This window comes from Cervus canadensis, chromosome 7, assembly GCF_019320065.1.
Source record: "Cervus canadensis isolate Bull #8, Minnesota chromosome 7, ASM1932006v1, whole genome shotgun sequence".
In the NCBI taxonomy this organism is placed as follows: domain Eukaryota; kingdom Metazoa; phylum Chordata; class Mammalia; order Artiodactyla; family Cervidae; genus Cervus; species Cervus canadensis.
In genome coordinates this window covers 22,534,472-22,793,588 of record NC_057392.1, presented here as the reverse complement: position 1 = coordinate 22,793,588, position 259,117 = coordinate 22,534,472, and the positions used below count along the sequence as shown (strand labels likewise).

Below are 259,117 nucleotides of genomic sequence, written 5' to 3'. Positions count from 1 at the left end.
ATACTAACACATATATATGGAATTTAGAAAGATGGTAACGATAACCCTATATGCAAAACAGAAAAGAGACACAGAAATACAGAACAGACTTTTGAACTCTGTGGGAGAAGGTGAGGGTGGGATTTTTCAAAAGAACAGCATGTATACTATCTATGGTGAAACAGATCACCAGCCCAGGTGGGATGCATGAGACAAGTGCTCGGGCCTGGTGCACTGGGAAGACCCAGAGGAATCGGGTGAGAGGGAGGTGGGAGGGGGGATCGGGATGGGGAATACGTGTAAATCTATGGCTGATTCATATCAATGTATGACAAAACCCACTGAAATGTGTGAGTAATTAGCCTCCACCTACTAAAAAAAAAAAAAAAAAAAAAAAAAAAAAAAAGAAGTGGACATGGAACAACAGACTGGTTCCAAATCGGGAAAGGAGTACGTCAAGGCTGTGTATTGTCACCCTGCTTATTTAACTTACATGCAGAGTCAGTCCAGTTTGCTTCAGCTGCTCAGTCGTGTCCGATGCTTTGCAACCCCATGGACTGAAACACACCAGGCTTCCCTGTCCATCACCAACTCCCGGACCTTATTCAAACTCACGTCCATAGATTCGATGATGCCATCCAACCACCTCATCCTCTGTCATCCCCTTCTCCTCCCACCTTCAATCTTTCCCAGCATCAGGGTCTTTTCCAGTGAGTCAGTTGTTCACATCAGGTGGCCAAGTATTGGAGTTTCAGCTTCAGCATCAGTCCTTCCAACGAATATTCAGGACTGATCTCCTTTAGGATGGACTGGTTGGATCTGCTTGCTGTCCAAGGGACTCTCAAGAGTCTTCTCCAACATCACAGTTCAAAAGCATCCATTCTTCGGTGCTCAGCTTTCTTTATAGTCCAAATCTCACATCCATACATGACCACTGGAAAAACCATAGCCTTGACTAGACGGAACTTTGTTAGCAAAGTAATGTCTCTGCTTCTTAATACGCTGTCATCAGAGAAGGCAATGGCACCCCACTCCAGTACTCTTGCCTGGAAAATCCCATGGATGGAGGAGGCTGGTAGGCTGCGGTCCATGGGGTCGCTAACAGTCGGACACGACTGAGCGACTTCACTTTCACTTTTCACTTTCACACATTGGAGGAGGAAATGGCAACCCACTCCAGTGTTCTTGCCTGGAGAATCCCAGGGACGGGGGAGCCTGGTGGGCTGCCGTCTATGGGATCACACAGAGTCAGACACGACTAAAGTGACTTAGCGGCAGCAGCAGGTTGGTCATAATTTTTCTTCCAAAGAGCAAGCGTCTTTTAATTTCATGGCTGCAGTTACCATCTGCAGTGATTTGGGAGCCCAAGAAAATAAAGTCTGTCACTGTTTCCATTGTTTCCCCATCGATTTTCCACGAAGTGATGGGACCAGATGCCATGATCTTAGTTTTCTGAATGTTGAGTTTTAAGCCAACTTTTTCACTCTCCTCTTTCACTTTCATCAAGAGGCTCTTTAGTTCTTCCCTTTCTGCCATGAGGATGGTGTCATCTGCATACCTGAGGTTACTGATATTTCTCCCAGCAATTCTGATTCTAGCTTGTGCTTCATCCAGTCCAGCATTTCTCATGATGTACTCTGCATATCAGTTAAGTAAGCAGGGTGACAACATACAGCCTGGACATACTCCTTTCCCTATTTGGAACCATGTTGTTCCATGTCCAGTTCTAACTGTTGCTTCTTGACCTGTATACAGATTTCTCAGAAAGCAGGTCAGGTGGTCTGGTATTTCTATCTCTTGAAGAATTTCCCACAGTTTGTTGTGATTTACACAGTGAGTACATTTTGTGAAGTGCCGGGCTGGATGAAGCACAAGCTGGAATCAGGATTGCTGGGAGAAATATCAATAACTTCAGATATGCAGATGACACCATCCTTACGTCAGAAAGCGAAGAACTAAAGAGCCTCTTGATGAAAGTGAAAGAGGAGAGTGAAAAAGCTGGTTTAAACTCAACATTCAGAAAACTAAGATCATGGTATCTGGTCCCATCACTTTATGGAAAATCGATGGGTAAACAGTGGAAATAGTGATAGACTTTATTTTCTTGGGCTCCCAAATCACTGCAGATGGTGACTGCAGCCATGAAATTAAAAGATGCTTGCTCCTTGGAAGAAAAGTTATGGCCAACCTAGACAGCATATTAAGAAGCAGAGACATTACTTTGCCAACAAAGGTCCATCTAATCCAATCATTGTTTTTTCCAGCAGTCATGTATGGATGTGAGAGTTGGACTATAAAGAAAGCTGATGGAGAAGGACATGGCAACTCACTCCAGTATTCTTGCCTGGAAAATCCCATGGAAGGAGGAGCCTGGTAGACTACAGTCCATGGGGTCGCAAAGAGTCGGACACGACTGAGCAAATTCACTTCTTTATCCTCATAAGCTGAACTCTGCAAGTGAGATCTTACTTCGAAGCCAAATGTATTAAACAGGTACGAAGCGTATTTTCTTATCGATTTATTTTCTCTAAGTTCTCGAATACTTAACATTTGCAATAAAACCCATAAATCTTTAAAAAAACAAATAAAGCTGAGCACCAAAGAATTGATGCTTTTGAACTGTGATGTTGGAGAAGACTCTTGAGAGTCCCTTGGACAGCAAGCAGATCCAACCAGTCCATCCTAAAGGAAATCAGTCCTGAATATTCATTGGAAAGACTGATGCTGAAGCTGAAACTCCAATACTTTGGCCACCTGATGTGAACAACTGACTCATTGGAAAAGACCCTGATGCTGGGAAAGATTGAGGGCAGGAGGAGAAGAGGACAACAGAGGATGAGGTGGTTGGATGGCATCACCAACTCTATGGATGTGAGTTTGAATAAGCTCCAGGAGTTGGTGATGGACAGGGAAGGCTGGCGTGCTTCAGTACATGGGATTGCAGAGTCAGACATGATTGAGTGACTAAAACGAACTGAACTGAACTAGTAATAAGAAAAAGACAAACAATCCAACAAAATATTGACAAAAACTTGAGCAGACACTGTGCAAAGAGGATGTCCAAATGGCCAATGCGTGCGTGCTCAGTCGTGCCCAATTCTGCTGCCCCATGGGACTGGAGCTGATAAGAAGATGTCTAAGTGGCCAATGTGTGTGTGCTCAGTTGTGCCTGACTCTGTGACCCTATGGACTGGAGCCAGTAAGTGTATGAAAAAGTGCATAACATCATGATTCAGCAGGGGCTGGGCTTCAAATTAAAACTGTGATGAGACACCAGGCACACACATGGGGACCACTGAAGTAGAGAAGGTGCTGACACCAAGTGCTAGGAGGATTCAGAACAGCGGGACCCCTGCCCATCTGGTGGGCAGTAAGTGGCACAGCCATCCTGGACACATTTTGAGGGTTTCTAATGACATTAAATCCACCCTTCGGCCCAGCAATCCTCCTTCTGGGCATTTACTCCAAAGAGAACCACAAGAAGCCTCCACAAGAATGCACAGCAGCCTGTTCATCATACCCCCAAGCTGGAGACAAGGCCAGCATTCAGCAAAAGGAACAGGGATGAAACTCATGGTTTGTCCGCAGGCGGGATGAAGGGAGGGAGCATGGTGGGACACGACAGCACGCACAACTCTCCAAGACCAGGTTGAGAGAAAGAAGCCAGGCCCAAGGAGGGTGGGCTGTGCGATTCCACTTAACTGGCATTCATAGAAGGCCCCACTATCCACCCCTTGGAAAACCACAAGTCAGCGTGGAGAGGACCCCTCCCATCCTTCAGGGCTGCGGTGGGGTCACCTCTCTCTGTGATGGATCCCAACTGCAGAGGGGCTGGGGAAGGGAGAGGAGGGGGGCTGCAGACACAAGGGAAGGGCTCTTCCTGGGACTCCCCCCCGCTGCCTCTGTGTGGCCCCCACCCACAGTTACCCGAGGCCCCTTCTCCTTCCTCCCCATGCTCCCACTGCTGCATTGAAGGCGGTCATGGGGGAAGACTTTGGGGTGCCTCCCAGGACACAAATATTGGGAAGGGGTCTTCTGGAAGCAGCAAGGGATGCCCACCACCCAGAGACCCCGACTGGAAGCTGGTGAGGCCTGGGTGGCCCCACACCGGGGAGGGGACTCTGGACTTTTCAGTGGCAAGAGGACGGATGTGCTGGGTCAGCCGAGAGGCCTGTGAGAGCTGGTGCCTCGGAACGAGGTGCACATGACTGTGCTGCACAGACACAGGCAGGCATCCTGGCTTAGGCCGTCTGGACCCCTTCCTGCATTAAGGGTCTCGCATTCTGGAGGCTGGAGCCAAAGCCAGCCTGGTGGAAGCAAGGCTGTGTCCCAGGCCCCTTGTCTTCCTATGCCGCGAAGTGTCCTCCAGGGGGCACCATCCACCAGTACCCGGTCCTTGGAGGCACTCATTGTGTCCTAGATCCAGGCAGTGACACGCGTGTTCCATATCAAGACTCTGCTTGTGACTTCGTGTCCACAAGCGACATGGACACTCACACTTGTCCTGCGGTCTGGGGGCTCCTGACATGTTGCCAGTGAAAGTAAAAGTCAGTCATGTCTGACTCTTCGCGACCTCACAGACTATACAGTTCACGGAGTTCTCCAGGTCAGAATACTGGAGTGGGTAGCCTATCCCTTCTCCAGGGGATCTTCCCGACCCAGGAATTGAACCGGGGTTTCCTGCATTGCAGGCGGATTCTTTACCAGCTGAGCCACAAGGGAAGCCCAAGAATACTGGAGTGGGTAGCCTATCCCTTCTCCAGGGGATCTTCCCGACCCAGGAATTGGACCGGGGTCTCCTGCATTGCAGGCGGATTCTTCACCAACTGAGCTATCAGGGAACCCCTGAGAGGTTGCCAAAAATCACCCCAGGTTGAGATGCAAAATACCGCACCATTTTGTCTCCCAAACTTGGCTCCTTTCCTCCTAACTGGGTTTCTTTCTTTAGATAAAACCACAAGCTATGACACAGCTCCACGTCGAGCCAGGCATGGCACCGGCTTGGACGGTGGGAAGTGGGGGACGGCAGGGGGTGGGGGGAACATTAGTGCTTCTCCTGGATTCTGAGGCCCCAGGTTGTCACACTTCTAGCTCCAGAGATCTGGGCGCACTTCATGTGTGCTGACAGCAGGTGGCGGCCTGGGGCAGCCGTGACGACATGAGGATGGGGAGCTGGGAGGGAGTGGGCAACCGTGTCCCCAGCCTGGACGTTGCCACAGGCACCGCCAACAAAAACCACATCTAGGGATCGTCCACTGTGCTCAGTAGTTCAGTCGTGTCTGGCTCTTTGCGACCCCATGGACAGTAGCCTGCCAGGCTCCCTTGTCCATGGGATTTCCCAGGCAAGAAGACTGGAGTGGGTTGCCATTTCCAACTCCAGCGGCTCTTCCCAACCCAGGGGTCGAACCCAGGTCTCCTGAATTGCAGGCGGATTCTTTACCATTTGAACCACCAGGGAAGCCAAAATAGATGTTCGGGAAAAGCCAATATAGCAGCTTATCTCCCCAAAACTCGCCCCATCTCACTCAGCTCCCCGGGGGGTGAAGTGCTTCCAGCTGGATGTTTTATTCACTTTTGCCATAAATATTTCATGGGCCCCTCCGCCCCAGAGACTCCAGAGGAAATGCGCGGCGTGTCCTCGTCAGCCGCCTGGACCTCCTTTCAGAGCAGGACACGGCCGCTTCCACTCAAATCAGAATGATCTGTCCAGTCAAGCAGAAGCTGGCTGTCAGGATTCTGTGTTTTTAAGTATTGTCTGAAAATGAAATTAAGTGAGACCTCTTGCAACAGGAAGAGGACGCGGAGGCACAAGCCATCTGAGGGCACCGCCGGAGTGCCGGTCCACACTGCTCCGCGTGCAGGATCCGCATCCGAGGCGTGTCCGAGGTGGGCGGCGCATGCTTCTCAGGTCTGCAGCACAGACCCCAGCCAGTGCCTGTCTGGCCCAGCCAGCCATGGGCAGGAGGGGGCCCCACAGCTGCATATGGGTCCAAAAGTGTGGGGGCACCCAGTCCCTGTGGGCCTGGGGGGCATCTGCCCAGGTGGGCTGAAGTGCCCAAGCCCTGTGCTGAAGGGGAAAGCTGTGGATCCCTCCATGTGCCTCAAGAGGGAACAGCGGGATGTGGGGCCAACGCCCCACCATACCATCCACCTCAGCCTAGGAGTCCCCGCAGCTCCCTCCAGGAGCTGATCAGACCCTGATGCTGCTCCCACAGCTCGGCCGGGAGGGGCCAGAGCAGACACAAGTCAGCCCACACGCAGGGTCGCCCTGCATACACACAGACATGTGCATGCACACTGGTTCATGTGTACACACAGACACGGATGAAAGGGAGTGCTTCAGTCAGAAGGAAGAGGACCCCAGAGGGAAACTTGGGGATCAAGGAAGGAATGAAGAGTGAGAGATAGGGTGATTAAATAAATAGAAGCTAATATTATAAACAGTAATAATAAGTTCCAGAGTATAAATTGCAAGTAGTGTTAAAACAAAGATGAACAATATGCAGAGGGCAGGAAGGCAAGCCAGATCCCGGCATGGTCAGCCATGAGGTGACGGGGCAAGGAACGCTGGACTTTAACAACCAGGGAGTAATTTTTAACTGGCCAGCCAACACAGGATAAGTATGGAATAAGAAAGAACCAATGAAGAAACGGGAACTGATGGGGAAAAAAAAAGACAAATGTAATATGGTGGATCTGAACCTAAATAATTAAGCCAAGTGTGAAAGAGCCATATATTTCAGCTACAAGCTAAGGCTTGTCAGACTGGATTTGGTGGGAGACACACCCTAAATATAAGGGTGGGAGAAGAGAGGTGTGGAAGGAGAGACCAGGCACGGGGACCCCAGAGAAAGCTGGCGGTGTGTGCCACTACTCTTGTGTATGCGTGTAAGGACATGCAGGCGAGGGCCCTGCTGGAGACGCGGGTACCCAAGCAGAGGATGGGCAGCCATGGCAGGAGCGGCTCCAAGCCCGGCTGGGGGTTGGGGGGATCGGGAAACAGTCTCAACAGGCAGGAAGAAGAGCTGCAGTGCCCCAGGCAAGAGTGATTCAGCCGCACCAGAACTTTGAAAACGTGTCCCTTCATGGCAAATGGTACAAGCACCAGTGTGGCTTGACTCAAATGGTGTTTCCTCAACACACAAAAAACTGCCCCATGGTGCGGCAGCAGCCAGACCACACGATGCGCCTGGCACAGCCCTGCACACCAGTGGCCCCATGGGCGGGTTTCCTGCTGTGAAGTCACCCCTACGCCCAGGACCACCATGTCCAATAGCGGCTGTTGGTTTTTAATCCACTGTCAGATTCACATTGCTACTTTTAAAATTGTAGGCTTTTGCCCCCTTCTTCACAGGGAAGATTGCTAATGATTTTTTTTTTTTTTTTGCTACTGAGCATAACCCACATATGGTAACCACCCCCGCCCCCAAGTCCACCCAAATCCCTACTGGGCTCTGTTTACCATCACGTTTGTCAAGGCTGGTGTGAACACAGAAAGCAAGGTACATGGCTTCCTTTTTCTTACTGTTTCAGGCAGCGTGGTAATGAGCATCCCTGTGCATACATATGTGTGTATGTCTGTGTGCGCATGTGTGCATGCACTTGTGTATGTGTGTGCATGTGTGTGCGTGCACATGTGTGTGTGTGTGTACGTGCACATGTGCAAGTATTTCTTCAGAACAAATACTGAAAGCAGCAAGCACAGCTGTGGGATGAAAGGGCCCGCCTGGGGGCTTCCCTCACAGACCTGTGGAGGTCGGGAGCAGAGGGGAGGACCTGAGCCTCTGAAAGCTGAGCAGCGAGGAGAACACCCCCAGAAGGAAGCAGGACCGAAAGTACAGGGGCCGGGTGACCAGGGGGAGTGCGGAGGACTCACCAGCAGGTGGGGGCTGACCCAGGAGAAACACACAGTCTCTCGCCACCACTCAGGTGACAACCACATGGGACCAGAAACCTGAACATGGGAGTGGGTCTGCAGTGTCCTGATCACTGGGGGACACCAAGGCGAGGAACAGACAGCGGATACCCAGGGAGGCAGAGAGGACGCCTCCTCTAAGTGGCGATCTGGTCACTGGTGTAAACACAGCCAATCGGGGCCTCCTCCCAGTGCAGCAGCTGACCCCTCCCCTCTCCTGGATGCACTTTCTTCCAGATCCTCCTGTCCTGCGGTGAGCCCAGGGCTCAGCCTGGGCCCCTCCTCACCTCTGGCTCCTGGGCCGTCAGCCCTGCAGCTCCAGCCACACTGTGTCCCCACCCAGCAGACACTCCGACTCCCTGAGCCCTGAGTCCGCATCCCCACGGCCCATCTGTCCAGCAGAGCCGTTTCTCTCACATCCGGAACCTCATCCGACAGCCTGACCACTTTCCGTCTTCCAGGCTTCTCCACACCCCACCCTTCCTCCGATCCTTCCCAAAAGGGGGATCCATATGTGTGTATGTAAAGGAGTCCTCGCTGTACTCCCAGGCCAAGCCCCCATCAGTGTTTCTGGATTATTCCCAGAGCCTCTTAAACGCCCCCCAGCCCCCATCCTCACCCTACAGTCTGCCCTTAACGCACTGACGGAAGGACCCTTCTGAGAACTTAACTCAGTTGATCCCCCTATTCCCAACTCCCCAAGTTCTCCCAGTTCTCAGAGTCCACTCCGGCATCCTCCCCAAGGCCACAGGCCCCTTGTGAGGCCGGGGTGTCCCCACCAGCCATGCTGGCCCTGCCAGGCCCGCAACCATCGTTCACACCTCCTCCTGCCAAGCGAGACCTTTCCCAGCTCCACTGTGGCTGTCCTGCAGCCTCCCCCTCAACAAAGCTCCCAGCAGGCCCCCGGTCTTCTCTAGCTGGTATGCAGCACCCCCACCCAGGGCAGAGCTCTGGCAGCTTCTTTACCTTTGCCCCAGCACGTGAAGCCTCCACCCTGAGAGCAAGTGCTCAGGCAGGTTGTGGGATGGACTGGACCCAGCCTGCCTGCTAGAGACCCCCCTGGACTTGCCCCTCCCTTCCCTGCCTCAGTCCATGACCCTGAACTTGACCCTGACCCTGACTTCACCCCTGCCAAGCTGCAGCTCAGGGAGCAGATTCCCACCACCCTTGTCCTCAGCTGCCCCCTCACCTGGAGGAGATGCACTCACCTTTCTGGTGGCTTCTGTAGATTACATGGTCCCAATGTAGTGGCAGCTGTGGGCAGCCGGGTGGGTTCCTTGCTGCTCCTGGCAGGGAGTGGGGAGCCATCGGGGGTGGGGTCCATGGTCAGGGCAGCAGAGTGGGGGACAGCATCACAGAGACAGGCCTGTGCCAGGGATGACCACCCCAGGTTTCCCCACGGAACCCTTGGTGAAGGCCCCAGGCTTTGAGCTACAGGACAGGGCAGGGCCTGGGGCTGGAGGGGTTGGCTATCCAACCCCAGCAGGTGGCCCAGTGATGAGGGAGCAGGAGACCCCATGTTGTGGACAGGGCAGCTCTGGGCCCATCCCTCACACCTGGACCCCCACCTGGAGCCCCGCTGTGGGTGCTTTCCTGCCTCTACTGCCCCGGCCTGAGCCTTCCTCTGAGAGGCAGTGTTGCTGAGGCCCAGCCTTCCTGCACACCCCACGTGGCTTCCACAGTCGGATAGAGCAGAGAGCTTTCTGCAGCCCCGTCTGGCCACCCAGGCAGCACTGGGGTATGAATATTTGATCAGGCCGTGCAGAAGTGCCAGGCTGTATTTGCAAACAGGGGTGACAGGCAGAAGGAGAGAGGTAAGGCCTCATCTCTGCAGAAATCACTGTCAGCTCTGCTGAAAGGACCCGGGGGCAGGAGACCTGGGGGCTGCAGCCTCTGGAGGTCAGGAAAGGCCCCATCAAAATGGGGCAGGCAGCAGGGAGGCCAGTGTCTCTGCCCCCAGCGGGGTGCTCTGCATAGCCCATCCCTCCTAGGTGGACACAGTCACTCTGTGCAGGAGGTATTGGCAGTGTGGCCAGACTCTGTCAGCTCTGAACTACGGTGCATGGAGCCCTGAGGCCCTGAAGTGGTTGTGGTTGGGTGTCCTGCTCCTCAATGGCCTGCCAGGCCCACCCCATGGAGTAGGGCTGCAAAGGCATGACCTTCAGAAAGACCCAGGGTTGGCCAGGGATGGCTGTCCAGCCTCAGGAGCCCTGCTGTCCCCATCTGTGAAATGGGCAGATAGCACTTGTGGACAGTTGCAAACGGGGGTGACAGGCAGAAGGTGCACAGAGTTGCAGCAGCTGCTTCTTCTCCAGGGCCCTTCTCTCTCCATCTTCAGCACAGGAAAGTGGGGAGGGCGCAAGGCCATTTCCCAGGAGAGAAGGGTCTGCTTATCCAGCTGAAGACACCCTTTCTATTCAGAGCACCCAGATGTCTTGGAAACATACTCACGATGTCTCTAGAGCATGGCCAGGCTGCCAGGAGCAAGGGAAGCCATGCAGATCCAGAAGCAACTTGGTGAGTGTGTACTCAGGTCAGAGGGCCCTTGTGACCTGGAGCCTAGATTGCAGAAAGCCCTAGTGGGGGAGGGGGGCCTGAAGAATGGGCAAGGATGGGAGTTCAGACGGAGGCCCCCACACAGTACCAGGTGTCCCAGAGAACCACACACTCAAAGGAAAACTTTACCCCCAGAAGGATCTGGATGGAGCGGGGGAAAACAGTGAGAAGAAGGGAAGGAAAGACAGAGGTTGCTCTGAGAACCTTCACAAGGACTCACACGGGTGCAGGACCAGTGGTCACATTACCTCTAGGCAAACAGAGAACCCCAGAAAGGGTGTAGTTTAGCATGGTCCCAGGTTGGGGGTGACTTGTTTGAAAGAATAAAAGAAAGTATTAGAAGTAGATGCACAAGAGATGATTAACACTGAGGAGGCAGATATGGGAAAAATTATAGAAATTTTAAAAAAAGATAAATGAAATTGAAAACTCAGTGGATAGATTAAGCAGCAAATTAGATGCAGTTGTATGTAAAATTAGTGAACTGGAGGCTGAACCAGGAGAAGTCACCCAGAATGCAGCATGGAAAAAGTAAGAGAGGAAACAATCCCTGGTTAGTGGTCAGCATTGCACACGGAGCCCATGGCTGCACGTGGCCTGTCTGGGCTCCAGAAGAAGGAAGCAGGGTAAACAGGGCTAAGGGATAGTCAAGAGATGATAAGCGAAGAAGATGCCATTCATAGAGTCTAACATTTTAAAGGGTGTAAGCAGGGTAAAGATGGAGAGAGGTAAAGATGCCCGGAGGCACACTGCATCCAGCGTAAAGATACCTGGATACACCATGCTGAAACTGGAAAGTTTCAAAGACAGTATGAGAAAAGACTCAATGGACATGAACTTGGGCAAATTCCGGGAGACAGTGACGGACAGGGAGGCCTGGCATGCTGCAGTCCATGGGGTAGCAAAGAGTCGAACGTGACAGTGACTGAACAACAACAACATCAGAATGAGAGACAAGTGGACTAAAGAGGGAGAAGGGGAGGTACCTGAAGGGAGTCCCCCCAGTCTAGGATTGAGGTGGTCTGTGCACACGTGTTTAGAAACTGGCTACCCCCAAGAACGAGCTGCTAGAAGGAGTAGGCAGAACAAGTTTGGTAGCTTACACAGGGCCAGATAAGTTCCTGTTTTCTCCAGCCAGCAAAGCCATCCTAACCCTGGAGGGGTGGGGACAGTTAGGTGAGAGGGGCCCCAGACAAAAGGACCCACACTAAGGAAGCCTTAAAGCAAGCCTCAAAATGATCCCAACAAAGCCCCCAAATAGGTGAAGTAATATCAAAAGTGCAGCACATATGATGTAACACTCACAATGTCTGCTGTTCAATTTAAAATTACTACCCATAGGGACTTCCCTGGTGGTCCAGTGGTTGAGATTCTGCACTTCTGATGAAGGGGGCACAGGTTCCATCCCAGGTTAGGTAACTAGGATCCCACATAATACACAGTATGGAAAAAAAAAAAAAGCCAAAACTAGTACCCATGGAAAGACGTGGGAAAAAGCAATCCATAACTAGGATCAAAGCCTGTCAATCAAAGCAGACCTGAAAAAGACATAGATAGAATTAGTACATAAAAACATTCAAACGGTTTTGACAACTAGAGCCTGTACGTTCAAGAAGGTAGAAGGAAGTATGAGCATGAAAAGGAGACAAAGAAAATGAGCAAATCAAAGTTCTAAAGGGGAAAATATACTGATCTCACAGGGATACAGTAAAAGTCCATCTGATAATTCTGAAAGAGTCTCTTCATTAACATGAAACACCAGGCAGCATCTCTTTCCTTGTGAACGGCACAGGAAATAGCGGCGTTGCCCTGAAGTGTGAAAGACGGTCAGAGTCTCCCTCACTGCCTACGTGGCGTCTATTGACCCCCTTGAAGACATGATCCCAACTTTGTTTATGTTTCACTTTAGGGTCAGGTTGGGAGTGAGAAGGTGAGTAACCTCACTCATGATGCACTTCCTCTAGTGGGTGCAGAGAATTCTGAGTAAACCCCAGAAACTAGTAAGATAAGAACAAGGTATATAAGGCAGGGACTCTACTCGAGGTCCTGCAAGGGAAAGAGACATTGAGTGAGAGGAGTTTCCAGGAGAGAAGTCAAGGTCAGCTCACGAGGAAGGAGAGGCCGGGCTGGGTTTGCATGAGGGGCATTTGATAGATGAGGCCGTCTCCTCCCGGGTCCCATGTGGCCGTCCCTCTGTGCGTGTCTGTGTCCTCGTCTCCTCTTCTCATAAGGACACTAGTCCCATGGGATCACCCACACGGCCCTGTGAAGACCATGTCTCTAATCACCTCCCATTCTGAGTGCTGGGGGTCAGGGTTGCACCATGTGGGTTGAGGGGACACAGTTCAGCCCATGGTGACCCCCAAGTCTACCCCCCAGGACTGAGGACAGAATTGGGGTCCTTCAGAGGAGCCCACTTCATTTCCACCCTGCCACCCCACTGGCCTCGCTCCTCCACAGATGCATTGGCAGTGGGCACGTCTGAAGTTTCTAGAGTGTGGACCACACCAGCCACACTACCCCCAGGGCCCTTACCGGTTCACCAGCTGCACCAGTTTCCTCCCCGACTGGAGACCAGCAGCCTGCCCAAGGGCCTGGGACCCAGTGCAGACAATTTGGTCATTGTCTTGGGGGTTCAGACACACACCATTGGCATCTTTGCATCCAGCTTGGCAGTAGGGCTGTGTGTGCCCTGGCTCCAGGCGTACATAGGTGTGGGGTGGTGAGCCCCCTGCCCTCCTATGCCCACTCCTGCCCCTCCACGTGGGCCTTGCACCCACAAGTAGCCCCAGCCTCCCCCCTCACCTTACCGCCCAACCCCAAGTGTCTCCAAACACCTCTGGGGCTTTAGGGCTCTCAGCCCGCCTGGGCCCATATCAGTGTTTTAATTACATTCAAAATTAAAAGAAAGACAAAAAATTTTGAGCTTGAAGAAAATGTTTTTTATGTATAATGTTAATGCATTGGCCTTCCTATCAATAGTTGTAACATAGAATTTTTACTGTTTTTATGGGGGGTGGTCCTAGGAAGCCAGGAGCCCCTCGGGCCTCAGGGCATCCTGGCAGCACATGTGGACCCGAGGTTTCCAGGGTGTCTGCAGGCAGGGCTGCCGCTCGCCTCAACTCCCAGGTTCCCGGCGCCTGGCAGAGCCGAAAGCCATGTGTCGAATCGAATCTCTCCAGTTCTTGTTGAGCCAAATTCAGGGAAAGCTTCCTGATGCTGAGAAACCCCTGGTGGGAGGAGGCCACAGCTGCCACTTCTTGCCTGCAAATAGGTGCAAATGACTCCCAGGCACAGAGAGGTGGGCACAGCTGGCGGAGTCCGGGGCCAGGAGCCTGGGGTAGAGCCAGTAGGCGGGGTGCCAGCTGCCCAGGCATGGGGGGCTGGGGGCTAGGATGGCTTGTGAGCAGGGGGCACCCTCAGCCACCCGACCCTCCAGGAGCCTTCCTAGAACAGAGCCGCCATCTGGGGAGACAGATAAACTGGGCTAGAAAGAGGGCGTTGCAGTCCTGCTTGGCGGACTTGCGGCTCGGTGTTCTCTGACCGGGCCTGCCCTGACCGGGTGCCAAGTCTGCCTGAGCCTCTGACCCTGAAGACTCTCCACCACCCCCAGACTGCACCCCACCCCCAGTGTAAAGGGCCTCATCTACCCCCACTTTCTTCCCCTCAGAAGGCGCTGGGCGCTTGGGAAGAAAGCGGCCCTGGCAGAGAGACATGGGGGCTCTATGGGAGGCCAGGTCTGAGGTCAGGGTCCGGCCCCTCCTGCGTGGTGCTGGGGGCACCGCAGCCCTCCTGGGCCCCCATGGACCAGATGGGGACATTCTCATGGACCTCTTCACTGGACGAGCGCCGAGCTCCCGCACACACAGGTGTCTCGGCTCAGCTGGCCACCTGGGACAGAGGCTGGTGCTGACCTTCAGTGGAGACGCCAGTATGTCAGGGACACACTCCCGTGAGTGGCCTCCTGACACACACAGCACTTCTGACCCCACACTGAGCATCTCCCTGGCCCCCGCTGGGTGTCCTACAAGCTAACTCAGGGTCGCCGCGCCTCCCTGGGAGTGACAGCAAGCCCCACAGGTGATGCCAACCGCAAGTCCAGCTTGTCACCTGTCCTCTGACCAACTGTAAGTCAGGGTTCCCACCACCCCTCCTCGGGTTCCATTGATCTGCAGGAGCAGCTCCTGGAGCCCTCGGAAACAGCCACGCTCACCAGTTTATTACGTAATTAAGGAGATGATAAAGGACACAGACGAGCAGTCAGGTCAAGAAACACACAGGCGAGGTCCGGGAGCGTCCCGCAGGAAGGGGCTTCTGTCCCCGAGGAGTGGGGTGCGTCACCTCCCAGCCTGAATGTTTCTGCCGACCTAGACCCCCTGCACCTTAGGCTGGGATGGTGTGGAGGCTTCCTCACGTGGGCCTGACCACCGGTCACTCCATCTCCAGCCCCCTCCCTACTCCAGGGAAGTTCCGAGACTCTAATCCTGGCTTGGTCTTCCCAGCAACCAGACCCACCCAGGAGCCACCCAGGGTCACCTCATCATCACGTGGGAATTTACGAAGGTTTCAGGATCCCCATGTCAGGAGCTGGGGTGGGGGGGGAGGGGCGGGTGGCGCAGAGACTAACATGCATGTTTTCTGTCACCGCACCCCTGGCCAGCCACAAGCAGCCTGTTGCCAAGTGGGATTCCCAAGACATCACCTCTGGAGCGAGGCCCTGGTCTGACCCCCCCGGGAGCACTAACTGGCCCCAGCAGGGGGCCCAGAGGGGCCCTGAGGCCCCCCCCTCATGTCCTATAAGCCCTGCTGCCCTGATTCCAAAAAAATGAGCCTGCAGTTCATGACCCACAAAAGCCAGGAAGTTCTAAGGTCACTTAGAGAATCCAGCCAGGCAATGGCATGGAGGGGAGGGAGGGGTTAAAGCTGAGCTCTGCTCTGTCAGCAAGAAGAGAGGTGATGCTTTGGCGGGGGGCAGGGTGGAAAGTGAGCTGGGGTCTCCAGGGGGGATGACTTTCTGTTGTCAGTGAGAGGAGGACAAACAAAGGACAAAAGGATGCTTTCGATTGTGAAGGCTGGAGAACCAGCCGCTCACACCCCAAGGAGGGAAGGAGGAGAGTAATCAGCTAATGGACACGGGACGGGCGACGCTGCTCTATCCCGGGACCAGAGTCTCGGAGCCTCTGTGCTCGACTGTAAATCGGCTGGGGAGGCCTCCAGGCGACCTCTGAGAAATGGAGCAGTACCCCCAAAGCCCCACTCACAGGGCCGGGTCACAGAGCAGTGGACAGATGGACACGGCGAGGAGGAGGTCGCAGGGAGTACCAGCTCTGAGCCACCACTGCCAGGCTGGAAAGTCACAGGCAGAATGTGCTTCCTTCCCCCCCTCCCTGCTCTGTGGGTGGGAGGGGCACTGGCGACCTCCACCACCTTTCCCCAGACACTCCCAGCACAAGGGCCAGAGGCCAGCAGGGAGGCCAAGGGCCCCCAGGTGCATTTCTGAGAATCCAGGGGTTCAGCCTTGGTGGGGCAGCCCCCTGTCTTCCACATTTGGCAGGGGTGGGGAAAGGATTCACTGACCAACCCCCGCCGACTTGAAACACCCAGGGCAAATGTGAAGGCCAGGATAATGCTCCTGTAGAGCCAGCAGTCCCTGGAGGTGGGGGCATGAGACCCCATCCACCTAAGAGTTCCGTTGGGTGGGAGAAAGGGCCACGAGGAGGTCAGAGGAGGGGCCGTCCACACCCTGACCCCCCTGGGTGTCTCCCAGGGCAGGGCCCCACTGGGGCCCGTCTGCCCAGGGGCCCATTGAGTTATCCATGTGCAGCAGCCCCTGGAGAGAAACGTCCGTGCCTAGGACACACCCAGATGAGAAGTATGGAGGCCTTTTAGGAGCAGTCACTGTGTACAATGGGACCTGAACCCCTGATCTCAGAGCCCGGCCCAAAGCAAATGTCCACCCCGGGCCCCAGCTTCCAGGCAGGATGCCCTGGGAGGGGTGTGAGCCTCCTGCAGGCACAGCCTGGCCTCAGAGAGACCACCCTGGCTCTGGACCCCAGCACATGTGACCTCCCCAGGCCTCAGCGGCCTTCTCAAGGAGTGTCCAAATGGTAGGGGTGATCAGCACCCCTTTGAGACGGGGTGGGGGTGTGTGTGGGAGGGGGTGGGGGAGGCAGCTGGCTGAGCTGCCAGAGGGACCGGACATCTTCGGGCGCTGAAGGCAGATGCTGCAGGATGGAGGTGAGGGCCGGACACTAGGGGTCTGGGTCTGAGGAGTGGTGCTTGGGAAGACAAGGCAAGTGCAGACCTGGAGGTCAGGAGCTGGGCAGTATAGACACCCACATTTGGCTGTGTGGGGACAGTGAGGGCCGGAGAGGCTGACCCCACAGCCCGGGAACACCGGCGGGTTCCTGTCTGCGCCGACGTGGCTGCAAACTGCACCCGGGCACAGCCCCGCTGTCACCGAGCCCCCAGCCTTCCGCTCGGGCTGGGCCCAGGCTCTGTGCGGGAGGATGAGTGAGTTGCAGCGGATGGATAGTCATGGCCAGGAGGATTCCCACATCTCTCCCTCCACAGGACCCTGAATCCCTGACAGACACCGTGTCTCCAACGCCCACTTTCAACAGCACATCATTCAAGATCCTGTGGACACACAGACACAATGCAGGGAGGTCCTGGAGGCTCCCAGGAAAGTGGGAAGAGAAACCTGCTGAGCAAAAGCAGGGAAATAAAAGCCTGCTGAGCAGTGCTGGGGCCACTCAGCACCTCCCCCACAGGGTCGCAGCCAGAGCTGTGCCTGGTTCTGGGAAGGACCCCCATCCTATGGGTGAAGGGCTAGGGGTCCAGGCTGCTTAGGGTCTGGAAGACCCAACCCCTTGGGACAGAGCAGGTTTGTGGCAGGGTGGTAGCCTGTGACCAGCTGAGGCTGGTGGTTTGAAATGTCCAGCTTACTCCTTTATTTCGTTGTCAAACCCAAGTCCATGTGCCAGATGCACCATGAGGCCAGACAAACTGAAAACTTGGAGTCTGGGGCAGAGGAAAGTTTACTGTAGGTCTGAGCAAGGAGACCGGCGGCTTGTGCTCAAAAGACCCTACTCCCCGGTGGCTTTCAGGGAAGGGTTTTTAAAGGCAACATGTGGGGCCAGGGCTGCAGGGTGTGGTTTTCTTCTGACTGATTGGTGGTGAGGTAACGGGATGGTCTTCTAGGAATCTCCATCATCAGCTGTCTGGTCCTGACCAGTCTAGGGGCTACATGTTCATGGCCATTATGCAGTTAACTTCTTCTGTTTGGTGAGGATTTCAGTATCTGTAGAACAATTCAGGAATGTGCATCAGTTATCAAGATACTTCAGGGAGGAACTAAAGATTCTGTGATTACCATATGGCTGATCTATTTTTAAAATTGTCACCAGTTCTGACCCAGCTGCTATTTTTTGTTACTCTATGCTCACATCCTTTCAAGCATTGATCCTTGAGCCAGCCTTCGGTGACTCAGGGGAGGCCAGGGAGACTACAGCTTTTTTACAAAGGAGGCAGGTGGAGGACACGGGGGTGGAGTCTGTCCCAGGGGGTCCTGCTCTGTTACAACTTCGCTGTTCTGGAGGAAACCATGAGCTCCCCCTTCACAGGGCCTGTGGCACCATGACTGCTGCACGCTGGGGACAAGCAGACACTAGAGGCAGAGGAGAAGCCCTCCTGTGGTGGAGGTGAAACCGTCCTGAAGTCTCACCTGCCCGGCAGGCAGAGCTGACTCCAACCCAAACATGCTCGGCCTCAGAAACGGAAACGTGAGACAATGGTCAGGGATCCCCAGCAGCGGAGGGGGATCCTGTCCTTGCAGAAAGCACGGAGGTGGAGCTAAAGAGGGAGAGTGCACATGGGTGCCCTGGAAGTTCAAGTGTGAAAGCTTCGGTCGGGGAGGGGAGTTCTCAGAGGACTCACTGAACTGGGTGCTGCCTACCCAGATGCAGGGGAAAGTAAAAGCCGTGGAAGTTTTAGAGACACAATCCCACACGAGTAAGGGGTGAAGATACTTTTGTGGAATAGAGACAATTTAGACAGAAGTAAAAATAAGCTGTGCGGCCAAACCTGGACTATTGCATCACATTCTTTGTATGAATGAGCCAGCACGTATCAAAGGCCTGGGAGTCAATGTGCTCTGATTCTAGAGTATGTTCTTCTAGAACAAGCAATACCTCTAAGTTTCAAGAAACAGAATGCCCAACTCTAATGGACCTCAGCATGAAATTGCTAATAAATACTGACTCCTGTGACAGGACAGTCCAGAGCAGATGTGATCAGGTTTCCAGACCCATTGCTGCATATATCTGTTTGTGGAGCTCTGTACATGTCAGCCTTACCCTTGGGGTGGCTGCCCTCATAATGTCAAAGTAGCTGCTAGTTCCAGTCTTCACACCCACATCCACACCCACAGGGCCTGGGGTAGGGTAGGTGTGCCTCTTCTACCTGGTCATCACAGCTCTTCATGCTCAGACCTGTGCCAGAACCAGGGGACCCAGAGCTGTTCTCAAACCCCATCCTTTACTCCAGTGAAAGTGAAAAAGTCGCTCAGTCTTGTCCGACTCTTTGCGATCCCATGGACTGTCCATGGGATTCTCTAGCCAGAATACTGGAGCGGGTAGCCTTTCCCTTCTCCAGGGGATCTTCCCAACCCAGGGATCAAACCCAGGTTACCTGCATTGCTGGCAGATTCTTTACCAGCTGAGCCGCAAGGTTAAATTTCCCACCTCTGCTGAAAACAACTCGTGGTGTCGCTCTGTCCCAGCATGTTCCCAAAGCCTGAACTTTGACCTTTGACACAGCTGCAGAGTTCACTCTAGGAGAGAACATGCTTGCTATCCCCGGAAGCAAAGCTGCAGGGACCCACGAAAGGCTTTCAACCTTGCTGGTTTTTCACCCACAGAGGTATCAACACTATAGGAAACAAAAGTCCTTTCTCTTTTTTTAGTTTATAAAAGCACAAATCAGGGCCCAAAGCACCCTAGACTGACAGGACGGGAACCCTTGCTGCAGAGAAGAGGAGAAGGCTGGGCACAGAGGATCAGCTGTGCCCTCAAGGTCAGGGCGGTAGGAATGGCACGGGGCCTCGCCCAGAACAAACTCACTCACAGGAACCTGGGAGCCCAGCACAGCGTTTCATGAGTCAGCGGCACCTGCACCCACCCTGCATCTCACACTGAAGGGAGGATGGAGGAGGCCCAGGCTTCACGGGGTTGGGGGGGCACCCTAGGGGGCACTGTGTGTTCACTTCTGCAGTAGCAAGGCAGCACCCTGCTTCCATGAGCACCTCGGGGGGACCCCACCCCCCTCAGACTCTGTGGGGCTGAGGGGGGAAGAGGGTCTGGCCAGACACCGAGATGGACCGCCTCCTGGGCACGCGGGCCAGCTCTTCCCTGGCAGCTGTGTGAACTTGGCAACCGAAGTGAGAGAGGCCCATTTGACAAATTAAAGATGTGATGAAGGAAAAACATCTTTGGAAATTTCCACACGGGCACTGGGGACCAAATCTGGTCACCCCATCCGGATGGCAAGCAGGCAGCCATGTTCCTGCCAAGAAGCTCTGCGGGGCGTGTTTCCGCACAGTGGGCTGGAAGAAGCCAGCGCTTAGCTGTGTTATTTCTTAAACACAAGACATGTTCAAAGAAGGAAGCAGAAGATATTTGTCTTAAAAATTATGATGCACTCCCCCGGAGCTGTTTGCTGTGCAAGAAGTTCACATGGGATTTATTCAGGTCCAATGACACAACTGCCCTTGGTGTGCGCCAGTTTAAATTTTTGTTTGTGTTGGCAGGTTTGAGCATTTCAAAGACCATTTAACATTTTAAAGCCCAGAAGGAAGTTTAACACACTTTTGACATAAAAGCAAGAGGCTGTGTTTTCAACACCAACAATTCACTGATTTCACCAAAACCCCACAAGTCCAGCTTCTTGAATTGCTTGTGTTTTTACCTGAAATTTTATTGGGAACAGAAATAAATCATCCACTTTTAAAGTGGAGGAGTTGATACATACATGCTTGTGAGGCTAGCATGAGAATCAGGATGGTGAACAGTCACCCGGATCTTCTGCCTGTCTCTCGAAGCCTCCCGTCCGCTGCCTGTCACCATGATTACCTTGCAGTCCCAGAAATTCATGTAAGTGGAGCCGTCACCACATTCACCTTGTGGTCTGGCTTCATCATGTGACTCAGCCCTCACTCTCTGAGGTCCCCGCTGTGGTAGGCCGTCCCCTCCCTTACGGCTGCCAGTCTCCCCGCTACGGCTGCCACAGTCCAGAGTTGTCTAATGATGGACAGTGGGCTGAGCTTTGCTTTGGGTGATTACAAAACTGCTCTGAAGGCAGGTGATTGTTTCTCTTGGGTAGACACCCAGGAGGGGACTCCCAGATCACATACAAGGTGACTCTTGCACGTTAACTCTAAGGAAGAGCCCCTCTGCCTCCTGGAGCAGCTGCACCTGCTGTGGTCCTGGCTCCTCTCCAGCATCTGGCTCAAGGCTCGCCTTTTTGACTTTGATCTTCTAGTGGGGTGTAGTGCTACCTCGTGGGGTGTTTAATTTGCATCTCCCAAATGAATAATGACACCTTTTCATGCGTTATTTGCCATAGATAAAATCCTTATTTTTCCCCCTAGTATCGTTTGTTCCTTTCTTTTTTAAAGTTCATCTATAACAGTTGTAGATTTATAAACTGTAAAGATAAGACAATGATTTCCTACACACCCACCCCGTTTTTCCCTATTAACATCTTGCATTCATGCGTTGCATTTGTTACGAGTGAACCAATAATCAACACACTATTGCTAATGAAACCAGTAAGTCAGAGTCTGTTCAGACTCCTCAGTTTCCCCTAGTGACCTTCTGCTGCCCCAGGGCTCCAGCCAGGCCCCCATGTGACATGCAGCCATCATGTCCCCTCAGCACCTCTGGGCTGTGACAGTATCTCAGACCTTCTTGTCTTTAATGAACGACCTTGGCAGTTTGGAGGGGGAGCCAGGCGTTGTTCAGGACGCCCCTCAGTGAAGACCACAGGGCAGAGGGGCCCTTCTCAGCACATCCTGTCCAGGGTGCGTGCCATCACGTGACCTACATGGTGGACGCTGACTGTGGTCACCAGGGCAGGTGTGTCCATCAGGTCTCTCCACTGTGCTGCCCCCACCTCCCACTGTCCTCTGGAAGGAGGTCGCTGTGCCCACCCCCCACCCGAGGAGGGGGTGCTCCCCTCCCCTGAGGACAGGGCCGCTGCAGAGCCACGTGGAGCCTCCCGGTTTCCTTTTCTGTCACTTGTTCATGTCAGGGTGGCCCCATGGGTATTTATTTATTTTATGCTTCGGGCCGTGAGCCAGTACTGTTGCTGTGCTGTTGCTGCACCAGCTCCGGCGCTGGGCCTCAGGAGCTCCTTGGTTGGCTCCGCTGTCCCCCTGACATGCCCGTCCGTGGCGGCTGTCGTGGTTTGTTTCCGAGCACTTCCTTCCTCCAGCCATTTCCTGCTCCTGTCTGAGAGTCAGTGTTCCTCCAGGGAGCATGGTCCCTTCTGCTGGAAATGGCGTAAGAGACCACGATTTGGGCGCTGACGTGATCATTGCTGCCGGGTTGTGGCTGCTTCTAAGTCCAATTGGCCGACAAAGAAGGAAGTACATGTGTGTACATTCACCAGTGTGCATATCTCGTCTTACTGTGCTCTGCAGACATTGTGTTTTTGACAAATTGAAGGTTGTGGCAACCCTGTGTCAAGCAAGTCTTTTGGCTCCATTTTTCCAACAGCACTTCATGTCTCATATTTGTGTCACATTTTGATAATTCTTCAGTTCATTTCAGTTCAGTTCGGTCATGTTTGACTCTTTTTGACCCCATGGACTGCAGCACGCCAGGCTTCCCTGTCCACCACCAATTCCCGGAGCTTACTCAAACTCATGTCCATTGAGTCAGTGATGCCATCCAGCCATCTCATCCTCTGTCACCCCCTTCTCTTCTCACCTTCAATCTTTCCCAGCATCAGGGTCTTTTCCAATGAGTTAGTTCTTCAAATCAGGTGGCCAAAGTATTGGAGCTTCAGCTTCACCATCAGTCCTTCCAATGAATATTCAAGACTGATTTTCTTTAGGATGGACTGGTCTGATCTCCTTGCAGTCCAAGGGACACTCAAGAGTCTTCTCCAACATCACAGTTCAAAAGCATCAATTCTTCGGTGCTCAGCTCTCTTTATAGTCCAACCCTCACATCCATACATGACTACTGGAAAAACCACAGCTTGGACTAGATGGACCTTTGTTGGCAAAGTAACGTCTCTGCTTTTGAATATACTGTCTAAGTTGGTCATAGCTTTTCTTCCAAGGAGCAAGCATCTTTTCATTTCATGGCTGCAATCACCATCTGCAGTGATTTGGGAGTCCAAGAAAATAAAGTCTGTCACTGTTTCCATTGTTTCCCCATCTATTTGCCACGAAGTGATGGGACCAGATGCCATGAGCTTAGTTCTCTGAATGTTGAGTTTTAAGCCAGCTTTTTCACTGTCCTCTTTCACTTTCATCAAGAGGTTCTTTAGTTCTTCTTTGCTTTCTGCCATAAGGGTGGTGTCATCTGCATATCTGAAATTACTGATAATTCTTACAGTATTTCAAAACTTGTCATTATTGTTGTATTTACTGTGATCTATGATCAGTGATCTTTGTTGTCACTACCACAGCTCTCTGAAGGCTCAGATGATGATTAGCATTTTAATAAAGAAGTATTTTTAATTAACTGATGTACATTGATTTTTATATACACAATGCTACTGTACACTTAATAGACTATAGTATAGTATAGACATAACTTTAATATGCACTGGGAAACCAAACATTTTGTGAGTCACTTTATTGCAACACTCACTTTATTGTCATTGTCTGGAACTGAACCTGCAGTATTTCTGAATTGTGACTGTACACATCTAAAATTCTTCCATTTATAGCCATTGGCATCCTCCTTAAACTAAACATGAGTCCATCCTGATGCCTCTAACTCTAGCCATCACCACGTGGATCATCCTCCCTCCTCACCTTCCTGAGGTGTAACCTCCCCACCAACAGGGAGACACCTGGCTCCCACCCCATCCACTTACCTAACTGTTTAATTCCAGTATCAAAACTGAGCAGGACCCTGCAGGGCCTTCCTAGGAACAGACCTATCCACATCCCCCATTTTTTGTTTGTAGAAAAGCCTTAGCCACCTAAGCCTTCCCTGAGTTCCAAAGAACAAACTTAATTGGAAAAGTGAGAAAATGTAGACACAAAGGAAAGTAGTAAAGCAAGACAAAGTAAAAATACTTTAGCCATAACACAAAGTCAAGAATGCTTAGTTACTCCTTAAGGGCTATAGATAATATCCTGAATATATTTAGGCTTTTTTGAAGAAACTAGACCCTGACCAGGTGGAGAAAGTTGACTGCAGGATGATCACCAGCACACAGACTCCAGACAAGTTGGAGTCAGAAAACTGATAGCTGAAGTTCCTGAAATACCACCCTGGTATCTCACCACCAACCAATCAGAAGAATGTCCATGACCATGCACCCTGCAACCTTCACGCCTAATGTTGCCTTTAAAAATTCTTCTCTAAGAGCTATTAGGGATTCAGATCTTTTGAGCATGAGCTGCCCATTCTCCTTGCCTAGTGCCCTGCAAATAAATGCTGTACTTTCCTTCACCACAACCTGGTATCAGTAGGCTGGCTTTGCTGTGCATCAAGCAAGTGGACCCAGGCTCTGTTCAGTAACGGCATACATATATTGTTGTTGTTCAGTCACTAAGTCATGTCCGACTCTTTGTGACCCCATGGGCTGCAGCACACCAGGCTTCCCTGTCCTTCACTATCTCCTAGAGTTTGCCCAAATTCATGTGCATTGAGATGGTGTTTCCATCCAACCATCTCATCCTCTGTCACTCCCTTCTTCTCCTGCCCTTAATCTTTATTAACCCAAGTCCCCCAGGAAACAACTTTATCAACCTATGCACAATTTCTTTGGCCTTTAGACTTATAGACTCCACTCATTTCCAAACCTAGTCATTCCTAAGGAGGTCAGCGAGGATGCACACTCCCCAGTGAGGATGCTTTATACATTTGTGATACACTTAGATTATTTTGTCACATTCTGGGTTCCATCCTGAGATCCCCAAACTCCTAAATGCACACAGTAAGGTATTTTCTTCATGCTGTAAAATTCTATGAGTTTTGACAAATGCACAATGTCATATATCCACCATTAGAGTCTCATACAGAATAATGTAACCACACTAAAAAAAATATCCCCTTTGCTTCACGTACCCAATCCCTCATCCCTCCTCACAAATTCCTGGCCATCACAGATCTTTTTACCATCACAACAGTTTCACCTTTTCCAGAATATCATAAATACAATTATAACTGAATGGTATGCAGTCTTTTCGGACTAACTTCATTCACTGAGCAATCTGCATTTAAGATTCATCAAGAGTGTTTTTCTGCATCTATTGAGATGAAAGTATAGATTTTCCTTATTTCTATCTCTTATTGTGATGCGTTACATTGATTGATTTTCAAATGCTAAACCAACCTTGCATTCCTGAGATAAGCCTACGGTTTTTCTTAATTTCTGTCTGTTATTGTGATGAATTAGATCAATTGATTTTTCAAATGTTAAACCAACCTTGCATTCTGGGGATAAACCTTGCCACATTGTGATGTATTTTCCTTTTTACATATTGTTGAGCTTGATTTGCTAACATTTAGTTGAGAATTTGTGCATCTACCATCAACCAAGGAGAGAGTGGAGTGAATATTTAAAGTGTTGAAAGAAAACCTCCACCAACCTAGAATTCTGTGTCCGATGAAATAATCTTTTAAGAGTGAAGGAGAAATAAAGACTTTCTCAGACAAACAAAAACAGAAGCAATTCATTGCCAGCAGACATGCGCCACAAGAAATATTTTTTCTTAAGTTCTTTGGGGAGAAAGGAATAATATAGGTCAGAAACTTGGGTCTACATAAAGAAATGAGTGTTTAAGAAGGAATAAAGATAAAATCCTTTTCATCCTTATTCTTAATTGATCTAAAGCATAGCTGTTTAAAGCAGTAATAATAGCAATGTTTTGGGTGACGAAGGAAAACAAACAGTAGCAGTGGCATGAAGAAGGAGTGAAATTTTGGAACGCTCTGCTATAGGGCACCTCCCCTCTGTATGAAGCGGTACAGTTAAAACTGAAAATGGGCTTAAATTAACCTCAGATAAACCTCACTAAGGTCCTATTTGAATGTACACTGCAAACTCTAGGAGTGGCACTTAAATTATTTTTTAAATCAGAAAAATTGATACGCTAAGAAAGGAGATAAATGGAATCGTATAAGATGTTTAAGCAAAGTAGAAAAAGTAGAAAAAGAAAACCTCACAGTTTGGTAAGTTGTGTATTCATTTTCATCCTGGTTAAAATACTTTGAAATTTTCCTATAATTTTTTTTTCTAATTTGTGCATCATTTAGATATCTGTTTTTAGTTTCTGAATATTTAGAGATTATCTAGTTTTGTCATTGAATCTTAATTGATTTTCACTGTGGCCAGAGAACATACTTTAAATGACCTGGATCCTTTAAAATGTATTGAGAATCGTTTTATGGGCCAGAATATGGTCTATTTTTGTAAATCAACTACGTGGAGCAAAAAGATTATGTACTCTGCTGTGGTTGGCTGACATACTCTACAAATATTAATTTGATTGCTAGTATCATATAAGTCTTTTATTCATTTACTAAGTTCTCTGTCCATCTGTTCTATTAATTATTGAGATAAGGTGTTGAAATCTCCAGCTACAACTGTTGATTTGTTCTTTTCCTTCTGGTTCTAGCACTTCTTGCTTCCCTGTTTTGAAGCTTTCTATTAGGTACATAAATGCTTAGGGTGTTAGTCTTCATAATGAATTGACACCTTTCTTACTACAGAATAATCCTTCACATTTCTTACACCGTTTCTTGCCCTGATATCTACTTGTCCAATGTTATGAGTCACTCCAACTATCTGTTAAGTAGTATCATTATGTTATGTATTTTCCCATCCTTTTATTTTTAACCTGTTTGTATCTTTACATTTAAAGGGTTTTTCCCTTTGGCAGTATATTATTTGGTCTTGCTCTTTTATTAAATCTTATAATTTCTGTTTCAATTGTAATCTTTTGACCATTAGAATATCAACGTGGTTATTAATATGGTTAAGTTTAAATCTATCATCCTACTATTTATCCTAAATCTGTCTCATGAGCTATTTTTTTTTGCCTTCTTTGAGATTAATAGAGTTTTTAATTTCATTAAAAACTGTTTGCTTATTAGCCATAATTCTTACTTTCTTCTTCTATCTGTGGCTCTAGGTTTACAATGCACCTCCTTAACTTAGCACAGTAATATTACGTTGTGTGTGCTGTGATAAGTTGCTTCAGGCATGTCCGACTCTTTGCAACTCTATGGACTGTAGCCCTCCAGGCTCCTCTGTCCTTGGGATTCTCCAGGCAAAAATACTGGAGTGGGTTGCCGTGCCTTCCTCCAGGGGATCTTATATCATAAGAGTAGATTTCTGTTTTTCCCTCCCAGCCTTTACGCAATTGTTGTCATCCATTTTACTTCTAAGTTTGTGACAAACCCCACAATACACCATTTTTTAAGAAATCAATTATATTTCAGAGATTTTAAAACATGTCTTTATATGTATCCATATTTTTCCAATTTTGATGCTTTTCTTTCCTTTGTATTGATTCAGATTTTCCTTCTTCTCAAAGGACTTTCTTTAATATTTCTGGTGATGTACATCTACTGGTGTAAAGACTTTCAGTCTTCCCATGTCTGAAAATGTCTATTTCACCTCCATTTTTGAAAGAAAATTTTTTGGGTGTATAATTCTAGTTTGAGTTTGTATCTTTCAGAACTTTAAAGAGGTTGCTCCATTGTGCTCTTATTTGCAGTGTTTCCATGATAAGAGCTATTATTGTTTTCTTTTTTCCACTATATGAAAGTGTCTTTCCTCCCTCTGACTGGTTTTAAGATTTTTCTCTTTGTCACTAGTTTTGAACAGTTTGATCGTGCTGTGCCTTGGTGTTATTTTCTTATTATTTCTTGTGCTTGGAGTTTATTGAGATTCTTGGATCTGTGCGTTCATGTTGTTCAAATGTTTCTCCCCTCTACCTTGGGGAACATTGGTAATACACATATTACAGGACTTTAATGTGTCACACTTTCTATTCATTTTTTTTTAGGATATGTTTTTGTGTTTCATTTTGTACAGTTTCTAGCACTGTATCTTCAAGCTTACTAATCTTTTCTTCTGTGATGTCCAACCTACTGCTAATCCCCTCCAGTGTATTTTTCACCTTGAATGTTGTAGTTTTCATCTTTAGAAATTTGATCTGGATCTTTTATATCTGTATCTGTCTTTATCACATCTACTCTTTTTTCTACCTTCTTGAATATAAAAATATAGTTCTAACAATTGTTTTAATGTCCTTGTCTACTAAATCTGTTTTCTTTGTCATTTCTGGATCTGTTTCTATGGACTGATTTTTATCCTCATTTTCAGTCATATTTTCCCACCTTTGTGCACATCCCATAATTTTCTATTGGATGTCAGACATCATGTTTTCCCCATGAGATATTTTTGTGTTACTATTAGCATGCTTGAGCTTGTTCTGGAAAGCAATTAAGTGACTTGGAAACAACTCCTTTCTCTCAAGACTTGCTTTCAACTTTTAAGGCAAGATTAGAGCAACCTTTAGCCTACAGGCTATTTTTCTCCTCTACTGTGGCAAACCTGTCTGGACAGTCTGCTCCATGCCCCATGAACTAAGAGGTGCCCCCTCTGGCTAGAGGAAGCAGGCACCATTCCTGGTGCTGTGTGCTCTAAGGATTGGCTCCTCTTCTCCACTGCGGGTTCTCCCTGGCCCTGGGCACTTTCCTCGCACACACACTTTAATTGGTTGTGTTCACCTGACTTCTGGATGGGGATCCTCTTCAGATTTCTGGAATTTCCTCTGTGCAATTCTTTTCAAAGCAAGACTGTCCTGTGGTTCCTACCCACATTCTCCTCTTGAACGTGAAAGTGGTAGTCACTCAGTCATGTTTGACTCTTTGCAACCCCATGGACTGTAGACCTCCATTCTCCTCTGTTCATGGAATTCTCCATGCAAGGATATTGGAGTGGGTAGACACTCCCTTCTCCAGGGGAATCTTCCTGACCCAGGGATCGAACCTTGGTCTCTTGCATTGCAGGCAGATTCTTTACCATCTGAGACACCAGGAGAACCCAGTTTTTTTCCTCAATTGGGAAACCAGCAGGCTCTGCTTAGACTTCCCTTCCCTGTGCTGCAAGCAGGAACTCTCCAGCCCCAAGCTCGGGCACTTTGGGATCTCACATCAGGAAATACTCCTTATGCCTCGTGTTTTCCAATGTCTGAAAACTATTGCTTCCTAGATGTGTCTGTTTTTTCCATTGTTTCAGGTAGGAGAGTAAGTCCAGGCTCTGCTAGTCCCTCTGAGCTGAAACTGGAAGTTGTCAGAGCTAGATTCTTAAAAACCTTCCGAGAGGCCATCCTAAGTCTTACATGGTTACGGGGCTTCCCTTTAACATGTGCATGGTACATATGATAAGAGTGTGTGTGTGTGTGTGTGTGAGTGATGAGGGCTGACTGGATATCATTTTCCACAAAAATGACTTTTGGTTCAGGCTTGATCTCTCATTGGTAATTTGCTTTACAATCGGGGGGAAATCCTGCTGATTTAGTTCATGTTTCTGGAAGTTTCATCTTCCTCAGTTGCACAGGTCCTCCCACCCCTGGTCCTAGCACAGGGTCCAGCGGCTGTAGCTCATGTCCACTGGGTAGTATGGAGGCAGGGGAGAGCATCCATGTTTCAGACATGCCATGTGCAATCATGGCTAAAAGGACCCTCTAAGACCAACATCCCAGTGTCATCAGGAAGGACAAATGTGACACTCTCCTACCCCAGCAGAAATATGTTTCATGCAAATAGATGGCAAGCTTTTACATTTTTATTTTATTCTTTGTTATTTTCGGCACGTATATGAGGTCATTATTTGTTACTTGTTTTTACCTCACCCATGATTATCAGAAGCCATCTGCCCAAAGCTGTGTGCTATTCAGACCTCACGCTTCTGCTGGCTGACAAACATCACGGGGCTCATGTGGCCGTCCACGCTTTGGGCTGATTAACCGCTGCAGGGCACCGCCATGAGTGCCCAGCATGTCCTTGTTCAGCTGGTGATATGAGCCAGTCCCATGCCTGTGATCCCATCGTGCTGTGGTCTGTGTCCAGTGTGGCTCTGGGCAAGGAGGCTCAGGACGCAGTGACCCTGGGGCTCCAGCTGATCGTCAGTACCAGGCCCCTCTGCAGGACGCTGACTACTGACCATCAGTGCCAGGTCCCTCTGCAGGATGCTGCCCACTTCACACTGCACCGTGCCTGAGGGCTCCTGGCCCACATCCCAGCCTGTGTCCCACGTTGTGCTAGTCAGCCAGGTGAAATGTACTGTTATTAACCTGCACCCTGATCCTCCAGGTCCCCCTTACTGGTCAGTTAACACACATCCCTGGCCATCCATCGGGGCTGCACCCTCTCCACAACTGTGTGGGTGTTCTCACACTGGCAGGCGCCAGTGCTCTCTGCCCAGAACTGGGTGCCATGGTTAAAACAAACCTCTCCACACACCCCCAACCCCTACCCCCACCGGGGTTACTTTGACAGCAAACTCTTCTGTCCAGGAAAGGATCTGATAAATATCCTTGCACACCAGCACAATGGTGACTGTTCAAGGTGATTAGTTCTTCACTGCCACTCAGAAGTGAACCTGGAGCTCCTGTGTGTGGGTTTAGAGCTGTCTCCAAGATTTACCAAGAAAGGGGGAAGTGTGCACAGTCCGCCAGCAGCCATGCAGAAGAGAGGGGACGTGGGCACGTGCTGCTGCATGTCTGGGGTGGGTTCCCCCCTGGATGGAGGCTGCCTGTTGGGGGCGGGGCTGGGATGGCAGGACCTGCATGGAGAGGGGATGGGAATGGGAATATCATTGTATCACTTTTTATACTTTTTGGCATTTGAATTATGCAAATATACTACCTATTCAAAAAAAGAAAGACAAAAAACACCTGAAAAAATAGGTTAAGTTTTTTAAAAAACCTTTGCCAGTTGGACTGTCAAAACAGCACTCTCATTGCTATAACATGACTATTTTTAATTCTTATTTTGAGTAGTCATCATCTCTATAGCTTGCCCATCTTTCATAGTGCATGCTCCTCTTTTCCTTGTTGGTCCAACAACCTCACCAAACATAGGAATATGCAAATATGTGCACACACACCCGTCGCCTGAAGACACCAGCCCTGCCTGGCAGGTCCGAGCAGACGTGTTCGCAGTGAACCTCGGGGCTGTGGTCCCTGTGGAACTCTCTGACCTAAAGGAGTTTTCAGTTGAATGAAGACCCTGATACTGGGAAAGACTGAAGGCAGGAGAACAAGGGGGCAGCAGAGGATGAGATGGTTAGATGGCATCACTGACTCAGCAGACATGAGTTTGAGCAAACTCCAGGAGATGGTGAAGCCTGGTGGGGAAGCCTGGTGTGCTGCAGTCCATGGGGTCGCAGAGTCAGACACAAATGAGCTACGAAGGCATTACCTGCAGTCTTTTCCTTTGTGATTCGTGCCTTCGGCAGCCCCAGATCTATGTGGTTATTGATGTTTATGTTAGAATTTGGCTTACCTGGAACTGTTCCTCTGATGATGTGAGTCTACCTTCGTCTTATCCCCAGTGGCCCTGTGTGCCAGCCCTGCCCCTTCCCCATGCACACTGTGTAAGCAGCCTCCACCCAGCCCATCCCAGCTCCTCAGGTCAGCGCCACTCTCTGCAAACAAAAGTAATCCCATCATACATGTGTATCATAGAGGCGAGCTTTAGAGACAAATGTGCTCCTTGTATTCTGATGGACTTCCTACTGTTTCTACAGATACGTCCTGGGGAACCGACTCAGCAACACGGAGCCACCCCTGAGGCTCCGGGTACATTTTCCCCTTATTTAGATATCCATCCAAAAGTATTTTTTGTTTCACTATGGATGTTCTGTATGTTTCTTGTGTATTTCTAGATATCTCATACTTTATTCTACATATGTGCATGTGCTATGTGTGCTAAGTCACTTCAGTCGTGTCTGAGTCTGTGTGACCCCATGGACTGTAGCCCATCAGGCTCCTCTGTCCATGGAATCCTCCTGGCAGGAAAACTGGAGTGGGTTGCCATGCCCTCCTCCAGGGGACCTTCACGACCCAGAGATCGAACCCAGGTCTCTTACGTCTCCTGCACTGGCAGGCGGGTTCTTTACCACTAGTGTCACCTGGGAAGCCCCACATATGCCCATACATATACATATCATATACATAATTTTTTAGCCAGTTACTTTACTTAATTCTCTTATGATGCTAACATTTCTCCATGTTTCACTTGACTCTAGTGGGTGGTCTAAATCCACAGCCAAAGGCAAGGGAGTAACTCAGTGTGGGTCACGCGACCTTTGGACACTTCCTTGTGTTCCCGACCAGCCACATGTTGGGGCGCCTGTCAGGGCCTCTGCTTGCCCACCTTGGTAGCTATCTTCTCCTCCCCTGGAGGAGAAGCCACAGCCCAGGCATGGGGCAGAGGCAGGACTTTCAGATACTGACCTCTGGGCTCATGTGCTGCACGTTGAAAGCCGGGGTCCAGCTCCTTGACCCTGTGTGCCTGTGGTCACCTCCTGCATGGTGTCCATTCTCATCTCTTCTGCTGCAAGAAGCTGGGTGAGGGTGGGTCCGGATCTCGGGCACAGGGAGGGCTGGTGTGGCTCAAGCCTCGAGGGAGCGTTCTGGGCAGCCGAAGATGGAGGTTGCTGTGGTCAGCGCTGCCCACAGAGCTGTCCACAGCCACAGAATAGGCCCATGCCTGCACTGTCCATTCACAAAAGGACAAAAGGCCTGAAACAGAGGAACTGGGTTTCAACTTCTGCTTAATTTATTTGTCAGGACACGGTTAGTGGCCACTGCGGTGGACAGAGCAGGTGTGGAGATGACAGGAAGCCTTAGACGCCAGGCTGGTCCAGACAGGACCACAGTTGATGCAAGCCGGCTGTTTGGGCGGAAGAACTGGTGAATGCAGGATTTCTCCAGAGGCGGAGAGTGCGGGGAGTGTGGAGGGGCGGAGGGTGCGGGCCGTGTGGAGGGGAGGGGCCGTGTGGAGGGGAGGGGCCTGTGGAGGGGAAGGGCCGTGTGGAGGGGCGTGGTGTGCAGAGGGGGCGGGGCCGTGTGGAGGGGCGGGGCCGTGCACCTGGGCACTGCACGCTGCTCCTCTCTGACTCTGGCCACATCTAGGGCCCCAGGAAGCGTGCAGGCCAGCCTCCTGGATGTCACAGCTGGTCCTCGGGTCCCCTCTGTGACCTCAGGTCTCTGATGGCCATGTCACAGCCCCCGTGTGAAATGTGGGGTTTGGAGATCATCTCGGGACACGGCAAGGGAAGGCTGTGTCACCTGCCAGGGCTACAGTGGGGCCCCGGGGCATAAAGCCTGAGGCTGGAAAAGGGGACACGGGCCCCAGCTGCTGGTCCATGCTCTGCTCCTCTGCACTGTTTGAAGATGTGAGAGTCATTTCTCCAAGTTAAAGATGCAACTGTTACCTTGATAAACGTGCACAAAAGGTTCCAGAGAGTCAAACAGCACAGCTGGGGCTGTGGCTTCATCCTCTAGTCTGAGGGGAAGCTGGCCGGGGTACACCACTAACGGGAGGTGGGCAGGGGACTGGGTGGCCGCCCCCACCTGCTCCTGCCCCCTGCCTCACTTCCTTGCGTCCAGCCGGCAGACCCTGGAGGCAGAGGCTGAGAAAGGACGGGGCCCTCCCTGCCCCACCGCTGGCTCCTCTCAGTTCCTGTTGACCCAGGGCTGGGCGAACAGGACTCAGCCACAGCCAGCTCTGCTCAGAAGGAGCCACGCAGGCCAGGCAGGCGTGCTAGGTGTCAACTGCTTAGAGAGGTCTTTGTACCCGAGAGCACCCTCTGGTGGGAAGGCCCTCTGCCAGTTTCCACTCCCACCCCCTACCCCCAGGAGGAATCTAGTGATGTCCCCGAAGATGGCCCTTGACCTGCAGCCGGGCTTACAGGCCTCAGCTTGTCACTGACCCGCGGCTGTGTAGGTGGGCCCATCCAGGGCAGGAGACAGTGCCCCAGCTTCTCCCACAGGTGCCCCAGCTGGCAGGGTGGAGCCAGCGCCCAGGCAGGACAGTCACGCCCACTCTGACCGGGTAGAGGGGCAGAGAACTGGGGGCCAGACACTGCCCTTGGTGTGCACAGGCCTGAAGAAACAGCCAGCGCTCTGTCCCTCCCTGCCCAGGGTCCCTGGAGATGAGAGGCCCAGGGAGATCAGAGCTGGGCCAGCCTGGGACCATCAGCAGTGGTCACATTATGCCCTAAATAAGCCCAGTCAGCCTCCCAGACATGTGCTCTGTGGGCCTCCAGCTGCCTGTCCAGCACCCCACTGCCCCCCAGGGCTCTGGGAACCCCACTGCAGAGAGACTGCTGGGGTGTCCTTCCCACCCCTCCCTGCGGACCCAGCCCAGGATTTCTCGGCACTGGAGCTCCCACAGGGGCTGTCAATCTGGCTGAGATGGCCCTCCCTTCCCGCTGGAGTTTGCAGAGCCCAGCTTGTGAGCCATCCACCTCCCCAGCAGTAAGGAGGCCAGGACGCACTCACAGAGCAAGGGCGTGCTGGTTGTTTACCAACCCACTGTCAGCCTCACTTTGGAGGTGCAACTCTAAAAATACCCCAAATAGGTGTCCCCAGGGTGTGCCCGCCAAGGGTAGAGCTGCTGCTGAAACAGTGATGAGAACCCTGCTCCTCAGAGGCAGGAGGCAGCTCCCCGCCCCAATCCCATCCACCACCTCACTCTCCAGGGACAGAAGCCCAGCACAACGGGGTGCGGTCACCGATATACCCACCTTCCCATGGGCACTGCTTTCTGTTCACACTGAGGGCTGGTGTTGTCACCTAGATCACCAGCTCCTCGTCTGAGCTGGACAAGCTCACCCTTCTTGTCACCCATGGATCATCAGATTCTCCCAGGACAGAAGGGCAGAGGGCAGCTAGGACAGAGGTCACGAGGGCCTTGGCACCTCTCAGGGTGAGTGGCGCCAGCCTGTCCCCACCTGCCCCAGGTGAGTCATCAGAGGGGGAGAGGCCCTCACATAGCTCCATCTGCATCCGTGGCCTCACTAGCCCTGTGGGCCCCACCAGCCAGTCAGCCAGGAGACCAGTCTCAGTCAGCTCGGGAAGCAAAATGTGCCCCCAGCTCTGCCCCAGCCCAGAGCGCCCCTCCGCCTGCTCCTGCGAGTGACCACGGGTGGTCTCGAGCCCCAATCCCCAGCTCTGCCCCAGAGCACCCCTCTGCCTGCTCCTGCGAGTGACCACGGGTGGTCTCTGCACCCCAACCCTCAACTCCTCCGCTGGTGCTACACCCCTCTCAGGGCTGAGACCAGAGCTGGTCCCTCTCTGCACATGGTCCTATACCACTGGCCCCCCAGACCCCCCCACCTGTCTCTATGCTGTTGCTTCTCCTCCCCTGTGAGTGAGCAGAGACCAAAAGGGCATCCCTGTTCCCAGTGGAGCCGGGGGACTCGAACTGGTGACCAGACCAAGTGGGACAACAAGGCTGCCGACCAGGGCCTGCCGGGACTCACCCCACGAGAGGCCTGGGGACTGTGGAGGGGGACACATAGAGCCCTGGTGGGGTAGGAAGCCCAGGGGCCCTGAAGGGGTGAGGGACTCTGAGTGGGCAGTGGCCCAGAGACCAAGCTGACCCCCCAGGAGACTATGTGGAAGGGACTGACCTCACTCAACCAGCCAGCAACTCCAAGATGACCCCCATTTCCCGTCCAGGAAGGACTGGGGAACCTGGCCGTGACAACCAGCTACAGACTTGGGTGATGTCACGAGACTTATCGGCAGCAACTGGATCCGAATCATTTCTCTCCTACTGTCCGGAGTCAGGCCCTTTGCACCGCCGCCCACCTGCCGGCAGATGTGTGTTGGTGGGTCAGGTGCTTTAGTCAGCTCGGGGCTTGGAAGAGAATTCAATTAGTTTTAATTAGGACAAATTTAATCAATTTTAATTAGTTTTAACTAATTTAAAATTTTTAATTAGTTAAAAATCAGGGCTTTCACATAAAATGTCAGACAGTAGACCCTTGGCACCTCTTTCCGCATCTCTCTGCCCACCTCCCTTGCCAGCCTCTTACTCCGAGGCTCTGACCCATGACCCAGGCAACCTTGGGCACTGGGCTCCTGTCCATACAGAGCAGATGTGTCAGGGAGACCACCAGGTTCCTCTGCTGTAGTCCCTGCCCTCTGCCCCCAAATAACAGGAAACCAGCAGAGAGATGGCAACCCTGTCTGGGCCAGGCTCTGAGGCATCACCTGGGACAGATGAGGTGAGGCGTCACCTGGAGACACTGGTCTCTGCCTGGCTCTGTCCCCTGCCCCCTACCCCTGCGTGGCTGCTCAGAGTCTGAAAAAAGAGGTGGTTTCAGGAGTCAGTAGGCAGCCTGGCCCCCAGTGGCACCCCCATCCTCAGGCCACCTCACTGCCCAGCCCACCCACAGTCAGCTTTCAGGGCCCCAGGGCCAGGAGCCAGGACAGCCAGGGTCTCAGAGCCAGGAGGGCAGGGAGGGCTGTGGGGACACATGCGAGAAGCTGAGAGCCACTGAGGGCAAGGGGGGCAAGGGAGGGCAGATGAGCGCCAGTGAGAGCAAGTGTGTGCAGGTGAGGGCAGGGGCCAGGGAGGACAGTTATGAGCAGACAGGGGCAGGTGTGGGCAAGGGAGGGCGGGTGAGGGTTAGGTAAGAGGCAGAGAGGAGCGGTATTGGCAGGTGAGGGCAGATGAATGCCAGTGGGGACAGGTGTGAGCAAGTGAGGGCAGGTGAGGACCTGTGAGAGCAGGTGAGGCGGAGGAGGGCAGGTATGGGCAGGTGAGGCAGATTAGGGCCAGTGGGTACACAGTATGGGCAGATAAGGGTCAGTGGGGACAGGTAGGAGCAAGTGAGGGGAGACGAGGGCCTGTGAGAGCAGGTGAGGTGGAGGAGGGCAGGTGTGCGTAGGTGAGGTGGAGGAGGGCAGGTGAGAGCAGGTGAGGTGGAGGAGGGCAGGTGTGCGTAGGTGAGGTGGAGGAGGGCAGGTGCGAGCAGGTGAGGGTCAGTTTGGACTCCCAGCCTGTGCTCTACCCCACCCATGTCTTCCTGAAAACCCTGCTTCCGAGGTTCTAAGTGCCACTCCTGCCCGTGGACATTTCTGTGGGCATCATCTCAGTCCACTGAGCACCGACTGCCTCTGCTGACCGACTGTCCTGCCAGTGACCACTGGGCTGGGTCCCAGCCTCCAGGTCTGTGCCTGCCCCCGCCACCAGCATTGCCAGGTGCAGAGCCCACAGGGACCTGAGGCAACTGTGCCTCTGGGCAGCAGCCTAGCATGGGGGTGGACCCAGTCCACTCTCCTTCCTACAGGCAGCAAAGGGCCCCTCAACTTGAGGAGAATGCCCAGGTGGCCACTGCCCTTGCGTGGAGCACCCCTGAAATGTAGGCATGTGGTCACGTGCCCCTGGCCCCCTGCACCCTGCTCGGCGGCCACTGGTGTCCCTGCATCTGCTCAGGGTTTGGGGGTGCTGCTGTTGTGAAGGGAGCTGGTGTCTGCACCCCACCCAGGTGGGGGTGCTCTGCCCACTCCCCTCTTCCCACTGCCACACGCCACCCCGTCCTGATCCCCCAGGGCCGCTGGTTCCAGGGCCGGCAGGGTGGGCCTGCCTGGCAGTGGGCCCAGCCCGGCTCTTAGGGTCCGAAGCACAGCTCTCCTGCCTGTTTGCCCACCAAGCCAGGCTGCGAGGCCAGCCTCCACCTGCCATCTGGTGGTCAAATCCCAACAGGGTGCATCTCAACAGCCTGGCCATCAGAAAAGGCAATGGAAGATAAGCCAGTTCCAGGGCTGTTTATGTAAAGGTTTAAAATGGGTCCAGTAACAGAGTCAAGGATTTGGAGACATGAACCCGTGGATGAGACTGTAAATCCTGAATGCACGACAGGGTCCTTGGTGGGGGAACAAGAGGGATGAGGTTAGGGAAAGCTGGCTCCCTGGGTTTTCTAGTAAAAATGGAAGGTGAGGCAGGAGATAGATGGACTCTAGGCTGGGCATTTATGACTGGCCTCCTCTTACATTTCTGGGGACAATAAAAAGGTGGACTTCAGGCCAGACACTTACATGTAATCTCCTGCTTGTGTCGCTTGAGACAGGTGGGCTCCAGGTTTGGCATTTACAAGCAGGCTCCTGTTTGCTCTCCGAAATGGAAGTAACAACAGAAATAGGGTAAACAGCCAGGCTTTGTCTCTTGCAGACACCTTGATTCAACAGGAACAGAGAGGGGTTGTCTGAGTAAAGGATTAGGAGGTCGTATGTTCCCCATCCTCGGGGAACAAGGGAGACATTGCACATGCGCAGAAAGGCTCCTTGAGGGTCAAAAGGAGGAGGCATCACCCCATAATAGCTGATGATAATATGTGATCCCATAGACTTCTGGGCTGGACTCCATCATGCACACACAAGTTGGGGAGGGCCCTAGAGTAGGTCAGGTATGGAGAAAGAAACCAGATAATTAGCCAAAGGTTGAAAAAAGACCCGGAGAACCGTCCTATATAATTGACTTAACCACCTCTTTACTGCGTTCCTCCTCACTATGAGGGACGCCCACACCCTTTCTCTCCCGGTGCGCATCTCTGCCTTGCTTCTGTCTGAACTAAACACGCTGTTTCTCTGGGAGCTGTCTCACTTGCTGTTGTTATGTCTCTAATAATAACTTCCCCAAGGGCGACTCTCAAGACCCTGTCACAGAGCTCACTCATGTGTCTTTCCGCAGGTACTCTGTTTTTTCCAAAGAACGTGTTACTTTTCTCTTTATCGTCGCCTCTGAGTCAGGATTCCTTCTTGTCCAGACAGGCAAGGACTGGAAATTTACACCTTATCTGCTGGGCTCTGTGGTCCAGCAGCTAGGACTCCTGGGCAGGAAACTAAGGTCTCTCTTCCAGCTACTGCTCACTGCTGTGTGTCCAAAATCATAGCCAGCATGTGGGTCTGACTCTTTGCGATGTATGGACTGTAGCCCATCAGGCTCCTCTGTCCATGAAATTCCCCAGGCAGCAATACTCGAGTGGGTTGCCATGCCCTCCTCCAGGGGATCTTCCTGACCCAGGGATCCATCTCACATCTCCTGAGTCTCCTACACTGCAGGCGGATTCTTTACCACTGAATCACCAGGGAAGCCTGTTCAAAATCATTAGGATCTAGTAAATCTGGATGGTGACTTAATAGTAAAATAAGAGTAATGAAAGTTTAAAAATGTATAAAAGTAAAATAAAATAGGGAAAACCCCAAACCCCAACATAAATGTTTGCCTTCAATCTGTCAATAGCAATAACGGCATAGCAGCCCAACAGTCAGAAGGTGGAAGAGACCTGAGTGTCCCCAGGAGGATGATGGACAAGCAGAACATGGTCCATGCACTCGATGGAGTATTGTTCAGCCTCAGGAGGCAGGACACGCTGACCCCTGCTGTAACACAAAGGAACCCCAGTGTGTTACTCAGCTAAATAAGCCAGTCACAGAAGGACAGATGCCTAACAACCCCCTGACATGAGGTCCCTGGAGGAGTCAGATCCATAGAGACAGAAAGGACATGGTGGGGGAGGGCGAGTGTTTCATGGGGGCAGAGTGTCCATTTGGAAGATGGAAAGTTCTAGAGACAGACAGTGGCGATGCTTGCTCAACAGTGTGATTAAACTTAATGACCCTAAGCTGTGCACTTAAAATCGGTTACAATGGTACATTTCATGTTATGTGTGTTTTAACCACAGTAAAAAAGTAATAATAGGGACTTCCTTGGTGGTCTGGTGGCTAAGACTCCTCACTCCCAGCGTGGGGGGCCCAGGTTGGACCCCTGGTCAGGGAACTAGATCCCACACGCTGCAACTAAGATCCAGCCACAGTCAAATAAAGATTTTTTTTTTTTAAGTAATAATAATTGTCAGGCCTAGTGATGTTGGTGCCATGGGGACCCAGTGGGGGTGAGTGGAGACAGGAGATGTGAAAGCACAGCCCCCAGCAGTGACTCCTCTGGGACTGCGTCCTGGGGTTCGGGGGGGGGGGGGGAGGTCCTCCAATATGGTCACTACAGGGCAATGAAGGGCTTGTCATTCAGCAGCGTCTCTGTTCCCGGGGTGGGGGGCCGGAGGCTCACAGTGTGCAGTGCCCACCCCCGGGGCCCCCTGCCCTCTGACCAGGCTGCACCGGTCCTGATCATCGGGGGCTGGGGCTGGTCACCGGCCTCACAGCTCAGGAGGGCCAGTGTTTATCACTTCTTGGGTGGGCTCCTCCTCCAGGGCAATGTGAGGTAGTGAGATTCCAGTGCTGCGAATATGCGTGCTTTAACATGAGAGAATCTGTTGGCTCCTCATTGCTGGGAGAAAGAGTTCCTTGTGCCCCAGGTCTGTGCAAAAGCCACGAAGCCGGGGTACATGTCCCACCATCACTTGGGCATGGGGCAGGGCGGGCAGGCAGGCAGGCCCTGGGTCCGGCAGAGCCCCCATAGCGTGCTCAGCCCAGGCCTGGCCTGAGGACAATGGGGGTGGGTACCCATGAGGGGCTCAGTTGGAGGGACTGCTGAGGAAGGGCTGGGGCCCTGGGACTGCTCCAGGCAAGGTGCCTCCTCCTGACCCGGTCCAGGCACAACAGTGACGGGCTTGTCCCTCCACCCAGGGACCCCCTCTGTCCCCAGGCCAGACGCATTACACAGCTGCATGCAGAGCCGCACTGCCCCCTCGTGGCCAGCCACTGGCCTGAGGCTCCTTCCAGCATGGGTTCTTCTGGTTCCTCGCTCTCACTGGACAGAGGAGCCGAGAACAGCACCACAGAACACCAAGGACCCTCTAACCTGAGGGCCCTGCTCACTTGTTCCGTGCGCCTCCCTCTTCTGGGTCCTGGGACCTCCAGAGGGGACAGTCTCTGCCTCCTGAGCTGCAAGAGGGGCTGGGGGTCCCACCAGCTTACACACACAGAGATGGACAGGGGAGAGAACCAGAGAGTGCACCTGGAAGCAGGGGGAGGGCTGGGAGGGAGAGGCAGGGAGGGGAGAGGTGGGGAGGGGAGAGGCAGGGAGGGGAGGGGTGGGGAGGGGAGAGGCAGGGAGGGGAGGGCTTGGGGGGAGAGGTAGGGAGGGGAGGGGTGGGGAGGGGAGAGGCAGGGAGGGGAGGGGTGGGGGAGGAGGAATGGAGGGGTGATGGAAGGCTGGGGATGTGGAGTAAGCACTACTGACCCACCTGACCCTACAGTCTCTATGAGCTGGACCTGAGATCATTGAGTCCTCTCAATGTCTTTACACGCTCACACTATTGCACACTTGTTTACACACACCCTGTGCACACAGAGAGGTACGATCAGAGCAGTGACATGTGATGGGTGTTTACTGCCTCTTCCAGACACAGCAGTCGCTGTGCACGTGTCAGGATGTGGTTTCTGCAGCCTGTGGTATCTCGCTGCAGCACCCTTCCGACTTATGCAGCCCAGTCAGGTCCTCTGAGCGGCTCCAGGGTTTGCTTTTTAGACAACAGTCCTTCACAGCTTTGTGGAGGTGTGATTCACCCGATGGCAAGGTCTGTCATTGTTGGCATGGGCCAGCAGTGAGGGATGGTTTTCAGTTGTTTACCCGAAGCCTGTAAATGGACCTCTCCCCTCATCTTGTCACCTCCTTCAGGCCCACAGGCTGAGCCTGCCCCCAACTCTGCAGAGGCCATGTCTGGGTCTCTCCAGCCCCTAGGCAGCCTTCAGTTGGATGCTTTGAAATCAGCTGGGCCGGCGGCAGCAGAGGGGTGGGGTGCAGAGGTCAGGTCCTGGCACAAGGATGGGTGGCAGCAAGCCCCAGAGGTCTGGAAAGAGGGCAGGGGAACATTGATGACAAGGGGCGTATCCCTGTCCCCACCCTGGGCTTTCAAGCTCACCAGGTACAGCCCCCTGACCAGCCACCCCCCTCCCCACGCTGGCCCTCAGGAGAGATGCAGGGGTCAACTTTGGGAGGCTGAGCCAGGTCTGGCAGCTTAACACCTCTCCATGAAGCTCTGAAGTCAGTGGTGGCTGAGCTGGTCATCTACCCTCCCTCCCAGTGAGCCACAAACTGAGGGCCATCCTTGTCCCTTCCTTACATGGCGTGTCCTCCACCCTGGCCTCCCCCTGCCTCCACCCCCTTACCCGACCCAGAGCAGAGCATAACTACAGCATTCTTATAGCGTCCCCCTGGGGGACCAGCCCCTGTGGACAAGTCCTGGCTCAGCAGGTCCAATGGGTCCACCCCAGCCTGCTTACATGGACCCCTCCTCCAAGTCTCCCAACAGTCACTATTATCAATTCATGGCTGAAAAACCCATCTAACAGAGATGAGAGGCATTTAGACCTCTTTGGAACCATAAAGAACCTGCTTAGAATAATAATACTAAAATCAAATAACAACAGGAAAGTGCTCAAAAGACATTAAAATAACCAGTGGAAAAAGGGCCAGTGCAAGGTAAAATTTGCTGGTTGAAGACTGCCCTTCCTGCTTAACACAGAAGAAGCCTCCTCACCCTCCAGAAGCATCAGCATCCCTAGCCTTCTCTCCCACATGGAGAAACACCAGCTATGTGAAGCATCTGGGGTTAGAGGGGTTTTCCATCCAGCAGCCCTGAGATCACTGGCAGTGGACACTCGACACAAGTTGTTTTTCAAATGTCCACATAACATCCTTCTTAGTGGTGAGAGACTAGATGCTCTGAGGCTGGGAGCAAGGCAAGGATGTTGGCTCTTACATGAGAGTCAACGTGATAAGGTAAGAAAAAGAAATAGAGGCAGAACAATTGGAAAGGGAGATGTGAAAATCTCTACTAAGAGACAGCATGATTGTGAGTGCAGGAAAGTCTAAGGAATCAATCCAAAAATACTAGCATCCATAAGCGAATTTAGCAAGGTAACAGGACACAAAGTTCATACAAAAAACAGTGTTTCTATACATTAGCAACAAATAATAGGTAAATAAAAATTTGAAAACACAACTACAGTCACAATAAAATCATACCTGCTAAGTTGCTTCAGTCATGTCTGACTCTTTGCAACTCTATGGACTGTAGCCCACGAGGCTCCTCTGTCCAAGGAATTCTCCAGGCAAGAATACTGGAGTGGGTTGCCATTCCCTCCTCCAGGGGATCTTCCCAACCCAGGGACAGAACCTGCCTCTCTTGAGTCTCCTGCATTGGCAGGTGGGTTCTTTACCACTATCACCACCTGGGGAGCCACATTAAAATAATAAAATACCTTCCATTTCTCACAGCAATGTTTTGTAGTTTTCAGTATTAAGAACATGAAAGTTTTCAGCAGGTTAATTATTTTCTTCTTCATAAAACACATAATTTAATGAAAATTTTCAGGTTCTTTAACTGAAAATGACAAAGCACTGCTTTGAGAAATTGAAGGATATCTAAAAATTGGGGCAATGTACCATGTTCATGGATTGAGAGGCTCATTGCTTGGGTGAAAATTCTCTCAGAGTTGGTGTATAGATTCAATACAACCCAATCAAAATCTCAACAGACTTTTTATTTTGTAGAAATTGAGAAGCTGATTCGAAACTCACATGGCAATGTAAGGAACATTCAATAGCCAGAATGATTTTGAGAAAGAAGAGGAAAGTGGGAGGGCTCATACACAGAGAAATCAAAGGGAATGAATAAAGTCCAGAAAAAGACCTACATGTACGTAGACAACTGACTGTCAACAAAGGTGTCAGAAGAATTCAGTTGGGGGAAGACCAGTCAAGGACAGCTGGATATCCACTGGGTACCTGCATTCACAAACACTCATCTGAAATGGGCGTGAATCTGATGACTGAAGAGCCTCTTGCCATCTAGTACTATGAGCATCAAGTCACTGGCCACTGCAGTCTTGGCCTTTAACACACCCTGAAAGGAGTTCAGGGTAGAGATCAGGAATGAGGCACTCTGGATGAAGAGCTCTGGGAAAACTGGAAGAACAGGACTTCAAAGAGTTAGATATTTTTAGGAGAAAATGTTATGAACACAATTTCTTGCATCTTCTCAGATCTAGAAAGCACGAAAATCATTAACAGAGGCATCTGCCCCTGGTGACCAGTGAGGACCTTCTACTTCATTGCACATGTATCTTTGCCAAAATCACTTATGTACTGATTCTCCCCCGCTACCCCTGCAGAGCAGCTCCTCAGAACTGAGAGACTGTCTCCTGGGCTCCAGTCCTCGACAAGTCTCCAAGTAAAACCGAACACACAGCTCTCACGTTTTTTGTTGTTTTTTTTTTTCGGTTGACAAACCTCAGTTTAAAAGCTTAATCTGTAAAACTTCTAGATCTATGTTGTTCATTTGGGGAGCCACTAGCTATATGTCATATTTAACTTTAAAGTAAATAGATGGGGGGGGTATTGAAACAGTGAGTGACAGACTTTATTTTCTTAGACTCCAAAATCACTTCAGATGGTGACTGCAGCCATGAAATTAGAAGATGCTTGCTCCTTGGAAGAAAAGTTATGGCATACATAGACAGCATATTACAAAAGCAGGGACATTTTGCTGACAAAGGCCCATCTAGTCAAAGCTATGGTTTTCCAGTAGTCATGTATGGATGTGAGAGCTGGACCATAAAGAAGGCTGAGCACCCAATTCCAGAAAAATAAATGACCCAATCAAAAAATGGGCCAAAGAACTAAACAGACATTTCTCCAAAGAAGTCATACAGATGGCTAACAAACACATGAAAAGATGCTCAACATCACTCATTATCAGAGAAACGCAAATCAAAACCACAACGAGGTACAATTACACGCCAGTCAGGATGGCTGCTATCCAAAAGTCTACAAGCAATAAATGCTGGAGAGGGTGTGGAGAAAAGGGAACCCTCTTACACTGTTGGTGGGAATGCAAACTAGTACAGCCGCTATGGAGAACAGTGTGGAGATTCCTTAAAAAACTGGAAATAGAACTGCCATATGACCCAGCAATACCACTTCTGGGCATACACACTGAGGAAACCAGATCTGAAAGAGACACGTGCACCCCAATGTTCATCGCAGCACTGTTTATAATAGCCAGGACATGGAAGCAACCTAGATGCCCATCAGCAGACGAATGGATAAGGAAGCCGTGGTACATATACACCATGGAATATTACTCAGCCATTAAAAAGAATTCATTTGAATCAGTTCTAATGAGATGGATGAAACTGGAGCCCATTATACACAATGAAGTAAGCCAGAAAGATAAAGACCAATACAGTATACTAACACATATATATGGAATTTAGAAAGATGGTAATGATAACCCTATATGCAAAACAGAAAAAGAGACACAGATGTACAGAACAGACTTTTGGACTCTGTGGGAGAAGGCGAGGGTGGGATGTTTCGAGAGAACAGCATCGAAACATGTATATTATCTATGGTGAAACAGATCACCAGCCCAGGTGGGATGCATGAGACAAGTGCTCGGGCCTGGTGCACTGGGAAGACCCAGAGGAATCGGGTAGAGAGGGAGGTGGGAGGGGGGATCGGGATGGGGAATACATGTAAATCCATGGCTGATTCATGTCAATGTATGACAAAACCCACTACAGTATTGTAAAGTAATTAGCCTCCAACTAATAAAAATAAATGAAAAAAAAAAAAAAAAGAAGGCTGAGCACCAAAGAATTGATGCTTTTGAACTGCGGTGCTAGAGAAGACTCTTGAGAGTCCCTTGGATAGCAAGGAGATCAAACCAGTCAATTCTTTTTTTTTTTTAATTAATTAATTTATTTTAATTGGAGGCTAATTACGTTACAATATTGTGGTAGTTTTTGCCATACATCGACATGAATTAGCCATGGGTGCGCATGTGTCCCCTAGTTCCAAACCCCCCTCCCACACCCCTCCCCATCCCATCCCTGTGGGTTGTCCCAGTGCACCGGCTTTGAGTACCAGTTCTGATGTTTCATGCATCAAACTTGGATTGGTCATCTATTTCACATATGGTAATATACATGTTTCAATGCTATTCTCTCAAATCATCCCACCCGCGTCTTCTACCACAGAGTCTATAAGTCTGTTCTTTGTGTATCTTTTACTATCTCATATATAGGCTCATTGTTACCATCTTTCTAAATTCCATATATATGCATCAATATACTGTATTTGTGTTTTTCTTTCTGACTTACTTCACTCTGTATAATAGGCTCCAGTTTCATCCACCTCATTAGAACTGACTCAAATGCCAAACCAGTCAATTTAAAGGAAATAAATTCTGAATATTCATTGGAAGGACTGATGCTGAAGCTGAAGCTCCAATACTTTGGCCACCTGATGCAAAGAGCAGACTCATTAGAAAAGACCCTGATGCTGGGAAAGGTTGAGGGCAAGAGGAAAAGGGGGTGACAGAGGATGAGATGGTTGGATGGCATCACTGACTCAATGGACATGAGTTTGAGGAAGCTCCGCGAGTTGGTGAAGGACAGGGAAGCTGGGCATTCTGCAGTTGATGGGACTGCAAAGAGTCAGACACGACCGAGAGACTGAAAAACAACTACAATACCTGGAGGAGAATATTAATATTCCATGTGTCCAACACAGAACTGGTAACCAGAACACACAGGAACCTTTACAACTCACCAAAGAGAAGACAAATACCTGTTTTTAAAATACACAGAAGGTTTTGATTTCAGAAGCCCACAGCAGTAAATGGCAGCTTGCAGCAAGCTGCAGCGAGCGGTAGGTGAAAGCAAGGCCTCAGTTTTCCAGATGGGGAGTCCTAGCCACTGGACCACAGGAGCCAGCAGTTAGGGCTGAGTCCCTAGTCCTTGCCTAGTCAAGAATGAATTCAGGCAAGGAGGCAGAAGGTAAAGAGTAAAGTAAGACATTTATTGAAAAGAAAAGTACATACAGAAAGGTGCACGGGCAAGCTCAGAGAGAAAGTCATGCCTTTGATAAGTTTAAATCCTTTTTAAGGAGGCAGTTTTCCAGGTCTGTCTTCCCTCAGGCCAATCATCTTGCTTGGTTTCCCCCCCACTGCCCTGGTTAATTTGTCTCAGGACCCTCCCCTGGGGAGTGCACACTCTTGAGCCAAAATGGATCTCGAAGTGAAGGTTTCTGGGAGGAGCAAGACTCATTATGGCCTGGAATTATCCTATGATTTTTGACCCCAAGGAGCCTTTCTGCGCATGTGTAGTGTCTCCCTAATCCTAAAATGGGGAGGCAGAGTGTCAGGGAATGTTTGACGGGAGGATTCCTACATGCTGTTTCTCATGAGTCCTTTGTCCCTCTTCAAGCGGAACAGCACGCTGCTCCCAGGGACTGAGGTCATTGTGTGAGGCAAGCATGAGTCTCCTTTAGTAAACATTCTCCTTAGGACAAAACAGCTTAATCTCCTTCCCCTTTCTTGAGATATGGATTGTCTCCTGACCTTGTGACTAACATTACCCCTTGTTCCCTTGGTAACGGTTGCTGTACATTTGGTTTTCTGATCTCTATCATTCCCGAAAGAAGTTTCTTGTACTGCAGCCTAAATATACTCATAGAAAAATCATTAAAGCACCTTTGCTCCATCAGAGCTTAGGTCCCCGGGTCTTTTTTGTCTCTCTCTCTCTCTTTCTCTCTCTCTATCTCTCTCTCTTTTTCTGGCTGACTCTCTGGAGCATGGAGACCCGTCATGCTCACTTTTCTGCCCGGGCTTCTAAGACCCCCTAGAGAGGGCGCCTGGTGCCTTCGTGTTCGATGCAAGTCCTGTGTCAAGGACTTTATTGGTCCTCTGTGTAAACCAAGGGATATCAGCCTCTTTCTCTCTTTCACTTTCTTATCGTCGACTCCGTACCACAAGGTTCCGGTCCATTAAAGGACCCCAACAGCAGAGAGCTCTTAATCCCTTATTCAGACAAGGTTTTGCCTCCCTTTGTCCTTGCCATGATTATTTCCTTGAGATGTTTACAAGGGACAAAGACTATTTACCCTGCTTTGGTTGTTACTTCCATTTCGGAGGGCAAATAGGAGACTGATTGTAAATTCCTCAACTAGAGCCCACCTATCTCTTGTCTCAGGAAATGCAAAGAGGAGGCTGGCTGATCACAAACATCCAACTTGGGGCTATCAATCTCCTACCTCAATTTGGACAACACTTAACAAAGATATGCAGATACATCATGAGAAACGCGGGGCTGGAGGAAGCGCAGCTGGAATCAAGACTGCCGGGAGAAATATCAATAACCTCAGATATGCAGACGACACCACCCTTATGGCAGAGAGTGAAGAGGAACTAAAAAGCCCCTTGATGAAAGTGAAGGAGGAGAGTGAAAAAGTTGGCTTAAAGCTCAACATTCAGAAAACTAAGATCATGGCATCTGGTCCCATCCCTTCATGGCAAATAGATGGGGAAACAGTGGAAACAGTGTCAGACTTTATTTTTTTGGGCTCCAAAATCACTGCAGATGGTGATTGCAGCCATGAAATTAAAAGACACTTACTCCTTGGAAGGAAAGTTATGAGCAACCTAGATAGCATATTAAAACCAGAGACATTACTTTGCCAACAAAGGTCCGTCTAGTCAAGGCTATGGTTTTTCCAGTAGTCATGTATGGATGTGAGAGTTGGACTATAAAGAAAGCTGAGTGCCGAAGAATTGATGCTTTTGAACTGTGGTGTTGGAGAAGACTCTTGAGAGTCCCTTGGACTGCAAGGAGATCCAACCAGTCCATCCTAAAGGAGATCAGTCCTGGGTGTTCACTGGAAGGACTGATGTTGAAGCTGAAACTCCAATAATTTGCCCACCTGATGTGAAGAGTTGACTCATTGGAAAAGACCCTAATGATGGGAAGGATTGGGGGCAGGAAGAGAAGGGGACGACAGAGGATGAGATGGTCGGATGGCATCACCGACTCAAAGGACATGGTTTTGAATAGACTCCGGGTGTTGGTGACGAACAGGGAGGCCTGGCATGTTGCGATTCATGGGGTCGCAAAGAGTTGGACACAACTGAGTGACTGAACTGAACTGAACTGAACTAACAAAGATACACACAAACAACTAATGAGCACATGGGAACATGCTCCAGGTGAGAAAGGCTGACGTTTAAGGAGTTGACAGCACTCAGGGTTGACAAGGCTGTGAAAAGGCAGTGGTACCGTCTTGGAACACAGTCAGGCAGTTTCTCGCAGAGTTAGATGTGCACCTTCAGTAAGACCCTACAGTCCACTCTTATTAAGCATCTACTCACATATTCACCAAAAACTGGTGCACAGATGTTTGCAGCATTTTATCTATAACCTTTAAAACTGTCAACCACCCAAATGGCCACTAAAGAGTGAAGGGTGAGCACGGGAGTTGTGTCTGTGTATGGAATCTACTCAGAGCCCCCAAGGAGGAGCCTCTGAGTGGGTCCCAGAAGCACTACTGAGCGCACAGCCCAGCTCGATAAACCCTCAGCCCTCAAAACCGTCCCAAGGGGAGTCGCCCAGTGCCTGCCTGCATCCGGGGGTGTGGGGTAGGGTGGGTACAGTGGCTGGGAGGGGGCTGGGGTCTCCCTGGGTGGATGCACAGTGCTCTGTATGGGGTGGGGGGAGAGGTGGGGGCTGAGCTGTCAGAACGCATTGAACTGCATACTTCCCAGCACAATTAATTCATGTAACTTGCATCTCAATGAACTTGATTCTTTAAACCTTGCCCTGCTTAAGTGGGTTAAAGGCCATGGGACCCCCATCATCTCTCTCATTTCGTGGGGGTCCAGCCCCAGCTGGTGGTGACAAGGAAACAGGCAGCAGGAGAAGAGGGTGGTGGGCAACAGGGTCTGAGGGAGCAAGAGGAGAGGCAGGGGAAACGCCGTGGGTGATGGGCACTGGGGCTGTGAAGTGGACAGGGTGCCGGCAGCCTGGCCCTCAGTCACAGGTCAGTCCCCGTGCCCTGGAGCCTTGAGCTGCGTGGGAGGAAGGTCAGATGCGCGCTGGGTTGGGACACACTCTCAGCCTCACAGATTCCACGTGACTTCATACCCATCTCCCAGAGTGACCATTCCCTGCCCCTCACCCCCCACCTCCTCAGCCCCCTGGGCCGCCCTCCCAGGTCAAATCCCTCCTGTGCTTTGGGGTCGGTCTCTCCCCACAATGCAGACTGATGCACTTAGATCTTCCCTGGGTGACCACCAGTGGTCGGGGTGGAACACTGCCCAGCACCTGGCCACACCTCCCCATCCTCCCCATCCCGGTCTCCTCATTGTTCCCCTCCAGCCTGCCTAGCCAGGGTGATGCCTCCTGCGTCCGAGTCTCCCCTCTGGTGTGGGTCTCCCACCTCCCTAGGTGCCCCATGGTTGATGTGGCCCCAGCTCAGGGGACCCCTCCCCCAGCAGCAGCCAGTGGTCCTCGCCCATCTCTCCGGGTGCTAGACTAACACCATGTAAGAGGGAGTTCCTCGGCTATCCTGTCTCATTTAGTCTCAGAGGTGAACTGTAACTGTAATTTGCCAAGTTTCATAGAACAGACAGCTCCTCCTGAGACATGAGCGGGACTGCATTAAATGAAGAGGCAGTCAAGTCTCTGTAGATGGAGGTTCTGCCAAAAGTGAAATGAGGTCGAGGTGGGGGCGGCCAGTGCTCCGTGCCCATTTTCCCAAACATCACAGTCATCCTCGGGGGAGGGGGCTGAGCACAGATCCCCCAGACTGTAAGCCCTGTCCCCCAGCCCCATTCGTTTTGGGGGATATCTGTTTTTACTCTGTTTCTTGGTCAAATTGACCACAGCATTCCTTATGCCGTGTTATTTTAATCTTTTGAGGAACTACCTTTTGGATTTTTAAAAAAACAAGTTGTATGTGTTTTCCAGTGAATGAATTTCTGGTTTTTCTCCTTACTTCCTTCTTTCCCTACTTTGCTTGTCCATCTTGTCCCATTTCAGAGTTAACTGTTGTTTCTTTCATTTTAGTAGCAGCACCAGGAAATGAACAAGCTCTCACAGGGAATTCTCCGTGGGCCCTTTCTCAGGAACCCACCCACTCTGGTGACGGGTGTTTACACCCAGAAGCCTGACTTCCTCTTTGACCCGTGACTCCTTGGGAAGAACAACTGAAAATTTTCAACTAGTCATGTTTGACTGCACTGTTTTGTATCATTAATATTGAGTTTTATGGAGTTAAGATCCAAGAACCTGGCCTAAGCAATTTTTCATGTCTTCAAATTGGTTTGAACTTTGATTTGCAGCTTGATTTGGTGTCATCTTTCAAACTTTTCTACCAAATTTTTGGGGAAAAAAAAGATGTCTGTTCTCTCTATACCTACTGCATTGTATATAAAAATAGTATCAAAAGCGCTCATCGTGGGACTTAAGTCTCCTACACACTCATGCATGTTCTGTGGATCTCTCAAATATTGCCACAAGAGTCAGCATTCCCTCGTGGCTGGCCGTGACCACATCACCGCACATTTCTGTATTCCAGTGCAAAACCATGTGCCTGTCAGAACCTCTCCACCAGCCCACGTCTGAGAGGCAGGAGTGGGTTGGGCAAGTCCTTGCACGACTCAAACCTCCCCGTTATCTCCTGTCCTCCTGGGTCAAAGTCAAGGGGTGACCCCACCACCACTCCCCACCCCCACCCCAGGCCATGCACACCTTCAAACCGAGCTGTGCTCCAGACAGCTGACTCCTGCCTGCACTGACAGGGCTCAGCTTGTTTGCACCTGCCCAAGCACATCCTCACCAGCCTGAGGCTCCGTAACCCTGGGGTGGAGTTGAGGGCACTCCAGCCTCTGTTTCACCCTGGGGGAAGACGAGGCCCCTTACCTGACATCCTGAACCCCCAGCACGGACTCCTATGCTCTATCTGAAAGCAACGCTGCATGACTGTGTGCCCTGACCCTGGGAGGTGCCCTGTCCCCACGTCCCTCTCCCCGTGCAGTCACCTCAATCCTCCTAAAACCTTTATCTGAGTCTTCCGGGCACAGGGACCCAGTACACGCTCCTGGGGGGCAGAACCCTTGGGGTTGCTCCACCGCAGAGCAGTGCTTCAGAGCTGGCCCCTGGCCTGACCGCGTGCTGGGCGGCTCCCTGGGCGCCTTGGAGGTACCCTTCCCAGAAGGCGCACGTTGGGTGCCTGTGTGTGCGTTGGGTGTCTGTGTATGTTGGCACCTGGTCTCAGCCTTGCTTCCAGAGGTGACATGTCACCAAGGTTGAGGTTTGGGGGAATGCACTGTCCATCCCACTCGCCTTCCAGGCCAGATGCCATAGGTTCCCCAAGGGGCCCTGACTCTGGGGCGGCCAAGGTGTGTGGAGCAGGTCCATGGCCCTGTGCCCCATCTGTGTTGAGCACTGCCACCTGTCCTGCCCCCTGCCCATGTCTCTCTGTCTTCCTCCTTCCTCCTTCTTGCTTCCTCCCCTCCCCAGCATATCTCTCTGTCTCTCCATCTCTCCCCCTCCTTGCTGTGCTCCTGTCCCCTCAGTCTGGTCCCATTCAGCAGAGGTCACCTTGGCTCCTGTCCCCTCCCTGCCCCGTCTTGCTGGGCATTTGCAGTTGAGATGGTCAGCTCCTCTGGTCTGTACACTTTTGAGAAATGAATCAGTAAACAAGGATGTCGCAGTTATTTGCGACTGTATGTCTCCAACCAGTCGGTGAGCCCTGAGGGAACTCAGGAAGGAAAGAACACCTGTCAGCTATCAGCCATCAGACTGTAGTCACGCCTCCATGGTGAGCCCTGGGGAAACTCAGGGTGTGAAAACATGGGGTGCTGGCCCCACACAGCTGAGGTGCACATCAAAGGGATGAAGTCAGTGAACCCAGACTCTTGCATTACCTATACATAGAAAAGCACTGAATTCCTTGACTTGAGATATCACATTTTCTTTCATTATCAAACATATTTTGATGTTCTGACTATGTGTCCTTTGCTGCAAAACTTCTACATAAACTGGCTCTTCTCCCGCCCCCCACCTTCTCGCAGCTGTTCTATTAGGGTTACTTGAGATGCTGCCTTCCAGGCTTAAGTCTTAAGAATTCCCGCAGAATAGAATAAAACATAACTCTCAACTTTTAGGTTGTGAATATTTTTTAAATCTACATGTCCTTCCCCACTCTCTCCTCAGAGCAGCTCAAGGTCTCCCCCAAACCCCATCCCTGGGCCCTCCTTTTGGGAATGCACTGGCTCCATGGGTTAGGTTATGGTGTTCCCACAGAGCCCGAGGGGCCTGGGCAGGAGCTAGCAGCTGGGAGAAGTCCACCACCCACCCACAAATCCTGGGAGAAGTCCACCACCCACCCACAAATCCTGGGAGAAGTCCATCACCCACTCGCAAAGCCTGGGAGAAGTCCACCACCAGCCCACAAAGCCTGGGAGAAGTCTTTTGGAATAGCCATTCCAAACCTTTTTGACACCAGGGACCAGTCTTGTAGGAGACAACTTTTCTATGGGTCGTGTGGGGGTGGGGGGGATGGTTTCAGGATGATTCAAGAGCAATACAGTCATGTGCACTTTATTATTATTACCCCAGCTCCACCTTACATTATCAGGCATTAGATCCTAGAGGTCCCCTGCTTTGGGAGACTGGGTACCATGGATCCCTAAGGATGAGCCCCCCTCTAAGTCCCCTCTAAGTCCTCCTGAAGGAGGAAGCAGACAGAACAGGCTCCACCCTGAAAGCAGGACTCCATCTTGGGCCAGACTGTAGACTTTGAGCTCTATGCCCAGTATCTATGGAAATGATATGCCAACTGGAAAACCATGCCCCTGGAAGAAAGAGCCCAAGAGCTTGTACCTAGACGCTCTGTTGCCTATAAGAATACCCTAATTATCTGTGTAACTGAATAGAAGCATAAATTCTGCTTATAGGGGTATGACCACAGGCTTATTGATAATTGTCCACTGTTAACTACCTAGGCTTAAGGCATATGAATCACGGGTTAACTTTGATTATATCTTTCTTTTCCTTTGTTCAGATTAGTTTCAAGGAATTTGGGGAGGTGGGTTTGGGCACGTACACTTAAGAGTATATAAGGTTTTCACAAAAACTGGTTGGGGTCGTTGGCTAAAAAGAGACTCTGCCTTGGGCCTGCCGGTGTAATGAACTGTACTTCACTATCTGCGTTGTCCTTCTGAGTGAGTTTGTTTCTTGGAACACGTAGCTACAACACTCCTAGGAGGAGCTGTGCTCCAGAGGTGGACAGGCAGGCTGGCCTAGACGGCCATGAGCAGGCCCTTTGCTGTCTCAACCTGGACATGGGGTATCGGGGCTCTACCTGGTTCTGGGGAGGGAAGGGGACAGAAGGTGGATGGGATATATTCGGGGGGTGAGTCACAGGAGGTGGTGAGCTGGGGACGCCTAGAGCTGACAGACTGGGGCACCCCACTGCGGGGGAGACAGGGCTGGGTGGGCCAGATAGGGGCTGGGGGCTACCGTTCACTACAACGCTGAACCCTCCTGAGCACCCCTTCTGGAGGGGAGGGCTCTTGCAGGGCTATAGACCCTGGCCCTCTCTGGGAGCAGACATAACTGGAAACTACGGGCTGGTGAAACTGTGGTTCAGTGCTGCGGGCCCATCCTGACCCTCCAGGTCAGGGTCCACTTGGGGACCCACTCTCACTCCCTCTGAGCCCCCCACAGCAGCTGCCCCGACCCTGTGCAGAGCAGGCACATAAACATCTGACACAGACTGTTAAAGCCAAGAGCACCCCTTACAGCCACGATGACTGGAGCACAAGACCTATCCCCCAAAATGAGCTGGCCCCCAAACCATCTGTTCTTGCACATCTCTCTGCCTGATGCTGGGAAAGTCTGAGGGCAGGAGAAGGAGGCGACAGAGGATGAAATGGTTGGATGGCATCACTGACTCAACAGACATGAGTTTGAGCAAACTCCGGGAGGTCATGAAGGACAGGGAAGGTTGGCGTGCTGCCATCCACAGGGTTGCAAGTCAGGCAGGCCTGAGCAACTGAACAATGAACACCAACTGCTTGGCAGCCTCACTTTCCAGCCTGCTGCACCCGCAGGGCCTTAGGGAGCCATGGTCTGGTGCCGAGGCCGCTCCTGGCAGCTGAATCACATCCTGGACTCTGGAAGCCCTTCTGTCTTCCCACCGGGTAGCTGCACCCCTCCCCCTACCCTCGGTGACAATGCTCACAGCCCAGCCAGACACGGCAGCCCTGGCCAGATCTTGGATGGTGGGGGGCAGTGGTGAGCGTGACCCCTCCATCCGCCCAGAGCCCAGCTCCAGTCGGCTCCCTAGCCAGGGACCAGAATGAGGCATGAGCTCCACACACGCCCAAGTGCCAGAGAGGGGCCACCAGGTGAGGGACGTGGGGGAGGAACTCTGATCCCACCTAAGGCGGAAGCCGCTCTCCGCACACCAGGTCCCTGGGTGCTGTCCGTCCTGCTCTCTGAGGGGCTGCACTGCTGTTCTGGGCCGGCCCAGTCCCCAAACTTGGCCGATTGTGATGGCTGACTAGTGCTGTGTGCCCGACGGCCATGCTCCTTGGTGCCAGCTTTTCGGGCAGAGGGAGGGAGCAGCCACTTTCTGAGGTTGTGAGGCGGCTCCCACAGGGCTGCTTCTCAGTGCTCCCGCCTGAAGGTCACAGCCTGGGCACCCCAACCTCCCTGCTGGTGACTCACGAGCGTCCTCCCTGCCAGCAGCCCTCACTGTCAAAGACTGCACAGCACAACACAGGCCACATCCAGGGGGCTGGTCTTGCTGTGATCAGGGTCGGGGAGGCACTGGCCAGGAGGCTGTGAAGCCAGACACCAGGACTCAATGTTCCCTTCCTGGGATCCCTTCAGGGACCTTCTGCTTGGTCCAACTGGGCCTCTGGGCCACTCCTTTGTCTTTGTACCCCTCCCCCAATCTGCTCTGCCTCCCCGCGTTGGGTGGGTGGGTGGGGGGAGGCGGAGCAGAGCCTGTACTTGCTGAGTCCCCGCATGATTGATAGAAGGAGCTAATGGAGTCCAGAGGCACCTACAAGACCAAATGTGGGGCAGGATGATCCACACAGGCCTCTGCAACAGGGGGCAGGGGCTCCTTCCAACCCCACAGTGCTGTCCTGCCTGGCTCAGTGACCAGTGCCTCTGGCTGGAGTTTGTGGGTTGGCGAGGGCAGGCACGTCTCAGGATAAATTAACCTAAAAGATAAAGCTCGAGAACTTCTTGCTGGGGTGTCTGCGGGACAGGCGGTGTACAAGTCAGGGGGCGGCCCTCATCCAAGGGGCAGTTGCAGCCAGAGGTTGGAGGGGAGGTGGTGGGGGGGCGCCTCTTTCCAGGCCCGGTCCGGAGACCTCCGGCACAGCCGCGATGTGACGGGAGTCCGGCGCTGGGTGGGTAGGCACGAAGGACGCGCGAGCCGCGCGTAGGAGCTCCGGGGTGTGCGGCAGGGGCTGCGGCCGGGGGCTCGGCCAGGGGCGAGGTGGACGCACGGGGAGTAGCCAGCACTGGGCGACTAGGGGCGCGTGACCAGGGGGCGGTGACTGGGTGGGCTGAGTAGGGATTGTGTTCCGAGTCGCCACCGGCCGTGCACGCGGGAGTTCCGAGCCCGCTGGGTTCGGACCCCGGGTGCTACTGTGGGGGGGGGGGGGGCGGGGGGCGGGGTCGGAGACCTTGCGACTGGTGTCCCGGCAACGGGTGGCGGGGCGGGGCCAGGTGCCCCCCTCCCCCAGCCTACCGGAAGCGAGCGGCCGCGCGGCATTGTGGGCACTGTGGTCCCCAGCCCCTAGCCCGGAGGCCGCGAGCGCGCAGGTATTGGGGCTGCGCGGTCCGAGAAGGTCGTGGGATTGCTGGCCGGGCTGCAGGGAGCGCGCGGGGGTCACACGCTCCCAATGCCGGAGTGCGCGCAGGCCAGACTTTGGGGCTCGGGGAGACCTCTAGGTGCAGGCGCTGCGGGTGCTGGGGCGGGGAGGGGGGCGGCGGGGGAACACGAGCCGGGGGCTCCTGGTCCCGGGATGGGGTTGGGCACAGGGCCGCTGGAGATGAGTGCGGGGGCAGTGAGCCCCACGTGCAGCCTCGTCCCACGTGGCAACCCCGGCGCACTCTCCGAGCCTCTGTCACCTTACGCGCGGGCTCCGGGCAAGAAGGGGAGCCGGATTGCACGTCTGGTCTCCAGACAAGCCATTGTCGTTTCCTGCGCTGGGAGTCTGTAGGTGTGAACAACTTCCCCTTGGAGCAGCTCCTGGCGCGGTTGGAGCCGGGCGCTGGAGAATGTCCAGGGCCGTGGGACACTCTGCACCTCTCCGGGAGGCACGCTCTTCCCCCACGTGTGCTGGAGAGCCTCGGGGTGACCGTCACACGTGTGTTCATGGGATTCCTGGCACCTCGGGTGTCAGGGTCGCAGGTCTCAGAAGGCCAGCGGGAATCTGCAAGCAGCTGTCTTCCAGGCCACCCACAGCCTGCAGGTGCCATAGTCCTTGGAGCCCCCTGCTGGGTGCCCCTTCAGGAAGGGAGGCCGGAGGGCCCCCCTCCCCACCAGCCCAGACCGAATCAGCAGAACTGCCTCCCCCTGCAGGTTTGGGAGCCAGGTGCCCAGGCCGCGGGTGGGCAGCCCACCCAGCGGCCTCTGCTGGACTGCAAGAACTCGCGCTGGCAGGATGCTTACTTTCAGAAGGGGCATCTGTGGGTTTAATGACCCCAAGTTACAGCTATCTGTGCTAGGGAAAGATGACCAGCATGTCCAGGGGGTTTTCAACTTGTGGGTTTGATGTCCACAGTAGGGATGGCCAGATGGTTTTCCTTTTTACTCTCTGGAACACAAACTGTCATGTGATCTGGGAGGGCACAAGGCTTTTCTCTGTTCAGTGAGCAGATGGCAGCCTGAGGCAGTGGTGGCTCTCCTGAAGGGCCAGACGAGAGCCATGGTGTTTGATTTGTCTTGGTCTTGGGTCTCCAGCCTTCCCAGGTGCTGGGAGCACAGAACTGGTGGGAGAGGGTGGGAGCACGGGTTGTCAGAAGGAGCCTTCCAGGGTGATGGTCAGGAACTTCTCCTGAAGGTCCTCGTCTTCACTGCGGCCTGCCCAGGTGCCGGGCAGTGCTTCCTTCAGCGGCCTGCCTGCCCCCTTGCCCTGAGCTCGGGCACCTCCCTTGCCCTGGGTGCCGTTTCTGTGGCCGTGAGTACATGATGGGTCCCTCCGACTCGCCTTCCCGGGCCTGAGTGTTTGGAAGAGGACTTTAATCTTAGCCATGGCAATGCCCTCATGTGGGTAGAATAAATTAACAGGGTGGGTAATCCTTGAGGCCCCCAAGGCCGCCAGGAACACACGCAGTGCCTGGCCCCCCAGGGAAATCCCAGCTCTGCATCCACTCTTTCTTCTGCACCCCTGCCCCAGCCCCACATAAGGGTCCTATGCTCTGGTGTGGCCGCCTGTGCTCCCTGGATGGGCCCAGGCCCTCCCCGTGACCCTGCAGTCCAGCCATGGGCACGTGCGCTGGCTGCCCTCTGCCTGCTTTGGAATCTTTGGGAAGTGTGTGGGGTGGTGCATGGGGGGGGCACGCATTCCAAAATGGGCCCGGCCTCCTGGCCCCTCCAGTGCAAATCAGTGCCATTGCTTATGGCCCCGGGTGGTGGTCTCACAGTGGCCAGGACGCCAACCCCTCGAGCCTAGCACTCTGTCTTCAGTGAGGCCTGTGATAAGTGACAGGTCAGCCTGTCTCGAGGCCTGCTCTCCACAGCTCTGACCTGGATGCCTCTACAAGGCCTGTTACATGGGGAGTCACCAGAGGTGCTGGCACAGGACAGGCGGGGACTGCGACCCCCCACCCCACCCCCCAAAGTTGGAGAAGGGCCTCATATGAGTGGGAGGGGCAGATTTTTAAGTGACACTCAGGAGAAGGCAATGGCAACCCACTCCAGTGTTCTTGCCTGGAGAATCCCAGGAATGGTGGAGCCTGGTGGGCTGCCATCTATGGGGTCGCACAGACTCGGAGATGACTGAGGTGACTTAGCAGCAGCAGCAGCAGGAGAAAACATAAAGCAGAAATGAAAGTGACTGTTTTTGAAGGGAACCCCACAGGGTCTGGTACCTTCTGAGCTTTCCGGGTCTTCACTGCTGTTTCTGCTCCCCTGGTGTGGGGCGGGGTGGAGGGGGGGCTGGCAGGGCTGGGCTCCAAGGTCCACCGGGCAGTAGACGTTTCTTAGGACAGGCGGCTGCCTTTGTCCGGGTTGGGCGTCTTGGCTCATATCCTTGGAGAGTGGGTCCCTGACACCGGGGCACAGAGAAACACAGAGGCAGCCTGGGTCCCTCCTTCTGGAGTGGTCCGTGGGCCTCCCTGACCTCCCCAGCACCCCAGTCCAGATGAGAAGGCTGCTTTCTTTCTGCCACCCCAGCGGGAAGCAGGCCTGAGGTTTTGCCTATGGCGTCTTGAGCAGAAGGTTGTGCAGAAGCAGGTAGATGGGAGGGAGACCCACCAGCCAGTAGGCCGCAGCCCAGAGGGATGAGCCGCAGGTGACCCTGGGCCCTCCTCATCCTGTGGTCCAGGAGCTGAGGAGCCCAGGCTTCTCTCGCTGGCTGGGGGAGGAAGGTGAGGGACTCCAGCAGCAGCGAGCTCAACCTCCCCAGATTGCAGGGATGGGGTGGGCTGGAGGGGAGCAGCTGGTGGGACACTCCCAGAGGTCCCATGTAAACCCCAGGTGTCTGCAGAGCTGCCCTCGACCCCCTCACCAGGTCCCTGGCCATCACAGGGTGTGGACTCTTGCAGATTGGTGCTGCTGGGGAGGGCAGTGGTCCACCACTGTGACTCTTGGGACCCTCAGGGCTGGGCGCCGGGGTGTCTGAGCGCTGGGGGTTGTGGTGCTGGCCTCAGGTACTGGGGGCGGAGCTGTCATCGGCTCCTGCTGTTTGGGAGTTCCGGGGAGGAGGGGGGAGCGTGTCAGGGAGCAGAGTCCTGCCTGCCCCAGACCTACTGACAGACAGGCTCTCACGCAACTCTCAGAAGCACCGCCTCGGGCTTCAGAAACTGTGGGAGTCCAGGAAGTAGAAATGTAGAAGCCGGTGTGCTCTGGAGTCTGAGAGTTCTGCGCCGAGATTCGGGATTTCGGGGGCACCAGGTAGGGAATCTCTGTCATCTCTGGAGACAACACCTTTCAGAACAGGGGGCCCCTGAGCCCCTGGGGACAGGGAGCGTGGGGGCTCCTGAGCTCTTGAGCCTGTGGGGACTGGGAGCATGGTGGCCTGTGGGTGCCTGCTCCCGGGGAGCCTGGGGACAGACAGTGTGGGAACCTGCTCCTGGGGGCCCCGTGCTTTGTAAGTTTTTGGCTGTTCACCCCATGCTGGGTGCTCAGCTGACTGAGGGTCTCCGTTTTCCTGGCACTCAGTCAGCAGTGGCCCAGGAGTCGTGAGTGAGCTTGAGGGGAGTCCTGGAGCTGGAGTGGGGGCCGTATGTGCCTGCCTTAAACAGAGTCTTTCTGCTAGAGCCATTTGGGCTGTGTGCTCTCCAGGAAGCCGCATCTCCCAGGGGCTTCTGGCCCCCCTTCTTGGCTGGTGTTTCACTTAGCTCTTGAGAAGGCTGGGACCAGGTCCTAGGACCCAGTAACCCCCAGGCTGCTGCTGCCTCTCCTTGTAGCCTCATGAATAAACCCACCAACCCTGGCTTCTCCAGGGGGTTACTGCTGTGACACCCCTGCCCCATTTTCTGTGAGTCACGGAAATGAACGAGAGAGGAAGGAGGAACCTGCTCATCAGACCGTAGCTCCCTTGCTGAAAGTGGCCCAGGCTCGCCCCGGGGAGGTGGGAGGTGTCTTACCCTGCCCCCATCACGGACCCCTGTGCTGCACCCGGGTGTGTGCCTGGCCTCCCGGAGGGGCTGTGTGCCCAGCAGGGCCTCTTCCTACCCCATCCTCTTGGCTGTCTTAGGACCGCTCTTCTGCTGTGCCTGGCACATGGACACGCCTGGTGCTGTGACATTGAGACTCCAGACACAGGAGCAGTCATCAGACCTTGTGGTGGGAGGTTCGGCAGAGGGGTCATGTCTGTCTCGGGCCTCTGGGGCAGGGCACAGGGGTCCTGCCTGCCCACCGGCCCACAGCAGGCAGCACTGTGAGCACATGACTGGAGCCTGGGGTTCCTGGGGACCTGGATCTTAAATTGCATTTACTTTCAGTTATTTAGCATTTATGGGCCCCACGTGGTTCCTGCCACCCTACGGAGCTGCAGCCCTGGAGCCCCCAGAGGTGGTGAGAACCCAGCCTGGCTAGGCCTGGCATTGGGATTGTCACAAGCTCCAGGTTGGGGGTGCAGGGCTGGGGCTGGGGGCCCCTCTCCTCCGTGTGATGTGAGTTCTGGTTGAATGACTGGTGTGGTGGGGAGCCCGTCACCACAGAGTTTTGGGGGGAGGCGGCTGCAGTTGTCTATGGAGCCACCCTGACTCTAGCTCCCCCTTCAGGTGCAACGTCCCGTCCATTTCCTGGCAGCATGGCGCTCTCTGGCCCGGAGGTGGAGAAGCAGGCGCCGGAGGAGCCCCAGCCCGGCCGTGAGCAGCAGTCCTGGTGGTGCCTGGTGTCCTTCCTCTGCTTCTACGGCTTCATGGCCCAGATGCGGCCTGGGGAGAGCTTCATCACGCCTTACCTCCTGGGCCCCGACAAGAACTTCACGCAGACACAGGCACGTTGGGGGCGCATGCGAGTGGGATGGGCCGGAGCGTGGGGGCTGCATGGCTGCAGGCGCTGGCAGCCACCAGGTCCCTGTGGGGTGGTGGCAGGTCTGGTGGAGGGGTCATGCCTGCCGTGGGCCTCCGGGGCAGAGCCCACTGCCTGCCCACCCGCTTGTGGAGCCCTTGCTTCCAAGCAGAGGCTGTTTGTGGAGAGGGATTACAGAAGGAATTTGCCTTTTGCTCAGCAACAAGGACAAAGGATCTCGTTGGAACCCAACTAATAAGCTTATACCCCACGGGAGTCTTGTGTAAAAGCAGCAGCAGGCAATGTCCCTGCCGGTTTCTGTCTCCATAAAATAAAGCAAATCAAGAGGACTCAGAGTCTGTTGGTTGATGGAGCACATGGCCAGGGTCTGTTCACCACCCCTCCTCGTCCTCCCTTAGGACCACCTGCCACCCCAGAGCCTGACCCCAACCCCATCTGTCCCTTGCACAGTGACCTTGGCCTCCATACCCCCTGCCGCTGGACCCCACTGGGTCCCACGGGGATTCCCCACTTGATTTCTTCAGGGAGCTCCTGCCTCTCCCTGGTCCAGGGCTTGGTCCCCACCCCTCAGTGACCCCAGGATTAAGCCGTATGGAATTGCCGTGCACACGAGCCTGCCCCCTCAAAGTAGCCCTCTTGGAAACCAGACACACCCATGTGCCCCGGCATCATGCACAGGCTCAAAGCCATGTGTGTGTGAGGGCTCCAACCCCACAGCCAGAGGGGTGACTTCCCAGGTGAGTCTGGGGTGGAGGGCCTTGCCTCCTTCCAACACTGGGTGTAGCACGTCCCTCATTCACTGACTGGCCAGTTCCCCGGACACCACTCTGTTCCACAAAGGCCCATCGTCCACTGCCAAGATGACTTAGGAGTGAGCCCCCGTGGGACGTGCCATTAAAATAACTATAAGGAAAACCTCTGTAGTAAACTCCCACTTGCCTGCCCTCTCAGGTCACAAGTTAGCTCTTAAATAGTAGGTTCAAGAAATTAAGCCTCCCACCAGGCCTTGGATGTGACCCAAGATCGGCAGAGGCCTGTTCGGGGAGAGCCCGGCGGGTCTGTGACCACGGTCACTTCTCCAGCATAGATACAGGCTGATACTGCCCAGCTTGCATTCAGGGCCTCAAACCACCAAGAACCCCCTCCCCCACCTTGCTCCAAGGGTCTCTAAGGTCTCCAGCTTGGTCCGTTCCCCAGGGGAAACGCTGCTGCAGTCGCTTCCACCCTCTGCAGTGCGAGGCTGGGCCCTGACTCCATTTCGTCAGCACCCACCAGGCGCTGTTGAGTTTGTGCCCATCTGATAGACGAAGGGCTTGCTGCCGGGCTTAGATTTCCTTGATTTCTGCTGTGGCGTCTCGTGTTCCTGGCTGTCCCCAAGCCTGGCCTTGCCAGATTCCCCCTCTGCAGGCGTCTGCCTTCCTGTGCCTGGTAGGCTTCTGGTACTGGGGGGCCCGGTGTCTCCTGTCCACCAGCTTCCTCCCCTTCTAGGCTGCAGTTTCACTGTGAACTCAGCCCCATTCTTCCCAGTTTATGCTGAGTGTTGCCTGCACACACATCCCGCCCACCCCCACCCCCCACCCCCCAACCCCCTGCCCTTTGGTTCATGACGCACTTCCTGGCGGGTACGAGGTTTGCTTTGCCCCTTGGGCCCTGTGACTCCTCTGCACCTGAGCTGTCCGGGTTGGGTCCTGCAGCCCCCCACCCCACCTCCATGATGACCCCGGCCCAGGACATTTTACACAGTAGTCCTTGCTGGCCCATGGCTGACCCTGCCTGTTACTGGTGTGACAGCCCCTGTCCTGCCCTCGCTCCCTGCGCCCCTCTGGGTGCAGCCAAGTGTAGGCTGTTGACGCCACTCATCTTGGAATTCTGGTCACCTATGGCCTGGCCCTGCCCTGCGCCCCTTGTCCCATGGTCCTCAGAGCCCATGGCATCCTGTCCTTGTCCTGCCTGCCACAGGACCCGGGCTAAGCCTCCTGTTGGCTGCCCTGAGGCCACCTGGATCCTGGTGTGGGCATGGCTTCCTCGTCCTGCCTGCCAGTCTGGATCTAGCCTGTCCACACCGAGGTGCTGGGAACATGGCCCAGCAACACTGGCTGCACCAGGATGAGGCAACTCTCACGCCACCTGCCACAGGGACTCCGTGGGTGCCATGCTCCCCGCAGTTCCCAAATAATGACATGGGTCTGCCCCCCTGGCCTGCGTGCCTGCCCAGCTGGAGAAAGCGGATCAGCAAGTGAGGGGACAAGAAAGAACGGCTGGCCTCCTGTGGTTCTGACCCCATGGCCCCGCAGCTGTGCAAGCCACCTGCCAAGAGGGCTCGACCACTGAGTGGTTGTTTGATGTTCCCGAAATTTTCCATAAACAAGGCTCTGACCCTGTAGCTGGCTCCCATGACTCTGGGACCAGCACTGGTTTTTCAGCGCCCCTGAGAACAGACTTGGACCAAGACTGTCTTGGACTGTCCCGAGGCTCTAGTGCTCAGTATTGGGTGGCTTCCAGCGGGCAGGGGAGCCCTGGAGGCAGTGGGTGTGTGGCCAGCTTGGGGTCCCGAGCACAGACTCAGAAGCAGTGCCCAGGCCTAGCCAGTTAGGCTGCAAGTTCTGGGTGGACAGACACGACGGCTGCAGAAAACCATGGGTGAGCCTCCAGGAAGCAGTGGGCTTAGCTGGGCCCTGCGTGCTGACCTGGGCTCAGCTCTGGGTCCTTGGTGCATCTGTGAAGTGGGCCTTGGTGTTAGTAGGTAGTCAGGCGCATGTCAGGGTTAGCACCCTGAGTCGGGTGGGAACCAAGGGAGGCCAAAGCCTCTGAGAGTCCAACAAGGCCAGAGGCTTACCTGTTGCTGCCCCTGGCTGATCTGAGCCATGTCTAGGCCCTGGGAAGGTCAGTTGGGGTCAGGTGGAACTCCTGGGAGGGTCATTTGGGGTCAGATGAAGCTCCTGGGAAGGTCAGGTGGGGTCATTTGGATTCCTGTAGGAGACTACCTGCTAAACACCCAGCTGGGCCTCGGGAGAGGCTCCGAGCACAGGCTGCCTCCCGTGTGCATCCCCCAGGAAGGCGGGGCGAGGCCAAAGACTTGGATCTCTCAAAAGCTGGGACCTCTTCCTGGGGGGCAGGCCCAGGGTGGCCCTTCCTGGGCAGTGGGAGGACATCTGGCTTGCATCCCAAGGGGGTGTGTGGCTGTGGCCTTGTCCTACGTGCCCAGGACAGAGTGTCCTGCTGGGCCGGCCCTGTCTGAGTGGAGAGGTGAACGGCCAAGGCCATGGACAGCTCTCTTAGTGAAGCTGGGAGTCCTGGCTCCCTTGAAGGCAGCTCCTAGTCCTGCCTGACAGGTGGGGGTGAGGGCCCAGCTTTGCTCTCCTGCGTGGCTGGTGCAAGGGTGGCTGCAGCATCCCCTGTGCCCTGGGACAGAGTGAGACTGGCCACCGAAGGCCTTCCTTGGCTGCTGGCAAGAGTGTAGATTAGTCACAGCTCTGTCTTCTATATCGGTAGATTTAAGGGGAAATCCTATCATGTTGTTATTTCATTAGAGACATGCCTGGATCAACGTGGCTTAGCATGTAGTTGCTGATTATTTTCAGCATACTTACCAGCACTGTGCAGGTGTCAGTAGCTGTTTCCTGAGGAGCACACCCTTGGGGATGGGATCAGAGTGGAACACGTTTGGGGGTCTGGTTGTGCTTCTGTTTTCTCGGAGGCCCTGGACAGCCCTAAAGGGCTGCATGTGTTTGGAGGACAGTACCCGCCACATAGTCCTGGTGGGGTGCTGTGGTAAAGGGGCACAGGAGACGGGGTGACTTGGGGGTGCGTGGGGGCCATGTGGGGCTTGCAGGTGCTGGGCCCAGCCCAGCAGACGTGACGGGCACCCAGAGCAGCAGGGACGGTGCGGTGCTCTGGGGTTGGAGGTCACGCCTGTGCTGTCCCGCAGGTCACCAACGAGATCACGCCGGTGCTGTCCTACTCGAACCTGGCCGTGCTGGTGCCCATCTTCTTGCTGACCGACTACCTCTGCTACAAGCCGGTGCTGCTGCTGCAGGGCCTGAGCTACGTGTCTGTGTGGCTCCTGCTGCTGTTTGGCTCGACGGTGTTGCACATGCAGTTCATGGAGTTCTTCTTCAGCATCACCATGGCTGCCCGCATCGCCTACTCCTCCTACATCTTCTCGCTGGTGCCCCCTGCCCGCTACCAGCAAATGGCCAGCTACTCGCGGGCCTCGGTGCTGCTGGGCGTCTTCACCAGCTCGGTGCTGGGCCAGCTGCTGGTCACCATGGGCAGGGTCCCCTTCTCCACGCTCAACTACATCTCGCTGGCCTTCCTCACCTTCAGCCTAGTGCTGGCGCTCTTCCTGAAGCGCCCCAAGCGCAGCCTCTTCTTCAACCGCGGAGCGCCCGTGCGTGCCGGGGCGGCGCCCTCCGAGCTGGACCAGATGAACCCGGGCCAGGCGCAGGCCGCGGGCGCGAAGCGGGGCTGGCCGCCGGCCGCCTGGCGGGACTCGACGTTCGTGCGCATGCTCGGAGAGCTGGGCCGCGTGGTGCAGCTGCCGCAGCTGCGCCTCTGGTCTCTCTGGTGGGTCTTCAACTCCGCCGGCTACTACCTGATCGTCTACTACGTGCACATCCTGTGGAAAGTGGTCAACCCCACCACGGACACCACCAGGGTCTACAACGGCGGGGCGGACGCCGCCTCCACGCTGCTAGGTACGCCCCGCCCCATGGAGCGGCCACCGTGACGATGGGGATGGCTGTGATGCGCCTTGTCTCCCCAGGTGCCCTCACCTCCTTCGCCGCGGGCTTCGTGAAGATCCGCTGGGTGCTGTGGGCCAGGCTGGTCATCGCGGTGGTGACGCTGCTGCAGGCGGGGCTGGTGTTCCTCATGTACAAGACCGACAACATTTGGTTGTGCTACGTGGCCTTCGTGCTCTTCCGCGGCTCCTACCAGTTCCTGGTACCCATCGCCACGTGAGTCGGGCCGGGGCTGGCAGGTGGCCCGAGAAACTGGAGGGGGGGGTGGTGGGGGAGTGGCTGGAGGGCCATGGATGGTATGTAGCAGAAGGTCTCCTTCCAGAAGGTTCCATGGGGAGCAGCAGGGTATGTACTGCTCATGTGGGAGAGTGAGCCCCAGGTGCCTTTAGCCAGGAGCCCCCATGCCCACAGCATGCCCTGTCTCAGCTGCCAGGACCCTAAGGCAGGGCGAGGAGTCCGGTCTGTGTGGGCGTCCCCTGTGCTCCCACCTTGAGCCTCTGGTGTCCACACAGATTGGACCTCTGTAGTCCTTCCTCCCTGCCTCCCGGCCCTGAGGTCCTGTCATGGGTGACTCTGAGGCCATTCCTGTCCTCTCCCGCTTGTGGGCAGGGAGGCTCACAGCAGTAACTGGGTGACCCAGCAGACCTTCTGCCCAAGGGAGACCTTCCCTGATGCCCTTACGTTCCTCACACCCCTGGTGACGCCCCTGCACCCACCTGGGGATGTCCCAAGAGCTGCCTGCCAACCCACTGTGCCTTCCAGAACCTTCCCCAGCCACGTCCTGCTGGGTCTGGCTCCTGACCCCTCAGTGCACCCTCTGAACTGGACCTCTCACACTGTGTGTTCACCCCAGACACACGTGTCCACACCATGTATGTGACACACAACACATGCTCAACACCTGTACCTGGCAGGTGGCCTGTCACTGTCCCCAGCTGTTTGGCTCCAGCTCCCCTCTGCGCCCCGTCTCCCCTGGGGCATCTCCGTCCCGACTTGGACCATCCACTCCGGTCACACCCATGTGAGAACGTATGCCCCCACCTTGTGTTGAGCTTGGATGGTGTCCTCAGACTCCTGCCCCTCTGCAGCCCGCCCCCCTGCCCACGGCATGGTGGCCTGGCTCCCCTGCACGTCAGACGCATGCCTGCGCTGGTCTGTGGGAGGGAGCCCGGATCAGACCCTGTCCTTTCATTTCCTGGGCCAGTGCTGCCCCGGTGCCCAGACCACACCCTGGTCCTGCTGGCACGGTTTATGCTCCGCCGCCCTCCTGCCCCTGTGGCCGTGTGGCCGTGGCCCCAGGCCTGGCCTCCCACACAAGCGGGACGCTGCATCCTCCTGTCCTGACGCGCTCTCAGCCTGTAAGCGCCCCACCGCTCCTGCCACCGTCAGCATTGTGGAAACTGAGGTGTCTTCCCCTCAGTTCTCTCAGGACACCTGGTGTCTCGTGTGTTAATTGTAAAAGCCATGGGTGCTAGTAGCAGAAAGATCAAATACGATGCAGAAAAGGTCAAACGTGAGACACAAAGGTGAGAAGGAGACAGCAGAACTCCCCAGGCTCCGTGGCTGACATGTGGTGTCAGGCTGCTGGGGTCATCGCTCCCCCCGCCTCATAAGCCTGCGGCTCTGTGTCCAGAGGGCATTGTTTTTGGTCTTCCTGGTGACAAGGCCACCGTCTCCAGTATCTCCCTGAGACGCATAGCTCAGAAGCCTCACCCTCTCACCTACATTTTCCTTCTGAAGTTCTGATAATGGCCTCAGGTGGTTCCGGAAGTGGGCCAGCCAGGTCAGAGTTCATGTGCTTTAGAAAGGGTTTAAGAGATGCTGCAGACAGGGCCAGGCAGGCGTGGGTGGAGGGCGGCTCGTGGGCCAGTGGCCTATCCCTGGTGTCCTGGCCAGTTCACAGCTGACGGCAACCCACGGGCCAGCGGCCCTTCCCTGCTGTCCTGGCCGGTTCACACCCATGGGTTCTTTTCCCGCTGGGATTTCCTATTCCCCGGTCGTCTGCAGCCCGTTTATTCTCCCACCTGTGGGTGTGGTGGCAGGGGCCTTTCATGGAGTGTGAAACCGTGTTACCGTTGGCTTTAATCCCACTCATGGAGCTCTGGCAGCATCATCTCCACCAGTCGCACGGGTGGCGTTTTTTTCTGCCTGTACCGGTGGGACCTGGCTGGGCTCCTGTTTCCAGGAGTTAATCTATTGCTCGAGTTACTGTGTGCCTGCCACCCTGGCACTTCATGTATTTCTTGTCGTCCCAGCCCTCCCGCACCCCCAGCAGAAGCTCCCTAGCCTTTGTCATTCTCTGTAAGGCTTTTTTTTTTCACTCATTTTTGTTCACTCATTCTTCAGAACTTGAGAACGTTTCCTGTCTAGTTTCTTTTAAGGCACTTTGGGACTTTTAATTGAAAAGTGTGTTCAAATGTTAATTTCTGTGCAGAGCCCTGGAAGCACTGAGCATATTAATTCCTCTTGCTGCTTTATTTGTTTTATGGGTCTTTTTCTAATTTACTGACTCATTTAACAGCAAAGGACTTTAAATTCGGAATTTTCCTCATGCCCGTCTGTGCCTGTGGTTGTGTTAACACCCTGCTTTCAGGGAGACGGTTTTCTGAGAGCCCTGTAGTGACGACAACTTACTTTGTCCCAGGGTTTCCAGGAGACTTTATCTCCCAGGGCTGCCTTCTGCACCTGGCTCTGCACTCCCTTTATGGGTCACCAAGGGAGGATGTACAGCTCAGAGCACAGGCCCAGGGCAGTGGGCAGCCCAGGCGCTGCGTAGGTCTCATGGTCTCCCTGCAAGCCCTGCAGCCTCGGTGGACCCGCGGCTGTTCCTGGCTGCCTGAGAGCACTGCCAGCTAGCTGGGTCCTCTGCACCTGTGGGCGTATCTCGCCCCAGTGGTCTGACCTCGGCCCGTTTCCCTGTTAAGTTTTCAGATCGCGGCTTCTCTTTCTCAAGAGCTCCGCGCCCTGGTCTTTGGCATCAACACATTCCTCGCCACCGTTCTCAAGACCATCATCACCCTCATCGTCTCCGACAAGCGAGGCCTGGGCCTCCCGGTCCACTCTCAGGTTAGCTCCACTTTCAGGCTCACTTCCTGGAGGAGGGACGCCTCAGGGTGGGTTGGGGGAGAAGTCCTGGCCAGGCGTCCTGGTGCCCGCCCGGCCAGCAGTGCCACCCCTCCCGGGACCCAGACCATAGACACACTGCAGGCAGGGACATCTCTGGCCAGACTCTCTGGACTGAGTGGAAACAGGGAGGGAAGGGTCAGAGGGCAGGGAGGCCGAGAGCCACAATCTGGCTGCCTGCTGCAAACTTGGGCAGCTCCCTTGCGGGGCTCAGGTTGGGGCTGTGAATGCTGCCCACATTGGGCAGTGCCGTAGGCATGTCCAGTCAAGTCCAGTGAGATCTCTGGGGTCCCCGAGGCCAGCCTGGGTGCCGGTCACTTCTGCAGGAGCTCTCGGGACCCTGGGTACCCCCTACTCTGGCTGAGGTCCCGGGAAGGCTGGAGGCATGGTCCTAAGCATCCCCTGTGCCCTCCCACAGGCCTTCCTGCAATGGGTCCTGCTCATGGGACAGCTCTCTGTGGGGGCAGACGAGAGCGGAGCTCCAGGGTTGACTGACCTTGGTGCCTGTCAGCCCCTTTCCCGACCCCTCCCTCCATCCAGTCCTCTGTCTCCCGAGAAGAACATGAGACCTGGGACACGCTCAGGCTGGACTCCCGGTGCCCCGGCCAGGGCAGGACCTCTGAGTGAGCTGGAACTAGCCAGAGGATGGGCCTGCGGGAGGGTTGTCATCGGGCTTCTCGGTGCAGCCTCCACCTGCTGGGAGCTGGGCCTCCCTGGGGTGTGGCGGCTCCATGGAGAAATCTAGCCCTTTGTCCAAGGGTGCCGAGTCAGCCTTGCACTGGTGACTGCCTTGCCAGAGCTGATCAAGAAGAAGGTTCCGGGCACAAGATACCCTCTTGTTCAGAAACGGGATTTTTGGCTGGGGATCGGGAAGGACATCAGAGCCTGTGGCCCTTTGTGTCCACCCAAGCAGGCAGGTCTCGGCCCTGCTTCCCCAGGAGGGATCCCCAGGCTGAACACTGGGGACTGTGGCTGAGTAAGGTGGCCAAGCTGGACTCAGGTCCACGGGGCGTCTGTGACTGCGCCTACAGCTGGGCGGGAGGGGCAGTCCAGAGGCACCAGACCTCCGTCCAGAGGTGGTGGATTCGGCCCTCTTTCACTGGGACTCTCTGGTGAGGCCTCCCCTCTGGAGCGGCAGCCTCCGCAGGGAGCATCATTGCCTCCCGGCTTGTTTGTGGGCCTTGCTGGCAGCCATCCACCTGGCCTGCAAGGGGCCTCCATACCCAGGGGTGTTCCCATTCCCTGGAGCTCTGGTCGTCCTGGCTCTGGGCGGTGGGGCTTCTCAGGGGCTCCAGGCTGGAGACAGGGCTGGACTTTCCTCCCCTGTCTCAGCCCAGCCCCACCACGTGGTACTTTATGGCCTTGCCAGGTCAAGCTGACATTACATTGATTTTTGTCTGGCTGCTTTAGTTTCCTGGTTAAAAGGGAGCTCTACAGGCTTGCTAGTCATTAGAAATTACGGATCCTGGTGGTGTCCGGCAGGAGAGTCATCCCTGCTCCTCTCGCTTACTGTTTCCACGTGCAGTGCACTGGGGGCCCATCCCTCTGTCATAGGTGGTGAGAGTGGGAGTGGGGAACGAAGCTGGTGGTGGGAACCAGCCCAGAGCATGTGGGGAGCTGGCCTGGGGGGCTGGCTTTTAAGTTAAACAGTATTTCTGGGTCACCACACACTCACACGCAGGGTAACAGGTAATGCAGAGACTCACATACCTAGCCTCCCCACTGGCCACATCCTGCAGCTCTGGGGTGCAGGCACTAGGGGGATGTGGACCCCGCAGTCGAGATGGGAGCATGCCTGCCCACCCCCTGCAGCCACGCTGGGCCCCAACCCCAGCAGCCCCGGTTTGCGCCCATTTCTGTAGTGTTGTCATCTCGAGAGTGCCCTTACGTGGAACCCTGTGAGTCAGGATTGACTTTTAACCACTCGTCCCAGCTCCTAGAGACACTCCCGTCGGGTCCTGTGCTGTGTGGGTTCCCTGGTGACTGGACCCAGGCTCTTACCTGCTTACCGCCAGGAGCCCCAGCTTGGTCCTGCTCTAAACATTGGTATATAGCTTTCTGTGTGAACCTGGAGTTCCGTTTCTCTGGATAAATGCCCTGAAGTGCAGTCACTGAGTCCTGGGGTGGCTGCCAGACTGTTCTGCACCGTTTTTTCCTTCTCACCGGCCATGCCTGAGGAAGCCAGTTTCTCCACATTCTCACCAGCCTTTGATGGGGTCATCGTTTGTTTAGGCATTCTGAATGGTGTGGAGAGCTGATCCCTGTGGTTTTAATTTGCATTTTTTTCCGTGATGGCTATGATGGGCTTCCCTGATGGTTCAGACAGTAAAGAATCTGCCTGTAATGCAGGAGACCTGGGTTCCATCCCAGGGTCAGGAAGATCCTCTGGAGAAGGGAATGGCTACCTACTCCAGTATTCTTGCCTGGAAAATTCCTTGGACTGAGGAGCCTGGCGGCTACAGACCATGGGGTCGCCAAGAGTCCAACAGAACTGAGCACGCACACACTCACTCCCTGATGGTGGTGATGCTTCTCTTCTCATGTGCAGCTGCATCTGTGCATCCTCCTGGGTGAAGGGTTTCTTCCATTTCCTGCCCATTTCCTGGTTGGGGCCTTTGTCTTTTTATTCTTGACTTTGAGCATGTCTGCTTATTCTAGATACCAGTCCTTTGTTGGACATGTGCTTTGCAGGCATCTCCCAGTCCATGGCAGACCATCTCGCCTTCTTAATAGGGCTGTTTGCAGAGTAGAAGTTTTTAATTTTGATGAGGTCTGATTCATTCCTTTGTCCTTTTATGGATCTTAGTTTTGGTATTGCATATAATTCTGGGCTTCCCAGGTGGCACTAGTGGTAAAGAACCCACCTGCCAATGCAGGAGACACAAGAGATGTGGGTTCGAATCCTGGGTCGGGAAGATCCCCTGGAGAAGCAAATGGCAATCCACTCCAGTATTCTTGCCTGCAGAACCCCATGGACTGAGGAACCGGGTGGGCTACGTATAGTCCACAGGGCTGCAGAGTCAGACAGGACGGAAGTGGCTTAGCACAGCACACATAATAACTCTGTCTGGTCCTGAGTCCCAAAGATTTTCCCCAGCTTCTTATTAAAGTTTTATAGTTTGACACCTAAGTCTGTGACCTGTTTGGAGTTAACGTTTGTGTAAGGTGTGACATTATGTTGTTCCTTTGTCTGTGGATGTCTAGTCGCTCCAGCACCATTTGTTGAAAGACTGAATTGCTTTCTCACCACTTGTCTGAGCCTGCTTCTGGGTACTCTGTCTGTTCTGTTGGACTGTGTCTCCACGCTTCCTCCACCACCACACTGTCTTGCTTGTGTAGCTTGTGCTTGTACACATAGCTTGTGTAGCTATGTGGTAAGTTTTAAAATTGGGTACACCGATTCCTCCAACTTTGAAATTCTTTTCAGAATTGTTTTAGCCATTAGGCTTTCTTTGCCTTTACCTCTACATTTTAGAGTAATCTTGTCTATATTTACAGAAACTTCTGTTGTGGTTTTGCTAGGAATTGAATTAAGCCTGTTTATCAGTATTGGGAGCATTGACATCTTTTACTCTGCTGAGTCTTCAGCCTGTGAACGTGGTATGTCTCTCCGTTTACTTGGAACTTCTTTGATTTCTTTTTCAGCATTTTGTAGTTTTTGACATGCATGCAACTACTGAAGTGCTGTGCATGTTTTCTTAGATTTATTCCTGGGTATTTCAGTGTTTTGTGCGCAATTGTTATGTGATCATTTTAGTTTCGGTGTCTGCATTAATCTGCAAGGACTGCCAGAACAAAATATCACAGACTGGGCAGTTTGTGCAACAGCCATCTATTCTCTAACAATCTGGAGGCTGGAAGTGTGAGATCAAGGTGTTTGCAGGTTTGGTTCCCCCCGAGGCCCTTCTCCTCACTTGGTCTGTCTTCTGTGTGCACGCCTGGTATCTCTGTCTTGTGTGAGGACAGCAGTCATACTGGATCAGAGTTCTACCCTCATGACCTCATTTAACCTTAATGACCCCTGAAAGGTCTTATCTCAACATAGCAGTCATACTGGGGGTTAGGGCTTCAACAATGAATTTTGAAGGGAGATAGTTCAGTCTATAACAGTGTCCGGGTGTTCATTGCTAGTACAAGAAAGAAAAGAAAGTGAAGTCGCTCAGTTGTGTCCGACTCTTTGTGGCCCCGTGGAATGTTGCCTAACAGGCTTCTTCATCTTTCCATGGGTTTTTCCAGGCAAGAGTACTGGAGTGGGTTGCCATTTCCTTCTCCAGGGGATCTTATTGTAGGCAGCCGCTTTTACCGTCTGAGCCACCAGGGAAGTCAGACAGACCTCATTTTATTGTACTTCACTTTACCATGCTTCGAAGATACTTTTTTACAAGTTGAAGATTTGTGGCAACCCTGCATTGTCAGATGGCGGTTGGCATTTTTTAGCAATAAAATATTTTTATTAAGGTATGTACATTGTGTTTTTAGACATAATGCTATTACACACTTAATAGACTATAGTATAGTGTAAACATAATTTTTATATGTACTGGGAAACCAAAAAATTTGTGTGAGTGGCTTTATTGCAATATTTATTGGGGTGTTCTGGAACTGAGCAATATCTGAGGTCTGCCTGTGTAAGAAATACATTGACTTGTGTGTGTTAATCTTGTGTAATCTTGTTGAGGTCACTTATTTGTTCCAGGAGGTCTTTTCTTAAATGTTTTTTATTTACTTTCTTATTGCACTGGCTAGAACTTTTGTTTTAACTGTTTCCTTTGTTTTACTTGCTTTGGATTTATTTTGCTGATCTTTTTCTAGGTTCTTGAGATGGAAGCTTAGATGAATGATTTGAGACTTTTTCTTTTCTAATATTTGCATTTATTACTATGCATTCCCCTCTGAGCCTGCTTTAGCTACATCCTACAGATTTTGATATGTTGTATCTTCATTTTCTTTCATTTCTATGTATTTTTGTCTCTTTTCATACTTTCTCTTTGACCTATGATTATTTCAAAATGTTTTGTTTAGTTTCCAAGTGTTTGATTGTTTTCCTATCTTTCTGTTATTGATTTGTATTTTTGATTCTATTCTGTTGTGATCAGAGAACACAATCTGCATTATGTCAAGGTTTGTTTTATGGCCCAGGACATGGTCTGTCTTGTTATATGCTGCATGAACACTTGAAAAGAATGTGAATTCTGCTGTTTGGGGATGGAGTATTCTATAAATACTGATTACATCCTATTGTTAATGGTGGTTATTGGTTTTTTCTGTATCCTTATGGATTTTCTGTCTGGCCTATTGTTGAGAAAGGAATGTTAAAGTTTTCATTTATAACTGTGAATTTGTCTATTTTTTCTTTCAATTCTTTCATGTTTTTACTTCACATTTTTTCAACTACTTGTTGCATACACATGCACAGTGTGTCTTGGTGGATTGAGTCTTTTAACATTATATGATGTCCTTCTCTGCCTGTGGTCATTTTCTTTTCTCCGAAGTCTACTTTACATGACATTCGTATAGCCGTTCTGCTTTCCTTTGGCTTTTTCCCCCCAGTTTTTATTTATTTATTGGCTGTGCCAGGTCTTCATTGTTGTGCAAGCTTTCTCTAGTTGCGGTGCATGGATTTCTCATTGCAATGGCTTCTCTTGGTGCTGAGCACAGGCTCTAGGGCATGTGGGCTTCAGTAGTTACATCACGTGGGCTCAGTAGTTGCAATTCCTGGGCTCTAGAGCACGGGCTCATCCGTGATGGCACACGGGCTTAGTTGCTCCGTGGCATATGGGATCATCCCAGATCAGGGATTGAACTATGTCTCCCGCATTGGCAGGTGGATTTTTTTTTTTACCACTGAGCCACCAGGGAAGCCTCTGTCCTTTTATTTTTAACCTGATTATATTGTTATACTTGAGTTTCTTGTAGATAGCATATGGTTGTCATGTTTTTTAACTCACTCTGCCAATCTCTTTCTTTGATTAGTTTATTTAGACCATTTATATTTAGTGTAATTGTGCTGTCTTAGAACTTACATCTGTCATTTCCTTTTTGTTTTCCTTTTATTCTCTGCCTTTTGTTTCTGTTTTCTTTTCCCCTGCCTTTTCATAAGTCATTTACAGATTCCTCAGAACTTCTTTTTGGGTTATCTGTTGTGTAATTTGAGTGTATCTCTTGTGATAACTTTTTTGATAGTTGCTTTGTGTATTAAATGGCCAGTTGTAGTAAGTATTGAAATCTCACCTCCTTTAAGTCACTTTTCCCTCCACTGTTTATAGTACAAGTGCCTTATTTATTTCCCCTATATATCGTTAGAGCTGCCTAAGAAGGGGTTATAGGTTTTACTTCAGCTAACAAACATTTAGGAAACTGGAGAGAAGAAAAGTCTATTTACCCATAATTTTGATCACTGTTGTTTCTCATTCTTGATGTCACAGGTTTCTTATCATTTACTTTCTGTTTAGAGAACCTTCTTCAGGCGTTCTTTTTGGGCAGGTCTGCTGGTGACAAATTGTTCTCTTAGTTTTTCTTGACCTGAGAGTATCTTGATTTATTTTTCATTTCTGAAGGATGTTTTCAGTGGAATAGGTTTCTGGGTTAAAGTTTTTTTGTTCAGCATGTGAAAAATTTGTCATTTCCTCGTGATCTTCCTGGTTTCTGATGAAAAATCCACTGTTATTCTCATTTTTTCCCCTACAGTGTCATTTTTTTCTGGCTGCTTTCAAGATTTTTCCTTTGTCTTTAGCTTTCAGAAATTTGACTATGATCTGTATTGGTCTGATTTGGGGTGGGTGTTTTGTTTGGGGTTCCCTCACACTCTTAAGGGGCTTCCAAGGTGGCTCAGTGGTCAAGAAGCTGCCTGCCAATGCAGGAGACAGGAGATGCAAGTGCAATCCCTGTGTTGGGAAGATGCCCTGTAGGGAGAAATGGCAACTCACTCCAGTATTCTTGCCCGGAAAATTCCATGGACAGAGGAGCCTTGTGGGCTGCAGTCTGTGGAGTTGCAAAGAGTTGGACATGACTGAGCAACTGAACGTGATACACATACACCTTCTTAAATATGCAGGTTTATGTCCCTTGCCAGATTTGAGACATTTTCACAGCCATTATTTCCTCAAGTACTTTTTCAGTTCCATCCTTTTTTCTTCTTGTTTTACTTCTATAACAGTGTGTTGTCCCCTAGAGAATGAGGCTCTGCTCTTTTCCCTATCTGTTTTGTTGTTAAGATTTGCCCATTTCTATTGTTACATCTTCCAGTGCACCAGTTCTTTCCTCTGTTCCTGCCATTCTGTTGTCAAGACCATTTGTTAAGTTTTTATATTGGTTACTGTATTTTTCTTCTTTTACTGTAACTTTACTGTAACTTTTCTTCTTTATCTCTTCCATTTCTTTTCTGCAAAGCTTTATCATCTTTGTCATCTTGGTATCAGTCTCTGTTGATTGTATTTCATTCATTTAGAGAACTTTTTCTAAGTTTGCTGAGTGATTTTTTTAAAGTGAAACCTGTACATTTTGGCCATTATGTTATGAGATTCTAGATCTTATTTTTTTTTAAAAATATTTATTTGGCTGCTTTGGGTCTTAGTTGCAGTACTTGGACTTAGTTACTCTGAGGCATGTGAGATCTTAGTGCCTTGACCTGGGATTGAACCTGCGTCCCCTGCATTGCATGGTGGATTCTTAACCACTGGACCACCAGGGAAGTCACTCTGGATCTTATTTAATCCTCTGTTTTAGCTGGCTTTTCCTGACAGCACTCTCGCAGAGGACTAGGAGCTTGTACCTCTTTATAGCCAGGTGGGGTGGGTGTCCAGACTCCCCACTCAGCCTTCCTCACACTGAGGGGTGTGTGGGGTCAAGGATAGGAGTGCCCGCTCCCCAAGGTGGCCACGAGTGGTTGAGAGGGGCCTGGGTGCCTCATTACCGCTCCCCCTGTGGTCTCTAGTGATCTTGGTGGGGGCAGAGCATTCTTGACACTGCTGGGTGGGTTGAAAGTCCTGACTCTTCAACGAGTGGGGGACATCGCCTGGTAAGAGCGACAGTCCAGGCTTTCCATGTGGTCTCTGTGGGGGTGAACGTTCCAGCTCCCCACCGGGCCCTGACCAACACCGCCTGACCAGACTGGGGGCATCATAGCCTGGGTCATGAGGGTGGGGTCTGGCTGGAGTAGAGTGGTTCCCATTCTTCAGTGTCCCATCCTGCTGGGCCAGTGGTCCCTCTCCTGATCCTTCGTTCGGAGCAGCTTTTGTTAGTGTTGGTTTTTTTCCCACGTGTTTTGGGATTTCTGGTTTGCTGGCTTCTTTGGTTCCTTTAAGAATACAGGCAGCAGAAAGAAGAAAAAACCAGGGAACACGTTGCCGTGTTGCTCCTCAGACTCCAAGGTCAAGGCTGGTCTGCCTGTCCAGCTTTCAGTCACCTTTGAGTGCTCTCTGTGCAGTGTCCGGGGCTTCGCTCACACTCGGAGAGAAAGAGACAAGACATGCCGGCCCCAGGGTCCTGGACGCGAAGTCTCTGATGGTTCACTTCCTGGTTTTGCTTCTGAAAAAGAGCTTTCCTAGGAGGGCTGAGCATGCTGGTGCCTAAGGGGGTCTCAGGGAGCCCCCCTGGGGGAGTAGAGCTCCGGCGCCTTGGCCCGCAGATGAGGGAGACACCCTGAACCCCTGTGCCCGGTGACCTGAGATTCAGGTGGGAGGGTCCTCTGTGCTGGGCCCAGGTTCCTGTGCATCCCTGCTGGGCAGCTTCACGGGTCGCCGGGTTCGGGGTTGCCCAGGCCCCAGGGCCATGGGGGCTGCGCTGGGCGACTGGATGGTCTGTACCCCTCCACCAGGCTCCACCCACACGGGTGTGAAGACCTGGCCCCAGAGCCAAGCACACATTTGCTGTCACACCAAGTGATCAGAATGCCTCAGGCAGGATCCCAGAGGCTCAGAAGTGCAGGCTGTGCTGCTGCTTGGCTGGCCAGTGGAGGCCTGCGCGCCCCGCCCCCCTCCCCAGGCGTTCCCGTGACCTGACCTGTGCCTCTCTGTTCCCCTGTCTGTGAGCCCTGGGTGCCCTCTCCCCCTCCCCCGGGTGCTCCCCTGACCTCACCTGTGCCTCTCTGTTCCCATGTCTGTGAGCCCTGGGTGCCCTCTCCCCCTCCCCCGGGTGCTCCCCTGACCTCACCTGTGCCTCTCTGTTCCCATGTCTGTGAGCCCTGGGTGCCCTCTCCCCCTCCCCCAGGTGCTCCCCTGACCTCACCTGTGCCTCTCTGTTCCCATGTCTGTGAGCCCTGGGTGCCCTCTCCCCCTCCCCCAGGTGCTCCCCTGACCTCACCCGTGCCTCTCTGTTCCCATGTCCCTGTTCCCTGGGTGCCCCTCCGCCTCCCCCAGGTGCTCCCCTGACCTCACCTGTGCCTCTCTGTTCCCATGTCTGTGAGCCCTGGGTGCCCTCTCCCCCTCCCCCAGGTGCTCCCCTGACCTCACCCGTCCCTCTCTGTTCCCATGTCCCTGTTCCCTGGGTGCCCCTCCGCCTCCCCCAGGTGCTCCCCTGACCTCACCTGTGCCTCTCTGTTCCCATGTCTGTCCTGGGTGCCCTCTCCCCCTCCCCCGGGTGCTCCCCTGACCTCACCCGTGCCTCTCTGTTCCCATGTCCCTGTTCCCTGGGTGCCCTCTCCCCCTCCCCCGGGTGCTCCCCTGACCTCACCTGTGCCTCTCTGTTCCCCCATGTCTGTGAGCCCTGGGTGCCCTCTCCCCCTCCCCCAGGTGCTCCCCTGACCTCACCCGTCCCTCTCTGTTCCCATGTCCCTGTTCCCTGGGTGCCCCTCCGCCTCCCCCAGGTGCTCCCCTGACCTCACCTGTGCCTCTCTGTTCCCATGTCCCTGTTTCCTGGGTGCCCCTCCCCCTCCCCCCTCAGATGCTTCTGTGACCTCATCGGCACCTCTCTGTTGCTCTTTCTGTGAGCCCTGGGTGCCCCTCCCCTCCTCCAAGTGCTCCCCTGACCTCACCTGCACCTCTCTGTTCCCATGTCCCCGTTCCCTGGGTGCGTCTCCGCCTCCCCCAGGTGCTCCCCTGACCTCACCTGTGCCTCTCTGTTCTCCTGTCTGTGAGCCCTGGGTGCCCTCTCCCCCTCCCCCAGGTGCTCCCCTGACCTCACCTGTGCCTCTCTGTTCCCACGTCCCTGTTTCCTGGGTGCCCCTCCCTCTCCCCCCTCAGATGCTTCTGTGACCTCATCGGCACCTCTCTGTTGCCCTGTTTGTGAGCCCTGGGTGCCCCTCCCCTCCTCCAAGTGCTCCCCTGACCTCACCTGCGCCTCTCTGTTCCAGTTCCTCATCTACTTCGTCTACTTCCTGCTGCTCTTCGCCGCCTACTTCCTTGCCGCCGTGCTGGTGGGCCTGCGCCACTTCGAACAGAGCCGCCACCAGCCCCTGCCGCCTGCCCAGGAGCTGGTGAGTCCCGTGCAAGAGAAGGTCACGCAGGACGGAGCCCCGCTCCCAGCCCCAGAGGATGGTGTGCTTGCTGTGTGAGGCCAAGGTGTGACCTCAGCTGACCTGCTGTCCCGCCCGGGGGACAGTCAGATTCCTGACGCCGCAGGGAGCAAGCCAGGCCTCTACCTCAGAGCTCCCTGTCTTCTCTGTGTCAGCAGCCAGGTCTCTGGCATCATGTCCACATCATCACCTTGTGGCAACTGTGACTGAGGCCCTGGTGGTCTGTCCTTGGGACCCACGGTCCGAGGGCCACTTGCCTCCACGAGGGGTCCTTGACTTGCATTATGGCACCCAGAGCACAGCCCCTCTTGGCCCTGCTTCATGCCCTGGCTGTGACCCCCCAGCCTGCAGGGCACCCTGGCTACTGGGGGCTGGTTTGCTGTCCCTGCCTACACAGGGCCAGTGGTGGGGCCTAGGTACCCACCAGGCCTCCCTGCTTTCTCCTCCTTGGGGGGCAAGTCCCACTTGTTCCAGGGAACCAGCAAAGTGGTCCCAGATGCCAGTCTAGGGGACCCGGCCCCCACGGGATATGCTGGGCTGTGGGGGCGTGTTCCTGGGCCCGTGGCTAAACTGTGACATTTGCAGTTGTCCAGGTGATTGTATTTTCAGTGATGCTCTGTACCTTTTTTAAAAAATGGACATAAGTGCAAATCCTTATCTGGCTTGTTTCTGGGGGAGAAACTGGGCCCTGGGGGAGGGCTGGTTCTGTCCAGTGGAAGCACCTCAGTTCCAGACCTCACCCCAGATCCTCTCCCTCCTTTGCTCAGAGCTGGGTTGATGCTGTCCCTTTCCTGGGGGACAATCGGGAGGGGACTTGCCTGTGCCACTCTGGGCGCTGCCCGGGCGTCTGAGAGGCAGTCGTACACCCTCTGAGATGTGATGCCCAGACACATGATGTGGACACGCAACCCACATGAGGGGGCACCTGATTCCATGTGTCCACCAGGCCAGCGGAGGGACCCAGCCTTGTCCCCAGCCACAGGCAAGGACTGGACCCTGACCTGAGCTGATCCTGGCTCCTGTGGCCTCTGGCCTTCATTCAAGGTCCACAGAAAAGGCTGCTGCTCCAACTTCAGAGGGCTTCCAGCTGACTGCCCCTGGGGTCTCCGAGGTTGGCTTGGGTGAGCGGGGCATCTCGGGGCACCCTGAGGGTTGAAGAAGAGGCTGGACCTGCGGTAAGTCACAGCCACCAGGTCAGTCAGGGTGGGTGGTCCCCTGGTTGGGTCGTGGGAGACGCCACAGCTGCCCCCTGGACCCTGCCAGGAAGAGGCAGCAGCCAGCACCGGTTCCTCCATCCTCGGGGAACCAGCGGGGCTCGAGGGAAGAGGGCTCGCCTCTGCTACTGACCCAGGAGGCAGGGCTCTGCTCCGGGCCCCCATGACCTGCCCCGGACCCCAGGAGCACCCTCCTGGTGTGGCGGGCCCAGTGGCCCGGTCCTCCTGCTCCCCCTGCAGCCTCCCACAGTCGCTGGCGCCCTGCTCGGCCTCTGCCACCCGCACTGCTGAGTGCGTGCCCCTCAGGGGTCAGACACCTGCAGCAGCTGTGGGAGGCTGGGTCAGGAGCCCAGGGCACAGACTCCCTGCATGGCTCTGAGGGGCTTGTGAGGCTGCTGGCTGCCCCCAGGGAGACCTGAGAGAAGATGGGTGTGTGGCACCTATGGCCTCCACCAACCATTACATCCATGTATCTATATCTCACATCTGTGTGCACCTATGTGTATTTGCTCACATCTGTGTGCCTCTTATGTCCATGTACACCTATGCACACCTGTACATATCTGCACGTATATGTATATCCGTGCACACCAGTGCACACCCGTGGCAGCTCTCTATATCCATGCACATCTGAGGATTCAACTGTGGATTGAAAAAATATGTATATTTTTAAATGCAGAAAGTTTCAGAAAGCAAAATAGAATTTGCCATTTTCCAGCCTCTGTTATCATGGTGTACATTGTATTTACAACTGTTTCTATAGCATTTTTCTGGGCTACCGTGGTGACTCAACTGGTAAAGAACCCATCTGCAATTCGAGAGACCTGGGTTTGATCCCTGGGTTGGGAGGATCCCCTGGAGAAGGGAATGGCAACCCACTCCAGTATTCTGGCCTAGAGAATTCCATGGACTGTATAGTCATGGGGTCGCAGTATTAGGTATTAGAAGTAATCTGAGATAATTTAGAATATGCAGAGGGATGTGCATGGGTTACATGTAAAAATCACACCATTTTACATAAGAATTCCTGAGCAGGTTTTGGTATCTGTAGGGTTGTTGGGACCAATCCCCTTGGGGCTGAGGGATGACCATACATCTGAAAACCCTTGTGTATCCATGTGCATCTGTGTATGTCTGCGCACCTGTATATACGTGTGCAACACCTGTATATACCTGTGCATACCTATGCATATCCGTGCATGTTTGCACACCTGCGTATACCCCTTTGGCAGGATCGGCCAGCTGGGCAGTCCAAACAAGGACTCGCCTCCTGACAGTGAAAACGCAAGTGTCAGTCGTTTAGTCATGTCTGACTGTGTGACCCCCTCGACTGTAGCCCACAAGGCTCCTCTGCCCATGGGATTCTCTAGGCAGGAATAGAGCTCCTGCAGACCAAGCGTCTGTGTGAATGGCCATTTTTATTTGGAGGCTGTTGGGAAGCCACAGACACAGCTCCCAGGACCAGCCCCTCAGTTTACTGTCACAGTGGTCAGAGAGCAGGCCCTGGGGCAGCTGGGCTCTGGCCTGCAAATCCCAGCATGGCCATCCCATCAGCTCCCCCAGAGATGCCCTTGTGCACCCCCAAATGTACTCTCCTTTCCTCCCACAAGGAGGGAGGGCCACACCGTGGGTTTCCACGGAGACGTGCTGGTGCAGATGGTACTGAGCAGGGACCAAGCAAGCACACATGGCCTTCACCAGTCCGGGGCTGGCCCCACCCCTCCATGTAGCCTTGCCCATCTCAGAGCTGGCTGGGCAGGTGCATGTGGCCATCCCCTTGCCTCCAAGTCCGGCAGAGGTGGACCTGGGACCTTGGTGCCAAGCTCAACCAGAGGCAGTTCTGGCCAGGACTTGAGGGGGCCTGGATCTGGGCCTAGATGGGACTTGGACATACTTCTGGGCAGAGCTGGGCTGGAGCCGGAACCAGTGATTCTCGCCCTGGGGAAGGGATGCTAGTGCTGAGCAGGAGGTCCAGGGACCGGGTGCCGGGTTCATGGACCCCTCAAAAAGTACATCTTGGGCTGAGGTCAGGCTCTGTGCCGTAGGGGTCGCTTACCGTAGACGATCCCCACCCCCCACCCCCCCCCACCCCCCCCCCCGTGGAAGGACTGGCCACACACAGCAGCAGCAGGAGGAGACAGGGGCCACAGCCCGGGGAGGTGGGGCTGAGAAGCCCAGGTCAGAGGTGGGGCCTCAAGCTTGGAAGCTTCCGCAGGATGGCTGCTGGGAGGAAACGTGGTGAAGTCTCAGCGCCCCCTTGTGGCTTCTCTGTAGATGGCCCGGTGTTGGCGGGACAAGGGTTTCTGGGAAACAGAAAAGCTGGGGCCGTTCAAACACCACCCCCGACCCCGGCCTAAGGTACCCAGGAGATCCTGGGAATGCACCTCCCTCGGCAGAAGTTTCCAGAGTTGGCCTCTTGCCAAAACAAGGCCAGAAGGAAGTCTGAGCACCAGGCAGTTTTAAACTTTTTAAAAAATACACTCTTTGGCTTCCTTTTATTTCTTGAGGATTACATGAAACGTGAACCATACAGGCAAGTGTCCCAGCCAGGTCCCCTCCCTGGGGTGCCGGCAGAGGCTCTCTGCCCAGGCTGGGGGCATTCTGCTCCTCCTGCCTGGCGCCTGGCTCCTCTCTGGCACTCTGTTCGTCAGTCCACCTGTCCATGGTGCCCGCAGAGGCCCTACTTGGAGGAGGAGGTCATGAAGCTGTTCTCGATGCAGAGGACGATGAAGGCGTTGTGGCACCCAGCGGCTTTCTGCTCCAGCAGCCGGCCCGCCAGCAGCGAGGAGGCCTGGCCCGTGGCCGCCCTGGTGTCCGTCCGCCACGTCTCGCAGTAGCTCTCAGTCAGCCGGCGCCCGCTGGGGTCTGAGCCGTGCCACACGCTCTTCTGGGGCCTGCAAGATGCAGCAGCTGTCAGTCTCACTGGGCCCGCCTCTCCCAGGCTGTAGCCACCCCAAGCAGAAGAGGGTATCTCCCGCTGGTGGAGGGTTGGTGGGGTGTGGGGGCCACTGGGGAGCAAAAACTCGGGTTGCCGGCAGTCAGGCCCACCCAGTCCTGGGGCTTTACCTCCCAGATCACACCCCGTGCTGCTGCTGCTTTGGGGGGCACCGCCTGGTGAGCAGGGCCTAGGGCAACATGGACGGCTGGCCCTTTGGGGGTGGGTGGACCTGGCATCAAGTGGCCATGCCCGATTAAGGCTGTCAGCCTCCTCACTAGGAACCAGGTGTAGCCCCTTGGCTGGTGGAGCCCACAGGGGCCGGGGCAAGCCCTGGGCGGTGCTCCCTGATGAAGGCTGGGTCACAGGCTCATGTAACACCCTGAGCCCCCTAAATGTCCGCGAACAGGAGTCCTCACACCTGCCGGCAGAGTGCGATGGGCATGGGGCCAGCCTGAGGGCCACCCGGTGACTTCTGCAAGCATGTTGGACACGTGTTCTCCGACCCAGAAATTCCACTTTGAGGAATCTACATAAGTAATTCGCTGTGATGTTTATGTGACAGACTGGCGGCCAAAGCCGGTGGCCTCCCAGATCCACTACCCCAACAGGAGGCAGGGGGCACTTGCTGGGAAAGCAGGCCAGATGAAGGTGTTTCAGGTAACACCACAAACAACTACCTTTACTCCTCCTCCTGTGATCTTGGATTTTGTGGGTTTTAAGCTGCAAGCATGTGTCAGGACTGAGTCAGCCTGCAGGCTCGGAGCCAGAGCGTCCCCCTTTGCTCAGGACTCTCGGATCCAGAGGACCTGAGCCGCTGGCCCACATGGAGACCTACCAGGCGGGATGCTGGAGGACATCTCTGCCGTCAAAGGAGAAGATGCGGGCGCCGGGCTTCAGCTGGCCCTCGGAGCCTGAGAACAAGGCCTCCCAGCTAGGAAACAGCACCTCGTCCTGCGGAGGAGAGGGGGTCAGCCCATGTCTGGTCACCATCCGCCAGGGGCAAGGGCGGCTGGGTGGTCTCAGAAACACTCTCACCCATCCAAGGGTAGGTTGGCCGCAGGCCTCCTGCCCCCCACGCCCCCCCCACCAGGAAGGCAGGCACCCACCCCCGGCCCTGGACCCCCAAGCTGGACCAAGTCCACCAGCTTTGGTCCTGAGGGATGTGGGCGCTCAGAGGATAAAACTCGGAGTATCTACAAAGCACATTGTTCCGTTCGGAGGAGCCGCCACAGAACACAGCCCGGTGAAGGGCACTGGTGCGGGGGTTGGACCCACAGCAGAGCATAACGGCCTGGGGGGGCCCGGCCACCTCCCCCAGCTGGCGAGGCACCAGCACCCCTGGCAGACGCGGGCAGGAGTCCCCAGAGGTGAGCCCCAAGCAGGGCCGCGCACACACCCTGAGGTTGACGACTGGCAGAGTGGCGCGGTCTGCGCGGCGCACGATGCTATACAGGTCCTGCAGCCGCGAGGACAGGAACGCGCGGAAGGTGCCGGCCAGCCCCGCAGCGCGTGCCTGCTGGAAGCACTGGAAGTCGGCGCCGCGGATGCCTCGCAGGCCGCCCGACTGCGGGCTGTTGAGCGCCACCAGGTGCAGCTGCGGGGGAGCCTCGGGTCAGCGCGGCCGGCCAGGGTCGGCGGTGGGTCTCCGGGCGGGTCCCCTCCCTGCCTCCGCATCCTCCCCACCCCCGCCCCGGCCTCCCCCCAGCACCCTACCCGCCCTGCCCCGCTGCCCTAGGCTCGGAATCTCCAACGGGTGGGGTGTCACTCACCACCGGCTGGAAGTCGTGGTGGGTGTGGGAGGGCGAGGCCGTGGGGGGCACCGGCCGGAGGTGTGCGTAGGCGCCATGGTGAGGGGCGCCGGGGTAGGGCTGGGGGTGCGGCAGGCGCGGGGGGTTGGCCAGGATGTCGTCCGCCCGCCAGGACCGCGCTGTCGGGTGGGGGGCCTCCCGGCGGGGGTAGGGATTACCCTCATGCAGCTGCACCAGGGGGGGCTGCAAGACGGCCACCTCGTTGTCCTGCAGGGGGAGAGGCGGACAGCGCGTGGGGCTGGGCCTGCTGCGCCCACGTGGGCCCCGTGATGAGGTCTGCGGGGCGGGGTAGGCGGGGCATGAGGGAGCTGGTGTGGGTCTGGTCTGCTGCCTGCCAGGGTGGTCCTGCTGCCTAGCCCTGCGCGCCCTTCATCTGCACCCGGCTGTGTTCTTGGGCGGCCCGGGGCTGGACTGGAGGTGGTGAGCTGGGGGCTGCAGCCCAGACCTGGGGGCGCCTAGCTGGTCTGGAGGGAGCCAGCCTGCTGATAGTCAGTCAGGTGGCCCTCTGCCCAAGCCCCCAGCCCTCACCCTCAGAAGCCAGCTTCTCCCCTGGCCCAGGGAGGGACCACCCTGACCCCACAGCCTCCCTGCCCTCCCACCACAGCAGGGGAGGCATAAACAGCCTCTCAGAGTGGGACCTGGACGCCCAAATCCTAGTGTGCCCCCCTCTTCCCGACTCTGCCCTTCCCCACAGCACCCAAGCCTCTGACACCTGTCCACGGGTACCTGGTGGTAATCTCTAATGCAGTTGTACTGGTCTAAGCACCTCATGTGTCCACATGAGATGTGCCTATCTATGTTACCATGGTCTTGCCCATCGCCGACTACTTTAGTGCCCGTCTCCCTGAACAGTGTCACCTGCAGCCAGGGGCTGTGCCCGCTTAGGCTCAGCTGTCCCCTGGAACAGCGCCCAGCAACTGGGAGGGAGGGGCGCAGCTAGGAGCTGAGTGGGAGAAGGGACTCCCAAGCCCCTGGCGGGGCAGACAACCCCACACAGAACCCCACGCCCGCAACCTAGGATGGAGCCCACTCCTGAACCGTTTGAGAAACCATGACTTCTACTCAGAGGAGTTGCCGTCGGGTGACACAGCCCCTACCCAGGGAAACTGGACTATCCACACCCCCCCGCCTCTCCACCTCCCCCAACTTGCACCCCTGAAGGGTCTGTCCCTGTGCTGGCCCCTGTGGACGAGGGCAGACAGACCAGAACTCAAAGGAGCCTCTCTCCTGAGAGGGCAATGAGTGTGGTCTGAGCACCCAGCTCCAGCCCTCCAGCCCTGAGCTGATTGTGGGAAGAAGGGGTGCTCCTTACCGTCCCATGGGGGAGGGGCACATGGGCCTCCAGCTGGAAGAAAACAGGGGGTCACCTCAGGACCTCTGACCCAGCCAGCACCACTCACCCAGGCCACCCCACCCCTGAGTGGAAGCCGGCATGGCTGCGTACTAGTGCCCCCCCACCCCGCCCCCCTCCCCTGCCCCATGCCCGGCACACAGGTAAGGACATCTGTCAGTTTAAAAAGGAACAGCAACTTGTCTATGAACCTAAAACTGCTACAAAACAGCTTCTAATAAAAGGTGGAGAGAGGCGAGCAAGGATGGGGGATCACTGGCCGTCATGCCCAGACCCAAGGGGACCCCACCTGGCTGGTCTGGCACCCTCACCCAGGCCTCACCAGGCCTCAACACCGAGCCTCCACCTCCCATCACCCCAGAGCGAGGCAGTAAGCCCCCTCCCCAACACGCCATGTGCAAGGAGAGCGCGTCCAGGACTCACCAGAACCTTCCGGAAGCCATTCCGGACCCGGACGTACAGCTCCTCCCTGTCGGCCACGTAGATGAGCCAGCCCTCCGGCACTTGCAGCACCTGCTCCACCAGCATCTGGTACGTGGCCCAGACCCTCACCTGCTGGAAGCCCAGCCCAGTGGATCCCTGCGGAGGGGCCTCAGGGCTCACGGGGGGGGGGGGGGGGGGGGGGGGGGGGGGGCTGGGACGTCTGAAGACCTAGGTCGCCCCTCCTCCCCAGGCTGGCCCCAGGAGCGCTGTAGGGAGAGGGCAGCCCCCAAGGCCCTGGGCCCCACGGCCTCTGCACGGCAGAGAGACCTTCTCAGTGGCTCCCATCCGCCCCTGCCCATCTCTGACCCCAGCCGCACCTGGGACCCCACTTCTGCTTCGGAAACCATGTCTCGGGGCCCTCGGTGCTGGGGTCCCCTGACAACCTCTAAAGGGAAGGGCAGCCAGGCAGTGAGGGTCCCATAGGTCAGGAGCAGGGTGGTGCTTACCCCTGAAGAAGTGCCCATGGATCCAGGGGGCCCTGGGGGCCCAGGTGGGCCTGGTGGGCCAGGAACACTGATGGCTACAAGAGAGAAGCCAGAGGTAGGAACACTGGCCCTGCCTGGAGGGGGCTGGAGCCCAGGACCACTCCCCATCCTACTTACTCTGCCTGTAGGGGCCAGGAAAGGAAGGGGGCCCTGGGGGCCCTGGGGGCCCAGGGGGCCCAGGAGGCCCCTGGCGTCCCTCGTAGCCAATGCCAGGGGGTCCCTGAGGTCCCGGAGGGCCGGGCTGGCCACGGATGCTCTCTCCCTTGGGGCCCTGGGGGAAGACAGAACACGGGGCCTTGTCACCTGTGTCCCCAGGCTGGGGACATGCAAGCCTGAGGGACTGGGTTGCATCTGCCACGGGCCCATGGTCCCCGAACGGCTGTCCACTCCGTTCCCATCCTGTGCGCCCTCTGCTGGGACCGGGATGCAGGCGAGGGCAGCCCCACAGAGAGGCACAGCCCCAGGGCCCCCGGATGCTTTCAGGACAGAGGGTCTCCCTGAGGGGATTCGGCAGAGGACAGCACCAGCAGGAGAGGAGGTGCCCCCAGGTCAGGGCCTGATTGGGAGGGTGGCCACTGTGCGCCCGCCAGGCCTGACTCGTGGGTGCCCCCCGCGTGGTTACCCCCACTGGGGCAAAGGACCAAGGTGGGTGCTTAGGGCCCAGCCCGCAAGGGGGACCTCCCTCAGCTCCAGCCTCCTGTGTGTAGGCACCTGTGGGCGACCTGGGGCCCCACTCACCGGAATCCCCGGGTAGCCGGGCGGGCCGGGGGGGCCAGGCACACTGGAACCGAAGAATCCTCCGCCCCCGGGGTCACCCCTTTCTCCTTTCTGCCCAGCGGCCCCTCGGTCCCCCTTCTCCCCCTGTGGATGGAAATGCTTGTGGGCGACAGTCCAGCTCTTGGTGGCCACTGGCGTGGGGAGGGGTGGGCGCAGAGACCCCAGGCCCAGGTGAGGCAGCCAGAGGCTTTGCAGCCCAGACCTGGCCAGCCCGCAGGACGGGGCTCAGTCTCCCACCTCCCACTGCGCCCACCAAGTTCCCGAAGAATGGAGCCAGGGGTGGCACATCCTGCGTGCCCTCTGGGGCCCCGTGGCAGGGGGCAGTGTGAGGGTGAGGGGTGTTACCCACCTTCATCTCAGCACCCAGCTGGAGGAGGTCGAACGGGAACTGCCCTACAGAGGGGTTTGGGGGGGTGCTTGGTGAGAGATGGGCTTCCTCCCTTATCCCCCGGCCCCCAAATGTACCTACATCTTCTCTTTCTAGAACTTCTGTATTTCTGTGCAGAGATCTCCTGCATGTTTTGTTACATTTATTCCCAATTACTCGATACTTTTTGGTGTTTTTGTTCAGTTTTATTGCTGACACACAGCACTGTGGATGCAACGGACTGATGTTTACTGTGAAATGACCACCACGGGATGTTCAGTTAACAACCACCCTCTCTCTCTCTCACACACACACACAGGCAAAAGTGTGGTCATCCATGCTGTGGTTGTGCATGGTATGGTATCTTCCACGCCGACTCCTGGTCACTCCCTTGAGGGCAGACACGCCACAGGGACTGGCCCGTGCATTGGGCAGGGGCCTGGGGGCCCCAGTGCCGGTGGGGGGGCTGCTGTCACGGCTGTGCGGCTTCTCCACCTGCGGACTGACCTGGCCTCTCGTCTGCCGCCTCCCGCACTTATACGTCCCCATCTCTGATGAGTGATTGTGTTTTTCCTTTCAGATCTGTTGCTTTTTGCTTTCTGTATCTTGAAGTTATGTTGTTAGGGGCACAGAAATTTAGAATTGCTGTGCTTTCCTGGTAGATTTACCCCTTGATTATTATAAACTTAAAAAAAAAAATTTCGGGAGTGTTTCCTGCCCTAAGATAACTTGTCTGACTTCTCGCAAGCACACACAGGCGTGCGCACACACCCATGGCTCCCTTCTCACCAGACCACGACCCACTTTCCCCTCAGCTCTCATGTCCTTGCATTTGGGGGTGTCTCTTGTAAGCAGCATAGTTTTGTTTTTGTCCTGTTGACGACGTTTGTCCTTAAACAGGAGAGGACCCACTCTCTGAATGTACGCGCCGATGGATCTGGGTTGACTCCATCTTCCCTGTTTTCTGTGCCTCCACTGTTCAAGGCACCTCTCCTCTCCGACTGACTCTGGGTTGAGTGTTTCCTATGCTTCTCTACCTTCCTGCTCCATCATCAGGGGCATGTTCCTTCTGTTCTTGGTTGGTCCTGAGGTGTGCCCACCGGGGGGCTCGTGTCCTGAGCTGGCCTCGCTGCCCACTTCCTCTTCCTATAGAAGGATGTCTTCACCGGATGCAGAATTCTAGTGAGCGTGTTAGTCCCTCAGTCGTGTCCAACTCTTTGCAACCCCATGGACTGCAGCCCACCACACTCTTCTGTCTGTGTAATTCTCCAGGCGAGAATACTGGAGTGGGTAGCCATTCCCTTCTCCAGGGGATCTTCCCGACCCAGGGATTGAACCCAGATCTTTGAATTCTAGGTGAGCCGCTAATTTCTTCCAATCTTGAAACCTTTGCACCCTCTGGCTCCTCCTGTCCTCGTGAGGGATCAGCTGTGGGTCCTGTGGGCTCTCTCCGTGAACATGACCTTGAACCCTTCCCTGGTTTGGAAGCTCAGCCATGACACCTTCAAATGCTCTTCTGCACCCCGCCTGCCCCTTGCCTGACCCGCATGTCCTCACCCACACGTCTGACCTCCCTCGGCTTGTCCAACTTCCCAGCACGTCAGCCGGGCTCCGTGCTGACCCCTCCCCTCATAATCTGTGTCCCAGCTGCTGAAGTCACACAGAATCTTCACATCCAGAGGCTGTGGTTTTCAGCCAGACAATTAAAGCCTACTCTCGTCCACGGCTCCACTCTGTGCTGGCATCGCCTCCCCTCCACGTCCAGGCATCATCATTACCGTTAAGTCCAAGCTTGGAAACTCCTGTCCACGTTGCCCACTTCTTCCTCAAGAAACCCAGGCCCTCGATGAGCTCACCTTCCTCAAGAGTAAGGTTAGCTGCTGGTTCGGACAGCTTGAAGGTCAAACTTGAGCTTGCCCCTCCCCCAGAGCCCTGCCCTCGGTCACCCTCTGGCTGGCAGTGCCCAGGGGTCCAGCTGTCTCAGCTTTTGACCACCCTGCTCCCAGCGCCTACTTGATCTGATTTCACCCACCTGAAGAAGCAGGACTCAGCTGGGGATTCCTGCCCTCTCAGGGGACGTTGAGATGCTGGGGCTTCACCCCCTTGGAGGACCCGAGCCGACAAGGCTCCTGCAGTGCCCTAGGGATGCTGGGTCTCCCCGGGAGGCTCACATGGGGGCCCAGCCCCGCTCCTCATAGAGTGGGTGCGGGGACACCCTGCCTGGCCATCACCTCAGCCCTGAGATCCTTTCCCCCAGCCCTGCCCCAAAGCTGTGCAGGAAACCAGGCATCCCATCAGGGCCCCTGAGCCTGGGAGAGACCCCCCCTCCTCCAGGAGGCAGGCGGGCGCCCACACACGCAGCACCCCAGCTCAGAGCACTCTCACCTGGTGGTCCAGGCGGGCCCACGTCTCCTTTGTCACCCTTGGGTCCAGAAGGCCCCTGATGCCCTGGAGAGACAGCGCCCCCAGTGCCTGTTACCGAACGTGTACAGAGGCCGCAAGGACACCCCCTGCCCACATGCGGCCTGACCCTGGGGGGCGCCATGGGCACTGTAGGCCCGGGCCGGTGGGGAGGGCAGCGCGTCAACCCGGGGACCCTCGGAACGAGAGCTCGTGAGCAGCCAGTGCCTGGTGGTCACGGCCCAGGGGCCGCAGCCTCTGCTCCCAGAGGCCACATCGCCCTTGCCGGGAGGGACTGGGGTGAGGAGCTGGAGCTGGACTGTGGACAGCCAGCGGGTGGCCACTCAGTTTCTGCTCGCTGTCCACTCCTGCCCACAGCTGGACCTCCTGGAAGGCTGTGCAGGGTGGACCCTGGAGCCCAATAAACCCAATAAACGGGCCATGGTCATCTAGGGCTGGCGGCCCCAGATCATCCAGCTCCCCTCTGACGGCCGCCCCACGAGAGCTGCTCTGAGTTGTGGCCGGAGGGGCCGACCTGCCCTCCCTGAGGCCCCAGGACCCCTCACCTGGCAATCCCGGGGGTCCAGGGCGGCCAGAGTCCACAAATGCCTGTGAAGAACGGGCCGAAGCTGGCCATCGAGGAAGGTGCCCTGGAAATTGAGGGCACCGCCCACCCGAGGGCTCTGCCCAGATTCCTGGAAGCCCCTCCGAGGTCACACAGGCCCCATCCCCCACACCCCTCTCCCCAGGATAGAGAAGCAGGGAGGTGGGGAGAGGGTACAGGACTTGGGGTTAGAGCCCTGGTCGTGACATGACTGCCCCACATCACTGAGCCTTGTGAAATGGGGGTGTCCACCCTCCAGGACCACAGGGCTCATGCTCAGGAGCCCAGATCCGGGAGGACTCCCTTCCCCCACTTTAACCTCCCCCCAGGGGCAGGGGGCTTGTCTTCTGACTGCCCATCAGGTACAGCCTACAAGGCGGGTGGACCTGGGTCCCACTGCCCTGGCCCCTCCCAGAAGGACCCCCACCACGGACGCAGAGGTCATGGCTTGGCCTGCCCCTGCCTGGGGCTCAGACCCTCTCTATGGCTCAGACCCTCCCTGGGAGTCAACCTCCCTGGGGTCAGGGAGGGGTAGGGAGGTCAGTGTAGAGAAGAGTGTGGAGAGGAGTGTGTAGAGAAGAGTGGGTCTCGGTGACTCACGTTGCTGTCATAGACAGGAGTCCCAGGAGGGCCTGGGGGCCCCGGAGGCCCAGGTGGGCCAGGTGGACCCTGCGTGGGGGGGAAAGAGAAAGATCTGGTCAGTCACGCTCCCAGCCAGGCCACCGATGCTGGACAGGATGCCAGACACGGGCGGGAGTGTTCCTGAAAATCATAGTAAAGTCAGAAAACATCTAATCAGGAGTGCACCCAGTGTATTCTGTGGTCATGGCTGTCCCCTTCCCATCCCCAGATGACAGTCCTCCTCAAACCGTCCCGCGGGAGGCATACAGGCGGCCATAGGGGCTGGGCACGACCTCAGACATAGCTCGCGTGGTTACTGCCAGCTTGAAGGTCAGCTGTGTGTCTCCAAGGTCACAGGGAGCCCATGAGGCCAGCGCCCGTGGGTTTCACTCGTGTTGCATGAACGTGACTCTCCGTTCATTCACCCACTCATGGAAAGAGGAAAGACAGTCCATTCGTGTAGCATCAGAAGCGCCTGTTCCGAAAGGGCTCATTTGACAAAAGACCAGCCTGAGTGATGAAGGTACCGGGGCACACGATCCTGGGACCTCATGTGCACCTTCTCTCAGCCCCTGGGCACCTTTGCCCCTGCCCTGTGGCTGAGGAGGGAGGGCTGAAGCAGAACAGAGGCGTGAGCTCAGGTCCATGAAGCGGCCAGTCCCACTGGACTCGCTGACCAGGGCAAGCGCACAGTGGCTGGAGCTCTGCCTTGGGGACTCAGAACCGCAGGAAGGATTGGACAGCCCCTGACCTCCTCCTGGACAGAAGTGACCGTCCCCCTCCATCACGGAGCTCCGCAGGTCGCTGCCCTGCTTTCTGAGTCTTCATGAACTGTCCACCAAGGTTTGGTCCGCGAGGAGGCAGTGGCGGGATGAAGACATGGTGGGGACAGAGACACCAGAAGAGCAGAGGCCTCAACCACCGCCCCCAGGACCCCATGCTGCTCGGTCAGGCTGTGAGCGGGATGCAGGGGAGGGGATCCAGGGAAAAAGGCACTGAGTGGCCACGGGTTCACTAGGAGCCCAGATGGACCCGAAAGGAGTCTTGCATCTCGATGGTGCATCTCAGATGGAGATGACACAGGGCCTAACTGGCCACCTTACTGATCTGTGACCCTGGGCTCAAAAGGTGGCAGAAACTGTAGCCCCATAGGCAGGAGGTGCCCACCCCAGAGCCCACGCAGCCTGCAGGCCCTTCCAAGAAAACCATGTTGTTCCGTGGCCTTGGCTCATGTATGTGTATGCATGTATGTGTGTGCTCAACATGCACACGCGACTGTGTGCACGAGGCTCTGCATGTCCATGGTCACACATCGAGGCCACTCAGAAGCATCCCAGGGTTGAGCTCTGAGACCCAAGCTCTGAGACCAGGCCTCGTGGCCTGGTTGCCCCCGCCCCGCCTCACACGTGCCGTCGGACACTCACCCTCATTCCGAATCCCACGCTGGCGTCCCCTGGCTCCCCCTTTTCCCCTTTCAGTCCATTCATCCCGGGACGCCCCTGCGGCAGAGCACAGTGGGTGCGGGGCTGCAGGGCGCTGGCCAGCACTGCTGCCATGGGCCCTGGGGTGCTGGCCCAGCAGCTCCTGTCCCCACCCAGGCCCTCCTCGGGGTGTCTGTCCCTCTGGGGCCCAAGCTGCCTGTGACCAGGGCTGGAGAGAGCCATGCTTGAGGGGTGGGTGGTCTCCAGGGGAAGGGCAGCAATAGGGCTGTAGTCCGCTCCCCTCTGGGCCCACTCTCCGCATGGGCCTGGGCTGACACCCACACCTGGCATCAGACCCAGGGACCTACCGGCCGTCCAGGGAATCCGATCTCTCCCTTGTGCCCGGGCCGCCCGTATGGACCCTGTGCGGGGAGGGGGAGACCAGGTTTTAGGTGTGTAGGAACCAGACCCCCATCTGGGGTCTCCCTCCTCACACCCGCCCCCCATTCAGAGGTATAGCTGGATGTCAGCTCGGCTCCCCGCCCACCCAGCAGGCAGGCAGGCAGCAGTGCCCTCCGCAGCCTCCCGTGTCCTTTCACACCCAACGCAGGTGTGTGCACTTTGGGGAAGCCTGATCTACTCACCGGGGGTCCTCGGAAGCCTGGCTCACCCTGAACAGAAAATCAGAGGCATCGTTAAGTGGCTTCAGGTCACCCCCCAGCAAGCAGCCCCGAGGGGTCCCTGTGTCCATCTGAATGCCTGCAGTGGAGCCCAGGAAGGGCAGGAAAGAACTGGAGGGAGGGGTCTGTGGGCTGGGCAGGTGCACGGGGCACACCCCGGGGTCCTGAAGCTTGGGGGCCGGTCCTGCAGTCCAGGCTGGGGTTTGCCAGCCCCTCTGTAGGCCTGTCCCCAATAGCCTGCTGGGTCTGGGTCCTGCTCTCCCCAGGGCTGGGGGTCACCTGCTGGGAGCAGGGGACCCAGGGCACAGGCTCCCCAAGGGACCCACTCCTGAGCCCAGCCATTCTTGGCTCCCTCCTGAGGAAGGAAGGCTGGACCCCAGCCCTAGTGGTGATGCATCCAGAGGCTGAAGGCCAGCTGGGCACTGCAGGGGGTGCAGCTCCCAGGGGTGAGGCCGAGGCCAAGAAACAAGGCCACCGAGAGCCCCCAGCCCCTCTGCAAGGTGGGTTCAGCTGACGGGCAGACCAAGGGCCAGCCAGACCAAGGCTGAGCTGAGGTTTAGGCTTTGGGGGCCCTCCCAGCAGGTTGGTGGGAGAGGAGAAAACGGGTGGGCGAGGGACCCAGGCTGCAGAACTTTCTGGAAGCTTATCTGGAGAAGCTCCCACACACAGGCAGGACCTGCCCCCTTAGGAGGACACTCCTCTGTGCCATTTTCATGGCCCCAGCCCACTGCCCCAATGTGGACAAAGCCGCGCGCTCACCCAGACACCCCTCACCTTGGCTCCTTTCTGGGCGGGGGTCAGTGCTCTGCCATCGGGGCCGAAGAATGTACCCGGCTCTCCCTTCTCACCCTGGAATGGAGCGGCAGGTCAGAAGGCCAGCTCAGGGAAGGATAGGCCTCACATCCCCCTGGAGACTCCCCTCGGCACCAACTCGACCCCCCCAAGGACAGGGAGCCACGAGCGGGGCCTCCACTGGTCCAGGGAAACAACCAGAGGGAATCCACCAGGCACAGCCCCCCGTCCCCGGGCCACCTCCCCGCGAGCAGGCACCCAGTGACCCCGGACAGCCCCTTGGGGCTCCTCACCTTGGGTCCCGGGATGCCCTGCTGGCCTTTGGCGCCCAGGTCCCCCTTTGGCCCGGCTGGTCCCTGTGGGGAGATACAGAGGGCTGCCCGGAACACCCCTGCTCTGGGCCAGTGACCCACAGCCCAGCCCCAGACGCCTGCCTGAGACCCCTGGCCAGATGGGGGCTCCTGCTCCAGTTCCTCGGCCTCATGGACTCCCCCCACCCCCAGCGTTGGGAGGCCCCACGCCCCGTCCCCACCCCCACCCCCAAGATACTCACAGGGAAGCCTGCGAAGCCCGTGCGGCCCTGTGGAGAGAGGACAGTCAGGACCACCCCCCGGAGAGGCTGCCCACACCCAGCCCATCCCGGGGTGCATGTACCTCGGGGCCTGGCACACTCGCCAGCACTCTCTGTCCACGGGTCAGCAGAGCCATGGAGAAAGAAAAAAGAGTACCACGTTTATTATGACGTTAGCCACGGAGACCCACAGAGAGTCAGCGTAAAGGAAATCCTCCCGAGGTCCCTGAGATGAGAAGGGATGCCCCTTCCACCTCTGGGAGCCTGCCTCCCACACCAAAGAAGCTGCCCGGGACCCTGGGATCAGGGGACAGTGCCCCACCCTGGGGGGACATGTCACAACAGGAGCAGGTGACATGCAGACAAACAGCACGAGCCGGGGGCAGCTCTGGAAGGCCCGACCTCCACCCGAGAAGCCTGGCGGAGCAGAACCAGCAGAATGGGGCCCCGTGTCTCTGGGGGTTGTCCCTCGGGGGAGGACCGGCGGCCCTGATGACCGCAACCAGCCCTGGGGGGGCCAGGCAGAGCATGTGCCCACCCATGCAAGTCCTTACGTCCTGCTCCGACACGTAGACAACAGGCCCTGGGGGTCCGGGGGGTCCCGGGAGTCCTGGCTGCCCCACTCCATCCTTCCCTGGGTCTCCCTGGAAGAGAAAGCCAGTGATCCACACTTGTGTTTCCTGTGGGGGGTGAACTGCAGCTTGGCTGGCACTTGGGAGGGCTCCCGGTGCCCACGGGGTGTGAGGAGGTGCCTAGGGGCTGAGCATAGTGGTCTTGAGAGCGCCCCCCCACCAACCCCAGGCAGGGCAGGCTCTGAGCCTGGATCCCCACCCCAAGTCTCCAAGGCCGCATGGGTGGGCATGGGGCAGAGGACAGCAGCCCTGGTCCCTCCATGCACCAGCCAACCCGTCCATCAATTCCCACACCCCCCCACACTCACTTTCTCTCCCCGAGTCCCTTTTTCTCCTTTTGGTCCCTGTGGAGACAGGAAGGAAATAGTTTATCATAAACAGAACATGAGCCCCGCTTCCTGGAGACCCCGGGCCTCTGGGACTGGCCTTGAGTGAAGACGTGGAGTTCTTCTTGATCGACCACGTGGGACCTGGGGTGGGGTGTTAGCTATGCAGGAAACCCCTCTGGCAGCCTGGACTCCCAACTCACGTCCCACGGAGCTGGGGTCTCTGGTCCCCGTGGGGACACTGAGATATGCGCTGGGGTGCCAGCTCTCATCCCTGTGTGGTGACCTTGGGGGTGTCGGCCCTGATGCCCTGGGCAATCACTTACCTGGGGTCCAGCTGCACCCTCTCCGCCCGGGAGGCCGGGGAGCCCAGGTGCTCCATCTGCTCCAACTTCTCCCTGCAGGGACACAAGGACAGCATACATGTCAGCCAGGGCCCGGTGGACATGGTTTCTGGGAGGCACGGTGTCTGGGAGGCACGGTGTCTGGGAGCTGGCCAGGCCGTGGTTTCTAGGGGTGATTCAACTTGATCAGCCTCCTTGGGGGCACCATGGGGGCAGGGGTCAGAGGCCTCTACAGCAGAGCTGGGATGGGAGGGAAAACCTGGGGAACCTGAAGGGGGTGGGGATGGGGGTGGTAGGAGAACAATGCTGCGCCTGGTGTGGACCAGCCAAGCCCTGACCTCAGCCTGGGGGCCCCTCCCTGTCCCCAGACCAGGGCTGCTCACTGTGGATTTCCTGATCCTGAGGAAACGTTCTTACCTTGCTCCCTGGTGGCCCCACGGCTCCAGGATCCCCCTGAAGTGGACAAAGGGTTTTGTGGGGTTGCGAACACTGCCCACCTGCTGGGCAGCATCCACCCCTCCTCCAGGGAACCACTCAGGTGGTCCCAGACCACAGCCCCAGCTCAGATCTGAGGGCTGGGACCCCGTGCCCCCCACACACGGAATCCCAGCCTGGATGGTGCGGCAAGCCAGGCCACTGCGCCCCTCTGAGGAGCAGCCACACTCAGGGGACTATCACAGCTTTAGAAAGGTAAGAATTGCACCCTCCTTAAAAAGCAATTCTTTGAACTGTCCCAAAGGCTTGCAAATCAAAGCAGAATGCTCCAAGGGACTGGGTGGCGGGTAGGAGCTGACACTCAGTGGACCCTGCACAGCCGGGAAGGCTTGTATGCTGGGGGTGGGAGGCCATTGTCCTCCAGGGACAGAGAGAGGGGGCAGAGCCAAGTGAGGATGACCGAGAGAAGCAGCCAAGTTCTGTCCAGCACCACCCACTGCCATGGGTACCAACAGAGCCCCACTCCCTCTCCCCTCCATCAGCACAGACCTCGGACATGTGGAGCCAAGGGTCTGGATTCCCGCAGTCAGAAAGATGGCAGGGCCACCGCCCCCCACCCCAGCCCTGGGCACCTCTTCCCCATTAGATTTTCTTGTATTTTGCAAATCCCCCACGAGGAACTCCAGGCCACTGAGCAGTGGCTCCTGGCAGCAGCGAGCACCCCCAGGCTAACAGATCTCTCACTGACCTTGACTCCGGGCGTTCCAGGCGGTCCCTGTGGGGGGCAGAGAAGGAACAGGGCCCAGTCAGGGCTGCTCCTGCCCCTGAGGGTACAGCCTTTCCCCATAAGAAAACCAGCCCCTCCTGTGCTCATGACTTTTAACAAACATGGAGGAAAACGGCATGTGTCAACAGGGACCTGCACACCCCCATACTCCCAGAAGTGGTCTGTCCTTGGTACCTCGTGGTGCCCTGCAGATGATGAGCATTGAGTCCCCCCAACACAAAGAGACTTGCACTTTATTAACGAGAAACAAAGCTGCTATCCGACTGGCTGTTTCAACCTCACTCGAGGGTCTCCATCACTGAGGCCGTGGAACAGCCCACAGACCCCTCCGGGGTCAAAGGGCACTGCAGCTCTGTCCCTGGACCTAAAGAGGGGACCCCAGCCCCTTCGACCCTGCCTGGTCACCTCACATTTCACCTGATGCCAAGGCAGCCAACCACTACTGCCCCAAACTAAGCCTCTCTGCCGCATAAAGGAGAAGGTACCAACTTAAAGGGCAACACTGCTCTATTCCCAGTTAACTTCTGTCCAAGTGAGGACCCTCAAGCTGTGGTGCCCAGTGCAGGAGGCCTGATCCGCCACCCCCTCGCTGAGCTGAGACTCCAAGGGCCCAGCTGGACACAGGCTCCAGGCCCCCTAAGCATCTCCAGTGGGGTCTGTGTTGGCCCCTTAGGCTCCTGAGGGAAGGGAGCCCCTCCTCTGCCCATCCCAGGTGTCCTGTGCCCTGGACGAGCCCCTTGCACGTCCATCTGGTCTAGGCCCTGGTTATCTCTGGACACCAGGCTCTCAGCTGGACCTGATCCTGACCAGTGCACACATTGATGGCACGACGAGGTGGAACAGCATAGGACTGGCCCCATCTTGTTTTAATGAAAGTTTTGCTCAGGTCAAAAATGTGCCACAAAGTTAGAGCCGTAAGGAGACGTGGGTGGGAGTTTCTAGGAAGAACCATCTCTAGGGCCCAGCCTGCCATGTGGGCATTCAGCGCCACCACCAGTGGCACTTCTCACGCTGGAGACTTAACTCCCTCCCCGGCGGCCTGAGGTGGACAGTGTCCTGGACGCAGGCAGCTCGCCGCCCCTCACAGGGCTGCTCCTGGTGCCCACCAGAGGCCAGTCCCAGGGACGCCCTGCCCCCAGGAAGTCCCATCCCCAAGCTGACCAAGCCCAGCTCCGGCGCTTACCTGCAGCCCGTCAGCACCTCGGGCTGTTGACCAGAAGACGTTCCCAGAGCCTTCCATGTCGTCCTGGAGGAGAATACAGGGTGTTCTTCTCACAGGAAGGGACCTGGGCCCAGCCCCCGGAGAGGGTGGGTTCTCAGGGCGGGGGTCACCTGTTGTAGGGCTCCTGCTGGGTGGTGTCCCAGGACCCCAGACACACTGGGCTATAAATGTCCCCCCATTCCACACTCCGAGGCCGACCCGCCCGTCCTGGGCGACACGGCCAAGGGCTCCCCTGTGAAGACTCTGCCCCCCCCGCCCAGCCGAGACAAGCCCAGATAGGGGCGGCGCCGCTGTGGCCCCAGCAGTGACGGTCAGTGTGGGTGTCCGACGGCATGCGGAGCCAGGAGCAGCGGGTACTCACAAATCCCGCGGCGAATCCTGGGCCTGGGGGCCCGGGGGGACCAGGTGGCCCTGGCGGGCCTGCGGGTCCAGGGGCTCCTGCCAGGCCGTGCTCCCCAGGAGCGCCGATGGGGCCAGGGTCTCCCTTGCTGCCCTGTGCAGGTGGAGAATGTTGTCACCCTCAGTTCCAAGTGTTGCTAAACCCCAGGCAACCCAGCATTCTGGGTGCCCCGGCGTCATCCTGCCTATGTTTTACTCTGAAAAGTCAGAGCCCAGCAGGGGCTGCGCAAATCCCATGGCACCTTTGTGCTGACCCTACGAGACCCTGTCCACTTAACATGGAACCACTGCCGAATGAGAGTCCCAGACGGTGCCTAGGACACTCCTCCAGGCCCTCGGAGCTCAGCATGCGAGAAGGAGAAGCTCCACTAGAAGGAGCAGGCAGGGGGGTGGGACCCTGCTACCACAGGGGGAGGCCGGGGGGGCAGCCACTGGAGCTCCTGCATCTTGCTCTGGATGCTCGCCCGAGTGTGCTCTCAAGTCCGAGTGGCCCCCAAACCCGAGCGTCTAATTCTAGGGCCTGGGGTCTCAGCTACAGTGGACCTGACCTCACCTCTGCTGAATTTCACCCCCGGCTGTGCCTTTTCCCTCCCTGGAAACCTCACCAGCTTTTCCTGGTTATTGCTGAAGCCTGTACCTGTGCACGCATGTGTGTGTGTGTGTTTACACACCTGCATTTCCATTTTGAAACCCATTCCAGGCTCTTTCTAACCATCTGTCTAATCACTTCCCAATCCCACCGCCATCCTCCCCTGCTCCCCACGGACGGGCCTGGAGCTTCACCACCTAAGCAGCATCCTGGGGACAGGTGCTCACACCTGGGGAGGCTTCAGGTCAGTGCCCACTGGTCCAGCTCATGGATGGGCTGGGGCCTCGGGGAGGGGGGCACAGATGTGGCCATGGGGGTGTGGAGCCCCCGGGACCAGCTGTGTATGAGAGCACTCGGGACCTGCTCTGGACACACTGGGGTCCCAGCAGCAGCCCCCTCCCCCCTGCAGCTCCTCCCCCCACAGGCCCCATCCCCCCTGCAAACCCTCCCCCTGCAGCTCCTCTCCCACCCCCTCAGTCCCCCTCCTCCCTGCAGCCCCCCATCTTGTGGGTTTGGCTGGGTTACCAGCTCCTGAGCACATCTGCTCTCACGTCATCCCCAGACTAGAGCTTGGGTAGAAACGGTCTTGTAGGACAAACGTGGCACATGCTGCCGGGCGGTTCAGAGCTGGACCCCACGATCAGTGCCTGGGGGTTGACTCTCCCAGCCGCCGTGCCCCCAACCCACACCCTTGCCCGGGTCCATCCCGCTCAGGTAGAACAGCAGCACCAGGCTTCATCTGTACCTTGGGTCCTGGGGCGCCCGCCTCACCCTGCAGGAGAGAGCAGTTACTCCACAGTCGGACCAGGAGCTTCATCCCAGCCCACCGCCTTTCTCTAAAACTTCCAGGGTCTCCTCGTTTCCCTTGCGCAACCCTGGCTCTTCCTGCCATTGTCCCCCCATTTCAGGTGGGAATGGAGCCTCCGGGGGAGGCTCAGTCGTGGAAGGGCAGAGGTGACCTCGCTGCCCAGTGGTGAACACTGCCCCCTCCCCCACACACACCCAGGAGGAGAGGCCTTCTAGCTCAGTAGCTGCAGAACTCTGAGCACAGAGGGTTTCCCTAACACCGGCTCCTCTGCTGAGCCTCAGATAGCCGGGTTCTCAGGAAGGATCGTGGGGAGCGTCATCTCCATATGACTGTGTCGGCTCCTCCCCAGATCCACCCCCCAAAGCCACGTGGAAACCACAGGCCCAGCTACAGGTTTGTGCAGCCTTTAAGTTTCTCTGTTACTAATGCAACCAAAATACAAACTTGAAATAAAATGTTCAAACCAAGGAAAGCATCAATATTCTTCAAAACCTTTAGGCCAATCACTGCCATGAATACATAACATGAACAAGGGCCCGGGTTTTTACAGGAGCCCCAGCAGCCGGTTCTCAGCCAGCGAGAGAACCCAGGGCTCCCCGGCTGTCAGGCTGTGATGACCACAGCTCCCAGGTGGACTGAAGTCCTACCGCCCATGGTCTCCCCGCCGTGCAGCATTTCTCCTCCCTGGTGACCTGGGGCATTGCCATCCAAACACCCACATGCTATGGAGCTAGGTCAGCACCCCAGGCGCTGGGGGAGGGACTTACAAGGCTGCCTTTCTGTCCAGTCAGTCCTGGTTGTCCGTCTTTTCCTGGAGTACCTGGGGGTCCCTGGCGAGAGAGGAGCAGAGTGTGGGCAGATGGAATTCAGTCACTGAAAATAATTCATGGGTCGGCAGATGACCATCTGCACGTCCACAGGTTTCCTGGACAACACCCAAGACGCTCCTGGCCATGCTCTCGGGAGACCCGCCTACGGAGCACAGTTGAGGGCACTTGAATAACTTTGATCAGGTTTTTATCTATTTCTTCCACATTTTTAGTTTAATTTGAACTGTCAGTCAAATTGTGGGGGACAAGCAGGGCGGCCAGCCCCACAGGGAGGGGGACGCCTCAGGGGCTGAGGTTGGGCTGCTTGCGGACTCCTGGCCAAAGGTCCTCAGGCCTTCTGCAGGACAACCACAAGACACTGTGAACTCTGTCCTGAGCATGTTTCTGGTGACAATCAGGCTGCACACACCTGGCTCCTGTGACCCAGCCTCAACAGCAACACCCCCGGGCACCCGCCTGGCCACGGTGCAGGGTGTCCTGTGCTGCGAGCTGGGGCAGAGGAATCCTGAGGACCCTGTGTATAGCCAGTCGGCCAAACATGGGCCCCTCTGGGCCCCCTGTTCTCCAGGCAGCAGGGCCCACTCCTGCCCCATGAGAGTAACCCCTGGAAACGGCCTCTGCCAGGCCAGCTGACCTGCGTGTGGCCAGGGAGGTGAGCGGCCTTGCGTACAGTCACCTGCAGCTCGGCACCCAGAACCACCGGGCTGCCCAGTCGGGCCCCTCCCACCCAGAGGAGCCCAGAGAGAGGACCCCCCAGGAGGATGTGGGGGGTGGGGAGTAGAGAGCTGCTGAAGGGGCCGTGCGCCCACATTGACTGTCCCACGCAGGCCTGGACGTGAACAAGGGCGGGCGAGAGGAGGCAGGCTTACCGGGGGCCCCGGAAGCCCAGGCAGCCCATCCCTTCCAGGCACGCCGGGCAGGCCTGCGGGTCCAGGGACATCCGAGCTGTTCATCCCGAAGCGGCCTGGCTCTCCCGGCAGGCCTGGGACGCCAGGGGGCCCCGGGGGGCCAGGGAAGCCGCGAGGGCCCTGGACATGGAATAACAGAGCATGGTCACTGCACACAGCACTGGCTGCAGGGTGCCCCGCCAGGCCTCACACCGCACCACAGGCTCCCCTGGCGCCTGGGGACAGCGAGTCGCGGTCACCATGGCCAAGGGATACTCACGCGGAGGCTCTCCAGGTCGCCTCCAAAACCGGAGCCCTCCATGTCGATAAAGGTCTGAGGAGAGAGACCGGGTCAGAAGGAGCCCAGGCTGCCCACCTCCAGTCACTGGTGAGGCGGCAGCCTGGCCAGCGCTGGGCTTCCCTGAGCCATGCAGGACTTTCCTGCTGGCCCCCAGCCCCACTGCATAACGAGCCCCACGGGGGCAGGAGCTGAGTCTCCGGGCCTGGACGCCCCGGGGAGGCCGGGTCTGGACTGAGCGGTGTGTATGGCCTCAGGAAGCCGAGGTCTGCAGGTGGGTGGGAGGCCCCTCTGCTGGGACAGGGCTGACCCTGAAGTGGGAGAAGCAGGACTCACCAGCCTGTCGGGTTTGAAGGAGGGCCCTGGGGGCCCCGGGGGCCCCTGGGGTCCTGGGGGTCCCCTCGGTCCGATTCCAGGATCCCCCTGTGAACAGAAGACCCAGTTATACCAGAGTGCATGGCCCCACATAGGATCAGGGTGGAGAACAGCTCACGCCCCCCCCCACACCCATCCTGGTTACCACTCACCTTCTCGCCCTTAGGGCCCACGTCTCCTGGGGTTCCTGGGAAGCCCTGTGGCCCAGTGTCCCCCTGGAAGACAGAGGCCAGGCGGCTCGGTCAGGAGAAGGCCTTGTGCCTTGTCCCCGGCCGAGCCACCACCGACACGTGGCTGTGTGCCCACACAGCAGTGCAGAGCAGACGGGGTCGGGTCCCCGGGGTGGTGGGGACGTCATGGGGGCTGCAGTGGGCACCACCGGCCTCGGAGATGTGAGCCCCTCCGGGGAGCGGCGCCCCACAGAGGTGACCGCAGTGTCCCGTGCACGCCAGGCTGGAGGGCGGCACCCTGTCCATCACGTGTGTGCTGTGGGGGCACCGAGGACAGGAGAGCCACGTGTGCACGGCCCGGGTGAGTGGGCCGAGGTCGAGCACCCTAAATTGCCCTCAGTGTGACTGAGTGTCCACGACCAGGGCTCTTCTGATGCGAGGCCCAATGCACCCTGATCCGGGAGCTAGCTAGTCCAGTCACTGGACCCTGGATTCCACACACACATACACACGCACACGCACACACGCATCCCTCTCTGCCGAGGCCCCCGCCACGACTGAGCCGAGCTCTGGTCTCAGGTGGGAAGAGGCTCCTGCAGGACGTCCCCCCGCCCTGTCCCTCCTGAGTCTCTCTAAAGGCTGAGTCTCACTTAATCCCACGAGCCTCCCCAGGCCTCCTCATCACCGTTCGCTGGTCTGTTGTTCCCTAAATCTTTATCTGAAACTTCATGAGTCATTTTACTTTGCTTCTTGGAAATAGCATTCGATCATTTTTAAAATCCAAACAAACTCTGACCCATGAGCAGGTTGATGAGCCTGCTGTTCCTGCTGCGAGCGTGCCTCGTTTTCTCCACGTGCCGTGCCCCCCACCCACACTCAGGCTGCTCCTCTGTCATCTGTCTTTTCCTCTAGAATCGGAAGCTTTACCTTTCATTTCTTTCCTTTTCTTTGTTCCTAGTAGTCTACACATCTCAATCCACCGGCTTAACTTTATGTTTTTCTATCAACAGGTAAACTTACATTTTGTTAACAAAAGGTAAGTTTCATTTTCAAAATATTTTGAAATCTCTCCAGTAGGTTGAGTTCAAAGAATCCCAGGGGTGGGGAAGTGGAGAGCCGAAGGCCTCCTGCAAGCATCACAGATAACACAGGTTCTGAACGAAAAGGCAACTTACGGGCTTCCCGTCTTCGCCAGGATCACCCTGGAAGGCAGGAGAGAACCATTAGTGACAGAAAATTACAGCCCTGACCCTACCCTGAGCTGAACATGGAAATGGACTCCAGGCCCCCAACCAACCCCCAGTGTGCTGACTCCCACGGGGCTGGGAATTTTCCGTCTATCCAGGGCACTGCACCCACACCCCCTGGCCCCACCCCTGCGCCAGCCACCCTCCCGCTCCACCCAGGGAAGGAAGCCGCAGTCTGGGTCCAGGACCCAGCGCCACCCCCGCCCCGACCCGCCCAAGCCCCACCCCCAGCTAGACAAAGGGGAGATGGTACTCACGGGCTCACCATCCCTTCCAGGGGTGCCGTCCTTCCCCGGGGGTCCCGGGGGCCCAGGGGGTCCCTGTGGTCCGGAAACAGGCTGTCCCTCGTGGCTCTCTATGGCTGGGCCTGCAGGACCCTGGGGGCCGATGGGGCCGGGGGGGCCCTGAGCGCCGGGCTCTCCCTTCTGCCCCTTCAGGCCTCGCTGAGGACAAAGAGAAGAGGGTACAGGCTGGGAGGGGAGGTGCACACACACTCACCTGCATCCCTGGCGTGGCCCAGGTCACCCAGAGGGCACAGACAGGCACAGTGGACAGGCAAGGGGACATGCAGACTGGACATGCTTGTGGACACACATGGGGAGCTGCCACGGTGGGGCGGTCACCAGCAGAGGTCTGCCAGTCATCACCCACCCTGCCCACAAGCTCTGACTGGGGGCCTCCCCAGCCGTGGATGCCCAGTACTGCTGGAGACCCCGAGTGCGGGTACAAGATGGGACACAGAGGGCAGGCGGGAGCCAAGAGCTCCACCAGGGTCCCCAGGGAGTAGGACCCCAGGGAGCGGGGTCCCAAGGAGCAGGACCCCAGGGATCAGGGTCCCTGGGAACAGGTCAGGGGCACTGGCTGCGCTGGGGGCCCTGTGGTTCTGGGTCAAGGACGCCTCACCTCTTCCATGCTGCTCCCAGGGCTCCAAACACTCTTGTCCCACATGCTGACCGTGCCCAAGCTGGGGAGGGTCTGAGCTGAGGGAGGCAGAGGTGGCCGTCAGACCCTCTCCAGGGCTGCCCGCCCACCTGGCGCGCAGCCCCGGCCGGGTTCCCCGAGGATACACTCTTCTCCAGATGGAACCATCTGAGGGTTGGTGGCACCCCCACGACCCTCCTCCCCTGAGCGCCAGGCATCTCCGGGGAGCGAGGGACTCTGAGAACCTGACCCACATGTGGGAAGTCAGCACTGTTCTGTGCGGTGACCTAACCCAGGTCTCCACGGGCCCAGTCATGTCCTTGCGGCTTCTTTGGGGAGATGGTGATGGTGGGCATCCCAGGACCTATCGGGGGTCTGCCCACAGGCCAGATCTGGTCAGATCCAGCCTCGGCCCAAGAACCCACCAAAATACACAGAAGAGTGGGTGTGGAGTGAGCACCCGTGGCAGGGACGCCCGCAGCATGGACATTCTCCGTGTGGACGCCCACGGCGTGGATGCCCGACCCCGACACCTCAGCCTGCTCATCTCCCCGCCCGTCTGCGGTTCCTCTCCACTGGGTACAGGATGGTGCCCCCCGCTTTGTGATGGACAGCACTTTTGGGGTGACCTTTAAGGCTGTTCCCCTAAAGCCGTCACCCGATGTGTCTGCATCACAGAGTCAGTTAGAAAATAGGATTCAAGCTGCACTCTGACGTCCTGCCTCCTGAGGGTCTGCCCTCACTGGGTCCTGATCACGTCCTGACAGAGCTGGATGCTGAGCCTGGAGCTGGATGGGACCTGGGGCCCCTGAGCTGACCATGGACCGGCCCACTCAGGAACGGCTTGCCTTTCCAAGGTCCCACAGCGCTGAGGGTCATCTGTGCCCTTCCCAGAAGAACTGGGGTCATGATCTCTGTGCCCATGACCCCTGTGCCCACCTGCAGCCACTTCTGGGTTTGCCTTGCTCAGTAAGGGAGCCACCCAGTGAGGGCCCCATCACCCCAACCAACTCCACCCCACCCCCTGGGACTCACCAAGTCACCAGTTGACCACTAGAGGGCCCCCACACTGCCCGAGATGGCCTAGGGGGGAACCCTCCCAGGTCTCTACTAGTGTCAGCATGGTTTCAGGCAAAATTAAAATCCCGGCCTTAGAAAACATTTAAAAGCGGCAAAACATCGCTCAGAGAAAGTAAAGACCTAAATAAGCCAAAGGAGACAGATCCCCGAGTGCGGGGTCAGAAAACTGGACATTAGCTTGACGTCCAGGCCCAGCCCCACACCGACCTGCACTGTCAGTGAGGATCTAAAATTCATACAAAGTATGAAGCCCACAGAACACCGAAGTGGGTTCGTGAAGGAAGAGCAAGGCTGGAGGATCCACACCACCTGGGCCAGGCTTATCCTAAAGTGGTCAGCCCCATGTGAAATGACTGTGGAGACGCTGAGACAGGGTCCCTACGGAGCAGAGTCCAGAAACGCGCACGCACGCACACAGTTGTGCTCAGCAAAGGCCCCAGGGTGATGCAGACCCGGGGAGACGGTCCTTCCAGCAAACATGCTGGAGCCACCTATAGAGCCGCATCCATGGGTCACAGCCCCAAGCGAAAATCTAAAATTGTGCCAGCCTCTCAGACATGACTCCAACACTGAGACCCATAAAGAGAGACTGATCCGGGGGCTTCCCTGGATGTCCAGTGGTTAGAACTCGCCCTTCCACTGCAGGGGTGCATGGTCAGTCCCTGGTCAGGGAACTAAGATCCCACGAGCCAGGCGTGCATGTTAAGTCACTTCAGTCGTGTCCGACTCTTTGCGACCCTATGGACTGTAGCCCATCAAGCTCCCCTGTCCATGAAATTCTCCAGAAAAGAATACTGGAGTGGGTTGCAATTTCCTCCTCCAGGGAATCTTCCTGACCCAGGGATCGATCCTACGTCTCCTGCGATTCCTGCCCTGCAGGAATCCACTGTGCCACTGGGGAAGCCCCACAAACCAAGAGATGGGGCAAAAAATAAAGAAAAGAACAAACATATACATCTAATCTCATCAAAGTTACAAGCTCGCGCTCTTCTAAGTCACTTAACAAAATGAGAAGGTGAGCCCTGGACTGAGAGACCCTCCAGCGGAGGAGGCATGTCCAGAGTACATGAACTCTCAGGAGCGCTGTGCCCAGTAAAATGAAGGCGTGAGTTTGGGAGAGATTCCTCACAGAGGAAGACACAGGAACTGCAGGTGCGCCCACAAGAAGATGCCCCACAGTGCCCATCATCAGCAGGATGCAAACTAAAGCCAGGGAGACATGGCCACACCACTGTTGGGACGGGTACAGCAAAAGGGCCAAGGTGCCAGGCACTGGTGGGGACCCACACCCCAGGGCGGTTACCTGGGGCAGCTGCCATGGCAGTGCGTGGCAGTTCCCTGTGACATACACTCCTTCCACTCCACCCAGGTGCTGACCCATGGCAAATGGAAGCATGTGGCCACGGACCCTGCACACAAACCCCACGGCCACCTTTCTGTAGCAACCCCAAGTGCCCACCTACCCAGAGAAACTCTACTTGGCCACAAGATGGTGACTCTCAGAACACTGATGCTGAGTAAATGGATCAGACAAAGTCCTGGATTCCCTTTAAGTAAAATTCTAAGAAGTGCCAACATCTGCAGCGACAGAGCAGGTCCGTGGCTGCCTGGGAATGGGGGTGTGGAGTGGGGGGCCTGCAAAGGGGCTGACAGAGCTTTCATGCCTTGCCTGGGGCGATGGTTTCAGGGGTGGACAAGTAGGTTGAAACGTCTCAAATTGTGTGTTTCAAATATGTGCAACTTCACACACTACTACGTATAGAATAGATAACTAACAAGGACCTACTGTATAGCACAGGGAACTCCACTCAACATTCTGTGATAACCTATATGAGAAAAGAATCTGACAAAGAATGAATAAATGTACACGGATAACTGAATCACTGTGCTGTATACCCAAAATTAACCCAATGATGTACATCAACTCTACTTCAATAAAATAAAAAAAATGTGCAGTTTATGATATGTTGATTATACTTCAAAGCAAAGGCAAACCAAAAAATAAAGCCAGACCCATCATGGCGCTATCAAGGGGTCTGGGACGGCCCTGACTGGGGCCCTAGGCAGCAGAGCATGGCAAAACGGGGGTGGGACATGTACCTCACTCGCGATGCTGGGGCTCTGGCAGTACCCTAACTGGCTCTGTGACAAATGTAACAAGCACACGTGCCCCAAACATGGGGTATGAACAGTGGGACCTGGGCACAGTGGTCAATTCTCTCGTCTGTTCTTTCCTGCTTCTAAGTTGGCTGCATCAAACATGTAATATTTCAGTAATTTTTAAAAGTGATAAATGCTTTTCTCCAAAATAAAAAAAAAATCTATACAATTTTCTAAACCTACTAAGTGCTGCAAACACAGCTCTACAGGTGTCTCCCTAAGACCCCGGTTACCCATCAGACACTGACCTGGGCACCGCGGTGAGGGACTTGGGAGATGTTGGTAACTAAGGAGCTGACGTTAAGGTGGGGAGTGTGTCCTGGGTCATCGGGGTGGAACCCAGTCATCACACGAGGCCCCCAAACAGACGAGGAGGCAGGAGGGGAGTCAGAGCAGGAGAAGGACCCCCCCCCCCCGACAGGGCTGGGCCAGGGCCAGAGGAACACGGTGGGAGTGGGATCCTGACAGCTCCCTGAGTGAGAGGAAGCCAGTCTCCCCGGAGGGAAGGCAGCCATGGGCACGGTACAGGACAAACCTCCCCCTGAGACGGTGAGGGAGCCCCCGGCCCTGCCATAAGAACTCACTCCGTGGGCGCCTGTCACCCCGTGACGGGCGGCTGTGCATGAGCCCACGGTCCACTTCCCAGTGTGTCCCAAGCGCCCGGGCCTGACCACCCTCTGGGCCCAAATGCTGCCCACCTTCCCAGAGGTCCAGTCAGAGGCACCTTTGCCCCCCCCTCAAAACCAGCTCCTGCGTTCTCCCGGTGAGCCCCCTGCCCCCAGGCTTGGGAGTGGTAGCACCCTTGGGATGGTCCTGTAACCCCCAGGAAAGCAGGAAACACCACGTCCGTGGGGCAGCAACGGGGCGGGGTGGGTGCAGAGCCCCCAACAGTGGGGCATCCATGCGACAGATGGGAGCCCCTCACCTGCCACGCACATGGGCCCACATACTGCCTGCCCATGCACACACCAGGGACATGCATAGACCAGTAACACACACACCACTAACGTGCACATACCAGGAATGTACACACACCAGGAACACACGCTATGAACACACACAGCCGCGAACACGCACTCACCACTAACACACATACGCGCCACCTCGGCAGGCTTTACCTCCTAACGAAGACACCGTGGTTGACTCCTCTACTTCCTCAGTTCTTAAATCCTCCTCGTTGCCGACTCCGGCCAAGGGTGGAGAAGTGACTGGAGGAGCCTCGGGGAGCCTGGGTCCCAGGGACGCGCCCTGGTAAGAGTGGGAAGCAGCTCCGTTATTCAGTGACACGTGTGGCCCGCACGCTGTCAGGTTTACACACATTTGGTTGTAAGATGAGATTTTACAAAAGTTAAGAAGAAACCATCAGGGACTCCATCTTGGACAAGAAGAAGCTCCAGGCCCCTCCAGGGCCGTTTTCTTCTGAGCAGCTCATGCGGTGGGGGTCTCCTGACCCTGAACCCCCCATACCTGGAGGGACGGACGAGACCCTACCCTCCCTCATCCCCCATTCGGAGCCCAGGATGGCCCCTTGGAACTCAGGGAGCCTTGGCTCCTGCCTGTGGTCTTGACAGTGACGGGCATGTGGCCATCACCATGCACCAGAGGTGGCGTGGCAGCACGTGTCCTCGGAGAGGGTCCTGACCCAGCACCCAAGGCCCAGTGATTCCACCTGCCCCCCATCCCAACCCCAAGGGATGAGGCTGACTCTGCCCTGAAAACTCTATTCCCTGTCCCCAGAGAACCTGGGGCTTCTAGGGCTCTGCCTTGAAAACCCACTCCAGTATTCTTGCCTAGAGAATCCTGTGGACAGAGGAGCCTGATGGGCTGCTGTCCATGGGGTCGCACAGAGTCGGACATGACTGAAGCGACTTAGCATGCATGCATGCATTGGAAAAGGAAATGGCAACCCACTCCAGTGTTCTTGCCTGGAGAATCCCAGGGACAGAGGAGCCTGGTCGGCTGCCATCTATGGGGTCGCAGAGTCGGACACAACTGAAGTGACTCAGCAGCAGCAGCAGCAGCCCTGAAAACTCACTTCCCTGCCCCGGGGCCTTTGGGGCTTCGAGGGTGAGTGCATAGGCACAGGTGAGATGCTTCCTGCACTCCCTGTCCACACTCGGGACGCACTCCCTGGGGATACTGCTCCGGAGACGGTGCTGGCCATGTGCCCGGAACCACTGTCCCCATGAGGCTCATCCGGTGGGCGAGCAGCCCCTATGGCAGACACAAGGCCTCCCTTGCAGCCAGAACCCTCTGATGTGGGCGAGGTCCTCAGGGACCAAATGTCAGTCAGTCACGCTGACACCCCAGACCCCCTGGGAGTGGGAGAGCGGAGGCCCGGAGAACCATGGAGGGTGCACAGAGGGTGCTGAGCAACTGAGCATGCCCAGGACCAGGCCAGGCCTGCACAGCGGCTTCCGCACGGCGCCCCCCGACTCCTCCCCACGGCCTCGGCCGGGTTTTGTGGAGCTGGAGCTGGCAGGGGCAGCCGGCTAGTTAGCACACTACAGGCTGGATGACTCCCTCTCTGAGCCATCCCCCCGCAATCTGTTGAGAGGCTACATGGCTGCAGCACTCAACGCCTTGGCACCAGCATGGTGGGGACACTGCAGTCTCTGTGGTTTGTGCCCGGGGCCCCTGGGTAGACAGCTGAAGAGAGGACAGGCCATGTGACAGGCAGGGATGCTGTGGGTACCACCCACTGACACTGTCCAGGGGTCTGCCAGGCGCCAGAGTCAGCACTGCTCTAGCAAGTGCAAAGCCAGAGAGGCCCCAGTGCCCCTGGAATCAGGGGGTCCGCTGACCACTCACCCCAGGGCAACTCAGTGACACCCGAGCCCTGGAAGAGATGACACTAGGGGTGGTGTGGGGGTGGGACACACGGTGGGTCCAGACGGGAGAAGGGGACATCCTTGTCAATCCCCAGATGCCCCAGCCTGTGTGCTATTCCAGGCAGTGGGGGCTACACAGCAGAGTCACCCCTGGGTCCCCTATGGCCCCGCGAGCTGACAGGAGATGCAAACACAGACACCCGAGGAAGGCCTGAGCCAGACCCCAGGCTGGAAAGGATATTCCCTCCCAGGAAGGAGCAGAGATGGGAAGGTGTAGCCCTGACTCAGCCTGAGTCCAATCCCCCATCTCCAGTGGGAATTTGTCCTGAGAAGTCGCACACACGTGTGCACAGGTGTGCCCGACACCTCATCCACAGGCCCCAGCACTCACCAACTCCTCCCGGAGATGCTCCTGGGTCTCCACGAGCCCGCTGCCCAGGTCTCCGGATGCCTGTGGGGTTGACAGGGAACAAGTTGATGGCTGAAACTCCCAACCCCCGGGAGCTCAGGGTCAGGGGGAAGGCAGGCCACGAGGAGGTCAGCCAGTCATCGACAAGGCTTGTGTCCATCAGACTTCTTAGGATGAATGGCCTTTAGGAAACCAATGTGGCCCCTGGCTGGACACCCAAAGACCTTCTTGGAGGGTATCCCTTCCTCTCCTGTCCCGGAACACTATCCTTGGAAACGGCCCAGAGGGGAGGCCCCACACAGGGACCCTCGGGGCTGGGACACGGCTGCAGGCCCCACTCCCTGGACCGGTCACTGCATGCGGCTGGACCATCTCCCAGTTCACAGTGCTGGGCTCACAGGAGCTGCTGGGACCTGGGGCCACCGCAGGGACACAGGTCTTCTGCCCATCTGTCCTTCACACAGAGAAGTGGTGTGTCTTCTGCCTTAGGCCCCAGGGACTGCGTGCACGCATACACGTGACCGCACACACACACATTTTTTGCTCTGGCAACTACCAGTGACGCTATCACCCAATGGGCGCCCCAGGCATGATCTTTAACTTTTATGTTCCATGCCTGTTTCTATGTGGAAAGTTCCAGGCAAGGGAGGCTCACCTGAGGGTCCTCAGGGTGACGTTATGGGCAGATAGAAACGTGATCACAGGTAACATCCACCCAAAGGATCAATTGTCAGAGACCTCTCTGGTCCCAGTCATTTTGAGGCTTCCAGGTAAGACCCACCGCACCCTGGCCTGGGCCCCTCCTCCCACGGAGCAAAGGGGAGGGAGGAGGAGGGGGCCCCCCGCCCGAGCCAGGCAGTGGCCACTCACCCCATCATCATCGTCGTCCTCGTCCTCGTCCTGGCAGTGCCGGGGGCTCACCCGAGGATCCCTGCGCAACCTCAGCTCTGAGATCAGACCCTGAACACAGAGGGAGGGGAGGGTCACCAGGGGTCCTGGGACGGAAGACCCCGACTCAGGCCGGGCCCAGCTCAGAGCCAGGCATGTCTGAGGTCGGGTCCAGCGGTGACACGGCAGGGGTTAATGTCACAGCAGGTGACACCACCCACTCCCTCTCTCTTCCCAAGGATGCTCATCACCCTCTGGGTGGTGCCACGCACTCCCTCATGTGGTCCCAGCGCTGCACCGGGCGCCTGGACACAGCATGAGCAGAGAAGAGGTCATCGGAGCGCAGAGTCCCCGGAGGCGGTTTCCCCTTGGGGCGTGAGGCGGAGGGCACTGGGCAGGGGGAGGTCGGGGGCGGCAGGCACCTGCTGGGCAGTGTCCTGAGTCATGAGTGTCGACAACAGCCTGTGGAGAGGACTGGGATCCCCACTCCGACAGGAAGCCTGAGGCAGGGCAGGGCCACGGCCAGGGACAGCATGATGGCTGAGGACCGCAGCCCGGCCACACTGGGGCCTCCACTGCAAGGCGTCCTGCTCCCAGAGGGCGACGCGACCGCAGGTTCCGAATCATGGTTGAGATTTCGAGCCCGTGTATGAGGCCACGGGATCCAGGCCTTCGGGGTCCTTTCTAGACGCTTTCCTGCCTGGAGGTCCTGAGTGGTCACAAACGTTTTTCTGGTATTTCTTTTGTTTTCTACTTAACATCTTCGTCCATGGGGATGAATCACTGCATCTTCTAAACAGAGACCACAATGCATTGCTTCTAAGAGGCACATTTTCACAGCTCTTAAAAACGGGCCAGCCTAGGTCAGGAGCTGGTACACTTCCTGGGTCAAGGGCCAGATGGTGACTGTTTTCAGGCCTTTGTCACTGCTGCTCTGCGGATGTGTCGGGACATGAACCAGTCTGTGGACACTGGATGCGGCTGCTCTAACCAGACTGTGCGGGACCCTGAAATGTTCACGCGTCACAAAATGGTCTTCTTTGGTTTTTCCCAACCACTGGAACTCATAAGAGCCTTTCGAGGTTGTGGGCTGTACAAAGACAGGCAACGGGCGGGATGTCCTGGGGCCACACACTCACTCGACCAGGTCACGGTTTTTACTAACTAAGTGCCCTTCAGACTCCCTTTATCACTGACCTCCGTCTCATGGCCCTCCTGCTCCCGCATGACAACAAGCGAGTAACACCCCAGGTGTTCCCATGAACCCTCGCCTGAGGGCTCCACTCTTCTCTCCAGGCTCAGTTCAGGCCACCTCCTCCAGGAAGCCCTCTTGGACTCCCTCCCAAGGATCAGCACCTCCAAGGACCAGGTCTGCCCAGCTCCATATTCCACCCCCACATCTCTACTTTCCCTGATAGTGAGGTCTGTGTGTGTACATGTCATGTTTGTGTGCAAATGGATGTGCATGTGTATGAGTGTATAAATGTGTCATGCAGGCATGCATATAGTTGTGTGTGCACCTGCATCCATGCGCTCGTGTGTATGTGCACACGTGCATATGTGCACATGTGTGTGTGCATGTTCAGGCATAAACACCTGCTTCTGGGAGGTGAATGAGGTCAGCTGGGCCAGGTAGGGGGCCGAGGGAGACCCCCCATCCCCCAGCTACCATGAAGTCCTCACGTCCCCAGTACAACTCCCAGCCAGTCCTGTGAGGAGAGGAGGGGCCGAGGGCACAGGTGGGGGGGCACGCAGGTGACTTTAGCTGCACAGTGCCCTATGACACCCCTTTTCTCAAGCAATTTCAAGGGCTGACCCAGGGGTAACTTTGGGTAGCCCACTGCTGGGCTTCCCAAAGCTGCCCCTGCCCCACCAGCCGACGGGGGAGTGGGTACCAAGTCACCAGCGATGGTTTCCTATTGCTGTTGAGTCTCTGTAGGCAGCAAGAACAGTGTCCACTGGTGGGACCCGAGGCCAACTTTACCGTTTTTTCCACTTGACCACAGCCCATTCTAGAAGCTCAAGGGCAAAAGTGCCTATGGCTTCATGGTTGAGGCCCATCCTGCCTGGGGAGCCCGCAGCTCTGACCCCAACACCACTGCAGGAGGGGGCTCGGTTCTCAGATGCAGGACTCCCAGAGGTTCCAGAAGGTTCGGCAGGACGGCCTGGAGAGGCCTCCAGGGAAGCTGACAGCCCAGGGAGCTGGGGGTTGGGGGAGCGTGGGACAGGGTCAGCCCCGCTGTCCACGGCCTGTCCCCTGGCTGGCGGGTGGTTACACTGCAGGGGCGAGGCGGCTGCGTCTTCCCGGACGTGACCGGGCACAGAAGCGCCGGCTCCGTCTGAGGTCAGCCTGTGGCTCCAGCGGAACCAGAGCAGATGCCGCGGCCACAGCTGAGCCCAGCTGCTTCTGCCCCTTCATGTCCAACTTCAACCCCGCCTCCCTCAGTCGCCTGTCGCTGCCCCCCAGGGCAGAATGCCGCTGTCTTTTTCGGGATCTTGAACCATCCAGCAGATCCCTGCAAGGTCCACAGTTAGAGTAGGGCTGGCCCCTCCTCACAGTGTCTGTTGGGGAGCCCAGGCTGTGTCCAGGGCTGGGGTCACTGCGGGGGGACACAGGACAGCGTGACTGATGGCTCAAGACTGTGCAGAGGGCTCAGGCAGCAGGTATCGGGGTCCCTGGCCCCGTGCAGTCCATGGAACCCAGGGGCAGAACCCAGCTGAGGGTGCGGGAGGCTGAAAGGGGCTGGTGGCCCACCCATGGTTGGAGCTCCAGCCTGAAGACGGACGGGCCACCTGGCCGTGAGGAGGGGATGTGGCGGGGGCAGTGATTGGTCCACTCCGTGGAAGAGTGTCCTCCCCGCCTGTCCCCTGAATCCAGAGATGCTCCAACCACCGTGGAGGGCGGTGAGCTGCCAGGAGTGTTGTGTGGAGGGCCTGTTTGCATGAGGGCACACACGTGTGTATGCTCAGAGCATGTGTGTAAGGGGGCACTGGCCAGGAGCAGGAACGCAGTGATTATACCCGCTCTCCTGTGTGGGCAGCACACACAGGCACCCCCACTCTCTGGGCGCCAGGGCACCACCGCCTGCAGGAAACACGAGCCTTTCTGGGCTTAAAAAGGTGGGGGGTTGGCCCCTGCGCTTGGGGCAGAGGCAGCAGTGTGTTAGGGATGGAAATTCTCAGCCTGCCCAGCTGAGGGTTCTGCTGAAGGGGGAACAGGCATCCCCAGATGACAGAGAGTCATCAAGATTGAGAATCCAAGGGGAGGCACAAGGGACCAGAGGTTAAGATTCCAAAAAGCCACACTCTGAACACCCTGGGGGGACACTGTGGGGGGGTGGGCCACAAGGCTCCCACAGGTACAGGTCGGGGCACTGGACATCTGGACATGACCATCCCCACACTGATACTGTCCCGTGAGACCAGGCTGCCTCAAGCGCAGGCCAGCAGGGCTCTGGCCCCCACACTGCCAGCCATCAGGGTGGCCGCCCAGCAAGAGGCCACCGGACTCGGTTGGAATGGGGAGCAGAGGAGCCAGGCCTCCCGCCAACTGGCCCGCCCACTGGGGCTTGAGCCATGGTCAGCTGGGGAGCCATCAGTAGCCCAAAGGTCACCGGGCCCAATGCAAACGCTGGATAGACTTAACAGATGTTATGAAATCCAGACCATTTGAAATCTGTCCTGCCACGGCCTCACTAGGGGCCCCTGGTCTTAGAGCCGTGTGCAGACGACCACAGCCCCAGGCCATGAAAGTTGTCTCTCGTCACTGGTACTGGGGCTACCTCCCTGGGACACCGCCCCCGCCCCGGCAGCCCAGGGTTCTCTGGGCCCCCTGACTCACCCCTTCTGCTCCTTCTGGAAGGGCTGTGTCCCAGCCCCAGGCCATGGGGCTGAACGCACCTGTATGGGGGGAGGTGAACTGCAGCCCCCATGGACCTGACTGCCCTGCCTCACCCCCCGCTTTTCCTTCCTCTGCTGGCTGACCCCCAGGCTGCCTGTTCCCTTGTCACCTACTCCAGCTGTCACTGTGACGGGGCCACACCACCACTGTCCCATTCTCCACACGTCCTGGACCAAGTGGCGTCTAACCAGTTTCCTGTATAAAGCCCCAGCTCCTGGACTATTTGCATGAAATTCTATTAAAAGCATCTCTGCCCCTATTTCTTTCAGGCAACGGCGTGACTACTGCAGGGCTATGAAGAGGTTACTTTACCCATTCAGGTCAGTTCAGATGATTGACAGACGGGTATTGGGAGGAGCTGGTGACCGTGACCTTGAGTGCCCTGAGCTGCCCTCAGTCAGCAGCAGCACGTTTGGTGTGGCTGGACTTGGGGGCCACAGCAAGAGAACTGGGGGTGTCAGAGGTCACCAGCACTTTCCCCGCCTGCTCTGCTACCATCCTCTGCTCTAAGCCTGCCCAAACCTAGTGTGGCCAGTGGGCATCTCCTCGCTTCAGTGGATCAATCACTTCTGAAGATCCAACCAGTCCATCCTAAAGGAAATCAACCCTGAATATTCATTGGAAGGACTGATGCTGAAACTGAAGCTCCAATACTTTTACCACCTGATGAGAAGGGCCGACTCATTGGAAAGGACCCTGATGCTCAGGAAGATTGAGGACAAGAGAGGAAGGGGATGACAGAGGATGAGACGGTTGGATGACATCACTAATTTGATGGACATGAGTTTGAGCAAGCTCCAGGAGATAGTGAAGGACAGGGAAGGCTGGCGTGCTGCAGTCCATGGGGTCGCAAAGAGTCAGACACGACTGAGCGACTGAACAACACTTTTTCATATAATGTGGCCAGCAAAGCCACCTGCTGAGGCAAATTCACAGCCTCCAGCACCATCGTCACACAACAGAAGCAGTGAATGTTCAACAGGAGGGGCACAGCTGGAGCGCAGCCCGGGAAGCCCAAGCCAGTCCTGTCCTAGCCCAGTGTGAGTTTCAGACGAGGGTCCCGGGGTCTGAACAAACATATGACTAAACCCCAGAGGAAACCTGGGTAAATAGGAAGGGGGCTTCATACAGAGAAAAGCAGACAGGCATGAGAAAACAGGGACATTTCCAACAAAGAGAAACTAAGTCAAGAAAACTTGACCACAGAGTATCTGAAATAGTTAAGAAAAAGAAAGGATGAGGTCAATAAACACTGAAAAAGCACTGAATTAATGTTTTAAGCAAAACACTGTAACAACTGGGTGGAATTAGGAATTTCCTAAGAGATATTTATTACCATTTAAGCTCAAGGACCACAGTCTTGTCTAACTCAATGAAACTAAGCCATGCTGTGTGGGGCCACCCAAGACGGCCGGGTCATGGCGGAGAGGTCGGACAGAATGTTGTCCACTGGAGAAGGGAATGGCAAGCCACTTCAGTATTCTTGCCTTGAGAACCCCAAGAACAGTATGAAAAGGCAAAATGATAGGACACTGAAAGATGAACTCCCCAGGTCAGTAGGTGCCCAATATGCTACTGGAGATCAGTGGAGAAATAACTCCAGAAAGAATAAAGGGATGGAGCCAAAACAAAAACAATACCCAGTTGTGGATGTGACTGGTGATAGAAGCAGGGTCCGATGCTGTAAAGAGCAATATTGCATAGGAACCTGGAATGTTAGGTCCATGAATCAAGGCAAATTGGAAGTGGTCAAACAGGAGACAGCAAGAGTGAATGTCGACATTCTAGGAATCAGCGAGCTAAGGTGGACTGGAATGGGTGAATTTAACTCAGATGACCATTATATCTACTACTGTGGGCAGGAATCCCTTAGAAGAAATGGAGTAGCCATCATGGTCAACAAAAGAGTCTGAAATGCAGTACTTGGATGCAATCTCAAAAACGACAGAACGATCTCTGTTCGTTTCCAAGGCAAACCAATATCACAGTAATCCAAGCCTATGCCCCGACCAGTAACGCTGAAGAAGCTAAAGTTGAATGGTTCTATGAAAACCTACAAGACTTTTAGAACTAACACCCAAAAAAGATGTCCTTTTCATTATAGGGGACTGGAATGCAAAAGTAGGAAGTCAAGAAACACCTGGAGGAACAGGCAAGTTTGGCCTTGAAGTACAGAATGAAGAAGGGCAAAGGCTAATAGAGTTTTGCCAAGAGAATGCACTGGTCATAGCAAACACCCTCTTCCAACAACACAAGAGAAGACTCTACACATGGACATCACCAGATGGTCAAAACCGAAATCAGATTGATTATATTCTTTCCAGCCAAACATGGAGAAGCTCTATACAGTCAGCAAAAACAAGACCGGGAGCTGACTGTGGCTCAGATCATGAACTCCTTATTGCCAAATTCAGACTTAAATTGAAGAAAGTGGGGAAAACTACTAGACCATTCAGGTATGACCTAAATCAAATCCCTTATGATTATGCAGTGGAAGTGACAAATAGATTTAAGGGACTAGATCTGATAGACAGAGAGCCTGATGAACTATGGACGGAGGTTCGTGACATTGTACAGGAGACAGGGATCAAGACCATCCCTAAGAAAAAGAAATGCAAAAAAGCAAAATGGCCGTCTGAGGAGGCCTTACAAATAGCTGTGAAAAGAAGAGAAGCGAAAAGCAAAGGAGAAAAGGAAAGATATACCCATTTGAATGCAGAGTTCCAAAGAATAGCAAGGAGAGATAAGAAAGCCTTCCTGAGTGATCAATGCAAAGAAATAGAAGAAAATAATAGAATGGGAAAGACTAGAAATCTCTTCAAGAAAATTAGAGATACCAAGGGAACATTTCATGAAAAGATGGGCTGGATAAAGGACAGAAATGGTATCGACCTAAGAGAAGCAAAAGATATTAAGAAGAGGTGGCAAGAATACACAGAACTGTACAAAAAAGATCTTCAAGACCCAGATAATCATGATGGTGTGATCACTTACCTAGAGCCAGACATCCTTGAATGCGAAGTCAAGTGGGCCTTAGAAAGCATCATTATGAACAAAGCTAGTGGAGGTGATGGAATTCCAGTTGAGCTATTTCAAATTCTGAAAGATGATGCTGTGAAAGTGCTAAACTCAATATGCCAGCAAATTTGGAAAACTCAACAGTGGCCATAGGACTGGAAAAGGTCAGTTTTCATTCCAATCCCAAAGAAAGGCAATCCCAAAGAATGCTCAAACTACCACACAATTGCATTCATCTCACACACTAGTGAAGTAATGCTCAAAATTCTCCAAGCCAGGCTTCAGCAATACATGAACTGTGAACTTCCAGATGTTCAAGTTGGTTTTTAGAAAAGGCAGAGGAACCAGAGGTAAAATTGCCAACATCCGTAGGATCATTGAAAAAGCAAGAGAGTTCCATAAAAACATCTATTTCTGCTTTATTGACTATGCCAAAGGCTTTGACTGTGTGGATCACAATAAACTGTGGAAAATTCTGAAAGAGATGGGAATACCAGACCACCTGACCTGCCTATATGCAGGTCAGGAAGCAACAGTTAGAACTGGACATGGAACAACAGACTGGTTCCCAATAGGAAAAGGAGTATGTCAAGGCTGTATATTGTCACCCTGCTTATTTAACTTATATGCAGAGTACATCATGAGAAATGCTGGGCTGGAGGAAGCACAAGCTGGAATCAAGATTGGTGGGAGAAATATCAATAACCTCAGATATGCAGATGACACCACCCTTATGGCAGAAAGTGAAGAAGAACTAAAGAGCCTCTTGATGAAAGTGAAAGAGGAGAGTGAAAAAGTTGGCTTAAAGCTCAACATTTAGAAAACTAAGATTGCGGGCAGGAGGAGAAGGGGATGACAGAGGATGAGATGGCTGGATGGCATCACTGACTCGATGGACATGGGTTTGAATGGACTCCGGGAGCTGGTGATGGACAGGGAGGCCTGGCGTGCTGCAGTTCATGGGGTCGCAGAGTCAGACACGACTGAGTGACTGGACTGAACTGAACTGAAGCTCAAGGAGAAGGATGAACCTGAAAACACCAAGGACGCTCATAATTTTGCGGAGAAAACAACAAAGGCTTTGTGAGCATCTTCAGAATAGGTGCCGGGCTGAGCGTGGGGGTCAGCAAGGGGCTGAGCACCTACTCGAGACCACTAGTCATGACACTCTGGCTCATCCCACACTCTGAGCTCTGTGCTCACCTCTGCCAAGTCCTGCCTGTCACACACGTGAGTGATTCTTTCCCAAGAGTCTCAGTTCAGAAGAACTGACAAACCCTATCCTAAGCTGACCTATCTACTCCTCCCCAGACAACACGCTTCACCTCTCACCCGGCTGGAGGCTGATCAAACAACCACAGAGAGATTCCTGGAACTGAGTCTGAGGAACAAAGGAGCCACGCTGCACTGGACTTCGCTGGAAGTGACCAGGCAACACCAGGGGGGACAGCAACTTCATGGTAAGCAGGGCCCCAGCCAGAGCCAGACTGAACGACCTTACAGTCTGCTCTGCTCTGTCTCTCTAACCTTCAAAGATTTTTTTTGGGTGTCTTCTACAGGCCAGATTTAACCACAAAACTTTAAATATCCCAATGGTTGAAAAAAAAAAAGACTAGGTGAAAAGGCAAAAGAAAAACTGGGGAATAAAATTTACAGTGTATGAAAGAAATGATCAGTATCTTTCATATATAAAGAGTTCACACAAACTAATAAGAAACAATTGAAACCATTAAAACAAAAATGCAAAGGACATGATCAGACATATAAGAAGAAATACAGATAACCAGTAAACATGTGAAAGAGTACAGTTTGTTTTCACTAACAACCAAGAAATGCAAATTAAAACACCCAGACACTGTTAGTCTACATAGATGATAAGCAAGTGTGTTTTGCAGAGATGACCGCAGCCTGGCAGGGCTGAGGGGAGAGGCATCTGGGTGTCCTTGCTGCAGAAAGGTGGTGACCTCCATTAGCACTGTGAGACAGGCAACCCCTGTTCCCACCTGCACATGAGCAACTTTTCAAGTGTTACGAAATATAGAACTCATGGTGGTGGGGCGGGGGGCGGGTGGCAGGAAGCTCCAATCTAGAAAAGCCTGGAAATTCTCGCAACAAATCACCAGTAAACACAGCCCCTCTCCCGTGGCATGGCTCCCTCTGACTTATCACCACTTTATCAAGTTTGAGGATCAAAATGAAAACACAAAGAGGCTCAGTTTGGCATCAAACTCTTACTGGCTCCCAGACCTCTTGGGTGAAAGTCCCTGCCAAAGGTGAAAGGTCAGCTTTCAGAAGCGAGTCACCAGGACTTAGAACAACGTTAACCAAGCAGCCTTTGTCTGGGCAATAATTAACTTTCTGTCCCCTGTGGACACACCCCCCACTAGCACACACAGGGAACCCTGTCTGAACTGCTGGGTGGGCGTGCCAGTTGCAGTGTTCAAATTCAGGGACCTGCTAAGGTCTGAGGGTGGCCATGCACTGTTTTCAGGAGGCAGGATTCGGCTAGAGGTTCCAAGAAGTGTGGGCACCGAGGACCCAGGAGCAGGACTCCACTAGCATCTGGGACCCGCCTTCCCCAGAAATGAAGGTCGGGTCCAGGCCTGGAGGAGGGGACACAATGGGGACCATCGCTCGCTGATTGCCGCCGGGGACATTCTGCCCCTGCTGCTCTGAGGAGGAAGCCTGCCCTGGGGCTCAGCAGCCATGAGGCCACTGCACAGTTTGGCAAAAACAACCAGCATGATGAATGCTGGTGTGTGGCCTGAAGCCTCTGGTCCAGCCTGGGTGGTGTGCGGACAGCCCCCAGACAGGCGCACACTCAGCGCTCCATTGCTGTTCTGAAATTCTTTCACTGTGCGTGTTCCGTTGACAGAAGAACAAAGCCCCTGCTCACTGATGAGGTGGGGTGGGGCCCGGAGCCCAGGGTCACCACGGGGCACCACGCACCCATGTGGATAGGCATATGCACACACGGGGTGGGGGCCTGGACGTGGCAGATGTGGGCATCCCGTGAAAGCAGTGGTCTCAGAGCAGCAGGGAGTGAACGCCCAGGGGGAGCAGGGTGGGCCAAGGGTCCTGATGGCTGTGTAACCAGGGCTTTGCCTGTCCCTGGAGCTGCTGGCAGCAGCAGGCAGCAGTGGCCATCATCCATCCCCAGCTCCCTTCCCCTGCCCGGAGCATGGAGGCCATCATAGTTACCTGGAACTTTTCAGGATCCGCTCCGCCCGCCTGGGCCACGAAGAGGCGGGCATCCGGCTCCAGGTGCAGGTCGTGCAGCGAGTGCGCCAGGGGCTGGCCCTGGACCTCCTTACAGTCCACAAAGAGCCTGGCGTAGGCGCCATCCACGCTGAGCGCCAGGCGTGTCCAGCGACCATCCAGCGCGGGCAGCTCGAAGCTGGCGGCTGTGCGCGTGTGGGTGTCTCCGGGCTCCGTGTACAGCAGCTGCACGTGCTGCCGCCCCCCACGCGCCGCCGTCAGCTTCACGCCCACCGAGACCACCGCCTGCGCCGGGTCTGTGACCGCAAAGAGTACGCCGGCGCGCGCTGAGGCCGGCCGCACACGCACCAGCAGCGAGAAGTCCTGGAAGAACGCGCTGGGCAGGAAGCCCCGGGCCGCCTGGCCTCCACCGCTGCCGTCCTCGCCGAACTCATAGGCGGGCCCCACGTCGGGGTCGTGCACGACGGCCACCTGCCAGGGCGGGGGCTCCCCGAGCAGCTGCTGGAGCCCCACCTCCATGACCTCGCCCTCTACGGAGAGAAAGACAACAGTGAGACCGCGCCCACTGGGGCAACCAAGGCCCGTGCCATCTCGCGCCTGCCCCCACCACCACCCCAGCGGGGACAGACGGCGACCTGGTCCTTCAGGCACCACGCCCACCCCCATGGGCTCGCGGCTCCAAGTGGGGCGCAGAGACCCTCCGAAACCAGCCTGGCGGGAGAGGCAGGGGCGTGGCCTGCTGTAGACCCCGCCTCCCTAAAGTTTGCACCAGGAGCTGGATCAGGCCTCCACTTCCAACCCCCTGCTCAGACTCCACACTGGTACTTGGTCCCTGCTCGCGCTCCCACACTTGAGTCTCATGACATACCTGACATACGAAAGAGAGAGATCCGCACAGGGGTGCCCTGAGCTGAGTCTAGGAACAGCCCGGAAAGTTATACTCCCAGGAAGGGAGAGGATAAGGGGGCTGCATTTCCTGGGGGCCCCCTGTCTACCCACACGTGGTGCAGCGAGCCTCACCCAAGCCTCCCAGCCCTGTGGGTTTTACCAGGCGGCGGCTCCTCGCAGGGCTGGTGCTCACTGCCCTGGGTTCCTGCTGCGGGCCACAACCACCACCCCGCCTGGACAGGGCTGTGTGATGGGGGAAGGCAGGGCAGCTATCTTCCTCCCCCACTGCCCACGCTCCTCGCCCCACATAGTCTCATCCTTCCTCTCAAACTCTCCCTGGGCTGACATCCCTCCCCCTCCTCGGGGGGGTCAGTGGCACAGGCACACGTTCTCCAGCGACACCCGATGGTACGGAGCCCCCTCGGTGGCATGGGCCCAGGCTGGGACACAGCCCTGATGCCTGGACCTGCCCGAATGGGGCGGCTTCCCAGGTCTGCAGGTGCCATCAGCAGCCTGGACTGGAGATCCCTGGGACCAGCGGCATCAAGGTTAGGGGAAAGCAAGGCCCACCTCTCTGTCCAGGGGCTGTGGTTGCTGCCCGATACAGGACAGTAAACGCCAGCTCTGGGAGAGGCCCGCTCACCAGTGACATCCCTGGACACCCACATTGCCAGGCAGAGGGGCAAGGAGCCTCCAGGCCTTTCCTCTCCAGGCCCTCCCCCTACAACCTGGGTGGGCTCTGCCCCCAAAATGCAGTGCGCAGAGCAGCTCTTCTGGGAGGCAGCTGCTGGCGTGTGGGTGTCCTAACTAAGCTGAGTGTGCACACGACTGTGTGTGCCTTTGACACTGTGGCCCTGTCAGTGTGTCCGTGTGTGGTAGGGCCTGGAGTCCGGCCCCAGAGTGCAGGGTCAGGCTGACCCGGACTCCCTGGAGCAGAGGGAACACATGCTGGACCCCAACTTCCCAAAGACAAGCCGTGTCTCTCAAAGAGTCCCCAGAGGACAAAGTATGAGAAGAGAAGAGACCAGCAGCGCCCACACAAGGATGAGGGTTTGCGGTACCTGCCAGACTAGTCCCACCAGGACAGCGGCGTCTTGCCTCTGAGCAGCCCCGACTTCCCGCATTGTGGGCTCCCCTTCAGCCTCACTCTACCCCTTGTAGGTGAGATCCTTATGCAGATGAAAAGTGGGGAACCGTCAGGGCAGACAGCAGCACCCACGGAACAATGGCCTGCCTCAGCACCTGCCCGGGGCGGATGGACCCTCACCGGGGCAGGGGACCTTCACAAAGACGGGCTCTGGGAGGCCAGCTGTCACTTTCTGCCCACAGACGGACACCACTGTCCACCCAGATGGTGTGGCTGTACGGTCCCTTTGCATCAGACATGCCCAGGACCCCAGTGTCCACTCAGGGAGATGCCCTGAGATTAAGGAGCAAGGGCCTTCAGCAGCCTGAGTGCCAGTAGCCCTGGTGCCCCATCTCAGCCGTCCCCGAAGTTAAGCGTGGATGTACCCCAGCCACATGCTTCCTCCTGGGCAGCTAGAACTTTTCCAGATTGATTAAGGATGCTGAGACACAGCAGCCCTGGGCCCCTGGCTGGAAGACAATAGCCTGATACAGAGAGAGCCCCAGGGACCCCAGAGATGCATGAGCAGCTCCTTCCCAAAGTTCTCCCGTTTCCTCTCCATGCAATTCTCCATGGTTCCCATCAGGAATAATCTTCAGAATGCCACGGCCCTGAGATCACTGCTCTAGTCTCCAGTTACAGACATCTTGAGCAGGGGTGGGGGCGGGGGGGTGTTGTAGCCACACCTCCATGCAGATCTGGCAGCTGCTGGGCTGGAGGCGCTGGCCCAAGGCACTGGCCCAGCTGTCTCGGGGCGGAAACCAGCACCTCTCCAGCTAGCGAGTGCCTGAGCCGGGCTCTGGGAGCTCCAAGGAGTGCCCTCCTGGGAACACAGTGGGTGGCACCAAAGCAAGCTTGGGGCCTTCTGGACAGCCACACCCACTTCAGATCAAGGAATCAGGGGACTTGCCTAGTTGAAGACAGTTTCCCTTCTAGCAAACAGGCCAGCCAGGGCCCAGTGGGGTTTAGTCCAGGTACATAAGTTTGGCTCAACATAGCTATGACAAACCTAGACAGTGTATTAAAAAGCAGAGATATCACTTTGCCAACAAAGGTCCGATTAGTCAAAGATACGGTTTTTCCAGTATTCATGTTTGGATATGAGAGCTGGATCATAAATTAAGACTGAGCAGCAAATAAATGATGCTTTCAAATTGTGCTGGAGAACACTCCTGAGAGTCTCTTGGACAGCAAGGAGATCAAACCAGTCAATCCTAAAGGAAATCAACTCTGAATATTCATTGGAAGGACTGATGCTGAAGCTGAAGCTCTGATACGTTGGCTACTTGATGTGAAGAGCTGACCCATTGGGAAAGTCACTGATGCTGGGAAAGGTTGAGGGCAAAAGGAGAAGGGGTGACAGAGGATGAGATGGTTGGATGGCATCACTGACTCAATGGACATGAGTTTGAGCAAACTGCAGGAGATAGAGAAGGATGGGGAAGCCTGCAGTCCATGGGATCCCAAAGAGTCAGACACGGTTTGGTGACTGAGCAACATTTGAAATCAATTAATGGAAACCATCACATCAATAAGCTAAAGAAGAGGAAATCACACGGTCTTATAGATGCAGAAAAAGTATTTCATAAAATCCTACACCTATTATGGTAAAACCTTCAGTAAACTAGGAATAAAGGTGAACTTCCCCAACTTGATAAATATTTTTTAAAAAGCTACAGCTAACATCATACTTACTGGTGAGAAATTTTAAGCTTTTTCACTAAAACCAGGTACAAGGTAAGGATGCCCCCTCACCGCTCTTTTTCAACCATCACAGATAATGTCGTAAGACAAGAAAAGGCAATAAAAGCACATAGGTTGGGGAGGAAGAAATAAAGCTGTTAATCTGAAATTGACATGAAAATCAAACTGCAGAAAATCCAAAATAATTATTCAAAAAATATTCCTGGAACTACTGATTATAGCAAGTTTGTAGGATTAATATAAGATTAATATACAGAAGTCAATCATTTTCCTATATGCCATCGATGAACAAGTAGAATTTGATATTAAAACATGATACCATTTACATTAGCACCTCCAAGATGAAATATTTATATTTATACTACACATAAGTATGACAAATATATGCACAAGATCTACATGAGGAAAACTACAAAACTCTGACAAAAGAAATCAAAGAAGAACTAAACAAATGCAGAGATAGTCCATGTTCATGCATAGGAAGATTCAATATTGTCAAGATATTAGTTCTACCCAACTTTACCTATAGATTCAATACAACCCCAATAAAAATCACAGCAAGTTATTTTGGGGCTTTCAACAAACCAACTTTGAGTTTATACAGAGAGGAAAAGACCAACTCAACACTTGAAGGAGAACAAAGTTGGAGAAGTAACACTGTCTTGTTTAAGACTTACTATACAGCTATGGCAAAAACAAGACCGGGAGCTGACTGTGGCTCAGATCATGAACTCCTTATTGCCAAATTCAGACTTAAACTGAAGAAAGTGGGGAAAACTACTAGACCATTCAGGTATGACCTAAATCAAATCCCTTATGATTATGCAGTGGAAGTGACAAATAGATTTAAGGGACTAGATCTGATAGAGTGCCTGATGAACTATGGACGGAGGTTTGTGACACTGTACAGGAGACAGGAATCAAGACCATCCCCAAGAAAAAGAAATGCAAAAAAGCAAAATGGTTCTCTGAGGAGGTCCTACAAATAGCTGTGAAAAGAAGAGAAGCGAAAAGCAAAGGAGAAAAGGAAAGATATACCCATTTGAATGCAGAGTTCCAAAGAATAGCAAGGAGAGATAAGACAGCCTTCCTGAGTGATCAATGCAAAGAAATAGAAGAAAACAATAGAATGGGAAAGACTAGAGATTTTTTTTTTAAGACTAGAGATCTTTTCAAGCAAATTAGAGATACCAAGGGAAGATTTCATGCAAAGATGGGCAAAATAAAGGACAGAAATGGTATCGACCTAACAGAAACAGAAGATATTAAGAAGAGGTGGCAAGAATACACAGAAGAACTCTACAAAAAAGATCTTCATGACCCAGATAATCACAATGGTGTGATCACTCACACTCACCTAGAGCCAGACACCTTGGAATGTGAAGTCAAGTGGGCCTTAGAAAGCATCACTACGAACAAAGTTAGTGGAGGTGATGGAATTCCAGTTGAGCTATTTCAAATCCTAAAAGATGATGCTGTTAAAGTGCTGCACTCAATATGTTAGCAAATTTGGAAAACTCAACAATGGCCACAGGACTGGAAAAGGTCAGTTTCCATTCCAATCCCAAAGAATGCTCAAACTACCACACAATTGCACTCATCTCACACACTAGTGAAGTAATGCTCAAAATTCTCCAAGCCAGGCTTCAGCAATACGTGAACCGTGAACTTCCAGATGTTCAAGTTGGTTTTAGAAAAGGCAGAGGAACCAGAGGTAAAATTGCCAACATCCGTTGGATCATTGAAAAAGCAAGAGAGTTCCATAAAAACATCTATTTCTGCTTTATTGACTATGCCAAAGGCTTTGACTGTGTGGATCGCAATAATCTGTGGGAAATTCTGAAAGAGATGGGAATACCAGACCACCTGACCTGCCTCTTGAGAAACCTGTATGCAGGTCAGGAAGCAACAGTTAGAACTGGACATGGAACAACAGACTGGTTCCCAATAGGAAAAGGAGTATGTCAAGGCTGTATATTGTCACCCTGCTTATTTAACTTATATGCAGAGTACATCATGAGAAATGCTGGGCTGGAGGAAGCACAAGCTGGAATCAAGATTGCTGGGAGAAATATCAATAACCTCAGATATGCAGATGACACCACCCTTATGGCAGAAAGTGAAGAAGAACTAAAGAGCCTCTTGATGAAAGTGAAAGAGGAGAGTGAAAAAGTTGGCTTAAAGCTCAACATTCAGAAAACTAAGATCATGGTATCTGGTCCCATCACTTCATGGGAAATAGATGGGGAAACAGTGGCTGACTTTATTTTTTGATCTCCAAAATCACTGCAGATGGTGACTGCAGCCATGAAATTAAAAGACACTTACTCCTTGGAAGGAAAGTTATGACCAACCTAGACAGCATATTAAAAAGCAGAGACATTACTTTGCCAACAAAGGTCCGTCTAGTCAAAAGCTATTGTTTTTCCAGTGGTCATGTATGGATGTGAGAGTGGACTATAAAGAAAGCTGAGGGCCAAAGAATTGATGCTTTTGAACTGTGGTGTTGGAGAAGACTCTTGAGAGTCCCTTGGACTGCAAGGAGATCCAACCAGTCCATCCTAAAGGAGATCAATCCTGGGTGTTCATTGGAAGGACTAATGTTGAAGCTGAAACTCCCAATACTTTGGCCACTTGATGGGAAGAATTGACTCATTAGAAAAGACCCCGATGCTGGGAAAGATTGAGGGCAGGAGGAGAAGGGGATGACAGAGGATGAGATGGTTGGATGGCATCACCGACTCAATGGACAGGAGTTTGGGAAGACTCCGGGAGTTGGTGATGGACAGGGAGGCCTGGCATGCTGCGGTTCATGGGGTGGCAAAGAGTCGGACACGACTGAGAGACTGAACTGAACTGATACAGCTATGGGAGTCAAGACAGTGTGGTCTTGGCAAAAGAAGAGACAAGGAGATCAATGGAACAGAATAGAGAGCCCAGAAAGAGACCCACATAAATATAGCCAACCTTGAATTAAAAAATCAAACACAATATAATGGGGAAAAGATCATCTTTTCAACAAATGGTGCTGTAACATCTGGATATCACACGAAGAAAAAAAAAAAAAAGAATCTAGACACAGACCCTACACCCTTCACAAAAATTAACTCACAATGGATCACAGATCTAAATGTAAAGTGCAAAACTATAAAACTTCTAGAAGATAACAGGGGAGAAATGCTTAATGATTGTGTTTTTGGCAGTGACTTTTTAGATAAAACACAGACACAATTCATGAAAGGACGGATAAGCTGGACTTCCTAAAAATGAAAAACATCTGTTCTCCAAAAGACGCCATTAGGAGAATGAGCAGACAAGCCACAGACTGGGGGGAAAAACCTGCAAAACACGCATCACACGAAGGACTCTTATCCAAAATATACAAAGAACAGTTAAATCTCAACAAGAACATGAACAGCTTGACTGAAAAATGCACAAAAGGTCTAAACAGTCACCTCACCAAAGAAGAGGTAAGGATGGCAGATTGAAACGATGCTCCACATCAGCTGTCATCAGGAAAATGCAAAATGAAGCAAGGGAATTCCCTGGTAGTTAAGTAGTTAGGAATCCTCACTTTCACTTCTGAGTGTACGGGTTCAATACCTGGTCGGGGAACTAATATCCCACAAGTCACATGGCACAGCCAAAAATAAAAACAAAATAAAACAATGAGACATCACTACACATCTACCAGAATGGCCAAAATCTGGAATAACAACAACACCAAACGCTGGCGAGGATGTGGAGCGACAGAAATTCTCATCACTGCTGGGGGGTGGGGGTGCGTGCAGAATGGTGCAGCCACTTGGGAAGACAGTTTGGTAGTTTCTTATGAAACCAAACATACAGGAAACAGCAATCTTGCTTCTGGGTATTTAGTCAAAGGAACTGAAACCTGTTTCTACACTTAAACCAACACATGGATGTTTCTAGGAACTTTACTCATAACTGGGGGCTTCCTGGATGGCTCATCAGGTAAAGAACCCACCTGCAATGCAGGAGACACAGGAGATGCAGGTTCTATCCCGGGGTGGGGAAGATCCCCTGGAGCAGGAAATGGCAATCCAGTCCAGTATTCTTGCCTGGAGAATTCCATGGACAGAGGAGCCTGGCAGGGTCCATGGGGTCATGGTCCATGTGTCCATGGTCCATGGGGTCACAAAGAGTCGGACATGACTTAGTGACTAAACAACAATAACAACTCTTAACTGACAAAACGTGGAAGGAACCAAGAAGCCCTTCAGTAGATGAGTGAATAAATAAACTGCAGTCCATCCCTACAATGGACTATCATTCAGCTAAAAATAAGCTATTAAGTCAAGAAAGACATGGAGGAATCTTGAATGCATAATGACTAAGAAAGAAGCCAATCTTTTACTGTATGATTCCAACTATATGACTCTCTGGAAAAGGCACAACTATGAAGACAGTGAAAAGATGGATGGTTTCCAGGAATTGGTGGGGGTGGGGGTGCACGGGTGGAGCACAGAGGATTTGTAAGGCAATGAAGATGTTGTCCAGCACTCAGCGTTTGGACTCTGGTGATTATGACAGCTCAGTGCAGGCTCATCAGTGAAAGTGGGCCAGTAAGTGAGGGTGCTGACAGTGGGGGCAGCATGGGAACTCTCTATGCCCTCCTCTCAAGTTTGCTGTGAACCTAAAACGGCCCTAAAAAACATGGTCAAAACATCAGGCAAAGGATAACAAGAAAAGTAAGCAAATATTGCAACACCACATCAGATAAAACAGAATTCTAGATGAAAGCCACTAAGTGGGACAAAGGGGATGGTTATTTTGACAGCCCACCGAGACGTGATAAGCCCGGTCCTGCCCTGTGCACACAGCAAAAAGGGGAGAGTCCTCATTCATGATGCAGGTCCTGGGGCTCTCTCCCCGCCCACTGTCCCACGGGACAGGACGCGACCACCGCAGTAAGACAACCTGATCACGTGTCTAAAGAAAGGCCATCCTGTCCCTTCCTCACACACGTCAGGAAGGCTGTGGGGGCAGGGATCCTCACCCAGCAGCACAGAGGAAACACACAGAGGACGAGCATCTCAGGGACACACCGGGCTGGGAGTCCTCCCAAGAGGATGGAGAGGTGACCCACATCCCCGCAGACACGCCGACAGGTTTATCATGCTCGAATCTGCACACACGTGAGGCACGGCCTTGGTGGTGCACAGTACATGGCTGTGGTGACGTGTAGCCAGTGGCCCTGGGGCTCCGGAAGGTGGGCAGGAGGGAGCCCTGGGCCGGGCCCCAGCGCCACAGGGGAGCCTACCGGCCTTGGGGAAGGTTTCTGGTGATCTGGATGCCGACGGCATCCAAGCAGCCCTTGAAGAAGGCTCTGCATTCCACGTGGGGTGTCACCCAGCACACAAAGCCAGGCCACACGGGGGCTCTCAGGCCGCATGCGAGTCATTAACACAGACGTGAACATGTGAAGAACGAAGAAATGGGAAGGATGAGAGGGGTGACCCAGCTCTCCAGTGACACGGGGGACGTCCCAGACTGCACAGGAAGAGGGAACTTTCAGAGACACAGAACGTGGTCCCACGTCCACAAAGTGAGAGTCTCACGTACGTGTGGGCGCACACACATGCGCACAGACACGCTAACGGAGCCAAGTAACAGGCTCCAGGATGTCGGTCCTGCAGCATCTGGAGCCCAGGGCTCTGCAGGTGTGACAGCTGGAACAGCCCTCAGGACGAGGGCCCCACCCGGCCCCACCACGCCCTGAGCAGAGAGCTCTCCCAGCCAGGAGGGAGCCAGAGCAGCCTGGGAAGGGCTGGCCGACTCCACGGGCTTGACGATGGAGGGAGGGCGGTGAGCCAAGGAATGCAGGCGCCTCCAGAAGCTGAAGAGACAGAGACCGAGCCTTCCCTGAGCCCTGGGAGGAACACAGCCCCCCACACCTTGCTTTTGGCCCCAAGAGGCTGATTTCAGACTTCTGACTCCAAAGGTTACACATCTATGTTCACTGGAGCCCCCAAGTCTGTGGTCATCTGTCCCCGTGGCCCTAGCACACACACACCACATCTGTGTGAATCCACAGCTGCTCCATCTGCAGGGTGCTGAGTCCAGCCCTCTCCTATGAGGCCTGGACCTTGATGAGTGTGCTCATGACCAGCTGGGACGAAAATCTAACGCAGAGGAGAAGCAGCCCAGGATGAGATAAGCGCAGTGGCCCCAGAGGCTGAGAGGCAGGTGTGGGCGGCCTTGGGCTAGAGTGTGTGGTTTGCAGGAGGAAGGGCCGCTCTGAGCTCTGGCTGCTCTGAACGCTCCTTCCTCCAGGCTGAGCCCCCTTATCTGCAAAACCTGCCTCTTCCAGGCGGGGCCCCCGCCCCATCTCTCTGATCCCAGCTCGGTCCTCACTCACTCACTCACTCACAGGGGGACAGCCCCCTCTCTGGCCCACCTGGCAGGGACCCAGAGGAGCTGGGATGGGCGTGTCCCGCTCTCCCTGTGTGGGTCCTCACTCACTTTATTCTGAGGGTCTCCAATGGTGTGCTGCCCTCACAGAGAGAGGAGGGGCCAGGACACTCCCAGCCTGACTCTGATGGGCCAGGGTACCCAGTGGGGAGCGGGCGCAGCTCAGGGCCCAGCCTGACCATGGACACAATGGAGCTGGTGCGGCCTTGACGGCTGCAGCCACTCTCTCCCTTACCGGCCATATGGCACTGGGGCCCGGCACAGGGCTCCCTCCTGACCATCTCCCTGGAGGTCCTCCCTTCCCAGGGAGGAAGCAGGTCCAGGGAGGTGCTGTGATAGGCTGGACAAGGCTGCGGTCTCAGGCTGAAGAGCCAGGACAGAGCAACTGTCCACGCACCACAGACCACCATGAGGGGAGTGGGCCCGTCTCTGCTGTGAGGTGGAGGAAGGGGGTGCTGGTGCCATTGGAGGCAGGGGTGGAGCCCTGCAGGGAGCCTGCTGGGGCCTGGGGAGGCAGCACCTAGCACCTGTGGCTTGGCCACCACCCAGAGATGGCCTGCGCCCCCCCAGCCTACCCTGTGGCCCCAACACGCCAGCAGCCTGAGAAACTCACTCAATCAGAGACAGTCTCATCCCAAGGCCCCTTCCCCGGTGCACAGGGGCAGAGGGACTGTCCAGCCCAGTGCAGGGGACCGGAGTGGGTGGGTGGTTGCCACCAAGAGGCCAGAGGAGGGGAGAATGCTCCAGCCCTGGGCCCGTGGGTCCCTGGGGTGATGGACATCCGAGTGCAACAGAGAATCTCCCAGGCTTCTGCTCAGAACACGGCCTCCCGCACAGGCCGGGGCCCTGCCAATGTGAGCAGATGTCCAGTGGAAAGTCCCTTCAGGCCACTCCTCAGGCCAGCTGCGGTCAAGGAAATTCCACACCCCACGCAGCCTGGCCAGGGCCTTGCCCGCACGAGGCCCACCCCCCACCCGCCCCCAGCCCCAGGCCTGCTACAGCTGATCTCTGACCCGAAGGGGACCTGGGCCCTGCCCAAGGCCCAGCAGAAGGATGTGTGTGTGTGTGTTCAGGGCCCTGGAGGGAACGCCTGGCCCCACCCTCACCCCTCACACTATGGGGCAGGAAGAGGAGGTGGGCTTTTGGGTGGGACTGGGGTCCTCCTGGAAGGACACCTCCCTGCAGGGCTGCCCCGGCCCCGTGGACTTGGCGGGGACAGGGCAGAGAGGGCCCAGGCCAGCTCAGCGTGCGGATGTTCCAAGCAGTGACTGTGGGGGGAGGAGGACATGTGGCTCACTGCAGACACCCCCTGCCCCCCGCAGGGTGAAGTCAATGCCTTCTGTGCCGACATGCCTGGGCACAGCCCTGCTCTGCCCTCAGCCCTGCTCACAGGGGCCGCCACAGGCCCTGGGCTCTGCACACACCTCAGACGCCCTCCTGGAGCAGGTCCTGCCCAGGCTGCTCCTAGGAGGTCCTTCTGTCCACCCTGCTCACACACAGGGTTCAGCCACCATCACCCCGCGCATCACCCACACACGTTCCCCAGGAGCCCAGCAGGTGACACTCCCTCTCGCGGTCCAGGGCAGCCACCCGTCCCCGCACTGGGCCAGCTCCAAAGCCCAGTGACTCTGCAGACCAATGAGCAGGTCTAGGCTGTTCCCCACAACACCACAGGGCTGGGGGGGCAGGACACACACAGCGGGGCAAGGACAGGACAGGCCAGCAGAGCAAATCGACAGTGGGCTCGTGCGAGGGCCCAGCCCCACCATGGACGCAGAGGGAGCTGGGGGGCCCAGTAGCTGTGGTGGCCCATCCACCCCCTACTGGCCACATGGTGCTGGGGTGCAGTCCCGGTGGGGACACGGCCCGCAGGAGGGAGGGACCCAGGAGGGACCCTCCCCCTGCCCGGGAATGGAGAGGCTCTGGAGCTCACAGGCTGGCTGGCGGGGCTGCTATGAGCCCCTCAGACTCACTGACCGCTGGGTGGTCAAGACCTCTGGACTTTCAGGGCCCCCACCCCTGCGGGCCCCTCGACCATGCAGGCTGGGACACAGAAAGGACCTGAGACACTGCGGCCCAGTGACCAGGAGCAGTGACCAGAAATCAGTGGTCTATCTCGTCTATGCCTCCGTTTCCCCTCTCTGACACGCACGTGACATGTGACCCCGGGGCCAGGGGAGACCTGCTGTCACATACAGACCTCTGGTCTCAAGCCTGCCTCTCAGCCTCCCCAGGCCTCTGCCTCCTCCTGGAAAGGAGGCCCCATCCGGCCTCCTAAGGGCGTGACATCAGGGCCAGCAGGGCCTCCAAGCCAGGCTCACGCAGCCCTGGCTGAGCTCTCCCGGCTGGACCGACGGGAAAGCAGGTGGCGGGCGGGCCGTTACCTGCCAGTGGCCCTATGAACACACAGTGCCCATCCTCGCGGGCCGGGAGCGAGGCACAGAGGAGTGGCAGCCCGCGCCCGTCCAGGCGGCTCCAGCATGCATCCTCCAGGGCCTCACAGAACTGGCGACAGGGTGGTGGGCCGGGTGGCAGGCCGGGCCCGCAGGGGGGCGCCAGCAGCAGGCAGAAGAACCAGGCCAGGAAGCGGTGGCAATGGGTCCGGAGCAGCGCCCCCCAGGCTGGGACCGCGGCCTGCACCTCCTCCCGACTTGCGTGGCGGAGGTGGTTGGGCCACCAGGAGTGCCTGATGCCCAGGTGGCCGCAGAGGGCCAGGGAGGGTGGCAGGGGCAGGCAGCGGCCAGCGGTGGTGGGGACAGGCTGCCCAGTGGCAGCCGGCTCACCAGCCCCAAGCAGTGTGGACTTGTTAGCAAGACCAGGCCCCGCAGAATTAGCCACGTGGGGAGACCAAGCACCATTGTCCACAGTTAGAGCCGAGATTGCAACGTGAGACAGCTTGGCAGGGGAGTCAGAGGAGAGAGCCCAGAGGGCAGTGTGCCTGCCCAGGGAACCCATCACCAGGGGAGGTAGAGGCGGCGTGGGCCGGCGGTCGTCAGGGTGTTGGTGGCCGGGACGGGCTGCCGCAAGCAAGAATCCTTCACCGTCCAGCTGCAGGGGCCGCCCGAGGGGCAGCTGGTGTCCCCGGGGAGGCCCCCGGGTCGGCCCGAAGGAAAGAGAAAATCTACCTGGGGTAGGCAGTACCAAGGACTCCCTGAACCAGGGTCTGCCCAGGGAGGGCGGCAGCTGGGTGGGCACTGGCAGGGTGCCGGCCTCGGTCCTCTGGGTGTCTGGAGAGCTCAGGGCCCCGGTGCTCGGCTGGAGGGTGGTCCCGCTGTCCTGGGGGGTGCTGGAGGGTCCAGGGGTGGAGAGGGGGTCCGTGGTGTCCGTGGGGGGCGGCATCCCTGCCCTGGCGGAGCCCTTGGCCGGGGCGGTAGAAAGGGGGTCTGTGGGGGTCGTGGGGGCTGGCGTCCCTGCCCTGGCAGAGCTCTCGGCAGGGGTGGTGTCCTTAGTGTCGTCCCACAGCTGGACGAAGCTCCGGATGCCCTGAGCCACGTTCAGGATCTTGGCTCCGACGCCGGCGATGTTCTCCTCCTTCAGGTCCAAGCTCGCGGTGGAGGCCGTGGGGCCAGCGGGGCTCTGGCCCTGCCCTGCCTCCGGCCTCTGCAGAGGGGTTGTGGGGCTGGCAGAGACTTTCCACCAGTCGGTGGGAGCATCCCGGGGGGCCACGTGCGTGGTGGTATCCTCTGTGGGCCACACAGGTGAGCTGCCCGGGGTCTTGGAGGCTGGTGCAGCTGTGGGCTGGGCACTGTTCCCGGGCCATAGCCAGGACAGCAGGTCAGCCTGGGCGGCCGAGAGGCAGCAGGCAAGCAGCAGGAGGCCGTAGTGGCCGCGGCGGCGGCTGCTGGGGTCGGGAGCCATGGGGCTGTGTGCTCCTCGGAGCAGCAGGCGGCCTCTGCTGTCAGGAGGTGGGGCCAGCCCGCTCCGCCTCCCGCTCCCCCACCCATCCCCGGCCAGCAGCCAGCTCCCCATTCATGCATCTGGGCGGCTCCTCCTTCTACCTTTCTACTTCAAGAGGGAAAACAGGCAAATCTCCACGCAAGACGACAGCACTCCCCCCCCACCCCAAGAATGCCTCACACTTCCTAGAAGCAGTGGAAGACCTCCCCCGCCAGAGGCCAAAGGGCAGCGGCAGAGCCCTCAGAGGAGTTCCCAGCTCCCTCCGCTGGGACCCAGAGGATCCCTGGGCCCTTCCAGACTGCCATCGAGTCCCTGCTCGGGTGTGTGGGAATTGGGTGGGCTCCAGCCAGCACCTTAATCCCCTGAGGGTTGGGGCGGGGGGGTGCTCCTGCGTGCTCTGGGGCTTCAGGAAGGATCCTCTTCCTCGCCCTGCAGCCTGCAGAGCCCAGACCTGAGAAAGCACAGGGCAGAGGCCCTCAAGGGCATCTGACCTAGGTAGGGCTAGGAATCTCAGGAGAGTGGGGTGCAGCCCCCAGGCCCCCATGCCCACCACCCTCTGCACTTGGAGTCACTTCAACTGGGAAAAGCCTGGAAGCCTGGCCTTGGGCCACAGCTCTGGAGCAAAGCTGGAGCTTAGAAACCACTGGGCTTGCTCTGAGTCCTTCCTCCTGCTGCAGCTGCTGAAATGTTCAAGGTCCAGCTCCTGGGGCCTGCTCAGAGTCGCCTGCTCCCTAACCCACCTGGCTCTGTCCCCCCATGGACACCTGACTTCCCTCACTCCATCTTGCCAGAGATCACAGCCTCTTTTTCACTTTCACTTTTAAAACGTGCTCAGTCACACCAGCCCTCCATCTCCATGGACTGGAACCAAGGTCTCCGGCGACACTTCCGGTGTTTGAGTTCGCCTGAGTATTTCGCTCAGGCCTGGGAGTTTCTGATCAACTCTTGAGAATTGCCCCCAAAGGGACAGCACAGCAGTTGGGAATCTACATGAAAGCAAAGGAAGACTATGGACTTGATGAGATCAAAGTCTCCAGACAAACAGAGGTCCTCCCCATTGCCACTCCTCAGAGCTCAGCCTAAGAGCAGGGAGGAGGGCTGGGCGAGTAAACCCTGCCTGTAGGCCCTGGGCATCAGCCTCCTCTAGACATCGCTCGGTGCCCCTTCCAGGGGTGTCCCACACTGGGGTCTGCTAGGAGGCCGGGGAAGCCAGGCCGGCCTGCAGCTGGACTCCTCCCACCCAGTCCCAGCTCCTTCCTTCATGAAACCTCAAACCTGCCTGCTCAGTCATGTCCAACTCTTTGTGACCCTATGGACTGTAGCCCGCCAGGCTCCTCTGTCCACGGGATTCTCCAGGCAAGAATACTGGAATGGGTTGCCATTTCCTCCTCCAGGGGATCTTCCCAACCCAGGGATTGAACCCCCGTCTCCTGAATTGGCAGGCAGATTCTTTACCACTGAGCCACCAGGAAAGCCCTCAGATGACACAATTCCTCGTCTAGGACACAGGAATGTGGCCCCAAGAGCTTACATCCTCCCAGAGCCTGCTTTGGGGTGTGGGGAGAAGGCCCCGCTGCCACAGCAGCCTTGCCTGGGACTCACGGCTGGTGTGGGTGTCTGACTCGGAGGATGCTGCCCCCTCCCCACTCAGCATCTGCCCTCGGTGCTGCCCCTTCAATTCTCCTCCCCCTGGGAGGGGCCCCAGGCGGCAGCAGGAGGACGGGTGGGGGGGTTTTCCCCCAACAAGAGGGCCCGGGGCAGTACCACCTCCAAGCTCTGTCCCATGCTGACCACCTGATGGGCAGTCTGTAAAGCAGTGTCCACAATCGCCAGGCCGGGGCCCAGCTCCCGCCTTCACCCTGGGCCTGCACACAGCATGGCCAGCAGTGCTCACGGTAAGGATTCCTCGGACAGTTGACCAGGGGCCAGAGCCTGGGAGATGGGAGCCCAAGTGGAATCTAGGTGGTCTACATACGTGCCCACACACGCCTGCACATGCCCAACACTCACTTTGGCAAAGACACGTGCTCCCTCCTGCAGGCTTACATCATCACACGCAATCTCACGCCTCCCCACACACACAGGTCCACACACACACCACACTCCACGCTAGACCCCACGTGTGCCCTGCATGCCCGGTACACCAACTGCCCTCTGCCCAAGTTCCCCAGGATCCCCGTCCACTCCAGGCTGTGGCTGGGCCCAGTTCAAGATAAGGATGCTATCGATAAGTGCTATCCAGGGGGCTGGGCAGCATGGGGTCAAAATCATGGTTCAGGACAGCAGACACAGGTCTCCTCTGGAAAAGGGCGGGGGAGCACCATGTAAGCCAACATCTGGGTCCCACCATCCATCCCAGAATTCTTAGAAACGCCAGAGAACGTTCTTGCTATTTGCTGCCACTAATGTGATTTTACGCCTAAAAGTCTCGGGAAAAATCTCAGGACAGAAATTCCAAAGGCCCTTCCCCTTCTCCGGGCACGTCCTGGAGGGGGACCCTGGGCCCAGTCAAGGGACAGCCCCTGAGCCGTCAGCATGGGGATGCCCTGTTCCCCTTGGTCCCGGGCCTCAGCTGCTCCCTGGGGCCCCTCAGTAGCCCCAGCCCCGCACGCACTTGTTCACCTCACCCTGATTGGGAGAGCCAGGAGCACGGAACCGAGCTGCTGTGGTCTGCCTGCACTGAGTACCCACGCCACCCCCGGTAGGCCCCCCCACTCTCCCCGCCAGACCCCACTTTTCCTGCCCACCTTCTGGAGGCCAAGGTCACCTCCCAGCACTCTGAGAACATCACACGTCCACCTCCTCTGAGAACACCAGCACGGCTCTGCCCCAGGCCTCGGCTCTCATTGGGAAGCAACCTGTCGAGGTGCTGGTCTGAGACCGCGCCCCGCCCCCCGCCCCCGCCAGGTCACACACCTGTACACACGTTCACGTGCACAGACTCACATGCACATGCACACACCCACAAGCGTACATGCACATGGGCACAGCAGCATTCAGAAAGCCTGCGGTGCAGACCAGGCTCCCTGCTGGCTATGGCCGCCACAGGCCTGCCTGGGCCAGCCCATCGGGACACACAGGGTCTGAGCCTCAGGGCCCTGCGGAGGGTCCGTGCTCAACGTGGAGGCCGGATAATCTTCCCTGAGCTGCCCATGGGGACGGAGGAGGGGAAACGGGTCTGGAGAGAAACCGCTGGAAATGGCTGAAACACAAATACCTCTGGGTCAGGGGCCATGTTTCTGGGCCCCCAGGTTAGGAGTGACCAGGATCCGGGAATTCCTGGTGAGCCAGGAATTCACTGGGTCCAGGACCAGAAGCCAACAACAGCACAGTTCCTGCTGGGTCTCCTTCTGCAAGCTCTTACACACCCCTCAAGGCCTCAGGCCCTGCGCTTACTGCCCTGCAGCTCCAGAGAGGGCTGCCCTGCCTCAATGATGACGCCCCCCTGCCCCGATGGTGTGGTAGCTTCCGTTTTTTATTAACCTGGTATCCTCCTGTATTCAGATTCCATGCTGCCACTACTTAAGTCAAGTTATCCGGCATGGGTTGCCTGCCCGCCGCCCCCTCCCCCCCTCCATCACCTGCAGAACTGTCTCTGGTGACCTCTGACCCTTGGAGGACATGGAGTTTCTGTCTGAAGTTTCTTGGACACTATAGAATACAGCTGGGTATTTTAATTTATAGAAGAGAATTCTCAACCCAGTGGAGACATGAAGGTGGTGTTGGGAATAACAAGGTGGCTTTCTGTCTCACAGGTTCTGGGAAATCTTGGGAATCTTGCAGGTGTTAGGTGACCCCTAGCAAAGCTTCAAGTGGATTCCCTTCTCTCCTCATGCCAGGAACACCCCACCCCCACCAGGACACCCCACACCCCCAGCTGAAAGGCCCTCCTTGCTCCTCCGCCCATGCACAAACCAAGCAAACACCTCTACCCTATTTATTCCCTAAAGGGCTCGCCAAATGCATGGGTGCCTGAGTGTCTATAGGTGTGTGTCTGTGTGTCTCTGATGGGTGTCTTAGTATATCTCTGTATATGCAAGTGCATGTCTGTGGACCCACACGTGTACATGTGTCTCGGGTCTGGGTGCGCTGTGTCCACTCCCCTGTGCACACGGCTGTCTCAGGTTTCCAATGCCAGGGAGGCCCCCTGGCGATCAGGGAAGTCCCACCAGGTCGGGGTTTGCTAGCCGCCCCTGGGGTCTGCACAACCCAGGGATGGGCATTAGGACTTGCATGTGACAGGGCTGAGCTCAGCCTTCTGCTTGCACCTTCTCTTCAGAATGACGCCCAAATGACGCCCAAATCCAAAGCCAACTGAGTCGCTCCCTCACTGGCCCTCCTGGGGCCTCTCTGAGGGCACCTGGGCACCGTCCTTATGGGACAGGTCTCTCTGGTTCAGGATCACTCCCCCTCCAAGCACCAGGGGGGCTGAGGGGCCCACCACCCCCTAGAAGAGGACCCAGCACCCAGAACTTCCGAAAGGTTCTGCCTCACACCCCTGCCTCGCCCATCGCCCCGCCCCGCCCCCTACATCACCACGCCCACTGCCCCGCCTCTCATCCCGCCCCGCCTCCTGCCCTGCGGTTCACCAGGGTTTGTTCCGTCTTGTTGGCTGGACTGGTTTGGATTCCTGAATAATGTGATCTTTCATTTCCATTTTTTAAAAAGCACAAACACCCACATGTGAGCAGAAGTAATCTGAGGAACAAAGAGATGAGCGTGTCCAGGACCGAGGTTCAGGGCCACAAGCTCAGAGGAGGGCCTTGTCTGCCCGGCTCTTGGGGGCCCTGCCGCTGGGGCCTCAGACGTCCTGGGCCAGGGCAGGGTCTCCCCTGAGGCCCTCCAAGTGGTCTGCCTGGGGCTGCCCACATCTGCCCAAAGGCCCCCAAGCCAGCACCCCTCCTCAGGTCATCTGGGGTTCTCTCTCTTGCCCCTGAGGACCAGACACTAGAGATTGTTCAATATGCGTGGGCCAACGGGAGCTGGCCAGCCCTGGCAGGTGTCCCCAGGCCCCTGCCTGATGACCGGCCAGCCCTGGCAGGTGTCCCCAGGCCTCCGAGGAGAGGGCTTGAGAAACAACTGTTCCAGCACCCACTGCTGGGGCACAGGCCCCCGGGGCAGCGGCACGTCCAGTAAAGACCTGTACGTGGTTGACACTGTTTCCAGCCCTTCAAAATGGAACATGACCCCTCGTTTCTCTGTGTCCAACTAGCCTGTAGCATCCAGAGTGTCCAGACGTCCTACCCCAGCCCTGTGTTTCACGGCGACCCTTTCGATCCACAGGGACAGAGGCCCTGTTGCTGGGTGGGGTGGCGGCAGGCTCTATGCGGACCACTGGCGGGGCCCCTGCCCCAGCCTTTCCTCATGGCCACTGTCCACCCTCAGGTTGCCGGGAATATTGAGTGGTCAGGCAGTGGGAGGCCAGGCAGCCGGGGCTACAGGTCAAGGCCCATGGGTACCTCCCCTCACTGTGGGTGTCGGTCACCTGAGGACCCACCTGGCTGCACGGCCAGTGAGAGCCACGCACACAGACCCAAGGACCAAGGGTGGCAGGCACATCGCAACACTCTCTAATTTTTGACTGCCAGGCTGTCTGGCCCTGCCACCTCTGTCCTTGGGCGTCATTTAACCTACTTCTTCTCCCAAGGGCTGTGACCCCAAGGCCGGGTCAAGCAGGGGTGGGCAAGGGGCCACCTGGAGGGAAGGAGAGCCCCAGCCTCCATCCCAGACTCCTCTGTGGGTGACATTGAGCCTTGGGAACACTCCAGCCCCTAGATCCACACCAAGCATCACCCTGCACTCAGAGAAGTGGGCCTCTCCCGCAAACCCACCACTGGCCTGAGGGTGACAAGAAACACTGCGGCCCCTCCGGCCCCCACAGAGCCAGTTCTTGGAGAGGTGAGCATGGCAGGTGGAGACCCCCTGCTGGAGGGGTCGTCAAGGGAGGTGAAAGGTGGTCGCAGAGCAGAGATGCTCAAGATATGGACACGGCTCAAGGAACAGGCACCTTCCCGAAGGGGCCGCCCAACAGCCACCAAACACCGATGCCCTCCCAGCTCCCAGCTCCTGGCTCCCGGTGGAAGGTCACGTGGAGGACACGTGCACGCCTGTCCAGGGGATGCCCCGAAGCCTGAATCTAAACATGAGGAAGCAGCTGGACAACTCAGACAGGGTGTTTCACAGGACAGTGGCCAGACTGTCCAGAAACATCCGCGTCAGGAAAGCGAGGTGGGAGGGACCATCCAAGGTGAGAGACTGAGGAGCCACGGCCACCAAGGGCCACATGATGCCTCGATGTGCCCAGGCCACCGAGCAGAGACAAGGGCCAGGTTCATAAAGGATGTCACTGGGACCTGGAGAGCCCTGTGAGTATGGCCTATTCATCAGAGAACAGGCAGACAGGTGTGATGTCCCCGCTACAGGAGACAAACACAGGAAGGCCAGGCAACAGGTTGGGATGTGGCACTCACAGCAACGAGAGGAGCGTGTGCATGTGCATGGGGATGTGAGTGTGGACACACACGTGGACGCATGGTTTGGCTCTGCAACAGACATGGACAGGCCTGGGGAAGAAGGGGAACCATGGTGAAGGGCGCATGTGAGCAGACTCCGCATAGTCTTTCTGACTTTTCTGCAGGTTTGCAACGTTCCCACAAGAGAAGTTCACAGGGAGAGCAGAGCTTGCCTCCTGTGTCCACCTGGCGCACTCTCTCTACTGCCTGTCTCCAGAAATGCAGCTGGCTCAGCAGAGGGGGGTCAGACCTGCTTTCCAGGCACATCCCAACCCTGGGGCCACACGTGGGAGTTACCCTGGCGAGCCTTCAAACCCCCCTAGCAGGTTGCCCACCAGTTGGGAGCAGGTCCCAGCTTCCCTGAGCACCCAGCAGGCAACACCACTACCAATTTCCCTTAATTGACATCATTTATGTTCAGATTCCAGGTAGCCCTAGTGGTAAAAGAATCTACCTGCAATGCAGGAGACACGGGTTCAATCCTTGGGTTGGAAGATGCCCTGGAGGAGGAAACGGCAGCCCACTCCAGTATTCTTGCCCTTAGAATCCCATGGACAGAGGAGACGGGCAGCTTCAGTCCATGGGGTCACACAGAGTCGGATAGGACTTAGCACATCAGCACGGCACCACAAAACAAAAGACCTAAGCATGCTTCCTCAGTCAGGCTGTAGACTCTTCAGGAATCATCCAAACTCCATCCCCCAAAGCAGAGCAGACACGTCTACAAGCTCTAAAACTCCTTTAAGAACCGAGGGGTGCTTCTATACTTTGTTCTTCTTTTACAAGATTGCTATGCTGGGTGCGTTGCAATCCCACATGGATATGAGGGTCGGTTGGCCAGTTCCTACAAGGATACCAGCAGGATGGGGTGGGGGCTGCACTGGCTGGAGGTGGTATCAGGGGGTGACGTCATGTTAACAATGAGAAGTCTTCCAGTTCGAGAACATGCGGTGTTTTCCCTTCATTTCTCTCTACATTGGTTTTTAGTTCTCAGAGTGTACGTTTTACACTTACTTCTTTGTTAAACTTATTCCTAAATATTTTACTCTTTTTGATGCTTCTGTAAATAGCATTTATTTTTTTCTAAATTTCACTTCTGGATTGTTCATTGCAAGTTATTGAGAAATACAATTGGTTTTTACACTGATTTTGTATCCTTGCAAACTTGCTGAATTTATTTCTTGTGATAATTTTTAGCATAAATTATACTCTACATAAATAAGATCACAGCATCTGTGAACAGAGTACAATGTTGAATAGATGGGGTGAGAGGGGATGTCCCTGCCTTGGTCTGATCTTTTGGGAAGTGCCCAGCCTCTCACCAATAAGTACAATGTTAGGCATGGGTCTTCAGAAATGCCTTTTATTGACTTGAGGAAGTGCCTGCTCCCTAGTCTGTTGAATGTTCTTATCATGAAAGGGTGTTGGACTTTCTCTAATGTCTTTTCTGTATCTATTGAGATGATCATGTGATTTTTATTTCATTGATTGTATATATTGCATTAATTTTCAGACATTAAACCAAACGTGCATTCCTGGGATAAAGCCCATGGGTCATGACAGAATTCTTTCTCTGTGACTGGATTTAGTTTGCTAAGTCTTCTAAGGGTTTTTGTGATGTAAGAAGTATTGGTCTGTAGTTTTCTGTGTTTGTGGTATCTGTACAGTTTTGGCCTCATAAAATAAGCTGGGATGTGTCCTCCCCCACCACCCCTTATTTTCTGAAAGAGTTTGTGAAGAACTTGTTTTAATCCTTCTTTAAAATGTTAGTAAAAATCAGCAGTGAAGCCGAGCTTTTCTTTATGGGAAGTTTATGGATTACCAATTGAATCTCTTCGTTTGTTACAGATCTACTCAAATAATCTATTTCTTATTGAATTTCAGTAGTTTGTCTCTCTAGAAATGTGTTCACTTCATCTAAGTTGTATAGTTTGTTAACATATAGTTGCTCACAGTTTTGGGTTAGAACAGCATGCAGGGTTAGAACAAAACTGGAGGATTCACATTTCCCTATTTCAAACCTTCCTAAAATGCTAAGCAACCAAGTCAGCATGGTACTGGCATGCAGACAGGCGATAGATGAGTGAAACAGAACCAAGAATCTTGAAATAAACTCACACATCTATGGTCAACTGACTTTTGACAAGGTTGCCAAAACTATTCCATGGGGAAAGAATAGTTTTCAACAGATGGGCTGGATAGCCACAGGCAAAAGATGTGGCTAGACCCTTACTTCACACCATGTACAAAAATCAGCTTCAGATGGATCAACATTGAAATATAAGGGCTGAAAGTAAAAGAAAAACTCTTTCTTACTGGAAAACACAGAATAAATCTTCACAAGCTTGGGTTTGGCAAAGGATTCTTAGATATTAGATATTCTTAGATATGACACCTAAGCAACAGGAGAAAAAAATAGATAACTTTGACTTCATCAAAACTGAAAAACTTTGTGCTTCAAAGGACACAGGAAAGTGAAATGACAACCACAGTATGGAAGAAAATACTTGCAAATCACATACCCAAGAAGAGATTCTATCTGGGACATATAAAGAACACCTACAGCCGAAAAATAAGAAGAAAATCCATTTTTTTAAATAGACAAACAGTCTGAATAGATATTCCTCCACTGAAGACATAGAAACAGCTAACAAGCACCTGAGGAGATGCTCCACAGCACCAGTCATCTGGAAAACATAAACGGGAGCCACAGTGAGATACGGGTCACACCCACTCAGAGGGCGAGAGTCAAAAATATAACTGCAAGTGCTGGAGAGATGCAGGGACGTCACAGCCCTTATCCCCTCCTGGCCCGAGTGTAAGATGGGCAGACGCTTTGGAAGAGTCTAGCAGTTCCTCAGATGGCTAAGCAGAGTTACCCTGTGTCCCAGAAATTCCACTCTGGATTGATGCTGAGAGATGAAAGCATGTGTCCACACAAAATCTTATGCATGAATGTTCACAACAGCACCATTTGCTTCAGCCAAAAGGAGGAACAATGAAGTGTCCCCAACTGCCGATGGTCACATGGGCGGTCCATCCACACAGTGGAGTGTGGCTCAGTCATGAAAAGAAGGAGGTCCTGACACACACCACAACACAGATGACGCTTGAACACACGACATTCAGTGAAACAGCCACACACAAAGGTCACATAAAGACTCCATTTACATGAAATAGAATAGGGAAATCTATCAACCCCAATGCTGAGAAAGATTGAGGGCAGGAGAAGGGGATGACAGAGGATGAGACGGTTGGATGGCATCCCTGACTCAATGGACATGAGTTTGAGCAAACTCCGGGAGATGACGAAGGACAGGGAAGCCTGGTGTGCTATAGCCCATGGGGTTTCGAAGAGTCAGACATGATTTAGAGACTAAATAACAACATAGAAAGTAAACCAGTAGATTAGTGGTTGGTTAGGGCTGGGGTGACAGCTAAAAAGTTTCTTTTTTTTTACTGAAATGTAGTTGATGTGCAATATTATGTAAGTTACAGGCATTCAATATAGTGATTCATAACTTTGAAAGGTTATGCTTCATTCATGGTTATTATAAACGCCATGTTGTACAATATATCCTTAGTTGCTTATTTTATACCTAATAATGTGTAACTCTTAACCCCAACCCCTATCTTGCCCCTTTCCCTCTCCCCACTGGTGACCACTAGTTTGTTCTCTATATCTGTGATCCTGCTTCTTTTTTTGTCATTTTCACTAGTTTGCTGCATTTTTTAGATTCCACATATACGTGATATGCTTCCCTCATGGCTCAGACGGTAAAGAATATGCCTGTTACGCAGGACACCAGGGTTCAATCCCTGGGTTGGGAAGATTCCCTGGAGAAGGGAATGGCAAACCACTCCAGTATTCTTGCCTAAAGAATCTTATGGACAGAGGAGCCTGGCGGGCTACAGTCCAGGCGGTCGCAAAGAGTCGGACATGACCAACACCTTCACTATACGTGGTATCACACGATACCATGTATTTTAGTGGTATAAGTCTTTTTCTGTCTGACTTATTTCACTCGGCATAATGCCCTTCAAGTCTATCCATGCTGTTATAAGTGGCAAAATTAAGGCTTCTTTCTGAAAAGATAGAAATGTTCTGAAATTACCAACATCTTTGAACTAAAACCTTCTGAATCATACACTTTAAGTCAGTGAATTTATGGCATGTGAATTATGGCTCAGCAGAGCTGTTTAAAAAAAGAGTGAAGGGAGACTGTCACATTTTTCAAACCACACAACTCTAACACTACTTAATTTGCATTTATTTGATTGTTCCTGAGACTGATGTTTTGAATACAGCCAATGAAAATATCCTTTATAAATTCCTGTGCACTTTCACTCCTTTTTAAGAGAGTATTAATCTTTTTTTAAAAAAAAAAACAAAAACCCAGGGATACAGTCAATGGTTGTCTTTGCTACTAATGATGTTTTTCAAGCTTATCACAAGCCTCTTTCAGAAAACCCAGGTTCCTACTTTTAATGAGCTCCATCTGTGCCCGGGGAGGGGGCCTCTCTGGGCCTGGATGCCTGGCAGGTCCACAGAATTGCCAGTTCTTAGCTCCTCTGGCTCAAAGCCGAAATTCACGCCTTGTGCTTCGCTCTGCACAAGGCCCATCGACCAACCTCACAGCCATCCTGCATCTCGTCAGGAGCCCCGGGAAGGAGGTGGGCCGACCCCAGAGGGGACAGGGAACAAGGGCTCTCCGGCTCAGGGCCCAACGTGTAACCACGTCCGTGTGCACCCGTGCTCCACCTCGGGGGACATCGTCCTTCCTTCATTCAACAAACATGCCTTGAGCTCCTCCTATGGGCCCAACCTGCTCTGGGCGCTGGAGACATGTCAGCCTCGGGCAGGAGGAGTCAACCGAGAGGACACGAACGCACTGGACAGCAAGGGGTGCACGGGGTGAGTGCCCAGACAGGACGCGGGGCAGAGGGAGGGCGCCTGGCGGGGGATGAAGAACCCAGCAGCGTCCCCCCACACTCGGGCCCCGAGTCCTGTGCAGTGACCTGGCCTCCCCCATGGAAGGGTCAGACTGCTGCTCGGCCACCTAGGCGGGACAGGCAGCCCCTGCGCCAGTGGGGAGGATGGTCCCCTCTCCTGGAGTCTTAAGGTCAACCGAGCCAGTGTCACCACGAGACCTGGGTCCTGTTGTGGATGCCTTCGGTATCTGCGGCTCCAGGGTCATGTCCGTGACACATGCAATAGGGCACCAGGGAGCTGGCGTTTCAAATAAAGGCCCTTGACCCAGGAAGTTAATATTTGACTGGTGTTTCCACCAAGGGTCACATCGCTGCACCATCCGTCGGTGACAGGGACAGCGGGGAGCTCTGAGCAAGGACTTGTCCCCATCCCACACTGCCCCCCTGCAACAGGCACAGGGCAGCCTCAGCACCACCCCCCATGACCTTCTAGAACCCATGAGAACATGCTGGGGGACAGGAGGTCTTGGACCTAAGAGCTGGGCTCCCGTGGGTGGGGGCCACAGCGGGGGTGGGGGGCAGAGAGAACGCAGAGGACCAGCAGGGACCTTAAAGCAGCAAGCTGCCTGATTAGTTTTTAAGGCCCTGACGGTTGCTCATTAACTGGATTTTTCATGGCCGGCTGGAGGGCAGGCTCTCGTGGCCAGGTTCCCACGGCGGGGGAAGCGCCAGGGAGCAGCCGCCGGCTCGGTCGGCCCCCACCTGTGACCGCTCCGGGCAGGGTCAGGCCGCGCTCTGGGATGTGCAGCCCGGCCGGTTAAGGCCAGAGCCTCCCACCCCAGCGCCTACAGCCGCCCTTCCGACTTCATGTCCACAGGCACCTCCTGGATGGCAGGCCCCTTGCCCCTTCCTCAGAGCCAAGCCCTCGGGGAGGAAGAGAAGCAGGCTGGGGTGGGCTGGCGGAGCAGCCGTCTGCCACTGGAGGGTGGGCCGTGAACATGACCTTGTTAGGAAGAGGTCATGCTTGTGAAATTAAGGATCTCAAGACAAACTGGGTCCCAGATCAACAAGGGGGCCCTCATGAGAGACATAGCATAAGAAGGAGCACGTGGAGATGGAGATGGGAATGAGGGACTCGACCACCAGCCAGGACGTCCAGAGTCCTGGGAGCTGGACAAGCCAGAAGGGCACCCCCCACCCCCCGGAACCCCCAGAGGGAGCGCCACCCCTGCCCTCAGACTTCTGGCTGGGAGAGAAGAGATTTCTGTTGTTTTAGGCCCCACGGTATATGGTCATTTTCGACGGCTGCCCCACGAGACTCCCAGGGTTGCCAAGGGCAGGTGGGAGCAGTGGGGGAGGCCGGGGGTGGGCAGCAAGCCCCCAAGAGCATCAGGCCTTTCCCCTGTGACCAGGGCTGCTGCCTGTGACCTGCCTGCCCGCCCCCAGGGCTGGGCTCGCGTCTGAGGTAGAGGCAGCCCCTGGCCAGGCCCACTGGGTCACGATCATCCACACAAAGCCAAAGTCCACAGGGCAGAGGGAAGGCTGGGGGTCGGCGCCGCCTGCCCCCCCGCCCCCAACCTGGTTAACCCTCGGCTGGGAGGAGACAAGGACGAGTCTGGTCCCAGCCATCCATGCAGGCTGCCCAGGCACCTGACCAAGCTCAAGGCGCTGTGGTCACCTCTCCCAGGAGGCGGTCTCTAGTCACCACCCACCACCTCACCTATGGGGACCTCTGCTGGCCCAGGGTCAGGACAATGGGGTTGGGAAGCAGAGAGAGCGTGAGCCCAGGCCGCCCGTCAGGCTCCAGGTCCTGCCAGGGAGGGCTCCCTGAAGACAGGACCCAGAAAGAGAGGTCAGCCCTGGTCCAGAGCGGGGACCCCACCCAGCGCCTTGCACAGGCCACCGACTCAGGGTTCCGCTCCACAGGCTGAGGTCAGAAGGGGACGTCACAGCCCCTGACCCCATGGCATCTGCTGGGAGAATGCAGTCAAGTGCCCCAGAGTCCAGCAAGCCAGAACTTAAGTTGATGCCAGAACAGTCACGGAACAGCTGGTTTGGGTTCTGCTTCCTGCCCTTTCAAACGCAGGGACACGGACGAGTGGAGGACCAGGTCGGGCCATAGCTCTCACAGGCAGGTATCCAGACACCTCCACCTGGCTCCAACTTTTCCTTCTGGCGAAATTTACAGCTGGAGCCATAAATCCCTTCTCAGGCTCGTTCCTACCGACCGCCCCTCAAACCGCCCCTGCACAGGCTCTGTTCAGACGAATTGCCCCCCAAGCCCTGAGCCGTGCTTCCCCCACAAGCCCAGAACTGTCCCGAGTGGCAGTAACTGGAGGAAGATCATGCTGTCCTGTAAATAGGCTTGTGCATAGAAGACGCCCCAGCCTGTGAGGACAAGGCTGTCATGTGGGGCACCAGCCGCCAGAGGGAGCCACGGACCCAAGGATGGGAGATGGTAGTGGTGGACCCAGAAAGTTCACCTTGGGGGATAATTATAGAGAATAAATGTGTTGCATGTGTTGTGATGGACACAGGTCCAGAAAGCATCCCCTCCCATCCACAGCCCTAACTTCTCACCCCTCGACCGACGCTTAGTGACTGAACTTTGGGGTCCCCAGGCCAGCTGGCTCACCAGCCAACCCAGAGAACTGGGTCCCTGTGGGTCTCGTCTGGTCTGGCTGCTCTCATGCTGCTGAACTTATGCCTGCCAGGAAGCACATCCCCAAAATGGGGTCACAGGGCCAGAGACAAGCCCCCAGAATTTAGGTAATGGTGAGGGTCAAGTCGGGATCCACTGCTGGCCCTGTGGGGGGTGGGGGACGGCCTGTCTCCCCTGCGTGGGGTGTAGACAGGAGGTGAAATATCTTCATGCGGGAGGACATGTGGGGCCAGAAGGAGGGGCAGGCAGAGTTGTGCACCCCCGCCCCAACCAGACGCACACATGCCGCTCCCCAGATCAGTGAACATGGTAGGGAACTTGGAGGCAGGCTGCTGGTCAGCTGACGTTAAAATAAAGAGATGATCCTGGCTTATCAGGACAGGCCCACTGTGCTCCCAAGGGTCCTTACATGGGGAAGAGTCACAACCAGAGAGATGACGTCATGAGAAAGACCGAACTGGGGCCCAGAGAGCCAAGGGTGACTCTGGAAAGGGGATTCTCCCCAGGGGCCCCTGGAAGGACCAGCCCTGCCCACACCCCGGTTTCAGTCCAGAAAGAACCATGTCAGACTTCTGACTTCCACGTCGCAGAGAAAATACCTCTGCGTTACTTTATGGCACGCACCCTGTGGTCACTGGTCACAGGGGCCACTGGACCTTCATCTAGTCTGCATCTCCTGAGGGGCCCACACCTGTGACCCTGGCACTGCATCTTCACATTTGGGGGCCCCTTCCTCCATCCGGCTCAGCATGTTCATGTTTGGGGGTGCAAGCGCCTTTTGTCATGGGACGCTCACTTCCTCCCGACCCAGCTCTGCAAACACCTCTCTGGTTTGCCCCTCCATCTCTGATTTGCCCCTCCATCTCTCACTCTTGGCTGAGGGTCCTTTTCAGCCCCCCGACTGTGAGACCACCAACCCGTCCTGAATGACAGCCTCATGTTCGTGGTTTCCCTCTTTACTCCGGGACCTTCAGATCAGTGCTTCTCAAATCATCAGCCAGGACCCGCTTTCCCCAACCAGTCGTGACCAACACTTTGTAACACACAGTGAAAATGTCCCAGTGACGCTCCACACAGGGACTGTTGCTTTCTGTGCTCAGTGCCCTGTCCCCAAGCCGCCCAGGAGCCCTGGGTCACCACGAGTGGGGCATCTGAGCCACCTTCTTCCGGCTGCGTGGACAGACCTGCCCCGCCGGCCAGCAAGCAAACCGCCACTTCCAGAGAACGACCACGGAGGAGCTGGCGGGGCCATGGAGGGCCGAGTGCAGGGGCCTTGGTCAGGCTGAAGCCCGCAGCCTTCCTCCCCTTCCTGGGAAAGAGCTGCCTCCAAAGCAGCCCCACAGGAGAGCAGAGCCCTGGGCTGCGGCTGGCGGGGCCATGGAGGGGCTGGAGGAGAGAAAGGAGGGGTTGGCCAAAGGGGCAGGATGGGCAGTCGGTGCACGCACGCCCACAGCAGCTGCACCCATGAGCCAGCTCCGGGAGCCCCCACCCAAGGCATGTGTGTGTGGGTGGCACACACCCCACCTCCAGAACATGGGCAGCAGGATCAGCCCAAACCTGGGAAGGGACATTCCTCCTCCATCTGGCGTCACTGGGGGACAGCCGCTTCCTGGCTGAGCCTGGGCAGCAAGCTGCATCCACCGCCCCAGTCCAGCCTGCGTCCAGCAAAGGCGACCTTCCCAATTAACAGCCTCTCTTGTTCCAGTTGGAAGTTGAAAATGAAAATTTCACTCAACTCTAAACTATAAGAAATATGGTCCGTGGGAAGTTATACAGTGAATGTGGATTCCTCTGAGGACGGTCTGTGTCCCTGGGTGCTGGGCACAGCCCTGCCCACACCCTACCCCCCATCATGTAGGCGTCTGCCCTCTGGGGGTGCTGGGCACAGCCCCACTCACACCCTGTTCCCCCCCCATCACGTGGGCATCCCCCTTCAGGCGGCTGGACAGGTCCAGGACGAGGTGGCTGCTTCTGGGCTACGTGCTGCTGGAGGGTGAAGGCCCCCCTTCTGAGGGGTCACCTCTCAAGGCAGGGCCCCACTCACGCAGCCCAAGGAAGTCAACCTATGGTTAAATCAGTGTCAGCAATGAGATGACAGACCGTGTGGGTGGCACTGCCGTCTGACTGGAGATGACGCCCTCTGAAATGCTCTTTCTCAGAGGACACCCATCTGCGAGGTTTACAGAGCACCCCCAGAAGAAGGGCTGGGGCTGCAACACATGTGATGTGGACCCACCCACCCAGACCGCCTGGCCCGCCTCCCACAAGACGGGCAACAGGAGGGATGCCCACCAGTGATGGAAGGGATGCGGGTTCACATGCACACACCCACTTGAGGGGACCACGTGTCATCACTACCCCAAGAGCCCCATGGGAGCTTCCTCAGTGGTGTCAGCCCCTCCCATCGGCCCCAGCGTGGTGACCACTTCCTCATTTCCCACCTGCACCCTGCAAGCCCCACCGATGTCCCTCCCCGAGTCGGCCAGTCTGTCCCTAGGCCACAGGTCTGGACAGGGCTTCAAGGCTCACCCTGTAGCTGCCTGACACTCAGGCTACACTGGGCTCCCTCTGCCAGGATAGGGAGCACCCGCCTCCAGTGCTCACCAAGTCCAGGGCTACCTTTTCTGGATGGTTCTGGGGCACAGCTGACTGCCAGGCGCTGGTCCTCCAAACCCACCCTGACCACCTGACCACCCTGACCATCTGGCCACCCTGACCATCTGGCCACCCTAGCACCTAACCACCCTGGCCACCTGACCACCTGACCAGCCTGACCACTCTGACCACCTGGCAACCCTGACCACCTGACCACCCTGACCACTCTGACCACCCTGACCACCTGGCCAGCCTGACCACTCTGACCACCTGACCACCTAGCCACCCTGACCACCTGACCACCTGGCCAGCCTGACCACTCTGACCACCTGACCACCTGGCCACCCTGACCACCTGGCCACCCAGACCACCTGACCACCCAGACCACCTGACCACCTGACCACCCAGACCACCTGACCACCCTGACCACCTGGCCAGCCTGACCACCTGACCACCCTGACCACCCAGACCACCTGACCACCCTGACCACCTGGCCACCCTGACCACCTGGCCAGCCTGACCACTCTGACCACCTGGCCACCCTGACCACCTGGCCACCCTGACCACCTGACCACCCTGACCACCCAGATCACCTGACCACCCTGACCACCTGGCCACCCTGACCACCTGGCCACCCTGACCACCTGGCCAGCCTGACCACTCTGACCACCCTGACCACCTGGCCAGCCTGACCACTCTGACCACCTGGCCAGCCTGACCACCTTGCCAGCCTGACCACCCTGACCACCCTGACCACCCAGACCACCTGACCACCCTGACCACCTGGCCACCCTGACCACCTGGCCAGCCTGACCACCCTGACCACCCAGACCACCTGACCACCCTGACCACCTGGCCACCCTGACCACCTTGCCAGCCTGACCACTCTGACCACCCTGACCACCTGGCCACCCTGACCACCTGGCCACCCTGACCACCTAACCACCCTGACTACCTGGCCAGCCTGACCACTCCGACCACCTGGCCACCCTGACCACCTTGCCAGCCTGACCACTCTGACCACCTGGCCAGCCTGACCACTCTGACCACCCTGACCACCTGGCCAGCCTGACCATTCTGACCACCCTGACCACCTGATCACCTGGTCACCTGACCATGGACCAAACTGCTCCCTCTGGAGGCCAGACCAGGGCCCAGGGCACAAGGATGGGTGTCCCCTCCAGTTGCGCTCCTGCTCCTATGACCCACACCTGCGCCTGCGCCCCCAGCCATGGGCTCACAGCACCCACACCTGTTCGGGCTCCCACTGCGTGAGCACAAGCTCCCCCCGCACCTTGTGCCACTGGGGAAGCGGGGGGTGGGGGCGGGGGTGCTTCAGGTGGGCTGTCCAGAGCCAGGCTCCACTGAGTGCGTCCCCAGAAAACCACCAAGGAGCCAAGCCCTCTGGGTTCCCATGCGCTCACTGTGGGGCTGGGGGTGCAGACGCCGGCACCTGACCCCCAGCTGCCCATGTCTCAGCGTCACAGCCCCTCCGTGGCCCAAGGCACAGGGCAGGCACACAGCAAGTCGCCATGGAAAGAAACGAGCAGAGAATGGGACCTGCGGGCCTTAAGGTTACCCCAACATGCCCCCTGAGGGACCAGGAGGCCGTGGAGGCCTAGGGAAGGGACCTCCTCGCAGGTTTGTTAACTTGAAACCAGCCCTGACGCCTGCAAAGGCCGGGGGGCTTCTAGGCCACCTGAGGCCCTCCCGCCTCCCAGGAGCAGCTGTGGCCCCAGCAGCGCCGGGGCAGGGCCGTCCACTGAGCTTTTATCTCCCTCAGAACACAGACCGCCCCGTTAGCACACCTGGCAGGTAGCGATGACCTAGTCTCTTAAAGCCTGTTCACAGTGTACCTGTGAAAATAAATTTTTTTAAATTTTAAAAGATCGAACAAAATATTCCCTCTTATCAGCCAATCTTCCTCCTGACATCTGAACAAATTCAGCATGTTTCTGTTTCCCTGCTCGTCTACAATACTCAGAGGGTCAAAAGAATCAAACATTAAAAGAGACTGTGTGACCCCTTTTAAAATGAAACCACTGTTATTTTCTTTGGCTAAACCGTTAAGGCAAGTTTCAAAGAGGATTAACATCTGCACAGCCCGCTGTTTGGCCCCAGAGCCTTTCAGGCGTGTTCTCATGCGGCCATCACAGGAGAGGCCCAGGGTGCCCTGCAGGGGGCAATTCTGGGCCCACAGTGACATACTGGACATCACTCTGGAAGTTGGGCAGGCAGCCAAGTGGTCAGTTTGATTTGTGCAGCTTTTGTCCACGGAGAGGGGAGCGAGCCATGGGCAGGAGTGGTCGAGACTGCGCCCTTCCCAAAGGGCACCCCGAGTGGGTCTCCCATATCACGTCTTCGCAGCTTGGAGCCGCCAGGGGTGTGAGAGAGGGGTCCTGTCCTGGTGACCTGCTCCAGGGCCATCCGAGGAGGATGAAACAGAGGAGCCTGGAAACACCGCGGGCACAGCAGGGCCCAGGCCTTGGGGAGAACTCTGCTGAGCTCAGAAATGCACCCAGCACAACTACCGGGGCCTTGAAACGCCACCGTCCTCCGCGGGGCAGCTGGAACCCCTCCCCCGCCCCCACCCCTACCCCTCCGACTGGGGTGGCCCCGCCCACAGGCCTGGAGCGGGGGCGGGAGCAGTGCAAGGGGCGGGGACTGCGGCTCCTTCCTGCTCACAGGCGCTCCGCGGAGGTGTCTGGAAACGCCCTTGGCTCCCTGAGAGCTCTGCTCTGTCTCAGGCCCCCTCCCAGGCTGCTTGACAGCCCCGATAAGCTGCTGTGCCTGGAATGTGACATTCCGCGGGCGTCAGGTCCCAGCCTGGCAAGAAACCACCTGGAAGACAAATGACCGGACGCCTGCTGGACACAAAGGTCCCAGCGGGTTACCGACGTTGTACCCGGTGGGCGTGGCCTCGCTACTCATTTCTGTCGGTTCCTTGAGATCCCGGCCTCAGGCCCCACGATGCCCGGCAGACCCCCCATGCGGGGTGACCCTGTGGGGTGAACGTGCCTTGGAGCCTGCTGACTTGGGCTTCCCGGCCAGCCGGTCCCGGATGACCAGACCCAGCATGAAAGGGCCAGGCCGGAGGTCCCTGCCAGAAGAGTCTGTGGCCATAACAAGTCTCTCCCTGTGGCCTCTGCCTAGATATCAAAGCAAATACACCGCGAACCACGAGACCCGAGGCCAGGACCAGCCGCCTCGGCATTCCTCAGCTTCCATCTGCCTTTGTAACCAGACAGAGGGTCACCAGGAGCGACCCCGGAGTCAGCCCTGGGCGGGCCCAGCCCCCATTCTGCAGTCTGCACAGGCCAGGTGTCTCAGGAGACTCAGGCACCCCACCTAGAACCCTCCTCCCGGCACCCAGGCAGGCAGGCGGCTGGGGCCTCCCATTTCTGCCACATTAATCACTTCGAGCTGCCTGCCCTGAGGTGGGGGTGAGGAACTGGAGCAGGGAAGGGACCTTCCTCCTGCTTGGGACTGTAGCTGGAGGGCCTGGTATGAGTAGGGATGCAGCCAAGATCCCTGGGCCCCCACACCCCCACCTCATGGTCACCACATTGCTGGCCCTGCACTCCTGTAGAAGCCTCAGGCAGGGCAGCAGGATCCCTTCCTCGGGACCAGGATGCCATTGGGTGGGGTCAGGGGCAGCCATCTGGGAGCTGGGCACAGGGGCTGATGGGCCCCGGGGAGGTGGGGAGGGGGCAGTGGAGGTCACATAGTGGCCGTCACATAGCTCATGAAGGATGCCAAGGGTGGACCTACGAGATGCTGGTAATAGGGAGGCAGAGATGTGGGTGACGGGGAGGCAGAGATATGAATGACGGAGAGGCAGAGATGTGGGTGATGGGGAAGCAGACACACACCCACAGCGTATCTGGCTGCAAGAAGGACCCCGCCGTAGACAGTGGTGGAACAGCTTGAGTGACCTCGGCCCGAGGCACACTGGGCTTGCTCTCAGGTGCTTCATCACAGATGCGGGGTCTGCTCATCTGCTCAAAGCTTGAAGTGGGATGATGTCTCCAGCCACCCCCAGGGGCCGCGGGGGTCAGGGGGAACAGAGGGGATCCAGAACGAAGGCTCCAAGATGCTGCTGTAGCACTTGGGGCTTGCCATGTTGCACACAGCTGAAGGACGAATGAATGGATGGCGGATCCTGTGGGAAAGGACCTCTCCACAGGGAGAGGAGAGGTTCTCACCTGGGCTGCCCCATGTGCTGGGGAGCCCCTCCTAACCTGCTCTTCCTTCTACCCTGCCCAGAGCAGCGACTGTCCTGCCACCCACCCACACTTCTGCAAGCCCGACGGTGGTGAGCAGAGAACAGGGATCCTCCGCCCTCACCGAGGGTTCTCAGGAGGCCTGGGGTGGTGTCCACACTTTCCTGCGGGACTTGCAGGAGGAGGTTCCCAGACTCAACCTGGGAAAAGCACAGTCCTGAGTCCGGAGCCTTGGGTCCAGAGATGGTTCAGTTATACAGGATGATGTTGTAAATGTGAAAGGACCTACAAACCCCACAAAGCAGTGATCCACAACAACGCAGATGAGCATGGAAAGCATGGTTCTCAGTGAGAGAAGCCAGATGCAAAAGGACACACGCTAGGACTCCAGCCACATAAAACATCCAGAGCAGGGGAGTCCTGAAGCAAGGAGCAGATACATGGGGGCCAGGCACTGGGTGAGGGGTGGGGTTTCCACGAGGAGAATGCTCTCCAGCTGCACGGCCAGTGGTTGTGCAACGGAGTAAATGTACTAAACGTCCCAAGTTGTTCACCATGAAAGGATTAGTTTTATGCTGTGAATGAATGAAAGTTAAACAATAAAAGTTAAAATGATGAAAAAGTTAAGGACCGTGTTGTTCTCTAGCCTACAGATGAGAGAAGAACATATGACACCACGTCCTAGAATCTCCTGATCTCAAGTCCCGGCCCTGGCCTGGCCAGGGATCAGCGTCTGCACCCGGTGGAACACAGTGGCCCACCTTCCCCCCTCTGCTTAGCCCGTGTCTGGGTGGCCACCCCATCACACAGCACATTCACAGCCCCGGCCTCACTCACCCACAGGCTCCTGAAGCCCTGAGGGCACAGTGCGGTGAGAGGCACCCTCAAGGCTCCTGGGGGAACCAGAGGGAGGAAGTCAGGAAGGCTGCGTGGGGGAGGTGGCGTGGGCACATCCACCCACCTTGGCTCTGACCCAGGAAACCTGGGATCCTCTGCCTCTCAGGATGATGCCAGGAAGCAGCCTTCTCCATGGAGAGGCTGGGGCCTTGGAGGCCTGGGGGCCTTGAGTCACTGTGCCTCATTGCTCAGCTGTGAGCTCACCACCCAGGTGCCAGCCTGCGCTCGGAGGCCGCACCCATTCTGCCTCCCCATCAGCCCCACGGCACCCGGCCCCGAGCTACGAGCTGGGCACAGACAAGCCAGGGCCCATGTGTCTGGAGATGGAAATCAGAATCTAGATTCTGGTAGGACTCAGGCCACTCAGACCCCACAGTCCAGCAAAGGGCTGGTGCAACACATGGGCAGCTCCACCCAGACATGTCTGGTTCGGCCCCGACATGCAGGCAGGCAGGTGAGGTCATGCTGGGTGGGCACAGGGCAAGGAGGGGCCTGCCCAGAGAAGGCAGGGCTATTACCAAGCAATGTCCCAGGGCCACGGGCACAGTGGGGGTCTGGGGTCTGGGCAGACAAGGCAGTTTGGCTCAGGGAGCAAGGAGTCCTGGGGCTGCCATGAGTGAGGGGCCTCACACCTGCCTTCCAGGGTCCATACCCAGAAGGCACGGGCAGGAGGGGGCTCCAGGCCTGGTGTATATGGGCACATTGGGCACACGTGGGAAGGAGAGGGATGACCTAGGGGGACATTCTGATGTGAAAGGTTCAGTGAGATGGAGACAGATGGGAAGAAACACCAAACCAACAAGCTCAGCTGTCCCTACTCAGGGCCACACGTGGTCACATGGCATCCAGGAGGTCAGCAGACCTGGTCCTACAAATGCTCCATCTGGAGAAGCCTGGTTTAGCATGCAAACACATATGCACATGCACCCACCTGCTCATATATGCACACACATGAACACATGTGCATACGTGTACATACATGTGTGCACATATGTACACACATGTGTGGTTGTGCATACACCTACACGCACACTACACACTTATGCACACACGCACCTGCAATATGTCATGGACCTACACACACACACGCATACATATGCATGCATACATACATGCACACAAGCACCTTCATACACACATGCACACACATACAAACACATACATGCACCCACATGAAATATGCATACACATGCACACACGTGTATGCACATGTGCACCTACACACATGTGTACACATGTACACACTTACATACACGTGTGTTCACACATGCAAGTGCACACATGCACAGGGATACATGGACACATGCACATACAAATGTACACACCTCCACCTGCATGCACACACACACATGCACACATGTATACACAAGCATGTATATGCATAAACAACAGAATGGGAAAGACTAGAGATCTCGTCAAGAAAATTAGAGATATCAAGGGAACATTTCATGCAAAGATGGGCACAATAAAGGACAGAAATGGTATGGACCTAACAGAAGCAGAAGATATTAAGAAGAGGTGGCAAGAATACACAGAAGAACTATACAAAAAAGATCTTCATGACCCGGATAACCACGATGGTGTGATCACTCACCTAGAGCCAGACATCCTGGAATGTGAAGTCAAGTGGGCCTTAGGAAGCATCACTACGAACAAAGCTAGTGGAGGTGATGGAATTCCAGTTGAGCTATTTCAAATCCTAAAAGATGATGCTGTGAAACTGCTGCACGCAAATTTGGAAAACTCAGCAGTGGCCACAGGACTGGAAAATGTCAGTTTTCATTCCAATCCCAAAGAAAGGCAATGCCAAAGAATATTCAAATTACCACACAATTGGACTCATCTCACATCCTAGCAAAGTAATGCTCAAAATTCTCCAAGCCAGGCTTCAACAGTACGTGAACCATGAACTTCCAGATGTTCAAGCTGGATTTAGGAAAGGCAGAGGAACCAGAGATCAAATTGCCAACATCCGCTGGATCATCAAAAAAGCAAGAGTTCCATAAAAACATCTATTTCTGCTTTATTGACTATGCCAAAGGCTTTGAATGTGTGGATCACCACAAACTGTGGAAAATTCTTCAAGAGATGGGAATACCAGACCACCTGACTTGCCTCCTGAGAAATCTGTATGCAGGTCAGGAAGCAACAATTAGAACTGGACATGGAAAACAGACTGGTTCCAAATCAGGAAAGGAGTACATCAAGGCTGTATATTGTCACCCGGCTTATTTAACTTATATGCAGAGTACATCATGAGAAACACCGGGTTGGATGAAGCACGAGCTGGAATCAAGATTGCCAGGTGAAATATCAATAACTTCAGATATGCAAATGATACCACCCTTAACTGAACTGATGTACCCACATGTACCTATATATATGTATGCATGCACACACACACACACACACACACACACACCTGTGTACACACATGCACATGCATGCACACAGACACACATGTACACACGTACTGACAATCTTTGAAAAGAAGTCTTATGAAATGAGGGTTGCTCTCCTCTTCCGAGAAAATTGGACTGCAAAACGGGAGATGCCCGCCTGCTCCAAGGACACCTGTGTTCAGTGACCGTCACACCCTCCTCCCTCTGCTCAGTCCAAGCTCCCTGCATGGCGCCAGGCAGTTCCTTCCGCCACCAGGGACTGTGCCCGAGTCTCTGTAACTCCCAGGGTCTGCAGTTCTCCCACCCCTGCCTGAATGGCAGTCCTGGGGCCACTGAACACTGTGAGGAGGCCAGCAGAGAGGAGCCCTGAGCAGCACATGTCTGCAGGGGGACAGGACAAGCCAGGGAAGAAGAGCTCAGAACCCAGGAATCTGAGGTCAAACCTTAAATCTGATGCTGAAGCTGACACTCCAGTACTTTGGCCAGGGGCGCCAGAATCTCCACTGAAGGGACATCATCTCTGTGGCTGGCAGAGGCAGGGACTCCTCTCTGCCAACCAGCCCCGCCCAGGGCCCGTCCGTGTGTCAAGCATCAGAGCACAGGAAGGACCCTGATGGCAGAGACGTGAGGTTTAGAAAAAGAGATACCGCAGGCAGGGCCAGGATCACGTGCCGACCGGGAGACCCTGGAAGAAGGCCACAGGCCAACCGTCACAGGTTTCAAAATCCTTCCTGGAAGTGGCATTAAGGCTGAAGCACCCAGCTGCAGCCTCGGCACCTGGGGCATCTCAGGCTTGTCATCACTATCTTAATCCCTATGGGCTCTGCCGGGGCCCGCCTGCCAGCCCAGCCCAGGCCACCACCTGGGGCGGCAGGCCCTGCCCAGGAATGGACGTGGTGAGCTGGGCAGTGTCCCACATCCTGTAGACCCTGCTGTGACACCCAGGTTTTCAGGGGGCTTTAGAGGGCGGGGCAGTAATCTGAGACCCTCTGGGGACTGCCCAGGGCCATACTGAACTAGTCACCAGGCAGGAAAGGGTGGACAGCCTCGGGCCCCATCAGACCTGTAGGAGATTGGGAGTCCCTGAGTAGTGGGTCCCACAGAGGAAGCTGTGGGCAAAGGACATGCCCTGTCCTTCAAAACTGCACAGCAATGAGGTCACCATCCACCTGTGCTCTGAACTGAGGGCTCGGTCCACACCTCAGATGGGGTCCCGGGGGCTGACGCCAGAGACGGGCCCACCTCTGCCACTGGTCCTCCCAAGTCCTCTCGGCCACAGCAGCACAAGACACAGAGCATACGCCCCCTCCCTCCAAGTGGCCCTCTCTGCAGGACACTCCAGGCCAGCACAGTGCCAGCCCCGGGCTGTCCCCACAACGTGGTGTCCCCTGAACCTTCGCCCGGCTCCGCAGCTGTCCACACAGAGGTGGGGACCAGACGTATCTACCTGCAACCCGCCCGCCTCCCCACCCGCCCCAGGGCCTCCCGGCGAGAGGGATCGTGTGTCCATCCCCAAAGTCCAGTGTGTGCTGTGTGTGCGCTGCCCCCCAGGCCACAGCCCAGACCCAGCGTACAGAAGGCGCCCAGTAACGTGGCCCTGATCCTCAGCTGCCATGGGGCTGGGCACTCCCCACCTTGCAAGTGCCACTGTGTGACCACGGGCATCATATCAGGTGCCAGGCAGGGAGGCGGCCAGCCCAGGACCTTGAGCCGGACACTCTCCCAACCCCACGGCAGCCAGCACTGGCCCCTCACGGGCGGCCCAGCTCCCCCAGACCCAGCCCAGTTTGTTAGACCATTCCGGCCAGATGGCGGCTGAATGGCCAGGCGGCCATTGGCGCCCTGGTCACATACACCCTGGAGGAAGCTCCTCTGTCCACCGTCCCAAGCCTCTCGCCTACTATCCACCTTAGATTCCCAAACCAGACGTGGGGCAGGAACATCTGGGCTGAGGGAGCTGGGTATGTCCAGTCACTGCCCAGGGGGACAGAGTCGCAGAGCCTGGTCCCCAGATGGCCCGAGGTTCTGGCCCCACCTGGAGACCATAGGCCGTGGGGGATGGCACCTCCCAGGGCTGCAACAATACACCTGAGGTGACTACAGAGTCATACTTCCAGAGATGAGGAGCAGCTTGGGGGCCCTGCGTGTTCATACCGAGGAGCTCGGCTCTGTCCTGGCCCCACAGCAGGGCCAGGATGAGGCATGTACACAGTAGTGAGGGCTGCCCTGGGCTGACCCTACGAGACCAGGACCCACAGAAGGGGGCCAACTGGCACCCGGCGAGGCCGGTGGCCCAGGGCGGTCTGCAGACTTGACCTCCCACCTAGAAGTGCACAGGACAGATGGCGGAACGCCAAGGTGCCCCCCTCCCCCACCTCAGCAAGAGCTCCCCCTCAGACCCCAAGGCCAACGGACCCCATTTCCCAGCTTGATTTGCCCTGAGGATGAGGAAGAGGCAGCAGTGACGACGGCCCCTAAAACCTCTCAAACCACCTAGAAACTGCCCTCCTGCCTGGAGGGGTCTGCGCCCGATCCTCACCTTCCCCAGGGACGGTGCCCCTGCTTCCAGGCAGGGAGAGCCCGTGAGCCTCATGCCCACGACACCATCTGAGTCCTCCTGGCACAGCCTGGTTTCAGTCTGCTGATGACCGCACAGGTGTGGGCAACACCCCTCATGACTGGGGGTGCAGGAGCCCCTCTGCGTCTCCAATAGCTGCCCAACAAAGCCATCCCCCCCACCCACCCCCAGCCCTATGAACTGCACCACTCAGACCTGAGGCATGGCCGGCCATGCACTTCTGGCCAAATTCATGAGCTTGGATTCTCATGAAAGCCTCAGAAGTCCGCCCAAGCCTTCGGGAAGCTTCTATGAGCCCCAGCTGTGTGCCAGGGATATTACCTGCCAGGGGCCTCAGGTGCCCTGGGGGAGGACAGCAGCCCAGGGCACTGATGCCTGGGACATCAAGCAGAGTGAAAGTCAGTGGCCGGAGTGGAGGTGCGGGGACCGGGTCCAGGGGTGGACGAGTCCACCAGACTGGGAAAGGGCAGAAGAAGAAGCAGGTGGAAGCTCAAGGTGGGTGTCAAACAGGAGGGGGTCCCCGGGGGAATCCCAGCGCACCTTGAGCCACTATCCACCCTCTCCATCCCAGGCAACAGGGAGGCTGATGTGGAGCCGGGGGTGGGGCCCAGAGTGGGCCTATAGCCTCTCTCTTCCACGTGGGTGCAGGGTTAGGGAGAGTGGGCCAGCCAAACCAGCCCAGGAACCCCTGCCTGGCTCCCCAGGTCCCAGACTCCAGCCCCAAAGGGCTCCTCCCAGGACAGGCAAAAGAAGTCTCGGGGAAGGTGATGAGGGGCCACCTGTCTCCCCAGGATGAGGACCATGATGGCGGCTGCAGAGCTCGGAGGAAGCTGAGTGCCAGGGTGGAGAGGTGCCTGTGGGTAGCAAGGAGGGTGTGCAAGGAGCCGGCTCCAGGGTGTGGGTGCTACTCGGATAAACCTCAGGGTGAGCCTGTGTGAGGTGGGGGTGTGAGCATATCTGTACTTGTGCGTGTGCATGTGCATGTGTGTGTGTGTGAGCGCGCTGGGGTGGGAGGAAAAGAGCTGTGGGACAAGTCGAATGTGCGCGGGGCTCCACGGTGCCCACCCCTGTGGGTGTAAGAGTCATAGCCACTCAGGAACCCCAAAGGCTGGTCACCCCAGACCTGGGTCCTCGGGGGCCGAGGTCCCTTGCACGGAGCTCTCGCTCCTCCAGTACAAGCAGGTCCCCAGTGTGCGGTGCCCAGATCTTAGCGGCACACTCTCCCGACCCCAGCGCCCACCAGTCACTGCCCAGTTGTGGGGACTCCGTGTCAGGAAGGCACCACATGCATGTGGCTGAATTTAACACAACATGAACCTCGTTCATCTCCGAGCAAAGATGCCACCTGCCAACCCTCCCCCACCGTGAACCCAGCCCTTTTTGACCCCATGGGTGGCACCTGCAGGACCCACCAGACAGACAGGACTGTTCCTAATCAAATGAAATCGAAGCAAGTCAGGTGGTGGAGAATCCATCATCTCACCACCAGGAAAGGAGGGTCTGGTGAATCAGGAAGCTGAACGAGCTAGGCGGCGTGTGCTCCTAGCTGCACTAACCTGTACTCCACTGTCTCCCCCCACCCCCGCCCCCGGGCTGCATCAAAGGCCACGTGATGGAGCAGGAGGGGGTGTCACCTGCCTGGGGCCCCAAAAGGAAAGTCAGGAGGAGAGCCTGGCTGCCAGCATGGAACTCTGCTCTGCAGAGAGGGAGTCTGGACTCTTCCTTACTCAGCACAGCCTCGCTGCTCTACACACACTGGACCCACTCACTGGGTGTGCCTCCCTCCTCCTGCCCTCCGACTGCTGCTGACCCTGCGGTGGGACAACTCCTACTGCTCAGCCCACCCACTGTCATTCCTGGGATCAGAGGCACGGATGGGTGGTCTCTGAACATGGGCTGCGGGTCTCTTCACAAGGGGTACTAAGCGCCGAGCACAGGGTTGTCGATTTCAGCAAGAACAAACCATAAAACTGCAAACACTTCCGGGGACAAAGTCCAGTCTCACCCAGAGCCCTCTGCCTGCCCGTCTGCCCGCAGGAGCCTAGACTGTGCTGAGCGGGACCCGCACAGGCAGCAGCTAAGCTGGATACAGAGTCAGCACCCATGTAGACGCGCTGGGGAGCCTGCTGGGAGCCACACAGAGGGGCTGGCTTTCCAGTGTAGGCATGGGGTGGGGGGGGGGGCGCTGAGGAGCACAGGTGGGCCATTGGCAGCCCTGCCCCTCTGGCTGAAACGCAGGGATGTGTAGTGGGACACGGAACCTGGCCTGGGGTCAGGGACCACACTGGATGCACATGCTGCCCGCAGAGCCCCTGGTCCAGAGCCTTGGAGCTTCTCGCTGGAGTCCTGCAGCCCTGGCTCCTGGCAGCCTGAAGACAGCTGGCTCCGCAACTTTCCCTGCCCACACCCACCACTGGCCCTGAAGGTTCCAGGGAGCGAGAAGACTGGGAACCATCTTGCCGGGCCACAGGAATGCCACCCCAGCTGGCCATAATAATCCTGTTGCCAGGATACAGGTGAGGAAGAAACGCATGGTGCTGGATTAGAGTCTAGACGGTGTGACCTTTCTCCTCTTTCTCCAGAAATGGGGACCCAAATCTCAGTGTCACGAGCTGATAGCTCGGATAAAGAAGGACGCTGCTTGCGGTGCCCCGTGGAGACATTCCTGTGGCAAGAGGGCCATCGTATCTTCCCGGGCAGCGAGCGCCAGCCCAGGGCGGAGCCAGCCGCAGGCCCTACACAAAGGGGCTTTCATCCGAGGGGCCCCTCATATCCTCAGTTACCAACGACCAGGCTTGCAGGTGGAGAGGACATAAATTGGGAGGGAGAAACTCCCGTGCTTGCTGCAGATGAAGCCGGTGTGGTCTGCAGCCAGGCAGAGCCCCACGACCAGCGCGAACGTCACCACAACTCAGGGTCGGCCACCAGGCCCAGGAATGGCACAGGCCATAGGTGACCCCTCAACCTAGCCTTGGGGGCATGAAGACTGGGGTGGAGATGGCACGGCTTCACCTTGGCAGAGGCAGTCACAACTTGGGTTTGGAACAGTTTACCCCACAGCCAGTATGTGGTATTCCCAACATGCACACCCAGGTCTGGGGAGCCGGAGCTCACAAAAGGGCAGAGTTGGCCCGCTGACCACTGAGAAGGGGCAGGTGGACGTCAGGAGGGCAGGACACATGGCCCAGACCCCTTGGTACAGGGGTGGTTGAACCAAGACCCAGAGCTGTGAGCCGCAGGGCAGCGAGGACACCCAGGAAAGACGTCGCAGGGACCCCAGGCCCCGGCACATGGACAGGCGTGGTGGGCCATCCAGGGGCCAGTTTATAGGCACAGGGAAAAGGCAGGGAGCCCCAAGGCTCGGGCAGTCACAGACAGTAACCATCACTGCTGATACCACGATGTCCACTCAGGACACCGTGGCACAAGGGGGTCTCTGCAGACCCCACCGTGCCTGGGGCTCCCAGAAGCTCAGGCCTGGTGCTGCCCTTTAGGACGTGGCTCCAACACGCATGTCCTGAGCTGGGAAAATGGGAGACACTCCTCATCACTCAGACCTTTAGAAAAAGCACATGATGGCACAAGGGCTGTTCTTGTGAAGAAAAGGGCAAAGATCAAATCAGACTCTTCCAAACACCTACACTCAGAGTGAGACAATGCCCTGGAAGCACTCATCATCCCGGAATGTTCCCAAGGGATGCTGGTGTGTAACTGGGAAAACGACGGGAAAGGAGGATGGGGTGAAGGCGGGTGGGGCTGCGGTTTTAGAATTCAACCATCCCGTGTCTCTGGCTCAGCCTCTTCATTCCTTCTGGGGCTACCGAGTGAGTGGACATGAGTTTGAGCAAGCTCCAGGAGATGGTGAAGGACAGGGGAACCTGGCCGGCCTGCTGCAGTCCGTGGAGCAATAGAGAGCGGGACTCGAGTGAGTGAGGAACAGCTACCCAGTGTCTAGTAACCAGTTAGGATCCAAAATCCAGTTCAGCCTGCACTGAGTGGGGTCTTCAGCGGGGACAGAACAGACCAGGGAGATCAGGCTGCTGTGGACAATGCTGCCGCCCAAGGCCCTGGATTCTGGGCAGAGGAGTGTGCCTGCCCCTCCTTCGTCCCATGGCCTGGAGGAGGCGGGGAGTGGGGTGCTACTGCACAGCCTCCCCACAGAGCCCCCTGAGGTCCCTGCCAGGAAGTGACCTCCGGGCTGGGCCAGCCCTGGCTGCTCCCGAGGTGGCTGGCAGAGGGCCTGGTGGGGGTTGGTCCACTTCTGGAAGTCAGGGGACGAGAAAGAGGGCAAACCAGGCCCCAGGCTCAGTCCCCAGCTCCTCTTGGCTACCCGCCACCATCGCATGCTGCCCAGGGGACATAAAGCCAGGATTGCTGGAGTCAGGCCGACCTCTTGGTTGCACACCCTGCCTGACATCTCTGCTCTGCTGAGTACATAAGCTCTCAGAGAGGTCCCTGTGCCAGAGGAGAGGGTACAACAGCCTGTATGTGGGCAACAAAGACAGCATTCACATGGCAGGAGCCCACTTCGCAGACTGGTCAGTGTGGCTGTTTTCGTAAGTGAAGCAACTCTGGCCCCCAGCTTCCCTGGCCCTTGAGTCTCTCAGCATCCAGACAACTGAAGGTCCACCCAGCACCCGGATAACTGAAGGCCCATCATGGATGGCTGAAGGTCCACTCAGGCACTGGTCCATTTGATGAGCTCTGAGTAGTGTCCACTTGCTCAACAGCTGGTCAGCTTTCTTTATAAAAATCTTCAACATGCCAGGGTGCTGGGCAGAACTGGCACTTTTTGGGAATGTGCTTTTGTGCCATTTGCCTCATTCTCCAAAAATAGAACAAAGCGGGTCGCTGTCTGACCTTGTGGAGGATAACACCCAGCCCCGCCCTGTGAGGGCCCGGCCAGCCAAGAGTCCCAGGACAGCGCCCCACACAGTCGCTTTGCTCACAGGCCCATCTAGGCATTCTCGAGTGTTCCACCATCCTCCCTGGCCATGCTCATCTGCCCCTTGTCCACCAGCTTCCCCCACGCTCAGGATTCCATCACCAGTCAGAGCCCAGCCCAGCATGTCGGAGCCCGTGGTGCCACAGGGGACACGTGGGGTCACTCTGGGGCTCAAACCCTGAGAGGTCCCTAGGACGGGCCTGTCTAACCTCTCCACAGAGAGCCTCAGCCCAGGGTGCAGGACACACAGGCCAGAGAGTGGACCCTCGGGACTCGGGGTCAGCAAGGAGACACCAGGGCCCCCACAGGGCGTGGGGGGCATCCCAGGGCCTTCGAATGTATTAAAGTTTCCATGCCGGTGGGAAGCATCACTTTACAGATGATAGGGTTTGCCATCACCGCAACTCCACCCCTTTTGGTGACCCAACCACACACACTGGACATAGTCGTGTGACTGCTGGAGCAAATGACCACACATCAGGGGCTCAAAACCACACAAGCTGAGCTCCTACAATTCTGGAGGCCGGAGGTCTAAGACCCAGGTCAGCATGACCGTGCTCCTTCCCGGGGAGCCCCTTGGGCCTCTAAGAGCCTGTGCACTTCGGCTCACAGCCCCTTCCTGCATCCTCCCATCTCTCCCTCAACCTCTGCCTCCATCACGTCTTTCTGTTCTGACCTGACCCTCGGCCTCCCCCATCCCTTCGCAGGACCTAGGATTACACATAGGACCACCTGGGTAATCCAGGGTAATCTCTGAGGCTCAGGAGCCTTAATGCCATCCAAAGTCATTCTCACCACATAAGGCAGCGTTCGCAGTCCTGTGGATGCCGACACGGATGTCTTGGGGCTGAGGTTCAGCGGACCATGTGCCACGGGAAGTAAAAGTTCAAATGAGGTGAGTGCTTGTCTAAGTTCCTAAATGTGCACAAGTTAGGTGTTTGGACAGTGAGCTCCCTGTCTGGGGGTGGGGGGGGTGGGGGTGTTATATCATCCGGGGAGCAGACTGACTGGCAGCTGGCTCTCCCGCAGGCCTCTAGCTTCTGCACCCAGAAGGACCATTCATCCATACAAGCCAGATCGGAGTCAGCAGGGAGGACAGCCCAGGTATGTTAAGAGGTCGGATTTCCCCACAATGGCAGTAAAGGCTGTGTAGGAACGGGTGGTGTCCATTCTCAGTTATCTCACAATATGAGGTTATGAAGGATCGGCAGAGCATTGCAGATTCTGAGTCACCACCGGCTAGACCCGAGTTTCCCAGGGATGGAGGCTCATTTTAGCCAGAAACAGGAAGGCCCTGGCTGCCCTGTGGCCTGGACTGAGACGGTTCCCCTGGTGCCATGGGGATAAGGCTGAGATGTGAGGACACAAAATAAGCAGAGGTTGCTGCCAACACTGCCCATCAGGGTGGGGGCAGGGTAACCCTGCAATCCCAGGACCCAGAGAAGTGAGCAAAGTGTCAGCCAGAACCTGAAACGGGGCAGGAAGGCCGGGCCAGGAGGGGCATCTGGGCTCAGAAGGGACCATCTGCATCCCCGCCCTGGCCAGCAGCCAAGAGGCTGAGGAGCAGCCAGGCGGTGCTCAGTGGAGGGACAGAGGATGTCTCGCTGCAATAATGATTTACGGTAGAGAAGGCCTCCCCCAGCCACAGAGATGGGCTAGCTCCACAGAGCACCTGCCCCTGGGAGCAGAGGTCCAGCAGCCCTCTCCTGGGGGCCTGCCTTCTAAAGCCCTCAGGCCCTCCACGAATGGAAGAGGGGTCAGTGCTCGGTCACTGGGCAGTGGCTGGGTGGGGCAGCAACTGGAGGGGTCTCGAGGCACAGGGTCAGGTGGGGAGACCCTGAACGTGAGCACAGACGGGATCAAGGGTGGCTTCCCTTCATCCTGGCTGGAAGGCCGCGGTGACCGAGGGCAGAAAGGATGTTGTGCTGCCTGCTGTCCGAGCAGACGCCGCCTGGATGACATCCCAGCAGGCTGAGCCCGGCTCCCGGCACTGACAGGGCCTCGACCCAGGAACCCAGGAACCGGCCTGGCTGGTGGAGAACAAGAGGCCCCGTGGAATCTCAGTGGGAGAGTGTTCAAAATACAGCAGCCTCGTAACAGGATGCAACAGGCAGAGGCAAGTCTGCGTTCCCTGAATTGCTCCCATGGGACGTGTGGGTGGGCGAGACTGCGCTGGCCCAGGGGCCCGAGCACTGGGAGGGCTTCGGGCCTCGGGGTGAGTGGGCTGCTTTGTCTGACACTCATGATCGTTTCAGCAGGCGCAGCCCACGGACAGGGAAGAAGCACAGAAACCACGTTCCGGTCACGTGGGCCCATTTCCTGCTCTCACCAGGCCCTCCTCTGCGCCCCACCCTGGCGGCTGGCTGGGACCATCCCTGACATGATGTTCCGGGAGCCCAGTAAGGGCTGTCAGGATGCATCCATCCCAGGGAGGCTCCCTGCAGAAATGCCCTACTCAGGTCCGCAGAGCCCACTGTCCTTCCCAGTTTACAGACCAGAGGCACAGAGATGGTGAGGAATCTGCTAAAGGTCACATAGCACTAGAAGGCAGAACTAGAATTAAAACCTCGAGCCTGGCACTCAGCCCACATAGCAGATAGTGCCCCAGCCACAAACACAAAGTGGCCAGCCGGGCTGCCTGCCAGTTGTACTACATGAGGATTTAGTGACCCCACACTTGTTTTCTGCAAGGACCAGCTCCAATTCCACGCCCAGCAAGGTGGAGTAAAGAAGATAAGAGCCCCATGTGGCACGTGGCCCCCGGGGCTCTGCCAGCCCAGCCGTTTGCCTCTCGGAGTTCTCCCAAGCCCATACCTCCCCTGAGACGTGGATGGGTCCCAGTGTGGTCCCTGAGCAGTGCCCCACCTCCACAGGAAAAAGCCATAAAAAACAGAAGAAAAAAAAAAAAACCCAACTCCATGCTTTAAGGAATTCCAACCCTGACCACAAACTAGAAACTATGCCAAATATGCCCCCTGCAAGGTGACACCATAGGCGGACATGATGACGAGGAAGGTGATGCAGGGACACAGAACAGATGTCAGAGCAAGGAGATGTGTGGAGGCCGAATAACACCAGCACCTGCACCCTCACTACAGAGAAACCGCGTTTCTCCACTTACCACAGAAGCAAGATTTTCAAAGCAACAATGCCAGCCCTGGCAGCTTGGGCTGAAAAGTTGAAGGTATCTCCTGTCCATCTGGGGGGATGCCCACCCTCCCGCGGGTTCCAACCACAACCACCCGCCCCGCCCCCCTCGACCCCAGCACTGATAAGGGGCCCCCCAGACGAGGAGCTCAGACCCCACAGTGGATGTACTCGGCCAGCCCTGTGTCACCAGGGACACTGCTGTTTACCTACCTATCGGGCCAGGCAGGGCGCACGCAGAGGTGCTCAAAGGTGAGTCAGGAAAGAGGAAGTCAATGGCCCCAGGCCAGAAGGCTGGGGTCACCACCCACAACCTGCCAGCCCCAGACTGACTGGGGTAAAAGGAAGGCCTTCCGAAGTTCTCTAGTGCGAATCCTGATGCTGTCCCTCAAGACTCGTGAGCCCTCACTTGGGAGAAACCCTGACTCTGTGAGACTGGCATGCTGGCACAGGAACCAGGGTGCTCAGGGAGGCAGGGCCCCTTCCCGAGGGTCAGCACCCCCTGCATCAGGCCCTGGGCCAGCTGCCGGGGGTCCCGAAACGTTATCTCCTACGACCCTGCCCTCCTCACAGCACGGGTTGGGGGTGGGATTTCCCACCTGGCACTGTCACAGCAGCAGAAGCCACATAAATCACTGTAGTCGCACCAAGATGAAGTCCCCTGGTTTGCCTAAATGGGAATGAGGAAGAACGGTGTCCCTTCATCCTGGAAGCCACGGGGCCCCTGGATCCAGGTCCCAGCAGATGTGCCCCCCACCCCACCCCCCGGCAGCTGGTGGGCACCCCTCCCCTAGGCCCTTCCCATCCCCTCTGCTAGGTGGGAGCCTGAGCACAGTATACCCCTGCTGGGATGGGCCCTTCAGGCTCTGCTTTCTCGCCAGCTCAAGTCTCAAAGCAGAAGGCGCCTCTCAGCTCACCGAGAACCACCCGCCTGGCAGGCTCTGTGCAAACAACAGACCCAGCTGCCTGAGCCTGGTACCGGCGCTAAGATTTGAGCTCAGACTCAAAACAAGCAGGCCTGACTGCCCGATCTGAATTTGCTCAAGAACAGAGCAAAGAGTAAAATGAGCACCGGACACCAAAATTAAATGAATGACTGGATGAATAAAATAAATTTATAAGGTGTGATATCTGAAGGTGTTCGGTCCGGGCTCCATGAAAACCACTGAAACCCGTCCATCAGGAGCATGGGCAGGTTTCTGCAGTGTCCAGCCAGGCCCCCCACAGTGACCCATCACCTAGGTGCTAGCTCCAGTCACACAGGCCCATCCTGTCGCCCTGCAGAACCATCCTTAAGCCTTCAGTTCTGGTCTCATGGCCTCTGTAAGAAAACACCCTGTGAAGGTCAACCCCGACCATGGTCAGTGCCTGGGCCAGCTAGACCCATGGCAGAGCCACCTGGTCATCCAGAAACCAGGGGTGGCTGACAGCCCCACTTGTCGCCCCAGCTCAGTGCTGGGTCCTCCTGCCCTATCCCACCAGCCTCGTCACGGTGGATCAGCGCCGGAGCGTCCCCATCTACAAGCGTGGAATTCCAGAAAGATGTGCCAGCCTGCAAACAAGTCCTCCTTCCTGGGCGCTCGCTGAAGACAGCCAGGAGGCCGTGCTGAGGCTTGCCTCCTCTGCTGGAGGAGCTGGGGCAGTGGACGGGCCCCTGCAGGCAGGCTGGCGTAACACAGACTCTGCCCCACAGCCTCCAAATTTCGTCTGACTCAGCGCATCTGTGATCTAAAGCTCCTTCTGACAGGCGTTCAGCGCAGCCCAGAACCACCAATGGAAAACATGACCCCAGGGGCCAGCGCGCATCACCCATCCACACCCTGCTGGAACCAGGCTGTACTGGGGAGCAGCCGGGCACTGTGTTTCCTGGAGAATCCCTGAGCAATGCCGTGGGCACTGCAAGGTCCCCGACAAGGGTGGAGATACCACGTGCTCAGTCACTTCAGTCATGTCTGACTCTTTGCAGCCCCGTGGACTGTAGCCCGCCAGGCTTCCAGGCTTCCTCTCTCCATGGGATTTTCCAGGCAAGAATACTGGAGTGGGTTGCCATGCCCTCCTCCAGGGGATCATCCTGACCGAGGGATCAAACCCGGGTCTCCTGCATTACAGGCAGATTCTTGACTGCTGAGCCACTGGGGAAGACCACTAGGAGATACCACAAGCAGCAGCAAACATAAGGCATGTCAGACACCAGTGCCGAGAGAAGCTTCATGGCATGGCCACCTGTTGCTCGGAGCACCTGCCTCAGGTTAAGGCAGGAAACTGAGGCCAAGCCCACCACCCCTCCCCCTGCTCCCAAGGTGGCGGGAGGGCAGGGTGGGGCTCAGAGGCCCAGTCCTCCTCAGGAAGGAGCTGTACCTGGGGGAGGGCTCCTCCCAGGCCCTTTGCCATCAGATTTGGGAGGCAGGCATGCCCAGAGGAGCCACATGACCTGGCAGGTGGGCAGAGCTGTGGGAACTCCCTGGCACACTGCAGCAACCCACCCCCTCCGCAAAGTTCTCCTTATCCTGGGGACATTGCCATCAAAATATATCAAATTCAATCATCTTATGAGCATGTTAAACATATATTTTAATTTTCCCAGTAATCTCTCCCCTATTCCCACCAATACCATCCAGTTCCGGGTCGTTCTGTGTCTTACATCCTGCAATGTCACCTTCTACCCAGACGTCAGACAGCTGGTGCTTGGCCAACTGTGTTCTGCAAAGAGGGGCCATTGTGGGGTTCTCTCTCAGATGATAGCTAACCCAGATCCTCCAAGTTTCTGAGCAGAGCTGAGACTAGAATGTGCCATCTGTGGTCTGCCCTCACAGGTACCAGGGTGGCCACACCTCCCTCAACCAGGGCTGCAAATGGGCATGTGCCATGGGGTGATGGGTGGCCACTGAGGACAGACATGGAGCAGGGATCTGCTTATTAGCCACAGCTGTGGCAAGACCAGCTTGCCCCTCACCCACTGCATCCGACCCCTGAGCACTGGCAAGAAGTCAGCCCCTGGGCCTGGGGGCCACCCCCTCTGCTGACCAGTTCTTCCTAATACTGCTCAAACCACAAAAGGGTTTGCTAGCCATCACGTCAGAAGACTGGTCTTGCCCCATTCTGCCCCCCACGGAGCCCCAGGACATCTCCAACAACCCAGATGAAGAGAGCCAGGCACTCTGGTGGGGAGAAAATGAGTGTGTGCATGTGTGTATACATTTGTGTGTGTACATACGTGTGCATGTGTGCACACATGTATGTGCACGTATATACATTCATGCATGCACATGTGAGTGCATGCATGCAAGTGCATGCATTTGTTGTGCATGTGTGCACATATGCGTGCATGTGTGTATATTTGTGTATGCAAGTGTACATTTGTGTGTGCACATTTGCAGGTGCATTTATGTGCACATATGCTTGCATATTCGCATATGCATGTGAAACATTTAGGTGTGTGGGTGTGCACATGTGTGTGCACATTTGTTGAGCATGTGTGCACCTGTATTTTCAGGGTGAAGTAGGCCGGGCGGGGCAGGCTCACCCAGCCCCTCAAGCTCTGGATGGAGTCAGTTTCTCTCCTTCTAGGTTTCTGTGCAAGGACTTTCCCCCTCCTCCTCCTCCTTTTAAAGGAAAGCAGAAGTGCTTGAAAAACAAGTTTTGCTGAAATTCAAGACTATCTTAGAGGTCCTGCACCTGAACCTTGAAGACTCCCCAATGACACGGCCCCTCGAAACAAGTCTGCCTTGGATGAGAGCTCCTTCCTCAGCTTAGGTCCCTTACTCAGGTCCTGTGGACCCGGAATGAAGACACTGCAGACGTGGGGTCACGCGGGGTCTTGGCTGTGTCTTGTTCAAGCCCAAACCCTGCAGGACCACCCAGGAAGTGGGGGAGGGGAACCACAGCTATCAGCTAAGACCTGGACCCACTGATGGACGCTGGGAGGTCCTAGTGGTGAGAAAGGGTGGGACACACAGGTCTGGGGGAGTGGGGTGGGGAGAGCTGAGAGCCTGAGCCCAAGATCACGTGTGGAAGGGGCCAAAGACAAAATGACTCAAGTGATGCTCTTAGCCTAGTCCCTGCCACCCTGCAAATGCCCACTGGGCAAGGTCCTTCTTCCTCAGTCCTAGAGGACTGACCCACGGGCAGAGGGCCACTGTAACAGGCGCCACCCCCGTACTTCCTCCAGGAGTGGGACCGCAGGCAGCTCTGGACCTCCAGGCTGTAAAGCCACTCGAAGTGTCCCTGAGGGTTCTGGTTATGCGGGAGCTCATGGCACCAGTCAAGAGCATCAGGGTGACATGGCAATGCCTCAAACAAAACAGCAAGAGACTTGGGGGAGGGGTCAAGTGCAGCTCAGAGACAGACACGGGAAAGCGCATCATTTGAGGTCAGAAAAAATGTTAAAATCAGCCAACAGGGCTTAAGTTTTTGACTCCCAAGAGGAATTCTGAAGCATTTCCAGGACAAATTGAGCCCCTGCTAAGTCAGGATTTCACATACATTAGCTCTTCTCCAACAGTGTCTAGAGGGGGCACTTATTACCCCATCCCAAAGGGATTTGGCCCAGCACGGACAGGACTTGAGTTTTCCCCACGAGGGGGAGGGGTGGGCAATGCACAGCCCGCTGAGCCTGCTTCCTGCTTTAAGCCCCAGGGAACAGAAAGAGCTGCATTCCATCAGGCACCTCGGAAGGGGCTTCCTTCCTCCCAGAGGACCTGGGACTATGCAAAGCCCCATAGCAGCCACATGGTGGGACAGAAGGTAAAACACACCATTTCTTGATCTGTCACGCTCCCCCCACCACTCCCAGAGTCTGCGTTAACTTGAGCACCCTCTGAGTTCTCACCTCACCAAAGCTTGTGGACATAACATTTTATTTTTCCTTTTCTAATGCCCAGTCATCACCCTTGATTTCCTCCCCTTGGTCACAAAACTTCATAAGCTGAGGTGTGGATGCTTCAGTGTCCTTCCTTTCCCAAGAGGATGCACGATTATAAAAGAGGCTTTGTGGTTACACATTCCTGCACAAGCCTGAGGGGGTGGTCCCGAAAGCCACCACAGTAGTTCCAGGTCATAAGGGCCCCAAGAAATCCGAGCATCCCAGATCCCGGCAAGGACAAACACTTCCTAAAAGCACCCCCTCTGCCCCCCAGGTTAACACAAATACATGAGGAATTACCTGCTCCTCTACAAACAGGTGCTTTCCACACCATCTCTTTAAAAACGTCTCTTTATGAGGTGGTTACATTTTTAAAAGGTCTGCGTTGCTATTTAACCCGGTGACCAAGCTGACTGGAAACAGATTACCGTGGCCGTCTCCCAGGAGCCCCCACCCCCAGCTCATGCCCCCTCCCCGGCCAGCTGTGGCAGCAGGTGTGTGGCCGCTGTGGTGACCACAGTCAACAGTCACTCTGGCCGTGGGGAGCGGGCTGCCCAGGACGGGTGTCAGGGCAAAGGGTCTACTTGTGAAAAAACACCGACTCTTTGGGGGTGGGGGCTCCCCTCGGGTCCGGCAGCCCTCCTCCCCCAACTGCGAGCTCCTCCTGGGACTTTGCGGGGGCCTGTTGGGACGAGGACCTGGGCGGCCGTCTGGGTGGGAACGGGGTCCCCCAAACTGGTAGCAAAGGGAGTTTCCGTGCGACCCGAGCGGCCTTCCGGAGCACCGTCTGCGGTCCACGCGGGAGAAGCGGCGAGCGGGCGCCGCCAAACAACGGACCTCCGAGCATTGTTCTCGCGGCTGCTGCTCGGCGCTCGGCCGCATCAAAGGGACCGCGCGCAATCCGACACCACGGAGGGCGCGGGGACAGAGGCCTGGGGCCCGGATCCGGGCGACGCACAAAAACTGGCCCTGGGGAAACCTGAGCACTTTTGCCTCAACAGGTTGGAAACCACACGGCTGCGCTCGGCACCGCGCCGTCCTCCCCGGAGACCAGCCTGACTCCGCGCGGTAACGCCGGGTCCCAGAGGTACGACCAGCTGCAGCCGCCCAGGCGCTGGGAGATACTAGGCCGGTGACGGCTACACAGGCCTGGGTCGGGCGTCGGATGGCCGGGCGTCTCCGAGCCAGCGCGCGTGTAACGGCCGCTACCACGACCTCGGCCGATCCCTCGCTGGCCCTCTGCCGCAGCGCTGTCCGCCGAGCACCAACTTCCCCGCAGAGTCGCCGAAGTTTGGTCACGATACGAGGATCTCAGGACGCGGACCGTCCGCACCATCCCCAGCCCGACCCGCTCCGCGGTCCCGGGCACGCCCAGGTGGCCCGAAGCCCGCAGTCGAGGACACTCCGGACATACGGCCCCGGCCCGACCCCGGCCCCCTCCAGTCGCCGCCCGCTGGCCAACTGCACGCGTCGGCAGAACCGAGACCGCCTCCCAGGACCGAAGCCGAGACGGGCTGGGCTGAGGCCGTAGCCGCCTGGGACCGGCCGAAGACCCGCACAAAGTGCGGCCGGAGGCGGGCGTCCCCAGCGCAGGCACTTTCGTGTGGGCAGTGGTCTTACCCGGCTCGGTGGACGCTGCTTTGACCCCAAGCAGCAGGACCAGGTGGGCGAGCAAGTCCAGGAGGCGACGCCGCCGCGGCTGCAGCCAAGGCCACCTGCAGGCACAAGCCACAGGTTAGGGCACAGCGCGCGCCCCCGTTCCCCGCCCGTGAGACCTCCCGGAACCCGCCCGTCCGTGGCCCTGCGCGGCCCGCACCTCGGCGCCATGCTCCGCGAGCCGGACGTCTGTGCAGCGGGATGCTGCGAGCTCAGCCGCGGTGCACCCGCTCGGCCAGCGGAGCTCTGGCAGCCGCGGGGGCCAGGCCGGTGGCGGGGGGCGGGGGCGGGGCGGGCGGGGGCGGGGCTGGTCAGGGGGCGGGACGACGGGCCTGGGACGCGAGGACCGACCGGGGCAGGGGCGGGGCGGAGGGTGGGCAAGGGGCGGAGCAGGCAAGAAAGTGGGGCTGGGCCCTGGCAGGGGGCAGGGCCGGGCGCCGAGCTCTGCAGGAGGCCCTGGGCCCGGGGCGGGGAGTAGATGTGGAGTGGAGAGGGCTTCGGACCCCCGACCTGGCTCATCGGCCTGTCCCCGGGTCCTAGCACCCCTCCTCTGCAGCCGTGGTGTTTCTCCCGCCGCCTCAGCAACACCTGCCTCTACCGCTGCCCACGACGGCACCCGGGGTCTCGGGCTCCAAACCGCGGGTGTACGGCCCTGCGTTTATTTGGGAAGGTGACTGTAACCAGGGGATTGGCCCTCGGGTCCAGAGTCCGATGGGGCAGCGGAAAGGAGGGCTATATGAACAAAGACATTACTCGCCAGGGGGCGGCTGTTGGAGGAAAGGGCAGCTGGGCTTCTCCTGCCCACCCTTTCGGGCACAGTGGCCGCCTAGTGGCAGCCCACCCGGCCTCGCCGCCTTCACGGGTTCGGGGCCCAGCACCGTCGCGTCCCCAGGCCCCACTCCCCACGTTACACCTTCTGGAACCCTCCCAGGGGATGGGCCCTGCACCCTAAGAGGCCTCTGCCCTGGAGCTCCAGCCCCCAAGACCCGGTCCGGGAGGCGCCCCCCCCTCCCCCGTTGGAAGTCCAGTTGCACCCCACCCTAGCCTTCCAGGCTCACCCAGCCCCTTCATCCCCCTCTCCCCCAGCCTCCACCACTCTGGGAGCTCTGTCTGGTCATTTCTTCTTCCTCAGCCCTGTGCTCCCAACCCCCACCTGACCGCCTGACCTCAGTCCCTCCCTCCACCAAGCAGCTGCTAAAGGGGTCCTGTCCTCAGACCACCCACAGGCCTCTCCAGGCAACCAGAGCCCCTCACATCAGCCTCTTAAAGTAAACTCACATTTCCCTGAATCTGATCCCCTCGCGGTTTGCAAAAAATAGGGTCCCCGATGCCATCAAAATCAGGGGGTCCCAGGGCCATTGCCCTTGGCTTAGTATCTCTGCTAAGCCCTCTGGATTCACCCCCCTCCTTCTCCATGCCACCTCCTGATCCTGGTTCACCTCCTGCCTGGAGCCCTGAGCCATGTCTGCAGTGCAGACTCTGGGCTTCTCCACGCCTTGCTGGGCATTCCCTGCAACATCGGCACCCCCAGCCTCACCATCTCTCAGCCTAGATCAGCCTAGAAACCAAACCCCTGGTCTGACCCCCACCACACCCTCCTGTTTGTGTCTACCCACTCTCAGCCACCACCTCCCCAGGTTCTGGCCAGCAGGCTGCTCCTGGAGCCTCCTGCAGTGGCCCGCAGCCCCTCCCTCCCTCCCTCCTATACCCTCCTCCTCCCGCTGGCCCTGCAGCCCTAGCAGAGGGCCTGCTGGGATTCCAGTCCCACGGCATCATCCCCCTCCCCATCCGCTTCAGTCTTCAAAGGCTGATGGGTGCTGCTGGGCACCCCAGGCCACGTCTGTCCTGTCTTGCTGCGCCTGTCCACCTGCTCACCCCTCCGTCATCATCTGCTTCCGAACCTGGAGTCCTTCTCCTGGTCCCATGAAAAGGGTGCTCATGACCCAGGGCGGCGAGAAGAGAAAGCAACTTAGAGGATTATGACTACATTTTTTTTTTTAAATGAAAGAGAACAGCATTGAATAGAAGTGCAAAACTTGTTGTCTATGTATGGAGGGGTTGGGTGGGGTCCATGTGCATGTGTGTCTGTCAGTAGGTGTGTGTGCAGGGGATGCCTGAGTCTATGTGTGAGCAGTTCCTATGACTGTGTGTTGTTGTGTGCATGTGTGTCTGTCAGTGTTGTTACTGGATAGAGCTTGGGTCTGCTCGCCTGATCACAGCAAAGCCAACCTACTGATGCTGTGTTGTGATGAAGGAAAGTACAGTGGTTTTTTTGTGTGTTTTTTTTTTAAGATTTATTTATTTATTTATTTTGGCTGTGCTGGGTCTTCGTTGCTATGCGTGGGTTTTCTCTAGTTGCTGCCAGTGGGGGCTGCTCTTTGTTTCAGAGTGCAGGTTCCTCATTGTGGTGGAGAGCGTGGGCTCTAGGGCGCGTTGGCCTCAGCAGTTGCAGTACATGGGCTCAGTAGTTATGGCACACAGGCTTAGTTGCTCCATGGCATGTGGGATCTTCCCGGACTAGAGATTGAACCAGTGTCCTCTGCATTGGCAGGCAGATTCTTAACCAATGAACCACCAGGGGAGCCCCTACAGTGATTATTATTGCAGGTGCCAAGCAAGGAGACCAGGCAGCTCATGTTCAAAAGACCCAAACTACCCAATGACTTTCAGAGAAGGCAGCGTTTGGGTTGAGGGCTGCAGCTCATGGACTTTCTTCTGACTGGTTGGTGATGAGGTAATCAGGAGTCAGTATCATCAACCTTCTGTCCCAGCCAGTCTGGGGTCTGCATGATTGTGGTCAGCATGTGGTCCCCCTCCTCCACCTGGGTGGGGTCTTGGTTTCTGCAGAACAAAGATTTGGGTCAGATTGTTGTGCACATCCCTCAAGGAGAAGTCAGGACCCTGCTTTATCACTGACCATTGTTGGAGCTATCACTGCTGCTGTGGGCTGGCTGCTTCTCCTTTGTTTCTGGTTCCCTGGCTTCTCTAATTAGTAACTCCTCTAATCTAAGCTTTTTCTACAAACGAGGACCAAGGACTGGGGAACACAGGAAGGCTTTTGTGCCTCGGAGGGCCCCGCAAGGTCCTGTGGGGTTTGAGTGTGTTCAGGTCCCTGTGTGTGTGGCGTGTTTGTGTGTGTGTGGTACTGGGTCCTGGCAGCATCCTTTCCTGTGCCTTGCGCCATCTATCCATCTGGCCATGGGCTGCAGCCTTGCTCCAGGGTAAGGAAGTTGAAGGGCAGGGGTCTTCAACCTCTTCCTTCTCCCCTGCCCTCCCAACCCGTGGTTCCAGGAAGGAGAACCTAGAATAGGACGGCAGTGCTGTGTCCCTGCCCACACTGGGGACTAGAGTTTAGCCATGTCTCCCCTCTCTCAGATCGGAAGCCCCCCAGCAGGGGCAAGCCCCCCTCTGTGGGCTTTGGAGGGAGGGCCAGCTTCAAAAATACACAAATGGCCTTTTTACTGTGAAACACTTATGACTGCAGAACTTACAGCTGTGAAAATACACATCTTGTGCTTATTTTTTTCACTGACTGTCTTATCACAGACTCACTGCTAGGTGTCTCCAGAGTTCCCGTGGCTTTTGCATCTTTTTTTTATTAGAGCTTTATTATATCCACAAATATCAATAATGCGTCATCACTGTAGGAAAATACAAACTACAGACATGTGCGAAGAAAATAAGACCCCAAATGCGTGCAAGCAGCACTGGATTCTGTGTCTCCCTGCCCTCCTTCACAAAGACTCCCACCAGGGAACCGAGTGCAGTTGGGTCCAGGCAGCCCTGCCTTCCAGAAGCAGCAGACCCACGTCAACTCCTCCCAGAGAAGGAGGACCCCCGCTGTGCCTGGGGCTGGGTGGCAGGCAGGTCCTCAGAGCACAGTCTGGGCAGCAGGGGAGGTTCGGCCCTCGGGTGTTCCACAGGGGCTCTGGAGGGGTGGGGGAAGGGTGTCCAAGAGCAAGGGCCCTCAGTGGGAAGGGAGCAGGGGAGAGGGCCAGCCTGAGCACAGCGCAATTCTGGAACACGTGGTGTGTTTGAGCGGGGGTCGCATTTGGAGAGAAGTACCAGTTGGCCTGTCCTTAGGCGCGGGCCTCTCTCCCTGTTCCTCATGCTGGTCCCATCCCTCTCCAGTGCAGCAGGCCCCACGGATGACACAGAAGAGCTGTGCTCCTCCCAGCTCGTCCCAGTGACACGCAGGGACCCACAAGACCAGGATGCTTGACTGATGGAAACAGAGGCTCTGCCCCTCCACGGCCAGTGCTGGGTGTTTGTGTTTTCAATCGATACAGGGCTTTTCTGACGACAGGGGCCCGGCTGCAGTCACACCTGTGCGGTGGGCAGCTGCCTGTTCCATGGGCGCGTCCTGGGTGGGACTGTGGGTTTGTGCAGAGAGAGAGAGCACGTGTAGGGAAGGGGCTGAGGGCCCAGCAGACGGAGCAAGGCCAGAGACAGGAAAGGGAGGACATCTGACCTCTGCCCGAGCTGCTCCTTCTCCTTGTGTTCAGAGACGCCACTGGGCTTGCTGCAAGACAGAAGTAACTTTTCACTGGGAAAAGGAAAGTGGTAGACAGAGCTGGCTGTGAAAAGTGTATCCAACACAAAGTGTATCCATCGTCGTATCTAGCTCCAGACCTGTCACATGTCAGTCCTCAGGCCCTAATCGCCCGTCCACCGTGTCTGAGACGTAACTGCAGCTGGAAGATGAGTGGACTGGCCGACCCTGGCCCTGGGCCCTGGCCTCTGATGGACTCTGCCCCCACCTCCTCTGCCGCCCCCGTTTCTTTTCTCTGCCCCACCGGGCACATCAGGGTGAGACTCCATATTTATTAGCTTTCAAGTCTGCTGCCCTCACGGCCAGTGTCTGCCTGGGGCCCAGGCATCACAACTTCTGTATTTTCACCTGCAGCTCCAGACACCAGCCTCTGGTGGACCCTCAGTAACTACCCGCCAGGTGAAGGACAGGATTGCCACTGCCTTTTGCAGCAGGCAGGTCTGAACCCTTCCCGGCAGCCTCACCTGGATCTCAGCCTCCAACCAGCAGAGCGCTGGGCACCAGGTGGGGCAGCTGATGAAGCTGGTTTTCTTGGGGGATTTGTTGACAGAATTTGAAAACAGCAAGTAATGATGACATGTACGTGAAACGGACTATTACGTCCCCATGAAAAATCTAATTAAATGGGGAATGTGTATGTGGAAAAGCCATGTCTCACCCTGTACACACCACATGGTGCCATGATAGGAAACACGCGAGCGAGGAGGTGAGCAGCCTGCTGTTAGAAGTGACTGTCAAAGCTTCATAAATACACATTTCTATTAACTTTGGGCCATGCCATTTCCTCTTTTCCCTGCTGCACGGAAATGCCTCGGCTCAGGTTAATCACGGGGGAAAGGGGAGGGGCCTCCGAATTCTCAAGTGCATCCTCTAATGACCTGGGACATTCCTAGTCCCCACTGAGGCTCATCAATACAAAGGAAGTGCGTGTTGCCAACTCCGGTGAGTAGAAGGAAGGGGTCTGGGTGACCCTCCCGCCCCTCATTTCCTGCCCACCTGGCAGCCTTCCAGCACAAACAGGACCCCTGGCCCCTTCTGTTCTCTGGGGCACGGCCTCGTTCAGACAAGTTAATCAGCGTTGCTTGTCCCACCCAGATGACTGGGGTGACTGCTCAGTGCAAACCAACCCCAGCTGCGTGTACAGCCCTCAGCACCACACATGCACACACAGCCTGTGTCTGCTGTCTTTCAAAATCAGCGTCAGGGGGCAGCCTGTGTCCTGTCTGCCCTGCCCCCATCCCCCGTGTCCTCGCATCTCAGCCTGACCTCCTGGTCCTCCGAGCAGTTCTGATGGCCACCAGCAGCCCAGCACTCACCTCCACGTCAGGCTACTTGACTTTCCTGCAGAGCACTTCTCAATAATGCTCTTGTTCTTTTTTTTTTCACTTGTCTATTATTTGTTTGTGGTCTTCCCACTTCCCTCCAGGAGAATTCAGGCCCCTATCCTTGCCCAGGGACAGTGTCTTTGCAGTGTGCAGGGCAGAAGAGAAGGGAGGGAGGGAGGCAGGCAGACATATTTCACAAGCGGCACTGGCACCCAGGATGGAGCCTCCAGGGTGGGACCGCATTGTACCCAATAATGTGTGGGACCCAACACAGCCTCCAGCCTCCCTCCTGGCATGTTTGACCACCACTTCTGCACTCACCCTCACCCCGTTCAGAGAGGGACCCAACTGAACCAGCTCCATTATAGGTCACTGAAAACCCGAAATGTTACAGATAAGGCCCCCCCATCTGCCTCCATGCCTCAGCTCCCCTCAAAATTAGTCCTTGTCACTATCCTTCTGCTGGCTTTCAAAAATGCATTTCATAGATATTTGGTACTTTATAAACCTAGAAAGTTGTTTAGTGAAATTTTAAAAGCATGCACAAGGTAATACTCGTGGTTCTAAACTTTGCCGTGTTAAAACACTAGCTCTTTTCACATCAGCATATACACATTTATTTAAATTGTTGCACATGTATTCTGTGGGAATCATACCCAGTGATCTCACTATTAATGAGATTTAAGTTGTTTTCAATCATTTGCTTAAAATAATGTACTTCCTGAAAAGAGGTGGAAACAGTGAGACAGAAAGACATGGATAACGTCAAGAATTGGAAAACATGATAGGTAGATGCAGATGGTTTCGTTAGGCGGGTTAGCAAACTCCGCTTAGCCAAGAAAAGAATCTGCGAATCTGGAAGTAACTCTACAGCACGTATCCAGATTGAAGCACAAAGAGAACCCAGAATGAAAAAAGAACAGAGTTATGCGTCTGAGGTCCGTGGGACAATGTCAAACAGTCCGTAAAATTGGAATCCAATTTGATGGAGAAAAGAGACAGAGGGAGGAGTAGAGGAAGTATCTGGAGAAAAGTAACTAAACCACAGATCAAAGCAGCTCCGAGCAGACGCATCAGGACAAGTGCCCCAAAGTCAAACAAACAAATAAAACCAAACAAAAAAATCCCTTAGCATAAACATATTCAAGCTGCTGGAGAAAAAAAAAAAAAAAGACATGGAAAAAAAAAAACTTCTAAGGAAACCAGAGGAAAAACGTGTGCATTCCATGTGGAGAAATAAAGATAAGAGTTACAGCAAATTCCCTTCAGAAACCATGCATGCGGGATGCCAGCCAAGGGCTATCTTTATAGACCTGGGAGAAACAAGAACTCTGAACCAGTTAAAAAACTTTTAAAAATTATAAGTTAAAACAGGATTATCTCAGATGAACAAGAACTATGGGAATTCACTCCTGGCATTCCTGCTTTATGAGACGTGATAAATGACACTCATCAGTCAGAAAGAATATGATATTAGTCTGCCAACTGGATCTTTATAAAAAAAAAAATGAGCACCAAAAATGCAAGAAATGAAGATAATACAGATATCTTTTCCCCTTATTTTTAATTGCTATAAATTATAGCTGCTCTCAAGAGTGAAAACAGTAGCACTGTATTGTATTGATAGTGCAAGTGAGAGTTAAATGTATTAATATGATCATAACATCAGGACAGATGGGAGGGAGGAATTAGGGGACTATCCCTGAATGGCCCTTACACTGTATGTGAAATAGTCTAATGCTGTTTGAAGGTAAACTCTGATTAATGTAAGATTTGTATTGTAAACCCAAGGACAACACTAAATTTTTTTTAAGAGATGAAAGAAGTAAGTCAAGGGGAGGATATAAAGCAGAATGATTAAGAAAAATGTTCAATTAACCAAAAGAAGGCAGAAAAAGAGTAAAAGAGAAACAAACCAAACCAAAACAAACAAACAAACAAAAAAACCAGTTTAAACAAATAGAAGACATCTAGCAAAATTATCATTTTAATCCAATCATTAATGACCACATTAAAAGTGAGTGGTCTAAACACACTGGTTAAAAGGTGGAGATGGTCAGATTGTACTAAAAAAATCTATGGTATATCTACGAGAAACCCATGTTAAATATAGGCATATATAGGTTTCAGGTATAAGGATGAAAAAAAAAATCCCATTCAATCACTAACCAAACTGAAGTCAAAGCAGCTGTCTTGCTATCTACAGACTTTGTTGCTGTTGTTCAGTCGCTCAGTTGTGTCCAACTCATTGCGACTCCATGGACAGCAGCAGGCCAGGCTTCCCTGTCCTTCACTATTTCCTGGGGTTTGCTGAAACTCAGGTCCATTGAGTCAGTGATGCCATCCAACCATCTCATCCTCTGTCGCCTCTTTCTCCTCCTGCCTTCAATCTTTCCCAGCATCAGGATCTTTCCCAATGACTCAGTTCTCATCAGATGGCCAAAGTATTGAAGCTTCAGCATCAGTCCTTCTAATGAATATTCAGGATTGATTCCCTTTAGGATTGACTGGTTGCATCTCCTTGCAGTCCAAGGGACTCTCAAGAGTCTTCTCCAGCACCACAGTTCAAAAGCATCAATTCTTCTGTGCTCAGCTTTCTTTATAGTCCAACTCTCACAGCCATACAAGACTACTAGAAAAAATCATAGCTTTGACTAGATGGACCTTCGTCGGCAATAATACACTATCTAGCTTTTCTTCCGAGGAGCAAGACTTTAGGAGAAGGAATATTATCTGAGATAAAGTGGGACATTAAGTGAAGATGAAGGAGTCTGTTTTGTGAGCTCACAGTCATGGATAAGCAGGCTCCTAAACAATGGTCTTCAAATACAGGAAGCAAAACTTGAAAGGGTGGAAGGAGAAACAGATTCCCAACTGTGGTTGATGTCAATAATACTCAGTAATTGTTAGAATACATAGACAGAAAAATCAATAAGGGCACAGAAGACATGAACAATACATCAGCTACCTAGACTTCGTCGATATTTATTGAACCCTCCCCCAATAATACTTTCTGAGAAGAAGAATATAGGCAAGGGGGACAAGGCAGGCTGGGGGTGAGTGCAGAGAGATGCAGCATACGAGCTGTGGGAGTGAAGGAGATGCTCCATGCCTGTCAATTGTTGGGGAGGACTTCTCTGCAGAGGAGCACCACCCTGCAATAAAATGGAATTAGTTACTGATCTGCACTAAACACAGTAAATGTCACAAAATCATGCCAGGAGAAAGAAGCCAGACAGAAAGTACGCACTATGGCTTCATCCATGTAGAGTCCTGGGAGGACTACAGGGTGGACCAGGGCCTGGGCTGGGCGGGAGGGTGCAGGGAGCCCAGATGACAAAGGGCCAGGGCACCTCTGCCAATCACATAGCGATTTATTTGTTCACTGTGCGGATGGTGGTGATGGATTCCCAGGGGTACACACACAGTCAATGCACACTTTATCTCCAGCTTATTGTGTGACAATTACAAGTCCATAATGCTATTAAAAGCACTTCACTGGAGACAGCTGGGACGTCAGCTCTCTTCGTCTGCACCCTTGTTGGGAACACACAGTAAATAGCAGTTCACTGAGATTACAACCATTGGTGGTGTATGCTAAATTGCTTCAATCATCTCTGACTCTGTGTGACCCCATAGCCTACCCGGCTCCTCTCTCCATGGGATTCTCCTGGTCAGAATACTGGAATGGGTTGCTGTGCCCTTCTCCAGTCATTGGTGGTGGTGGTGGTCAAAATTAGTAAGCTTCATTTAAACTTCAAAAATAACAGGCGAAAGGCAACTTTAGCTCTGCTCCTGCTGAGACTCAGATGGGAGGACCCTGAGCAGGAACCACCCCGAGAGCTTCTAGTACTCCCAGTCAAGCAGCAGAAAAGGAGGGGTACTGGGGACGGGGCAGGCAGGAGACCCCCACAGCTGGGCCGAGGGTTCCAACATGGCGCACCTAGGACCAAGACAAAAAGCCCATTGGAAATGGACCCAGAACGTCATGGAGTCTTTGTCTTAAAGGGTTTTGTGACACCTGTGACATCTGGTTCTGGTACAGAGCTTTCTCAAACCCATGGAATTCCCTGAGTGGTGGGGCAGGGTGACACGGGATCTTTTCTTTTTCATGACAAGTGCTTTCATCCACCCCTGAGCTTATGCTAATGAAGCGGCTCTGGGAAGATGGGGCTGGTTGCCAGAGGAACCAACCACCAGATTAGAAGTTGGGCAAAGGCCTAGGGAGGGGAGAGGGGCTAGAGGTGGTGTTGATGTTAATCAGCGATGGCCAATGATTTAATCAGCTGTGCTTCATACTGGAGCACCCCTAAAAACTGCACATGAAAGAGTTCAGAGCTCAGAGAACATCTGGCTTGGTGAGTACCCCGTCCTGCTAGGCGGGTGATGTGCCCCAGGCCGTGGGGATGGAGCTCCTTGCTCAGCACCCTGCTTGACCCCTTTATCTACTGTTCAGTTGTGTCCTTTATAATAAACCACCAACAGTAAGTACAGTGCTTCCCTGAGTTCTGTGAGCCGTTCTAGCAAATCATTGAAAGAGGGGTTTGTGGGAGCCTCTGATTTGTAACCAAGTTGGGCAGAAGAGTAAGCACCCAGGAGGGACTCCATCCTGACACCTGGCATCTGAGGGTCAGTCCAGGGGGACTGAACCCTTACCTTGTGGGGTCTGCTCTGAATCTGAGTGCTAAATTTCAGCACTGCCCGGAGGGGAACCCGCACATTTGGTGTCAGAAGGGTTGTGTGTAGAGAAGTGGTTTTTTTGCAATGCCCACTGAGGGAGGAAGGACCTGGGAGATGCCCTTAGCCTGGCCAGTGGCCACCGTGTCTACCCACTCTCAAATCCCTCCCACTGACATCTGACTCACGGTTGGGCTGTTGGACGAGAACCCGGGGACAGGGAGCACAATGCTTCAACAAGTGCTGTTGGAGGGAGCAGGAAGCTCCAGCTCCATCCCCCTCCCCGAGACCCCGGAGGAGCCCAGATGCTGACCCCCATCTCACCCCACCCCAAGGTGCTGGCCTTCCAGAGTGATCCTGACCAAGCTGGGACTCCGATGGCAGGGCCGTGGCCTGGGATGGCCTGGGTGGGGTGGGGGGCTGGGGTGGCCAGGCCTGGGGTGGCCTGGCAGGACAGGTTCCCTCTGCGGCTGTGAAGGAGAATCTTTCCAGGCCTCCCTCCTGGATCCGTGTTGCCATGGCTTCAGATGCATCACTCCAGTCCCTGTCATGGCTCTCCTCCCCATGTGTTTCTCAGTGTCCTTTCCTCTCTTCTCACAAGGATACCAGTCCTGTGGGGTTTAGGCCCCCCACTCCAGTGTGGCCTCACCTTGAAGGTGACAGTCAGTGTTAGTTGCTCAGTCATGTCCAACTCTTTGCAACCCCATGGACTGTAACCTGCCAGGCTTCCTCTGTCCATAGGATTCTCTGGGCAAGAATACTGGAGTAGGTTTCCATGCCCTTCTCCAGGAGATCTTCCTGACCCAAGAATTGAACCCGGGTCTCCTGCATTGCAGGCAGATTCTTTACCATCTGAGCCACCAAGGAACTAGTTACATCTGCAAGGACCCTATTTCCCAACAGGGCCCTGTACTGAGATTCTGGGAGGACACAAATTTTGTGAAGACATCATTCAGCTCAGCACACCAAGCGTTGGGTGGCACAGCCATAGTGGGCAAATGAGAATACTGTCTTCTAGAAGGTCATTTTGAAAATATGACAAATGAAATGTTTGATTTGCATCCACTTGTGGAAAAATAAAAAGCTCACAGTAGCAAAGGGGTGGGCTTAGAAGAAGTGGGTTTTTCTTGCAGTTATAGGAATTTCTTTATATTAAAATCCTGCTCCTGGAAAGTAGCAAATACTGTGGTGTCCCTGTGACCCCTTACCTCAGCACAGGCCACTGCAATTCAACGCCAGCGCCTGTGTCTCTCAACTTGAGGCTGCCTCTGCAAGTGCTAAGCAATTAACATGCCCTTGTACCCACCCCATAAGCCCCTCTCAAGCTGTTGAATAAATACTGGGAACCCCTTTCCCCTGGAAATTCATTAAAGAAGACATTCACAAATGGTGAGAAATATCATATTCATGAACAGGAAGACTAAAGCTTCGTAAAGATGGCCGGTCTCTAAAGACATTCAGGCTCAGTGCAATTTAAATAAAGTGCCAGGGGCTTTTTTTTTTTGAAACTTCACAAACTGAATTTGCACACAAGAATAAATGTCTGCGATTTGTTAAGGTATCTAGAAGAACCAGGTGGGGAATTTGTCCTGCTAGATATCAAGATGTATTAAAAGATTCAATAGTTAAGACAGTGTAGTAACAGCAGAGGAATAGACAAAGAGATTAACCAAAGAGAGTAGAAAGCCCTGAAGCCCATCCTCACAGATAAGGTACAACTCAGCGGAGAATGATGGGCCTTACAAAGGGTGCAGGAATGTTTGCATCTATGCTGTTAAAAAGGAAACTTACTTCTCTTGGAATGCGATTCAAAAACAATTGTTCAGTTGCTAAGTCAAGTTGTAGCTGACTCTGTGATTTCATGGACTGCAGCACACCAGGCTCCCCTATCCTTCACCATCTCGCAGAGTTGACTCAAGCTCATGTCCATTAAGTTGGTAATGCACATTCCAGATACATTAAAGGAATTTTAATATAAAAGGAAAATTATTTTGAACTGAATATTTAGATTTTTTAAATGATCACAAGGAAAGTAGAGATTTCTTACAACACAAAACATTGATCCATAAATGACAAGATTGATACATAAAATTACTTTAAAGTAAAAAACTTATTCATATAAAGACACAAGAATGAAAGTGAAAAAAGCTGAAAACTGAGAAAAGACATTACCACAAAGGATTAATATCCTGAATGTATAAAGAACATCTACAAACTTTAAAAGGAGAAAATCAAATGACACCAAAAAAACACAGAAACAAATGTCATAGAAAAGATGTAGGAATGGCTCATAAAGAAATGAAAAATTGCTCTTTCCCATTAGTAAACAACACAAATTAAAACCTACTATGAGATTCCACTATGTGCTCACATGTTGGTAAGGATGGGAAATAACTGGAACTCTTCTGCACTGCTGATGGGTGTGTGAGATGGTTCTGCTTTGGAAAACTATTTGACATTTCCCAATAGAATTAAAGATAAACATACATGCTACATCATGCCACAATGTCATTCTTTGACACATACTCTGGAGCAGTGTTTTTCAAATTGTATACCCATCAAAGTGAGTGAGGAAATCAATATCACAGGACACAAACAGTGATGATAAAGACTGGTGATGCTGATGGTGGTGATGGTGGTGATGGTTATGGTGGTGGTGATGATGGTAATGGTGGTGATGGTGACAGATGTGATGGTGATGGTGATGATGGTGGTGATGGTGGTGGTGGTGACAGTGGTGATGGTGGTGGTGGTGATGGTGGTGATGGTGGTGATGGTGGTGATGGTGGTGGTGGTGACAGTGGTGATGGTGGTGGTGGTGATGGTGGTGATGGTGATGATGGTGATGGTGGTGATCATGATGGCGATAATGGTGATGATGGTGGTGATGGTGGTGATGGTGGTGGTGGTGGTGGTGATGGTGATGGTGATGATGGTGATGGTGGTGATCATGATGGTGCTAATGGTGATGATGATGGTGGTGGTGGTGATGGTGGTGGTGGTGATGGTGATGATGATGGCAATAATGGTGATGATGGTGGTGGTGGTGATGGTGGTGATGGTGGTGGTGATGATGATGATGGTGGTGATGGTGGTGGTGGTGATGGTGGTGATGGTGATGATGGTGGTAGTGATGATGATGGTGGTGATGGTGATGGTGGTGATGGTGGTGATCATGATGGCGATAATGGTGATGATGGTGGTGGTGGTGGTGGTGGTGGTGGTGATAATGCTGATGGTGATTATGATAGCTGTGATGATGATGGTGATGGTAATAGTGGTGATGGTGGTGATGATGATAGTGGTGATGGTGATGATGGTGGTGATGATGGTGGTGGTGGTGATGGTGGTGATGGTGATGATGGTGGTGATGGTGGTGATCATGATGGCGATAATGGTGATGGTGGTGGTGGTGGTGGTGGTGGTGGTGGTGATAATGCTGATGGTGATCATGATAGCTGTGATGATGATGGTGATGGTAATAGTGGTGATGGTGGTGATGATGATAGTGGTAATGGTGATGATGGTGGTGATCATGATGGCGATAATGGTGATGGTGGTGGTGTTGGTGATAATGCTGATGGTGATTATGGTAGCTGTGATGATGATGGTGATGGTAATAGTGCTGATGGTGGTGATGATGATAGTGGTGATGGTGATGATGGTGGTGATGGTGATGATGTTGATGGTAGTGATGATGAAGGTTGTGATGATGGTGATGATGTTGATGGCAATGATGATGATGGTAGTGATGATGATGGTTGTGATGATGGTGATGGTGATGATGGTTGTGATGATGATGGTGATGGTAAGAACAACAACAATAATAATAGAAAATAGGGTAGAAAATACCAGCACACATTGTACACTCTAGGGTAACTGTTGCTTCATAAACACTGGTTTCAGTTCTGTGTGTGCGTGCCCTGGGTCACTATGAAGATACTGTGGTCAGGAAGTTTGGAAAACACTGTTTAGAGAAGCACTTGCACCTGGTACATGTGAACTGAGCGACACGCATAAGAAGGCTCTTAGGAGAAAAAACGGGGACCAACACAAAGTCCCCCAGGCAGGGAATCGTCTACAGGCAGGAACTCAGACAAACGACTGCTTTACTCTGACCCATTCCCCACACCCTAGTCTGTACTCAAAAACTACATTTCCCATATTCCCTTGTCAACAGGCTGTCATTAAGTTTCAGCCGTTGGGTGGTGCTGGCTGAGATGAGGAAGGGGGAAGCCAGACAATCTTCCATGGGTCTTGCTGCAGGAGACCTGCAGGTCAGCAGTTACAGCCCCTTCATAGTCAAGAGCCCCAGCCAGCCTGGCTCTGACTCTGTAGTAACCCCTCCCTTGCTCACCTCCTCACAATACCCCCTTGATATCTCACCCTCTCCCTGCCTCCATGTCCAGTTCAGTGCAGTAATTCAGTCGTGTCCAACTCTTCGACCCCATGGACTGCAGCACGCTAGGCTCACCTGTCCTTCACCAACTCCCGGAGCTTGCTAAAACTCATGTCGATTGAGTTGGTGATGCCATCCAACCATCTCATCCTCTGTCGTCCCCTTCTCCTCCTGCCCTCAATCTTTCCCAGCCTCAGGGTCTTTTCCAATGAGTCAGTTCTTCCCATCAGGTGCCCAAAGTATTGGAGTTTCAACTTCAGCATCAGTCCTTCCAATGAATGTTCAGGACTGATTTCCTTTAGGATGCACTGGTTGGATCTCCTTGCAGTCCAAGGGACTCTCAAGAGTCTTCACCAACACCACAGTTCAGAAGCATCCATTCTTCAGCACTCAGCTTTCCTTATAGTCCAACTCTCACATCCATACATGACCACTGGAAAAACCATAGCCCTGACTAGACAGACCTTTGTCAGCAAAGTAATGTGTCTGCTTTTTAATATGCTATCTAGGTTGGTCATAGCTTTCCTTCAAGGAGCAAGTGTCTTTTAATTTCATGGCTGCAGTCACCACCTGCAGGGATTTTGGAGCTCCCCAAAATAAAGTCTGTCACTGTTTCCATTGTTTCACCATCTATCTGCCATGAAGTGATGGGACCAGATGCCATGATCTTAGCTTTCTGAATGTTGAGTTTTAAGCCAACTTTTTCACTCTCCTCTTTCACTTTCATCAAGAGGCTCTTTAGCTCTTCTTCACTTTCTGCCATAAGGGTGGTGTCATCTGCATATCTGAGGTTATTGATATTTCTCCCGGCAGTTGTGATTCCAGCTTGTGCTTCATCCAGCCCAACATTTCTCATAATGTACTCTGAATATAAGTTAAATAAGCAGGGTGGCAATACACAGCCTTGACGTACTCCTTTCCCTACATGGAACCAGTCTGTTGTTCCATGTCCAGTTCTAACTGTTGCTTCTTGACCTGCATACAGATTTCTCAGGAGGCAGGTCAGGTGGTCTGGTATTTCCATCTCTTTAAGAATTTTCCACAGTTTGCTCTGATTCGCATAGTCAAATCCTTTGGTTTAGTCAATAAAGCAGAATTAGATGCTTTTCTGGAACTCTCTAGCTTTCTCAATGATTCAACGGATGTGGCAATTTGATCTCTGGTGCCTCTGCCTTTTCTAAATCTACCTTGAACATCTCGAAGTTCATGGTTCATTTACTGTTGAAGCCTGGCTTGGAGAATTCTGAGCACTACTTTGCTAGCATGTGAGATGAGTGCAATTGTGCAGTAGCTTGAATATTATTTGGCATTGACTTTCTTTGGGATTGGAATGAAAACTGACCTTTTCCAGTCCTATGGCCACTACTGAGTTTTCCAAATTTGCTGGTATATTAAGTGCAGCACTTTAACAGCATCATCTTTTAGGATTTGAAATAGCTCAACTGGAATTCCATCACCTCCACTAGCTTTGTTCGTAGTGATGCTTCTTAAGGACCACTTGACTTCGCACTCCAGGAGGTCTGGCTCTAGGTGAGTGATCGCACCATCATGGTTATCTGGGTCATTGAGATCTTTTTGTATAGTTCTTCTGTGTATTCCTGCCACCTCTTCTTAATATCATCTGCTTCTGTTAGGTCCAACTGTTTCTGTCCTTTATTGTGCCCATCTTTGCATGAAATGTTCTCTTGGTAGCTCTAATTTTCTTGATGAGATCTCTAGTCTTTCCCACTTTATTGTTTTTCTCTATTTCTTTGCATTGATCACTTAGAAAGGCTTTCTTTTCTCTCCTTGCTATTTTTTGGAACTCTGCATTCAAATGGGAATATCTTTCCTTTTCTCCTTTGCCTTTCGCTTCTCTTCTTTTCTCAGCTATTTGTAAGGCCTCCTAAGACAATCATTTTGCTTTTTTGCATTTCCTTTTCTTGGGGATGATCTTGATCACTGCCTGCTGTACAATGTCACAAACCTCCATCCATAGTTCTTCAGGCAGTCTGTCTCTCAGATCTAATCCCCTGAATCTGTTTGTCACTCCTACTGTTTAATCGTAAAGGATTTGATTTAGGTCATACCTGAACGGTTTTCCCTACTTTCTTCAATTTAAGTCTGAATTTGGCAATAAGGAGCTCATGATCTGAGCCACAGTGAACTCCCGGTCTTATTTTTGCTGACTGTATAGAGCTTCTCCATTTTTGGTTGCAAAGAATATAATCAATCTGATTTCGGTGTTGACCATCTGGTGATGTCCATGTGTTCTCTTGTGTTGTTGGCAGAGGGTGTTAGCTATGATTAGCGCATTCTCTTGGCAAAACTGTTAATCTTCACCCTGCTTCATTTGTACTCCAAGGCCATATTTGCCTGTTACTCCAAGTATCCCTTCACTTCCTACTTTGCATTCCAATTTCCTATGATGAAAAGGACATCTCTTTTGGGTGTTAGTTCTAGAAGGTCTTGTAGGTCTTCATAGAACCATTCAGCTTCTTCAGGATTATTGGTTGGGTCATTGACTTGTATTACTGTGTTGTTGAAAGGTTTGCCTTGGAAAGGAACTGAGTTCATCTGTCACTTTTGAGATTGCACCCAAGTACTGCATTTCAGGCTGTTTTGTTGACTATGAGGTCTACTCCATTTCTTCTAAGGGATTCCTACCCACAGTAGTAGATATAATGGTCACATGAGTTAAATTCACCCATTCCAGAGTATTTTAGTTCACATTCCTAAAATGTCGATGTTCACTCTTGCCATCTCCTGTTTGACCACTTCCAATTTACCTTGATTCATGGACCTAACATTCAAGGTTCCTATGCAATATTGCTTTTTACAGCATCTGACTTTACTTCTATCACCAGTCACATCAACAACTGAGTGTTGTTTTTGCTTTGGGTCTATCTTTCATTTTTTCTGGAGTTATTTCTCCACTCTTCTCCAGTAGCATATTGGGCATCTACTGACCTAGGGATTTCATCTTTCAGTGTCATATCTTTTTGCCTTTTCATACTGTTCATGGAGTTCTCAAGGCAAGTATACTGAAGTGGTTTGCCATTCCCTTCTCCAGTGGACCACATTTTGTCAAAACTTTCCACCATGACCTGTCCGTCTTGGGTGACGCTATATGACATAGCTCATAGTTTCATTGAGTTAGACAAGGTTGTGGTCCATGTGATCAGTTTGATTACTTTACTGTGATTGTGGTTTTCATTCTTTCTGCCCTCTGATGGATAAGGATAAGAAGCTGATGGAAGCTTCCTGATAGAAGAGACTGACTGAGGGGGAAACTGGGTCTTGTTCTGATGGGCAGGGCGGCACTCAGTAAATCTTTAATCCAATTCCAATTTTCTGTTGATGGGTGGAACTGTGTTCCCTCCCTGTTGTTTGACCTGGGACCAAACTATAGTGGAGGTAATGAATAAAAATGGCTACTTCCTTCAAAAGGTCTCACGCACACACTGCCGCACTCAATGCCCCTGACCCTGCAGTAGGCCACCGCCAATCCATGCCTCCACCAGAGACACGTGGACACTCACAGGCAAGTCTGGGTCAGTCTTCTGTGGAGTCACTGCTCCTTTCTGCTGGGTCCTGGTACAGACAAGGTTTTGTTTATGCCCTTCAAGTCTGTTTCCCCAGCCCTGTGTAAGTTCTGGTGGCTCTATGGTGGGGTTAATGGCGATCTCCTCCAAGAGGGCTTATGCCACCCCCAGGTCTGCTGTGCCCAGAGCCCCTGCTCCTGCAACAGGCCACTGGTGACTCCTACCTTCACAGGAGACGCTCAAACACTCAAAGGCAGGTCTGGCTCAGTCTCTGTGGAGTCTCCTGGTATGCACAAAGTTTTGTTTGAACCTTCCGTGCTTCTCTGGCAGGTATGGGGTTTGATTCTAAATGTGATTTCGCCCCTCCTACCATCTTGCTGGGACTTCTCCTTTCCCTTGGACACAGGTATCTTTTTTCGGTGGGATCCAACATTCTCCTGTCAATGGTTGTTCAGCAGCAAGTTGTAATTTTGGAGTCCTTGCAGGAGAAGATGAGCGCACATCCTTCTACTCTGCCATCTTATAGACTGGTCACAGTCTGTGTCCTGCTCCCTGCAAGTCTCTCAATAACTGTGTGGGGAAAGTCAGTGAGGACACACAGACTGATTCCTGACAAAGCTCAGAAAGTGAAACCAGGGGATTTACAGGTCTCTCTGCACACGGTGTTCATTATAAACAGTGAGGAGGGACAGGACTGTCCATCTTCTCAAGGCGGGTGGGCCGCAGGCACCTTTGTCCCCCTTCAAAACCTCAGGGTTGGGGAGGGTTTCAGGCTACCCTCTCCTGGGGAACCAAAGAGCATCACCTCTCCTCGCTCACCCAAGGGCTTTCTCAGACACACACAGCAGGTCAGGTCACCACCTCCTTCGCCACTGTGCGGGGATTCTTTTTTTTCTTCCATTTATTTTTATTAGTTGGAGGCTAATTACTTTACAATATTGTAGTGGTTTTTGCCATACATTGACATGAATCAGCCATGGATTTACATGTATTCCCCATCCCAATCCCCCCTCCCACCTCCCTCTCCACCCGATTCCTCTGGGTCTTCCCAGTGCACCAGGCCCGAGCACTTGTCTCATGCATCCCACCTGGGCTGGTGATCTGTTTCACCCTAGATAATATACATGTTTCGATGCTGTTCTCTCAAAACATCCCACCCTCGCCTTCTCCCACAGAGTCCAAAAGTCTGTTCTGTACATCTGTGTCTCTTTTTCTGTTTTGCATATAGGGTTATCATTACCATCTTTCTAAATTCCATATATATGTGTTAGTATGCTGTAATGTTCTTTATCTTTCTGGCTTACTTCACTCTGTATAATGGGCTCCAGTTTCATCCATCTCATTAGAACTGATTCAAATGAATTCTTTTTAATGGCTGAGTAATATTCCATGGTGTATATGTATCACAGCTTCCTTATCCATTCATCTGCTGATGGGCATCTAGGTTGCTTCCATGTCCTGGCTATTATAAACAGTGCTGCGATGAACATTGGGGTGCACGTGTCTCTTTCAGATCTGGTTTCCTCAGTGTGTATGCCCAGAAGTGGGATTGCTGGGTCATATGGCAGTTCTATTTCCAGTTTTTTAAGAAATCTCCACACTCTTTTCCATAGCGGCTGTACTAGTTTGCATTCCCACCAACAGTGTAAGAGGGTTCCCTTTTCTCCACACCCTCTCCAGCATTTATTGCTTGTAGACTTTCGGATAGCAGCCATCCTGACTGGCGTGTAATGGTACCTCATTGTGGTTTTGATTTGCATTTCTCTGATAATGAGTGATGCTGAGCATCTTTTCATGTGTTTATTAGCCATCTTTATGTCTTCTTTGGAGAAATGTCTGTTTAGTTCTTTGGCCCATTTTTTTGATTGGGTCATTTATTTTTCTGGAATTGAGCTGCAGTGTGCGGGGATCCTGGGTCCACAGGTGTCCCCAGAGCCCAGGGTGACAGGTGGTTTGCTCACCAGCCCTTTGATGACTGCTTCCCTGGTGACCCCTGCCCCACTGCCCACTCTCGGTGTCCCCAAGGGTCACCTCCTTCCCTGGAACCCTTGTCTCAGTGGGGCTTCTGGAGCCCCACTCCAGAAGGGATGGTGGTGTATTTGGGTATGATTTCTATGTTATTACTCTTTAAACTCCATGTATGCGTTATAAACGCACTTCTGGATGTATAATGTGTTTTACAACAAGAAAAGTAAAGAAAAACCTGTAAGACCAGAATCACAAATGAGACAAATGTTTGTGATAGAACGTGGGCTCTCCAGGAAAGTTCATGGTTGAAGAGGGATATCCTGACCAGGTTCCCGTGGTTCTCACCAGACCCCTGATGAGACTCGTGCACACTCCTGAGCCATGGAGGGAGACCTGGGGGCTCCAGCCAGGCTTCAGGGTGAGAAAGCAAGGGCAGGGGCTGTGAGGTCCAGGACGGAGCCCAGGATGGGGTTGGGCCAATGCCCCTGTCTGCCCTCCACCACCCAGTCCCCTCTGTCCCTCCTCCTCTCCGCTCCCATTGTCCCCTTTCCTCTGAGCTCACTGTCCCATCTGTTTCCCGTTTTCCTGTTTTCTGCTGGCCCTTCTCTCTGCCTCAGCCTCCCTCTGAGGTTTCTGTGGATGAAGGAGGAGGGAAAGGTGGGTGCAGGGCCGGTGGGCAGAGGGGATGCTGGTGGCAGCCGTGCCATCTGCCCAAGGCCTGCAGGACTGGGCTCGGTTGATTTGGTTCTGGACTCCCCAGGGCCCCGTCTGCCCCGGAAGGAGGTTCTGGAGGGTCCCTCTCCTCCCACTGTGGGGCCCCAGTCTGCACCCTGACAAGTCCATGCAAAGACCCCTAGAGATGCCCTCAGCCCATCTTGATTTTATTTATGGCAAAAAGAAAAGGAAACCAGCCCAGGAAGCCAGCCAGCCCTGAGTCACCGGCTTTGAGCTACAGAAAGAAGTGATAGGGAGCCGCCCTTGCCCCTGGGCAGGTGTGAGCGCCTCCAGAGTCTAGTCCTCCTTCCAGGCCCTGCAGGTCCCATCCTTTGGGCTGGCGGCCCCCTAAAGGCCTGGAGAGGAAGCCCCAGGGTACCCCGAGAGGACAGGCTGGGAAGGATGCCCTCTGACTAATATAGAAGGCTCTGGAGGTGAAGGGAGAGCTCCTTCTCCAAACACATCGTGGACCCCTCGCCTTGAGGACAGCTGGGACTTAACCCTCCCACTCACCCCGGCACCTCCAGGGGCACCAAGTCAGTACACCTGCAAACAAACACGCCCGACCCCCGAGATCAAGGGTTCTCTGTGGCGGTACTCCCCAGAGCTCTGTGGGGACAGGGGACATGGATCTGATGCTTGCCTTGGCCCTCTGGAGGGTGCAAGGGACCAAGCGACTATGCCTGGCAATCAGATAGGCATGCGTGTGCACATGTGTGCATGTATGGGTGTGTGAGTGTTTTCTGGTTTTCTTATAGCAACTCCAAGTTCTATTAACCTTTTGAGGCGTGAAGTCTGTCTTCTCACAACTGGAATCCCAACAGTACTTCCTGGAGCCTTATAACCTGGTTTCTTTCCCCTCCCTCTCTTCCTTCTTTCCTACTTCCTTTATTTTGAGAGTGCGTTGTTAATATATATTGGGTCATACAAATGTTCAGATTCTCTGACCTGTGCCACTCTTGGGCTGAACCATGAGGGAGTGATTCAGGTGACCCCAGGACCCCTATACAGAGAGCTTCAGGGGGACGTTATTTCCTCTGGGAGAATCAAATGTAAATAACCAATGACTGGAAGTAATTTGGGTGAGTTAGGGCATGACCGCCATGGAATATGGCGCAAGGTTGAAAATTACTGCAATAAAGTCTACAAAATATGTGTACTACATTGCATGTGTTGAGTAGAAAAGAACAAGAAAGTGAGCACATGGGATGGCTGATGCTTTAGTGATGTGGGGACACAAGAAAACTAGTAGGAGGTGGAGACAAACACAGACACACACGCATGCACGTACGTGTGCTGCAGGTATGATGCAGGTGGGATCCCCTGTGTTTCCTGCCCCACCCCCACCTCTGTGCTCCCCTCCCCACTTCACTCACCAGGAGGAGTAGACACGCACCCTGGGAATTATTGATATGTATTGATTCTCCTCATCTCCAGAAACTTACAGTCTGTTAGGAGAGAATCATAACCAGTTTCAAAAATGACAAGTGTCATGACAAAGTCCTAATCAGGTGGGGTGACCCCGGAACTCACCTGGGACAGTGTTGAAGCCACCGGACCTGTCCCTGGGAAGCCAGACACTGTGGACTCACCAAAGGGCAGTGTCTCACCCAGTGGAGGCCCAGGAAAGCTCGAAATGAGAGATCACTTGGACTTGAAGAGTACACAGGTGAACGCCAGGTGGACTGACTGGTCAAGGGAGGGAGAAATGACCTTCTGGATGAAGAATGAGGTGTCTGTGAAGCACAGAAGCAGGGCTGTGGGGATAGGGCATTCAACTCCGAGCAGCCCAGGTCAGAGCTGACGTTACACGACCTGCACCTGGTATGTCCAGCACAGAGGCAGGGTTTGCCATAGCTTTTATTACAGAAATTATAAAAATTTTAAGACAGAAGTTTCAGAGACATACATGAAATGGCATACTATATTCATGGATGGGGCACATGTTATAAAGATGACAATTCTCCCCAAATTGATGCATAGATTCAGTGCATTTCCAATCAAAGTCCCAATAGGATATCTGATGGGACCTGTTGGGGTCAAGTTAAAATGTACATGGAAGACTAAAGGGCCAGGAATATCCAAGCCATTTATGAAAAGAGAGTGGGATTTCCCCACTATGTGTTGGGATCACCATGACATTATAGCAATTGAGGCAATTAGAGGTTATTGTGCAGAGGGACAGCTGGGCACCAGGGCTGGATAGAGACCCCAGAACAGGTATGCAAGAGTAGAAGGGAGAACAAGGTGAGTAGGGTGGTGGGGGAGATACTCTGTCAGTAGAGCAAGGAAAAAAGGCTACTCACATCAAGAAAGATGTATGAGGTTGGAAAATATTTCACAAGTATGGCACACAGGCTTGGACTATTGTACAAGTCAGAGCCCTGGCAAGAAACAGCACACTCAGAATGGACGATTTGTGGATAATTCTAGGAAGAAATTATTTACAGGGATGTGGGGAGTGTGTAAGGAACCCAATACAGTATGCAGGGCACTCTGGGCGATAACACCAGGGACAGCGAGGTACATCTGCAGGAACCCAGAGGAAACTGTGGAGAGTGAGTCCTGAAGAAGCTGTGGCCTTTGGAGAGGGACCCGTTGACACTCAGTGACCTTGAGGGAGCCCCTGGGTGTCCATCCCCGGCCTCACCCGGCTCCTAGCCACCTCCCAAGGAAGAATCTGCCAGAAGCCAAAGTGCAGCTGCCAGGATGCAGACCACCTTCCCACCTCACGTTGGCCGTGAGGGGCTGCAGGAGAGTGGGAGTGGGAAGTGACCCTTGCACCTGGGAGGGACCAGTCAGTTGTCCGCACAGGGTTACAGGCAGAACCAGTGGATGCTTATTCCTGGGCTTAAGAAAAAGTAACACACCCCCACACAGATGTGGCTACTCGAGGAGGTGGGGGAAGGGGAGCGTGAGGGGGTAGTCCTGGGTAAAGGGCTGCCACAAGCCCGCTCGGCACTGCAGCCTGGACTGGGCGGGCTAGGCGGCCTCTCCATTGTTCTCACTTCCTGAGCAGTTCCCACTGCTACGGGCAGGATTACAAGACCACAGCCTCTTCCTGTCCCAGAACAATCCTGCCTGTCAGCGACTGCCCTGGGAAGGGTCTAGAGCTCCTCGGAACTGGAAAGAGCATGACCTCAGCAGAGGAGATCTCTGGGGACAGGATGGATGCCCCCAGGCCTGGATCCCTGCCTCCAACCCCAGCTTGGGTTTCCCAAGACAAGGGTCCCTGGGGGAAGCTCCTTTTAAGGGCAGTGCTGCCCTGGAGCCAGCTGGGTCATTCGTGGTGGCGGGGGAGGCCGGCCCAGCTGGTCCAGGAGCGAGAGGCTGGGAGTCTGCATACTGCCCAGTCTTCCCCTTCCCCAAGGACCAGGGACAGTGTCCAGAAGATACAGAGAGCAGAAGTGGGCAGAAGTGATCACCAGCCTGGCGCTGCTCACAGCCTGGCCCCCACCACTGCCCTAGGGCGAGTCACGTCGGCTCAGAGGCAGGAGGTTCCCAGGAAACCTTCCGGATTCCCGGAGCCCTGATCTGATGCACAGACTCTTCCCTCCCATCCAGAAAGAGGAGAAAGTGCTCAGCTCTCATTTCCCTTCGAACACAGCAAATCTTTGTTCTGGAAGCTTCTGGCACAGATGGGGAGCCTGCCAGGGCCCAGAGGTGCCTGACCAGGGCGTCTGTGCCCCGTGAACACTGGCCCAGGCACACTCACCCACTCCTCTGCCCACATTCGTATGCCCTTGTGTACAGGCGTCTTCTGTGGGCCTGGCCATAGCAGCCTCCGTAAGACCCACACACAGCCCATGAGCCTGGCTCTGGCCAGGCCTCTGGCTTCAGGGATCTCAGTGTTAGAGGTGAAACAGAACAGGAAATAGTTAAATCTGATGGAAGACTGACATCTGTGAGGTTTCAGAAGTTCTCGTGGGGGGTCGATCCAGTGTTGGTGGGATTGTGTTCTAGAAAGTGACCTCAACCCTGGATCAGATGTCAGTGAGGCTTCACTCTGGGGGGAATGGTCACATTTGTATCAACCAGGCAACAGAAAACTGGCTTCTATTGAGAGGCTCCTCATCTGATGTATTGTCGATGCAGTATCATGAATGCCCACTGCAGGGGGATCTGGTCCCTTGTGCCCCAGAGTCCAGGCAGCGCTTCAGCCTTACACAGGGTGGGGTGGAGGGGTACATTGTTTAAAGTGAAATCCCCAGCAAATGCAGAAAGCAGGGGCCGCTTAAACCTTGAGATGGACATCCCACAGCCTCACAGAGCTGGAATGAGAAGGCAGAGCCAGCCGCTCTAGGTCAGCTGGGAACCAGCACTGGAACGTGAGCTGACCAGCTCTCCATGCAATGACTGACCATGAATGCTGACCACAGGAACACACAGAACTGACTGCGGTTGCAACAAGTCTCAGAGAGCAGGCAAACCTACAAGGGCAGCCTTTGTGAATCACAGGCTTGAGAGCATTTTTCTTGAAAGAAAACTCAGAGATGAGACGTAACCAACACAGCTGTATTGTGCGGAGGCGTGTTTCTCCCACGCTTACACCCATCAGATCCCCGGGCCCAGTGGGTACCCGCGGTCTTCTACAGCTGAACTCCCCAGGACTGCTGCTCTAACTAAACAAAGGCTTCGGCGAGGTTCTCCAGGAACAGGCTCTGGGGCTCCACCCAGCCTGGGGGAGGCAGTGGGCCCTGGGCACAGTAATGAGGGGCAGGTGGGGACCGGACCTGGCGGGACACCCTTCTTGTGCATGATATGAAGCAGCTCCCTGCTCTGCCCTGTGAAAACCGGTGTGGGTGGCTGAATCCAGCTCCCTATGAGCTATGGATCCCTGGAAGGTATGGAATGAGGCGGGGGTGGGGGTGGGGGCGTGCTTCCTAGAAGGCTCAGACAGTAAAGAATCTGACTGCAATGCAGGAGATCCAGGTTCATTTCCTGGATCAGGAAGATCCCCTGGAGAAGGGAATGGCTACCCACTCCAGTATTCTTGCCTGGAGAAATCGATGGACAGAGGAGCCTGGAGGGCTACTGTCCTTGGGGTCACAAAGAGCTGGACACGACTAATCAAGTAACACACACACACACACAAAGGAAAGTTCTGTCAAGAATGCGTCATTGGCTGCCGTCCCCACCAAGATACTATGTAAAAATAGCTGGGACTTTTTTCAAGGTCACAACAATTCTCCAGGTCTATTTTAGGGCAAAGTGAGGTCTGAGATACGCAAGCATAGGGTACTCTGTGGAGGAGGCCTGGACGCCTCCCAGCTCTCCAGTGGGGCCGAGTTGATAGATTTGGTCTCAGAATGTCTTTTATCTTCAGAGCCCTTCATGGAGCTGGGCATGGAAACAGGAGGAACACTTGAAGGTTAAGGGCTTCCTACAAAAGAACCTCCAGTAGAAGGACAGCCCAGATGTGTCCCCACCTGGCACCGCAGCCCTGACGCCACAGCAGGGCTGCGGGAAGGGACTGAAGGAAAGCGCCGCCAGCTCGCCTGCCTGGAAGCCCGACTTGCTGGCTGGGAATTCCTTCTTTAAGGACACGCCTGACCCGCGTGCTGGTTCCCAGGGATGACCTTGCTGGCGCATGCGGGGGGCTGCACAGACAGATTCCTCACATAGCTCAGGATCCCCGGGCGGGTGGGAGCCCAGCACAGGGGCGGTGCTGGAATCTATCTCCAGGGACCGATAGCTCCTTGGAGAACGCATCTGTGCATTTTCCACGTGCCCCTCCCCACCGCAGGGTCAGCTGTCCTGGGCCACAGCCGTGGAGATGCAGGAATGGATAAAATCTGTGTAGGAAACAGCCTCTCCGGCTTTTGTTTCCATTCTTTTAAAACAAAGTTGTCCCTCTCCATGGAAAAAGAAGGCACGGTTCATGCAGAGACACATCTGTCGACATCTGAGTCAGCAGGGCCGCGCCCACTAGCTCCACCTCTGGCGCTCCAGGGAGTGTCCAGTGCATCCAGGGCACCTCTAGAGGAGGGTGTGGCTTCTGTAGAGACAGCCCACATGGATCCACATCCGACAGGGCCCCTCCAGGGTCTGGTGTAATGGGCCCTGCACCCCCCCGACCCTGTACCCTCACCACCCTCTGCCCCCACTGCCCTGCACCCCCACCCTGTAGCTACATCCTTGGCTCTGGTCCAGGGCAGGGCCAGGGAATCGGCAGGTGGCTCTGGCAAGAGCCTTTGTGAGGAAGGAACAAAAGTGGATCATGCGAGTTTCCTGGATGCACCGAAGTCTGGGAGGTACGTGTGCCACCCCGGCAGTGTGGGTCTGACCCCGGTGCAGGACTCCACGGGGCAAGGTTCCTTGGGCCCCTGGAAAATAGGAGGCACTTTCTCCTCCTCCTTCTTGGAGGCATCTGTGCCTCAAAGCACAAGTTTTCTTTTGTCTTTTCTGAGAAAGCACAGTTTGTTACGCGGAAATGAAACCGGAGAACTCGCTCCCCCTGGAGCCGAGGGGAGATAAACAAAACAGCACACATGTGGGTCGTGGGCAATGGGACAGTCCCTCCCCTCCCTAATGCCCCTCACCAGGAGTGCATGCACCTGCATGTGCCACTTAACCATAGTGACCCGCACCCCCAGGCAACCACCACGAAAGTGAGTGGGGCCCCGCTGGCCCTTGTTCCCAGACTTTCTGATATTTGCATCACTAACCGTGTTGCTTTTGGCACTGTTTTTAGTTGAGTTAGAGAAACCAGACACCTCCCTTTCAGTGATAGAGATTTCAGATCCTATCTGGTTTTGCTGTTTCGTTTCACCTAAAACATGCCTCTCAGGCATGAAAAAAGCGCTCTGGTTCTGGGAACCTCCACATGCGCGGGATGTAGACTCCCTTTACTGACCCTCTGGGGAACTCTGAGAGGGATTATCTGCCTTTGCAGAGGAAGAGGCAGGGGTGGTGGGAGGGAGGGCTGAGACCCTGTCCAGGCCATGGGGCCCGCATGCATCCCTTTCGTGCCAGGGTCCTCTCCACTGAAGCCAGGGCCACCTGGCCAGGTGCTCAGGCCCTGCGGCCCTGCAGGTAGTCACCTGGGAGCTGAAAATCCATCGACGTCAGGCCACCCACAGGAGAGGGGTTGGGGCTTGGGTGGAGGGGCCTCAGTGGTCACACTTAGCACCTGGTGAAGGTGCTGTGTGGACAACGTTGAGGACCCTGGACCAGAGGGGGTGAGACCAGAGGACGGGGCAGGGCAAGGTAAGAGGTCTCATGGAGACAGAGATGTCATCACCTGCCGAAGGCACAGCCGAAGGTGGAGAAGGACCCCCTCGAGCTTCACCCCTGCCTCCAGGCACTCTCCAGCGACATAACACCCAGGTGGGGCTCCTTGCCACTGTCTCAGTGACCAACTGCCTTCCTTAGGGTCAAGCCTCAGGGCACTGGCTGCCAGCCGCAGGGCCATGGCAGGGACTAGCCGATGTCCATCTTCGTGTGGAGGGCAGTGAGCAGCCAGCACTTCAGCCGAGCCTGCCACGGGGCCTGGGGGATGGGTGTCAGAGAGGAGTGGGGCCCACAGAGGGATGGAAGGACTGAGGACCGCACACCTGCACCTTCCTGTCGAGTGCGGGCCAAGCTGGGCCTGGAGCGTCAGGGACAAGCCTCGGCCAGCAGTAGCAGCACACAAGCTGGTGGTCCCTGGGGGCCTCCTGGGGGTCGGGGCCTGAGGGGGAAACAGGCAGGGCCTGAGGTGGCCTAACATGCCTCGGTCAGGCACCCATCTGGGGGGAGGTGGGGGGGAAGCCCTCTCATGGTCACGGGGCCCCGGTCCCTCTTCCCAGCTCCCTTTGCTGCCCCTCAGAGCATCTGCTCCACCCCCGAGGTCTCCGCCAAGACCCACCTCTCCCAACTCCTCCTCTGTCCTGTGAGGTCCTGGGGCCACCGCGGCAGAGTCCTGCATGCCAGGTGATTGGGAACGACAGACGTTTGTCGTCTCACCGTCTGGAGCCCAAAGTCCAGAGTCGAGGTGTTACAGGGCCTCGCTTCTTCCGCGGCTGCTTGCAGGGTCCTTCCTGTGGCTCTAGCTGCTGGCGGCTCCTGGTGAGTGTCCAAGGACGCCCTCCATCCTCATCTGTCTCCAGCCTGTGGTCCTGCAGCCCCACTTCTTCTGTCTGTCCCGTCTCCCTCTGCCCCCCGCTTCACAGTCACTTGTGATGGCCTTCAGGGCCCACCTGGAGAGCCCAGGGTAGTCTCCCACCTCAGGACCCTTGACCCCATCCAAATAAGGTCACACTCATGTGTCCAGGGGCTTAGGACTCAGTGTCTTTGGGGCCATTTTCCACTGAGCCACTCCTGGCAGTTAAACCGGCCTCCCGGGCACTCACCGGCACAGAGGCTGTCCCTGCAGGGCGCTCACTCCCCGTGACCAGGGCAGATGTACGTTCCCGTGGGGCCCACCACTTCTCCCCCACTGACCTGCATCTGCCTTCAGGGAGCTCGTGGTCCACACAGAAACCTGGCTCCTACCAGCGGCGTCCTTTGGGGCCCAGAGAGGGTGGCCGACTGGGCACTCGAGGAGAGGAGGCTCTTCCAGAGGGTGGAGGTTGGCTGAGACCCCAGTGCAGCGGCTGCCATTCGGCTGTGTGCTCCCGATGCCTCCTAGCTGGTGTGTCCCTCAGGGGCAGAGACGCCGGGTCCCATGCCCTGGGCCTCGTCTCTGGAAGCCCAGCAAATGTCACACAGGTCTCCCTGAACCTGTCCAGGTTGTGTGTCTCTGTCAAGGACTCTGGTTCTCCGTCACTGCAAGCGGGCACGTCTCACCTCCTGGCTGAGCCCCCTGCGCCCCCTGCACCCCCGCATTGCTGCCCCTAGCCGTCCACACACCCCACCCCATTCTGTCTTCAGCTTGCGCCTCATCCTTTAGCAGCAGTCGTCTTTGCGACCAGCTATCCACTGGCCGTAGGCCGTCCCTGCTGTGAGGGGACCCACAGGAGGGGGCTTCCGTCTTGGGCCCCTGGAGCACGGAGCATGTCCTGCCCTGCCGGCCGTGGACTCTGCTGGGAGTTGGGTCTCTTCACACATCAGGACCAGGGGTGACACACCCGGAGACCAGGACGAAACTCGAGGCTCGGACCAGCCACGTGGAGCCATGTCCTGTGACAGAAGCAAGTGGGCTGCCCAGAGCGGTGGGGAGTATCAGCCTGGCCCCCAGTTAACCCGGGTCAGACACGGATAGAGGTCAGCTGGCCAACAGGAGACTTCGGGGAGGACAGACAGGAAATGAGCACGTGTCCTCCCAGGAGGCTCCCTGTCCCTGGCGGGGTCCTTGGCATCCTCACCTCCCTGGTGGGACTGCATCCACGGCCGTGTAGTTGGCGGGCAGATACCAGGCTTGGGGCTCAGATCAGAGTGGGGGTGCAACTGGGTCTGTGGGGCCTGGAGAGATGCAGGCGGGGACATGGAGGCAGCAGCTGGAGGAGGAGCTCAAGGTGGGACCCTGAGACAGAGGCAAGGCCTAAGGAGGGGGCGGGCGGCCTCACAGTAACCCAAGTGCCTAGACCCAGGGTAAGGTGGACAGGGTACCTGCCCCCGGGGGAAGGTGAGTGGGGTGGACTGGGGGAGGACGGGGCGCCTCTGGGGAATGGGGATGGGTCCTATCTGGGAGCTGGTTTGTGAGCCCCACCAGGTCTCAGCCCACAACCCGATTGTCATGCACAGTTGGGGTCTGGATGGGGCCGGGGGAGAGGGGGAGGCAGCCTCTCTCCTGTCATCCCTGGGGGGGAATGGGGTAAAAATCACAGGCAACACCCCCTGAAGGTCAATGCACCAGGACTGGCCCAAGGGCTTGTGCAGTTTAATTCACTCAGCGTCCTCCATGTGGTTTGGTTTAAACTTTCAGTAAGAGTCCAGCTCAGTGACATGTTTTCTGATGAAGACCATTTTCTCCTCCAGGTCTTTAAGGGAGAAAAGCAAAGAAAGGGGCTGGCTGGAGCCATTTCTTTGTCCATCCGGGAGGCTGTGCTGGCGGTAGAGGTGGTGGGGGAGGCTCCCTTGTACTGTCCCCTTGGTGGGTAAAGACCTTCCTATGCTTCCTGGAATGTGGCTTTTGTTTTGTAACAAAGCAAATGTTTTAATGTTTGTTTTCCTTTAACAAGTAAACTTTGGCTCCAGCAAATGTCAGAGAAAATGCGGCAATAAACCCAAATATTCATGATTAATGGTGGGAGAAAAATGATCCCCGCCCCCACCCTCCCCCAAAGCTGCTCCCAGGTGGGACTTTTCAGGGAAAGTCAGCCCTTCAGAACCTAGGCCAGCTTCCGTTCTTTCTAGAGAGAGCATTTCTCTGGCCTGGGGACCCTGTTGCAAAGTCCCCTAAGCTCTGAGGAGGCCCTGCAGGCAGCCAGTGCCTGATGTCACATCTTAAAAAGCTCAAGACAGTGCATTAATCCCCAGCGCCCTGGACACTGGGGAGTGGGTGGCCTTTCCAAGTCTCCCATCAGGGCAGGGGCCTGGGCCTTCAGACTCATCCCCCAACTGACCAGTCATTTCTGCCAAGAGCAGCTCCCAGAGGGGCCCCTGCAGAGTGATAGCACCCAACAAAGACCTCTTAGGTTGTCAGGAGGCCTTGACCCCAGAGCCTCTTGGGGGATGCTCCAAACATGGTCCATGATGGTCCCCCAAACCAGCCTATGTGTCTGCTGCTCTGAGTCACTTCACGGAAAACCCAGCCTGACAGAGGAAGAAGGCTGGTGTAGAAGGAAGCATGGATATCTGGTCTGATCACATCCGTTCACACATGCGCAGGCTCACACACACATGTGTGTGTGCAATCCACACATGCTCATGCACATGCACACACATATATATCTTCACACCTACCCACATGTGCACAGGCTCACACATGTGCAACACACTTGTGCACACATACACCCCCTCACACCCTCACACACACACACTCCTAGGGCCTGGCCACTGGTCTTGACTGGCGTCCCCAGCATTCTCAGCTTCTCACTGCTATCACCAGAGTCTGTGGTCACTGTGGAAGGTCAGATGAGGACACCACAGGCCCCTGGGCACAGCCCTCCTTTAAGGTGGCCTCTACAGTGGAGCAGCAAACAATTCCGGGAGGTGACCCCTCGCCTCCCCTTCAGTTCCTTTCTTAGGAGCTGAAACTCATACATGGGATGGACAGAGACCATGACTGGCAGGCCCCTTGGGGTCATCCCACCACTATTGGAGGCTGAGACCCCATGGGAAGCCCTCGTCCTCCTCCAGGGTTGGGTGTTGGGCATTTGGGAGTGGCTTACTCCCTGCCATATTCTGTAATGTGAAGGAAGAGTAGCTATGATGTGATGTTAAGTTCATGGGGTGACCAGCTAGATAACACCTGCCCCACAGGCTGCTTGAGGAAGAAGAGGGCAGATTGAAGTCATGGATCACACTTCCCGCTCTGGGTCCCCACCTTTGCTGCATGATTGGAGTCCCTCCTGCTCCAACACCGGCCCAGCCATGGGACTCTCTGGCCAATGAGGTGTCAGCAAATGTGACGCAAGCAGAGGCTTGAAGGGCACGTGTACAAGTGGGCGTGTTCACTGGTGTCTTTGTCACTACCGCTAAACCATGCCTGGGCTGGTCTGATGGAGGAGGTGGAGGCTTGTATCAGCGCTGAGTCCTTAGCCAGCCAACCCCTGCATGTGAACAAGCCCAGGCAACAGCAAGGTAAATATGAGGAAAAACACAACCACACACATCATAAGCAGACTACAGAAAGCTAAGACAAAGAGAAAATCTTAAAAGCAGGAAGAAAAGGCAACTTCTGTCAAAGGATCACAGCTAACTTTCCTAAGGGAATAATGGAAATCAGAGGACAATGGGAGAGATATTCAAAGAAGATCAGTTCTTCCTAAGAGTTTTTGAGGAGTTTTAATTAATTTATTTAACTTTTTACTTTGAGATAAGTTTAGATTCTAGTCTTTAGAAGAGTTAAAAAAATAATACCAAGGGTCCCCATGGATCCTTCACTGAGAACCCCCTAATGTCAACATGTTACATGACCATAGCTCAATGGTCAAAACTAAGACAATCATTGGTACAATACAGTGAACTAAACAACTGACTCTCAGAGAATTTCACCAGTTTTTCACTAATGTCCTATTTTTGTTCTGGGATCCCATCCCAGCTCAGTCTCCTCCAAATTGGACAGCCTCTCAGCCTTTCTTGCCTTCCATATCCTTGACCCTCTTGAAAAGCACTGGTTAGGTATTTCATTGAATGATGCTTAATTGGTGTTTGTCTGATGTTTTCTCATGGGTTTTAGAAAGACCACAACAAAAAAAAAAAAAAAAGAAGAAAGACCACCACACAGAACATTATATCAGGGGACCAGGTAACCAGGGTGCCTTGTTACTGGAATTAAGCTTGTTCACTTGAGTCAAGGGCACCTGCCCAGAGTCTCCAACACAAAGTCACTTATTCCTCCTTTCATTCTCTGTCCATTGGAAGCCAGTCATGGAGACCACATCATGCTCCAGGAGAGGGCAGGTCAGCTCTGTCTCTCAGAGAGCAGATAAATGAGTTTGTGATTCATTCCAAACCACCACAGAGCTTAATATTCTAAGCTATGCAAGTGTCTTGCTTTCCTTTTAAGTTTTGCCCATTGATTTTAGCTTTTATGAGTGCATCTTGGCTATAGTAATTGTTATTACAGTGTCATAATGATGGCTTTCTATTTCCCTTATTTCTTCCACACACATAAAAGATAGTTGATAAAATAAAAAAGAGAATATTTAAGGAATTTAAAGAGAGGAGATGGGACACAGAACACATGGGAATAAGAGGAAGTGAATTGTAAGACAATGGTTGTGACCCCAAATATCTTAGAAATTACATTAACGACCACTGAACAAAATGCTGTCAAAGATAGACTAGATTTAAAAGGAAAACAAAATTTAACAATATCCTGCTTATATGGGGATAAATATAAAAAACACAGAAAAGATGAAAGGAAAGAGATGCAAAAATATGCCATTCAGTCACTAATGGAAAAAAGGCTGATGCAGCCACACAAATGGCAAGACTGTGTCACCAAAGTGACCCTGCAATGCAGTAGGGAGGGAGGTCCCATCAATACACAGTGCTGAGCTCACTGAATGTGTATCTGAGACTTTTCCTTACGTCACACTGCCATGTCAGTTACAGGTGGATTGCTGCTCCAAAGGTTAAAGGTTAACAACAAAGAATTGGGGGATATGGTATAAGGAAATGTATAATCATGGCATCCTAAATAGAACAGAAAAAGCATGCATCATAAAGATGCATGAAAAATGTGACCTTCTGGTTACAGTATGTGTCCTGTAGTTGAACTAATGAGGATTTGTGTAGGGAACCCATGAAGAGCTCTTGCCATTCAAGAGGAGTGATGTGCACAGCCCAGGAGACACACAGGCTGGACTTGGTCCCTTCACGGTGGGGACCCGTGAGCATGTGGAATGATGCATCAGGGAAACATGGTCAGGAAGGCTCAGATGGAAAGATGGACAACTCCAAGTGTTGACAAGAACCTGTGAAACCAGAGCCCTCACACAGCACTGGTGGATGGTCAGATATTACAGCTTCTTTAGGAAACTGGTGGTTACACTTCTCTAAGGTGTGATCAGTGATTCCCTCCCCGATATGTACCCTACTGAAGCACCAACTCAAGTTCACCATGGGGTATTCCTAGCAGCGTGATCCATAATCTCCTATGTTGGAGACAACTGAAATGTCCATGGTGGACATTTGGTTGCGGCAAAATGTCTCTCTGATGGAATTCTGTGCAGGATTGAAACTGACCACTGTAAACAGTTGGGCACCAATGTGTGCACATGGCAGGCATACAGTGGGGCACCAATGTATGCACCTCACAGGTAAAATATGCAATATACTATTACTCAGCAAATAGAGAAGAATGCCATCAGGTGAGCTGCACCAATATGAATGGACCTACAGATGATCACAGTGTCCCCAGATGTCACATGGGCAAGACTAGCTACATACAATCCCGCTTATAGGTAGAATCCAATTAAGTACAAATGGACCACTTTACAATAGGTGCACCGACCTGAGCTTACTGCAGGCGTAGAGCTGGGCAACAGCAGCCATTCATAATTAGCAGGATGGAAGTGCCCCCTCCAGCGGTGCAGGTGGGGGCTGGCACCTTGGGGCAACCCCTCCCATCTTGCAGGGCATCTGACCCCTCTCTGATCACAGTTGTACCTGGGTGGTTACCACCCAGCTTCTCCCCTCGCTAGACTGCTGGCTCCTGGGAACGCGGACTCTCTGAGCCACACCACAGGGTGTCTGGCAGGTCACAGGCGAGGCTTCCGCGATGAATTAGGAGGGGAATTCTGAGCTAGGAGCCTCACGGCCAGATTGACTCAAGGCTGGTGAGTAACTCCGGGGGATTCTGCTGAATCACAGCTTCCTTGGGTTGGCTGAAGTCTAGATCGTAAGTTCTGAACAAATGGAAGCTCCTTGGCCTCTGGGACTGAACCACTGGATGTTTGGTGGATACGTCCAGAAGGAAGTGTGACTCACACAGGCCATCTGAGTACTGATGGGGTAAATAGGCTCCAACAACTTCTGCTCATTTGGAACCAGAGGATGTTGGAACTGAAGTGTGAATAGCGAGGTGGAGACTGGCCAGAACCTGGATGGCCTAATTCTAGCTTTTTCCGCATTACACAGGGACTGGTGACCATGTCCCCGGAGCATCTCAGGGACATGGCTGACAAAATCACCCGTCAGCATTTTCACTGGTGATCAGTTAGATTTGTCCTGGGCAGTCCGTTCCCAGGGGAGGGGAGCCAGGCCGGACCTTCTGCAGAAGGATGGGGTAGGGGAGCCCCACTGCCCAGGATGTCGGGGCTGAGGGAGGCACAGAAGCCTGGCTGGGACAGCTTGGGGTTTGCACCAGGACTACCCAGGAGATTACAAAGGTGTCTGAGATGAGAGCAAGGATTTTGACCCCATAACGATCTCAGGCTCTTTTGTCACACAAACCCATCAATCCTCAAGGAAATCAATTCTGAATATTCATTGGAAGGACTGATGCTGAAGCTGAAGCTCCAATAGTTTGACCACCTGATGAGAAGAGTGGACTCTTTGGAAAATACCCTGATGCTGGGAAAGATAGAGGCCAAATGGAGAAAGGAGCATCAGAGAATGAGATGGTTGGATGGCATCATCGACTCAATGGACATGAGTTTGAGCAAGCTCCAGGAGATGGTGAAGGACCGGGAAGCCTGGTGTGCTGCAGTCCATGGGGTTGGACACAACTGAACAGAGTCAGACACAACTGAATGACCGAACAACAGCATTCACAGGGGATCACAATGAAGCTGGGATTCACTCCACAGCCAAGCTGTGCTGCTGGGGGCTAGAGTGAGACTGGGGATAATTAGGGTTGCTTGAAGCCACGTTAGCTGGGCACCAACTGCATGAGAGACAGGACACAGGACAGGTGTCTGCTGACAACCAGGCTGCTCCTCCTCCTGAAGATCCAGGCGGCCCCTCCACCAGTTCCTTCCTATAGAGGACGAGAGATGATGCAGTCATCATAAAAGCCACCCTGTCCTTGCACCCTCTGGGTTCAGAAGAGCAGCACCCATGATGTGCCTGTTTCCCATTCCCGCCTGTTCGCTGCCTACAGCCCCTCCTGTAGTGGAAGCTGAGCCCTGATGTGAGGAGGGGAGATGCCTACCCTCCACGTCCCCTTGAAGCCCAGGCCAGGGTGTCTGTGGAAGAAGGAAGGACCTCTGGGTTCTGAGTCCCAGGGAGCACACAGTGTCAGCACCAGCCCCCTGGGAGGGGCTCTCTGGGCCACAGGACACTCCCCTTCATCCCACCTGCAGGTGAACCCCTGGTTGCACAGAGGAGCCCACCCTGGAGTGGAGACCCTGAGAATCACTGGGGAGGGTGTGCAAATCCAAGAGAGACCAGGCATTAAACCAGAGGAGGCTCCATTGCCCTGAGAGGCCTGGGAGGGTGCCAAGGGCTGGAATAGGAGGTAAAGACCCAGCGACCACATCTGACACCAGCACAGGCCTGTCAGAGCCACCCCAGGGAACCACCCGCCGTCCCTTGAACTTGAGCCTGTTGGAAAGTAAGAAAGTCGCCACCGTCTACATGATTTAGTCAATACACCTCTGTTTGTGCCCAAGACTCAGGATCTGTGACAGACAGACTCAGGATAGGAGGGCGCTGTCGTTTCCCTTTTATCCTGAGTGGCTTGGCTTGTTCCTGGGCTCCTCATTGTTCAGAGCCCAGAGACCTGGAAGCAGACCCTCCTCTGTCAGGTCAAGCCCACTTCTGTGCTCAGTTCACTTGTACCTCTCCTGACATTTGGCGGTTTTATCCTCAAGGTGAGAAGTGAAAGTTCTGTGGGTTTGCCTCTCAGCTTTCTTTTGTCTGTGACTTGAGTAAATAAGGAAAGCTCCAGGTACGGTTACTGGGGACAAGCGTGCCAAGCACCCTTTGGCTCTGGGTCCTGCGTCTGCTTCCTTCCTGCTGCCCACAGACTCCACGTGGACTGGGTGATGTGGAGAGGCCAGCTGGCCAGGTTCCCTGTCCGTCCCCTCTGGGATTTGAGACCCGCAGCAGGGGCACATGGCTGGATGGCTAGATGGCTAGACGAGCTGCCTTGGGCCCGTGGCTCCCACTGGCCCTGGAGGAGATGGAGAGGCAGGGACGAGAGGGGCTGGCTTGTTGTACCGCCTCCTTCCCCCAGATTCAGGAGACTCCCACAGGCCCCTGTGTGTGAGCCACACACAGATGGAAGGGAGGAAAAAGTCAGCCTCTCCCCACCTCCCTCGGTCCTCCTTGGGGATTCGGGTCCTCCGTGCCATGGGCTCGGGGAGAGCCCAACGGGTGGGGAGAGGGAAGGTGTGGCCAGAGGGCTGGCGGTCAGGGATGGAAGGTCAGAGCACCTGGCAGTCCTCCAGGCTCAGAGGAGCTGGGCTGGTGGGTCACGGGGCCTGGGAACCAGAGTAGCCCTGGGGCCCATGGCCTGGCGGGGGGGGGTGAGCTCCAGCCGTTCCTGCCCTGGATGGTGCAGCTGTGGCTCAGAGGGCTGCTCCATCCCAGCCTTGGAGACAGAGAACCAGCCTGGCTCCCTGCCCACAGCCCAGGTCACTGGGAACCCTGGGCCCATCCGAGCCTCTGCAGAATCTCTGTGGCTTCTGTCCTCACTAGCACTTCTGCAGAGGGCAGCATCCTGTTCGCCTCCCACGGCCGGCTTCTCCCGGCTTCTGTGCCAGCTCCCAGGCAGGCATGCTTCCCGACACTCACTCCAGATCCATGTGCATGGCCGTGCATGTGTGTCTGCGTGTGTGCACATGTATCTGCGCATGTGCATGCATGTCCGTGTGTGCATACATATCTATGTTTACATACATGTCCATGTGTGTCCACATGTATGCATGTCAGTGTGTGTGTACATGTCTGTGGGTATGCATGTGTGTGCATGTGCTACACCTCCCAAGGGGGTCTGTGGGGGGCGCTTCTGCTGAAAGTCCTCATTTCTACCTTTTGCTCTGTAACACTACCCACAGTGAGAGACTCAAGGAAGTGAGAGGGCTCAGGAGAGCATTCCTAAGGATCCCTGAGGTGGGAGGGTGGCCAGGCTGTCTGAAGGGGTTGAGGGAGTGGAGAGGCAGCTGGCCAGCTGCAGGAGGAGCCCTGCTGGGTTATGGGATGGCAAGGAATCCTGGGACTGCCCCTCCCACGATGGGGACAGCTGGTCTAAATTGCTGACCCACCAGGGCTGTGGAAGATGGAAGAGGAGAGGTTAATGCCCTTAACAATGGAAAGGCAGGGGCAGATTCTGGGCCCCGGGGGTCTGGGTATGGGAGCTGAGCAGGCCGGGGTGGGGCTCTGGTGAGGTCCAGCCTCTCCAGGGCATGTGTGTGTAGAGGGGGTGCAGGAGGGGAAAGATGGGTGACTGCTCTCCGAGCCTTGGAACCCATGACACTCCATGTAGCCTCCGGCCTGCCAGGACTTTCCTGAACCCCAGGACCAAAGGCAGCTAACACAGTGGCCTCTTCTGCAAAGGCCAGCCCTAGGTTGTGGAGGATGGGTGCCCGGCAGACACACCTAGGAGGCACACCCAGGAAGGGAGGAGAGTTTGGCAAAGGCTGTTTACAAGGACTGGTGCAGTAGCCAAGGTCTGCAACGGGAGTGGCTGTGCCTGGGCCTGCGGGGCAAGGGGGTGACCAGGGAGGGGGACACTTTGAGCCCTCTTTCCTCCCACTGCCAGGGCTTTAGGGGGGACAGAAGTAAAACCCAATCTCTTTCCCACCCAGGAAACCTCTCCATAAAGCCAGAAGAGGACATAATTCTATGATGAGTCGGCATTTAACCAGAGTGTGAGGCATACCACAGTCACTGCTGAAGCCCCTGCAGAGATAGAAAGAGACCAGGCTCTTCTCAATAAGGAGACTTTGCAGTGTGAGTCCATGGCTCGTTAGGCCCACCCCCACCCCACCCCCCAGGAAACAGGAGTCGGGGGGTCACCTTCCTTAAAGATCACTGTTCAAAGCCCTGGTTCCCAGGCCTTGAGGAGACATTCCTGAGTGGTGAGACAGGCCAGAGGCTTATGTAGCCATTAACATGATTTACAAACATTTGGAAATGATGCAGAAAGACGTTCTGGAAAGGGAGGGGAGGGGGGAGTCTCTTCTCTTATTTTCAAAGTGAGGAATTCACGTCTGCCCTACTGACTCCCACATGGCAGACCCTCGGGTGGCCCCTGGGCAGCCTGGGCCCTGGGCACACAGGAAGGTCTGCAGGAGCAGCAGAGGGCAAGGCCCAGAGTCAGCTCGGAATGAGGGGTGCAGCCAGCCACAGTGGGGACCCCAGCCCTGAGAGCACAGAGCCGCGTGGCTCCCGGCCCCATCTTTGGGAGAGGTCGGTAGGGACTCGTCCATGGCAGCCGTCCAGCTGCTCTCGCCAGCCCACATTCTCTTGCAGGAAGAGGACTAAGGCGCGTTCCTGGTAATAGACCAACATCCATCAAAGCCCGATTCCCCAAACCCCAGGCCTGGATGTGGGAGGGAAGTAGGGGGCCCAGCGGGCCATGACTCAGGCCTAGAGCTGGGATGAGACCTGCACAGTCGGCTCAGGACATGCGGCAGAAGCGTCCACCCACATGCTGCACGGTCAGCTGGGTTGTATCTTTTCCTGTAAAAGCTGGACATGAACTCCTAGACACGGGACATGATGCACTCTCGTTAGGGAAAACACTGACTGAAACCGCCCATCCTCGCTGGGCAAGATAGTAACCACTTACAACAAGATGTCCTGGTAAGGAACGTGGAACTAGCAAGCTACCACCAACTGGAAGGATTAGGGAAAAGGAGAAAGGGGACTCCAGTCCGAGTGTCCTACCAACTTCCCGGAATCCTCCTTGCTGGCATCACCTTGGCTGAGGGACGTGGGCACCACTAGGAAGGACTCTGAGCCAGAATGATTGGTCAGAGACAAGAAACTGATCCCATCACCATAAAACCTGAGAGTGATCCATGTGGCAGAGCAGTCCTTCTGGGTTCCCTTACCCTCCTGCTCTCTACCTGGGTTCCCTTTCCCAATAAAGTCTCTTGCTTTGTCAGCTCATGTGTCTCTTCAGGCAATTCATTTCTGAGTGTTAGACAAGAGCCCACTCTCAGGCCCTGGAAGGGGTCCCCTTTCCTGTAAACTTCTGGGATAATGAAGCCAGGTAGTACTCAAGAAACGGGTTCTGTCAAGACAACTTTGCAGAACATCTACTGTAGGGACAGTGGGCTGACATCGGACTTTCTTGTTACCCCATCAGCTGGTGGGCCGCCCTGCATGTCTGGCCTGGGGGGTCTGTATAATTTTAAGAAGAAAAGATTTTTGAGGGTTTCTGAGTTTAAAAGTAATATGAACTCTGTGTGGGTACCTAAACATTCTACAGGAGAGGAACAAAACTCTTTCTCCTACACTCTTAAGTTCATTCCCAAGACCTGTGAATTAAACTGAGAAAAACCAGATTAACAGAGGGAAAAGGTTTTTACACATGGCAGGGGCATTACAGGAAACAAAACTCCAAAGGAGCAGGATTAGGGATGGTGGGGTGGTTATACATCATTTTAACAAAGAGAGACACTTGTGGAGATGAGAATAGGAGAGGCGGCGGGGGTGGGGGTGGGGGGGTTGGCTGAGGGGGTGAGTTGTGGGAAGGAAACGGGGGTTTGTTTAGTGAGGTTTGTTATACACACTCCAGCCCAAGATTGACCTCCTGAGGACATGTTTACACATGGAAACGATCTTCATAAAAGGAAAGAAAGGAGGAGGCAGCGATCCCTCCTGTGTTTGTTGTTTCTTAACTGCCTTCAGCTCAAAATAATCTTCACGGCAAAGGGGCACTTTTAGGGGTGGCATGTTCGGATTTCCTTCAATCCAAAATTAGATCAGAGTTTTCAAGGAAAAATAAGTTCAAAGAAGCTTTGCAAAAGAAACACCTGCAGCTTCATCCACAGGCAGCTCCATGATTTAGCAGGAACTTCTCTCTCTGCAGCTTCACCCACAGGCAGCTCCATGATTTAGCAGGACCTTCTCTCTCTGCAGCTTTGCCCACAGGAAGCTCCATGATTTAGCAGGACCTTCTCTCTCTGCAGCTTTGCCCACAGGCAGCTTCATGATTTAGCAGGATCTTCTCTCTGCAGCTTTGCCCACAGGCAGCTCCGTGATTTAGCAGGACCTTCTCTCTCTGCAGCTTTGCCCACAGGCAGCTCCGTGATTTAGCAGGACCTTCTCTCAGCAGCCATTGCCCCCCCAGCTCACCCAGGACCTTGTGCTCTAGCCCGGTAGTCCAGGCAGCTATTCCCGTGACCTCTGGCCCCGGGTGCAGTCACCTGGCTCTGCCTCCCCCTTGGCTCAGAGAACCCAGTCCAGGTGTTTCTGCAGCCCCCTCCCCTTGAACTGCATGATGATCCTGAGGGTCCTGTGACCCAGTCCACCGCCCCTGCCCCACCACCCTCACATCCACTGGGCTGCACCTGTGCTGGGCAGGTAAGGTTGTCTGGCAGTTACTTCAAACTTCTGGGCCGCCTGGGGGGTGGTCTGTCAGCAGCACAGGACTTGGTGTCCTGGGGCGGCTACTGAAACCCAGCAGGACTCTGTGGGGCTCCCAGTTTCTAAAGCCCCTCAGAGTCCTCCTTTCTTGTTCATAGAAAAAGCCTTTAGTCTCCTAGCCGTCCCTGAGTTCCAAAGAGTATATTCGGCACTCATTAATTAAAGATGTGAGGGAAGCAGGAACAGAGAAGCAGTCAGTCCAGAGCAGTGGTGATGGCTCCAACAATGAGAAAGCGGATCCCAGCTTCTCCTCCAGGGGTGCGCACACGAATCTGACCCCAGCTCTGAGCTGTTCTGCAGAAACCAAGACCTCCCCCGACTCCCCGCCACACAGCTTCCCCCTTCTTGCTGCCCCCACCTGCCTCTCAGTTCAAATGGCCAAGAACTGGACTACCCATGCCAAGTCCTGCAAGGTGGGCGGCCACCCTGCTCCAGGAGCAGTGGGTGGGGCCCTCACTTGAGGGAGGTGGGCAAGGGGCTTCCCCCAAAGGGGTTCTGGTGCTGCTCAGCCCCCTCATCCCACTCCCAAGGGGCAGCAGGCCTATCCTGCTCTCAGGACCCCGTGGGTGTGGGTGTGGGGGGCACAGCACAGAATAGCGACAATGGGGTAAATGCCAGCACCAGGGGCAGAGGGAGAGCAGGCAGGGCGGCTTCAGGGAGGAGGTGGCCTGGGACCTGTGACCCATCTTGCTGGGCTGGGAGTCAGCAAGGTCAAGGCTGGGAGGGTGGGACAGACGCAGACCTGTGTCCCCCACCACCATGACCCTGAACCTCACTGTGTCCCCTCCAGTGTGACCAGATGCGCTGTGGGTGTCACAGGGCACGCAGGCTGCCGAGGGGCTGCTGAGACAGCAGAGAGGCCAGGCCAGGCGGGGACCACCAGGTCCTCAGCACACGCGGGCTTGTGCTCCAGCCGAGGTCCTTGGGTGGCAGGCACGGCAGGAGGCATCTCTGGGTCTCCCGGGAACATCACCTCCCCAGAGGGGCCTCTGGCCCCGTCCAAAGTGGCCCCCATTTTCCTGTCTGTCCTAAGCAGAGCCTCCCTGTGTCCATGTTCCCTGTCACTCACAAGGATGTGGGCATGGGAACCCAGGAGGCCAGGGAGGGCTGACCTGTGTCTGGAGTCTCCCTGGGCCTCATGTGGTCACCCCTGCTCCACCCACCATAGGTGCTCCATAAATGCAGCTGAACTTTCCAGCATCATCCCTCCACCCTCCGCCACCAAGGGAACAAAGGCTCCACGGTTAGAACCTTGTGAAGTTCTTAGTACAGTTTAATAGTCTCCTCTCACTGGCCCCCACGCACCATCAACTGCCTCTTCCTAATCCCCCGAAGCTGAAGCTCCAATACTTCGGCCACTTGATGCAAAGAACTGACTCACTGGAAAAGACCCTGATGCTGGGAAAGACTGAAGGCAGGAGAAGGGGTGACAGAGGATGTGATGGTTTGATGGCATCATCAACTCTATAGACATGAGTTTGAGCAAATTCCAGGAGATGGTGAAGGACAGGGAAGCCTGGCGTGCTGCAGTCCATGGGGTCGCAAGGAGCTGGGCACAACTTAGCAACTGAACAACAATGATCCCCTGATGGTGATGATGACTGTGAGGAGGGCCTGTTCATTCCCTTACCTTTTCTGGCTAGTGTGAGGGCGGTTGGGGGTGCGGCCTCTGCAGAAGTCAGAGCAGAGGTGGGGTGGGGGGAACCAGACAAGGTTTGACCACAGCTGAGGAGGGTACTCCCCTGGGGCTGCCAGGCCACCTCTGAGCACAGCCACAGCTCAGGGCCCTTCTCTGTGGCTGTCTGCCCTCTGCTCCCAGCCTGGTTCACCTTCCCTGGGTCTGCAGAGCTGACCCGTCACCTCAGGGCCTTTACACAAGCCCTGCTGTGAACCCTCCAGCTCTTCATTCCTGTGTTGCCCCAGGTCCCTGAGAGCCAGGACCCCCACACGTCCTTAGTGATGTTCCTTTGGGCAGCTGGATGCCTGGTGAATTAGAGCTTCAAGTCCAGGTTCTGAACTTCCAACCATATGGTCTCCTGGCACCTCAGTTTCTTACCCCCTTCTGGTGGGGATGATGGTAGTACCCATGCCAAGGTCACTGTGAGCACTGCGTTAGAACCAAAACCTGCACCTACCAGAATTAAATACAGATCAGCGATGTGCTGACCCAGGCCCTCTCCCGCCCAGAAAGCTCTTGTCCAGTTCTGTGCCCGTAGCCAGCACAGCCCTGTCCAGCCCAGCCCTGTCCCGAGCTGAGGAGCCTGGGGAATGGAAGAATGGCAGGACCCATGGATTCTGATTCTGATCCGAGCAACCATCTGGGTCCTGGAACTGATTGTGAATCGGGTCCTTGCCTTGCTCAGGAGTGATGTGGAAGTAGCCCCGAGGCAGTGTTAGTCACCACTGGTCAGATCTGCGGGCGGGAGGGACCCGTGGTACTCACGGCAAGGAGGTGGCTGGAGGAAGAGCAGACTGATCGTCAGGGAAGCTCGCCGCCCCCTCTCTGAGCCCCACCTGTCAGGTGACATTCGTCAGCTGAACCCCTCCTGGAGTCCTGGGCGGATCCTCAGGTGTCATGTGTGGCTTTCCCCAGGGACAGGGCTTAGGAACCACGGGAGCTCAGGCCAGCGTCCCCCTCCACTGGATGGTCCATGTTTGTGACCATTACATATGGGCTTCATTTACACCCATGCTGTTGTTTACATGACTGATTGAAACATTTGAAAACCGCAAGATACCAGGCGATTTGACTATTGTTTCCATATTTGACAGGAGATGAGCTGGGACTCTCAACCCCCTGCCCGTAAATGCCTCTGCTGGCGAGCTCACCCATGTCGCACACGACATCTTCTGTGCCCAGCAAGGGACTGGCGCCTGCGTCCAGAGGGCCGGCGATCTGAACTCTCGGGAGAGAAGAGTGCGTGCACCCGGAAAGCATCATTAGCTGGGAGACCAAACGCCGGAAGCTGAATGTTCATTCCCTGCAGAATAACATCTGATTGGAAAACACGCAGCTCCAGGGAGCTAAGGTCAGCTTTGAAATGTGCAGCTTCAGCGCATTCGGCAGCAAAACAGCCTCATAAACACGGAGCCAGGCCTTGCTCGCTGGGCTTGTGAGCGTGTGGCCGCCTCCTTGGAAGAAACAGATTTCATCTCTGACTTAACTGCCCTTCTTTTTTTTTTTTTTTTTTTTTTTTAGTATTTATTTTGAAATCATTTCAAACTTAAAGAAAATTCACAGAAAGTTGCCAGAAGAGAGAGGGCCTTAATGCTGACTTGCTGATTTCCTGCATTTTATCCCATTTCCTCCAATGCTCACCCTCTGTCTGAAGTGCTTTTAGAATCAGCAGAAAGTAAGTGGGGGACCCTGAGTCCACTGGCCCTGAGTACCTCAGTGTGGGTCTCCTGGGAGCTTGGACTCTCCCCACAAATCCTCAGTGCAATTGTTGGGTGATGCAACATGACTGTTACCCACGGTCCCCGCTCACCTTCTGTCAAGGACCCCACAGCGCTCCTTCCCATCAGGGGTGCTGTCCGGGACCTCACACTGAACTTGGACATCACCTCCCCTCAGGCACAGGCTCTTCCAGCCTCTCTCTGGCACCTGCTCTTGGCCAGATGTGTGATGAGGCAGTGGGCAAAGGAGGATTGATGTTTGCAGAGCCTCAGCCTAGTAACCCCGAGCTGAGAGCAGAGGGGGTTTGGGTGGAAGAGGAGCCCTGAGTAACAGACACATTTTGCAAACCATTTGCCTCTGATTTCTCAGCCTCTCTTCTTGCATTGGCTGTAATTTCCAGTACGACATTGTACAGTGTGGTCAGAGCACTCAGCCTGGCCTGGTCCCAGACTTTAGGGCCCAGCATTTGGTACTTCACCACTAGCTATAGGTATTTCTTGGATGGACCATGTCAGATGAGAAGGCTCCACTTAGTCTGTATAGAGCTTTCATAGAAAATGGGTGTTAAATCTTTGTTAATTGATTTTTCTGCATTTATTGAGGTGATCATGCTTTATTCTACTAATACGGTGAATTACATTGATTTTCAAATATTAAATCTTGCGTACTTGAGCTAAACTATGCTTGATCACACTATTTTACGTGTATCACTGAATTTAATTTGCTAATATTTTGTTAGGTATTTAGTATCTGTGTTTATGAATGTTATAAATATCTACAGTTCTTTTCTTATAATGTCTTTTGACAGGTGTGGGATCGGAGTTATGCCAACCTCATGAAATGAGTTGGAAATGGTTCCCTCTTCGATTTTCTGAATGATTCTGTGTGAGATTGATAATATTTCCTTCCTAATCTTTGATCAAACTCACAGGTTTCTTTGTAGAAACAGTTTTGATGTTGAATTCAACTTTTAAAGATAGTTCAGTTCAGTTCAGTTCAGTCACTCAGTCATGTCCAACTATTTGTAACCCCATGGACTGCAGCACGCCAGGCCATCCTGTCCATCACCAACTCCTGGAGCTTGCTAAAACTCATGCCCATCGAGTCAGTAATGACATACAACCATCACATTCAGTCATCCCCTTCTCCCACCTTCAATCTTTCCTAGTATCAGGGTCTTTTCCAATGTGTCCATTCTTTGCATCATGTAGCCAAAATATTGGAGTTTCAACTTCAGCATCAGTCCTTCCAGTGAATATTCAGGACTGATTTCCTTTAGGATGGACTGGCTGGATCTCCTTGCAGTCCAAGGGACTCTCAAGAGTCTTCTCCAACAGCACAGTTCAAAAGCATCAACTCTTTGGCACTCAGCTTTCTTTATAGTCCAACTCACACGTCTATACATGACCACTGGAAAAACCATAGCTTGGACTAGATGGACCTTTGTTGGCAAAGCAAAGTCTCTGCTTTTCAATATGCTGTTGAGGTTGGTCATAGCTTTCCTTCCAAGGAGCAAGCATCTTTTAATTTCTTGGCTGCAGTCACCATCTGCAGTGATTTTGGAGCCACCCAAAATAAAGTCTCTCACTGTTTTCATTGTTTCCCCATCTATTTGCCATGAAGTGATGTGACCAGATGCCGTGATCTTAGTTTTCTGAATGTTGAGGTTTAAGCCAACTTTTTCACTCTCCTCTTTCACTTTCATCAAGAGGCTCTTTAGTTCTTCCCTTTCTGCCATAGGGTGGTGTCATCTGCATATCTGAGGTTATTGATATTTCTACCAACAATCTTGATTCCAGCTTGTGCTTCATCCAGCCCAACATTTTGCATGATGTACTCTGAATATAAGTTAAATAAGCAGGGTGACAATATACAGCCTTGATGTACTCCTTTTCCTAATTTGGAACCAGTCTGTTGTTCCATGTCCAGATTTCCAGAAACCTGCATACAGATTTCTCAGGAGGCAGGTCAGGTGGTCTGGTATTTCCATCTCTAAGAATTTTCCACAGTTTGTTATGATCCACAGTCAAGGGCTTTGGCATAGTCAATAAAGCAGAAGTGGATGCTTTTCTGGAACTCTCTTGCTTTCTCGATGATTCAACAGATGCTGGCAATTTGATCTCTGGTTCCTCTGCCTTTTCCAAATCCAGCTTGAACATCTCGAAGTTCATGGTTCATGTACTATTGAAGCCTGGCTTGGAGAATTCTGAGTATTACATTCCTAGCATGTGAGATGAGTCCAATTGTGTGGTAGTTTGAACATTCTTTGGCATTGCCTTTCTTTGGGATTGAAATGAAAATTGACCTTTTCCCATCCTATGGCCACTGCTGAATTTTCCAAATTTGCTAGCATGTTGAGTGCAGCACTTTCACAGCATCGTCTTTTAGGATTTGAAATAGCTCAACTGGAATTCTATCACCTCCACTAGCTTTGTTTGTAGTGATGTTTCCTAAGGCCCACTTGACTTCACATTTCAAGATGTCTGGCTCTAGGTGAGTGATCACACCATCATGGTTATCTGGGTCATAAAAATCTTTTTTGTATAGATCTTCTGTGTAATCTTACTACCTCTCTTTAATATCCTCTGCTTGTTAGGTCCATACTGTTTCTGTCCTTTATTGTGCCCATCTTTGCATGAAATGTTCTCTTGGTAGCTCTAATTTTCTTGAAGAGGTCTCTAGACTTTCCCATTTTATTGTTTTCCTCTATTCTTTACATTGATCACTGAGGAAGGCTTTCTTATCTCTCCTTGCTATTCTTTGGAACTCTGCATTCAAATGGGTATATCTTTCCTTTTCTCCTTTGCCTTTCACTTCTCTTTTTTTCTTAGTTATTTGTAAGGCCTCCTCAGACAATCATTTTGCCTTTTTGCATTTCTTTTTCTTGGGGATGATCTTGATCACTGCCTCCTGTACAATGTCACGAACCTCCATCCATAGTTCTTCAGGCAGTCTGTCTATCAGATCTAATCCCTTGAATCTGTTTGTCACTTCCACTGTATCGTCATAAGGGATTTGATTTAGGTCATACCTGAATGGTCTAGTGGTTTTCCCTACTTTCTTCAATTTAAGTCTGAATTTGGCAACAAAGCATTCATTATCTGAGCCACAGTCAGCTCCCGGTCTTGTTTTTGCTGACTGTATAGAGCTTCTCCATTTTTGGTTGCAAAGAATATAATCAATCTGATTTCAGTTTTGACCATCTGGTGATGTCCATGTGTAGAGTCTTCTCTTGTGTTGTTGGAAGAGGGTGTTAGCTATGACCAGTGCATTCTCTTGGCAAAACTCTGGTAGCCTTTGTCCTGCTTCATTGTGTACTCCAAGGCCAAATTTGCCTGTTACTCCAAGTATCCCTTCACTTCCTACTTTGCATTCCAATTTCCTGTGATGAAAAGGACATCTTTTTTGGGTGTGAGTTCTAGAAGGTCTTGTAGGTCTTCATAGATCTATTCAGCTTCTTCAGGATTACTGGTTGGGTCACTGACTTGGATTACTGTGTTGTTGAAAGGTTTGCCTTGGAAAGGAACCGAGTTCATCCTGTCATTTTTGAGATTGCACCCAAGTACTGCATTTCAGGCTGTTTTGTTGACTGTGAGGTCTACACCATTTCTTCTAAGGGATTCTTGCCCATAGTAGTAGATATAATGGTTATCTGAATTAAATTCACTCTTTGCCATCCCTTTAAGTTCACTGATTCCTAAAATGTCGATGTTCACTCTTGCCATCTCCTGTTTGACCACTTCTAATTTACCTTGATTCATGGACCTAACATTCCAGGTTCCTATGCAATATTGCTCTTTACAGCTTTGTACTTTACTTCCATCACAGTCATAGGTCTACTCAGATTTTCTATTTCATTTTGTGTGGGCTGGAGGAAGCACAAGCTGAAATCAAGATTGCCGGGAGAAATATCAATAACCTCAGATATGCAGATGACACCACCCTTATGGCAGACAGTGAAGAAGAACTAAAGAGCCTCTTGATGAAAATGAAAGAGGAGAGTGAAAAAGTTGGCTTAAACCTCAACATTCAGAAAACTAAGATCATGGCATCTGGTCCCATCACTTCATGGCAAATAGATGGGGAAACAGTGGAAACAGTGGTTGACTTTATTTTTCTGGGCTCCAAAATCACTGCAGATGGTGATTGCAGCCATGAAATTAAAAGACACTTACTCCTTGAAAGGAAAGCTATGACCAACCTCGACAGCATATTAAAAAGCAGAGACATTACTTTGCCAACAAAGGTCCATCTAGTCAAGGCTATGGTTTTTCCAGTGGTCATGTATGGATGTGAGAGTTGGACTATAAAGAAAGCTGAGTGCCAAAGAATTGATGCTTTTGAACTGTGGTGTTGGAAAAGACTCTTGAGAGTCCCTTGGACTGCAAGGAGATCCAGCCAGTCCATCCTAAAGGAAATCAGTCCTGAATATTCACTGGAAGGACTGATGCTAAAGCTGAAGCTCCAATACTTTGGCCACCTGCTAAGAAGAATGGACACATTGGAAAAGACCCTGATGCTGGGAAAGATTGAAGGTGGGAGGAGAAGGGGACAACAGAGGATGAGGTGGTTGGATGGCATCACCGACTCAACGGACATGAATTTGAGTAAACTCCAGGAGTTGGTGATGGACAGGGAGGCCTGGCGTGCTGCAGTCTATGGGGTTTCAAAGAGTCAGATACAACTGAGCGACTGAACTGAACTGAAGCATTTAAAGATATGAATTTCCATTAAAGCACTTCTTTGGCTGCTTTCTGTATGTTCTGACATGTGTACTTGTGCATACCCATATGCATATATGCATACCTGTGCATGTGTACATGGGCATCTGCATGTGTGTACCAGTGCAGGTATGTGCTCTTGTCTGTGTATCAGTTTTCTAGAGCCACTGTAACAAAGTGCTACAAAATGGGCAGCTTACATGACTGGAATTTATCTTCCCATGGCTCTGGAGGCCAGAGGTCTGAGGTCAAGGTGTTGGCAGGGTTGCTGGTTTCTGGAGGCCTTGAGGGAGAATCTGTTCCAGGCTTGTCTGTCTCTGGCAGGTCTTTGGAGTTTCTTGGCTTGTGGAAACATCACCTTGGTCTCTGTCTTCATCTTCACATGACATTCTCCCAGGTGCCTGTCTCTGTCCTTTATCAAAGAACGTAAACCTCTCCTTTATCTAAGGACATAATCATATTGGATTAGGGTCCACCCTCATGACCTCATCTTAGATTATCTCTGTCATAGACTGATTTGTGCCCTCTTAAGTTCATACATTAAAGTTCTGACCCCTCATCACCTCATCATGTGACCTCATTTGAAAACAGTCTTAAAGAATGTAATTAAGGTAAAATATAAAGAAGGAAATGGCAACCCACTCCAGTATTCCTGCCTGGGAAATCCCACGAACCGAGGAGCCTGATGGGCTACAGTCCAGGGAGTCACAAAAGAGTCAGACGCAACTCATCGACTAAACAACAACAAAAGATAAAATGTGGTCATTGGGGCATCCTTGAGGCAGGCGGTCAGGACACAGACATGCAGAGGAGTGACCCCATGAGGACAGAGGGAGAGACGGCCGGCCACATACCCAGGAGAGAGGCCTCAGGAGGGACCAGCCCTGTGACTCCTAGATCTCAGACCTAAGCCTCCAGGACTGTAAGAGAATAATGTGTGCTATTGAATCCCGTTCTGTGGTATCCGTTATGGACACCTAAGCTGAGACACCCTGTGAAGACCCTGTCTCCATGAAAGGTCATATTCTGAGATGTTGGGGGTCAGGACTTTGATGTGTAAGCTGTGAGGGCACAGTTCGGCTCATGACAGCATGTATATGTGTGTACATGTGCACGTGTGTGTGTCTATGTGTGGAACCACCTGGTTCTGTGCGTAAAGGACACAGGTGAAGAAACTGGGACCTGCTGGGGGGCCCGGAGGCCCACGAGTGGCCTTTTCTCATGGTGCACCCCCACACACACCCTGAGGCCTTGACCACCACTGCCCAGCCCCCACTCCTTCTGGAGGCAACTTTCCAAAGGGCTGCCGAGGTCAAGATAGTGGGTCCCTGAGACCCTGGCTGTGGACCCCTGGACAGGCTGTGGGTCACACACAACAGCGGGGGACCGGCCCCATGGGCAGGAGTGTGGTGATGCTGCAGAGGTGACCACTGGGCCCTAGAACAGAGTTGCGAAGCCAAGGGACAGAGGAGGCCGGTGGGGGAGCCAAGCCAGGGAGGAGCCCAAGGGACCATGGGCTGGACAGCAGGGCCAGCGCGGTGAGTCTGGATGACCGGCCGGGCTCCGGGGGCCAGCCTCCTCTCCCTCAGTTTCCAGTGTTCTATCTCTGGCATATCCTCCTCAAGGCCCCCACACCCCAGCACACGTGTGGCCGCCCTGGAGAGAAGGCAGAGCCTTACCCTGGGCAGGGTCCATGACTGATGGGGCTGCCCCAGGCCGGCCAGCTGGCCGTGGCCCAGGCCATGCTGTGTGTAACCAGCAGGAAATGGGTCCCAGATGCTGCTATGCGGGGCTGGGCGTGAGCCTCCCAATGTATGGAAAGAGGAGATTGGCCGTGGTCAGCTGGTCAGAGTTTCCAGGGCTGCACTCCCAGGGTCGCCAGTGTGGGAGGAAGGAAGCTGTTCTGGGAGGGGCAGATAAGCCAGCCCACCCCCACAGGAAGGGTGGACCTCACACGCTCTATCTGGACCCTTCTTTCCCTGGAAATGGTGGGCCCAGTTTAACCCAGAGCACCTGTGGGGGCAGGCGCAGAGGTGAGCTGGCTGGCTTAGCTGCACATAGTCCCAGGGCGCCCCCAAAGCAGAGCTCCCTGCTCAGCCTCCTGGGCCAGGGAAGGGAGTGGAATCTTCTCCCTGTGCCCCAGGGCTGCAGATGGGCAGAATCCTAAGGGAAGTCAACCCTGAATACTCACTGGAAGGACTGATGCTGAATCTGAAGCTCCAATACTTTGGCCACCTGATGCAAAGAAACAACTCACTGGAAAAGCCCCTGATGCTAGGAAAGATTGAGGGCAGGAGGAGAAGGGGACAACAGAGGACAAGATTGTTGGATGGTATCACCGACTCAACAGACAGGAGTTTGAGCAACCTCAGGGACATAGTGAAGGACAGGGAAGCCTGGCGTGCTGCAGTCCATGGGGTCACAAAGAGTCGGACACAACTTTTCAACTGAACAACAAGGGCTGGGGGGAGGCAGGGAGACCCGGCTTCTTCTGACCTCAGATCCCAGCTGCTCAGAAGGCCCGAGTGTGAGCCGAATGCAGGCTCAGCACGAGCTTCAGGGCCCCACCTGCCAGGCGAGGGCCTCTCACAGTCACCAGGCAAGTCTGTGGAGTTTCTCTTATTTCTCAGCAGCTGCCTTCCTGGAATGGAGAGAGACCTGTCTGGCAAGCTAGCTCTTCATGATCAGCCTTGGCCAGCTGGTCCAACCAGTGACCTCTGGCCCCACACGTGCTTCATACCAGCTGGCTGCTGGAAGAGGCTGAGTAACAGAGACTTGAGCTCCCTTTTGGAAATCCACCTGCTTGTCTGGGGTCATAACTGTCTCTCTCTTGAGTTGTGGCTTCTGTGACCTCCCCCCCGCCCAGACCCAGCATAGCTTGTCAAGTAGAAGAGCACAGAGAACCAAGTCCTGGCAGAGGCACAGACCTCACGCAATGACGGGCAGGGGCTGCGGTGACAATCCTCCCATGCCAGAGCAGGGACCGCTCAGATGTCCCACACGGTCTCATGAGACCAGCATCCCTACTGGCCAAACCTGCCTTCTGGCCAGAAAGCCAGGTTAAACTGAGTAAGCCTTGGTTGATAACTTTGTCTTCAGAATCATATAAATATAATTCAGTTACAAAAGTTAACAAAAATTAAAAAACAAGGCAATCCTTAAAAATCCAAAACAAGTGAACAAAGTTTATATCATACTGGTAGCCTAATTGCACAAGAAATAATTTCAACTGAATTTAAACACAAAGAATTGGAGTATACACTCCTAATGACACATGTCATAAGGATAAAAGGAACCATGCAGAAAGACTAAACTGCATTCATAATCCACTCATTGGCAATAATACTTGTTTTATTAACTTTAAACTGTAAAAATACAGTTTCAAATAAAGCACGTAAGGATGAAAGCAAAGGTTATTATGTTAATGCCTTTAGGAATGAAGATTTCAGGGTTAGAGAATAGACGCAGAAATGAAATCAAAGAAGTTGAGAAAATTCTTGCACTGCAAACAGGCGTGCAGAACACGCCTCACAGAACGGCTGCCCTGCCAGCCGGCAAGAGGTGCAGAAAGGGGCTTCCCCCACAGACCAGGGCAGGCGGGGCTCCATGAGCGCGGGGCATGGTGTGGAGACCGCAGTGAGGGCCGGCAGGGCTGACTCAACAGCTTGCTGGTGACCTGGGCAGTCTGAAACATAACGTCCCAGCTACCAGACCCCAGGTTCACATGTCAGAGGCTGTGGAATTGGGCTCAAGTGACCGCAGACCAGAGGCTGTGTGCTGGGCAACTCCCCCACTGAATCCTCAACCCCCTGATGTAAGGAGGGCCCCAGGTGCACCATGATGCCCAATTTACAGATGAGGACTGTGAGGCCCCCAAGGTGACGAGCCTGCCCAAGGTCTCACGGAAGAGAGGCCTTAAGAGCCTCTGCAGGCTGCAGGTAGGGCCTTCATACCGCTCTAGAAGACTCCATCACCCCACCAGAGCATGCAGGGCCAGAGGGCAGCTGCTGGCTCAGCTGGCCATGAGGAGTCTGGTCTGCTCTGGTATGTGCTCACCTGTCCTCATCCTCCTGTAAATCCAAACTCCTTCCCACTGCCCGACAAGCAGCTGGACCTTCCACGGGCCACTTTGTGGATGCCTACCGCTGGCTGGACCTGCCTGTGGGGTGGGTGGAGAGGATGGGTGTTCACACACCAGAGGTCACAGCGCCCAGCATCGTCACTGAGGATTCTTGTGTTGAGTCTTGGTATCTGGTGGCGGAGCCCCTGAGCCGGGTCTTCTACAAGGTCTTCTTGGTTATTCTGGTCCCGTTGCACACCTGTGTAAACTTTACAATCAGCTTGGCAATAGTCCCCTCCCCCCAGAGCGTGCTCAGTCACTCAGTTGTGTCTGACTCTGCGACCTTATGGACTATATAGCCTACCAGGCTCCTCTGTCCATGGGATTCACCAGGCAAGAATACTGGAGTGGGTTGCCATTCTCTTCTCCAGGGGATCTTCCCAACCTGGGGATCAAACCCAGGTCTCCTGCATTGCAGTCAGCTTCTTTACCGTCTGAGCTACAGGGAAGCTCATATATATATATATATATGCTTAGATCTAAACCAAAACATAGGATCTGGAGAGGTGGTGAATTCTCAGACACTAGCGATGTGCAGGCAGAATCCAATCACTTTGCAGCAGTAGGATTTATGTGTTGGCTTGGATGACCTCTAAGGTCACTCAATGCTCACATTCTGTGTTTCCCTAAAAATTGCAGCTCATGAGCGGCAGTGTGGCTTAGCGGCCAAGAGCATGGTTTGGGAGAGATGTATACCTGGGTTTCAACTCTAACTCTGTAAACTTGGTCAAGATTTCTAACCCCCATATAAAGTAATTAGCCTCTAACTAATAAAAATAAATGAAAAAAAAAATTCTAACCCCTCTAAGGTTCAGTTTTCATTTACAAAATAAGGATTGTAATAGTAATTATCTTCAACTGCTTTGTAAAAATTCAGTTAAATTATCTTGAGTTTGGCATATTAATAACATCCCCAGAAAAGACAAAAACAGATCTTTCTTACCAGTTCAACAACTCTGGATCTTTCTTAGATGTATGCAGTGATGGATTAGATGCAGTGACTTATCTTGTTTTGTTTTTATAAGAGCATAAGAACTCAAAGCAGCTGAAGACCCTTTCAGTAGAAAATAATCCTCAGGGGGAAATACTGGCAGCTGTATGAGTGTCAGGAAAAAACTGTCTATATATTTTGGGTCAGGAGCTTACTTTGTGGACAGATCGTCAGTGGAATACCCAATGCCCTGCTACATAGGGCGTGGGAATGTGAGACTTCTCATTGGGCACTCGGATGAAAACAGATAGCAGAAGGGTTTTCTTAGATAAAGGGAACAAACTGGTCTGCAGCAGTTCTCAGACTCAGGAATAGTGCATCCTGACCTTTGCCTAAGATGGCAGAAGAAGAGAGAAGTCACAAGGGACATGTAGAGAGGGCTCCATGGATGTTGCTGTGGGGGCTTTAAAAGGAAACATTCCACAATTAAGCAAGGAGAAAGGGTGGAGAGGGAGATTTCCAGCTACACTACCAAACTGACCTGAGTCTCAGCTTTCTCCTTTGTCCAAGAACCTAGAGCCTATTCTTTATATCAAATCCCTGCTGCTGAATAAAGCAAACTCATGGCTCTTAATTGAGAGAAAGCAGCCCCACCAGGCTTGTGAATAAATGGATGTGTACTCCAACCTACTGACGCATCTCTGAACTTTGATTTTGCTTCTCAGGAGCCCAATTTCATTATAACCAAGTGCTCGATTCTGCAGAAATGCCATGGAGAAAAACTGTGAAATTAGACAGCTTTGTTTGTACTTCAGTGGCATCCCAAGCCACAGAAACTTTCTGTGATATCACATCTTCCCCACCCAGGGATTAAACCCTTGACTCCTGTGTCCCCTGCATTGCAGGAGGATACTTTACCTACTGAGCTCAGTGTCCTTACTAAATTCACCTTTAAAATAGCAGCTTTATTGACATATAATTCATATGTCATGTAATTCAGCTATTTCAAGTGTAATTCTTTTAGCATATTCACAGAATTATTCAACCACCATTACAATCACTTTAGAATAGTTTTATCATCCTCTCCTTAAAAAAACTCACACTTTTGTTACATTCATTTTTAACCAAAGCATGTATCTGTAGATTCTTTTAGGTTTTCTACATACATGATCAAACTCCTGCTGTGCTTGTGGTCATGAAACCTCAAGTAGAACTTTTACTGTAGAAATAAAAGTTTAATAAACACACGCACCTGCTGGTGAGGGAAACAAAGTGAGCTTAAGGAGATAATCTGAGTTTGCACATGTGCCCGCATGAACGAGGCAGCCAGAGCAAAGCAAAGTGGGTGGCATGGTGAACGCTTGTGTGTGTGTGTGTGTGTGGTGTGTGTGTGTGTGTGAACCTACTCTTAGGCACGTGTTGAGAACCAGTCAGGTATGAACAGCATGGGGAAGTGTGAGTGACTCCAGTGTGAGCTCCTGACCACCTTTCCTGAAAAGTCATCTCTGGATCATAAGAGAAGATTGAACCTGCCTGGTCATGGGTGTGTAGCCAAGCCTAGCCCCTCACCTGTGCTGCTGGCAGGCCAAGGTTCCCTGGGCAATCTTAGCATCTGATGATGGAGGTGATGCTGATGAAGCTAAACTCTGAACCAGCCACAAGCTTCCTCCCATGAGAGGCACCAAGAGGGCCTTCCAGCTTCGCTCCCCACGTCCTCAGCGGATGGGCTGATCCCAACCTCCAGGTGCCTTGAACAACTAAGAGAAAAAAGTTGTTTGTGCCTCAACTGTCTTTTCTGCATCAATCTCAGGTACACTGGGAGTGAAAGACACTGTTTTAAGAGAATTTCTGCTTGAGAAAGGACACAGCATGTCACAGAGCTTGTGATTTTCGCGGGGAAATCACATCAATAGTAATGCAAGAATTTTCACTTAGACAAGTCTGCACATTTTACAATCACAGTGATCACACTGGTGTACTGTGTGAGGTTTTAAAGCTGAATTAAAATTTCAGGGAAAACTGGGCAAACAACTCCCTGTAGCGCGAGGGAAATCCCCTACTTGACCGGTCGAGTCCTCCCTTCCTGTTCTCCCCTCCTCCTCTCCAGTCCCCGTGTCCTGGGACTTCCCTGGAGGTGAGCGGACGTGGCTCAGACTCCAGCCCGGCACCAGAGCTCAGAGCTTTCCTTTGTTTCGACCGGGCTTGTGCTTTATAAGAGGAAGAAGTGATGTTGAAACCTCAGCTTGAAAGAGGTTGGACTCCTGGACAGAAAAGCACAAATAAATGAGTGAAAAAAATGAAGAAATAGGTGGACGAATGTTTACACAGGAAGAGATTGTAAGTTTCATCAGTCTCCATGTGAATTCTGACTAGTAAAACTAAAATGCCCTCATGAAACAAAACTGTGCTTTGAATTGAAGGTCCTGTTTTGAGGATCAGCTTACACTCAGAAGAAAAACACGGCTTCTGAGCTACTCGTCTGTGAGTTGGCACACACCACGAGAGATAAGATAACACGCTTCTGGCTGTGTGCCCCAGACGCGAAACAGTGGCTGCTGGTGAAAACATTTCCTTCCAAGGCTAATATTTTCAGAAGGAAAAACATGACGAAAGTTATTACTGTGACATTTTGATCTCTGTTAGACCCCACTTAATTTTTAACCTAATAAAAAGGACCCAGACTAGTAGACACATTACTATACATTTTTTGAGACTCATAGAATGCATATCACAAAGAGTGAGCCCTAAAGTAAAGTATGAATTTTAGTTTATAACAATGTGTCAATGAGTCTCTTGTTGTAACAAATGTAGCACACAAAATGTCACTGCGGGGGCAGGGGGGGAGGTGTGGCAGCAAGTGGGGTGCCCCATGGGAACTCTGCTCTTTCCACTCCCTTTATCTCTAGGCCTAAAGCACTCCAAAAATAACATTTACTAATTTAAAGAATTTTAAAGGAGCCAAATCACTTTCCAGTTATTTAATAAACCTTCTATAAATATTTTTGCAATAATAGTATTAATCATTTTAAACATCAGATTTGGAGTCTTTTGTATCAACTTTTGGAAACACACAAAGAACATTGGCATTTCAGTAATTACCTGTCTGGTAATTCCCCACCCTACACCCACCCCTGATGCTGCTAACTAAACATTTTGTGAATGACTAACTTATGCAGGTTCTCCCTTTTCTTCCATTCATAAATAAGAATTTAAAGGTGCAGAGGTGATATTACAACTGACCCCATGGACTGTAGCCCACCAGGTCCCTCTGTCCATGGAAGTCTCCAGGCAAGAAAACTAGAGTGGGTTGCCTTTCCCTTCTCCAGGGGGTCTTTCCGATCCAGGGATCGAATCCTGGTCTCCAGCATTGTAGGCAGATTCTGTACTGTCTGAGCCACAAGGGAAGCCCTATTTCAACAGTATAAATACCTAAAAACAACTCCATTTGAATTTTCTCACCCCGTTCAGGCTGCCATAACAAAATACCTCAGGTTGAGTGGCTTTTAATTTCTTATTCTGATGTTCACAGTTATGGAGGCTGGGAGTTCAGGTCAGTTGCTAGCAGGGTTGAGGGAGGGGTCCCAGATGTCTCGCTGGGCCCACATGTGGGACAGGGTGGGGTGGGCGCTAATCCCACCCTGAAGCTCCCCTTCATGCCTGGACTGCCTCCTAACACCACAGCACGGGTCAGGGTCTCAACACATGCGTTTGGGTGACAGAAAACCTCTGACCACAACACAGACATTCGGGGTGAAGCTTGAAGGTGAACATCACCAGGAATGTTGACGTGATGGTCACTTTTTAAATTGATTTCATTACGGTTCTTGATGTTCTCAATGGTCTCTGCTGCACTTTGTACAAATACAACATTAAGAACAAATACCTAAGTTCCTTTTAAAAATTGGAATTCCAACCCAAATTTTGAAGTTGTTTTTTTTTTAATAAGAATTCCCAGACAAATCCCCCAAGCATCACTTGTCTGGCCCTTCTGTAGACCCCTCCACTATCCGCAGCAACACTAGGGATGGACCTAGGCCTTTTGGAAGGTAAATATGTCTTTTTCTCTGTCCTCTGAACTATACTGATTTAAAACACTCACAGGGATAACCACCAATGGCTGTGGCTGTGACTCCAATCCCAAGACATTGGGACAAAGGGAAGGGACATGCCCAGTGGGGTCACAGTCCTGGGGCCTCGCTGGGCCCTCAGCAATAGGCAGCAGCCTCGTGGCTCCCGATGAAGCAGAACCAGCAGGCAACAAAACCAGTGAGGCCGGGCCCCACTGTGTGACGAGCTACAATTTATACTGGGGCCCTGATCACTTTCTGGGTGTCATTAAGCAGACTGTTTGGTGTGACCCTGTATAAGCAAGGTGTCATATGAGCATTAAGAGAGCAGTAAAATGGGACCTAGAAGGAAAAGACTGGTTAATTAGAAAAGTGGGAGCCTTTAATATAGAGGTTCTTATGAAAATGAGGACTGAATTAACACATATTTCACCCCATTTTGCTGCCCATTGTAACTATGTATGGCACCTCTCTTTCTAAAAATCATGTGTACAATTCCATGATGGGAAGCCCTGGTGCTCAGCGGTAAAGAATCCGCCTGCAAGGCAGGAGATGCAGGTTCAACCTCTAAGTTGGGAAGATCCCCTGCAGAAGGGAATCCCCTGCAGCGGTTGGGAAGAACACCCCCGTATTCCTGCCTGGGAAATCCCAATGACAGAGGAGCCTGACGAGCTATAGACCATGGGGTCACAAAGAGTTGTACACGATTGAGAGACTAAACAACAACACGTTTCCATGACAGCACTAGACACTCAAGTCTTGTGAACAGAAAAACATAGAGCAGGCTTGTCTAGTGGACCATGTCCCCATGGAGCCTGCTCAGGGGGCCCCTGGCACCTGGGAATCCCATGATGCTGAGTAAGCCTTCCCACGTGATGGAGAGTTGAGACAGACCAACCCCAGGAACAAACCACCATGGCCAGGCATGAGCTCTAGGTATTGAAACACCAAAGCCTTCAAAGCAAACATTTATAGCAGGACAGAGCATATCCGACAGAAAGGCTTATTCATCACGATCCCACAAAAATATCAGACACACTCAAAGCAAGGTGACTGCATGTCCTTAAAGAGATACACTCAAAAGTGGGTCACAAAATATACAAGTGTAATATAAAATTTCATTACGCACCCGCTCTTTTCATGCTCATATTAATTTTTATATTAGACTCATCTTTACTGTTGACAATGCCACCAACAAATACTGTACTCCCTGAATCGATGTTTGCTTGGATAAATCATTGTATCATCTGGGAAATTATTAACAGGGAGGGTTAAAATGCCAGCAAGGGTTATTAAAGAGTGGACGCAGGCCGATACGATATATGATGCTGTAGATATGTTTAGATGAAAGTGAAAGAGGAGAGTGAAAAAGTTGGCTTAAAGCTCAACATTCGGAAAACTAAGATCATGGCATCTGGTCTCATCACCTCATGGGAAATAGATGGGGAGACAGTGGAAACAGTGTCAGACTTTATTTTGGGCGGCTCCAAAATCACTGCAGATGGTGACTGCAGCCATGAAATTGAAAGACGCTTACTCCTTGGAAGGAAAGTTATGACCAACCTAGATAGCATATTAAAAAGCAGAGACAGTACTTTGCCAACAAAGGTCCGTCTAGTCAAGGCTATGGTTTTTCCAGTGGTCATATATGGATGAGAGTTGGACTGTGAAGAAAGCTGAGCACCAAAAAATTGATGCTTTTGAACTGTGGTGTTGGAGAAGACTCTTGAGAGTCCCTTGGACTGCAAGGAGATCCAACCAGTCCATCCTAAAGGAGATCAGTCCTGGGTGTTCATTGGAAGGACTGATGCTGAAGCTGAAACTCTAAAACTTTGGCCACTTGATGCGAAGAGTTGATTCATTGGAAAAGACCCTGATGCTTAGAGGGATTGGGGGCAGGAGGAGAAGGGGACGACAGAGGATGCGATGGCTGGATGGCATCACTGACTCGATGGGCATGAGTTGAGTAAACTCCGGGAGTTTGTGATGGACAGGGAGGCCTGGTGTGCTGCGATTCGTGGGGTCGCAAAGAGTCGGACATGACTGAGCGACTGAAATGAACTGAACTGAACTGAACTGAGATATGTTTAGACACTTTGGGTTGTGCTTGTGAGTTCAAAGCCTCACTCTTGATCTGACGCTGGGTGCTAAAACCAGAGCCATCACAGGGATAGCCTAACCAGGACCCAGAATCCACCTTTTTTGCAGAGGGTCCCCGGGTGCCTGCATATGTGGGGTGACACCAGCTCAAGACGCTCATTATGGGCAGAGAGTGATGGGCTGAAGGGCAGCAGGCCTCAGGGTCACTTCACTTAAATGTGGTCTCTGCAGGCTGCAAGCTTCCAGGTACTCAGGGAGAACTTCTCTTGTCAGATTAACAGCACTAGACTGAGGCCAGTTTCTTCAGCAAAAAGGCTGCTCCGTTGAACTGGTTTTGAATTTATATTTGTTCTCAAAAGGCACAAAACCTGGTTTGAGTTTCCTAGGGCGGCCAGTGTGGGGTGTGTATGTGTGGCATGCGGTGTGTGTGGTGTGTGTGGGTGTGTGGTATTTGTGTGGTGGGTGTGTGATGTGTATATGTTATTTGTGTGGTGTGTATGTGTGTGTTGTGTGTGTTTGTGGTGTGAGTATGGTTTGTGTGGTATGTATACATGGTATGTATATGTGTGTAGTATGTGGGTGATGTGTGTGGTATGTGTGGGTGGGTGTCTGTGGTATGTATGTGTGTGCGTGTGGTGTGGATGGTTGTGTGTGTGTTGTGTGTGTGTGTGTGTGGTTTGTGTGTATGGTATGTGTACATGGTATGCTATGTGTGGGTGATGTGTATGTGGTATGAGTATGTGGTATAAATATATGTGTATCTGTGTGTGGTGTGTGTGTGATGTGTGTATGTGGTATATGTATGCGTGTGTTTCTGTGTTGTGTATGTGGTATAGATAAGTGTGTGTGGTGTGAATGGTGTGTATGTGGTATGTGTATGTGTGGGTGGTGTGTGTGGTGTGTGTGTGGTATTTCTATGTGGTATGTATATGTGTGGGAGGGGTGTGTGTGTGTGTGGTGTGTGTGGCATGTGTATGGTATGTGTACGTGATATGTATGTGTGTGTGGTGTATAGTATGTGTATGTGGTCCGTGTTGTGTTTGTGTGGTGTGTGTGATGTGTATGTGGCATGTGTGTCTGTGTGGTGAGTGTGTGGTGTGTGCTTGTGGTAAGTATATGTGTCTGTGTGGTGTGTGGTATGTGTATGTGGTACGTATATGTGTATATATGTGTGTGGTATGTGTGTGGTATGTGTGTGGCATGTGTGTGGTATGTATATGGTATGTATATGTGTGTGTGGTGTGTGTGGTGTACATGTGTGTGTATGGTGTGTGTGGGGTCAGTGTGTGGTATGTATATGTGTGGGTAGTATGTGTGGTGTGTATGTGTGTGGTATGTGTGTGTGTTGTATTTGTGATGTATATATGTGTGTGTGATATGTGTGTGGTATGTACATGTGTGGGTGGTGTGTGTGTGTGGTGTTTGTGGTGTGTGTATGTGATGTATATGTGTGTGTTGTATGTGTGTGGTGTGTGTGTAGTATGTATCTGTGTGGGTGGTATGTGTTGTGTGCATGTATGGTATATGTATGTGATATATATATGTGTGCATTTGTGTGGTGTGTGTGGTGTGTGGTATGTATATGTGTGTTGGGTCGGGGGGTATGTATATTTGTGTGTGTGTGTGTGTGCGTGGGGTGTGTGAGGTGTGTGTGCATTTGTGTGCATGTGCATGTATGTATATGTGTTTATGTGGTGTGTGTATGTATATGTGTTTATGTGGTGTGTGTGTGGTGTACGTGTGTGTGGTGTATATGTGTGTGTGTGGTGTGTGTACAGTATGTGTGTGGTATGTATATGTGTGCATGGTGTGTATGGTGTATCTGTGTGAGTGTGGTGTGTGTGGTATGTACATGTGTGGTGGGTAGTGTGTGTATGTGTGTGGTGTGTGTATGTGATATATATGTGTGTGGTGTATATGTGTGCTGTGTGTGTGTGGTATGTATATTTGTGGGTGGTGTATGTGTGTGTGGTATTTGTGGTGTGTGTATGTGATGTATATGTGTGTGTGGTATGTGTGTTTTGTGTGTAGTATATATATGTGTGGGTGGTATGTGTTGTATGTGTGTGGTATATGTGGTGTGTGTGTGTGTGTGTGGTATGTGTATGTGATATATATATGTGTGTATGTGTGTAGTGTGTGTGGTGTGTGTGTGTGATATGTATATTTGTGGGTGGTGTGTGTGTGTGGTATGTACATGTGTGTGTGGTGTGTGTGTGTGCATGGTGTGTGTGTGTATGTGTGTGCACACGCACAGGCGGGCACACACACGTCTGTGTCCTAACTTCCCGTTCCCATGAGGACACCTCCCACAGGACACCTCCCACCCTCACGACCTCATCTCAGCTGATCACGTCTGCAGAGCCCCGTGCCCGGTGAACCCGCAGTCACAGGACAGGGCCTGAGGACTGCAGCACACCTTTGCAGGGAACACAGTTCAACCTGCAACAAGCATCCCTGTGTGCAGGGCGGACCCGGTCCCTGGGAGCCAAGACTTCTGAGGGACTATCTCCCCAGGTCTGGGGAGACCTCCCGCCCCCGTGTATCAGCCACCCTTGCTGTGTGCCCAGGGGGCCCCCTGCCCGGCCCCGTCTCATGGTCAGTGGCCCTTACTGCCCTCACAGCTGCTGAGCTGGAGGCTCCGGGCACAGCAGCAGGTGGTCCCCGGGCTGCGTCACCCAAGGGTCATTGAGCCCACAGGGTCCAGCTCGAGATGGATAGGCTCCTGTGGGGGCCGGGGGGCTGACTGGGGTCTCCACTCTGCGCTGAGCCCCTCCACTGTCCAGCAGCCTCTGGGAAGAGGAGCCGGCCCCTCGCCACTGTCCCAGGTTGGGTGAGGGGCGGTGGGCATTCCTGGCAAATTCCATGGGAAGGTTTGTGCAGGAGGCAGGGTTTCCAGACATTCCTGTGGCCAGGGAGCCCTCCTTTTTTGGAACAATGAAAACACCTGGGTGATTTCTCTTTTCCTGCCAGGTGTGAAGGCCACAGATGCTTCTCAGCTTTGTGCCTCAGAGGCAGGCCGCCTCACTGCACTGAGGGCAACCTGTCTGGAAACCATGGTGATGGGCAGCGATTTTAAGGCTGATGGTGGAGCGCTTGACACCTGTGGGGCGCTTAGGTGAAGTGCCAGTTCTGGCTCCTATTTGGGGAAAGGAGGGGCCACAGTAGAGCCTGGATCGCGCCCCTGGGAGCAGGCCTGCCTCGAGGACACGCACTAGGACCCATCTCACCGGGGCCGAGGGGGTGGAGTAATGGGGTCCTTCCTGGGTCTCTTCGAAGGGCCACCCACCTCCCCTCTACTGCCCGGCAGGGCGGCCTGGTCTGGCACCCCTCAGGCACACCCATGTCCCTGCATGTGGGTAGCAGGCAGTCCGACAGTACTGTGTCTCTGAGGCCTGGGCCCATCTCTGGGGGTCACGCTGGGGAAACACTGCCCCAGAGAGGGAACCAAGGCCCAACCGCACAGGCAGCTAGAGGTCGGTGGGCCCTCAGGCCCTGTGGCTGGAGGGACTTTTCCATGAGAGCACTGGGCTGGGGCTGCAGGAGGCCCCTCTGCCAGTGGGTCCCCAAGGACTGTGTCACTTTCAGCCACTCACTGTCAGATGTAGCACAGAAATGAGGAAAATGGCCCCACACGGGGCAGGCAGAGTGATCGTGAACTAAGTCATCATCTCCTACCTCAGGCTGGCCTCGGGATTGGCGCACCAGCAGAGGGGAGGGGGTGTCTTGGCTCCATCAGCAGTGCCCCCCTCCCCGCCCAGCGTAAATAAGCAGACAGGCAAGCACAGGCCTCAGGCTGCGTCTACAGTCTGTCTTATTGACGTCATTGTCTGAGCCCCTGCAGGGTCAGGGGTCAAGAAGGCGCCAGCTCTGAGCCCAAATCCAGGGCCCTCCCAGAAGCTGCCTGGTCCTGGTGACCTTCTGACCCCAGTGGATTTGGGGGAGGGGAGGACACGCAACGTCATCGGCTCCCAGGGGTTGGTCCTGCCCATGGCCTCCAGACCCATCTTGGAAAGGAACCTCAGGGAAGAGTCTGCTGGCAGTGAGCACTTGCCTCACTTGTCACCAGCCCTGAGCCTCAAAGGCCCCTTACGGGGGCTGTGGGGACAACTCAGAATCCATTCTCCCAAAAGGCCAGGATTTCTGAGGCTGCTGGACGTTGTGGTAACAAATGGACAGAATATGAAGTGGTGAGATGGTTGCTCACACTCATCCTGAGTCAACAGGGGCACCGCCTCCAGGCAGCCCTCCAGGAACCACCACTTCCAGGTTTCTGTCATGAGTTTATCGCAGCAGCTAGGGGCCCCCAGGAAGGATCTGAGTCTGTGCCTACCATGTCCACTGGCCAGGGTGTCACATGGCCACACCTGGTTTCTAGGAGGAAGGAAAGTGCTGAGATTTGGGGAAGATGAGGGCTGCCCCAGAGCCTCCCCACTCCTTAGCCCACTCACATCGGGCTGCTACAGGTGATGCTACTACTTGTTCGTGGGAGACCTGCTGGTTCTGGGACAGTCCTGATACAGAAGGGGCTCCCGCCACCGTGATCCCAGAAGCTCCCGCCGCTGGAGTGGGCCACCCCACACGTGCTGACCTGCCCGCCTGTGTCCATGGGTTCTCTGACATATGGCCCTTCCCAGGGTGCAGCATGGAGTCCGTCCCATGAGTGGGGACTAGAGTTAGTGACTGGCTTCCAGTGAATGAAGGAGGGAAAGCGGAAAACGGTAACGTTAGGGGGAGAAGCTGGAAGACGCCACTCTGAGGAGGAGTCAGGCTCCATGACAGGACATCGGGAAGCCCTGACGAGTCACGCTGAGAAGGGTGCCTGCCTCCGCGGGGTGCTTGCCAAACAGCCCAACTCCAGTCCAGTGGTGAGAAAAACACTGGACAAGGCTGAAGGGAGGGACGGTCCGCAAGCCCAGGCCAGCGTCCAGGTGCCAGGGGGACACAAGGAGAGCTGAGGGGCCATCCTCAGGCAAGAGGTGCCTCAGGGACCCAAAGAAGGTGCGCTCTGGGACCCTGGACGGGACCAGCCGTGACTTCCTGTGTCCTCGAGGCTGTGGGTCCTGGACGCATCCCCATGCAGGGAGGTGTGGAAGGTCACGGAGCACCCCTGGGAGGCTAGAGCTCTGGCAAAATAAAAAGTTTAAAAAGTCTTTCAGAAAACACACGTTCAGGAAATCAGCTTATTCTCACTGAGTTGGGACAGTAACTTGAAGGGAATCCCGGGTCTCCTCTGTGTTGGGGGCCACAGAAACCAAATCCATGAGAATTTCCTCTTTCAAAGGTCAGCAAGCTGTGATTTGGACGACTGCACCTCAAAGTGTTCTCTACTTTGTGGCATTCTGTAACAGTGAAATGACGCTCCTTCACCTGAGAAGGCCCTGAGGGCAGAGAAATTTTTCTCTAAAACCAGGAATGTCCTTCTAGGAGCAAGATGCCTCCCGGAGCCCACATTACCCGGGTTCTTTGTATCAGAGGAGCTCTGTGTTTTGGCCAGACCCGGTTTCCTTGATTTCCAGTTTCCTGAAGATGCCGCATCTCCCCAGATATGACCTCCCGCACCCTGGCTGCCCCCTCCCCTCGGTGGTCTGCGCAGCTCGCCCCATCTGAGCGGCGAGAGGCCTGTCAAGTGTACCCCACCCAGGGAGCCTCACTGGGGCTGGCGTCCCAGAGGGGCTGGGTGGGCACAGCCTTGAGGGGCTCCTGGGCTCTGAGCCACATGCCCAGGACTTGCCGTGGCCTGTGCACGGGGTCAGAGGGCGCTAATGTGGCCTGAGCTTGAGCCGAGAGCCACAGGCTGTAGGGCTTTCAGAAGCTGTAATCACCCCATCTCCAGGCCAAGTCAGCAAGTCCAGAATTATTGCTTCCATTTCACAAGAACCTGAGACTCCGAGCCACGGGCTTCCTGTGCATCTAGGGATGGGTGCCAGTTCCTCCAATCCCAGGCTTTGAGAGCCTCCCCTGGGTCTCTCCCCAGCCTGGACCCCTCAGAGCCCAAGGATCAGAGGGTGGCTCAGCCCAGATGCCCCATCGGACGTGTAGAGAACGAACGCCCCCTCTCTCCCCACATCCTTCCCCTCGAGGGTCCTGGACTCACACGTCCAGAACCAGAGCTGCCAGGTGTATCAGACACCCTCCCCACTCCCTCGTCCAGTTCTGTCCAGTGAGCTCAGCCCCCAGGAGGGTCCATCCCCCGTGCAGGCCACAACACCATCTGGTCCGAGACCTGTTCACCTAGGCACGCGTCAGCCCCTCCCGCACCTGGATCCTGGCATCTTTTCCCCCCATGCCATCTGATTTTCATCACCATCAAGTGCTCAGGACCTTCCCTGGCTCCCCTATTGAGGACACTTCCCATGGTCTCTGGGCCCCTGGCCCCTCCTTCAAGGTCTCCCCGCTGCTCCTTGTTTTTGCCTCAAAGACATCTTTTTCCCCACAGCCCCTCCTTCCAGCCTCAGGACACTCACACCTGCTGTCCTGCTCCACCCCATTCCTCCCGCTCTGCCCCGGGTCTCATCTGCAGGGGTCCCACGCAGCACCCCCTTGTTCTCCCTCAGTGACCCCAGGTCTACCCTGGGCAGCATCTGACCCTCCACAGCGTGCTCTGCAAGCCATTCCCTGTGTCCCTCCCCTGCCCTAGACTCCACCATCCTCGGCCCCTGGCACAGAGCCTTCCCCTGAGTGGGTGCTTCACAGACACTCATAGAACGGCAGGTGAATGGAGCAGCCAGCCTCACACCTGGCCGTTTGACTCCCAAATCCGAGATCTTCACTGCATCTACATGGGGAATTAACTACCCCCAGACAGTTGTGGCGGGGAGGGGGGCTTCCCGGAAGAGGTGACGTGTGAACTGGGCTTCGAAGGCTTACTGTCAGACAGCAGAGGGCCAGGAAGCACCCAGCAGACAGAGTCAGCAGGAGTGATGCTGGGGATGAGAGCTGTGGTCCTGCAGCCAGGGGGCAGGGGAGGGGTGGAGGAGAGAGAGGAGACACCTCAGTGCCCAGCCAGAGCACAGGTGTCGCTGGAGGTGACTCAGAGGATGTGACCCGCGTCTGGAGGGATCGGGTTCTGAATAACACTGTGCAGGGGAGGCCGGTGGGGGAGACCAGGGGCCAGGTGTGGGTTTCAAGGATCCCAGGGCCATGAATGTGGTAGCTGTAGTCTATCTGAGCAGAATGGACAGAATCTGGATGGGGGGCAACAGACGCTGGGTAACTTGAGGGTCGGACCTGCTAAGGTTTCAACTCTGCTGTATTGAAGAGTACAGAGTGCATCTTGAAGAACAATTAGGAAATACTGATAGACACAACTGGAGTGAAAGAGAGAAACAGGGGCCCCTACCCCACTCAGGGTGTCCTGGGCAGCCTCCAGGCCTGTTCTCCCAGCAGGTTCTGTGCAGTGCCCCATCCTGGTGAACCTCACCTGGCCAGGGGTGGTGGGTCCCACAGGCCAGGTATCAGACAGGCAGGGCTCAGGGCCGGGACTCCTGGGAAGAGGCAAGGCAGAACGACTCACAGGCAATGACTCTGGGGCAAGCCTGCCCGCCTGGAGAGACACGTCCTGTCCTGCCAGACAGCCCCGTGGGCCCCACTGGAGGAGGGGTCTTCCGGGGCTCGGCTGGAGAACAAAGCCCCTGTGTCTGTTCCAGGGCCGAGGCCCCGTGGAGGACAGAGCCCCTTTCAACACCAGCCCTGGCTCCTCCACGTCCAAGGCCAGCTCAGCCTCCTGGCTCATGGGGGCCACCGGCATGATTGACGCAACTGAGTGATTCAAAAATAGCCGCACAATGGCCATGGCCACTGGGCATCTCTGCAGATGAGCTCAGCTTTGTCTAGTCTTAGCTCCATCTCCAGTCAAAACTCAGAGCAGGCCCTCCGAGGAGCTGAGCTGCTCAGAAACCCTGAAGGGTGATGGCTTTGCCAACTCGGTGAGGTGTCTCCAGGCAGGGCCTGCTCTGGAGGGGATAGGCTGTGGTCTGGAAGACCACAGGTGATGACGCCCAGAGCAGGCCTCCCAGGGACATGAGGGACCAGAGCCCCTGGGGGACCAGAGCACCCCATGGAGGGCTGAAACCATTTACCACAGATTGGGACTTGAACCCACATGCTGGGACTCGAACCCAGCCAAAACCCACGGTACTTGGTTTCAGGGCCTAATGAAGCTCAGGTTCTTAATGTCTCATCACAGACAGAATTCAGTGAGAGACAAAGTGATAGGTAAGAAATGGATTTATTCAGATTCAGAGGATCACAGCCCACGGCAGGGGACACAGCCCACGTGGACCATGGCCCCCATGGAGGACCATGGCCCACGGCAGGGGACACAGCCCGCGTGGACCATGGCCCCCATGGAGGATCATGGCCCATGGCCAGAGAGAGCTGGCATCATGCAGCCAGGTGCAGGCAGGATGGAAACCCAGGGCATTGTCTGCCTGGAGCCTGGGGAATGGTCAGCAGCAACAAGTTCAGGGTCACAGAGTCAGCATCATGGCCCCCAGAGTGCCAGGCCAGGAGGGTCCTTGATGAGGCAAGAGGAGGAGGTGACCAGGCATTTTTGTCCAGGACATCTCTGTGCAAAGGCCCTGTGTGGACAGCTCCCCCATTCCTTACACAGCAGCCAGTGGCCCAGGAGTTGGCCACACACGGGCTCCTGCTCCCTGCAGACATGAAGCTGGATGTGCCCCAGGCAGGGGGTGAGCTGCGGCCTGAATGCAGGGGACAAGGCGGGATGTGACAGTGGTGTGACCGGGAGGGAATTCCCGGAAAACCTGGCTTTTGGTCTGCGGGAGGGAACAGCCGGCAGCCGCGAGTCATCCAGACACAGGACCTTCCCCAATGCACCCTCGGGGCCTGTCCCTCCACCCGTGGACCACCCTCTCTGGGGGATCTCTCCTGTGGCCCAGCTGCCCAGCATGCTGGCTCTTGGTGCCTGGCTCTATTCATCCCCATCCCAGAGGCCTGCACAGTGGGTGGGTCGATGCACCTGAGGCAGGTGGGGACAGGCCACCTGGGGCACTGCAGTTCTGCCAGGGGCATTAGGGGAGTGGGCTTAGGAGCCAGGATCCCAACATCAGGAGGGAGGGCAGGAGGATGGGGAATTGAGGGGTTCTCGGGAAGCAAGGGCTGCAGCCAGACAGATCTCCTGGGGCAGAACTGGAGGAAGCCTGCCTGTCCCCTGCTTGCCCACTGAGCTCACCCCACCATGCTGTGACCAGCCCTCCATCTCCATGGGGCCAGTCCTGCCCCAGGGCCCCAGTGCCCCCTCCTGCCCTCCTGGGGGGCTCCTGGACTGGGCCCGGCAAGCCTGGGGGCCCCAGGGCCCAGCCCAGTCTGTTCAGGGAGGCTTTGTCTCCCCCCGCCATCCTTCAGCCAGTCCCAAGCTGCACCTCCCAATTCCTTCCAGAATCTGGCCACCCCACCTCCCACCCCTGCCTTGGCCCAGCCTTTAGCACCTTTCAGAGCCCGGCCTCCCTGACCAGTCTCCCTGCCCAGCCACATCTCCTCCCCAAGGCAGCCAGTGTTTAAACAGGTGAGGTCTCGGCTCCCCTGGAGCCCTACGCAGGGACCCTTTCTTCAGAAGAAGTTGTTTTCGAGCATCTTCTGCCGTCTGCAAGGGTGGTCCCTCCATAGCAGCGCCTGCAGTGCCCCCAGGTCCCCTGGCTCCTCATTCTGCCTGCTAGAACCCCCTCTCTAGACATCTTTGTGACCTGGAGCTCTGGGACCCCGCTTCCTTCCCACTCCCAGTCAATTGAAAGTTTGGGAGGTCAGATTGGGGCTTCTTTCAGATGAGCCCTGTGAGGTGGCTGCCCGGGGTGGGTGTGCTGACCCTGGGAGCCTCGTCTTCCTGGGGGCTCACCGCTGGGGACAGAAGACCCTCAGACCCAGTGGGTTCTCCATCATCTCTTTCAGCCACTGGCTGGTGAGGGATAGGCAGGGTGGGCCCCATCCCCAGTGCTGAGCCCACACAGGCTGGCCTGGTCTGGAGGGGCATGGCGTTCAGAGCACCTTGACTGTAACAGACCTGGAATGCAGCCCTCTGCTTGGGGGAGGGGAGAGTTAGGGGCTTCACATAGGTAGTGTGCCTGTCCTGTGTTACAGAGAAGGGGGCTGGGTCTGGTCCCAACGTGCAGGGACCGAGGGGGTTGGAACGGGCTCGTGGAGAGGGTGCAACTGGGCAGGATGGGGGGTGGCACTCAGGGGCTTCTGAGCTCACCCCATGAAGGGCTGTAGGCATCCACCTGGATCTTGTGGGACCCCGGCTCTGGGACTCAGCCACGTGCAGTGGCCATGGCTAGGCCGAGCCTGCGCCCGATGGCCGGCGCTGTCCATGTCCCTGCGAGGGAGCATCTCAGAGTCCAGCCTTCGGGTGATACCCTACTAAGCCTATAGACCCTCAAAGCCCCAGGCAGGGGCAGGTGCCCCTGGGGCTGAGACCATGTCTCTAACGGGCTCCCGGTGACACCAGGGGCCTCCTGGCAGAGTCCGGAGGGGAGGGGCCAGCCGTTCCCTGTCACCTGCTTTTCCGGGGGGCTTCCTAGCAAGGCTGGCTGTGTCCATTTCTGGAAAACACCTGCGAAGCAGCCCTCAGACTTTCCCCACTTGGTGTCCTGGCCTGCCACACACAGATGATCACAGCCGGGGCAGCGGCCACGACAGGACCACGCTGGGCACAGCTGGTGTGTAAGCCTCCTCTGCCCGGCACGCAGGGCCCCGAGAACAACCCACCACTCACTCGCATGGTCCCTCTGGTGTTTGCACAGTGGACACCCAGTAGCCAGCAGAGTACATGGGCACCAGGCTCAATGCCCAGAGCCGTCCAGTAGTAAACCTCTCAGGAAGGAAATTACAATCTGGTCCTGGTCTCACGTTTATAGCACTGTTTCTCTCGACCCCATTTGAAAGGAAGAGCAGAAGTGACGGGGTGGCTCACTACAGCGTGTCCCCTGGGGACACATCCACACCAACCAGACCCCCAGCTCTGCACTGTGGGCAGGGGGATGCACAGGCCGCTGCCTCAGGAAACCCCTCATTGGGCTCCCCGACTGAGCACTGTCTCCCTGTTGAATGACTTGCCCTGAAGTTATGTTTTTGAACTGCAAAGAGACGTGTATTATTTGGGCCCAACCCAGGTGTTCCGGTAAAGAGACTATAAATAAGCGGAACCACTGGCTCCCACGACTGAGTGTGCAAATGCTGGTGACTCAGCCGGGACCAGGCGCTTCATCTTATAAGGATGTGGAAGGCCAGACTGGCCAACTTGGAGCTCTGCTCCCCACTTCTCTCCCGAGGCCCCCCCAAGACCCAAACACTGGTTAAATTTCATTTTAAATCTCAGGAGAGCAGCTCTGTAGACAGGAGGGAATTTGGATCCTAGGCTGAGTGGGTCAGGGCAGTGAGGTCCCTGCAGCCCTCCGGCCAAGCTGCAGGCGGGTGGCAGGGCAGACCTCCGGGTCACGCAGAGCCAGGCTGCTGGACGGGGCCTTATAAGGAGCTCCCGGGCCTCCACACAAGCTCCCAGAATAGACTCCCGGCTTGGCCTTTGGACGGGCTGGCGCCTGAGTCCTGAGGAGAATGTCAGGGCAGCCAGATCAGCGGCCACTCGGGCCCACACTCAGCCCAACTTCCTTCCTCCTGGAGGTCTCGGGAAGTGAGGAGGGAGGGCCAGGCACCGCGGGCCCGCAGGTGCAGACGTAGGCTATTGTCCCGGCCCCACTGGGCTGGTCGCTGCCGGCCGGGCACAGCTCACACGGGGCCAGACCAGGGCCTCTCAGCCTGCTCGGAGCCGCGGGCCCCTGGCCATCTGGGGAAGCCTATTTACTCTCAGATGCTGTTTTAAAATGTATGAAGCCAAACACAGAGGATTAGAAACCCATTGTGTTGACATGCAGTCAGAACATGCTTCTCAGCGTGTACGGGGATGTACACGCTCACTACTGAGGCCCTAGTGGCAGCATCCAGGCTGAGTCCAGCAGCTGCCATCACCTTCTCTGGCCAGTTCACAGCTTCCGAGGTCCACCCAGGACCCAGGAGAGGGACCCCGGCCGGCCAGTGTCCCGAGTCTGACACCTTGAGGGGTTTGTTGCCTGAAAGACTCTACCCACTTGCTGTCTCTGCCTGTTTCTATCTTCACACATGCTCACACTCACGTTTACACCAACACAGGCTTGTACACACATCTTCTCACACACACACACTGACACAGGCGTGTACACACTCACATCCATTTACATACACTCACACTCACATTTGCACTGACACAGGCTTATACACACTCACATCCACTCACACACGCTCACACCTCCCCCCAGCCCAGACTCGACCCATCTCATTTGATGCCTGGGCCCTTCCTGCCTCCTGTGCCCATGAAAGGTCAGCCGTCTGGTGCCCTTTGACTAGGCCTGATGCAGAAATGAGTCATCGACAGCCCTGCCATCCTCATGGGGTTCCACTCCTACGCAGGAAGGCTGCCCAGTGCCTGGGACCTGCAGGGCATTGGGCCACGTCCCATCCAGCTGGCCACTGACCATTTAGGACAGGGGGCGGTGACTCCATTTCCAGGGCACGAGGGACCCTAAATCTTGGAGCCCAGCCTAGGAGGAGTGTCGAGGTGCACACAGACCCTGAGGAGGTCCTAGGGCATAGGTTATGCTGAACAGATGTAGGAGTTGGGGGTGGGGGTAGGCAGAGGTGAGGCCTGAGGGGGTGAGGGCAGGAGAGGCTGGGGTGGGGCTAGGGGGACCCTCACAGCCCTTGCCCCACCTGCCCTGCCCTCCTCTGACACCCCCAAGGCAAACCCAGGCCTTGGCTCAGAAGCAAGCCCTGTGGGGCCACCCCTGCAGTCTAGCCCACCCAGACCCCTGTCCTTACACCTCCCCGTGGGGTGGGGGCACCCTCTGAGAGCACAGCCTTCCCCCGTCGGTGGGGTCAGCAGTTTGTGGCCACTGGGCGGCCACAGAGACCAAAGGAGGGGCCAGGAGGCCCCTGAATCCAGGGCTCCGGTATCCCAGGCTGAGACACAAGGACATACTGACTCTGGGCAGCTGTGTGGGGAGGGAGCCCACTCAGAGTGGTCTCTGGGGAGGGTGGGGACAGCAGGCCTCTGCACCTGCCCCAACCTGGTCCTCCTCTACACCTGGACCCCACTTTCTGTATGGGGTCTGGGCCGGCTGTGAGTCAGAAAGGAAGGTTGAGGGCCAGAGATCTAGGGTGGGGGACAGAGGGGCCAATAGAGGTGCCCCCACTAGGGGGCTCTGGAGGTGGTACAGGGGCTTCCCCACCACGGGGTCTGTACAGCCCTACCGACATCCTGAGTGGTCCAGAGGCAGCCCAGAGACATTACTTTGACAACAAAGTTCCACCTAGTCAAAGATATGGTTTTTCCAGTAGTCATGGATGGATGTGAGAGACCATACATTGTATCATAAAGAAGGCTGAGTGCCAAAGAATTGATGCTTTTGAACTGTGGTGTTGAAGAAGACTCTTGAGTGTCCCTTGAACAGCAAGGAGATCAAACCAGTCAATCCTAAGGAAAATCAACCCTGAATATTCATTGGAAGGACTGATACTGACGCTGAAGCTCTCTAATACTTTGGCCACCTGGTGTGAAGAACTGACTCATTGAAAAAGACCCTGATGCTGGGAAAGATTGAAGGCGGGAGGAGAAGGGGGCAACAGAGGATGAGATGGTTGGATGGCATTACCGACTCCAGGGACAGGAGTTTGAGGAAGCTCCAGGATTGGTGATGAACAGGGAGCAGGAAAGCCTGGCGTGCTGCAGTGCATGGGGTCACAAAGAGTCAGACACAGCTGAGCAACTAAACAACAAATTTAAAGGCAGCGGCTGGTGGGGGAGAGTCCCCTCGAGGGAGACTGGGCCCCCTGAATACTGGGTAGAAAGGTAGCACTTGTGGTCCCACCCGGGCCTGCTGAGTCAGAGTGTGCACTTGAAGGAGGGCCGGGGCCCAGCACTCAAGGACGGGCACCCAGAGGGCATCTGGAAGCCCAAGAATGAGCACAGGAGGAATCTGGTGACACTGCCACAATTGGCACAGACCGCCCAGCCTTGCCAGCTCCTTCCCCCGCCTGCATCCTCAGGCCCGCGGGCTCACCCCAGCGGGAGTGCCAGCCCCACCTGCTCCCCTCCCTCTCTAAGCTGGGCCCGAGTTTGCATTTCCAGCTGCACCCAGGGGTGCAGAGACCGCTCAAAGCAGCCCGAGGGTGCAGACTCTTGAGCTCCATCTCTGTGTCTGGAGCCAAGGATGAAAGGGCAGGGTAGAGCTGAGTTGCTGCTCGGAGAGCCCGTGTGCAAAGACAAACACCTTTAATGCCCACCCAGCTCTGGGTGCCAAAAAATAGGAGGCCCTGAGGCCACGGTCATGGCTGGAAGCTACAGGGCCGCCTGGCCGTTGGCCACGACTCTTGCCGAAGCTTCAGGTGGTCATGCAGGTCCTATCTGCTGACATTTTCCAGGGTTTCTGTGAGGCTGAGGCGTCCTTAATGTTGACAATCATCCCATCTGTCACCTACCTTTTACTTGCTTATTGGGTCCTATGTCACAAAAATGTAACCTCTGCTGCCCTCCGGTACACCCCTCTGCTTCATCCTGACCTGATGTGTGTGTCCTGGCTTTGGAAACCTGTTCCTACTCCAGGGTCACAAGCAAGCTCTAGCCAGTTCCCTCTGTTTGGTCATGTCACATGTTTTTTATATTTTTTGAGTGAAGTAAGGAGTGATCTGACTCCATATATGATTATTCCAGGCTCCACCCTCGCTTCTTATTTGAGATGCCCCTTCCCCCAGGTACACAATTCCCACAGATGCAGGAAGCTTATTCTGCATCCTTGATTCTGTTCCATTATTGCTTTATTCCTACAAACAAAATACCCTGTTTACTTACTACAGTTTTCTTATGTATCCAAGAGTCTGTTTAGACAGCTTCTCTTTCTTATCTTCTTAAAAACAGACTTCAGAAAGTAAATCAGTAGAAGGTTTGGAGATTCCCCATACTTCCTGCTCACCTGAACAGTTAACCAAATTATCAACATCCCCTGCCAGAGGGCAACTGTTCCAATCTGTGAACCTGCACCAACACATTGGAATCACAGCCTACAGTTTACATCAGGTCCACTACTGGTGTTGCACACTCTGGTTTTTGACAAATGTGCAACCACATACACCTACATTACAGTCGCACAGAGGACAGTTTGACGGCCCCGAAAGCCGCTGTGCTCCACATGCTCATCCCTCCCTCCCCTCAACCTGCGGCAACCACTCATCTCTTTACTGTCTCCATAGTTACGCCTTTTCCACAGTGTCATACACGAAAATCATGTGGTAGGTAGCTTTTTCAGATTGGCTTCTTTCACTTAATAATATGCATTCAACATGCCTCCATGGCTTGATAAATGTCCTTCTAGCTCTGAATAATATTTCATTGTTGAGACGGACGACAGTTTATCCATTTACCTACTGAAGGATCTCTTGGATGCTTCCAAGCTTTGGCAAACAATTGTGAATAAAGCTGCTGCAAACATCCCTGTGCAGGTTTTTCTATGAACCTAGTTTTCAGCTCTTTTGGATAACCACTATGGAGCATGATTCCTGAATTTTATATTAAGAGAAAGGTTTAGTTTTATAAGAAGCCCTCAAACTGTCTCCCAAAGTGACTGCCCCTTGCGCACCCCCGCCAGCAGTGAGTGAGAGTTCCGTCATTTGCTGTTGTCTGTGTTCTGGATCTCAGAGATCCTAAGAGTGCAGTGGTAACGCATCGTTCTTTTAATTTGCATGCCCCTGGTGACAGCTGAAGTGGAGCATCTTTCCCTATGCCTAATGGACGTGTGTGTATCTTCTTTGGTGATATGTCTGTTCAGGTCTTTTGTCCATCTTTTTAAGCTAAACTTTTAGTTTTTGAATAGTTTTAGAATTACAGAAAAGTTGCAAATATGGTACAGAAAATCTGCCTCACCCAGATTTACTTACCTCTAATGTGATCATCTTACATTGTCATGGTACATCTGTTGAAACTAAGAAACCAGCATTGTTCAATTATTTGAACTTCACACCGTTTTCCCATTAATGCCCTGTTCTGCTCTACAATCCCGTCTGGAGCATCACATTGCATCTGGTTGTTATGCTTCTTGCAGTCTCCTCTGGTCTCCCTCAGTTTCTCAGGCTTTTTTGTTTTTCATGACCTTGGTGGATTTGAGATTTGTCTCTAATTCACTTATTTATTCAAAACCTGATTCTAGGTGTTTGTTTATTGTTTTTACTACATTGGATAACATAGGTTCTAATGCCACTTGTCACAGTAGTATCTTTGAGTTCAGCTTTTCTTTTTCTTAATTTATTCTTAGTTGGAAGGTTTTTGTCCATTTTTTAATCTCATTGTTGAGATTCCAGTGTTTTTTGAATATTTTGGATAGCATTCCTTTATCTGATGTGCAGTTTGCAAATTTTTTCTCCCTGTCTGTGGCTTGTCTGCTCATGCTCTTAACATTGTCTTTTAGAGAACAGAAAATTTTCATTTTTAGCAAGTCCAGCTTGTCAGTTCTTTCATGAATTGTGCCTATGGTGTGGTAGTTGCTCAGTCATGTTCAGCTCTTTGCGACCGCATGGACTGTAGCCCGCTAGGCTCCTCTGTCCATGGAATTCTCCAGGCAAGAATACTGGAGTGGGTTGCCATTTCCTTCTCCAGAGGACCTTCCTGACCCAGGGATCGAACCCACGTCTCCTGTGTTTCCTGCATGGGTAGGCAGATTCTTTACCGGCTGAGCCACAAGGAAATGGTGTTGTATCTAAAAAGTCATTGCCAAACCCAAAGTCTTCTATGAGTTTCCTAGTTTTGTATTTTATGCCCCTTGTTGAAAAGTTGACCCTTGCTTCATTGTTTTGCCTCTGGTCCTTGGTCAAGGGTCAGGTGGCTGTGCCTGCGTGGGTCTGTTTCTGGGTCCTCTGTCTGTTTCGTCACCCACTTGTCCATTTTTCCCCCAGCTCCATGCAGCAGCTTCGGTCTTGAAGTTGGGTAATGTCACTCCTTCAACTTTCTCCCTCTCCTTCAATGCTGAGTGGCCTTCTTAGTTACTTTTCAGAATTGTCTTGATTCTTCTTATAGGTACTCTTAGTATCTCCAACTGTCAGATTCCATAAAAAATGGGGGGATTGAGCTAATATTGCTCTTAAGGTACATGTCGGTGTGGGGAGGACTGACGTGTCTGTAGTTGAAGCCTCGGGCTGTGGGGCTGAGCCCTCTGCTATCCTGATTGCCGCTCTCCCTGACTGGTCTTCAGGGGGTCTGGGGGGAAGTGTTCTGTGCTGACCTCAAATTGCATGGGGACCCAGAGCTGCAGACTGGTTAGGAGGGTCAGTGTCATTGGGGAGCTGGGACGCTTTCTCTGTTCCAGGCCCCACCCAGGTTGGGCAGTGCCTCTGATAGGGTCCAGACCCCAAGACTGGGCATGTTCAGATGCACTGGTGCAAAATGCCCCCCCTCACCGCTGGAGTGTCCTGTGTCTCTGGGCCTCCAGAGGCGCCTGTAGCCCAGGGGAGGAACACCTCTACCTGATCTGATGTCTCCTGCATCCAGGCATCGGGGAGCTGACTTCCACCTGCTCCACAGTCAGAAGCGAGTCTTGCAGGAGGCACTGCCCATGACGTGTCCCCAGCTCTCTAGCCATCTCGTTGTTTGCCTCTGTCTCTGGCGGAGGATGGGGGGGAGGGGCGCGGGGCAGTGCTCTACGGCCCACGGAGCAGCTGATAGACATCTATTTATTTTGGCAAGAAGGATTTTTCTGGAAATGAGAAATGGAACACGTTGTTTAGTCTTCTGTCTTTCTGCTGGCTCGGGGAGAGCCCAGGGTGCCCAGCCACAGAGCAGGGATCAGGAGCGGCCAAGAAGGGAGCTCCAGGGTATGGGGTCCTCATCCCACTTGGGGTCCCGTCTCCCTCCTCAGGGCGCTCATCCAGCTCCACGTGGACCGGCACATCCTGGAAGCCAATGGTCTGGCCAATTTCAGCACCTGAGGCAGATTGAGCAGGGGCCACCCCAACTTGCATCTCCAGCCAAGGCAACACCAGAGGACTTCCTGGAGGCGGCTGGTTTCCCTGGAGCAGCCCTTTGACCTCAGCCACGTTGTGGCCCCTTTGCAGGACCTCATTCTCCCTGCTTCAGGACAAGCAGGTGCAGGACTCAGATGTCCACCTGAGTTTATGGCCAGGTGGGGCTCCCTGGCCCCCCAGGTCAGGGAGAAAACTAGTCCACAGGTGTCAGG

At 54.5% G+C, this 259,117-nt stretch overlaps 2 protein-coding genes across 15 annotated transcripts; one reads left to right on the top strand and one right to left on the bottom strand.

Annotated features, from left to right (window-relative positions):
* Positions 1-55,836: 55,836 nt before the first annotated feature.
* On the top strand, positions 55,837-80,181 carry SLC19A1 (solute carrier family 19 member 1). 8 transcript variants are annotated; one of them, XM_043474607.1, is made up of 7 exons: positions 55,837-55,912; positions 60,963-61,180; positions 65,144-65,912; positions 65,981-66,173; positions 68,882-69,023; positions 69,499-69,703; positions 79,369-80,181. In XM_043474607.1, the coding sequence occupies exons 2-7, from the start codon at positions 60,992-60,994 to the stop codon at positions 79,590-79,592; spliced, it is 1,722 nt and encodes a 573-aa protein (XP_043330542.1). In that variant the 5' UTR covers positions 55,837-55,912; positions 60,963-60,991; the 3' UTR covers positions 79,593-80,181. The 8 variants fall into 8 exon arrangements, with proteins under 8 accessions (XP_043330542.1, XP_043330538.1, XP_043330537.1 ...); XM_043474603.1 differs by lacking the exon at positions 55,837-55,912 and adding an exon at positions 56,129-56,330; XM_043474602.1 differs by lacking the exon at positions 55,837-55,912 and adding an exon at positions 56,438-56,459.
* A 3,020-nt stretch (positions 80,182-83,201) lies between these two features.
* COL18A1 (collagen type XVIII alpha 1 chain) lies at positions 83,202-179,568 on the bottom strand. Of its 7 annotated transcripts, none has more exons than XM_043474599.1 (42): positions 179,439-179,568; positions 179,243-179,337; positions 123,801-124,348; positions 113,663-113,752; positions 112,775-112,834; positions 110,671-110,800; positions 106,295-106,371; positions 105,649-105,834; positions 105,320-105,346; positions 104,127-104,189; positions 103,936-104,022; positions 103,582-103,635; positions 103,284-103,442; positions 102,352-102,414; positions 101,522-101,548; positions 100,150-100,281; positions 99,750-99,812; positions 98,528-98,554; positions 97,762-97,797; positions 97,327-97,398; positions 96,983-97,018; positions 96,597-96,686; positions 96,126-96,155; positions 96,025-96,051; positions 95,765-95,827; positions 95,454-95,528; positions 94,644-94,670; positions 94,368-94,421; positions 94,003-94,077; positions 92,558-92,626; positions 91,920-91,962; positions 91,339-91,401; positions 88,936-88,979; positions 88,548-88,670; positions 87,927-88,080; positions 87,771-87,844; positions 87,265-87,420; positions 86,803-86,835; positions 85,452-85,697; positions 85,079-85,276; positions 84,518-84,633; positions 83,202-83,638 (listed from the first exon to the last, which is right to left on the bottom strand). In XM_043474599.1, exons 1-42 carry the CDS (start codon positions 179,447-179,449, stop codon positions 83,425-83,427), a joined length of 4,017 nt encoding a protein of 1,338 aa, XP_043330534.1. In that variant the 5' UTR covers positions 179,450-179,568; the 3' UTR covers positions 83,202-83,424. The 7 variants fall into 7 exon arrangements, with proteins under 7 accessions (XP_043330534.1, XP_043330535.1, XP_043330528.1 ...); XM_043474600.1 differs by having other exon boundaries at positions 87,265-87,393; XM_043474593.1 differs by lacking the exons at positions 179,243-179,337; positions 179,439-179,568 and adding an exon at positions 136,356-137,979.
* Positions 179,569-259,117: the final 79,549 nt, after the last annotated feature.

What these genes read in the sequence shown, in the direction of transcription:
- SLC19A1 (XM_043474601.1), top strand. Translation starts at nt 56,887, where the DNA reads ATGGGATTCCTGGCACCTCGGGTGTCAGGGTCGCAGGTCTCAGAAGGC. An exon ending in CGCCGCCTCCACGCTGCTAG is followed by an intron (nt 65,913 to 65,980) that starts GTACGCCCCGCC and finishes TTGTCTCCCCAG; the next exon opens with GTGCCCTCACCTCCTTCGCC. An exon ending in GCCTCCCGGTCCACTCTCAG is followed by an intron (nt 69,024 to 69,498) that starts GTTAGCTCCACT and finishes GCCCTCCCACAG; the next exon opens with GCCTTCCTGCAATGGGTCCT.
- COL18A1 (XM_043474593.1), bottom strand. Translation starts at nt 137,940, where the DNA reads ATGGGGAGCTGGCTGCTGGCCGGGGATGGGTGGGGGAGCGGGAGGCGG. An exon ending in AGCATCTCCGGGAGGAGTTG is followed by an intron (nt 110,801 to 112,774) that starts GTGAGTGCTGGG and finishes CACTCTTACCAG; the next exon opens with GGCGCGTCCCTGGGACCCAG. An exon ending in AGCTGGGTGCTGAGATGAAG is followed by an intron (nt 88,671 to 88,935) that starts GTGGGTAACACC and finishes TTCCATCCACAG; the next exon opens with GGGGAGAAGGGGGACCGAGG.